The 279,956-nt window shown below is 41.4% G+C and overlaps 6 protein-coding genes, 1 long non-coding RNA gene and 2 other non-coding genes across 31 annotated transcripts in view; 3 read left to right on the top strand and 6 right to left on the bottom strand.

Annotated features, from left to right (window-relative positions):
• Window positions 1-881, bottom strand: part of Zfp609 (zinc finger protein 609) — a 133,591-nt gene extending 132,710 nt beyond the window's left edge. For both annotated transcript variants that reach the window (XR_015626839.1, XM_087563028.1), the window contains exon 1: window positions 659-881. The gene's annotated coding sequence lies outside the window, so the exon portion shown is untranslated. The remainder of the gene's footprint in view (window positions 1-658) is intronic.
• Window positions 882-2,256: 1,375 nt separating this feature from the next.
• Trip4 (thyroid hormone receptor interactor 4) lies at window positions 2,257-92,446 on the bottom strand. 9 transcript variants are annotated; one of them, NM_001433741.1, is given in 16 exon segments: window positions 2,257-6,406; window positions 12,433-12,535; window positions 33,677-33,768; window positions 36,690-36,814; window positions 48,192-48,379; window positions 48,880-49,006; window positions 51,209-51,424; window positions 54,737-54,866; window positions 56,839-56,917; window positions 58,472-58,684; window positions 62,698-62,831; window positions 64,578-64,747; window positions 68,719-69,027; window positions 75,392-75,499; window positions 77,625-77,726; window positions 92,394-92,446. In NM_001433741.1, coding segments are annotated over 13 exon segments (1,746 nt in total). In that variant the 5' UTR covers window positions 68,820-69,027; window positions 75,392-75,499; window positions 77,625-77,726; window positions 92,394-92,446; the 3' UTR covers window positions 2,257-6,338.
• LOC120094556 (U6 spliceosomal RNA) lies at window positions 73,044-73,150 on the bottom strand. The gene has a single exon (XR_015628293.1). It is a non-coding gene; the product is annotated as a U6 spliceosomal RNA (small nuclear RNA).
• Window positions 73,454-85,802, top strand: Pclaf (PCNA clamp associated factor). Of its 2 annotated transcripts, none has more exons than NM_201418.2 (4): window positions 73,454-73,566; window positions 73,830-73,907; window positions 78,085-78,247; window positions 85,331-85,802. In NM_201418.2, the coding sequence occupies exons 1-4, from the start codon at window positions 73,521-73,523 to the stop codon at window positions 85,374-85,376; spliced, it is 333 nt and encodes a 110-aa protein (NP_958821.1). In that variant the 5' UTR covers window positions 73,454-73,520; the 3' UTR covers window positions 85,377-85,802. The 2 variants fall into 2 exon arrangements, with proteins under 2 accessions (NP_958821.1, XP_087417263.1); XM_087561137.1 differs by having other exon boundaries at window positions 85,314-85,488.
• Window positions 92,447-92,595: 149 nt separating the features above from the next.
• Csnk1g1 (casein kinase 1, gamma 1) lies at window positions 92,596-229,773 on the top strand. 12 transcript variants are annotated; one of them, NM_001431619.1, is given in 15 exon segments: window positions 92,596-92,779; window positions 103,505-103,580; window positions 128,343-128,391; window positions 138,459-138,851; window positions 157,332-157,372; window positions 164,540-164,609; window positions 185,767-185,918; window positions 188,353-188,587; window positions 194,521-194,606; window positions 196,688-196,772; window positions 197,034-197,182; window positions 199,927-200,034; window positions 207,011-207,121; window positions 216,534-216,640; window positions 224,025-229,773. In NM_001431619.1, coding segments are annotated over 12 exon segments (1,380 nt in total). In that variant the 5' UTR covers window positions 92,596-92,779; window positions 103,505-103,580; window positions 128,343-128,391; window positions 138,459-138,670; the 3' UTR covers window positions 224,080-229,773.
• On the bottom strand, window positions 130,691-130,820 carry LOC120094491 (small nucleolar RNA SNORA17). Its single transcript, XR_015628332.1, has one exon. It is a non-coding gene; the product is annotated as a small nucleolar RNA SNORA17 (small nucleolar RNA).
• LOC148004211 (uncharacterized) lies at window positions 177,293-215,000 on the bottom strand. Its single transcript, XR_015627788.1, has 4 exons — window positions 214,883-215,000; window positions 182,433-182,528; window positions 181,246-181,397; window positions 177,293-178,147 (listed from the first exon to the last, which is right to left on the bottom strand). It is a non-coding gene; the product is annotated as an uncharacterized LOC148004211 (long non-coding RNA).
• A 26,135-nt stretch (window positions 229,774-255,908) lies between the features above and the next one.
• On the top strand, window positions 255,909-261,780 carry Ppib (peptidylprolyl isomerase B). Its single transcript, NM_022536.2, has 5 exons — window positions 255,909-256,041; window positions 257,250-257,363; window positions 258,585-258,678; window positions 260,618-260,802; window positions 261,469-261,780. Exons 1-5 carry the CDS (start codon window positions 255,931-255,933, stop codon window positions 261,589-261,591), a joined length of 627 nt encoding a protein of 208 aa, NP_071981.1. The 5' UTR covers window positions 255,909-255,930; the 3' UTR covers window positions 261,592-261,780.
• On the bottom strand, window positions 260,255-264,963 carry Snx22 (sorting nexin 22). 2 transcript variants are annotated; one of them, NM_001106832.2, is given in 7 exon segments: window positions 262,016-262,333; window positions 262,615-262,682; window positions 262,841-262,873; window positions 263,185-263,279; window positions 263,861-263,965; window positions 264,340-264,423; window positions 264,771-264,903. In NM_001106832.2, coding segments are annotated over 7 exon segments (585 nt in total). In that variant the 5' UTR covers window positions 264,846-264,903; the 3' UTR covers window positions 262,016-262,208.
• Window positions 264,964-279,956: the final 14,993 nt, after the last annotated feature.

Below are 279,956 nucleotides of genomic sequence, written 5' to 3' on the forward strand. Positions count from 1 at the left end.
GAAGGAGAATGTGAGCAAAGCACAGAGATGATCCAACCGTAATTACACATAAAGGGAAAAGAGGGCAGCATGGGTTTTCCAAACAGGACAGGGTCTCAAACCCTCCCGGGGATACAGGGACAGCAGTTTAAAGTCCAGGCCTAGGGATCCCTCCATCTTGAAGAAAAGGACAAGAGTAAATGTGACCTAAGACTGGGAAGGCGCACACACCCACAACCTACTGACTGCACGCTCCCAGCCACCTTGCTCCCCTTCCCGGGCCGCGCACACGTCCTGCTTTCAACCCGACGCTCCCGACGCTCCCCCGAGTCCCTAACGAGCCCCAGTCGCCCCGGGGCCCCCTCAGCGGAGCCTCAGAAAACTCTCTGGCCTGCCCCTACCACCTGGCCAGACCAGAGACTATCCTGGGTACCGCCGCCCTCAGCCCGAACCGCCCGGGCCACGCTTTGAACTTCACCTCAGGCCCCCTCCCCCACCCACGCAACGACCCCGCTTTCCCCGCACACACCTTCCCCTCGCTCCGCCCCGGCCCCCCCAACCCCCACTTCCTCCGCCCGGCGCCGCTGCCCCGGCGCCCTCCGCGCCCCTCGGCGCCGGGCCTCCCTCGGCGTCGCCTCCCCCCCTCCCAGCCCCGGCTCCACACAAAGCTTAGACTCACCGCGCGGCCGGTCCCGGGAGCCGCCACCTCCGCCCGCCCGGGGCCCCGGGCCGCAGAGCCACCACTGCTACGCGCCCCGGGCCGCCATCTGGGCCGCGGCCCCTCCCCCTCCCCGCCCCGGCTCTCCGCCCCTCCCCGCGCCGCTCCGCCCCGCCTGGCCGGGGCCGCTGTGTCCGGGGCTGCGGGTCTCTCAGCCGCCGCTGCCGCCACCGCCGCCGCCGCCGCCGCCGCCGCGATCCCGGACAACCAGGGCAGCCTGGAAGACCCGGACACTGGATTCTCGTGCTCTCGGATCCGGATTCCGTGCGCTGTGGAGTCTGGAGCGGGCGAGTGCGCGAGGAAACCCGGAACCTGGATGTAGGAGCTAAGTCCTGGGTCTCTAAATGCGCTGTTGCTGCGAGCCCTGAGAAAAGAATGCTGGAAAACCTGGCGGGCGGGTTGAAACTAAGATAAGCTCAGAAGCCAGGGCTGGACAGTTTGAACCCAGTGCTCTCTCCTCGAGCAAAGATTTCTGGCTGGATAAGACTTCTCACCGAAAAGTCTCTGGAGAAGCGTTAGATCTTAAATGCAGATGTTTTTTCACCGTGGAAAGAGGAAAGACCATGGGATCTGAACATGAACAGATCTACAAAGAACAGAAGACAAGTGCACAGCTCTTGATGGTCTCATCCATTTTGCCGTTTAGTTCGGCAAACTATTTTAAGAAAAGAATTTAGGGTGGGGGTTGGGGGACGGGACACGTGTCGTGGCGCACGTATGCAGGTCAGGCGACAATTTTCGAGAGTCGCTTCTTTCCCCCTACCATTTGGTTTTAGGGATCAAACTTAGGTCCTTTGACTTGGCAGCGCGCAACTTTACCTACTGAGTCATCTCACTGGCCCGCAAACTCCTTTTTTATTTGTCTTAAGTTTTTTGATTACCGTTTGTTTTCCTCTAGAGTACCGGTTTATAGAGCCTTCTGTGTCCCTTTTCACCTCACCATCCAGTATCACTAAATCCTACTGCTTTTTATCTTGAGCCCTTTTCTGCACTCCATCCCACCATCCTATCACTATAGATTGTGGCTTTTAAACCTGTTATCCATCTTCAGATTGCTCAGCACACCATCTCCTACACAGTAGACATTCTGTTCATGTGTAATTGAGCCCTCCCACCAGTTGCTTATGAAACAGCTTCATGACCTAAGATTTCCACCTCCTACCACAGCAAACCAGTGTTTATCTTAATTCTCTAGAACCCCCATCATGCTCTTCCTGTGTCCTTAACATTTTATTGGGCTATGCAGTTACCTTTATTTTCTTATTCTAAGGGCATTCTTTACTGGTGCCATTCTAAATAGCATGTGACTTATGTGAATCATAAGGTCCCTTCACTCTCCCTTGCTATCTCCACAAAAAGAAAAGGAGGGTGGGAGGGCTGACAGCTTAAAGATGAACACTAACCGTCTAGTCTAGGAAAAAGTAATAATACCCTTTTAGTCAATAGTCACACTGTTCTTGGATAGTAAAGGGACAGAACTGACTCGGGGACAGCCAACTTTCCAATCTATATGCTATATTACAAAATGAGGGTTTACTTAACAGAGAGGAAAAACAGGGTTTAGTGTTCTATATTTCTGTGATTTAATTAAGTGTTTAACATTGTAGAAATAGACTAAAACAATTGGGGGACAAGTAAACAGTTCTACTTAGCTTTTAATCAGTTAGCTGACTCTGACTAAAGACAAGGATCTAATGCATAAGACAGTAAGAGAATCTCAGGTTTTGACTTCTTATATCTCTAGAGCAAGTATTGGCAAAATAATAGCTCAAAGAACAAATCAGATTCACCACATGTTTTGGCAAATCCTATGAGTTAAAAACTAGTTTTTACATTTTAACAATAATTAAATAGAAGAATATATTTTACAACACAAAAATTATATGAATCTGGTGTGGTGGTACAGACTCCAGCACTTGGGAGCTTGCTAAATTCAAGGTTAGGCCTGGGCTTGAACTGGGCTTACACAGAGAGACTGTCTCAAAAGAGAGTCTCCAAAAACAAACAAACAAACAGTTTTACTAGATGGAGCCAAGCTTACTTACTCACATTCTCCACGGATGTATTTGCAGTTCAACAGCAAACTGAATGGTTTATAAAACCAAAGCCATTTGCTACCTGCTCTTAATGGAATGACTGCTAAGCCCTGCCCCCTGCTGTTCAGTTCAGAAGTCACCAGCTACATATGAGCTATTAGGGCACTGAAGATACAGTGACTGAACAAATGAGGCTTTACTTAAAATTGAATTCAAATTTAAACAGAGTGTGGCCAGTGGCTACCATATTAGACAGCACAACTCTAGGGAACCACCTGCTTCTGCATCCCAAATGCTGGGACTAAAGGCGTGCAACCACCATGTCCAACTAGACTCTTCTTAAGTCTAATGTGTGCTTTTCTACTCATGCCCAGAACTTCTTTCCTGACACATCTCTCTGTGGATTTGGGTACCCCCTTCTCCCCCCTTTTCCCTGACTCTAATCTCAGGTACTTTTTACTGGGATTTGTTTCTGGGCTATCCCATCTTCACAACTGAAATTCAACATCCTGTCAGTTTACATTTCCTCTCTTGTGTTCACACACGTAAATGGACATTTATTCAAGTTCATTGTGACGAGGATGGCACTGTGGCTGTGTTCTTTTTTCTCTGCAGGAGAGAAGTAGAAAAGCTCTCTGCAGGCTGCATCCCTTGCTGCCTTGGAGCTGTTGGTGTGGATCGCCTCCTCCCAAACGCATTCACAGAAGCTGAGAATAGCAGATGTATGCTTGCTATTTGAATCTCAAGGAAGAAAATATCCTTTATCACTGGACTGACTTCCGTCCTCCCGGCCTGACAGACCCAAGTTAGCTGATTTCTCCAGATTAGTGGCTGAGCTGGTCAAGTGAACAGCCCCATGCCATCTAATCGTGGCTAGGCCCCACATGGCATTAAACAAATCCTCTAAATTAAATGGCCACCACATGAATGGGCTACAAGAGAGACAGTAATTAAAATGGAAAAGATTAAGTGTCATAAATCATAGAAGCCCGTAACTATACTTATTTGTAAATGTAATCTTTGAAGTGTCTCACATTTACATGCTAGGGGGAAAATGGGTTTACAATAAAATTCCAGTTTAAAAAGAAAAGACAGGACACTTAGTTCTCTGTATTAGCTAAAGAAGAAGAAAAAAAAATCCAAATTCTTTTTCTTTTTTCCTGTGTGACAGGGCTTACTATATAGCCTTTACTGGCCTGGAACTCAGAGACCACTTGCCTCAGCCTCCTGAGTGCTGGGATTAAAGATGTATACTCCCATATCTGGCCAAATTCTTAACTATTCTAAGTACTTCTCTAAGGATAAGATCTCATCAACTCTAATAATTTCTGATATGCACTATTATGAGCTCAAATAAAGGAAACTGAATCTTGTCTGGAAAAAAAACAAAAAAAGCCATTTCCTTTACTGTATAAATTAATGGCATCTTAATTCAGTCATTCAAAAGGGAACACAGAAGCAGCAACAGAAAAGCAACTCAGAAACTCAGAACTTCCTTAGGCAAAACTACCCCAGTGTAACAGGGCCAGAGAGAAGTGTCATAATACACCACAGGCTATTCTTGGACAAGTTTGGACTCAGGCTACTAAGAGTTTCCATCCGACTTTAAATTATACTATTCATCAGTGAGCAACTGAGGGCCATCTACCCGCAAGCTTCTCCCACACTTCCTCCCTTGGGTCTCAGCAAACAGAAGAGAGACCTTATACTACCACTACCATGTGAACCAAAGACAGACTTTCTCAGCCTAACCATGAAAAGGAGAAGTTTCCAAGTAGTCCTGCCATTTATTTATGTGGTTCTGGCTGTGTATTTGAGAAGCTGAGGTGGGTTCTCACAAACTTGCAAAGCTTGGGCTGAGGAGGTAAGCTGTTGACATTCCTGACTTTTTTCTTTTAAGGTGTGCACACAAATTATCCACATAGACAAAGTAATCTATACTCTTCTGTACAAAGGCTGTCTTCAAATAAAAGAGCAGAGAACCCCCCTTCCTTGTCTTTTCTCATTCTATCTTTCAACTTTATTTTGATATTAAGAGAGCCAGACAATTTCAGCATAGAATTTGAGGTGCTACTGCTTGGTAAACTATTAACTACAAAATAAACACAGTTTTGCCTTCAACAATGGTAGGGTTTCCAAGAGGCCAAAAAGACATCTCTGAGGTTAGTACATGCCATTAACTGTCTTCTTCCACTTTCCACACAGAGGTCCAGCAGAACAAGCGAGGGTACTGCCTGTGTGCACCACTAGGACTGGGATCTGATAGGGCTTCCCTGGGAATCCAGAGGGGTCAGTCCCCATAGGACCAATGCTATGCAACAAGCAGTTCACAGCTGAGTGAGCATTGATGTGGACCGAGTGGAGGCATTTCAATGCAAATAAATGCTGAATATGTAGGATTAAAGAAAGGGAAATCAATCTTTTTCATAATACAAGGTACTGTTTTTTTCTTTCTCACTTGCTCTTTCTTTTTTAAGTCAAGCACACAAACTGTTGGAGAGAGTCCAACATCCCCAGTGTGGTCGTAGTGTTTTAAAGAGCAGAACATTTAAAATCATGAACTTCCTAGGACCCAGCAACTGAGATCCCAGGAGCACTTTAGAAGAGCCTCAGAAACAAGTGATTCCTGAGAAGGGTTAAAGGGACCAGTGAAAAATCTCACTTCAAACCAATCCTTATTTTTCCAGGCATGGCTTTCAGGATATTTATAGTTTTAAAAAGGCTTGCTTTCCACATTAGAGGGCTTTTTGATGTATTTACCAAAGGATTGTATTTCTAGTTTTTCTCTAATTGTCCCATCTACATGATACTTTTGCAAACAACACTAACAAAATAAACAGGGCAGCTTCAGGCTGCATTAGCAGGTGGCTTCCTCACTTCCCAGTCTAAGCCATATTTTCAAACTAAAGCACAAAGAAATATGTCTTCATGTTATCTTTTCCAGAAAGAAAGAAAACCTGCTAAGGATGGGAACTCTAGCTTCCACTCTGAGAGACTTGGTTAGAAGCTGAGCATGCCACTATTGATCTACACATTGGCACTTGAGAGGCTTTGGCAGGAGGACTTTGTAAGTTCCAGGCAAGCCTGGGTCACAGAATGAGACCCAGTCTCAAGATGTCAAAAGCAGAACATTTGGTAAGAACATTCTCACTTCATCACAGGCTTATATTAAACAAAGACTCCTCCATCATCCTAATATTCTCCATTCTATTATTTTGAGAAAAAAAATTAAATTCAAAGAGTCTCTTGTAAAAATGTTAATATATGTTAAGATTTTCCTAATTACAAATACAAATCTCACAGAGGAAAATAATTTCCAATTTGTTCCTTCCTGTTTTGAATTTAGTTCTGAGGAAAATGTCAAAGACCTAGAATTTTTAAAATGAGTTTTTATAAATAACATATTTAAAGATTTTTGACCCACTACATAAAGAATCCCATCCTTTAAGAAAAAAATATACAGATTTGGTAAGAGTTTAAATTCTCAGAGACCGAAGCCTGGTGCCAAGCCTTTTAGCTTTCTACTGCTTCCATCCCAAAGGACCAGCGGATAGCAATTTAGTACACAAGACTCCACTATGTTGTATAGTTCCTTTTTTCCTGGGTCAGACAGCTTTATTCTGCTTCATTAACCCCTTCTTTGCTCCTTGATGGATCTTGGAATCCAGTTTCCCTGTAAGAGAAAAAAGAAGTCTCACTCATTATTTATTTTTATATTTGCATTGCAAATCTTTCCTGGCCTCCTAGGTCTTCTGGTTACTGTGTTCCTGTCACATTCAATTATCTTGCTTCAGGACGCTGGACATTTCCAAACTTCAGGGTTTTATTTTCTAAGAAGAAAGCAGTGGGAATACTGTAGACATAGACAGACAAACATACACAGACACACAGACACACACATACACACACACACACATTTATCTAAAGAATTTAAGTAGCTAATATTTCTAACTTTGTAGGTTATGATGTGTGATACTAACATAAATTTTCTAAAGATCACAGACCTGTAGATAAACAGAAAAGAAGAAAGGACAGGGGCATGCTATACAGAAATGCACTTCACACAGTAGGAGACCCATTCCTCTGACCTGTTAACTAGCTGAGTACAAAGCATGAACCTCCCTCACAGTGGGAAAAGCGGTTCAACTCATCCTTTTGCTGTCTCATACTTAATAGGGGGAGTGACCTGAGGCAGTGGAGTAGAATCCACATAAATGCTTTCCTGACAGAGGGTCCCTATCACCAGCTAAGGGGGTAAAGGTCATAGATTATATGGCTCTTCTAAGTGTTACACCGAGAAGACAAGCAACCTCAGCGGCTGTCAGGTTTATGCAGAGAGCTGCACTCTGGAAGCAAAGGATCCCATCTATTCGAGAACAGGTTGGTCTACGTAGCAAGTTCTTGGCCAGTAAAAACTATACATAGCATGCCTCTGCTTCAAACAAAATAAATCAAGAAAAAGAAAACAAAAACAAACAAAAAACCAAAATAAAGCCTGCTTGTGTCTCTTTTTTCTTTTTGGTTCTTTTTTTTTTTTCGGAGCTGGGGACTGAACCCAGGGTCTTGCGCTTCCTAGGCAAGCGCTCTACCACTGAGCTAAATCCCCAACCCCTGCTTGTGTCTCAAGTGATCCAAATGAGAAATCCTCCAATGATGTGATCTTGAAACTGACGCCTTGATCTACCAGGATGTAGCTTATTAGTGAAGTGTGAGCTGTCTTTGAAAGCATCTATTTCATGAGGAAAAATTTTCAAGTTCCTATTTAGTCTGAGAAAAAAAAGCTTAAAAATTTATTTTTTTCCCTCAAAAAGCCTCATTTAGGTCAACAGTGATGACGATGCTATGCTACTAATATAGAAAAGCTTCATGCAGAGTCCTGGTACAGGGCAGCCTGGCACGCTGTGAGCACATACCCAGCAGCACTGCTACTCAGAGGTTGCTTCTTTTCACTTGTTGAGCAATCGGATGTGACAGAATGAACTCTCACTAGAAGCTGGTTAATACCTGTATGAACCAGACAAGTCATTCAGCCTCTCTGGATTTCAATGGCCTCATTTGTCCAATTACGATAAGAATGCGTGTTCTAACTGCTGCACAAGGAGCCTGGGAGAAAACCAGCCTCAGCCCTGCACGTTCCTTTAGGTCTCTTTCCCTAGTTTTTCAGGGCTGCACCTGCTTCTAGAACAGCAGTACACCTTTTTCTGTGCTACCCAAATGCTATCCATAATGTCACAACACCGTTGATTGTAATTTGGGCTTTAGAATGTGGGCATTCCCAGTGACTTAGTTCTTTCATCCCATAGGCCGCCTCACTGGGCATGTGAATGTGACAGCAAGCTGGCAAAGAGCCCTATCTCAAGACAGATTTTCTTTTGTCTCCCTCACAACACTGAAGGGACTGTCAACTGGTAGGTGGTCAATAAACACTTTCATCAAATAAATTCAACAGAGGTGGGAACAGAAGGGCCAGTTCAAGGCTAGACTTAGCTCCGTAGTGAATTAAAGACCAACGGGGATCATATGAGACCTCGTCTCAAAGACAAAACAAACAACCACAAAAAACAAACGGAAAAAGGCAACTAACACAGATTTTAAATCCTCACTAAAACTGAGTCCACTAAGTAACACAAAGCAGCAGATAAAAGGTGGTGGTACAGAGTGAGATTCGAGTAAGTATCAAGTCTTCTTCCGGCTTTTACGACACACTAATGTGAGAATCTGGGATCTACTGAAGTCTCCAGATATCCAGTTCTCAGTATTGCCTTGGGTTTTTTTTTTTATTTTAGGCTTGTTCCTCAGATTTCCTCTAGCTGTGTAAGGATATCACCTCGTCATTTCCATTCTTCAATTTATTTTCAACTAACAGGAGAAAACAGACTACACCCTACTTAACGACCCTTTTTAGTGCCATGATATTGTGTCCTAAAAATGAAATATAAATTGGAAATTTGTTCCTGAGGCAATTGGATAAAGTAAAAGGAACAGAAAAACAGCCAGAAAGATGAGAAAAAAAGCAATTTCTGAGTTGGTGTGGTGTCTCACACCTGCAATTGTAATTCTCTAGGGAGTGAGGCAGGAGGGTCTTGAGTTCAAGGTCAGTCTAGGTTTTACAATGCAGCTGAAGTCAGCTTAGACCACACACTAAGACCCTAGAGATTCTATCTCAAAAAATGCAAGCACAGGGGCTGGAGAGATGGCTCAGTGGGTAGGAGCACTGGCTGTTCTTCCAGAGGACCCAGGTTCAATTCCTAGCACCCACATGGCAGCTCACAACTGTCTGTAACTCTAGTTCCAGGGGATCTGATACCCTCACACAGACATACATGTAGTCAAAACACCAGTGCACATAAAATAAAAATAAATAAATCTTAAAAAAACAAAACAAAACAAACAACAACAACAAAAACCCCACAAACTAAACTTGCCTAGTTTGATCTTGGAAGCTAAGCAGGGTCAAGCCTGGTTATTACTTGGCTGGGAATAACTGAGAATATCTGGTTCTATAGGCTTTAATTAATTAATTAGATTAATTAATTACTTGAATCTAAACCCTCAAAACTTTCCTAAACCTGATTACTTAGCACAAAATCAAAAGGAGTGGGTAAAACCTAATTCATAGAATTGTTGAGATTATGGTTAACATGTGCTTTCTATAGACCAAGCACACTAAGACATTTAATTAACTAATTAAAATAATAATTGTCTCTGTATTTGTGGCGCTTTGGCTCTAGAATCCTCACAAATATAAAACTCCATAGGTATTTTATGAGTCCCTTACATGAAATGGTATGAGGCTTACATGCATTCTATATCTTCTTGTATAATTTAAATTCTCATTATAGATTGTCATACTTAATACAATACAATGTAAATGCTTTGTGAATAACATTTATTATTTTTAAAAGATCTTTTATTTTATGTGAGTGTTTTTGCCTGTGCGTATGTATATGTACCACATGTGGGTTTGGTGCCCACAGAGTCCAGAAGAAAGTGTGAGATCCCCAGATCCCCTGGAATTGGAGTTCCAGCTTTGAGCTGTCATGTGTGCTGGGAATGGAACTTCTATCCTCTGCAAAATCTCTTAACTTGGGCTGGAGAGATGGCTCAGCGGTTAAGAGCACCCGACTGCTCTTCCAGAGGTCCTGAGTTCAATTCCCAGCAACCACATGGTGGCTCACAACCATCTGTAAAGAGATCCGATGCCCTCTGTATCTGAAGACAGCTACAGTGTACTTATATATATAATAAATAAAATAAATCTTAAAAAAAAAAAATCTCCTAACTTAGCCAGGTGTTTTGTCACATTATCCCAGTACTCGGGAAGCATTAAAGAAAGCCAGACTAGTGTCAGCAATCTGTGAACTCTTAACAACCTTTCATATCTGTAACATCTAACCACATGACGATTAAAAGAATCAACTCTTAAGCCAACTGGGTTAAAGCAAGGAACTCAGGCTTCTTACAGAGGAGGCAGCCTTACCTTTTATTTTTCATTGTTTGTATGTATGCACGTATGTATGTTCTATGTATGTATATATGTATGTGTACACTGTATGTGTATGTATGATCATGCATGCCATTGTAACACTGTGTACATGTAATCAGGACTCAATCCTTTCCTTCCACCAAATAGAGATTGAACTTGAGTTTTCAGGCTTGTCAGTAGCACCCTTACCAGCGGAGTGACCACTATATCCTAGAGCCTAGTTCTTCTAAGATGTGGATTCTAACCTTAGCATTATAGTATACATCTATAATCTTGGCATTCTGAAGGTAGAAACAGGAGTTCAAGATCATCCTCAGCTATCCAGAGAGTTTAAGGTCAGCCTGGGCTACCTAAGACTGTCATAAAGACTTGGGTTAATATAGTGAACATATATCACATTCTCTTCAGAGTAGTAATAATGTTTAGTTTTTTGTGTTTTTTCAATATTTTTACATTTAATACATAAAGCATTTCAGTACTCAACATATCTATAATCTCAACACTTAAAGAGAGTGAGGCAGGAGAATTGCTTTGAGTTCTATGCTAGTTTGGACTACATATAGTGAGACTGTCTCAAAACAAAACATACCAAATCATATGAAACAGATGAGCAAGAAGTTACAAGGGGGAAAAGTGTTAGTCATGATTCCTATAACTCTCATAGAGATTTTCATGTGTTTTGTAAGATATAATGCAGTATTTTAAATTTGGGGCTGGAGAGATGGCTCAGTGATTAAGAGCACTGGCTGTTCTTCCAGAGGATGGGGTTCAATTCTCAGCACCCACATGGCAACTCACAACCACCTATAACTCAGGCTCCAGGGGATCTGATACCCTCGCATAGACACACATTCAGGCAAACACCAATGCACATTAAACAGTCTCAGGCTGGCCAGCAGACCAGGTTCAAGACTTTTGTCACTATTGGGGACTACAATGGTCACAATGGAGTTGGTGTTAAGTGCTCCAAGGAGATAGCCGCTGCCACCCGAGGGTCCAGCATCTTGGCCAAGTTCTCCACTGTCCCTGTGCTACTGGGGGAACAAGATTGGCAAGCCCCATAAGTCTGTGCAAGGTGACAGGCTGCTGTGGCTCTATGCTGGTACGTCTCATCCCTCCCCACAGAAGAACTGGCATTGTCTCTGCTCCTGTGCCCAAGAAGCTACTGAGGACGTCCAGTATAAATGACTGCTACACATCAGTGGCTGCACTGCTACCCTGAGCAACTGTGCCAAGGCCACCTTTGATGCCATCTCTAAGACTTACAGCTGCCTGACCTCTGACTTCTGGAAAGAGACTGTTCTCCTTATCAGGAATTCACTGATCATCTTGTGAAAACCAACACCACAGTCTCTCTGTTCAAGGATTCAAGCTCCAGCTGTGCCTACCTACCACATAAGGGTTTTTATACAAGAAAAATAAAGTGAATTAAATCTGTTTAAAAATAATAATAAAATGGGGCTGGAGAGATGGCTCAGCGGTTAAGAGCACTGACTGCTATTCCAGAGGTCCTGAGTTCAATTCCCACCAACCACATGGTGGCTCACAACCATCTGTAATGGAATCTGATGCCCTCTTCTGGTATGTCTGAAGACAGTGACAGTGTACTCATACATAAAATAAATAAATCTTAAAAAGGAAAAGAGATTTCTTAAGTCTTAAATAAAATAAAAATATTGAGACAGAAGCTCATGAACTTCAGACTGGCCTACCAGGTTTCTTTTCTTTTTTTGTTTTTGTTTTTTGTTTTAGAAACAAGGTGTAATTGTAGCAGCACAGGAGACTGCTCTGGAAATCCCTAAGTAGTGTGATAACCACGAACTTCTGATCCTCAAACCTCTACTCTCCTTAGTGTTGGGTTTACTGACACCCAATTAGCCATTTTCTGTAGTGTTTTGTTTTGAGTCCCACTTATACAGTACCAGCTATCTTCACACTTACAGTCCTACCTCCTCCTCCCAAATGCTGAGATTACAGACTGCAGTAGCAAGTCTAGCTCACTGATAAGTAACATGTAATGTGTTGGGGTCCTGCACAAAAAGTTTAGAGCAGTTTGCTATCGTGCCAATAATTATACACCAAGGTATACTTTGAAAAGCCATAGTATAATAAATATATCATTAATGCTATTGATAAACATAATTTTCCCAACACCAAGTAGAACACTAAATACAAAAGAATGGTATTTGAGATCATCAAAGATGATGACTTACAGATTTTAGGATTTCCTTTAATAGGGAACTTCACAACCATTTCCTGGGGATTTTTGCAGATGAAGACAAATGGAGAGTCAGACTCTTGACTGATGTCCGGGAACTGGAAAGAAAAACATTCAGGCTGGTTGAGACAAATGTGCTCTCCAGTTCACAGACCAGGAGGACTGTGCTCAACAAACAAGAACAGACCTCTACCTTTCTGCAACTCTTAACATGGTAGTACACAGGCTGTTGCCCGCCATCTCTGGCTTCCAAGAGTAGAATCGGCTTCACAAACAAAGGATGATTGAAATTTCTCAAAGAGATTGAGAACTGACTGTTCTTTTAACACAACCAGTCATGAGAGTCAGGGATGTTGGGCAGCACCCTAGGTTCAACCCAATGGAAGCTCTGGAAGACTTGAGGAAATTAAAGCATTTATGGAAATTCTGTCAGAAACAGTATACACAACCCTATTCTTACTAAGGGGAAGGAAGATGATTTATTCTGAAAGGTTTGAGCATGTAAAGGCTGTTCAGCTGGGTATATTCCAGACCTGCTTAGGGAGAAAGGTAAGCAATAGGACTTTCTGAAAAAAGTCATGCCACAAAACTAATTTTCTTGTATAGTTAAAAGAGTGGTAATTTTTTAAAATTTTTGTATGCAAAAGCAGACATAACCTAAAGTAAGACTCTGCCAGCTACATAATGACAGATTAGGGAACTATTATGGGTTGGCAGAAATATTCTCTAGCAATGCCCAGATGATCTGATTTTCATTATTTCTTATCTTAGGATGTCTATCGTGCAGCATGTGTGATAAGTGACTGATAGGCATCTCGGTCACACTTAGTTACCACACAAGCTCTTTTCCCAGTAACTACTATGAAAAACAGAACTTTATTTCTTATTTTCTTAGTCACCTTTTAAGATCTACCCTCTCTGGTTGGAGAGATGGCTCAGTGGTTAAGAGCACTGACTGCTCTTCCAGAGGTCCTGAGTTCAATTCCCAGCAAGCACATGGTGGCTCTCAACCATCTGTAATGAGATCCGATGCCCTCTTCTGGTGCGTCTTAGGACAGCTACAGTGTACTCATACATAAAATATAAACTTAGTATCAAGTATCAGTCACAAACAACATACTTATAAACAAAATGGAAATATTTGCAGTAAAGGAGCTGGGAGGATAGATTAGTAGGCACACTGAGTGGAGTGGGACAGAGACTCACTCATGCAGCTCACTGTGAGCTTACGTCTGTGAGCTCCAGGTTCTCAGAGGATTAACTCTCAAAAAGCTGAAGAGGAACTGAAGAAGACTACCAATGTGTGTAGGCCAAGGGACAAGTTTTGTGAGCTGGTTCTTGCCTTCTACCTTGTTTCAGGGCAGGGTCTTTCTTGTTACTTCTGTTGCTGAACAGCATTCTCTCTTCTCACCTTAGGAATGCTGGCACTGTGACTGTGGATGTGAGCTACCACATCGAGCTTTATGTGGTGATGGAACTCAGGTGATTGTGATTGTGTTACAAGCCTCTACCTACTGAACTACCTCCCTGGCCTGCATTTATTTACATATTTTCAAATCTTATTTATTTATGTTTGTTTGTTTGTGAGACAGGGTCTCTTTACATATCCCTGGCTATTCTGGGCTCACTTGTAGACCAGGTTGGCCTCCAACTCACAAAGGTCCATCTGCTTTTGGAGTGCAGGGGTTAAAGGTGTGCACTTCCGCACCCAGCTGTTTTTAACCTGCTATAGAACTACTCCTGTAACGGTCACTGCTAACCTCCATGTTGCTAAATTAAATGATCAGCTCTCAGTTTTATCTTAATTATGCTATCCTGGAAAATCTGACAGGCTGTCTCTGCCTCTCCAGTAAATGCTGGAATTAAATTAGGGATGTGCTATCACACCTGGCTAGCCCATTTATTTAGCATATATATTTTTATGGTGTTAGGGATCAAATCCAAAGCCTCGCATATGGTAAGCAAATGCTCTAGCATTGAGCTACATTCCTAGCCTGACAAATTTCTATTCCTCTGTCTTAAACATGATCCCCACTTAACTTCCAAAGTATCATTTTCTTCCTAGTTTTCCTATTTTTTGGCTGTTTTTCATCTTCCAGCCTTAGCTGCATTTACAATCGTGTTGCTCTCCTTCAGTGTAACAGCAATCTTTCCAAGGTCCTGCAAATGCAAATCAAAACACAAGGAGGATGGTTCAGCGGGGCAAGATACTTGCTGCACTGCTAAACCTAACGCCCCGAGTTTCAGCACACACAGTGGAAGAGGACAACTCCAGGTAAAGTTGTTCTCTGACTTCCAAGCATGCCCTGTGACATATGCTTCCCACATTCCCACATACAAGGAGTGTGTGTGTGTGTGTACCCATGCACACACAAATCACCACAATGAGATACCATTTCATACTAAGATGGCCTACATGTGACAAAAGCAAGAACCAAAAGGTGGCACAGGTATGAGGAGGCAGATCCCTGCTGCATTGCTGATGTAAATGTAAAGTGCCACAGCCACAGAGGAAAACAGTTCGAAAGCTCCTCAAAAGGTTCAGCAGAGATTTATCATTATCCCCAGCAACAGAAAAGAAACTGAAAGCATCTCAGATGGCTACTTGCACACTAATGTTCTAAGCAACACCAACAGCGCTATAACAGCTGAATAAAAAAATATTAAGACTCTACCTCCATCAGAGTATTTTCCAGTTTCCAATCTGAGAAAGACAGGAAATGCTGAGACATTCTACAACATGAGAAAACTATGGAAGCATGGTAAATGAAATAAGACATAAAAAGACAGATTCTGCATGATAAAAAGGTAATTAGAACAGGCAAAGTCACATGGATAGGAAGTAAAATAGGAGCAGTTAGCTGGATAAGAGGGTAAAAAGCAAGCATCGCACACAAAGGTAGAGGATGGGTGTGATGGCGCACACCTTTGATCCCAGCACTTAAGAAGCAGAGGCAGATGGATCTTTATGAGTTTTAGGCCTACCTAATTCATATACAGAATTCCAGGATACAGACTGTCCATAAATGAATGAATGAATGTATGTATGTATGTATGTATGTATGTATGTATGTATGTATGTATCAAATAAATAAGTAAATGTAGCAAAGATACTAGGTGCCCTCTTATTTTGTATAAAGTTGCCTTATAACCTCCACACAAACACCATGATTTATATGCTTGTGCATATGCAAGCACATATGGTGGAAGGAAGGAAGGAAGGAGAGAGAAAGGGCTGGAGAGATAGGACCTAAGTTTGGCTCCCAGCACCAAGGTAGCACACATCTGCCTGTGACTCCAGTTCCAGGTTATCCAACATTGTCTTTTGACTTTCATGGCTCCTGTACATAGGTGGTGTACATACATACACTCAAATTTTAAAAAAGAAATGAAACATTTTTTTTAAAAATGAAAATAAGTGGCTGGGCATAGTTTAACTCCAGTACTAGGAAGGCAGGTGGATCTCTGTGAGTTCGAGGCCAGCCTAGTCTACTAAGTGAGTTCTAGGACAGTCAGAACTACTTAAGTGAGACCCTGTCTCGTAAACCAACTCTCTCCCCGAAACAAAAAAGTGAGCTAGCGGTTATATCAGGGAGTGAGAGGGGAGAGGGGGGCGACTATGATTTAGTAGGTGTGGGTTGGTGGTTAGGATATCAGGCAGTGACAGTAACTATACTCCATTATGAACATATTTAATGTCATTGAACCGTAACACATAAATATGCTTAAAATGGAAAAGATTTTCTTCTATAAAGTTTATCACAATAAAAGTAAAAGGTTAAGAGCTCAGGTTAGGTGCTGCAGAACTTGGTTAGGGGTTAAGGGTACCTCCTGCTCTTTCAGAGGACCAGAATCTGCTTCTAGCACCAACATCAGGCAGGTCCAGGGGCTCTAACACTCACTTCTGGCCTCTACAGGCACCTGCACACATGACATACATATACATTTAAAAACCACTTCTCTAATGTTCTGTGAAACAACTCAAAGAAGCAATAGGATGAATATTTAAACATAATCCAAAGATATACTAATTTGATATTTATGTGCTGAGAAATGATGGTAGAAAAACAAATTTTTATTTTCCATAATTAAAGTGTTTCTAAAACAGAAAAAAAAAAAAACACTTCCTATGGATAGTAAGAACACTGTAATTCAGAAGAGAGCAGTCTGGTGTCTGAGTAAAGAAGATCCAGGCAGCACTGGTAAACCTTGTATAGTGTGTCAAGCACAACACAAACTGTGTACCAAGGCTATGGTGAACTTATTTGATACAGCAATGGATGAGGTCTGCCAGAAACAGCTATATTCATGTGAATTTTAATTAATTTCTGGCATTTTCAATTCAGAAACCTTTTATATTGTTAAATTTCTCTCAGCTCCACATTCACTTTCATATCCCCAAAAGGAGGGGCTGTGACCCAAATCATCAGAAGTCGAGTTTGCCTCTGTACCTGGCTTCCTAGAATGTTTTAAAGCCTTACTACAGGGCTTCATCATGTTCTTCCTTTAGGACTTTGTCCAAATGTCAATTCTGACATAAATCTCTCCCGTCCCCACAATTTTAAAAATCAGCAGTAGAGTGCTTGCCAAGTACACACAAGGCTCTGGTTCAATAACCAGCACCAACAAAAATAAGTAATTAAAACAAAATGAAATCACAGCACCAATTGCCCTATAAATTTAGCACTTTGAACCTCTTTCCTACCTATCTTTTCCCATAGTACTTACCATGATGTGATAACATAAATTATTTATATTTTTTGTTTCCCTTTACCAAGATGAAAGCTTCAAAAGGGCAGACATTTCCACACCCCACCCCTGGAGGGGTAGGGATGGCTCAGTGCCTAAGAGCATTTGCTGTGAAGGAAACGGGGCTAGGAAAGCTTCAAGTTTAGTGGGAGACTGTCTCAGAAGATAAGACTGATAGAGGAAGACACCAGATGTCCTCTGCTCTCCCTCTGCTAGGACCAGACACAGCATATATTAGGCAATCAGTGAATAACTGTTGAATACTGTTGGCATCGAGGGGCAGCTGGGATCATGGGCCCTTTACCACAACTTCCACTGAACTTGAGAGTGTTCACAAGAAATAGAAATGAGGAACAAAGCAGTCCACAGACGGAGGCCTATCTATTATGGGAGAGATTACTATGCCTTGTCACATTCACTAAAGAGAAGCCCATTTGGATAAGCCTTGTATCTCCCAAGAACATAACCCTTGTCCTTGAGGTCTGGACACTAAGGACCACACTACAGACACATTAAGGGATACTTAGTTGGCCCTGGTAATGTGGGCCTCTAATCCCAACTACTGGGAAGGTTGAGGAAGGCAAGTACAAGTTCAAGGTCTGCCTGGGCTGTAGAGAGAGTTCAAAGAGAGCTTGGGCAACTCAGTGATACTGTATCAAAATGAAAAAGTATAAGCGAGGTTGGGGATATAGCTCAAAGGTGATCTACCAGCATGCAAAATGCCCTTGGTTCAATGCCCAACACTGTGGAGGGGAAAAAAAAGGGCTTTGTATCTCTGGTCGAGATTTACAAAGAAGCAAAAGCAGCAGGCTCAGCGAGAATCAATCATCAGGGGTAACAAAGAGCACAAATACGCTCTAATGCCACATGCAGCTCAGATGCTACGTTTAAGGGTCACTGACAGAGCATAATAAACAGGTCAGGAAGTAGGAGCTGTATAATGAAGGAACAACCCAACGTTGGCCAAAGACTCTGGTCTAGAGAGACTTCTCTCTGGAGTTCCAGCCAGAGGAGGGCTACCTCTCTTTCATGCCTCATAACTTTCATAGCTGTCTAACACAACAGGTAATTAACTGCCAAACAGCTATTTCTTCTCCTCTCTGGGGAAACTGTTCACTGGTCATTTAGAAAACATTTCTTTAGTCATTTTCATAGCAGAGAGGAAAAAGGTTAGTACTATCTTTGGCAACTACTACTGATTTAGAGCCAAATAAAAATTTCTGCCAAACTCATGAAGCCCCCATTTTGTCCTTGTGTTAAAATGATCAGTAACTCGTTAATTATGTCTCTCTTCCCAACAGATCCCCAGGTGAATTTTATATACACATTGCAGAGTGAGTGAGTGAGTGTGTGTGCGTGCGTGCGTGCGTGCGTGTGTGCGAGTGTGTGTGTGTGTGTGTGTGTGTGTGTGTGTGTGTGTGTGTGTGTGTGTGTGTGGTGGTGGTGGTGACTTGAGCATGATGGCCAAGCACTATCACTGAACTATAGCTCTAGCCCATGACTTATAGAATCTTTTTCCTGTCTCCTGATGACAAACAGCAAAAGCAAACACTTAAGAAACAGTTCACATACACCACCACCCCACCCCACACATGTGTAGCAGATGCACAGTTTGGTCTTCATGCAGGTCCCCAACAACTGGAGTAAGAGCTGTCCCTGAATCTGTTGTCTGTCTGTGGATTCCATTCCCCTACCTGGACTGCCAAGTCTTGTCTCAGGGGGAGAGGGTGTGCCTTGTCCTGCAATGACTTGGTAAGCCAGTGTGAGGTGACACTCAGGACTTTCCCTCTTCTCAAAGGAGAAGGGGAGGGGAATGGAGGAAGAGCTGTGTATGGGGCGGGGACTGGGAGGAGAAGGGGGCTGATACTGGGATGTAAAATAAATTATTGGTGAAAAAAAGAAGCAATTTATTGACAAGAACATGTATTTGCTGGGAGGAAGGGGCACAACTAGATAATATATGAACCAGGCTCTGAAATCCAGTTAGCTGAAAACTGACTCCAAGATTGAGGTAAGGATGCACAGAAAGGCAGTGTCTGATAAAGATGGCAGCCACAAGCACTGCAGGTCTAAAGAAAGAGAGCATCCTGACAGTAACTGCACCTTTGATAAACATGGCAGGTGTTAGGAATGGCTACAAGCAAGATGTTTTGTTTGTTCGTTTTGTTTTGTTTTTCCCTCTGGGTAGCCCTGGCTGTCCTGGAATTCTCTCTGTTGACTAGGTTGGCCTCAAACTCCTAGTGCTGTGATGAAAGGCATACAACCCAGAAGGATGTATTTTATATGTGTATGAAACTATTAATAAAAAAATAATAATAGTTTTAACAGTAGTTCTCATTTACATTCCCTTCAAAGTGGCTGGTAATCCTAAAACTCTAGAGGTTAACACATCAAAGCCAGGCATGGAAACAAATGCCTGCAATCCCAACATTAGAAAGTAGAAAAAAGGGGCTGGAGAGATGGCTCAGTGGTTAAGAGCTTTGACTGCTCTTCCAGAGGTCCTGAGTTCAATTCCCAGCAACCCCATGGTGGCTCACAACCATCTGTAATGAGATCTGATGCCCTCTTCTGGTATACATGAAGACAGCGACAGTGTACTCACATTCATTAAATAAATAAATAAAAAATAATTAAAAAAAAAAAAAAAGAAAGTGGAAGCAAGAGGATAAGAAATCCATGGGCAGCACTGGCTAAAGAACAAGTGTGGAGAACACCAGACCTACAGGAGAACATGGCAGTCCAACCAAGCAACTAGCCTGACATCCTGAGGGATGGAACATTACCTTAAAGTTCTGCTCCTTAATCTTCATCCCAGTGCTTGTTATAAGTGACAATATATACTTAATTCTTTTCTTTTTGCTTCATTAGTATTTATTCAATATATGGTTATATAACAAAATATGAGAATAAATTTGCTATGTAACACAGAAGACTAGATGATAAACCAAGATGTCTTCAATAGAATGCCAGAAAGTGAGGCCACAAGTCCTTCTAGGTCAAGCAGCTCACCTCTCCAAAGCCTTGGTTTGTTTGGGGTAAAATTAACCTGTCTCATCAAACACTTGATTCTACCAACACCAGGCCCGTTGTGCTTGTCCCTCTGTTGTCCAACTCTCCTATCATTATCATGAACTAGATCTCTACATGTCCTTACACTGGACTACAGCAGTCTTTCCACCTTCAGAATCTTTCTGTCCGTCTTTCACATTTTGACCAATGAGTTTTCCTTCGGCAGGGTTCTTATCACCTTACTGCTTCATAAAAACTTTCAAAACACTCCTCCACACTTCCCAGCTCACTAGAGAAACAGACCCTCCCTCAGTGCTCCATCATCCTGGACAGTCTACCATCTGACCATAACGACTCCTGTCTGCTGGTGCTTCCTCTTTACTCACATGCTTTGTGAGCCCAACAGATGGGCTTGCCACACTAGCCACGCAGACCCTGACTTCCCGCCCATGCCTTTGCTTCCATTATCTCCTCACCACTTTGGAATGTGCTTTTCTACCAACTACAGAGGACAATTTCAACACCAAATCTCAACTCTATCATCTTTTGCCATTTAGGTTACTCTAAGTTTTTTTTTTTTTTCTTTTCTTTTTTTCAGAGCTGCGGACCGAACCCAGAGCCTTGCACTTGCTAGGCAAGCGCTCTACCACTGAGCTAAATCCCCAACCCCAGGTTACTCTAAGTTTTATGTAGGGTAATGATACTTAGTTTAGAAAGTTTTGGTGTTGTTTATTTTGTTTTACTTTATGTATATGGTTGGTTTGTCTGCAAGTATGTCAGTGTACCACTGAGGCCAAATGTTAGAACCCCTGCAACAAGAGCTACAGACATTGTGTACTAACATGTGGGTGCTGGGTACTAAACCCAAGTGTTCTGGAAAAGCAGTCAGTGCTCTTAACCACAGAGCAAATCTCCAATATCTTATTGGGAGGCACAGAACTTGCTTTATGGACCAGTATGGCCTTGAATTTACTTGAGATCCACCTATTTCTAATTCTCAACTGCTGGGATTAAAAAGTGTGTGCTACTGAGCTGGGTAGTGGTGACACATGCCTTTAATCCTAGCACTCAAGAGGCAGAGGCAGGCAGAACTCTGTTAGTTTGAGGTCAGCTTGGTCTATAAAGTGAGTTCTAGGACAGCAAGGGCTACACAGAGAAACCCTGTCTCACAAAAGTGTGCTTCCATGCCTGTCCCAAATTGTCAAGAGGTTTAGGAAATAACATACATGCGCAGGAGTGTAGCACATAGTGATGAGTATGATATTGTTTGTTATTATTATCCAAAGTGAATACAAAGATATGGAATTTCTTCTGACTAGAAATTATATTTTCCCTCCTTCAAGTCCTGAAAAGGTAGTCTCTCCCTCCCTCAGGCCTTGCAGACTCTTAGGTCTCACAATGCTACCAGGCTGGAACTTTGGAATCCTGCAGTCTTCTTGCCTCAGCCTGAAGAATGCTGGCATTATAGGGTTGTACCCCCATGCCCAACAACTTTTGGGCAGAGGCTACGCTAAGTGCTGCAGTACCCGTACAGCATGCTTACTGTGTTTACTCCAGCAACCACAGCAAACACAAAACATCTTCACTTCCGATCTTAACACACCTATCTAGTAGACTTGCAAACATTCAAGGGCAGAACCTACGGCTGATTTTTATCACTTCCTTTAGTATCTACAATGCTGTTGAACTTATACTGGAAACACAAATATTTATTGATGGGTGGATAATTACATAAGTAAATATTTTTCCTTCCTTCCTCCCTCCCTCCCTTCCTTCCTTCCTTCCTTCCTTCCTTCCTTCCTTCCTTCCTTCCTTCCTTCCTATGCAGGATCTCACTATGTAGCCGTGGCTGGCCTGGAATAATACAGATCTACCTGCCACTGCCTCCTCACGGCTGGGATTAAAGGCCTGCATTACCACTGCTGCTATGTAAGAAAGTCTTAAGAAATTTATGTTCATTGTCAAGTAATGAGCTATTGGACGGGCAAGATGGCTCAGTGTTGATAAAGGAGTTTGCTACTACGCCTGATGACTCTAGGTTTAATTCTAAGGGCCCAAACAGTGAAGAGAACTGACTCCTGCACAATGTCCTCTAATCTACACACATGTGATTAATGTGCCTCTCCCCAAATACATTATTTACTATATATGTGTGTATGTATGTGTGTCTGCGTATGCATATGTGCTCCTATGAGCACAGGTTCTCACAGAGGCCAGAAGTAGGTGTTATATCCCCTGAAGCTGGGGTTACAGGCAGTTGTAAACAATCTGATGTGGGTGCTGGGAACCAAATTTGGGTCTCCTGGAAAAGCAGCAAGTGTTCTTAACTGCCAAGTCATCAAACATCCCAGAAAGAAAGAGAGAGAGGGAGAGAGGGAGAGAGGGAGGGAGGGAGGGAGGGAGGAAGGAAGGAAGGAAGAACGGACGGACGGACGGAAGGAAGGAGATCAATCGATCAACCTGGGCAAATGCCTCAACACTTCAGAGTACTTATTGCTCTTGCAGGTTTGGTTCTTAGCCGTCCATTTCCAGAGGATATAACACCCTTTCCTGGTCTTAACCAGCACCAGGAATGTATGTGCTATACATACATACAGAATACATACATACACACATACATACATACATACATACATACAATACAAACAAAAAAAGCTTGTAACCATGAAGTAAAATTAGTAAATATGAAAAAGACAAGCAAATATAAAAAACCTTGTAAAAAAAGGTTACTACTAAGAATTTATTACAGGAAAATGGGCATGGTGGTGCACACTTTTAATCCCAGCATGCAGGAGACTGAGGCAGGCAAACCTGGCCTCCACAGGAAGTTCCAGGAGAGCCAGGGCTACACAAAGAAACCCCATATCAAAATAGAAAAGGGGAAAAAAAAAAAAAGCTGGGCTGCGGTGGCACAAGCCATTAATTCCATTGCTTGAGAAGCAGAGGTAAGTGAATCTCTGTGAGTTCAAGGTCAACCTGGTCCTCACAGCTAGTTCCAGGGCAGACAAGGCTATACAAAAAAAAACCATGTCTTGAGGAAAACAAACAAACAAACAAGCAAACAATTACTACTGGGGCTGGAGATGAAACCAGGCTCCATTCCCAGCGCCCACATGGTGTCTCACAACCGTCTCTATAACTCCAGTTCCAGGGAGACTGATGGCCTCTTCAGGATTCCACGGGCACCAAGCAGTGCATATATACACACAGAATTTATCACATAGAGCATTAGAAAAAGTAGCATTGGGGTACAGAAATGGCTCAGGAGTTCAGAGCACTGCTGTTCTTCCAAAGGAAGAACTCACTTTAAAGCATAAGCATGCACACGCAGAGTTATTACTTAGACCATTTTCAAGTGGATGCTTGGACTCAAACAGCAAGCAACAATAACCACAGTATGTTCTGACTACTATAACTCTAGTGAATGTTCTGGTCTTCCTAAACATCCTATTATAAATTCTCTCTCTTATTCAAGTGACCTGTGCTTGGAGGCTGTTAATGACATTTTCCCCCTTTGTTGGGTCTTAGATAACAGCTCTCAAGGTCTCTTAAAAATATTCTGGGTCGACACCTCTGTCTCCTGCACAGGATACTTGTCGACCCGGAGATCCCCTCTCTGTAATAAACCTCGCCTTTGCTTATTAAAAAAAAAATATTCTGAAGTACATGTACAGGTAAATTCTGCATTAGACCTATCAGACTAATATGAGAGTTTGGTTTTTCAAGGCTAGAAGTCAAATCATATATACTAAATGTGCTCTGCCTCTGAGTCATACCCCTATTCCCTCACAGACTTTAATTCATATATATTGATTCATAGATTATACATGAATTATATACATTATACACTATATATATATATATATATATATATATATATATATATATATATATATATATATAAAGACTATGTAGCCCATTGTCAACCTGAACTCATTCCTGAGTACTAGAATGAACCACCACTCCTTGCCTCCCTCACAAATTTAAAAACAGAATGTAGAAACTTGGTATTTTCATGGCTAAGGAGTTCATGTTCTAATTCTCGGGTTCAGAAGACCCATCAGTGACAGAAGAAGCTCACAGTTTCCACACAAAGTGGCTTCTGCAGTCTTCCTGACATCTGTGCTGCTTAAATGGTTGTAGGGTTGTTTTGTTTTGTTGATTTTTGTCTTGTTTTATTTGTTTGTTTGGTTTGGTTTTTCAGAACAAGGTTTCTCTGTATAGCTCTGGCTGCCCTAAAAAGAACTAACTCTGTGCACCAGGCTGTCTGCAATTCACAAGAGCCACTTGCTTCTGCCTCCCTTGCTGAGTGCTGGGATTAAAAGCATGCCAGCCTGGTGCTTCGATGCTATTAAATAAGGTGGAAGAAGTCATATTCTTCTCTCCAAGAGACTGCAGTTCTACTCTCAGTGTCAATTACTAGAGAGGGGCACCCAGCAGAATCTTTCTCAGCATAATTCCTTGAAGATAGGATCTGGTCTGTTACAAAAGCCTTAACATCAAATAGACTAATGGTCTGAAAGCTGGCGCGAGAGAAATGGATTCTGTTGGGAAGAAATAGAATAATCAATGACCTTGGAGATTTCAGACAAATCTGAATTTCTTTTAAAGGCAGGGATATAAATAGCACAAAAAACACAGACCTGTAAAAACAAAGGCCACCAACTCAACTCCAGGGCTGAAAACTTGTTAGGTCTGGAGAACTACTCACAACCACAGCTGCTAATGGTTATGGATTTGGCAATCAAAACGCCTTTGTTAAAAAAGTTTTAACTGCCTCTCTATTGAGGTTACAGACCACAGCCTTGATGCATTGTTGCAGTCAACATCCTCCCTGCTGTTCTTGAGAGCTTACATCTGCTGCTGGCAGATAAAGTGCTGGCAGACAGCAGGGGCTCCTTCCAGGGGAATACAGGAGCAGCTCTGAAAAGATGGCTCTCATCTACCTATCTCTCTGTCAGCATGCAGCCCTTTCTCTACATCTCTTCCTGTCTGGGTTCGTCCCCTGACATTAGTCAGAGGAGGGTTGAGGGTCTAGTGGGAATCTTTTTTTTTCCTGGTACAAACTAGACATGCGGGCTAAACTGGCTTTAAAAGATAAAAGGAGTGGGATATCATTTGAGATGTAAACGAATGGAATGACTAATTAAAAAAAAAAAGATAAAAGGAAGACAAGTTCTTAAGCCTGTTCAGCGCATACTTTTTAAAGGACACTTACAATGTAATGCACTTGATTTTACTTTTTTTTGGGGAGGGGGGATTACAAGAAGGGTGTATCCCTAGCTGTCCTGGAACTCGATCTACAGAACAGGCTGTCCTCAAACTCAGAGATCCACCTGCCTCTGCTTCCCAAGTGCTGGAATTAAAAGTGTGTACCACTATTGCATGGTGATTATGACATGGAATGAGTCTTTCTGTTGTTCTTTACTACTTATGTAGGTATTTATGTGCTGTGAGTGCCTGCATGCCAGTGCTCCTAACTGCTGAGCCACCTCTCCAGTCCTCAGTTCTTATTCTTTTAAGAGAACTAAATAGTCAATCTAACATATTTTAATTTATTAAAGACAGGACAAGGGCTGGAGAGATGGTTTGAAGGTTAAGCGCACTGTCTGCTTTTCCAGAGGTCCTGAGATCAATTCCCAGCAACCTCGTGGTGGCTCACAACCATCTGTAATGAGGTCTGATGCCCTCTTCTGGCATGCAGGCATACATGCAGGCAGAATGCTGTGTACATAATAAATAAATAAATCTTAAAAAAAAAAAAGAGGGCAAAAATGTGAGGTCAGCAATAAATTACCCAGTTTGTTTGGGCAAGGAAAACATTAGCAGCAGAATGTTGAAGAAGACTGTGGTACAAGTCACATAGGAAGTTAGTATCAGCTAGCCGGAAAAAAGTTGGTAGCACCAGTTTTTCAAGGAAAATGGACTTCAGCTGGTTGATAAGAATAGATGTTGAAATGCTGAAGACACAGGGCAGAAACTGTTTTCTGGATGGTTCTTTCTCAATAAACTGAGCTTACAGAGGATAAAGGAAAGCCTGGCATGTGCATCCTAAATTGTGCATGCCAGGACTATGGCTCTGTAGTGTGTAAACAAAGGGGAGCGGAGAGGAACTCAGTGGTAGAGCATTTGCCTAGTATGCACTAGGTCCTGGGTTTGACTGCTAATGCGGTTTCAGGGAGAAAAGTTTTAGGAACACTGTACCCTATTATCTACCACTCAGAGAGCCTTAATTGATACTTGTATATTAAAGACTCTGAGAAACTCTACGGTAAACAAATCTGTTTAATCCAAAGATGTTTCCTAATTTTAATGTGCACTAATTTTAGGGAACACCTACATAAAGTATTTTGTGAAATCCTAGGATAGAAAGATTTCCCCAAAATACCAAAAATTAGTCTAAGAGTGGTAGAGCACTTGCCCAGAATGAGAAAGACCCTGGGTTTAATCCAGTGTACTATATAATGAGAACTTTGATTTCTTTAAAAAAAAAAAAAAAAGTATGTCTTCATTTTAATCCCAGGTGAAGGATATGGAGCGGCTTCAGTCTGTCCACACTTGCTGACTATGTTTTGCTTCATGTTCTAGCAGAGGTGCGATTTCCCCAGCCACAGATATGTCTGGAATTATGTGACAATTCTGGGGACTTTTCAGAGGGTATATAACTGCTAGGGCCCCAAGACTCATGGTGGGTTATTGTTGGTTGTCATTTGGTAAATACTCATATGTAAAGATGAAACAAGAAATTAGATATGCTGACATCGAAGATCAAACTTACCCCAAGGAACTAAATGTCTCTAATTAGCAGGAAGTAATCTAAGGATCTTGTCAACCCCTGAATTTATTCAAGGGTCTCTTTCATTCCCTCTCTATTCTTTTTTCTCTCTTATCTAGTGTTAGGGGTTGAAGGATAGAAGAAAAGGTGTGGAGAAGGAGAGAAAAAAGAAGAACCCACAAAGTAGCAAAAGACTGGTTATAGTACCATAAATCAAACACTGAGACGTCTCAATGATAAAGTGATTGCTGCTGAAAGATGAGGACCTGAGTCTGAAGCCCTAAGATTCACACCAAACACAGAAGCACCTGTAATCCCAGATCTTCTACTGAGGGTTGCAGTGGGCGGAACAAAAGACAGGTACCATTTTTTTTAAAGTGACAGGATCTGAGTTGGAAAGATGGCTCAGTGGTTAAGAGCACTGACTGCTGTTCCAGAGGTCCTGAGTTCAATTCCCAGCAACCACATGGTGGCTCACAACCATCTATACTGAGAACTGGTGCCCTCTTCTGGCCTGCATACATATATGCAGGCAGAACACTGTGTCCATACTAAAAAAAATAAATCTTAAAAAAAAAAAAGTAACTTGAGCCATTGGAATGGAGCAATGGCTCAGTGGTTAAAAGAGCTTCCTGCTTGTCCACAGGATCTAAGTTGTCTCCTACTACCCAAGTTAGGTGGCTCACAACTGCCTATAACTTCAACTCCTGAGGACCCTGACACTTGTGGCTTCGTAACTCATGGGTACATACACATCTAAAACAAGTCAATTCTTTGTGGCACTCAGGTATATCATCGCCTACCTGCCAGCTGGTGAGAAGTTTGCACGTTGGTGCTCCTTTCCCTGAACTCAAGAGTAATCCAGGGAAATGAGCCCCTGCCAATCCCAGTTGGCAAGGAGGACCCCAATTTCCCATGTAGGGCCTGGCCAGCATTTATGGGATAAAGGGTCCTCCTAGCTTACAAAGTAAAACTTTGACCCTTGGGCAAGCACTCCCTTGAAAGCGACTCTCGATCCCCTCCCCTTCCAGGCTTTTGCAGCTGTTTAAAGAAACTCTCAGGCCTGGGTAGAGACGCTTTCTGATGAGTCCAGGACTCACTATACACGGCCTCTAGAGAGTCTGAGTGATGACTTGGGCATCTAGCCTGGCAGAAATTTTACGTGTTGAGATTATTCTCAGGATGCCAGTATGAATAATTCAATACCTCCCCTCATGGGTAACTTTGTTTTCGAACTCAACTTCTCTTAGCTATGAGGCACACACCAGATGACAGTACAGCCCTCGATCCAGTTAATGAACTTTCTTAGATAGAAATACTGAGATAGACTGGGTTGCTATTCCTCTAACTCCTCCACCTTTATTAGAGAGTTTCAGGACATTACTCAGTCTCATAGCTTGACTTTCCATGCTGTGCAGATGATGTGCTCTATTTAGATGTAACCAATCAATATAGCCCTCAATCTTGTCAGAAGTCTGGTAATTATTAATATACTTAAGTTTATGACAGACAGAATCTCCCGAAGCCTTTAACAGTTTGCCCCACAAGGTCTCAGAAGATAAGAACACCTTCTTTAAGAGTGTTTAAGAGTTCACCTGGGGGGCTGGAGAGATGGCTCAGCAGTTAAGAGCACCGTCTGCTCTGTCAGAGGTGGTTAAGAGTACCGTCTGCTCTGTCAGAGGTCCTGAGTTCAATTCCCAGCAACCACATGGTGGCTCGCAACCATCTGTAAAGAGATCCGATGCCGCCTTCTGGTGTGTCTGAAGACAGCTACAGAGTACTTATATATAATAAATGAATAAATCTTAAAAAAAAAAAAAGAGTTCACCTGGATTGTGTTATAATAAACCACTGAGAAACACAGTGGACAAAACTGGAGACCCTCACAGTCAAGTGATTTATCTAAATCAAGGTGAGTCATTTCTCATGGCACATGTGTCCATTCCACAGAGGAAAAGCTCTGCATCTTCTGGGCTTGAAAGCCAGACTGACTCCGCCCAAGTTGCCATGAAGACCACAGAGACCACAGGGAACTGTTAGCTAAGAGCTCTGTCATTTTTAAATATATATGATTGCTAGACTATAGTTTATTCTTCTCCAGTTTCTGACTACATCAACAGCTAAGGTAACTGTAGCTTAACTAAGAAACAGACTTCTAGACTCAGTTTCTAGCAACTAGTTCAGATGTAAGCACACAGGTGTAATCGGTTACTTTCTCACCTAAACTCGGCTTCCATTGGTTAAATGCTTCCTATTTCTTCCACTTGCTAAACTCCACTATACGACCAACTGTAATCACAAATTCTTGTTCCTTCTGCACCACAAAAAGCTCATCTTAAAGAATGTTCATGCTGTTAAGTCATGTTGTTATCTCTTTTGTAAACTTATCAGCTACAGGAAACCCACTCAGACCCACCTCTAATGGACCAAATAGACTCCACCCAGATAAGTACATCTGCCTAAAGTTCCCACTTATTCCCTATTCCAGAGGGTGGGATTGCTCTGGGTTTCATCTAAGAAAAAGATCTTTCTCCCAAATGCACTTAATCTTATTCTCTACCTGTAACAAATATATATGTGTGTTTCAGCATCTTGTCAAGTCCAGGTGCTTACTACACCTGGGACAGCTGCAGAGAAGCAACCTCCAGATACTCAATCTCCTCTCACTGATGCTTCTATTGGACCTGTTCCTTCACCCCTATCCTCAGTTGGTTCCACAGACCCTAGACAACAAGGAAACAGCCAACTCTAAGGCTGGACAAACATCCCATACCCACTTTTCTAAGTTCCTTAGAGTCTGTCACCCCCAAACAAGCAGGAAGTAGTCAGAGATCACAACGACCCTATTCCTGCTCTGCCATCACCTCTAATTTTTCTTTTTTAATTAAACCAAAACAGGGGAATGTTAGCATTCTCCCTAAACTCCACCCCCACAGTTACCTGGCAACAGCTAGGTATGCCTGACTCTATAAAAGGGGCTGCTTGCTCCCTCCTCTCTCTCTTGTCCTCTTTTGCTCTTACCTTCTTCCCTGTTTGTCCCCTGTCTCCCATTCCCTTTCCCTTCTTTCCATGTGCTCATGGCTGGCTTCTGCCTCTCTCTCTCTCTCTCTCTCTCTCTCTCTCTCTCTCTCTCTCTCTCTCTCTTTCTCTCTCTGCCCTACCACCCTTTCAACTCCCCTCCCCATGCCCTGAATAAACTCTATTCTATACTATATCATCATGTGTCTGGTCCTTGAGGGGAGGGGGGGAAGGCACAGGCTCGCTGAGGCACTCCCTTCCCCCAGACTTCCATAGAACACATACCCCTCTCTCTTTATCCTTTTATTAACACAACAGTTGTATAACACACATAATTAACAAAAAATTAAGCCAGGGATTAGTGGTGCATGCTTTTAATCCAAGCCCTGGGGAGCAGGCAAAGAGAGACAGGTAGAGATACCTGTCAGTTCAAAGCTATAAAGAGTTCCAGACCATATAGTGTAGCCCGGTCTCAAATAAAAACAAGTAAGATTAGTCTAATATCTACTCTGAACATACAAAAAATAATGAAGTTACAGAAAAACGGATGAGATTCCAGTGTTCCATGAAACCTACTAACTCCTAGCATTGGTCTAAGTTCATTGCACACTTAAGAGCAATCCATAAGGAGAGCTGCCAGACCTTCACAATGAAGCATGTGGGAGGATTCTGTTTCTACATACTGTCATCAGCAACCTCACTACAGTAAATCCAAGCCTAGGGAAATGCATCATGCTGACCTGAAGGAAGAGTGTCCTTGAGAAAACAAGAGTTGTTAGTTAGAGTTCTAATCACAGCAACTCTCCCCATACACCTTAATACTCTATTAGGAATATAGTTTTCAATGTTATGGTTTGAATTTTAAAAATGTGCCTTATAGGCTCATGTACTTAGTCATGTGGTCCCCAACTACTGCTGGGAGGTTGTGGGGGGATGGATGGTGAATAAGGAGCACTGAAGGTTGGCCTCCGAAGGTCATGGCCCTAACTGTGGTTCTTCTTTCTCTGCCTCACGATCTGCTGTCAGACATAGCAGGACATAACTGGACATTACCTGCCATGTCTTTCCCACAGTGTCCTCTGAAACCATGATCTCAAATTAATCTTCTATCCCTTAAGCTAGCTTCTGTCAGGTATTGTAGCATAGCAAAGAGAAAGGGGACAGATGTATTTATTTTCATGTCAGAAAGGAGGAGCATGACAGTTAAACAAACTGAAGGTAGAAAGGAAGCAGAAGAATAGGACCAGAGCACTGAGATGAAAGCCTCCACGTTTCCAGGGCTTTGTCTAGGAGTAGCTTATATAGTAAGCACAGAACAAAAGACTAGGCGTCAACTATCCCACTTGAATGCATGCACCAGACAGATAAGGACCCAGAAGAGGCTGAGGAGGCAACACTGAGAAAATCACCGACTGTGCTGGGTGTGGGTGGCTGTAACAGCTGCACCTAGGAGGCTGAAGCAGTAAGATCTGATCATCTTCAGCTAGGGATGGAGTTTGAGGCCAGCCTATACTATGAGAGACCCAGTTTAAAAAAAACAGAAAACGGGGGCTGGAGAGATGGCTCAGCGGTTAAGAACACTGACTGCTCTTCCAGAGGTCCTGAGTTCAATTCCCAGCAGCCACATGGTGGCTCACAACCAACTGTAATGGGATCTGATGCCCTCTTCTGGTGTGTCTGAAGACAGTGACAGTGTACTTATATGTAATAAATAAATCTTAAAAAAACAGAAAACAAATAACATAATAGCATTTGGTGGCACATACTTGGAAATCCAGCGTATGCGACCCTATCTTGAGAAGAGGAAGAAAAGAAGAAAACAAAAGGCCAGGTATGGTGGTGACCATTTATAATCCCAGTACTTGGATTTTGGATTCCTGGATCTAATGTCCTCTTCTGCCTTCTGTGTGTGGTTGCTGTATGTGGTACACAGGCATACAGGCAGGGGAAACTCATACATATAAAATAAAAATAAAATACCCACCTCTACAAAAATAAACCTGGCTCTTATCCCCTCTTACCCCCTCCTGTTCTTTCTTCTTTGCTGCTCTGGCCCCTTTGCCCATCCCCCCCACCCCCACGTGCCCATGGCCAGCCACCGTTCCTCTCTTCTTCTACTCTTCTCTCATTAAAACCCCTCCACATGGAAAAAAAACCAAAAACCAAAAACCAAAACAAAACAAAACAACAACAACAACAAACCTAGACTTGTAATGTTGATGCAGGAAGACCACAAGTTCAAGACTACCCTGGGCTATACAGGGACACCTGTCTCAAAGATGAAACTCAAAGGCAAAAACAAACCAAAACAAAAACAAACTGATAAAAATATAAAGAAATCTAGGAAGATAAGAACTTCTGGCTAAAATCTCTAAGGGAAGAATTGAGGGGGTCGGGTAGCTAAAAACAGTAAATTAAATCAAAACAAAACCCATTCAGGATCTGGGCATAATGGCACATGACTTTAACCTCAGCTGTAGGGAGGCAGAACCAGGTAGAGCTCTATGAGTTCAAGACTAGCTGTATCTACATGGTGAGTAGAGCTACATGGGAGCTACTATATGAGCCAGAGCTACATAGGAAGATCTTGTCTTGAAAAAAAGAAAAAAAGAAAACACAAACTATTTGGGAGGCTGGGATATAGTCAGTGTTGGAGTATCTGACTAGAATGTAAGAAAAAAAATATCTGGAAAAATGAATTTACTGAGGAAAATTTAATTGAAGTACATTTTCATGCACAGTAGTAGAAGCCCTATTGTTTAAATTAACTGCTCAAAGAAAAGGAAAACAATACCGTCCGTAAGACAGTTTCTGCTCCAAGGATGGATTTGGCTGCTTCGAAGTCCTCCCAGTCTGAGCCCAACATACTCTGCATTTGAAGCATTTGCTAATGAAATTAAAGTGTTTTGGTGCCCTCTACTGTTCAAAAGTATGTTTTGAGTCTTGCCAATTTAATGTTTAGAGATTTAAAAAACTTATATATAAAACAGACTTCTCTATTGAGTTCAATGGTCTGGAAGAAATGCTTCAGAATAAGCCAAAACAGAGTATCCATGCCCATATCCAATCAAAATAGTATTTTAGGGTCTCTTCATTTAAAAAAAAAAGCAAACATATTTGTTTGCTTTGTTTTATTTTTTGAGAAACAGCCTCACTACGTAGACCAGGCTGGCCTCCAACTGACAGAGATCTGCCTGCCTCTGCCTCCAGGTATGTAACATCAGAAAAGCAAAGTTGATGAACCTTACACTTCCTTTCCTGGACTTCAATAGCAGCTTTTTTCCTCAGAAATGACTGTGTGTTGCTTCTCTATACACTGGAAGCCAAGTAATCTCTAAGTACTTCTGTTTTTTACCTACTCCTCCACTGTACATTTGTTAAAATATTCCCCTGGAGTGAGCGAGGGTGGACCCATGCCTGAAATCTCAGTGCTCAGAGGCAGAGACAAGAGGGTAATCAAGACTGCAAGGGCCACACACAAGTTCCTGCTTAGCCTGGGACACTGCAGGGTTCAACACAACACTCTCCCCTGGAAGGCAGAGAAGGTAGGACTGTGAATTTGAAGCCAGCCTGAGCTATGGCAGGACAGGGAGTGTCAGGCCTTTCTTCTCTGGTTTAAATTACTAGCACCTTACTGTCTTCAGTCTGTTATGAGAATCCAGAGCCAAGAGAAGAACTCAGCACTCACCTGCTCCTGGAATTGTTTCTGGGATAAGCAATCAATAAGGTCCACACAGCCCAGAAGACAACCTGATGGATAGTCATTTGGAAATTCTACATCTGAATAAGAAAAGAACAAAAGGACTGGATAAATTTCTTCTTTGTGATCCTGAAACTCAGGAATCTGCTTTCAATTCTGAACACATAACATTTTCCATCATCTATTTGTAGAAGCGAAGGAAAACAGGGAAGTTTTTATATGGTACAACTGCTTGTATTTTAATGAGAACCTAACAAGTGACGACCTTAGTTTATTATCCACATGCTAAACTTGGTAGCTTTTACTATAGAAAAACCCTCTGTTTACCATCAGGGTTCAAGGAATCTACAAGTTAATTCTGAACAAATTAATTTTAATATATTCACAGCTGGGACAGATAAGAGTTTGGTGGTGTGATGATTAGCTTTAACTCTAACTCAAAACAACCTACAATCATGGAGGAAGAGTCTCAGAGAGATCATCAACATCGAGTTTGCCTATGGGAATGTGCGTGGCAGAAGTGAGGTGGGGTGGGTGTGGGGTGGGGTGGGGGTGGGTGGGGTGGTTCATAAATTAATTGATGTAGGAAGCCCAAGCCCACTGCAAGCAGCTCTATTCTATAAGGAGTCCTGAGGTGTGTGAGAGAGAAATGAACTGAGGGACAGGCAGCAGAGCACTTGGTCATGTGCTCCTGACTGGATGTGACTGACAGGAGCACTTGCTTTTCAAGCTCCTGCTGCTGTGACTTCCCTGAAACGATGGACTGAAGTCTGGAATTGTGAGCTAAAGCAAACCTTCTCTCCTCTACGCTAAGTTAGGGATTTTATCACAGCCAATGAAATAAAACTGGAACAAGAGATACAGTGTTTTAGGGAAGGAAAGACAGACAGACAGACAGACAGAAAGAAAGAAAGAAAGAAAGAAAGAGAGAGGGGAAGGGGGAAGGGAGGGAGGAAGGAAGGAAAAAGAAGGAAGGAAAGAAAAAAGGAGGAAAGGAAGGAAGTTAGGAAGACAAAGGCAAAAAGACAGGCAGCTATAGATGTTGAGAAAAAACAACCATAAAAGTGTGACGAAACAAATAGAAGAATAAATGTTAGAACACAACTTTAAATGAAGCCAGTCATATCAATCAAAACAGAAACATGAGGTTTTGTTGTTGTTTTATTGAGACAGGGTTTCCCTTTAGAACTCCAAGATTTGCCTGACTCTGCCTACTGAGCCCTGGGATTAAAGGTGTTTGCTGGGCTGGAGAGGTGGCTCAGTGGTTAAGAGCACTGACTCTGACTGCTCTTCCAGAGTTCCTGAGTTCACTTCCCAGCAAACACATGGTGGCTCACAACCATCTGTAATAGGGATTAGATGCCTCTTCTGGTGTGTCTGAAGACAGCTACAGTGGACTCATATAAATAAAAGAAATCTTTAAAAAAAAAAAAAAGGTGTTTACCACCAATGCCAGCTCAGGAATGTGTTTTTAAGGAACTATGCATTTTGACTCCTAGGGATTGCATCAGCTTGATTTCCTAGAAACTTTCTAAGGTGGTTTTATAATTATCTTTTCCTTTTGACTTCACAACTTGTATGGGCCAGAGTAAGAGGAAACACAACAGTTAAAAGGTTTTTTGTAATAATAATGTATGTGTATGTACAACAGTTAAAAGGTTTTTTGTAATAATAATGTATGTGTATGTACATGTGTACATGAATGCAGGTGTCCATCTTGGCCAGAGGTGTCAGATTCACTGGAGCTGGAGTTACAGGCACTCGTGAGCTGCCCAACATGGGAACTGAAGCGGGATCCTCAACAAGAACAAGTATTCTCTCTCCAGTCCTCCAAAAATTCTTACTTGTGGGTTCCCCAGAATTTAGAGAAGCCACTTATCTCCACAAAAATTAGATAAAAAATTCCTCAAGCCACACAATAAAGATTGGTTGGTTAGCTGGGTGTGGTGGAGCACGCTTTCACTCCCAGTGCTAAGGGGCAGAAGCAAGACATCTATGCATAGTTGAGGCCTGCCTAGACTACACATAAGACCTTTTCTCAAAAAAAAAAAAAAAAAAAATTCCTCATTAAGGACAGAAGAGATGGTGCAGCAATTAAGAACACTGTCTGCTTATAACCCCGTCTGTAAAATCTTTGGTCGAAGGGTTGGGGATTTAGCTCAGTGGTAGAGCGCTTGTCTAGCAAGCGCAAGGCCCTGGGTTTGGTACCCAGCTCCAAAAAGAAGAAAAAAAAAAAGAACACTGTCTGCTTTCCCTGAGGACCTGGGTTCAGTTCCTAGCACCCATATGGTAGCTCACAACCATCTATTTGTAACTCTAGCTCTAGCAGATCCAATCCCGTCTTCTGGCTTATGGGCACTGCACATATATAGTATACATATAACAAGTAGATAAAACTTATAAATTAATGAAAACTTATAAAATTCAAAGATTAATTGGTTGATTTTTGGTTTGAGCAATACTTCTTTTTTTTCATTTCCTAATTACTAACTGAATTATTTTTTGACACAGGGTCTCACTAAATAGTAAAAGTTAGCCTGGAACTCATGAGGATCAGGTGGGCCTCAAACTCAGGGAAATCTACTGTTTTAATCTCCCAAGTGCTGGGATTAAAGGTCTATCCTACCACACTCAGCATTACATTTTTAGTGAAATTAATGCTTTTGAACAGCTGTCTGTGATTTGTTACTAAGCAGACTAAGAGGCTGAGTGTGGAGGCTCATACCTTTTACCCTATCACTGGGGAGAATGGTGTGGGGGGGTGGGAGGGACCTGCCTTGAGTTTGAGATTAGCCTCAACTATATAGTGAGTTCCAGGGCAGCTGGGCTATACGGAAAAACCCTGTCTCAATCTCAAACTAATAAACAAATGTGAGGTTTAAAAGTCTATGTAACACAAGAAAAAAAAATAAAAACAAAGGAAGAAAGAAATAGAAGATTAGCATTAAGGACTTCTGTCCACAAATCAAAACTGAAAGTCAAGTCTGTACATGGCTGTCACCTTTCCCGCGAAGAAGACGGTAGGTAGCCTGGAGTTCTGAGACTTCTTGAGTCGAAGGTCTTTTGCCTGTGGCTGCTATCCAAAGTCTTCCTCTGTGAGGAGTATACCAGGATCTGCCCTCCACCCTTAAACAAACAGAAATTCAATGGGAAAGATCTAAATTCTAGTTTCCTTGAAGATATTGTAACATACAACAAATCCTACAGCAAACATTCCAACTGGATCGAGAGACTTACTAAAGAAGAACCTCTGCGACACCCTTCCCTTAGCTGACCTGTACCCTGTCAGCCACCTTTCCTGTCATCACCATCATCAGTCATTTCTCTCTACTCCTACTGGCCACCTGATCTCTGTAACTCAGACGGGGAACTGTCATTTGTCTTGGGACTTCTATAATTTACGTTTGTAATTAAGTTGTTACATTTATTTGTAGGGAGGGCACATATGAGACATAGCATTTCTATGGAGACTAGAAGATAACTGGCAGGAGGTGGTTATGTTATCTGGGGCCAGGTGTGGTGCACACGCCATTAACCCCAGCACTTGACAGAAGCAGGTGATTATCTGTGAGTTTGAGGCCAGTCTAGGCTACATAAGTGAGTTTCAACACAGGCAGGGATATCTAATGAAACCCTAGGTCCTATATGTATGTCTGTACGTATACTCATGTATATGCTACCTATGTTCTCAGAGCCCAAAAGAAGGTGTCAGAGTCAGCAGAGGGTTCTGAGTCATATGTCATTTGTTCTGAGATCCTATCTTGGGTCATCTGGAAGTACAGAAAGGATGTTAGCCACTGATCTATCTCTATAGCCCCTCTCTTTCTGTGCATATGTTTATTATTTATTTACTGAAGTGCATATGTGTATGCACATGTGTGGAGGTCAGAGGACAGTTCTGGGGAGTTGGTGCTCTTCTACCATGTGGGCTCTGGGGATCAAACTCAGTTTGTTGGTCTTGGTAACAAGTTCCTTTATCTCCATCGCATTTTTATAGTAGGAACTAGGGCTGTGAATTTTTCAAATTCTTAGTTTTTCAATATAGGTGAATTAAAAGAGTGTCAGATACATTCTGAGTAATCAGTATGGGAATGAACAAATGTATGGTTCCCTCTAGCCAAATGCCTTGAAGACTTGCTGAAAACATGGTCTCACAGGTGTAAAAGCACTACCCATTGATTCCTAAGGGAATCATGTGATAGATGCTTCTTATCCTGTTCTTTTCAGTGAGAAAAGATGAGTAACACAGAACACAGAGGAGGAGAGAAACAAGAGCATTCTGAGGAGAGCATCCTGAGGAGAGCATCCTGAGGAGAGCATCCTGAGGAGAGCATCCTGAGGAGAGCATCCTGAGGAGAGCATCCTGAGGAGAGCATCCTGAGGAGAGCATCCTGAGGAGAGCGTGCTGTTTCATCTCCTACTTTGGAAAAAGAAGAAAGCAAATGAGAAGGGAATGAGAGGAGACACTGAGGGCTCAGCTGTCCTGGAAGAGAAGCAGGGTCATGGTCCTCAGGACATAGCACTGCACACATGGGCTGGGAAGCAACAGAGCCAAAGCACGAAAGCATGCCCTTCAGTGGGGGGAAATGGCTGATGCCCTAGGTAAATGAAGGAAGGAAATGACAGATAACAGCAAAACCTGTGTGGAGCAAACGGCTGTTTCTAAATGTTGATACATTTTCTTTCCACCAAGTAGAAATGGGGCTGAAGCCTAAGCAGTCCAGTGCATGTGCACTTTGAAAACCTGAAGTCTAGCTTTGTAATTCAGAGCAGTCTAGCTTACCCCAGTGTCTGCACTTGTCAACTGTAAAGTGCTAGCCTGGGCTACACAGCTGCTCCTTTAGAAACTAAAATCCTATTTTATATATGTGTGTGTGTATATATATATGTATATATATATATATATAGCCAGGCATATAAAATTCTAGAAGATTAAGAGGAAGAGAAAAATGAATGATAATAAGTGAAATGAAAAACCCAAACAAAAATATATAACATGACCTCATTGTGTAATCATTCACACAAGAGAACCAACAAAAACATTCCAGGCCAAGCATGGTGGCACATGCCCTTAATCCTAACACTCAGGAGGCAGAGGCAGACAGATCTCTGTGAATTCAAGTTTAAACCCAGCCTGGTCTACATAGTAGTGAGTTCCAGACAAACTGTGTGTCAAAGAAGGAGGAAAAGGAGGAGGGGAAAGATAAGGAGGAGGAGGAAAAAGAGGAGGAGGGGGAACAAACAAGCAAACAAACATTCCAAAGTACTAACAGAAACTTACAGCTAATAACTGTTTCTAGAGAGTGAGAGTATATATGATCTTTTTCTAGCTATTGTTTTACATTTTACAATCTTTTATTTCCATGTATACAAGTGAAAAAAAGGAGAATTTAAACTAGGAATTAAGGGGCTGGAGAGATGACTCAGTGGTATAGAGCACTGACTGCTCTTCCAGAGGTCCTGAGTTCCATTCCCAGCAACCACATGGTGGCTCACAGTCATCTCTAATGGGATCCAATGTCCTCTTCCGGTGTGTCTCAAGATGTGTAGGCACTTAAATAAAATAAATAAATAAACCTTTAAAAGTAAGAACAAAACAAGAATTAAGAAACACAATCAACTCTGGACTGGAATGCCATGGTACATGCCCATAATGCTGGCTCAAGAAGCCGAAGGAGGATGCTGGAAGTCTGAGGTTAGTCTGAGCTACCTCCTCAAAGACTGGCTGGGCTAGGAGTGTACTCAGTGGTACAGTGCTTATCTAGCACAGACAAGCTCTTAAATTGATACCTTGCACCGGAAAACAACAACAATAACAACAGCAACAACTAAAAACCAACATCAACAGATGATCCTGGGATGTGGGACGATAGTAGACGACTTCCAGTGGAAGTAAACCTCTGCGTTACCAAACAAAACTTCACATTATAAAACAGATCAAAGCATGAAGATTGCTGAACAATATATTAAAAATAAACAAACATATAAAAATATATAAAAATAAACAATATATAAAAAATAAAGTTTTTCCAAAAGACTTTCTTCCAAATTGAAAAACACTGGTATTCTAGCTTTACAAGGTCTTTTCCCTCTTTCTCTTCTGCAGTACTAAGGGTCATTCCAGGGCCTTCTGGACATTGGGCAAGCATCCTACCACTGAGCTATACCCCAACCCTTGATTTTAGTATTCATTCTGAGGTGGAATCTCTCTTAGTTTCCCTCCTCAAATTCATCATTCCTTGTCAGATTCCTAAGCAGTGGAGATTAGACGTATGAGTCACCATACTTTCATTTGGTGTTTTCTTTTTAAGCTATTCAGCCAAAAAAATTTAGGATTTTGTTGGTTGACCTTTTAAAAAACAATGAAAGGTAGATAGGGGCACTGGAGCTGCAGGTCCCCTGCGCCCCAGACACCGCCAGAACCTGAAGGGACAGGATCAACAGTTCTCTGCACCCAAATCCCATGGGAGGGAGAGCTAAACCTTCAGAGAGGCAGACACGCCTGGGAAGCCAGAAGAGACTACACTCTGCCCACATTTCTGACTTCAGAGGAAAACACCAAATGCCATCTGGGACCCTGGTGCATGGATTGCTCCCGGAAAGGGCGGCGCAGGTCCTCCTGATTGCTGCCCTCTCGGAGAGCTCATAAGCAACACCCCACGAGCAAACCTGAGCCTCAGGACCACAGGTAAGACCAACTTTTCTGCTCCAAGTGACCTGCCTGGTGAACTCAGGACACAGGCCCATAGGAACAGCTGAAGACCCGTAGATAGGAAAAACTACACGCCCGAAAGCAGAACACTCTGTTCCCATAACTGGCTGAAAGAAAACAGGAAAACAGGTCTACAGCACACCTGACACACAGGCCTATAGGACAGTCTAGCCACTGTCAGAAATAGCAGAACAAAGAAACACCAGAGATAATCTGATGGCAAGAGGCAAGCTCAGGAACCCAAGCAACAGAAACCAAGACTACATGGCATCATCGGAGCCCAATTCTCCCACCAAAGCACACACTGATTATCCAAACACACCAGAAAAGCAAAACCTAGATTTAAAATCATATTTGATCATGATGCTGGAGGACTTCAAGAAAGACATGAAGAACTCCCTTAGAGAAATGCAGGAAAACATAAATAAACAAGTAGAAGACTATAGAGAGGAATCACAAAAATCCCTGAAAGAATTCCAGGAAAACACAACCAAACAGTTGAAGGAAATAAAAATGGAAATAGAAGCAATGAAGAAAGAACATAGGGAAACAACCCTGGATATAGAAAACCAAAGGAAGAGACAAGGAGCCATAGATACAAGCATCACCAACAGAATACAAGAGATAGAAGAGAGAATCTCAGGAGCAGAAGATTCCATAGAAATCATCGACACAACTGTCAAAGAAAATGTAAAACAGAAAAAGCTACTGGTCCAAAACATACAGGAAATCCAGGACTCAATGAGAAAATCAAACCTAAGGATAATAGGTATAGAAGAGAGCGAAGACTCCCAGCTCAAAGGACCAGTAAATATCTTCAACAAAATCATAGAAGAAAACTTCCCTAACCTAAAGAAAGAGATGCCCATAAGCATACAAGAAGCCTACAGAACTCCAAGTAGATTGGACTAGAAAAGAAACTCCTCCCGTCACATAATAGTCAAAACACCAAATGCACAAAATAAAGAAAGAATATTAAAAGCAGTAAGGGAAAAAGGTCAAGTAACATATAAAGGCAGACCTATCAGAATCACACCAGACTTCTCGCCAGATACTATGAAAGCCAGAAGATCCTGGACAGATGTCATACAGACCCTAAGAGAACACAAATGCCAGCCCAGGTTACTGTATCCTGCAAAACTCTCAATTAACATAGATGGAGAAACCAAGATATTCCATGACAAAACCAAATTTACACAATATCTTTCTACAAATCCAGCGCTACAAAGGATAATAAATGGTAAAGCCCAACATAAGGAGGCAAGCTACAACCTAGAAAAAGCAAGAAACTAATTGTCTTGGCAACAAAACAAAGAGAAGAAAAGCACACAAACATAACCTCACATCCAAATATGAATATAACAGGAAGCAATAATCACTATTCCTTAATATCTCTCAACATCAATGGTCTCAACTCCCCAATAAAAAGACATAGATTAACAAACTGGATATGCAATGAGGACCCTGCATTCTGCTGCCTACAGAAAACACACCTCAGAGACAAAGACAGACACTACCTCAGAGTGAAAGGCTGGAAAACAACTTTCCAAGCAAATGGTCGGAAAAAGCAAGCTGGAGTAGCCATTCTAATATCGAATAAAATCGATTTTCAACTAAAAGTCATCAAAAAAGATAAGGAAGGACACTTCATATTCATCAAAGGAAAAATCCACCAAGATGAACTCTCAATCCTAAATATCTATGCTCCAAATACAAGGGCACCTACATACATAAAAGAAACTTTACTAAAACTCAAAATACACATTGCACCTCACACAATAATAGTATGAGGTTTCAACACCCCACTCTCATCAATGGACAGGTCATGGAAACAGAAATTAAACAAAGACCTAGACAGACTAACAGAAGTCATGAACCAAATGGACTTAACAGATATTTATAGAACATTCTATCCTAAAGCAAAAGGATATACATTCTTCTCAGCACCTCATGGTACTTTCTCCAAAATTGACCATATAATTGGTCAAAAAACAGGCCTCAACAGATACAGAAAAATAGAAATAATCCCATGCGTCCTATCAGACCACCACGGGCTAAAGCTGGTCTTCAATAACAATAAGGGAAGAACGCCCACATATACATGGAAGTTTAACAATGTTCTACTCAACGATAACCTGGTCAAGGAACAAATAAAGAAAGAAATTAAAGACTTCTTAGAATTTAATGAAAATGAAGGTACAACATACCCAAACTTATGGGACACAATGAAAGCTGTGCTAAGAGGAAAACTCATAGCTCTGAGTGCCTGCAGAAAGAAACAGGAGAGCATATGTCACCAGTTTGACAACACACCTAAAAGCTCTAGAACAAAAAGAAATACACCCAGGAGGAGTAGAAGGCATGAAATAATCAAACTCAGAGCTGAAATCAACCAAGTAGAAACAAAAAGGACCATAGAAAGAATCAACAGAACCAAGAATTGACTCTTTGAGAAAATCAACAAGATAGAGATAAACCCTTAGCCAGACTAACGAGAGGACACAGAGAGTGTGTCCAAATTAATAAAATCAGAAATGAAAAGGGAGACATAACTACAGAATCAGAGGAAATTCAAAAAATCATCAGATCCTACTACAAAAGCCTATATTCAACGAAACTTGAAAATCTGCAGGAAATGGACAATATCCTAGACAGATACCAGGTACCGAAGTTAAATCAGGAACAGATAAACCAGTTAAACAACCCCATAACTCCTAACGAAATAGAAGCAGTCATTAAAGGTCTCCCAACAAAAAGAAACCAGGTCCAGACGGGTTTAGTGCAGAATTCTATCAGACCTTCATAGAAGACCTCATACCAATATTATCCAAACTATTCCACAAAATTGAAACAGATGGATCACTACCGAATTCCTTCTATGAAGCCACAATTACTCTTATACCTAAACCACACAAAGACCCAACAAAGAAAGAGAACTTCAGACCAATTTCCCTTACGAATATCGACGCAAAAATACTCAATAAAATTCTGACAAACCGAATCCAAGAGCACATCAAAACAGTCATCCACCATGATCAAGTAGGCTTCATTCCAGGCATGCAGGGATGGTTTAATATACGGAAAACCACCAATGTGATCCATTATATAAACAAACTGAAAGAACAAAACCACATGATCATTTCATTAGATGCTGAGAAAGCATATGACAAAATTCAATACTCCTTTATGATAAAAGTCCTGGAAAGATTAGGAATTCAAGGCCAATACCTAAACATAGTAAAAGCCATATACAGCAAACCAGTCGCTAACATTAAACTAAATGGAGAGAAACTTGAAGCAATCCCACTAAAATCAGGGACTAGACAAGGCTGCCCACTCTCTCCCTACTTATTCAATATAGTTCTTGAAGTTCTAGCCAGAGCAATCAGACAACAAAAGGAGATCAAGGGGATACAGATTGGAAAAGAAGAAGTCAAAATATTACTATTTGCAGATTCCAAAAGTTCCACCAGAGAACTACTAAACCTGATAAACAACTTCAGCAAAGTGGCTGGGTATAAAATTAACTCAAATAAATAAGTAGCCTTCCTCTACACAAAAGAGAAACAAGCCGAAAAAGAAATTAGGGAAACGACACCCTTCATAATAGTCCCAAATAATATAAAGTACCTTGGTGTGACTTTAACCAAGCAAGTAAAAGATCTGTACAATAAGAACTTCAAGACTCTGAAGAAAGAAATTGAAGAAGATCTCAGAAGATGGAAAGATCTCCCATGCTCATGGATTGGCAGGATTAATATAGTCAAAATGGCCATTTTACCAAAAGCGATCTACAGATTCAATGCAATCCCCATCAAAATACCAATCCACTTCTTCAAAGAGTTAGACAGAACAATTTGCAAATTCATCTGGAATAACAAAAAACCCAGGATAGCTAAAACTATCCTCAACAATAAAAGGACTTCAGGGGGAATCACTATCCCTGAACTCAAGCAGTATTACAGAGCAGTAGTGATAAAAACTGCATGGTTTTGGTACAGAGACAGACAGATAGACCAATGGAACAGAATTGAAGACCCAGAAATGAACCCACACACCTATGGGCATTTGATTTTTGACAAAGGAGCCAAAACCATCCAATGGAAAAAAGATAGCATTTTCAACAAATGGTGCTGGTTCAACTGGAGGTCAACATGTAGAAGAATGCAGATCGATCCATGCTTATCACCCTGTACAAAGCTTAAGTCCAAGTGGATCAAGGACCTCCAATGAAACCAGATACACTCAAACTAATAGAAGAAAAAGTGGGGAAGCATCTCGAACACATGGGCACTGGAGAAAATTTCCTGAACAAAACACCAATGGCTTATGCTCTAAGATCAAGAATCAACAAATGGGATCTCATAAAACTACAAAGCTTCTGTAAGGCAAAGGATACTGTGGTTAGGACAAAACTGCAACCAACAGATTGGGAAAAGATCTTTACCAATCCTACAACAGACAGAGAGGCCTTATATCCAAAATATACAAAGAACTCAAGAAGTTAGACAGCAGGGAGACAAATAACCCTATTAAAAAACGGGGTTCAGAGCTAAACAAAGAATTCACAGCTGAGGAATGCCGAATGGCTGACAAACACCTGAAGAAATGTTCAACATCTTTAGTCATAAGGGAAATGCAAATCAAAACACCCTGAGATTTCACCTCACACCAGTGAGAATGGCTAAGATCAAAAACTCAGGTGACAGCAAATGCTGGAGAGGATGTGGAGAAAGAGGAACACTCCTCCATTGTTGGTGGGACTGCAGACTGGTACAACCATTCTGGAAATCAGTCTGGAGGTTCCTCAGAAAATTGGACATTGAACTACCTGAGGACCCAGCTATACCTACCTCTCTTGGGCATATACCCAAAAGATGCCCCAACATATAAAAAAGACACATGCTCCACTATGTTCATAGCAGCCTTATTTATAATAGCCAGAAGCTGGAAAGAACCCAGATGCCCTTCAACAGAGGAATGGATACAGAAAATGTGGTACATCTACACAATGGAATATTACTCAGCTATCAAAAACAATAACTTTATGAAATTCATAGGCAAATGGAGGGAACTGGAAAATATCATCCTGAGTGAGGTGACCCAATCACAGAAAAACACACATGGTATGTACTCATTGATAAGTGGATATTAGCCCAAGTGCTTGAATTATCCTAGATGCACAGAACACATGAAACTCAAGACAGATGATCAAAATGTAAATGTTTCACTCCTTCTTTAAAAGGGGAACAAGAATACCCTTGGCAGGGAATAGGGAGGCAAAGATTAAAACAGAGGCAGAAGGAACACCCATTCAGAGCCTGCCCCCACATGTGGCCCATACATATACAGCCACCCAATTAGACAAGATGGATGAAGCAAAGAAGTGTAGGCCAACAGGAACTGGATGTAGATCTCTCCTGACACAGCCAGAATACAGCAAATACAGAGGCGAATGCCAGCAGCAAACCACTGAACTGAGAACGGGACCCCCGTTGAAGGAATCAGAGAAAGGACTGGAAGAGCTTGAAGAGGCTTGAGACCCCATATGAACAACAATGCCAAGCAACCAGAGCTTCCAGGGACTAAGCCACTACCTAAAGACTATACATGGACTGACCCTGGACTCTGACCTCATAGGTAGCAATGAATATCCTAGTAAGAGCACCAGTGGAAGGGGAAGCCCTGGGTCCTGCTAAGACTGAACCCCCCAGTGAACTAGATTGTTGGGGGGAACGCGGTAATGGGGGGAGGATGGGGAGGGGAACACCCATATGGAAGGGGAGGGGAAGGGTCTAGGGGGATGTTGGCCCGGAAACCGGGTAAGGGAATAACACTCGAAATGTAAATAAGAAATACTCAAGTTGATAAAGAAAAAAAGGGGGAAAAAAAGCTGTGTTCCAGAGATAAGCAAAGCTGCACCTTATGTCCCAGCTGAACTTGGAAATGTGTAAGAGTCAGTCAGATGGTACTGGTTTTGAAGGCATGAAGGGATCATGAGGAGCAGACAAGGCGAAGCACTGTGAGAGGCCATGGAAGGCCACTGGTAAAGGTGCAGCCTTAGTTCCAGTTGACAGTCCAGGATTAAAGGGTCCATGCAAAGGAGCTGAGGTTTGGCACCATGAAGAGAGCCTATGAGAGACTGTTGGTGAAGCATAGTTGCAGCAGAAGACCCCAGTGTTTAGTTGGTGCGAGTGCTATGGGATGACCACCAAGAACAGCAGCAGCCTAGACTTCTACAGAGGGAAGAACTGGAGAATTGATGCAAGTAAGCCCTTGGGAGGATCCCAGAAGATCATGTGTGGATCCCAGACATTGGAACAAGGAACTGTGAAGTGGAAGTTGAGTTGGAGACCCCAAGATGTTAAAGATGCCAGAGCTGTAGAATATCTTCTGAGGAAAGCTGCTAACAGGGAGTAGAGACAGCTCAGAAGAAAAAAGTTTGTTGCAGTTCACAAAAATGAAAAAGGAGTTGAAGATCTGAAGACTGCTTTAGCACCAGACATGGAGAGACAGAGTTTGGAGTTTCCCCAGCTGGTTTGTCTTGCTTTGGGGATTACAGTTAAGTAATTTGATGAATCTCAGCTGAGACTTTGGATTTGTACTTTTAACTTTGTTGAGACTGCTATAGACCCTGGGGACTTTGAGAGTTAGATTAAATGTATTTTGCATTATGCTATGTTTAGGTATGGCTCCCACCCATGTGTTTGAACAAGCCTGTAGCAGCCAGGGAGTGGAATATGATGATTTATATAAGCTTGGTCCAAAGAATAGCACTATTAGGAAGTATGACCTTGTTGAAGTAGGTGTGGTCTTGTTGGAGAAAGTGTGTCACTCAGAGGGTGGGCTTTGAGACCCTTCTCCTAGCTACTTGGGAGTCAATATGCTCCTGGCTTCCTTTGGATGAAGATGTTTTGCTTGTCTGGAAGCTGCATATTTCTGGCTTTGATTATAATGGCTTGAACCTGTAACATCGCAATTAAATGTTGTCCTTTATAAGAAAAAAAATGAAAAAAACAGCAAAACAAGTCTTAAAAACAAAAACTGAATAAAAAAACTAAAACAAACAAAACCAACCAACCAAAAAAGAACCCATCACCAACTTTAAAAAAAGGGATTTACTTTACTGTACGTGCATGGGTGTTATATCTGTATTATACATGTGCACTAATGTGCCTAGCATCTGCAGAAGCCAGAAGGCAGGGGATCCCCTAATAACTGGAATTATGCATAGTTGTAAGCCATCATGTGAGTGCTGGGAACCTAGGTGCTCTACAAGGGTAAGAAGTGTTCTTAACTGCTGATCCATCTCTCTAGCCCCAGGTAAGTTTCTATATACACGTATGTGCTTTAATTGTATTTTCTTACTGTGTTGGTATGTGTGTGTGATGAGTGTAGTGTGTGCGGCGTGTGTGGTGTAGGCGTGTAAGCAAGCACAGCATGGTGTGGCATGGAGGTTCGAGGGTAACTTTCAGGAGCTGGCTCCTCCTTGCTGAGCCCAGGCCAGCAATGCTTGTACAGCGAGTGCTGTGCCAGCCGAGCCATCTTCACAGCACTCTTCTTTGTGGAGATAAATTTGGCTAATGTACATAGGCTGGACTACAACTCACAACCTCCTGCCTCTGCCTGCCAAGAGCTCTCATATGGGTTTGTACCACCACACCAAGCCCTGTCTAAAGTTAAATGCAGTGAACGACATCCTAAGTTACCAGCAGACTGGTACGATGAGCACCAATCCACAGTTCTAAATCAAATGTACGTCACTCTGAAACTCTGACGTTCAGTTCTTACCTTTTAATCCCCTTGACAAGCAGAGAAGCCCAGGGCTGATGCACAGACAGGCACCAGCCACCATCAAAGCCTTCCTGGAATTCCTGGTCCTGGATTCGAAGCTGGTGAGGATGTAAACTGAGCTCTAGTCTTGGTCCTACTGAGAGTGAAGTTTTCTTTGGTGGTGCTGACCCAGTGTTGTCCACCCACTGCATAGGAAAGAACACAACACAACAGAAACAGACTTTTGTGAACCTAGGGAATGTAAACCAAAGCTATTAATGCCAGTAAAAAGAAGTCACTTTTAATTTTTTTTTGAAAAAAGGTTTTGTGTAATACAGGCTTGCCTTGAACTTGGTATGTGGCAGAGAATGGCCCTGAATTCCTGATTCTCTTGCTGCTACCTCCCAAGTGATGGGATTACAGGTTTGTGCCAAGGCTCCGGGAGCTTTGCCTGGTTTTTTGTCTATTTGTTTTTTTGTTTTTTTTGTTTTTTTTTTTTTCAAGACAATTCCTCTGTGTAGCCCTGATGGTCCTGGAACTCTCCCTGTAGACCACCATAGCCTCAAACTCAAGAGATCCTCCTCTGCCTCACAAATGCTTGACTGCCATGTAGAGAGGAAGTTGATATCTAAGGCCTATCCATCAAACACACTTGTAAGGAGAACTATTTGGGGCTCTCATCAGTTAAAAGAAAACATTCACTAACCTGAGGAGGGGCCTGGTACATGTTAGGGTTTACCAGAACTCCCAAAGGCTCTTCAGAAGATCTATCAGACGTGACCAGTGACTGGTTCAAAGTTCCATTGGCAATGGCTTGTATTGTCTCATCTAGTCTGTGGAAACAAACCAAAAGGAGGCAATAATTGGTAATCTATGCTCCAAGTGTCCAAACTTAGCACACGAAACCTTTTAGTAGTAATGAAAATTGAAATTGAAAGTTTTATCTGTAGATATGGACAACCTTTTCTGCTCCCAAATCCATCTTGTCTTTGAACCAAGAACACTGAGGAAAACAGGTAGGACATATTACCCACTCATCGTTTTAACAAGATTGATTACAGGCCAAGGTTAGAAAAGATGACTAGCAAGACTGACCCAGAGAAGAAGACTCACAGCAACTCATCTACCAAAGCAATCACAGTTACTCTACCTAGTGAAGAGTACCCTCTCCACTCATCCATGCTAATGTGAACTCTATCCTTGCTTCAAGATGCAAAGGGCTCTGTTTGTGTTTTGGTTTTGTTTTGATTTATGTATAGCCAGGTGTGGTGGTTCATGCGTTTATTCCCAGAACTTAGTCAGAGGCAGACGGATTGGTTAGTTTGAGACCAGCCTGGTCTATACGCTGAGTTCCAGGATAGCCAGGTCTGTCAGAGAGACAAAAATACAAACAAATAAGTAACGAATCTCCAAAATGATGTATGAGTTTGTATGCCTGTGTGTGGATTTGTGCACGTGAATGCCACAGGAAACCAAAGACATTGGATTCTTGGTGTTACGAATGGTTGAGAACCTCCCAAAGAGAATGCTGAGAGCTGAACTTGGGTCTTCTTCAACAACTAGGCTCTGACCCACTGAGATTTTTCTCTAGTTCCAACATTCAGAAGTTTTAAAGAGGTCCCTTTCTTGTTCAACACAAAAGTGCTTATTTCTTTTCTCAAGTCTTATAGTATCTATTGTATGAATAATCACTACACACACACACACACACACAAACACACACACACACACACACCAGTTTTTATGTGGATATGTAAATTTTCCTTTTTTGTTTTAATATTTATTTTTGTGTACATGGATGTTTTGCCTGCCTATATGATTGTATACCATGTATTTGCAGTGCCCAAAAAGGAGGGTGTAGAATCCTCTTGGACTGGAGTTACATATGCTTCTGAGCCACCATGTGGGTGCTGGAAAACTCACGACCTTTGGAAGAGCACCCAGTGCTCTTAACCACTAAGCCATCTCTCCAGCCCTGTTTGGTTGTTTTGATTTGGTTTTTCAAGATAGAGTTTCTCTGTGTAGCTTGGCTGTCCTGGAACTTGCTCAGGAGACCAGGCTGGCCTGAAACTCACAAGGATGAGGATCTGCAGGCTGGGATTAAAGGCGTGTGCCATCACCACCTGGCCCTTATTTCTTTGCATCAAGGCTTGGCTATGTAGCCGAAGTTCTCCTGGAGAGATCCTCCTACTAGGCCTATCGAGTGCTGAGATTACAGACAGTACTACCATGACCAAATCCACTGGATTAGTGTAGCTTACTATTGCAGTGGAGTGTGGGAGAGGTCTAACCTACAGTTTTTTTAAAGTGGTGTTAATCATCTCAACATCATATAATAAATCCTTCCCTTACAGCTTTAAAATGTTAGCTTCACTTTTGATTTGTTATTATTATTTCTGTGTGTGTGTGCAGCTAAGAACTGAATGATGGTCCACAAGTATTAGCTAAGTGACCACCACTGAGATGCACTCTCATTTCCAGACAATGGTTAACTTTAGTCACTATCAATTTCACACACATATCTGCATATACTCAAGCACAACTACAAAAGGAAATAGATTAGTTTCTTTCTGGATCATACATTTCACTTCCTTCCTTTCCTTTCTTCCTATCTCTATATGTATGAAGTGTTCATATGAGATGAATACATGTATGTGTGAATGTGAAAGTGAGGACAGATATGTGTCTGAAGTCAGGGTACAGCCTCAGGCATTGATCCTCACCTTCTGCCCTGGTTGAAACATGTTTTCTTTGCTGTTTGCCTTTGCACACATCAGGCTAAGTGGCCTGAGAGTTTGGGAATCCTATCAGTCTCCTGTGTTGCCATAGGAGCAATGGGATGACAGACATGTGAGACTGCACAATGGCTTCACACAGCTGGTGAGGATAAGCAACCCCAGTCCGAAGGTTTGTGCAAGAGCTTTACACATGGGACCATTGCTGTCTTTTAAGTAAACAAAACAGCTGATCCTTAGAGGAAAATCCTTCCAGTCAGACTGCTCCTGTTGTCGGAGCCCAGCAGAGCCCCTGCTTACCTGCTGTGATACTCTGCCAGTGGGTTTTCATCTTCTAGGATCTTCCGCCCCGCAAAGTCAATGGTGACTTTCTTAGAAAGTCGAGAGGCATGTCGGAGTTCTCTCAGCTCTTCCTCTCGTTTCTGTAGCATGTCTCGCTCAACTTTGGACAGCCACTGATTAGAATCACTGGCAAAGTAATCTGATTCATCATCAATGACTTGGGTCCTTCGGATACTGAGCAGAAAAAAATGGAAAGAAAACAGAGCAACTAGGTCACATGCTGACAAATTTGTACTAATTACCACTTAACTTTTGTTGTTATAGAGGTTCCCATCAAACTACAAAAGGCTGAAATGGTCTAAAATCAGGCTAAACTCTTCCTTACTTGAAAGTGTGTGTCTTTTATCTACTGCAAGGTTCAGTTGTGCCCCTAGAACTAATCTCAGCCTCAGGCAGCAGAAGACACACTACCACACTCCTCTCTCCTCCCTTTCTGGCAAGTCCAACCTTCCACAAATCCACCAGCCCCTCGGTGTGAATCACAGCTTGCACGTCATAACTGGGATGTCCCTTGGTTTTGCCACAGCCCAGGTGTTACTCCCTCTACAATTCACTGGCATCTGGTTTATTGCTGACAGGCAAGTCTGTCTGCTGGTGTTTGCTTTCTAGTCACTGTCTTATGGCTTAATTTTTAGCACTTAGGATTTTTTTGTTTTTGTGTTTTGTTTTTCAAGACAGGTTTTCTCTGTGTAACAGCCTTGGCTGTCATGAAACTCACTTTGCAGACCACACTATCCTTGAACTCAAGAGATTTGCCTGCCTCTGCCTCATGAGTTCTGTGATTAAAGGAGCAAACCACCATCGCCCAGCTGAAGTGGCATTTTTAAAAACATTTTATTGATTGTGAATTTCACATCCTGCACCCCAATCCTACTCATCTCCCAGTCCCTCCCTCCATATTTGCCCTCTGCCCTTGCAACTTCTCCCTGAAATAAAACAAAACAAAAAACAGAATAAAAAAAACCCCCCAAAACATTTCACTATGGAAGCTGTGGTGTATCACGGTGTATCACATAGTATAGCCTTTTGCTCAGCTTTACCTGCAAATGTTCACTGCAATGAGTCACCGGTCTGATTAAAGACCTCTGGCTTCTGCTACACTATTAATGCTGAATCCTTACCTGGGCTCCTTTTGGATACCCTGTTGTTGCTCTGTGTCATGAAGAGCCTACAGTTTTGGTCCTACAGTTTTGGCAGGACCATCCGCTTCACATGCTCCAGGAATTCTTATGGGATAGATGTTGGGGTGGGCCAATCAAAGCTCTTGATCTGGGCCTGGGTGGCAGCCGAGTTGTTCAGCCTGTCAGCTCTCTTGTGCCTGAGCCACCAGGGCCAGTCTTTCTGCTTTCATGCCCTACTATGAAGTCCAAGCAAGGTGCAGGGCGAGCTCTCTGGAGTACTGCAGCCAGTGAGGGGCAGGGGCAGGGGCAGGGGCAAGGGCAGGGGCAGATGTTTTATTCATCTACTACTGTAACTGCTTATGTATACCTCCTCCTCACTCTCCAGTTTAGTAACACATCAGGCCAAGTTCTAAGATCATAATGAGAAGAAAATTGAAGACTGGAAAGAATTCTGACAATTTAACCCCATCATTCATTAGAAAATAAGCCTGGGGGCTGGAGAGATGGCTCAGTGGTTAAGAGCACCGTCTGCTCTTCCAGAGGTCCTGAGTTCAATTCCCAGCAACCACATGGTGGCTCACAACCATCTGTAAAGAGATCTGATGCCCTCGTCTGTACCTCGTGTGTATCTGAAGACAGTTACAGTGGACTTATATATAATAAATGAATAAATCTTAAAAAAAAAAGATGTAGAAAATAAGCCTGGGGCTCACAGAAATTCTTTACATCAAAGCCATAAACCTAGAGAAGACTGTCTCTCTATAATTACAAACTATTGACACGCAGAAGACATTTAAATTACATTCATATTCAAGGTACAAAAACATTTTGTATTAAAAGATTTGGTAGGGCCTTGCTGAATAGCTGGTTTGAAGTGTCCCCACCTCCATTCCACCCCCAGTAATAAAGTTTAAAAGCTTCTATTTGCCCTCTCAGAGGAAATCACTGTCTCAGCACCTCTTGCAGGTTGAATGAAAGGCTGACGGTGACTGCATGAGAGCTGGGTAGCTCTGCTCAGAGTGAGCTCTTAGAGGCTAGGGTTGTCTGCCAGGCTCTTCCTAAGCTGGAAATACAAGTTTTAATATTTTCTGAATTTGTGAATAAGTCTTCAGGGCCAGTTTTCACCTTGAGTGTTTCAGAACTTTCCCTATTACAGGGTCAGAATTCACTGGGGTTTGAGAGAGTGTGTAACAGTTGGAACCTGGAGGGTGTCATTAGTAGCTTAGGAAATTGTCATTCTTCACAGATGTCCTTATTGGACTCTAGGACTCTGAATCAAGGAGAAAGTATGCAGTACATGTCTGCCAGGATTTTATTTTTATAAAGTCTCATGCATGGAGAAGGATCTTATAAAAAAAATGATAAGCCTCTATTAACCAGAAAATTTAAAATTTAAAAACACTTATTGCCTAGTTTTTGATAACTTTTTCCTTGAGACAGGATCTCAGTATGTAGTCCTGGCTGTCCTGAAATTCACTCTGTAGACCAGACTGGCTGTGAACTCACAGAGATCCTCCTGCCTCTGTCTCCCAAGTATTGTGATTAGAGGTGTGTACCACTATGCCTGGCTTGGGGTTCACCTAAATGTTCTTCCATTCTGTCTTTAGCCCAAATATCTGTGTGCTGTCTGTATGGTATTTATACTGTTTTGCAGTATAAAGTACTTTACTTAACACAAGTCTTCTTTGATTTGAAAATACAGTTTTCAAAATATTTACCCAACACCTAGATGTTACTAAGTAGATTTGATCTGTAAGCTCTTAATGCAGAATGTTAAAAAAAAAATTAGAAGAGCCAGACGTGGTAGTCCATGCTTTTAATCCTAGCACTTGGGAGGCAGAAGCAGGCGGATCTCTGCAAATCTGATGCCAGGTTGATCTACAGATCAAGTTCCAGCTCAGTCAAGGCCATAGAGTGAAATCTTGTCAAATGAAAACAAAAACAAAAGTTAAGATACAACAAAAAAAACCCAATACAGAGATTCTTTGTTATAAACCCTTTCATACTCCTCCTTAAGAAGGCAGAAAGTGTCGAAATAATGTTATTAATTTTGTGGGAGTGTTTTGCCTACATGCACATCTGTGTGCTCATGTGAGTGAGTGCCTCATGCCTGTAGAGGTAAGAGGGCATTCCTCTGGAAATGTAGCTACTGATGGCTGTGAACTGATACTGGTGCTAGGAATCAAACCTGGGTCTCTGAAAGAGCAATACATGCTCTTAATAACTGAACCAACTCTCTAGCACCCCAAATTAAAAACCTTGGGGTGCTAGAGAGCTGGTTCAGTTCTAGCTCTTCAAGAGCCATGGTTGTTCTAGCTCTACGGATAAGGTTTTGTCCAGGCACATTAGTCTAACCCTGCCATACCTAGTCCTATCGAACTCTAACAGTTTTTCCTTGTGCTTGACAGCCTTCTCCAAACCAGACTTCATTCGAGATTCCTGATGAGGAGGATGGTCCTTGGTAGAGATATCCACCTTTCCAGAATTCTCTGCCCCTGAAATTCAACAAGGAAAGCAAATGGTATCAGCCCATAGAACAGATCTGTTGTATTGTTGTGAGGTCTGATCCTAGCCTGAAGATCTGAAGCATTTATTTAAATGAAAACACTTAAGGTCAGGCTCAACCAACATCAAGTGGTGTTTGACAACCGACAGTTCCAAGAAGAAGAAGAGGAGGAGGAGGAGGAGGAAGTGGAGGAGGAGGAGGAGGAGGAGGGGTTTTTTTTTTATTTAAAGAAATCTACCAGTGGCGCTCTGAAGGCAGAGGCAAGTGGTTAGAGGCCAGTCTGGTCTACAGAGGGAGTCCCAGAACAGCCAGGGCTATACAGAGAAACCCTGTCTCAAGAAACAAACAAAAAAATTGTTTAAAAAAAAAGTAGCTTGGGCTATATGAGACCTTATTCTAAAAAAGGAAAAGGAGGGAAGTCTCAAAAAGGCAGAGAAATATGTCATTTAAAAATGGTCTTAATTTTTCCTAAGTTTTAAAAGAATGCAGTGTGTCTGAGGGTGTGTCCATGGACACAAAACACAGCAGGTATGTGAAAGTCGAAAGACAACCTGCAGGTCCCAGGAACTGAACTCAGGTCATCACTTCCTTAGCAGGAAGCACCTTTACCTTTTGAACCAACTTGCCAACCTTAAACTTTTATGTTAAGATGTAGTCTCACTACGCAGCTCAAGATGGCGTGGTTTAGTTCACTATGTACTGCAGGTTGGTTTCAAACACGCCATGCTCCTTCCATAGACTCTAGAGTGCTGTTTTTATATGCTTAACAGCACACCACTATGCCTGGCTTAACTCTCTTTTTCTTTTTACACTGTATTTGCTTAGTGTGACATGGGTGTGTGTGTGTGTGTGTGTGTGTGTGTGTGTGTGTGTGTGTGTGTGTAATGAAGCCCACGTGATGGCAGAGGACAACTATGGGAGTTAGCTTTCTCAGCACAGGGTGCCATCTCACCAGCCCAAGTTTATTTTTATTTTTTAGTAGATAAGAGACTTGCTGTGTTATCCAGAATAGCTCCAAACTCCCAGACTAAAACAATTCTCCTGCCTCAAACTCTCAAATAAAGTATTTCAGGTATATTCCACCCTAACAAAAAGGTCCTTAGCTATTTTTGTGAGATGCTTTCAGATATAAAAGACAACATTTTTACAGTTAAAAAAAGAGCATGCACACTTCCTACATCTGTGCACCTGGCTTTCCTTAATGTCAGCATTATCTTTATAAGGATTAAAACTAAGAAATCAGAGTTGCAAGCATGCATACTTTTAGTCCCAGCACTTGGGAGGCAAAGGCAGGTGGATCTTTGTGAATTCAAGACCAGCCAGGCCTAATGTGTGAGCCAGGGCTACATAGAGAAACCCTCAAAAAAGCCAAAAAGAAAAAATATATAGTTTCATCATTTTGGGAGACTGAAAAGATGGCTCAGCAGTTAAGAGCACTGACTGCTCTTCCAGAGATCCTGAGTTCAAATCCCAGCAACCACATGGTGGCTCACAACCATCTGTAATGGGATCTGGTGCTCTCTTCTGGGCTGCATGCATATAAACAAGCAGAAAGCTGTATACATAATAAATAAATAAATATTTAAAAAAAAGAGTTGGACTCTGTTAGTTTGTTCCATTTGTTACAGAATGAATACATGTATTAATTTTTCTGTTATAACCTATCACTGGCTGTTTTGTCTCTCAAGAGTTATGTAGTTTTTAAAATGCTTGCTGAGGGGGCCCAGCAGTCACCAGGGCTCAGGTTCCACTGCCAGCACCAAAAGACAAAAACAATTATCAACAAAAAACCCTGGCATTTTAGCCAGATAACGGTGCACACCTTTAATCCTGGTACCTAGAAGGCAGAGGTAGGTTCAAAACCAGCCTGGTCTGGTGAGTTTCACGCTAGCCAGAGGTACATAAGGAGGCCTGGACTCAAAGAATGAAAAAAGAAAGCAAGAAAGAAACCTAGAGTTTACCTGACATGAGCTTCTTCAGCAGTTTCTGGCTTTTGTTTGAGTCACGTTGTAAAATGTCCTGTTCTTCATTGGTACACACCTATAATGTAAAAGAGAGATTTGTCATACAGAGGTGGAATGACACTTTATAGCTCGCTTGATGTGCTATAAAATGTAGCCTCAACACAAAGATCTGAGTTCAAGGCCAGCCTGGTCTACAGGAGTCCAGGACTGTTACAAGGAGAAGCCTTGTCTTGAAAAACTTAAAAAAAAAAAAAAAAAACAACTCAGAAGGCAAATAAATATGATAGTACACATCTGTAATCTCAGTACTTAGGAATTTGAGGCAGGGGGACTGCCACAAACTTGAGGCTAGTTTGGTTTATACAGAAAGTACAAAGGCAGTTATTAATGTGCCTGGGCTACACAGGGAACTTGAAACTAGGCTAGCTACATAGTGAGAGTGTGCTTTAAAAGCTCATTTTTCTGCCTCAGTCTCCAGAGTACTAGGATTTTAAACAACACAGGGAAGCAATCTCCTAAGAGAAATTGCAGAGTATTCGAATGGCTGTGGTTATTAACTCAAAGCCAGTGTCTTAGGTAGGGCTTCTACTGAAGTGTTGACTGAAACAATTTGATAGGAGGAAAGGGCTTTTTAAAAAAAGAATATCCAGGCTGGAGAGATGGCTCAGTGGTTAAGAGCACTGACTGCTCTTCCAGAGGTCCTGAGTTCAATTCCTAGCAACCACATGGTGGCTCACAACCATCTATAATGAAATCTGATGCCCTCTTCTGGTGTGTCTGAGACAGCAACACAGTACTCATACATAAAATAAAATAAATCTTAAAAAAAAAAAATCCTCATTTATTTCACTGTCTGAATGTTTAAATGTTTTGCCTACATATAAGTCTGTTCATCATGTGTATACCTGGTCTTGTTGAGGTCCAGAAAGCATCAGATCTGCTGGAGCTGGAGCTATAGGCAGCTATGAGCCACTATGTGGCTGACGAAAACCAAACCCAGGTCCTCTGCAAAAGCAGCCAGCACTCAGAACCACTGAGCTATCTCTTTAGCCCCGAAAGGGATTTATCTCATCTTGTTTTTCCAGGTAGTTCATCACTGAGGGAAGTTACGGCAGGAACCTGAGGCAGGAACTGATAAGTGATGTAAGGAATGCTGCTTCCTAACTGCTCCTTCTACCTTTTTATGTTTTGGTTTTTGTTTTAAAGACAAAGTCTCATTCTGTGGCTCTGGCTGACCTAGAACTCACCATTATAAACCAAGATGGCCTCAAACTCTCAGATTCTCTTTCCTCTGCCTCCCAAGTGCTGGAATTATAGGTATGCATTATCATACCTAGGTCTTGGCCTGCTTCCTTATATATTCCAGGACTACCTTCCATAGGTGGGACTGCACACAATTGCAGGGCCTTTCCATATTAATCACTAGTTAAGAAATGTTTCACAGGATTACCTAGAGGCCAATCTTAGGGAAGGATTTTCTCAATTGGGGTTCCCTCTTCTCAGATAACTCAAGTTGACAAACACCAATAACAACAACAACAACAAAAACGAAACCAAAAACAAAACAAAAAACCAAAAGCAACCCAACCAGGACACACAGTGAAAACAAAACATGAAAGAATGACTTTACCAAAGAGCCACAGAACAAGCAGGGGCCTGAACCCTCCTGTTCACAGACAATCCGCCCACAGACCAGACAGTTATTGATGAGTTTGTGCTTCTGGCCCAAGCAATCACACGGGTGACGACCAGGAAGGAGGACTGCAAGTTTGTCCTGCCCCTCTCGTGTATATAAGCTGACAAATCTCGTCTTCTTCTTTACGGAGCTGTTGCCTTCTTGTGCCTAATAGAACAAAGACAGCAGGATACTGACCAACGACAAAGAATCAAGGAGGAAACCTTCGTTTCTGCTGAGTAACTATTTACACCTTATTCAAGAATTACGAGGGAAGGAGAAAAAATATAGTTTTCTTATAATCAGGGGCCCTGATAAAAAAAGCAAGGTAATGAAACGTAGCAATTGCTTTATGCGTTGGTAGCTCTCAATCACGTGATATGTCTAGAGCAAGGTAAACGTAACAATCAGCTTGGCATGTTTTAAAAGGAATTTTTACACATATAAAAACATGCATAGTGTGCACACCATGGTGTGCTTATAGAGGCCGAGGACAACTTGCAGGTATTAGTTCTCCCTTTCCACCATGTGGATTCAGGGGACAGAGCTCAGGCTTGGTGACAAGCACTTTTATCTAGAGCCATATGCTGTCCTGAAATATTTAATACTGCACATGCAGATGTTTTATCATTCAAATATGCTGAGTTGGTGTAGGCATAATGTTTTTGTAGACTGTGTAAAGTTTACCCTTGTGTTAGTCAAGTGCTGATTTATCTGCCCTCATTTCTTCTTTCAGTACAGACACAACATTGCAACGCATATACCAAGAATCTCTTGTTTAAACAGTTCTTACCATTTAATCTTTGCCTTGTCTATAAATGCCGATCACCCAATGGCTGGGTAGAACAGAGACTAGGGCAAGACTCCTGCTAGCCAGAGGAGGGAGAGAGGGAGAGAGGGGGTGAGAGGGAGAGAGGAATACTCCCAGATGAGCAAGGATGGAGGAATTGGAGCCAGGAGGAAGGGGTCTGGAGAGAGATCATGGAAACACACCTGAAGCCCAAAAGAGCCAGATCAATAATAATATGCAAGTGTCATGGGATGGGGATGGGGATGGAAGTAGCCGGATTAGCATAGAATGTAAAGGTAGATCATTTAACTGCTCAGCTATTGAGGTAGTTTTAAATAATTCTTGGTTTTTCTGTGTGATTTTTGGGAAATAGTATAAGGTAAAGAAATACAGCTGCCAGATTAATTCAGTGTTACATTTATATTAAAAATAATTCATTTACAATTTGGGTAGCCTTTTGCTTTCATTTTCTAGTACATCTGGCCTAACACTATTAAGTTCAAAGTAGATGATATTGATCTTCCTGCCTATACGTCCTGAGTGTTGGGATGACAGGCATATATCACTTAATAAGTAGTGGAGGATGGCCCACGAGGGTTCATGCATGCCAGGTAAGCACCCTGCCCACCGAGTGACCTACACCCCAACCCTATTTTTCCTTTTTTTTTGTGTGTGGTGCTAGCTATTATTGAACCATGCATGATGAACACTAGGCATATGCTCTGCTGCTGAGCTGTACTCTCAACCCTTGATGTCTTGAACCACAGCTAAAGAATGCCTTCTTTAGGGGCTAGTTAGATGATTCATTAGATAAAGATGCTTGCCAAGCCTAAATGATCTGAGCTTAATACACAGGACCACATCATCAAAGAAGAGAACCAACTCCCACCTACTGTATACATGTGCACACATGCGCACACAGAATAAATAAAACAAAGAATTAAATACCTCTAAAAGTAGATAACATTCACAGACCTCAAATCAAAGGCAAGCAATAATATAAAAAAAATCATTAAGAAATTTATTCATGGGCTGGAGAGATGGCTCAGGGGTTAAGAGCACTGACTGCTCTTCCAGAGGTCCTGAGTTCAAATCCCAGCAACCACATGGTGGCTCACAACCATCTGTAATGGGATCTGGTGTATCTGAAAACAGCTATAGTGTACTCATACACATTAAATAAATAAATCTTAAAAAAAAAAAAAGAAATTTATTCATTCAGAATGAATGAGAAAGGAGCCAGAATGTAGCTGGTGGGACAGCGTGGTTAGCATACATTCAGTACCTATTATTGGAGGGAGGGGGGGTGTAAGAAAATAGATAACATTATAAAAAATGATCATAAAATTAAATAGGAATTTCATAGCAACAAATCTGCAAATGAAAAAAGCACCTTTAGCCATTAAAACAATACAGCGTGCACTAGAGAGATGGCTCAGTGATTAAGAGCACTGACTGCTCTTCCAGAGGTCCTGAGTTCAAATCCCAGCAACCACATGGTGGCTCAAAACCATCTGTAATAAGATCTGATGCTCTCTTCTGGCGTGTCTGAAGACAGCTACAGTGTTCTTATATATAATAAATAAATCTTTTTAAAAAAATAAAAGAACAATATAACAACATGAGTGTCATTCAGGGGTGAAGTACTTCTCTAGCACAGACAAGGCTATGAATATGGGTATGAAAATAACGAATACACAAACTTCTACAGTTCTTGATGCATGCTGCCAATATTATCTATTGACAGCTGACAGGACATTGACAATCTGATAGGAAATATTTCTGTGATTTAATGTGTATTTATCTGATTAGTATAGTTATCTTGGTTTGTTCATGCCTTGGGGCAGGGGCATAATGTGAGACTTTCAGTGTTAAAATTGGAGGAGTTGGGGTTGGGGATTTAGCTCAGTGGTAGAGCGCTTGCCTAGGAAGCACAAGGCCCTGGGTTCAGTCCCCAGCTCCGAAAAAAAAGAACGAAAAAAAAAAAAATTGGAGGAGTTGCAAGCAAACCAGGAGGAGCGTAAGAACTAGCCATCCTCGTTCTGACTGAGCACACACTTACAGGTCAGATGTTCTCCGTCGCCTTGTGAAGTTTGCTCTCCTTGTTTTTGCTTCAATTTTTACTTTTCACTTTCTAAGACAAAGTCTCATGCTGTAGCTCTAGCTGGCCTGGAATTCATCACAAAGAACAGGCTGGCCTTGAATTTAAGGCATTCCTTCTGCTTCAGACCCCTGAGTGCTGGGATGATAGGCCTGAGGCCACCATGTCTACCTCCGCCATGGTTTTCATGCTATCCTGCTCAGAACTGTCTTAACCCATATTAGATTAACTAATTTTCTTCTTTAGAGAAGTTTATCTTCTCAAGTTTGCTAACTATATATGTTTCAGTTATCCAGCTTGCAGTGACTATGGTCTGAGCTCTTGGAAGGCTGAGACAGTAAGATTTTGAGTTCCAACAGCTTGGGCTGCTAGGCCTGCCTGGCTAACAGTAAGTTTTGAAGACTGAATATGGATAATAATGGTAGAAGGGAAAACTTTCAAAACAAGAATACTCTTCACCTATCTTTTTATTGATTTTTCAGATAGAGACTCACTATGCATTCCAGAGTGGCCTAGAATTCACTAAGTAGCCCAGGTTGGTCTGGAATTCCCATTCTTCCTGCCTAGGTCTCTCAATGCCTGGCAGTTTTGATTTTTGTTTGTTTCAGTGTTTGTTTTGATGTAGGGCACGTTATAAACAACCCCCCTCCACACGCACAAATTACACAGTCAAGTTTCACACACACAAATTACACAGTCAAGTTTCCCCCATTTGCAGAAATCACAGGAGTCACCACATCCAGAGTGCTATGAATAAGCCTCGTCTGGGGAAAACTCCCTTCAATATCATGGCATCTCTCCTGCCAGGTAGTATATAAGTATATAATCATTTAGTTTTTAACTGCCCTCTCAAATGCTGAAGTTTAAAGCAGACGCTTCATTAACTGTTATCCATCCAGGGCTAGGAGTATAGCTCAGGGGCAGAGTGCTTGTCTCATACACATGCACAAGGTCCTAAGTCTGATCCTCAGTATGAAATGAGTCTTGTAGAGAGTAGTGGCACACGCCTGAAATCTCAGACTTTGGAAGATGCAAGCAGAAAGACCAGGGGTTCAAGCTAACAGCAAGTTAGATGTCCGTCGGGGAGCATGGAGCCTTATCTCAAAAGGACAAAGGCCTACCACAACACACAGAGAGTAATATGTCAGCATTGTCAGCTTCTGTACCTAAAAGTTATCAGTCTGTTAAATTTGACATTGTAGACCAATTTCTGCACTTTGTCTCTAAGACATATTAGTCATTTCCTCTTGTCCACACAGCCAGGAAAAGCTTAATTTTCTAAGCACTTACCTTGGCCAAATCTAAAGGTGTTTTGACCTCCACAGTCACGTCAGGTTCAGGAAATGCAGGAACTTCCTGTTTGTTTCTTCCTTTCCTCCTACTCCGCTTTAGCTGGTCCACTGATCTCTGTCCATCTAAACTTTCTTTAAAGAATAGAATAAAATAACACACAGCCACAGAAAGAGACTAACAAAATTTATTAGTTTCTGTAGCTAAAACATGAAGGTAATTTTTTTTTAATGATGATGAATGCTCTATTTGCATGTACACCTCCATGCCAAAAGAGGGCATCATAGTTCATTAACATGGTTGTTAGCCACTATGTGGTTGCTGGGAATTGAATTTAGGACCTCTGGATGAGCAGTGGGAGCTCTTAACTGATGGAATGCTGAGCCATCTTTCCAGAAGGTAGTTCTTAATATTTACAGTCAAGACAAGAAGTCAGGCAGAACTACTCTCAATTAAAAATTAAGACACCATTTTCCTGACTGTGGGCAATGATGGAATTTCAGACAGGGCTGGTGATAGAAAGTGCTTACCTACCATGCAAGCAGCCCTGGCCTGAACCCCAGTACTGCAGGAAAAACTCAAAATATGACTGAGTGGGGGTTAATAATGTAATTTAAAAAGTCTGATATTGGGGTTGGGGATTTAGCTCAGTGGTAGAGCGTTTGCCTAGCAAGCGCAAGGCCCTGGGTTCGGTCCCCAGCTCCGAAAAAAAAAAAAAGTCTGATATTTTACACTGTATACTAAAAGCATATTGTTTGGTTTGGTCTTCCTCTCTTATACTATATAAATAGATACCTCTAAATATCATCAACTACAATCAGTCACTACTTTCAGATATACATATCTTTTAAGGCATTTATAAAAAATAGGGCTGGAGCCACGCCTGGTCGCACTTAACTTTAATTAATTAGCACTTAGAGGAAGAGGCAGACAGATCTCTGAGTTCAAAGCCAACTCAAAGTGAGCTCCAGAATAGCCAGGGCTACATAGAGAAACCCTGCCTTTGAAAAAGAAAAACACAAACAAAACGAGACACAAGAGATGGCTCAGCACTGCGAGGCACGGTGCAATTCCCAGTACATACACATGGCAGCTCACATCCTCTGAAACTCCAGTTCTAGGGAACCCAATTCCCTCCTCTGGTCTACAAGGGCACCAATCAGATATGCACATGGCAGAGACAAACATGCAGGCACAATTCCCATACACATTAAATCCTTAAAGTTATATTTATAAAATGCTTTTTTTGGTAGTGTGGGAGATAGAACACAGGCTCTCACACTTGCTAAGCAAGTGTCTTACCACTGAGTTAGGATTGAGCCCTTGAAAGATATTTCTTTAATCCATTTGTAACTTTTTGAAATTATTCTCAAGCCACAATTGTGCCTGAAAAATGATTCTTTTGTGAGTTTTCTGTAAATTTAAAAAAAGTGTCTGGTACTCAGTGTGGTAGAACATACTTTTAATCCTAGTACTTGAGAGACGGGGCACACAGAAAAGCTTGATAGGGACGTACGGTTCTCAACTTGTGGGTTGTGAACCCTTTGTGTGTGGGGGATCGAATAGCAGATATCCTGCATATCCAATATTTACATTACAATTCATTACAGTAGCAAACTTACAGTTATGAAATAGCAACAAAACAATTTTATGGCTGGGGGGTCACCTTATCATGAGCAACTATATTAAAGGTTGAGAATCCCCTGGTTAGAGCAATATTTATTACAAACTGAATAGACCCAAGCAAAAAATATGCACATATAAGATTCTGTTTACATTAACTATGAACAAGTAATACTCAGTGGCAGAAAACACTGAGGCTTTTAAAGCCAAGCATTTCTCAGTGATATTTCAATTACTATGTAACCACATTAACTTACCATCTTTTTTCCAGCACTGTTGAAAAGAATCAGAAATGCACTCCTGATCCTTCTTTTGCCATTTGGTTATAAGATCTTCTATGAATTGACCCTTTTTACCCTCATTTCCCTGGAGAAGATCTGTCACATAGTCTCGTATTTCTTCGGCACTCTCAATTGACAAAACATATCTAAAAAGGTAAAGATATACATTGCTGAAACAAAAATACTGTATGACTTTCAGAAATCATAACTGGGATGAAGATACTAAACATTATTCATCAGGGCTGATGGGAGCTTAGTCAAACAAAACTTGCCTAGCATACATGAGATTCTGGGTACAATGACAGCACTACTTCACAAACACAAACAAAAAGTACTCATTAATTTATTAAGAGTGTTTACTTTGGGGCTGGAGAGATGGTTCAGCAGTTAAGAGCACTGACTACTCTTCTAGAGATCCTGAGATCAATTCCTAGTAACACATGGTTGGTGACTCACAACCATCTGCAGTGGGATCTGATGCCCTCTTCTGGTGTGTCTGAAGACAGCAATGGTGTACTCATATAAATAAAATAAATCTTAAAAAAAAAAAATAGAGTGTTTACTTTGAGCCATGCACTCTGTTACGAGCTAAGAATATAAATCTGATGAGGATAAAGACCCTGATTGCAAGTAGGCTGTAATCTAACTTACATATGCTATTTAGGCATTTACTGTTTCTCCGTACTTTAAGAAATGGTGGGGCTAGCAAATCAGCTCAGCAGTTAAGAGTACCTGAGGCTCCTGCAAAAGACATGAGTTCAATTCCCAGCACCCACATGGCAATTCACAACCACTCCTAATTCCAGTTCCAGGGATCGAATGTTTTCTTTTAACCTCTGCAGGCATCAGGCACAAACACAGGACACATACTTTCAATAAGGCAAAGCATTCACAGACAAAGAATAAATCTATCTTTAAAAAAGGAAGAAATCAGGCTGGAGGGATGCTTCAGAGGTTAAGAGCACTGACTGCTCTTCCAGAGGTCCTGAGTTCAATTCCCAGCAACCACATGGTGGCTCACAACCATCTGTAATGGGATCTGATGCCTAATTCTGAAATGCAGGTCTACATGCCAATAGAGCACTCATATGCATAAGACAAATACTTAAAAAAAGTGAAAACAAAAAGGAATTGTTGCACCACTGGTGGCACATATACTAGAAACAGGCTGACACCGTAGCCTGTGGATGGGCTCCATGTACTCCATGACTGTTATGAATGTAGCTCAATATAAAACTTTTAAATTACATAAAACATTAGCACTGTTTTGGCCTTTTTTTTTTTTTTTTTTTTGGTAAGTCTGTCACGATTCTAGAGTGTGAACTTTGTAGATGGTAAAACACGAGATGATGAGACACTTCAGCAAGTAGAACTAGGTGTTTTCACCACGTGTAATAACCTGAGTTTGGTGTGGAGAAAGAGATCCAACTCCCACAAGTTGTTCTCTGACCGCACATGTATACATGGATGTGTGTACACACTCATAAATAAATATTGTAATTAAAACTTTTTTAACATTGAATATACTTGTTATATTTTCTAGCATGATAATGGAATTTCAGTTATAATCTATAAATAAACAAACCTGTACATTTACACTTCATTAAGAACATCTTGGGCTGGAGAGATGGCTCAGTGGTTAAGAGCACTGACTGCTCTTCCAGAGGTCCTGAGTTCAATTCCCAGCAACCACATGGTGGCTCACAACCATCTGTAATGGGATCTGATGCCCTCTTCTGGTGTGTGTGAAGACAGTGTACTGTACATACATAAAATAAATAAATCTTGAAAAGAACATTTTATCTCCAGATTTAATTGATTAAATTTGTTTGGCTGGTTTTGTTTTTATTGCTGTTCTAAGGATGGAACCTGAGCCTTGCATATATATCTACCACTGAGCTACACTGTGGTCAGACTTAACTAAAAATAAAATAAAATAAAATGCACTAGAGAGCTGGCTCAGCAGTAAAGAGCACTCAGAGCTCTTCCAAGGGACTTAGGTTCAATTCCCAGCTGCAGCTCGCATATGTAACTCAAGTCCCAGATGATCTGATGCCCTTTAATCGTCTATGAGAGCACTACCCACACACAGTACACAGACATGTATCCAGACTAAAAACCATACATGTAAAAAAATTAAAATTTTAAAAATTAAAATAAAAAATGTAAAGGCATAATGCCTAATCTGGTGCTACATCTCTTTAATCCCAGAACACAGGGGTCAGCAGCAGGTATATTTCTGGGAGTTTAAGGTCATCCTGGTCTACATAGTGAGTTTGAGGTCAGCCCAAATTCCATGGCTCAGAGACCTTATCTTACTTAAAAAGGGGGTGAGGGGCTGGATATAAGGTTCAGCAATTAATAGCACTGGCTGCCCCTCCTGATTTCAATTCCTAGCACTCACATGGTGGGGCTCAGAACCATCTCTAATGGGATCTGATACTCTCTCTGTCATGCAGGCACACATACAGCACAACCCTGATTCACATAAATATTGTTTAAAAAAATGACACAATGACTTTTCAGAACTTACACATTTTCACCACCTTGTTCTCCAAGCTTACTAGTTATACCAATAGATCAGTTATTATCAAAGACCTAGAGAATCTCTAGGGTTGTTTAACCCTGGAGTTTTCAAACTCTGAAAGAACTAAGGAGTTCCAGGTGCATAGTAGTAAATGTCATTTCAACAATTTAACCACTTAAAAGACAGGCATCCAAATGTTACATAGCAAGTCTCATCCATGAAAATCAAATCATGAATACACGCAGATGTGGAATAAAGTGTATTTTTCTGACTCTGTGTACTGATTTTCATGTCTTATAATATGACACTGACTAGGAGGCCAATTCTGTGTTAATAATTCTTTTAGTATTTGGGACACATATAAACTTAGTCACATTCTTACAATATTACATCTGTGTTACTCAAATTAAATGTCAAACAAAGCACAGCAGCTGCTTTCATCCTCACATAAATACCCCGATGCACACTTGTGAACGCTTAATAAGTACTTCAAATAATATTATAGCATGCTTGAGTCCTTATGATCTGCACACTTCTTATCCAACTTGTTTTAAAAATGTAAGCAGGTGTTAGGCCATACTTACAGGTTCAACTTTAAAACAGCCAGGCTGTCCTAACTCTTCCTTTAAAAAAATATTTTCTCCAAAACTCTGAAAACTAACCTTATTTCTTATAATTCTAGAATAGCAATTTTGTTTACAGCAACACAGAATCAAGTTAAGGGAAAGTCTTAGATTTGTTTTCTTTTTAGCCAAGTCTCTTTTTGTAATCTTCCCCTCCACCTGAATACTGTGAGCCTGAGCCTAGCCTTTGGCTCTCAGGTGAAAGCATCTTTTCCAGTACATTTTAAGAGTTTCAAATCATAAAGCATTTCCTTTATTGAATGAATAGTTTATTGGATATTGAAAAATGTATTATGGTCTCCCAAAAGACCTTCAGCTTCCTCCAATCACAGAACTCGTCAACACTAGGTCATCTTGACTGTCCAGAGACTGGCATACAGTAATAGTGCAACAAATTGTTAATCATTTAAAGAACATTAAGGAATCGCCATCTGTTTTGTATGACTTTTAAAACACTGAAAGCAAGCTCTAGCAATTATTAATATTCTAAATAAAGGGGACGGTACAAAGTGGAGGATTATTTGCCAAAGGTTCCAAACTGGCTAATGGCAACAGAAAACTGAAGCTGTGACTCGAATCAGGAAATATTTGTACTGGATCATGTCGCCCCTCGTGTAAATTCTGGGTCCTTCTTGATACAAACTACAACGTTCAGAGTAAGGAATTTCTAGGAAGCCAATCTGACTTGTTCATTGTCTTCACAATCTCTAAGCAAACCGATTCCCAGTCTAGGTTCTTACAAGTCTAAATACTACTTTGCCACTTTCCTAGGAAAGTGGGTGGAGTCTGGCATACTTAATCTAGAGGCTAAACTGAACTGGAAGCCAAAAAAACCAAACTCTAAAGACCGCAGTCCCTTTAATCATACTTCTTTTCTTCTCAACTTTTTAGTCCTCCCGGCTTTCCGGTTCGCTCTACCAGGCATATCACAGGGCTGCTCCCGCCTCAGTCCCGGAACCCATCTTACTGTATGATCTCCTCGCTGACATCCAAGGCGAAAGTTTTTCGCAATTGCTGTGTGCACCAGTGTACTAGTGGCTCTCCGGATGCCGCCCCAGCTACCGCCATCTTCCCCGACCGGAACCAGCTGGGCTGCAAAAGCTTCTCGTCCTGCGCTGGACTAGTTCCCTTTGCAACGCCGACCTCGTTGACTAGGGTTCCGTAAGTTCGCACCGCCCTGCTCCGTTGCGCGGCTTCTCCCAGCTTCCGGGTCTGTTTTACACGTATGGGGAAGAAAAGTGCTTGACTGTTCTTTGGTACTGAGGGGCAACTCCAGCTGTAATAGGACCACAAAAGATGGGCACAGCCTTCAAATCTAGTCTGATTCTGATTGTAGAACATTTAAAACAGCCATTGTCAGGAAGATAACAAATCCAAAGCCTGCTTGTGGTACTAAGTGCACTCAAAGCCAGTCTGTAATTTTGTCTCAAAACAGAAAGGAGGTGAGTTCAGTGATACCCTGCCTCCTGAATATGCAAGAATCTCGGTTCAGTCTCCGGTTGGACTATCAAAGGAAAACAAAAACTCCAACCCTTGGCAAGCTATTTGTAAGCACGGTACTAGTTTTTGATCTGAAGTTAGTGGTTCTTATTTTTAGTGCTGTTTGTAATTGAGACTAGAATCTCACTGCTATACCACATGAAGGCTTACAACCATCTGGAGCTCCAGTTCCAGGGTCTCCGACCTCTTCCAGCCTCCACAGGCACCAAGCACACATGTGACACACATACATACATGCAGGCACTTACACATACACAATTTTTAAAATTAAAAATCTTGGAAAAATAAATTACTTTAGCTGAGTGTGCTAGCACATGCTTTTTTTTTTTTTTCAGAGCTGGGGACCGAACCCAGGGTGCTCTACCACTGAGCTAAATCCCCAACACCGCTAGCACATGCTTTTAACCCTAGCACTCTAGGAGGCAAAGGTGGGTGGATCTTTGTTCAAGGCCAGCCTGGTCTTTGTAGTAAGTTCCAGGCCAGCTAAGGTGAGACCGTCTTTAAAATATTATTATTTTATCTGTGTATTTGTCCATGTGTATGTCTGTGGCCTACCAAAAATAAAAGTACACATGTGGCAGTCAGAGGACTTGTTGGGAGACTACTTGCCTTCTACCATATGGGTCCTGGGACTCAAACACAGGTGGTCAGGCTTGGCAGCGAGACCTTTTACCTTCCAAACCATTTCACTGACCTAACAACTTTTTTAAAAAAGCAAAATACAGCAATGTTAATTAATGGTGAGAATAATTTTTATCTTTTCATAATAATCTAACCTGATTATTAATTCTAGTGATTCAGATAATGCAACCTTTATTATATTTATTCATTTCAATAGTTTTTAGTAGCTCAGTGGTAGAGACTATACTTGATATACAAGACCTTGAGGCACATCCCCAGTAGCAAGATATAAATTTAATAAGAAATTTCATTAATACATGCAACACTTCAACTTTTCTGTTCTTTTTTTCTTTAAAGTGTTTACATTTTTTCTTTAAGATGTTTGTTTTGTATTGGGTGGGTGTGATCAGTGCTATGGTGCTCATGTAGAGATGGGGAAGGAAACCTTATAGGAGACAGTTCTGCCCTTCTAGTCTGTGGGTCCTGGGAATGGAACTCAAGTCATCAGATTTGGTGGCAAGTGTGCTTACCTGCTGAGCCATTTGCTGTCCCCACTACAACTTTTCTTAAGTCTCAACTCATCAAGATTTCCATGTCTAAATTGCATAAACCTCTGTGTTTTATTTAACTGGAGAGAAGGACTTCTCTAAAGCAATCTTTTTTTTTGTTTTGTTTTGTTTCAGTCTTTTGAGACAGTGTCTTTTTTGTAGTCCTGGCTATTCTGGAACTCCAGGCTGGCCTCACTTCTGAGAGACCCTCCTGCCGATGCCTGGAGTCCAATCACCATCTTCCTTCTCTCCTCTTTCTTCTCCTCCCTTCCTTCTAGACAGGGTTCACATGTCCCAGGCTGGTCTTGAGCTCACCAGTAGCTGAGGATAGCACTGATCGTCCTGCCTCTACTTCCCGAGTGCTGGGGCTGCACTCATATGCCATCTTGCCTAGCTTTATGTGGTGCTGGGAAGCAAACTAAGAGTTTATTCCTATTTGGCAAGTACTATACCAACTGCGTCACACACCCAGCTCTCAAAGTAGCCATTTTAATAAAAAAAATAGATAAAAAACCTTTTGCTCAGTACCATGCTTTTTTTGTGTTCTTTCTTTAACTTGCATTCCTCATAGACATCATTGGTATTGAAAGACAAAAAAAGCAGGACAGTGATGGTCATGCCTTTAACCCCCGGACTCAGGAAGCAGAGGCAGGCAAATCTCTTTTCTTTTTGGGCCCAACCTGGTCTACAGAGTAAGTTCTAAGATGGCCAGGACTACACAAAGAAACTCTGTTTCAAAATAAAAAAGACAAAACAAATAAACACAGTACAATAATATGTAGATTGTCCTGTGTGAAAAGGCATATTTGAAATTCTCTCTCTAGCCATTTGCTTGAAGTGTAAGAGAAAAAGCATTCTCAGGGTCCTTTCTTTGCAGGACTCTAGAATGTTGAGCTCAACTAGGCAACTCAGTCCGGAGTAGAGGGCCTTTGAGTGAAACAAACCAATACCATTTAAGAGCCAATGTGCAGTCTGACAGGGGGAGCACCAATGTGCAGTCTGACAGTGGGGGCACACCTTTGGTCCCAGCGCTTGTGTGGCAGAGGCAGGTGTATCTCTAAACTGGATGCCAGCCTAATCTACAGAGTGAGTTCCAAGATGGCAGAACTACACAGAGAAACCCTGTCCAGAAAAATGAAACAAAAAAAATGAACCAGTATGCATTTTCATGAGATGAATGACAATGACAGAATGCTTGTTGATTGTCTTGTTGATTTTATGTGGGAATTTGGCAGTAATCTAACACTCCCGGATAAGATAAACTACAGGCAATTGCTAACATTATCATGTTAATTAATGACTGCCTAAATCCTTTCATTATTTTCACTTGGATTGTTTGGTTGGTTGGTTGGTTTTCTTTTCTCTGTGTAACCCCTGTCTTCCAGGACCTGACTCTGTAGAGTTCCAGGATGGCCTTGCTTCACCTGTTTCTGCCTCCTGAGTGCTGGAATAGAAGGCCTGCACCACAGCTAGCTCTTTTTTCGTAATGATTTATGTGCATCGATTCACATTTTGCCCGAGTGTGTCTGTGTCAATGTGTCAGAGCCCCTGGAGCTGGAGTTACAAACAGTTGTGAGCTGTCCTGTAGGTGCTAGGAATTGAACCTGTGTACTCCAGGTTTCCTGGAAGAGTAGCCAGTTCTCTTAACTGCTGAGTTATCTCTCCACTCCTGGGGATTTTGTTTGTTTTGTTTTCAGTCTAGCTTTCCTTTTCTTTTTTTTAAATACATGATTTATTTTTTATTTAATGTACATTATCGTTTTGCCTGCCTACATGTCTGTGTGTCAGATCACTTGGCGCTTAATTACAGATAGGTGTGAGCTGCCCTGTGAGTGCTAGGAATTGAACTCGGTCCTCTGAAGAGCAGCCCCTACTCTTAACCACTGAGCCATCTCTCGGACCCCTTCTTTTCTTCCTTTCTTTTTTAATATTGTGTTCTAGCCCAGACTGGAAAAGAACTCACAATTTACCAGTCTCTACCTCCTCAGGATTGAGATTACAGGTGCTTTAAAATCTTTAAATTGAATATACTATGAATTGTTGATTTGGTTAAAGCCCTGAGTAGATTTTGTTGCTGTCCAAGTATAATTCACTGTAGAGAGGCAGTTCTATAACACCTTGAAGGGTTGCCTTTCAGATAAGCATTAACAGAAAGCATCCTATAGCAAACATGTATGGTTTTGTTTCATGCATGGCACTCAGAAGAAACATAAATTCTTAGGAATATTGTAATTTGAAATATGGGTCAAAAATATTTATGACCTCTTTTTTGCAGGGTTATCCTCATGTGGGCTGGTGCTGTGACCTTTTTACATTTGGTAGATTTTTTAGTTCTTTGGGCATGTTTGTTTATTTTATTTTTATATATGTATGGACAATTTGTCCAAACTTTTTAGTCTCATGCGATCTGTAAACGGTGTTTAAAACACTGCCAACTAAACTGAATTTTCCTTTCTCCTGCCTCAGAAAGTTGTTTTAGAAAACAGTAGAGTTCACACTTAGATACTAAACTTTAGTTTTGATTTACATTGAAAAGTCCACTTAATTTTCATTTTCAGTGTTTAATCATCTTGGATTTAACTCTGATAGCTTTTGAAGACATATTATACTTCCTTTTTTTTTTTTTAATATGGAACGCTTCACGAATTTGCGTGTCATCCTTGCGCAGGGGCCACGCTAATCTTCTCTGTATTGTTCCAATTTTAGTATATGTGCTGCCGAAGCGAGCACATAATTCCTATCTTTAATTGGTTTTATTTTACCACTGGCTAGTTCACTGCCTACCTACCCTCAGCTCCCACGCTTGGCGCACTCCTGGAAAGTCCTGGCACCGCCCACCGGGAGAAGGTACGAATCGCGACCACTGGGGCTGATGGACTGGCCAGCAAAGCCTGAAGTCTCGAGGCTGTCACCGCTGGACGTTGCCAATTGGTTCAGTGTGAAGGCGCGGAACCAATAAGAACCGTGGTTCTCTAGAGCTTGGAGCGCGCGGGAAAGAGACCCATTTAAACTGTGGCGGGAACATCATTTTTCGGGTTCTCGTCCAGTTAAGACATCTGTAGCTGGGGAGTCAGTTAAAGTGGTCTCTTCCTGCGCGAACATGGTTCGGACCAAAGCAAACTACGTCCCAGGAGCCTACAGAAAAGGTAAAGGGATACAGCTTGATAGCAGGGGGTTCCCTAGGCAGCCTGTCCCTGAGGTGGAGACTGCCTCATTACATTACCTATGGCTGCCTCCCATTGAGCAGCTAGGCCCTCACCTCTAAGAAACCTGGCAAGGTCGTTTGCTGCTGTGCATCTCCCTATTCCCGGCTAGCCTGGGACTGTGGTACAACAAAGCTCGAGGAGGGTGAGGGGTACTCCGAACTTTCCTGCCTCTTCTGAACGCCCCTCTTCACCTTTCTTTGCAGTGGTGGCTTCTCAAGCCCCTAGGAAGGTGCTTGGCTCCTCCACCTTTGTCACCAATTCTTCCGGTTCGTCGAGAAAAGGTAGGAAGAGGCCTGGAAGCTTCTGAAGTAACACTAACACCCCTGAAAGCATCAGGCCTGGCACAGCAGAACTAACATGTGTGGCCCGTGGTCGATTTATTTTTACTTCATCTCCTTCCTCTGGAATTTGTTTCCCTTGACATTCTCACCCCTAAATTTCTTCCTTGCCTTCTAAAGGGCCCTTAGTCTTTCAGGAGGCTTGGATAGGGATGTGAGGGTCCAATGGAAAACTCATTTCTTGGTGGTGAGGGACAGTTTCTTTTTAAACCTATTTTTCTTTGCTGAATGGTGTTATTTAAATTTTTATTAACAACTACTATTTTCTTGGAGGCTACTCAAGTGCCTCCTCATTAGATTCAGGGTGAGGGGTGACAGTGCTACCACGTTTTCTGTAGGGTGTGTGTGTGTATCTGACCATGCAGGCAATCTTTGGTAACTGAACCCTGGGCCTTTCTTGCTCATGTTGAACACAAGTACTCCACCTCTGAGCTAGATCTCAAGCACACTACCCTAGTATGTTTTGCTTTTGTTTCTGCTTCTCCCTCCTCCTCTACTCCACCTTTCCTTCCTGACCTGACCTTCCTTTTTTCCTCCCTCCTCTCTTTTGTTCTCTCTCCTTCCCTCCATTTTCCCTCTTCCAGGGTCTCATGTAACCCGGCTGCCCTCAAAATTTCTATGTACAAAGAATAACTTTGAACTCCAGATCCTTCTGCCGTCCACCTCCCCACTGCTGGAATTCCACATATAGGCCATGGATGCCAGGTTTAGTCTGTGTTGGGGATCTAACCTAGGGCTTTGTATGCTAGACAACTGAGTCACATCTATAACCCGCCCCTGCCCCCACCACCCACCGATTGCTGATTGCCAGGATTACAAGTATTCACTACCACACCCAAATTTACTTTTTTGAGATGAGATCCTTGCTATCTTCTGACTTTTCGAGGGTTTTTATGACAACACAGCCCACCGCCACCATTATTTATTTGTGATAGGATCTCTTGAGTGCATTTAGCTGTGTTGGCTTTGATTCTCTCCTGCCCCAGTCCCTGGAGTGCTAGGATTACAGGCATGTACTACACCATACTCGGCCATAATTTTCACCAAATCTAAAATGTTCAACAGAATATATTTACTATTTCCACCTCTTCGGATAAGATAGTAGACAAAATTTTTGAAAGATAAATTTATTTAGAATGTCAGCTTATATTTTGAACAACTAAAATAAATTCCATTTATTGCCATTGTCTGGCCTGCCACTGAATCACTAGAGCTAATTGAATACGTCCTTAATATGTGATAAACTGCCTGGCAAAGAGATGCATGGCTGTCATCCTACTTGCTGTGGAGGCTGAAGCAGGATGACTACTGTAGGTTCAAAGCCAGTCTGGGATATCAAGTGAGTACCAGGTCTGCTGAGGGTCCTAGCAATATGCTGTCTCACAAAACCAATAAAACAAGCAGCAGCTTGGTGTAGTGGCACATACTTGTAATCCCAGCACTTGAGTAGTACAGGCGGGATGCTCAGGAAGTCAAGGCTACATAGTGGATGAGATGGCAGCCTGGGCTCTAAGAAGTACTGACTCACCTTCTCTCTGCCAATAAAAGAAAAATATTCATAGGTTTGTATTTTTTTTTTTTTTTTTGGTTCTTTTTTTTTTCGGAGCTGGGGACTGAACCCAGGGCCTTGCGCTTCCTAGGCAAGCGCTCTACCACTGAGCTAAATCCCCAACCCCTAGGTTTGTATTTTTAATGCCAAACAACTATATCAGATTGTAGTACTCATTCTAAATTATTTTAATACATGATATTAATGCCTGTGTGTGTTAGTGTGTGTGTTCATGTATGCATGGATTTGTACACTATAACATATGTGGAAGTCAGAGAACAAAAACAATTTTGTGGAAATCAGGTCCTTTTAACTTGGGGTTGATACTCAGGTGTCCAGGTGTGTTAGCATTTACCCCTGAGCCATCTCACTGGTCCAATAGCCTCATTTAAAAATTATGTAATTTGTTAAGGCCACACAACTAAATCAGCATAACTGAGTTGAAATCATGCAGCTAAGCTGGGCATGGTGGAAAGCCTTGCAATCCCAGCTACAATCAGAGGCATGAGGATGCCTGAACCCTGATGTCCCAGACCAGTCTGGGTAATAGATGGAGACCCTGTCTTAATCAATCAATGGCTAGGAATGTAGCTCAGAGGTAGCCGGTGTATCTAGCATTCACAAGATCCTAGTTTTAATCCCTAATACTACCAAAAACCAAGTTTGCAAGTACTGCTGCATATTTCTAGTACTGAGAACGTCTCTATTAACATAAGGCTAGGAGTATGTATGGGTCAGCATTAGAGCACTTGCCTAGCAAGTTTTCTTTGATGAAATTATAAAGAACGTTTGTTTTCCTTTGATTTTAGGTTCATTTATTTAATATGTCTGAGTGTATTGTTTGGACAAATGTATGTGTACCAATGCTTACACACATGGCTGTGAGCCATCATGTAGGTACTAGGAACTGAACCAGAGCCACGTGTGCTCCTAGCAATGGAGCTGTCTCTCCATCCCCACTTTTGAGAAAAGTTCTCATGTAATCCAGGCTCGTCTCAAACTTGTTAGGTAGCTAAAGCTGGCCCTCAACTTCTGATCTCCCTGTTTCTTAGGGGAGAGGGTCTAGAGGGTGAAGCTCAGGTTTCCAGGATTGTAGGAGAGAGTCACCATTCTCCTGTAACTATTTTTAAAGAGACAACTTTCCCTGAATTTTTATTTTACATTACTATTAAAATATAACCAGGAAGAGGATTTTCCTTATGGAAAAGAGTCAGTTGCTTTGAAAAGTAGGAGTCAGTTGCTTTGAAAAGTAGGATTTACTCTTACAGAAAATTTCACATTGCTCCATTCCCCAGGTATTGGGGATTGGACCTATGGCCTTGGGCACTTCAGGTAAAGAGTCTCTTGCTGAGCTGTGTTCTTAGCTCTATTTGTAGCGGGAGGGGGCTTGGGATTCAGTAATTTACCTGGGTCGACTTTGTGCTCACTTGGTAATACATGCAAGTTTTGAACTTTGGATCCTTCTGCTTTGTCCTCCCAAGTAGCTGTGATTACAGGCCTCTGCCATTAGTCTGGCTCACATTGTATATGTTCTTTAACTAAATAACTTAACTGTTCCAAGAAATATACCTGAGTAGTAGAGCACTTGCCTAGCACATGTGAGGTCTTGGGTTCAATCTTTGACCCATATCTACACTCACAAACCCCCATAAATAGACAGACAAATAAATAAATAACTCTACTAAATAAAGCTTGGACAGTTTATACTACATGGCACAAACTTATATTAAGGTAAATACATTTTATAAAATGTATTACTTGTTGCTATGGGGGTAGATGTGTTGTGTGTTGCAGCACAAATAAGGCCAGAAGACAACTTCTGGGAGTTGGTTCTCTACTTCCACCTCTATGTGGTACCTTGAGATTGAATTCAGGGCATCAGGTTTCTTCATCAAGTGATTTATATATGAGTGTGTGTGTGTGTGTGTGTGTGTGTGTGTGTGTGTGTGTGTGTGTGTGAGAGAGAGAGAGAGAGAGAGAGAGAGAGAGAGAGAGAGAGACCTGTGTCCTGTGTATGGATACGGAACCATCTGATATGGGTATTAAGAATCAAGCTATATTCTTTGCTATTTTTTTAAGACTTATTTTATGTATATGAGTATTTTGCTCACTGTATGTGTGTGCCCATATATAGGCCAGAAGAAGGCATCAGATTTTCAGGATTGGAGTTATGAACGTTTCAAGACACTATGTGGGAATGGAGCCTGGGTAACCTGTAAGAGAAACAAGTATGTTTAGCTGCAGAGCCCCTTCTGCAGCCCAGCCCTAGTATTCTGAAAAGCAACAGGTGTTCTTTACCACTGAGTACCTTTCCAGCCTTCATCTTCTAATTTAAGGTAGAACACTTAATACTTAGAGTATGGTGCTACAGAATGGCAATACCAGGTGGTGGTACACGCCTGTACTCCCAGCACTCGGGAGGCAGAGGCAGGTGGGTCTCTGAGTTTGAGGTCAGCCTGGTCTACAAGCAAGTTTCAGGACAGCCAGGGCTGCACAGAGAAACCCTGTCTGGGGTTGGGTGGAGAATGGTGACTACATTTGTTTTTATTTAGTTCTGTTTCTATTTTACAGCTGAAAATAAGTATGCTGGAGGGAACCCAGTCTGTGTGCGCCCAACTCCCAAGTGGCAAAAAGGCATCGGGGAATTCTTCAGGTTGTCCCCTAAAGATTCTAAAAAAGAAAACCAGATTCCTGAAGAAGCAGGAAGCAGTGGCTTAGGAAAAGCAAAGAGAAAGTAAGTGTTTATGTTCTGGAAAACAAGAAAATATCCTCTTAAAGATAAAAGACAAATGGGATACAAATTTTAAGGTTTCTCTCTGAACCAGTAAGAAAATGAAATCTATGCTTTACTTTCTAACATTTATGTCACTTTAAAATTTGAAAAAATTTAAAAAATATTTACTTTTACTTACTCCAAAGAGACTTGATTCCTCTTCATTTATTATTCCTCTAATTTTCATAGCTTTTTGTCTTGTTTTGTTTTTTGAGACAGTCTCTGTATGTAACCCAGGATTAACGTGAACTTCTTGTAATCCTTCTGCCTCAGCTTGCTAAAGTGCTATGCAGAGAGGCATGAGCTCTCACACTTTACAGTACGCATGCCTTCCTCCTTCCCTCCTTTTCTTTTTTCTGTCTTTTTTGTATTTTCAAAAAGAAATTTCTGTCAGTTCATCTGATTTGAATTCCACTAAACGCGCCCGTTATACCCCACAAAATTACTAGTTAGGGACTGAGTGTAGCTCAGTGTGAGTACTCAGTATGCATGCAGTGCTAGGTGTAGTTTCCAGTTCCAAAGTCAGTAATAATACTATATGCTGAACTTTCATAAGAAATATACAAATAAAATAAATTAAACAGAAATTACTCTATAGAAACTATCCATAGTAATTCCATATATTTTTTTCAATCTTCTGCAAATTCTTAAGAATTCTTCAAAATCTGGGGCTGGAGGTTTTTGGTTTATTTCCTTGAGACAGGGTTTCTCAGTGTAACTCTGGCTATGCTGGAACTCAGTCCATTCTGTAAACCAGGTTGGCCTCAAACTCAGAGATCTGTCTACCTCTGCCTCTCAAATGTTGGGATTAAAGGCATGCGCCACCACTGCCTGGAGGTTGGGAATTTTAAAATGATTTTTGTTTTTGTGAGACAGGGCCTCTATTATGTAGCTCTGGCCACTGTGAAATTCACTATGTAAACTCAGCTAGCCTCACACTCACAGAGATGTATGTGCTTTTCCAGTAATGGGATTAAAGGTGCTATAATGCAAACTTGTTTTTAAGTTTTTAATGAAATGAGATGAAATGAGGGCGCTAGTGATAAACATTGAGCTAAAATTCTAAGTACAAAAGCATGATATTTGGGGCTGGAGAGATGGCTCGGTGGTTAAGAGCACTGACTGCTCTCCCAGAGGTCCTGAGTTCAAATCCTAGCAACCACATGGTGGTTCACAACCATCTGTAATGGGATCTGATGCCCTCTTCTGGTGTATCTGAAGACAGCTACAGTGTACTCACATATATAAGATAAATAAATAAATCTTTTTTTAAAAAAGTATGCTATTTGGGGCTGGAGGAATGGCTGCTCTTGCAGAGCTTTGAGGTTTGGTTCCCAGCACCCACAAGGCAGCTCACAACTGTCTGTAACTCCAATTCCAGGGGATCTGATGCCTCTTCTGACCCCTTGAGTTCCTGTAGTTATGATGTACATGTTGGACACAAATACACATGTACCCATAAAAATAAACATACATAAAATGAAAATCATTTTTAAAAAGGAAAAAGTATACTGCTTTGTACAACATACACACAGTATATGAGAATATAACAAGTATCAATAATTATTTGGGTAAAAACTTTGTTTCATGCTACATACTATCAACTTCTAACAATCAAGGTCTATCTTGAAGTTGGAGTCTATTCAACTTCATTAAGAATCACAAAAAAAAAAAGTTAGGTATGGTGTTACATTCCTTCCTTTAATCTCACCACAAGGGAAACAGAGGCAGGTGGATCTCTCTGAGTCTGTGAGTCCAGCCTGGTCTATAGAGTGAGTTCCAAGACAGCCAGGGCTACACAGAAAAACCCTGTCTTAACATCCCTGCCCCAAGGGGGGGACTAGAGAGATGGCTCAGTGGTTAAGAGCACTGACTGCTCTACCGGAGGTTATAAGTTCAATTCCCTGCAACCACATGGTGGCTCACAACCATCTGTAATGGGATCCAGTCTCCTTTTCTGCTGTGTGTGGAGAGTGACAGTGTACTCACATACATTAAATAAATCTTAAAGGGGGTGGGGCTGGGGTATTGGCATGTCTGAGGCCTTAGCTTCATTACTCTGCACCTAGAAGAAAAAATTAAGAAAGAATATTTGAATTCTTTCTTTTAGATTTCTATGTATCAAAACCAAGCTACATGTTATAGAGGGTGTGTAGCTCAGAGGACAACTTTCAGAAGTCAGTTCTCTTTCTACCTCTACATGGGTTTCAGGGACTGAAGTCTAGGTGTTCAGAGTCAAACGACACACAAGCACGCTTACCATAGAAGCCATTTTACTGCTCTCAGACTTTAATCTCTCTCTCTCTCTCTCTCTCTCTCTCTCTCTCTCTCTCTCTCATTTTTTTTAAAGACAAAAACTCACTATGTAGTCTTGGCTGGCCTGGAACTCACTGTGTGCACCAGGCTGGCTTGAAACTCATAGAGATCCACCTGCCTCAGCCTTCTGAATGCTGGAATTAAAAATTGCATACCACCACTGCTTGCCTTTCTTTAAAAAAATGTCTTAATTCTAAAAGAAAGTATTTGTGAGATTGAGGCCAGCCTGAATTACCTGAGATCCTGCTTCAAACATCAAAGCAAAAAGAGTACTTGGGTGTAGAAAGAGAGGGTGTGGTACCATGACACTGTCATTGTGATGTCTTCATGAAAGTAAGACCTGGTTTGTAATCTCCATACCAGCCAGAAACTTAGGGAATTTCCAGCCCAACAAGCAGCAAGCTGGATACTTGGAACCCCAACCAGCAGGAGTAAGAGGATGGCGGTCAGACTTTGTTTGGGACTGTTGCTGCTCCTTGTTCTGGTCCTCCCCATGCAGGTCGAGTCATTTGTCCCTTTAACCAGCACATCGGGCCCTACCTACTATGAAACAGACACCCCTTCATGTTCCAGCAATTCCCTAAGAGCTATAGCCAAGCTCCTTGGGTTCTCACTTACCTTTCTGTGCCTTATCCATTAAGAGACTCAGGCCAGACCACATTTTGAAATTGGACTAAATGGCATCTGGCCATCCAGCGTTGCAAGGAAAACAAAACCAGATCTTCGCATCTACTCAGCCCACTGGTTATAACTCAGGAAATCTTGAGAAGCTTAAACTGGACTGCCTTGAAGATCATCTCAAGGGTTAATTAGATGGAGAATACTAATCTTAAGCCTCCTGGAGTTTCACTTACAACAACAAAAGGACAACACTGAACTGAACATTGGTTAATGATTTCATTAAATGTGGCTTATAAAATATGGATTATAAAAAGTCCACCTTGAAAATAATTTCACTTTGATCTAGAGAAAACGTGTACAGTGTGGAATGGACTTGGTGTTCTTTATGGCTCATTAAACCAAAAGGCCTGTAAAGTAATTAGGAATTATGAAGATTTCAGGTTTTACATGTACTTTGGAGGAAGTACGAGGTACTACTGTAAACCCCTTATCTCTCTGCAATTCTCTTTCTGCTAGGGATTGAACTCTGGAACTTGTAAGCATCAGGCAGTTTCTACCAGTGTGCTATAATCATCTAACTTTTTTCCTTTCTCTGTTTCTTTTCTCTTTTTTCTGTCTTTTGTTTGTTTGTGAGATAGGGTTTCTCTGTGTATGCTTGGCTGTCCATCCTGGAACTTGCTTTACAGACCAGGCTGAACGAGAACTCATGCTCTCCTGCCTCTGCCTACTGAGTCCTGGGATTAAAGGTTGGCATCACCACTACCCAGCTGTTTTTCCTCTGGTCTCACTCTGCAGCCCATGTTGGCCCTGAACAAGTAATAGCTGCCTTAACCTCTGCCTCTCAGGTTTTGAGATTAGGACTATGAGCCACCATGATTGGCTACATTTAGCTTTCTGTATGGTAACTCACACTGGGGCAAGGATGGATTAGAGTCATGAGTAATCCCCCTCCACCTGGTAACCCAGATTAGCTTCAAACTCACTGTGTAGCTAGGAGTCTAGTATCCTCAGAAGTCTTGTGTCCTCCTGTCTTCCTCCTTCATAATGAGCACATAGTTATTTCTGGAGATGTATCTCGGTGACAGGGGCTTGTCAGGAAAAGGTCCTGGGATCAACCTCTTTATTTTTATTTTGGTTTTTTTGAGACAGGGTTTCTCTGTATAGTCTTGGCTGTCCTGGAACTTGCTTTGTATAGCCAGGCTGGCCTAGAACTCATATCCACCTGCTTCTGCCTCCCGGATGCTAGGATTAAAGGCATGAGCCACCACTACCTGGTCTGAGTTCGACTGATTAACCCTGCAAAAAGATCATGGATTTGATAGGCATTTTACATCATGCTCAACTGGTAATTTTTTTTTTAAGATTTATTTTTATGGACTGGAGAGATGGCTCAGCGGTTAAGAGCACTGACTGCTTGCTCTTCCAGAGGTCCTGAGTTCAATTCCCAGCAACCACATGGTGGCTCACAACCATCTGTAATGAGATCTGATGCCCTCTTTGTGTGTGTGTCTGAAGACAGCTACAGTGTACTTATGTATAATAAATAAATCTTTAAAAAGATTTATTTTTATTTATGCATATATATGTACTACATATGTGTAGGTACTTACAGAGACAAGGACACAGGTGTCCTAAAACTAGAATTTCAGGTGGTTGTGAGGCACCTGGAGTAGGAGCTAAGAACTGATCTGTGTCTTGGCCACAAAAAAAAAAAAAAAAAAAAAAAAAGATAAAATAGAAAAAAACAAAAAACAAAAAAGGACTTTCTATCAAATGGAGATAAATTATATAGTTTTATAAACAAGTTTAACCCATAGTATAATAATTCAGTAATAGCTAGACATGACGTTACATGCCTTTAATTACAAGGATTGAGACAGATCCAGGAGTTGAAGCCAGCCTGGAATGCATGGTGAGACAGTCTCAAAAAGCCACAACTAGAGATATGTTTGTAGCTCTGTAGTGGAGTGCCTATCTAGCGTATGTCCCTGGGTTCAGTTTCCTAGGAAGAAAATAAAACAAAACAAAAAATTCAAAGCAACCAAACAAGAAAACTCAACACAACAAAAACTAGATTCTGGAGGTTTTTTACTATTTTTTTTGGCCACTTCTTTGATTTGCCATTGTCTATGAAAATTATAATTATCCTTTATTGAAATAGTAAGTGAATATATGAGAATATGAACTCCTCAATTCATATTCTGCTATGGTTACTCCTTATAGTCTTGTTTTGGCCCCAAGTAGGGCAAGCTATTTTTGCATGTAGAACTGTTTAGATAAATGTTTTCCCCTTTTTAGTCAAATTTCTAAAAGTTACATTGTGTGTGTGTGTGTGCATGCCTGTGTGTTTGTGCCACAGAGGTCTGTGGAGGAAAGGGAACAATTTCCCGGAGGAAGTTCTTCCACCACTGGATCCAGAATTCAAACTTGGGTTGTCAGGTGCCAGGTGCCCTCACCCAGCAAGCCCTCCCAGAGCCCTTCCTTTCATCTGCACACTTCATTCTTACTTGTCTCCATGCTCTGACTGCCCCTTCTTGCACACCCTTCCTCTTCTTACTTCTGAAGCTCATCACATAGACCTATGACCTTCTCACTCCTTCCTCCACTCTTACACCTTGCCTTCATCTCTCACAGGCCCTTTACTATTTTGATGTTATTACTATACATCTGCATGGACAAGTATATATAAAGTCTAAATTCTGTGTGTGAAAGAAAGCATTCAACATTTGTCTTTCAGAGTCTTGGTTACTGCACTTAACATGATGGTCTCACCCATTTTCTTGAAAATGTCAATCTCTTTTTTAAAAGATTTTCCTAAAAGTATAATTTTAAATATTAAAAATTTAAATTTTCATTTACGAGTGTATGTCCATGTGCGCATGGAGACCAGAAAAGGGCATCAGGGATACTCTGGAGCTCGTTACAGGTGGTTGAACTGTTGATTGTGAGTGCTGGGATATGAACTCCTGTCCTGCAAGTGTAGTAAGCTCTCTTAACCACAGAGCCATCTCTATGGCTCCAAATGTCATTTCACTATTGCTAAATAAATTCCTTTGTGGATATGTGTCATATATCCTTTATTCATTCATCTACTGGTGCAGCTGTAAGCTAGTTCATATCTTAGCTGTTGTGATCAGTACAGCATCGGCTTACATTTGTGTTTGTGTGTGTGTGTCTACACAGATGTGCATATATGTTTGTACATGTGTAGGCCAGAGGGATACCAAGTATCTTCATTTTCTTTTCTTTCTTTTTCTTTTTTCTTTTGTTTTTCTTTTTTAAATTTATGATTCAGGGTTGCTCGATATTCCTGGCTGTCCTGGAACTCACTCTGTAGATCAAGCTAGTCTCAAACTCAGAGATCTGCCTGCCTCTGCCTCTTTAATCACACACACTGGGATTAAAGGCATGTTCTACCAGGCCTCAAATGTCTTTCTCAATCACTCTATGCCCTGTTTTTCTGACTGTACCTGGAGCAGGTTGATTTGACCAGACTGGCTGGCCGGTGAGCCTCAAATCCCCATCTCAGCCTCCCAAGCCCAAGCTGTGTGTGTGTGTGTGTGTGTGTGTGTGTGTGAGAGAGAGAGAGAGAGAGAGAGAGAGAGAGGAGAGAATATGCAATTGTGTGCGTGGGTATAGTGAGTATATGTTGAGGCCCAAAGAAGGTATTGAATGCCCTGGAGCTGGAGTTACAGGAAGTTGTGAGCTGCCTTACGTGTGTGCTGAGAACTAAACTGTTGTCCTCTTCAGTGGATGAGCCATCTCCCAGTTTGTTTCTTGTTTTGGTGAGGGAGGGTCTTACTGCATAGTCTTGGCTGGCCTGCTACTTGGTAGCTCAAACTCCATTTTTTTGTAATCTTACTGCCTCAGCTTCCCTAGGTACTAGGTCCTTTTAAATAAAACTCACAACTGAGAAATGATTCCGTGAAACAGGGAATAGTGTTAAAAAGTTTTGTTAGTAGTTCTTGGAATTTGTTTACACTTGCTAATTAATGAAGTGTAATTTTTCTCTCATTTCTAGTTATTTGAGCAGATCTATTACATTTTTAATGTTCTGACTTTATACAGTTGATATTTAAGTGATTAAAAGTTCTCTTCTTTTCACAGAGCATGTCCTTTGCAACCTGATCACAGAGATGATGAAAATGAATAGAACTTATTCATCTGAATAATGTCTTCAGTTTACTTACATATTCTAGGATGTAAATTTGGGTAAATGAGTTTGTCCAATTGGTTTGTTAACAGGCATTTAATTGAAAAAAAAATGAGGCTAAAATTTAGCCATTCAAAAGAAACCAGCTATAAAAGCGGTGAATTTTTATAATTTGTAAATTTGAATTGCATGTTTGAGTTTATGTCATATGCTCCTTCTTTTACCTGTGACGCTTCTTCCTAAAACCAACGCTACATGATGCTCTAATTACTAATCTACTGTCTCTGCTTAGATTTTTTGTACTGATGCCATTTTATGGGCATTGATTATGGAAATAGTGCCATATTTTTATGTGTGCGTGCTTCTGTGTTTGTGCCACAGTGCATTTTGACTTAGTCTTTTTTACATTAAAAAATTCAATATTAATTATAATCTCTTGTCGTTTATCAGAATGGGTGGGGGAGGCAAAGAAAAAATATTGAAAAGCTAGTTGTATGTCTTTTTAAGAAAATGTTAGCTGGGTGTGATGTTTCACACTTTGGTCTCAGCACTCAGGAGGGAACGCCAGATGAACTTCTGGGTCCCAGGCTATAGAGGGAGTTCCAGGCCAGCCAGGGCTACACAGAGAAGCTCTGTCTTAAAAAAGAAAGAAAGAAAGAAAGAAAGAAAGAAAGAAAGAAAGAAAAAGAAAGAAAGAAAGAAAGAAAGAAAGAAAGAAAGAAAGAAAGAAAAAAAGAAAAAAAGAAAGAAAGAAAGGAAGGAAGGAAGAAAAGAAGGAAGGAAGGAAAAGTTAAAGACCATTTTGTCTTGAGGACTTAACTAGTTAATAATCAAAGAGATAAAATACAGAATCAGGGACAAAGATTCCCTACATACGTTAAAAGAGGAAATTTTTTGGACATACATTCAGTTTAGTATTATAAAATAGTACTTTTCTGTGTATCTATTTTCCCTTTTCTGTCCACCCCTGACAGTTTCTATGTGTACTCTGGAACTCACTTAATAGACCAAGCTGAGTGCTGGGATTAAAGGTGTGCCCATTTTTTGCCTATATTTTTAAAGTTGGAAATGAAAAAAAAAAAAGACAAATCATGCTGTAAATCAAGTTTTATACCTCAGCTCCTTAGCATTCCCCTTCATTTCTCAAGATGACTTGAGATCATTGACTTTATGGTATAGTAGCAATTGTTTTGAGATAGGATCTCATCATGCAGCCTCTTAGGTGGCCTTAATTCAAGTATGTAGAACAAGTTAGCCTTGAACTCACTGAGAACTGCCTATCTGCCTCCCAACTGTTGGAATTATAGGCTGAGACATGCATTTTTTACTTTTTATTTTGTAATATTTAACTCATTTCGTGTGTGTGTGTGTGTGTGTGTGTGTGTGTGTGTGTGTGTGTGTATGCAATTGTGTGTATGGGTCGTATGCAGTTTTGTGTATGGGTATGTGTGGAGGCACAAAGAAGGTATTGAATCCCTTCAGGATTCACAACACAAGGAAGTTTTGAGCTGCCTTATGTGTGCCTTTAAGAATGGATGAGCCATGTCCCAGCTCATGGCTGTGACAGGGTCTTACCACATAGTCCTGGCTGACTAGCTACTTGGTATGTCAACCAGGGCAGCCTCAAACTCCTCCCCCCTTTTTTTATAATCCTGCCGCCTCAGTTTCCCTGGATTAAATATGTGTTACCCCCATGATAACTGATATACTTGACTTTCTCATCCATGTTTTGTTTACTGACAGGCTATCACTTTTTTAAAATTGACCATGTTTTTAAGCAGCCTATTTTCATAAAACTCGCTTAGTTTCAATAACATAGTATCTATTTGTATTTCCTACCATCCATACTATTTTATTTCCAAATACGAGTAAGTGTATTGGTGTGATTTTTTTTTAACTATATATTGTTTGAAGCTGCTTACGTATAGATTTTTTTTTTTGTCTTTGTATTTTTTTAATGTCTGTTTAGAGATTAAGCAGAACCTCTTTTAGTCCAAACTACTTTGAAAACAATGTTTCTTGTTTCTTCGGTTTTTGTTTGTGTTTTTTTTTTCTTTTGCCTTTTTTTTTTAAAGATTTATTAATTTATTATATATAAGTACGCTGTAGCTGTCTTCAGATACACCAGAAGAGGGCATCGGATCCCATTACAGATGGTTGTGAGCCACCATGTGGTTGCTGGGAATTGAACTCAGGACCTCTAGGAAGAGTAGTGGGGTGCTCTTAACCGCTGAGCCATCTTTCCAGCCCTTCTTTTGCCTTTTTAAATAAACATTTATTTTTATTTTGTGTGTATGAGTGTTTGGCCTGCACGTATATATCTAGAATGTATATGTTTATGTAGGGGGGGGGCTGTACCTGTAGAGGCCAGAAGAGGGCCTCAGAACTCCTGGACCTGGAGTTAGAGGCAGTTGCAAGTTGTCCTGTGGGTGCTAGGAACTGAACCTGGGATTTCTACAAGAGCAGAAAGTGCACTGATCCATTCCTCCACAGTCTCACCAAAGCTAAGATGAACTAAAGCTCTCCGTATAGCCCAAGCTGGCTTGGCAATCATACTTCAAGTGCTCAGGTTACGAGTACTTGCTAATAAAAGGGGTGGGTTTGTTTTTAACAAATATGGTTTTTTTTGTCCCTTCCCTCTTTTCAAAGAATTGTAAAGGTTACAGGACAACTTGTGAGAATCAGTGCCCTCCACCATGATAAAAAATTCAGGTCCTCAGGCTTGGCAGGAAATACCTTGACTTACTGAGCCATCTTTCTAGCCCCTTTCTGCCCCCCCCACTCCCACCCCTTTGAGATAGGGTCTCCCTAAATTCTATTATAATTAGAACCTTCCAGATTAACTCTTTTTTTCTCTTGGTTTTCAAGATAGGGTTTCAGTGTAGCCTTAACTATTCTGGAACTTATCTATAGACCAGAGGATGGCCATAAACTCAGAGATCTGCCTGCCTCAGCCTCCTGAGTGCTGGGGTTAAAGGGATGTGTCACCACTGCCTGGCTGAGATTAATTCTTTTTCAGAAAAACTGAAAGTTTAAGCAACATTGTTATAATTGGTCCTTTTTTCTTTCTTTTTTTAAAAATTATTTATTTACTATATACACTGTAGCTGTCTTCAGACACACACCAGAAGAGGACATCAGATCTCATTACAGATGGTTGTGAACCACCATGTGGTTGCTGGGATTTGAACTCAGAACCTCTGGAAGAGCAGTCAGTGCTCTTAACCACTGCCATCTCTCCAGCCTGGTCTTTTTTTTTTTTTTCCTTAATCTTTGGGAATAGCACACAGAAATCAAAGAGACTGTCATCAAATCAAATTTGTAGGATTGTTAGAAGCCATCTTGTTCAACCCAAGCCAGCCAGTAAGTTTTCAAAAAATGGACTGTCCTATTACTCAACAATTGTGAAAATGTTGAGTGTGAGTTGCTTTAACTACTGTCTATTTTTGGTTTCGTTCTTGAAAGAATGAGCTATTGCACATGTCAACCCTCAGTTATTTAAAGATCAGTTATATCTTTAGCCTTCTCTTCTTCAGGCTTAACATTGTATTCTTTGTCACATACCCTGAATTTGTCTGAATCATTTATAGAAAGGGGCTATATCTTTTCACTTATTCATTTCTTAGTCACAATAATGGTTAACTAGGCTAAGTTTCTTCTTACAGACCAGATTATTCATCAATGACTAAGTATTCATTTTTTTAAAAGATTTATTTATTGTATATAAGTGCACTGTAGCTATCTTCAGACACACCAGAAGAGGGCATCAGATCTCATTACAGATGGTTGTGAGCCACCATGTGGTTGCTGGGATTTGAACTCAGGACCTCTGGAAGAGCAGTCAGCGCTCTTAACCGCTGAGCCATCTCTCCAGCCCTCATTTCTAATTCTGATATATTTTATGCTTAGTTCGTCTGAAACCAGATGAACTCTAGCAGTATGTATTTTTTTTTTAAAGATTTATTTATTTAATGTATGTGAGTACACTCTAGCTGTCTTCAGACACACCAGAAGAGGGCATCAGATCCCATTACAGATGGTAATGAGCCACCATGTGGTTGCTGGGAATTGAACTCAGGACCTCTGGAAGAGCAGTCAGTGCTCTTAACCACTGAGCCATCTCTCCAGCCCCAGCAGTATGTATTTTTATTTTATCATTTATAACTCACATTGGCCTTGAATGTGATCTTATCTGTCTTCTGAGTTCTGCTGAGACCACAAGTGTGTGCTACCATATCCCGTCCTCAAACAAGGTTTTAGCACTAATTACTCTAAGGATTGAGTTTTCAAAAACACATCTAACGTGTTCTCTTTGTTGTTTAGTCCAGGCTGCATTAGAATTCTTACCAATCCTCCTAACTCAGTTTCTGAAGTGATGAACACAGGCACCGTGCAGTTTAGTTTTTTTAGTGATTTCAAAGAAAATAAAATTTAAAAGTGAGGGGTTGGGGATTTAGCTCAGTGGTAGAGCGCTTGCGTAGGAAGCACAAGGCCCTGGGTTCAGTCCCCAGCTCCAAAAAAAAAAAAAAAAAAAAGTGAATTTAAAAAGCTACTGTTAGGAGGCTGGAAGTCCACTATCAATCATAATGATGAAGGTACTACATTGGCCTGTGAAGGCTATTTGGGATCATATATATATATATGTGTGTGTGTGTGTGTGTGTGTGTGTGTGTATACATATGTATATATATGTATAATCTAGTAATCTATATGTTACTGTTTTATGGTTCATATGAAAAGTACAGATTCCTGGGTAGCAAAATGACTCAAAGGGAAGAGCAACTGCTGCCAACACCAAGCCTGGAGACTTGATCTCAGTCTCTAGACCAGCGATGTGGCTGAAAAGGAGAAGTGACTCCTTCAACACATCCTCTGACCTCCATGTTCACCATGGTATGCCAGCACCAACATACTTGCACACAAATGCATATAATAACGAAGAGAATAAGAGTTTTGCAGTATTACTTACAAATTCTAGAAGCGTCGTTAACCCACACCTGCAGTTTAGAGCAGGGCTTTGCAACTCATCTTTCCCGGCCTCCAAGCTCCAAGGAAAGAGTTATAAAAGCTCATGGGGTCATTTAGGACTCAATCCAGATTTTCTTATATTACTAGAACAGCAAATTAAACAAACAAACAAACCTCAAAGGCTATAGGAAAGGAGTTAAGTGCTGCTTATAAGCCACTGCCAGCAGTGGATAAGGAGTTATGCAGGCGAACGTGCATTTCCATATTAGCTTAAACTCACGGTTGGTTATAACTGAATTTTTTTAAATGAGGCACTAGCTTCTATAGGCCACATGTTTTTTAAACCATAAGTACGTTCTGGTTCTTTAGATACATCACTAGCTGTTGCTCATTGGACTTATATTTATTTCAGAATTTAAAGGTTGGAATTTAAACCTGTTGGCAGGTGAAATACTAAACTACTGCAACCTATTTATCACTCATCACTGACCCAGATTGTGTGTATTTGTGTGTGTGTGTGTGCAAGCGCGCTCGTGCGCGTTTGTGTGTGTGTGTTTGCGTGTGTGTGCGCACACGTGCACATGCATTTCCAAGTGTATACTCGATGATGGCAGGGGGAAATGGAACTATTTTAGACTTATTAGACAACCAGCTACTGGTACATTTGAGCCTCAAGTGTTTTCTTAAGAGCTTTGCTGAACTGACTACCTAGGACGAATCAATTTAATGCCGTCCTACGGCTCTCAGAAACCAGCATTCCTTTTAAATCACCAAAATTAGTTTTCTGTCTTCACTGAGGTAAACAACAGTCTACCAAGAATTTTGTGACCAATAAAAATTGGGGCTTGTTAGTTGCAAATGTCTTCACGGGTACAGAGGAGAAAAATTCAAAAGTTAAAAGTTAAGCTAGGAGAGCCGTCCATCCGGGTTGTGAAAGCTTAAAATCCCAGTACTTAGGAGGCAGTGAAGCTCTGAATTCAAGGCCAGCCTTGTCTACAAAGTCATTTCCTGATCAGCCAAGGGTTTCGAAGTGAGATTCTGACTCAAAAATATTACAGTCAACTGATGGTTTTACCCTACCCCCAGGTTTCTCTAAAAATGTAATTACTGTAATTATAGAGGTCATTACAGAGAGGGTTATTTTGTTGGCTTTGGTACCGACCGTAGTTTTCCAGTATTTTCAAAGGTAAGATTGAACCTATGCTTGGGGCATTTTAGGTAAAATGTTTTAAAACTGGGACTGGCCATGTAGTCTAGGCCTTGGACTTCCTATCCTCTTTTCCTCTGGAGTCTAAGCATCAAAGGCTTGCTTATCATGTCCAGTAAATGAGTCTCCTCGCCTTCCTTTCTTTCTTCGATGCCTGGGAACCGAACTAAAAACCTTGTGCATACCAGGCAAGTGTATCACAGACTCAAATCACCAGCCTAAATGGTTTTTATGGACACCTTCCTTACTCATAGTATAGGTATGGTGGATTTTTCTGAATGAAGGATTAGTTGTCTTCCTACTCAAGCTTGATTACCGGCATTCTTTGGTCTTTATTTTTTTTTCCCCCCGCTGTTTTAAGGAATAATACTAAAGAAATTACTCTGGTCAATTTTCATGGACCTCCTCCCACCTCGAATATAGCTAGGTTATTTCCAGGTCACACATAAAAACGCTAAATCCTTTAAAGACAAGGTAAGACCTGAAAACTTTCTTTACCCACTTCACTATTCGACTTCTGGAGCCGGTTCAGAACGAACTGCATGCAAAAGCCTGGTTGAAACGACAGGAAATCCACCAGAGGGAGATGCTAGCTAGACAGTGAGAAAGAAACTGCCGCAAGAGGCCGGAGAGAGGAGCTTTGGGAGGAGCCGCCGAGCTGGCCTAGGATCCCAGAAGGGGCGAGGTGTGTGTAATTTGGAGCTGGTGTCGGAGATTAGCTGAAAGAAGCAGCTACATTGAGCCTACTACCTGAGGCAGCGAAGCGTTTACTTGGCCAAACACTGTAAACTAAAGGCCTAAGAATATTTAAAGTGAGAAAACGAAGCCCCCAACCTACTTACCAATAGTCCACGAATAGTGGTTGGGGTGGGGGTGGGTATTTAAAGGCACTTCCGCTTAGCAACCCCACGCTGTTGCTAAGGAGGGGCCGCAGCATGGACGACCCGGAAGTGGTGGTCTGAATTTCACAGAGATGGCTGGGGTTTGTCCTATCAGGAGAGCGAGGATGCTCTGCGGCTCCGGGAGGTGGGTGGAACCAGCATTAGCACTTCCGGCTTGGCTCCGGCCGCCCCTCAACTGGTCTTCCCCCTCCCCTCCGCCTCCTCGTCTCCCTCCCGCTCCTGGGAAAGCAAAGCTGCGGCTTAAGGGGTGGTTGAGAGAAGCAGTCGTTGCCTCAGGGAGGGGACCGCGTCCGCCCCCTTGGAACAGTGGAACACGGCTGATACAGGTAGGTGCTCTGGATTCGACTAGATTTAGGAGACTGAGGAGATGTGTGTGTGTGTGTGTGTGTGTGTGTGTGTGTGTGTGTGTGTGCGCGCTCGTGTGAGAAAGAGAGAGAAGGGTTTTGGGGGCCCTTCGCTGGGGCGGGGCAGTGGACGCCGGGATCCCGGGTGGGGCGCGGGCCCGTCCGTGGAGGATTGCGGGGGCGGGACAGAAGGACCAGGGTCCCTGCATGCGAAGAGTTGCGGGTTAGACCCCGTCGTAGGAGGCGCCCTTTCTGAAGCCAATGCAGACCGGGAGTTTCCCACCTGGAGTGCCCGCTCTGAAAAGAAGGGGGAGCATCCTCCAGGACCGAAATCAGGGTATGGACTTGGCGAGGGGGCTGTGGTCATCCTATGCTTCACATTGTCCGCGTCCCATGCTCTCTCTGTTGGGACAGAGCCGGGCTTCGAGGGCTTGTTAGGTTTCGTGTCTGCTGGGCACTGTGGAGCCGCCCTTGGCAGAGGTAGGGCAGAAGAGTGGGTAATGAGACCTCCCTCCACCCAACTTCCGTGCGCTTCCCCCGCTTCTTCCTTTATTGCTCCCTCCGCAGGGCGCCCTATAGGAGCGGTGTCCCCCTGGAGGGTACGCACAACGTCGTAAAGCAAGAGTGTAGAACTGGGTTTGTTGCCCCCAATGGTATTTCGGATATTTGCAAAGTGTCAGAATGGCATATTCTAGCAGTCTCCCAGCCCGATATGTATCTGGTATAAATTTTCTTAGAAAATGCAATACTGGAAGGCATCTGACTGTATTCAAACGTAGCCTTGTAAATAAACATGCTTAAAGAAAAAAAATCACCAGGAAATCCATATTTAGTGGTCTCGACGAGACATGTTTAGGCAAGCCTTTTCCAACCTTTGTCACCTGCCAGTAAACCTGCTGTGTTTTAAGTGAATTAGAAATATTATCTTCATTTTGTTTAAGTAACCGAATTGTAGGAAGTATAGTATATGTCTTAGAATAAAGAGTGAACATTTGGAGAGACAAGAGTCCCTTTCCTATGATTGAGCTGTCTCTTAATCTTTAAAGGAGATAATATATTCAAGTGGAAGTATTGGCTTTTCGAAAGATAATTCTGGGAATGAACTCACCCTGCGCCTCTTACTAGGTGTTGACCTTGGTCAAGTCATAGACTATAGCAGAGTTTCAGCCTCTTCACAAGTAGGAATTAAATTCTAATCAGTGTCAAAAGAAAGGTGATTACTTATATAACTTCATTTAAAACAAGCACCTTTGAATTTCAAGATTGTCAACAGTCAACATAGTTAACGGAGCCCAACTTAGTGGAAGGGGGTTTTTGAAAAAGAAGCTGGATGGTAATATTCAAAGAATATACGACAGGAATTAGGGTTTTTTTTATACTATATATGTTTTTTTTTTTTTTTCTTTTCGTTTTCTTTGAGACAGGATCTCACTATGTAGCTCTGGCTCGCCTGGAAGTTACTAGGTAGACCATGCTGGCTTGAACTCATAGAGATCTACCTGCTTCTGCTTCTCCAGTGCTGGGATTACAGGCATGTTCCACCACGCCCAGCTTTATTATTATTTCTTTTGTAGTTCTGGGCCTTCAATCCGGAAGAGTCTCACACATACTATGGTTTTCACTATTGAGATATACTTTAGCCCCTAGAAATTGATCATAAGTAGCATTAAATACAACATTAAATCAATGGTTTCCTAAAGCATGTATCAAGCACAGTATGTTTATTTCTTGAAAGGACCAAAGTACATTTTATAGGCTTTTCTCAGATAATCTCTACATTGTTGTTTTGTTTTGATTTGGTTTTTTTTGAGACTGTCTTGCCATGTAAACTCATACTGGCCTTGATCGTGAGATACTTTTTCCCCTTGAGTGTTGGGATTACAGCTGTATGCTAATTCACCTGACTTCTAGAAAATTTTATATAAACTATAAAATAAATGAAAATACAACAATTTTTTCCCTTTAAGTCATTAGTCATCAGAATGTAGAAATGATCTTAGAAAATGAAATATTGATAAATGCTCATTTGCTTTGTGGATTTAAAATTATAGGTCTTTGTAGCCTGTTTGATTTTGTTTGAGACAGGGTTTCTCTGCATAGCCCTAGCTGTCCTGGACTCCCTTGGCAGATCAGGATGGCCTTGAACTCACTGAGATCCACCTGTTTTTGCCTCCCAAGTACTGGGATTAAAGGCATGCGCTTTCAAGTCCCATGGATGGATGGATGGATGGATGGATGGATGGATGGATGGATGGATGGATGGACTGGTTTTCCCTATGTACCCTATTATGTTGGGCTTTTCTTTTCTTTTTGACAAAGGGTTTCACTGTGTAGCTTTGGCTGGTTTAAAACTTGTTTTGTATACCAGATTTACTTGCAACTCACAAAAATCCATTTATCTCTGCACCCTGAATGCTGGGACTAAAAGCAGGCACCACCACAGTTTATATTGGATTTTCAACTAACAGGTTTTCTTTGTGATTAGTAATTTTTATATATACTTTATTTAATTACCTTTATTTTATGTGCATTGGTGTTTTGCCTGCCTGTATGTTTGTGTAAGAATGTCAGATCTTAAGAGTTACAGACAGTTATGAGCTGCCATTTGGGTGTTAGGATTTGAACCTTTGTCCTCTGGAAGAGCAGTCAATGCCTTTAATAGCTTAGCCATCTCTTTAGTCTCTGCAGTTAGTAATTTAAAACATTTCAAATGTACTTTATATTCAAAGGGGCTGAGTACATATAATTTTTTGCATGAAAAGTAGGTACAAACTTTGCATTTCAGTTTGACCTTTTAGAGAGCGTTATATATTTTTTATACAATTTGAGAGAAAATTTCAATTACTTTGTTTTAAGCAGAGTTGAATTTTTGTTTTGCTGTAGTTGAGGATTTTTGGTGTGGTGATTCAGATTTCAAATGGCTTTTAAAAGGGAAGTCTTAAATTCGTATCTAGGTTTTTGGCTGTTTTTTGAATTGTTTTTTTTTCACTACTTTTTTAATCTTAAAGTTGAGGTCATGCTGTCTTTGCTAGCTCTCAGCACTGCCTATCTTTTATCTGTCTTTTTATAAAATGTTAATCTGTTTATTTTCATATAAGGAATAGGATAATACTATTGGTGTGAAAAATTCTGCCTAAATTATATGTAACAAATACAAAACCATTGGATTCTTATCCTGGCGATCTCTTCTATAAGAAGTATATGACTGGGCTGGAGAGATGGCTCAGTGGTTAAGAGCACTGGCTGCTCTTCCAGAGGTCCTGACTTCAAATCCCAGCAACCACATGGTGGCTCACATCCATCTGTAATGAGATCTAATGCCGTCTTCTGATGTGTCTGAAGACAGTGACAGTGTACTCATATACCTTAAATAAAATCTTAAAAAAAAAAAAAAAAGAAGTAGTAGTATGTGACCAATCCAAAGATCTTTGCAGTTGGCAGTTGTGGAATTTGCTGGTAAGCGAATCTGAGAACTACTGACCCTTTCTTGAACAGCTCTTTGATGATGTTAAAAGTTAAGGCGTGATAGAGGAGGTATATGTAAGGAAACAGACACACATACTTTTGTACATATGCACAATATAGGAGAATTATAAAGTGAGCACAATAGTTAATTATGTTGTGGTGCTGTTAAATCAGGAATAAAAGAGTTACTGTGGAAATGTTAAAAATAAAAACAGTCCAGAAACTACTTTGTTTTACTAACCAAGTGACTTTGCTCTCCTGAGCTTGTTTCTATCTTACAGTATATTTTATGGAGATGATTATTTAGCTTCTAATTAAGTTAAATAATCCCTATATTAAGGTTATTACTTTCAAATATTTATATTAATATATAAAAATAATCTTTGTGTTAAGGTACATAATAGAATGTAGTTAGATTTTGCTATAACCCGGTTTGATAGTGACTGCTTCAGTGACTTTACATACATAGTACACTTTCCTGGAAGAACTTTGAATTTGTAGAATGATAATTTTTTTCTTAACAGCAATTCTATGCATTGGTGTCTAATATAGAATCTCTGAGAAGCTGGGAGGAGAAAAAGAGTGAATTTACTTGGGAATTACCATTTTAAGTGTTATAGATTTCTTATTTAGAAAGCTAAATTGGATTTTGACATTATTGGGATTGTGTTCAAGATGGACTCAGGGAAAAAAATCAGATGCCATCTGTTTCACATTCCTTCTTTCCTCCCCCTCCCATGTTTTGTGGCTTTGAGTTCATCAGATTGTTTTTCAAAAATACAAACCCTCAGTAGATTTAGATTATATAATATCAACTATCAGTGAGTGTGTAACTAAATTACATGGATTGTTATGTTGAGTTACATAGTATGATAATAGGCAATGGTTAAAGGTGACTGTTGAATTATTTAATATTCTCTGGGTATGAGCTAGCTTCTGTATTTGTTACTATTTTTTTGATAAACATTTTATTTTATTTTTGGCTTTTGTGTTTTGAGACAGGGTCTCTTGCAGCCCAAGCTGGCTTCAAACTTTTAATATAGTCAAGGCTAGCCTTAAACTTTTGATCTAACTGTGTTGTCTCACAGGTGCTAAGATTACAGGCCTGTGCCCTCGGGTCTGGTATTGATAAGCCATTTTTGTCATTTCCACTTACTATAGTTTAATTACTGGTGAAAGCTATTTTTTAAAAGAAAAAATTATAATAAATAGTGATATTAGAATAAATCTTTATTGATTCCATAAATCACAACCAGAAAAAAAAGTCTGCTCAGAATTTTTATTTAGTGACAAACACTCCATTTTTTTCCTTGGAGCAATAGTTTTTCCTTACCTATATACTTATGACTTAGTTTTCATCTAAAATGTATACCCAATTCAATTTGGATTATTTTGGCAGGCAGGTGCTGGGTACATTTGAATCGAAATAAATCCCAAACAGGAGCAGTCGGATTCCAGAACTGAGAAAAACCATACCTTGCTGAGTCTATAGCAGTTGGTACTTAGCCTGACCCGAGAGACGCAGGCATCTTTGATAGGCTGTAAAGGAGAACTAATGTGTGTCCTAGAAATGGCCTGAAGAGAGAGCCATCTGCACAGAAGAGACTCATGCTTTGTCTCCAGCAGGAATGTTCTGGTGAGATAGGAAGACAGATGGACTGTCCCTACACCACTGTAGTCGGTCCCTCGCTTAGAAGCTTCAAGTGGGCAGCGTAGTTATGTGGGGCTGGGATGCTAGGGATAGTAATGTTTTTTCCTGTCACAATGGAGGTGTGGACATTCTGGGGAAGGATTTTCTCTTGGCTTTTGCAGCATGGCCAGAGAAGGAGGGAGAACAAAATAGCTGTTGCCCTTTTCACCAAAGAGGATTTGGTACAGTTTCTCTCTTAGTGCTTGGGCATGCTTAGTGTTTACCACAGTTTGATGTCTCCATCAAAATGGGGCATAATTCTTCTAGGAAACATACTATTAGATCTGTGTTCATTTCTGCCCCCCCCCCCATGACTCCTTATTCTAGTTAAAGGACTTCTGGGCCTCTCAATGAAAGTATCATAGATGACGTACATCCCTCTGAATAAATTTTGAAATACTTCTGATCGCCAATGAGGAAGGGTATGTGTGTGTATGTACACAATGCACACTTGAATGTCTATAATAATCAGATTTCATCTCAGATTCCTAAATCACTAACAACTACAGTTTCTTTCAGCTTTCCAGTTGAGTTTTTTTGTGTATTTCCTAGGGGTCGTTCTAATGTAAGATGCCAGTGAACAGAAGACTGATGAGTGGCGGGGAAATGGAGGGGGTATTTTTGTTTTTAGTTTTCTAGAACTTCTCTAGTCTAAAGTGGTACCGTATACTTTGTGTGGCATGTATGCCTTGCTGTGTTTTTCTCGTGTGTGTGCCCAGTTCCTTTTTTACTGCTAATTTTTAAATTTAGACTTACAAAATTATCGAACAGATAATGTAGAGAATTCTATGGATGTCTCTTTTCTTTAATAGTTTCACCTCATATTTTATGTTAGTGCTCTGCATTTCTTAAAATTAATGAATCAGCATGAGGGTGTATGGTTAACTACAGTTCATAATTATCTTTAAGATAGTTTTTGCCTTGCTTGATTTTGAAGGCTTTTAGAAATACCTACCATTTTAGTTTGTTTCCTCCACCCCTTTTGTGAGACAAGGTCTAACTTTGTATCCCTGGCTGGGTTGGAACTCATGATATAGACCAGGTTGGCCTTGAACTCACAAATTTGCCTTCCTCTGCCTCTTGAGTACTAGGACTCATGGGCAACACCATACAATTTGGGGTCTTTTTTTCTTCCTTTTTTTTTTTCTTTCTTTCTTTTTTTTCTTTTTGGAGACAGACTTTCATGTAGTATAGGCTGGCCTTGAACAACTGATCTTCCTGCCTCCATTTCTCAAGTGCTGGGGTATAGATGTGTGCTCACTTATGGAAGCCAGAGCTCAATGTTGTCTGTCATCAATTATTCTCCATTTATTTTAATTAATTAGTTTTATGTGCATGGGTATTTTGCCTTCATGTGTATCTGCAAACATGTGTATGCTTGGTGTCCTCGGAGTCCAGAAGAGGCTGTCACACTCCCTGGAATTTTAGCTGGTTGTGAACTGCCATGTGGGTGCTAGGAGTCAAACCAGATCATCTGGAAGGTCAACCAGGGCTTTTAACTACTAAGCCATCTCTCCCACCTTTCCACTTAATTTTTGAGACAGGATCTCTCACTGTACGGAGGACTTACCTGGCTGTCAGGTACTTAGCAGCCCAGAGAGCTTCAGAATCTTGTTTTTCCTTCACTGTGTTGGGATTATACATGTGAACTTCCATACCTGGGCTGTTCTGTTTTGTTTGAGACAGGTTCTTATTTTGTAGCTCCAGATGCCTGGAACTCAGAGGTCTGCCTGCCTTTGTTGCCCTAGTGTTGGAATTAAAGGCACACACCACCAAACTGGCTTTTCTCCAGCTCGGGGGCTGGAGAAATGTCTCAGTGGTTAGGAGCACTTACTTGACTATTCCAGAGGTCCTGAGTTCAAATCCCAGCAACCACGTGGTGCCTCACAATCATCTGTAGTGAGATCTAATACCCTCTTCTGGTCTGTTTGAAGACAGATACAGTGTACTTATATACATAACATAAATAAATCTTTAAAAAAAAAGTCAAATCTTCATGCACTTTACCAATAAGCCATCTCCCCAGTTCCTGTTCTTTTGTTTTATTTTATAATATGTATTTTGATACAAGTCCTTTATCATACTTTTTCAACTTTTTTTGTCTTGCTTATCTCTGAGTTTGAAGCCAGACTGGTTTACATAGCAAGTTCCAGGCCAGCCAGGGCTAAATAGAGACTGTCTGAAAACACAACAGCAATGAAAATGTTAGAGTGTATGCTTGGGAGCCCATGCTACAGTGCTTATGTGGAGGTCAGAGGACATCTTGTGGGAGTCAATTCTTCCCTTCCACTGTGTTCAATCTGAGGGTGAAATTTAGATCATTAAACTTGACAGCAAGTGTCCTCACCTACTGAGCCATCTTCCTGGCCTGTTTTTAAATTGTATATTCTAATTTATTTTATTTTATTTTGCTTGGGGCTGAAGAGATGACTTATAAGTTAAGAGCTTTTGCTGTTTTTAACAGGTGACCTGACTTTGGTATTCCACACCCACATGGCAGCTCACAACTGGCCATAATTCCAGTTCCAGGGTGTATCTATGCTCTCCTCTGCCCTCTGGAGACACTGCATACACATGGTGCCCTCTCACACATGTACACACACACACACATATGAAAAAGAAAACTGTGTGTGTGTGTGTGTGTGTGTACATGTGTGAGAGGACACCTGTGTATAGTTGGTTCTCTTATCCCACCTCTGCTTGTGTGCTTGTGTGACCAAAATAGAGCTCATGTTATCTAGCTTGTATGGTAAGTAAGGCTCTTACCCACAGGTAAGCCATTTTGCTAGCCTATTTTTAATTTTAAAAGAAATTATTTTTTCTGTGTAAGTGTTTTGTCTGAATGTATTTTTTGTGGATCATGTTCCTGCAGTACCTGTGAGTCTCAGTAAGGCATCTCCTTGGTCTGGGGTTTTAGATGCCTGTGAGCTGCTATGCGGTGCTGGGAACTGAGCCCAGGTGTTTTGGAAGGGCAGCAAGTGCTCATAACCAGTGGCCTTTTCTCCACCCTTCTCCCCAATTTTAATGTCCAATTATAAAGTCTAATTAGTCATTTTCCCTCCATGGATAATACTGTGGGTATTAAATCTTTGAAGTTATTACTGAGCCCAAGATTTTCTCTTGTACTAATTTTGACATATCATTTTGCTGTTTATTGTTAGGTCTCTGATCATTTTCGAGCTAACCTTTGTGAAAGGTATAAGAACTATGTGTTATTCTTATTTTGACCTGTGGATACTCTTTTCTTTGGGTCTTTATTTGTTGTTAGTGTTGGGCGTTGTAGTCTGGGCCTTGGGTTTGATAGATTACACATCTTGCCTGAGTCAAATAGCTAGATTCTAAAAGCAGTAGAATGATGTCCTAAGACAGTTCTCTCATAGCCTAAATGTTAATTGCTAAGCAGATATTCTTGTAGTTGGATTTATAACTGTTCTGCCCTCCTATACAACACTTTGTTTTCCAAAACATCAGAATCTTAGTTGGTTTCACAATATCTAAATATTTTTTTTCTTTTTTCCTTTTTTTCGGAGCTGGGGACCGAACCCAGGGCTTTGCACTTGCTAGGCAAGCGCTCTACCACTGAGCTAAATCCCCAACCCCTGAATATTTTGCTTATTTATGATACAAACACAAAAATACTATTCTAGCTTCATATTTAGTGGGGTCTTTTGTCCTCAATCCCTTCTCTCTCGCTTTTTTTATTTTTATTGTTAAAGATAGGGTTTCTCTATGTGGCCCTGGCCTTCCTGGAACTTGTTCCGTAAAAGGCTGGTCTTCAGCTCAGAGACCCACCTGCCTCAGTCTCCTGAGTTCTGGGGTTAAAGGTGTGTGCCACCACTGCCAGGCATCTCACCCTACCTTCCTTTTTGAGAAATAGTTTCATGCTGGAACTATCTGTATGAAAGCCCCTAGGTTCTCCAGAGATGGATGCTGTCTAAATCAGTCACTATGTAAGCTCACACTATGAAATCCATCTGATTAATGTTTCTGTTTCATAAGTTTCAAACATTATGAAATTGAGCCATGAAATGTTGCTGCACAGGCCTAAAGACTTGAACTTAGTGATCTCAGTAAAGGTAGAAGGAGAAAACTCGATGAGTTGTCCTCTGACTTCTATTCACATGCCAGGAACCATGCCCAATTCCATACTCATTATACACATGTGTAATAAATAAAATTTAAAAACAGAAAAGATTTTGAAATTAGAAGGCTAAAAGAAAGCATGGAGGAAGTCAAGTAAGACACATTCATTTCCCAGATGTGACACTTAAGTGCAGGAAAGCTAAATCATTTGCTTAGGTTGTACAGCTAGTTAATGAATAGGACAGAATTTCAGGCCTCCTGAATTTCAGTGTAGTCCTATTGTTGTTATAACTAAATTTTGAAAAAAATTAGGGAAGCTATAAAAGACATATTTTCCAGGAAATATAAGTAGGCCATTTTACTATTGTAGGGCAAGAGAGATAACTCATTAGTTAAGACCACTCCAAAATCTTGTTGAGAACCCAGGTTTTTAGTTCCACTATCCACACAGTTTATATCGTTCTGTAACTGTAATCATAAGGGATTTGACACCCTCTTCTGACCTTTGAAGGCACAAGGTTCACAAACTCACACACACTTTTTTAAAAAACATCTTAAACTATTGTAGCATTTTTCTTTCTCTTCCTCTCTTCTTTTTGTTTTTGTTTCGTTTTTTGTTTTCTTTTTCTTCTTCTTCTTCTTCTTTTTTTTTTTTTGGATATAGGGTCTCACTCTGTACACCAGACTGGCCTTGAACTCACTAAGATCTGCCTGCCTCTGCCTCCCCAGTGTTGGAATTATAAGCCTGTAACATTAGCTTTAGTTTCTATTAAATTCATTATGTTTGATATTCAGGTAGAAATCAGCAAGTGCAAAAATAATAGTGAGGTTATCATATCCTGTACTTAGTGAACAGGCATTTCAGTGTATTAAAATGAACCTTAATTTTCTTTTTGCACAATGGGGATAATCTGTTAATAATTTAATGGTATAAAGCAGCAGCTGAATTTTGTTTTCATGTGGTAGTGTGTTTATAAAACTAGAGTGGAGTGTTATGTAAAAATTTAAAGTACAGAGTAATATGCATCTGGTGAATTCAGGGCTTAAGAGATGCACATCTGTTGAGAAAACAAATCATACAACTGTTCAGAGCTCTAGCATCTTTAAATGTGTGTGCTTTCATTCTTTAATCGTTTCTGAAACAGTCTTTAATGGATTTAGAAAAGCTGTTTGCTCTAAGGAAGCAACTTGTGAAGTCATTTGGAAGCCTTTTAATTATTTTATTATTCATATCATTGTGGTATATTAATATTTTTTCTCCTGCTTGTCTATTGGGGAAGGAAGGAGCTAACTGACTCAAAGAAAATGAGTTTGTTGCATAATTATATTTTAAAAGGTGAGAATGTAGTTTCCTGAATTAAATATACTAGAAATATTTTAAAACTCTGAATTCCAAATTGAATCAATACTCAATGGAGAACTAATGTCAGAGTTGCTACCACATATCCATCACTATCCTTGTATTATAGGGATACAAAAATGAAGATATGGTGTGTACTTTTATTAATCAAGTTGAAGAAACAAGACTTCAAAGGTAGAGTAACAGTTAAGTGCAAACTTGATTTAATCTCTGAATACTGCAGGAATATAAAGGAAAGAAAATTCCAGTAGTCATAATTCGTTCATTAATTTACCTGGGGAAGCTTATTCATCTGGGGGAAAAATATGTTCATTCACTCATTGGAGACAGAATCTTTGTATTCATGTTTTCTCTGTGGCTTATGTTGATCTCAAACTCAAACATTTTCTGCTTTAGTCTCCCTAATGTGGGAACTACAGATGTGCATCAAAGGATATAGATGTTAAAAACCTATTCAGGGTCTGGTGAGCTAGCTTTGAGGGTTAAAGTCCTTGCTGTATAGGACTCAGAACCTGTATAAGATGGAGGGAGAAACCCAACTTCACAAAGCTGTTCTCTGTCTTCCGGGGGGGGGGGGGGGGGACCGCTTGCGTCAATAACCAGATATTTTAAAAAACAAGCCTTTTCAGGTGTTTGCACTGGGTAAGCAGTATTGAAAACCATATGCTTACATGATGACTATTTTTAATTAATTAATTGTATTTAATTCATTAACTAATTAATTAGTTTTTCCAAGACAAGGTTTTTCTGTGTAGCTTTGGCTGTCCTGAAACTTGCTCTGTAGACCAGACTGGCCTTGAACTCAGAGTGCTGAGATTAAAGCTATGTGCCAACTACCATCTGGCTAGATGGTTATGATTTGATTTGGTAAGAAAACAGGCTAGAAGAGGGTTAATAGGGCACATTCCAAGACTTATTTGGTGAAAACCATAACAGCAACAACAAAATAAAACTGTAATATAAGGAGAAGTAAATATAAAGTGACAGACTAGAATCTGCGTTGGGCGTGTATGTGTAGTTCAAGACAGTTTCTGTGTGTGTAACCCTGGCCATCTTAGAACTCTCTCTGTAGATAGTTGCCCACAAACTCACAGAGATTCATCTGCCTCTCTCTCCCAAATGCTGGGATTAAGGTTGTATATCACCTCAGCTCATCTAGGGTCTTGTTTTTTGTTTTTGTTTTTTTTTTTAAGATTTTATTTTATTTATATGAGTACACTGTAGCTGTCTTCAGTCAGACACACCAGAAGAGGGCATCAGATCCCATTACAGATGGTTGTGAACCACCATGTGGTTGCTGGGAATTGAACTCAAGCTGGCTTCAAACTCACAAGAGACCACTGACACTGGTGGGATTAAAGGTGTGCACCACTATCCTCTGTCCTTTCTTGATTAGCAGCATCAGCATCAGCTGGAAATTTCTTATAAATATAAATTCTTTTGGGGAGCAAATACGTTAAAAATTTTATCACATTTATGTTGTGTGCGTGCGTGTGTGTGTGTGTGTGTGTGTGTGTGCGCGCACATGTACAGGCGCACTTTTGCATGTGCATATCTCACAATGTGTATGAGGTCAGAGTACAGCTTGGGGGAGTTATTTCTTTCCTAAGCCATTCTTCTGCCCAAGGCAGAAGTAGATAATGAGCACTAGGTTCCAAACCAGTTGTTTTGCATGAATGTATTTGCAAAAGCCAAGTGGTCCTGGTCCTTTTCTTTTTTCTTGTTTTTGAGACACAGTCTACGGTATCCCCAGGTTATATAGTTGGGGGGTTTGGGATGATTTTTGAACTCATGATCATCTGGTTTTTTTTTTTTCCCCTCAAAGATAGTAGGCAGACCCTGGTAACCTTGAACTTTTCTTCTACCTTAGGCTATTGAGTGGTAATTGTCTCATTTCCTTCTTGATTTCTTCTTGGAATTGTTAGTCATGAATGTGAACTCATGTGCACACATACAAATCAGTACAGTTTATAAAATTTAAAAAGATTAAAGTATTTTGTAAGAGAGGACTTCTATTTAGCTTTCATTTTTTCCTATCTTTTTATAATTTTTGGTTTCTGTCTCTTTTTGCAATTTTTTTTCTACAGTTCTATTTCCTACTCATTTTGCTTCTGTATAGTCCCTCTTCTTCCTAATAGTTATTAAATAATATATATACATATATTATATATACATTACTTCTAAGGTATATTTTAAAGTTATTTATTGTATCTGATTATTGAAGCCTATCTTGAAAATTTTTTCTTAGATACAGAAAAGAAAAAAATGGAAAAGTCACAGGGCGGGGAGTAGGGTTGTTAGGGGTGGGTTGGAGTGGGAGAGACAGAGAAAGACACATACATACATACATACATACATACATACATACATACATACATGTGGGGGGTGGACAGGCAGACAGACAGACAGACAGACAGACAGACAGACAGACACCGCTAGGTTTGGATGTTTTGTTTTGGGTTATTCCCATAGTGCTTATCCATTAACAGCTCTGCCTAGCTTTCCTGGCTAAAGTAGGAGCTGAGTGTCTACTCTAGACATGTGAGATTCATTAAATGAAACAAGCATTTAATAAAGAATACCCACTTTTTACTGCATTTTATAGAGTTAACAGTTTCCCTTGGTCCTGAAGTTTTAGCCTTCTCACAGGCAAGGCTGTGCTGTGCCTTGAAATTTAGCTTTTTGTTAGGACAGTACTGACAGCATAAATGTCTTTATGTACTCAGCTGTGATTAACCTAAGCTCAGTCCTTGAAACACTGCTTTGCAGTTACCAAGCGTACTTTCAATCCAAGTTGCCACACTTACCAGTACTGATTTCAAGGCCATTGGGATTTGTGTGGAGCAGGTTAGGACAATGAGTTTTTTCTCTTTAGTTTAAAAAAAATCTTTTTAAGGTTTTTCAAGCATTTTGTAACTTATATTTGAATATTCCTACTAATTTGTGATTGAGAAATGTTGACTTGGGTCAGGAGCTTACCTGTGTTTAGAATTCAGAATCTTTAGTCCTTATTCTTTAACATTCTGTTTCTCTTCATGAGACATTCTTTTCTATTCAACTCTAGATTTCTTGCATTGATTTTCTTTTCATACTGAATTATATAAGGGTATACTAGATTATTCATATTCATCAAATACATTTTTATTTGGAGAGATCCAAATTAGTTTTAATACTCAAAATGTATTCCTTATATTATTAGAAGATCCGACTTCTGGATTATCATTCATAAAAATGTGCAGATTTTGTTGTACTTTAACTAGAATGACCAGAAGGGAGTTTATGCCTCTACGTGAGGTTATTCTCTGGTGTGCTTTATAAAAAGGGACATAACACGTTGATACTGTAGTCATGGAATAGTGAAGTTCCAGTCCTAGAAACAGGGCATCATAGAATTTAATTTTTCACTAACTGTAGCATATACATATATATATATATATATATATATATATTGTTTTTTTTTATAACATTCTGAATTTAGTGTAACTTAGTTGTAATGTCATGTAATGTCCTGGAACTAGTTCTGTAGATACAGTAGTATTACTTTTGGTATAATGTGTATTTTTCTTATTTTACGTGTGTGTAAAAGCAGTACCTACATGTGTATGCATGTGTGTATGGGTGCCTCTTTATAAATGGGTTGGGGGGTGCCCCTATGCATGTGGAGGCCACAAGAAGACATCAAGTATCTTCCTCTGTCCCTCTCTACCTTACCACCTTCAGAGACAAGCTCTCACTAAACTGGAAGCTTGGTCTTTTGGCAAGGCTGTCTGACCATTGAGTTGTGAGGGTCCACCTCTCTCTGCTGTTCAGTGCTGGGCTGCAGGCAAGCACAGTTCATGCCTGGCTCCTTTTAGGAAGGTGTGTAGGATTGGAACTCACATCCTCGTGTTTTCTCAGTTACACATTCTGTGTTAACTGATCGCCCTAGCCTCACTACTTTTTCCCCATCAAACTCTTGGGTTATTTATTTGAAAATAGCATTTTAATTTAGATAGTAACATTTAACTGTTATAAACAGTAATATTCAACTCATCAAGACTTTTAAGTATTGTAAGGTGCTACAAAACTAAGACATAGTCCCTACCAAATGAGCCAGTGTTTTAAAACTTTAAAACAAAGTATAAATACTTGCATTTGCATAGAGAAATTTTAACAGTTTGGTATTTGTGAGTTTTTTATTTGTGGGGTTTTGTTATTGTTCTGTTACTGATTTCAGTGCTTTAGGTAGCCTGGTGTTGAACTCTCCATGTGCTGATTCTCCTGCCTCCATCTAGAGATGCAGGTGAAAGCAGAGGCGAGCCTCAGGTGTCTTTCTCAGCAGTCTTCCACCTGTGGTGTTTGTTTTGTTTTAATTATGTTTGTTGGTGTGAGTGTGTGCATGTGACAGCCAGGTGTTGGGTCTCTCTGGAGTTAGAGTTACAGACATTTATGAGCTAACTGATGTGAATGCTGGGAACTGAACTCAAGTCCTCTGCAAGAGTAATGTATTCTTAATCAATGAGCTATCTCTCTAGCCCCAGTTTATTTCTTATGTGTATTTATATGTGTATTTGTGTGTGTGCACATATGCTTTCAGAGGCCAGAAGAGGATGTTGGATCCCCTGCAGGAGGTGGTACAGGCAGTTGTAAGATGCTCAGTGTAGGTGCTGGGAACTGAACTGGGCTCATATACAAAATGAGTGTGAATGCTTTTCTTTTCTTTTTTTTTTTCTTTTTTCTTTTTTCTTTTTTTCGGAGCTGGGGGTGAATGCTTTTCTTAATTTACCTGAGTTAATTAAACAGAATCTCAATGTGTTTAGTCTTGGCTGGCCTGGTACTCAGAGATCTATCTGCCTCCCCTTCCTAAATGCTGGGATTAAAGGTGTGCACCACCAAGGCTGGCATTCCTTAATTTTTTTAGACTTACTTGATTTTATATGTATGAATGTTTTATCTGCATGTATGTATGTGTATCGTATGTGTACTTGGTGCCCAGGAAGGTTAGAAGAGGTAGTCAGAACCCCTAGAAATAAAAGTCATGAGCCACCAAGTGAGTGCTGGAAATTGAAGCTGGGTCCTCTGGAAGAGCAGGTATTGCTTTTAATGCCCCAGTGATCTCTTTAGCCTCAAAGGTTTGTTTCTTCATTTGAGACAGGGTCTTACTATACAGCCCTGTTGTTCTAGGACTCACTTTGTACAGCAAGTTGGCATTGAACTCAAATAGACCCACCTGCCTCTGCCTCCATATGCTGGGCTTAAAAGTGTGAGCTACCACATCCAGATTGTTTTAATTTCTTGTCTGTTTGTGGTATTGTATACATGAATGCAGATGTCCTTGTAGCCCAGAGATGTCACATTCCTTACAGATGGAATCACAGGCATCTGTCAGCTGTGCGATGTGGGTATTGATAACTGAACTCGGGTTCTCTGTTTTTAACTGATGAGCCATCATTCCCCTCTCTCACCTTTGTTTTTAGAGTCTCAGTCTGTCTGTCTGTCTGTCTGTCTGTCTCTCTCTCTCTCTCTCTCTCTCTCTCTCTCTCTCTCTCTCAACTTATCACTTCAGTAAGCTAGGTTTACTATCCAGCCAGCCCTAATAATTTATCTGCCTCTGCTTCCCCAGCACTTGATTTATAGTTGTGTGCCATCATGCCTGGCTTTTTACTTGAGTGCCTGAGATTAACTCAGGTCCTTGTGCTTCTTTACTTAGACTTTTTACACTAAACCATGTCCATAGCCTCCATCGTACTGTAATTCGTTGATCCAGGAATTTGGCTGAGGGTCATGGGACTCTCCTGGGTATATTGGATGCTTCTGCTGAGTAGCTAAATTGAGAGCAAACTTACGAGAGTGGGATTGGTTTTAAATAATGTTTCCCAAAGCAATGCTAAAATATAAATAAAACTTTGGGTTTTATTTGCTCTGTTTGTTTGTGGTGGTCCAGTCTTTCTCTTTCTCTCTCTCTCTCTCTCTCTCTCTCTCTCTCTCTCTCTCTCTCTCTGTGTGTGTGTGTGTGTGTGTAGGTAGACACATGTATATTACAGTATTCATATGTAGGTTAGAAGACAACTTTTTTTATATTATTTATTTAATGTATAATGTGAGTGCACTGTAGCTGTCTTCAGACACCAGAAGAGGGCATCAGATCCCATTACCGATGATTGTGAACCATCATGTGGTTGCTGGGAATTGAACTCAGGACCTCTGGAAGAGCAGTCGGTGTTCTTAACCGCTGAGCCATCTCTCCAGCCCCAGAAGACAACTTCTGAAAGTTACTTCTTTCCTTCCATCTTTTTGTGGGTTCTAGTGGTTGAACTCTGATAGTCAGGTTTGTGTGGCAAGCACCTTTATCTAGTAAGTGGTCTTGCTAGCTTCTACTTAGGCATTTTGTTTATTTACTCAGTGCTTTTAAGATTTTGAAATATAACTGGTACTCTGCTGTTGTTCTTATCATACTGCTGTTTTAATTTTTGCAGATTTACATAGCCCTGACTGGTCTAGAGCTCACTGTGTTGCTGTACTGGGGATGAACCCAGTGCTTCATGCATACTACAGAAGCACTCTACCAATAGAGCTAAGGTCCTAACCCCCTATTACTATCATTAGTATTGCATGTAGACTCAAAAGTCATGTTGAGGCTTTGGCAAATTCAGTATGGAGTCATACAGGATAGTTGTATTCACTGTTGAAAATTGAAGCTGTCTTCAAGGTTGTCATTTAATGTGAATACACAAGTAGCAGCTCCTTCAGCTCTCTGTGTGGATCCAAAGAGAGGTCTCTTACTAGTATAGATATTTTGTATCTAACTGATTTAATAATCTCTGCCTTTTTTAAAAAGATTTATTATATATGAGTACACTGTAGTTCTTCAGACATACCAAAAGAAGGCATCAGATCCTATTACAGATGGTTGTGAGCCACTATGTGGTTGCGGGAATTTGAACTCAGGACCCTGGAAGAACAGTCGGTACTCTTAACCACTAAGCCATCTCTCCAGCCCACTCTGCCTTTTCACATGCTGCCTTAAAGCTGTTTTACAGAAAGAACAAGGATAAGGGTAAATAACTCTTAGGTGGATAGGCCCACATCTCTGATTAGATTTGTTCTTGTTCTGTGGTCATTCTTATTTTACCAATAAAGAAATTGAGGCATATATGTTCTGATGTTCCTTTTTCTCTGGATTTGCTTCCTGTTGCTTTACTATTTAACCACGTTGTGAATCAGCATTTTCCCCCTACCTTGATCTTGTGAAACCATTATTATTTCTCTCTAAGATATGTTGAAATAATAGTCATTTACTTGTTAATGATTTCAGCCCACTTCCTTTTATTAGCACATTATAATATTGGGATTGAATTGATTTAGGTCATAAAAATATATTTGAGTAATTTTTGATAGGCCATGAAGAGTGAGATGTATGTAGCTTTAAAATAAAAACTGTTGGGCTGGAGAGATGGCTCAGTGGTTAAGAACACTTATCTGCTCTTGCAGAGGACTCAGACTCAGTTCCTAGTACCACATGTTGATGCACAATCATCTGTAACTCCAGTTCCAGGCGGTTTTATACCCTCTTTCTGACCTCTATAGGCACCAGACATACTCATAGCTTACATCCATACAGGTAGATTGTCTTAGTTAGGGTTTCCATTGCTGTAAAGAGACACCATGAACAAGGCAACTCTTATAAGGGACATTTAATTGGCGCTGGCTTACAGGTTCTGAGGTTCAGTTCATTTTCATGGCAAGAAGCATGGCAGGGCCCAGGCAGACATGGTGCTGGAGGAGTTTGGAGTTCAACCTTTTTAACCAAAGAGACAGGAGACTAGCTTGCATGCAGCTAGGAGGAGGGTCTCAAAGCCTACCCCCACAATGACACACTTCCTCCAACAAGGCCACACTTCCCAATAGTTTTAGTCCCTATGGACCAAGAATATTTAAACCACCTCATAGACATAACACGAGTACACATTTTTTAAAATCCATTTTTAAAAGGGCAAAAGAGTACTCAAATAACTGGTCAGGCACCAAGCACCTACTGCCTTAGGGCATCTTCTGGTTCCAAATGAGTCTTATTTTTTAAGAGATGTAAGTGGGGGACAAGTGTGGAGGTGAATGCCTAGAAGTAGGGAGGCTGAACTAGGAGGATTAGGAGATCAGAGACAGTCTGGGTTACTAAATGAGTTTGAAGTAACCTGACTAGCAAGACTATTGTATGCAGAGAGATATGCGTAGAACTCACAAGTCAACAAAAAGGAGCCGTAATAATAGATTGAGAAACACCAGAGGTTGACCTGCCTAAAATTAAAACCACTCCCAAAGTGTCTACGCTTGCTGCAAAAAACACAAGAGAAGAAAATTAGCCTAGCCATGAAAAGTGTTCAAAGGACTTTTGCCTTTCAACCTCAACTTTGATTAGAGGAAGAAAGAAGTTTGCCCTGAGCATTTGTAATTGGAAATGCTCTGCTCAAGATTTAGGACACTATTTGGTGCTGAAAAAAATCCTAGACTGATTTGTTTCAAGTGAATAAATCTTGGTATTGTTTCTAGGAAAAGAGAGAAGTAAATCCCAGTTCTTGATGTAATAGGTCTATAGAGTTCCTGGACAATCAGGGCTGCAAAGAAAAACCCTGTCTTGAAACAAAACAAAACAACAAAACAAAACAAAGAATGTAGTTAGCATGTGCAAGGCCCTGGCTTTTGTACTCATCACCAAAAAAAAAAAAAAAAAAAAAAAAAGGAGCAAGCAAATCAAAATACTGTAATACAGGTCGGTGGTTCTTGGGCATGCACACGGTCATGTTTTGTCATGTTTCTTTGGAGAGCTTAAAAGAATATATTTTTCAGTTCCTGAGAGCAGTGATAATTAAGAGGAACAGGGCCATAGAAGCAGAGGACTTTCTCTGTTTTTCTCCTAATTTAATGTTAGCATACAAAGCCCTATGCACTTGAAATGAAAGCACATGCTACCGCTTCCTTTAATTAGATGTAATTCTAGTTCTCTGATCAGACTTGCCTAGTTGACTCTTAAGTATGTAGTGTGCATCAGAATCCCTTAGAGAGTTTATCATAGTTGTACTTTTAAGATTTTCCAATTGAACTCTTCTTGCATGGGATCCCAAAATGTTCATTTTAAACAAATTAACCAGAAGATGCTCGTGCTCTTGGCCACTAGACCATGGTTTGAGAGTCTGTGTATTAGAGACTACACTCTCTTGACCACATCTCTTTGTAATTGCTAATTCTTTTTTCTGCAGTCTTCCCCTATCCTTTTTTGAGACATTGCCATGTAGATCAAACAGAACTCAAACTTACAGATATCTGCCTGTATCTGCCTCTTGAGTGCTGGGATTAAAAGTGTACACCACCACACCTTTAAATTTTGATATTTATTCTGCTGTGTAGCACTGGAAGAATTGGCACTCGCTATGTAGCTCAAATTGTCCTGAAATTTGTGGGCAAGTCTCCTGCCTCTGGGATTACATGCTGCTGCTGCTGCTGCTGCTGCTGCTTCTTCTTCTCCTTCTCCTTCTCCTTCTTCTCCTTCTCCTTCTCCTTCTCCTCCTTCTCCTTCTCTTTCTCCTCCTTCTCCTCCTCCTCCTTCTCCTCTCTCTCTCTCTCTCTCTCTCTCTCTCTCTCTCTCTCTCTCTCTCTCTCTCTCTCTCTCTCTCTCTGTGTGTGTGTGTGTGTGTGTGACAGACAGACAGACACATGCAGAGAGTCAAGAGTTTTGTAGCTCTGGCTGTCCTGGAACTCACTGTGTATACAGACCAGGCTAGCTTTGAACTCCCAAAGATTCACATGGTTCTGCCTCTAGAGGGCTGGGATTAAAGGTGTATACCTGTATACTACCACACCCAACATTTTCCTTTCCTTTTCTTTTGTTTAACTTCATGTAGTTTTTGATACAAAATCTCACTTTGTAGTCTAGGCTGACCTGGAAATCCAAGATCAACCTGTCTCTGTCTCTTAAATGCTGTGGTTAAAGCCGTCCTTCCTTAACTTTTCCCTTCCTCTTCTTGGCTTTGGTCTTACCATGGTATTAAAAATCTCTTATCTGTAGTTATTTATTATGTCCCTTCTTAGTTAGGGTTTTACTTCTGTGAAAAGATACTATGACCAAAGCAGCTCTTAAAAGGACAACATTTAATTGGGGCTGGTTTACAGGTTCAGAGGTTCAGTCCACTATCACCAAGGCGGGAGCATAGCAGAGTGCAGGCAAGCATGGTGCAGGAGGAGCTGAGAGTTCTATGTCTTCATCTGAAGGCCAATAGGAGAAGACTGCCTTCCAGGCAGCTAGGAGGAGTGTCTTAAAGCACACACCCACAGTGACATACTTCCTCCAACGAGGTCACAGCTAATAGTGCCACTCTCTGGGCCAAGCAAATACAATCCACCACACTCCCCAAATAACCGTGTCCTAATTATGCTAGGCATCATCATCATCTGTTTTATTCTCCAACTGCCCTCCCCTTTCTTTCCCCTTTTCCTCTACTGCCAGCCCCCATAGCTCTCCTCTTTTCTTTTATTGAATATATTGCATTAACCTCTTGATCTCCTCCTCCCACCTGCCTGTAGATTTTTTTCTTTCATAGTCCCTTCTACTTTCATGTCCTACATATACAGAATTTAAATCTAGATCCCACATGTAGGAAGAAAACCACACCATCTATATCCTTTTGATTCTGGTTTATTTCGCTTACTATAAAAATCTCCAGTTCTGGGCTGGAGAGATGGCTCAGCAGTTAAGAGCACTGACTGCTCTTGCAGAGGTCCTGAGTTCAATTCCCAGCAACCACATGGTGGCTCACAACCATCTGTAATGGGGTCTGATGCCCTCCTTCTGGTGTGTCTGAAAACAACTACAATGTACTCATATAAATAAAATAAATAATTCTTTTTTTTTTTTTTGGTTCTTTTTTTCGGAGCTGGGGACCGAACCCAGGGCCTTGCGCTTCCTAGGCAAGCACTCTACCACTGAGCTAAATCCCCAACCCAAATAAATAATCCTTAAAAAAAAAAAATCTCCAGTTCTATCCATTTTCTTTTAAATGTCGTAATTTCGACTTCTCTTTACTGCCGAATAAAATCTGTTGCATGTATACACCAAATTTTCTTTATCCATTTGTATGTTGATAGACATCTAATCTGGTTCTGTATCTCAATTTACTGTGACTAGTACAGCAGTGAGCACAAATGTTCAAGTATCTCTGGAATATGCTCACGTAGAGCTTTGGATATTTACCCAGGATGTGTGTAGCTGGATCATACAGTACTATATATATGGTGGGGTGTTTCTTGTTGTGTTTGGTTTTTTTCCTGGTGATGGTGGATGTTTTTGAGACAAGCTTTTCATAGCTTAAGTTAGTCTCAAAACTTACTGTGTAACTGAAGTTGACCTTGAACTCTTGAACTTCCTGCTTCTACTTCTAGGTGCTGAGATCACAGGTATGCATCACCACACATGGTATTTGTAGTTCTAGGGATCCAGTCAGAGCCTTGTTTATCCAGGCAAGCACTCAGTCAACTAGCTCCATCCCTAGTGGTTATGGATGTTTTCCAGTTTGTTCTATTCATACTCATCTCTTTTATTGTTTGTATTTTTATTATTAATTATGATATGTAGCCCAGACTAATCTCCTTGGTCCTCCAAATGCTGAGCAAACACTGTTCCTGGACATGCAAAAAATTTTTTTCTAATTAATTTTTTACAGTTAAATGCAGGGTGTGTGTGTGTGTGTGTGTGTGTGTGTGTGTGTGTGTGTGTGTGTATTCCCTCACATGCCACATGCATAGGAGAGAGAGAGAGAGAGAGAGAGAGAGAGAGAGAGAGAGAGAGAGCGCACTTGCATGCCAGAGAGTACTCAGAGTACCGACAGCAATCAGACAGGGCATCAGGTCCCTTAGTGCTGGAGTTTCAGGTGGTTTTGAGCTAACGCAGGTACATAGAGCCAAATTTGGGTCCTTCTTTTTTAAGAATAGTGTGTGCTCTTAACTGCTAAGCCATCTCTCCAGCTCCTGTATACATTAAGTTGCTCTTTGGGGGGTGGGGGGGCGGCGGCGCTGTGTTTGTTTGTTTGAAGTCATAGTTTCTCTGTGTAGCCCTAGTTGTCTTGGAACTCTGCTCTGTAGACCAGAATCTTTGTTAATTCTTCCATATGTATCATTAAAGAATTAAAAATAGAAACACTGTTGTGGTGGAGGAACTGAGGGAGTGATGAGAACATGGCTTTGGTGAAGTTTAAGTATCACTTATTGGATATAAGATACCAATACTTCAAATTGACAAGCCTCATAACTTAGGTCCTAAACTGAAAACACTTCTTTGGGGGCTGAAGAAAGAGAAAAGAATGTTTACTGCTCTTGCAGAGGACCCTGGTTTGATTCCTAGCACCCACATGGTGGCTCACAATTGCCTGTAACTCACAATTCCAGGGACTGCAATGTTCTTTTCAGGACATAAAGGGCATTAACTCAGACAGGTAAAGACATGCACGTTCATATAACTAACACAACACAACACACACACACACACACACACACACACACACACACACACACCCTCTTTCAAGTTCACTGAGTATGATGCTCCTAGAAAATAGCATTTTTTTTTTGAATGACTACACTTGGCTTCCCTTTATTTTTTTATTTTAAAAAAGTGGAATTCCACTAAGAATTTCTATACAGTGATACAGTGTTCGAACAGCTCGCTTCTCTGACTCCAGTTAAAGCTTTATATTTTAAAATGTCTACAAGACATGTGCTTACATGAGTATTAAGTGTCACACTAACCCACATGTGCGGCAACTTTAGCAGCATTATTGCACAATGACCCCAGGTAACACTGCACATTCTCTCTGTTTCCTATGTCATAAAGTGCTAGATATAAATGGGAGAGGAAGGGCAATCACTAACACAAATTCTCCAGATCTTTCTACACAAGCGTAGGGATGTGTGCCAGTCAGTGCTGGGTCAGATGCAGTGTGATTAGCCCAACAGGCTTCCATTAAAAAGAATCAAATCAAATAAACAGCTTTGGTTATTCTACCAAAATGTTACCGTTCCATGCATGATCAGTGCTGAACACATGTAAGTCTTAGTGTCTGGACATTTTAACTTTTAAAAGGCAATTAAAATAATTGGAAAGTAACCTTGCAGAAATTAATATCCAGTGTAGAAAAGGTGTAAAAACTGACTAGACACATCCTTGTGATTTTTAGCTAAGAAAGTAGCATTCTTGTCTGGCCTGATCTTATCTGTAATCCCACTTGAGAAGTGGAAGGAAGAGAATCAGGAGTTCAAGGTCATCCCTAGGTAGAGGCCAGCATGTACTATATGAGATCCAGCTTTAAAGGAACAAAAACAAAAAGAAAAAAAAATAGTATCCTTTTGTTGTACCTTAAGCTCATGGTTTTGTTTTTATGCTCCTTTTTCTTAAAGATTTATTTATGTGCTCTTTTTGCTTATATACCTTTCTGTAAATACCTACAAGCAAGAGGGCATCAGATCCCATTATAGATGATTGTGAGCCACCATGTGGTTGCTGGGAATTTAACTCAGAATTGAGCCATCTCTCTGGCCCTTGTTTTTTGCTATTTGTTTTGTTTTGTGTTTTGTTTTGTTTTTGTTTTGTTTTGTTTTGTTTTGTTTTGTTTTGTTTTGTTTTGTTTTGTTTTTGAGGCAGGTTTCTCTAGGAGCCTTGGCTGTCCAGGAACTCACTCTGTAGATCAAGCTCGCCTCAAACTCACAGAGATCTGCCTGCCTGAGTGGTGGGATCAGAGGTTCGCCACCATCCTCTTAATCTCATGTTTAAGCAGTGTATATAATCTAAAAATAAACATAAATTTCCTGGTTTTCTGTTATTATACTAAAATTTTGAATGTTTGTAGGTCAGTATAAAATGTGTTTTATCAGAAACTTTTACTTATTTACTTTTTTTAGACAGGATCTCAATGTATAGTCCTGGATATCTTGAAACTCATTATGTAAACCAGGCTAACCTAGAATTCATAGAGATCTGTGTCTGCCTCTGGAGTGCTGGGATTAAAGACAGTGGATGGCACACCCAGCTAGAAATTATTTTTTTTTTAAAGATTTATTCATTTATTATATATAAGTACACTGTAGCTGTCTTCAGATACACCAGAAGAGGGCATCGGATCTCTTTACAGATGGTTGTGAGCCACCATGTGGTTGCTGGGAATTGAACTCATGACCTCTGGAAGAGCAGTCGGGTGCTCTTAACCGCTGAGCCATCTCTCCAGCCCGAAATTATTTTTATTATATGTCAATTAATAAAGGTATAAGTTGATTAAACAACTTTAAAAAAATTAAATATAGAGCACATACTTGTAATCTGAGGCACTTTGAAATCTGAAGCAGGTGGATTATGAGTTTAAGGCTACTTAATGAGACCCTGTCTCATAAGAAGAAAGAAGGAAATTAACCAGAAGGTTGGGAATGTGACTCAGTGAGTGATACACAACTGCATAACATATCAGAAACCCTGAATTTGATCCTCAGTGCTAAACATAAACAACAAAGCATTAAAATAAGCCTTAGAAAGTTTTTTGTTGCTTATAAGCAATGTGAAAGTATTTATTGGAAAATAATAAGGATTAAACAGATGATAACCACATTCTCCTATGCAAAGATTATAATTAAAATATCAGCATATTGGCTATAATGCCATAAACAAAATCAATACACTCAAGCATTTCATTCATATTTTTACTTTATGTCTATGATACTGTCCCCATCTCTTTCTTTCTCTTTTCTTTTTTTTTTTTTTTTGGGTTCTTTTTTTTTTTCTTTCTCTTTTCTACTCAGTCTTTTATCCTTCTTTCTTTCTCTTTCCCATCTCTTTCCTACTCAGTCTTTTTATCCTTCTTTCTTTCTCTTTGCTGGCTCCTTCTCTTACCCTTTCTCTGTGGTAAACTTTAAGGAACCAGATAGCTTCCCCTAGACTGTCATGAATGGACTAAAGCTAACCATTCTTTGCAGCATTATCTTTGAGAAATGAGATCATTTTAATGACTATGTCAAAGATATTTCTTAAACTGAGCATGGTAGTGACATTGTAATTCTAGTTTCTTGGGAGATTGAAGCAGGAGCCCTTGAAAGCAGGAGCTCAGAACCAGCCTAAGCAACATAGTGAGACTCCAGCTCCTTAAAAAAAAGTTTGCATTTGTTTTGCATGTATGTATGCATGAGTGTTCATCATAGCCCACATGTGGACATTGAAGGATAACTTGACAATGTCTGGGAGTTCCATCTCTCCTTCTGTCTTGTGGGTTCTGGGGATTGAGCTCAGATCATGTACTAATCAAGGCAAAGAACAGCTAAGCATCTTGTTCTAGTAGCTCTGATCTGATAGAGAGGAGAAAGTCTCTAATGTTTCCAACTTTGAAACAACCTTCCATATTAGCTGCTTTTTCCTTTCAAAATAATTTTTAAAACTTAAGTTTCTTTATGTATGTGTGCATGTATAGGCTTGCAAATCTGGAGGTCAGGGGGCAGTTTGTGGGAGTCATTTCTTTCCTTCCACCATGTGGGTTCCATGGTTTAAATTCTCATTGTCAGAGTTAGATGAACACCTTCTACCTGCTAATGCTTCTTGCCAGCCACAGTGGTAAAGAGTTCTGTTCAGGATGAGCAAGGCCATGGATTCCATCGTCAGCATTGAAAAGAAAACAAATTTTAGGTACATATGCACACCTTTCCTTTTGCTGCCCTTACCTTAACCACAGTAAAACTGCCAGATGTGATGGGCATGCTCTTAATCCCAACACTGAGGTGGTAGAGGTAGGCAGATCTCTGTGAGTTGGAGGCCATACTGTTCTATATAGCAAGTTCTATTGCAGCCAAGAGTAAAACTAAACATAATTAAATCACAGGAAAACTAGCAAAATTGAGACACAGAGGTTCTCATTCGTAAGGAAAGGATTGAAACTGTGATACACATAGTGTGACACACATGCTGTAAGCAGAATCCTTAGGATCCACCATATTTGAGTTTTAGGGGGTTTTATTTTCCAGCCATTTCTTAACCATATTCTGTCAGACAACTACATCTCTAAACTTAGGATATAGATTAAATCCTAAGGTTTATAGTAAGTAATTCAAGGTAGTTATAATTATGGAGCTTTCAAACCTGTTATTTAGAGTAGCCATGGGTTTGGGTTGGAGGGGATCTTAATGGAGTGTGCTTGCTCAGCATGTTTGAGGCCTTCTGTGGGTTCCATCTCAAGAACTACCCAGAAGCAAAATCAACAATAACAAAACAACTATATAACACTAAAGTAGTTACAAATCCAATTCTCTACAATTTTAATTTGTTATAAAATTAAATTTACTTCTTATAATGCTAGGGCTTGCATAAGTCACTAAGTACAAGAATTGTGAGGCGTTAACTTCCTGAAAGAATTTTTATGGAATAATCTGGGTATTGTTGCATAGTCAGCAATAAATCCTAAGGATCAGTTGAAGAAATTGGGTGAGGTTCATTTATAATTTTAGACCAGAAGATTACGTGGTCTTAAGGCATCCATACACTTCTCTTCTTGCAAGTTTTGATGATGAATAGTATTGTATAGTGAGGCTGTTGGGCATGCTGTCAGATGCCCCCTTTCCCACTGCTATCCAGCTTTCTGATCTTAAGCATCTTGGCTTTCTTATCTGTGACAAGAGGATGACAGTGGCTTGTACAAGGATTTGATAAGTATCATATAAACATTTAAGTATAATGACAGATAAGGATCAATGTGTATGTGTGTTTATATAAAAATACATATTTTACTGATTTTTTTTTGAGATACGGTCTTACATAACCCAGGTTGGCCTCAAAACTCAATAATGTATCTAAATATAATTGACTTTTAACTATTTCTTTTGCCTCCACTTCCAAGTGCTAGGATTATAGGATTGTACCTCTTCTAGCTTTGGTTTTGAGTTTTTGAGATAAGATATTACTATGTAGCCCACAGACTCACTATCCTCCTCCTTCCTACAGAGATTATAGTCATGTACCACCAAGCCTAAGATATTTTAGATGTTGGCATGCCAAAATGTAATAGATATCTTTATAAAAATTAATTTTTTAATTATATCCTATGATGTGAATACAGAGAATAAAATCTGGGAAAAGGTAGGCTTTGTTGGGGTTTTTGCTTATTTGTTTTTGGTTTTAAACAGGGTATCACTGTGTAGCCCTGGCAGATCTGGAACTCACTGTGTAGACCAAGCTGGCCTCAAATTCACAGAGATCCACCTGCCTCAGCCTCCCAAGTGCTGGGATCAAAGGCATGTGCCACTATGCCTAGGTGTGCAGGCTTCGCTTTAAGTAATCTAAACAAAATTTATATACCTTTATCACTTTCATATAAGCTATAAAGTTTAAAAGAGCAAATCATGGCAGTTTATAGGAAAAAATAAACCAAATATAACTTCATTCAAAGCAGGCAGGTAAAATTACATATGTTTAATAGAGTCAGTGATCAATAAATAATTATTTGAGACGATCAGATATTAAATAAAAAGTAGTAGTGCTATTAAAATTAGTTGTAGCTCTTGAAGAGTTGTGCTTCAGGTGACTGACAGGCACCACGAGCTAAACAGTGAGGATGTGTGTACTCAAGACGAAAGCTAGAGCAGGGTCAAAGCAGATGCGACAGAAAGTAAAAGAACTGACTTTAACAACTTTCTTTGAATGTATTAAGTAAGAATTTTTTTATACCTGGAAACCTTAAAAGGGCATGGCTGCTAATGCATCTAATTCCCCACAAATAGGATGTGGAGGCATGACAACCAAAAATGATGGCTGTACTTGGATCCATAGTTTTAGGCCAGCCAGCCAGCCTGGGCTATAAATATCTTTATAGTGGGGTCAGAGAGAGGAATAAACAAACAAACAGCTTATCTTGGACCTTTGGGAGGAAAACAAAAAAAACAAAAGGACTTCCTGACTAGTTTATGCATAGGAAGGAAAAAAGCATATAACAGTATTCATGTTAAATTAAGCTTCTATACTGCATGAAAGATTTTAAAAACGTAGATAGGAATTTCAGAAGACAATATATTTACTCAGGTTTTAGGTCTAGAAAGTATGATAAAGTGGCACAGAAGGTCAAATTAGAGTGTAGTCTGCATTCCTGGGAGACTTGTTTCTCTCTTGGATTGTCACAATTTTGTGGGAAACTCAGAAAAAGACTTCAGGCCTTGTATTCAAGGTCATTATAACAACTTTTCTCCTTGATTCCAGCAGCTGCAGCTTAATGATGCAGCTAATGATGTGGTTGTTTTATGATTTTAAGACTTTTCTATTACTACCTTAGTTTTGAAATATCTCACAGTGTAGCCCAGGCTAGTCTTGAACTTTGTCTTGTTTCCCCAGCAGAGTTTATAGTTGCGTGCTACCATGTCCAGCTAGAGTGTTAGATCCAAGAGCTTTTAACTGGAAATTGCAGTGTTAGTGTCCTTAACATACCTAGGGCAGTATCAGAAGCCAGTGTATTCACACCTAACGGATGTGATACAGCCTTTCCCCTTTGGTACAAAACCATGTGTTGGTCATACAAATGTTTCCACTATCTCAATGTGAAATAAATTTATTTCTGCTTGTTTCCTTGGTATAATACATTAAATTATTCTTGGTTTGGTTTTAAAATTTGAGAAGTAGAAATTTTTCTTTGCAGCCCGCCTGTCCTGGAACTCCTTCTATAGACCAGGCTAGCCTTAAACTCATAGAGCTCCACCTGCCTCTGCCTCCTGAGTGCAGGGATTAAAGTCATGTCCCACCACTGCCTGGGTAATAAATTCGTTAAAAAGAAAAATGTTGCTCTTAAAGTCAAAACTAGCCTGGTGGTGTTGGTGCATGCCTTTAATAATAATAGCACTTAGGAGACTGAGGAAGGAACTTGAAACCTTGGGCCAGCCTAGGAACACAGTGAGATCTAGTATCAAAAGAAGAAAATCACCAAAAATGAGACTCACAAAACTTATCTTCTTTAAAATAAAAAGTGTCTTGTTGCCCTTATTTGATTTAAAAAACAAACAAACAAACAAACAAACAAACAACAAACAGGATCCCATATAGTCCAGACTGATCTGGAACTTGTTATGTAGCCAAAGATGACCGAGAGCTCCTGATCCATCCAAAGGCTAGATTACAGTCCATGCTACCACTCCCTGCTCAGAAGTACCTTGTTCACCTAAATTATAATATTTTTGACAGAGAAATTCAGAAAAGTATGATTAGTACTGTTAACCATTTAAATTTAATATTAATTTTTTTCTTTTTTTCCGGAGCTGAGGACCAAACCTAAGGCCTTGCACTTGCTAGGCAAGTGCTCTACCACTGGGCTAAATCCCCTGAGCCACAGAGTGATTTCCAAGACAACCTGGGCTGCAGAGAAATCCTGTCCCAAAAACAAACAAGCAAACAAAACAAAAAGAAAAGAAAAGAAAAGAAAAGAAAAGAAAACTTCTATAAGTTACTTTTTGTGTATATTTACATGTGAATGCACCCATGCTTGTATGGGTGTCTTTGCCTACATATGTAGGGGGCCAGGAAAGGCAGGCTTCAGTTTATTGTCTTGCTGCCTTTTGACAGCTGTTATAACCTTTTTACAGCTGTTTATAACCACACAGCAAAAGCCTCTAATTTCAAAAGCTGCTCAACTAGTTTTGCAAAGAAAAGAAATATGCCATATTTATTTCTAATGGTCTTAAGACTTTATTAGTTCAAAGATATCTATAATTTTACATAATCAAATATGACAGAATTTTACAGTTTTGCAGAACAATTGAACCTGAATGCACCTGTATCTATGCAAAGTAAATAGTTCTCCAGGAACGGTGATTTTAAAGATACGGGTTATGCCCATTGGCCCTCTAGCCTTTCTTTTCCTTTCCCTCTTTCTCCCTTTCTCTCTCTCTCTCTCTCTCTCTCTCTCTCTCTCTCTCTCTCCCTCCCTCCCTCCCTCCCTCCCTCCCTCCCTCCCTCTCTCTCTCTCTCTCTCTCTCTCTCTCTCTCTCTTTCTTTCTTTCTTTCTTTCTTTCTTTCTTTGAGACAGGGTCTGGCTGTCCTAGAACTACTTCAGTACACCAGGCTGGCATTGACCTTACCTGATTCATAACTTTTTTTTAAAAAGATTTATTTATTTATTCCATATAAGTGTACTGTCACTGTCTTCAGACACACCAGAAGAGGGCATCAGATGGTTGTGAGCCACTATGTGGTTGCTGGGAATTGCTGATTCATAACTCTTAAAATAATAGATTAACTAATAATAGCTCTAAAGTAAAACTAGCAAAGAAAATCTCATTGGAGCATGAAAATCAGATTACAGCTCCAACTTTATGCCACAAGTTTCAAGATATCTTTATGCTGCAGTAGAATTTAGGAAAAAATTATTTGCAATTATTCTTTCCAGGGGTTCCATACACTGCTGTCAGGATCTTACACAATTTGACAAGCCTTACAAATGTATCACAGGAAGAATATTTTGTACTTGATATATCCGTTATATTGCAGCCACAACCACAGAGTCATTAAGGAAACTAATTATTTATTAATATTAACTTACAATTTTTGTTTTTGCCACAGCATCTCACTATGTAGCTGGCTGACCTGGAGCTTGCTATGTAGACCCGGTGGGCCTCAGACTCACAGATGTGTAAGCACTGGGGTCAAGAGTATATGCTACTATGTCCAGCTGCAAATTTGCTTATATAAGTACATATTTTTCCTCCTCTTTGTTAAAAATCTCCCAGTATGTAATGTGGATAAGATTTAAAGGAGAGGAGGTACTATTGGTTTTACAAACAAAATCTAAAACTTTCTATTTATCAAAGACAACTCAGGAGCCAGATGCTGATGTGAAAGCCTGCTAGCTCAGGGGGGTGGAGAAAGCACTCAGCTGACCGACCTTCCAGCTCCACCAGCATCCCAGAGTGAAAAAGCCTCTTCCCATTCTCCACTGTCTTAATTCCCTTCACCTCAGTGCCCCTCCCTTCTACTTCTTTATGTTTACTCCCTTTCAATTGGTTGCCTGCTCATCTCTTGACCTATCATTGACTTTATTGTCCTTTCATTGACTTTATTTAGCTCTTGTTTACAGAAAGCTCTTGGGTTAAAGGTATATGTTAAGGTGGAGCCACAGCACAACTACTCTTTACAGCAAACAGAAAACTCTTGGATAAAAGGTGTATGCTAGGGCTGGTTTTTCCAGCTCACAATTTGGGGTTCACAGTGTGATGAGATATCTTGCAACAAGGTCCAAAGGTGTTAAGTGCTTAAGAGTACTTGTTGCCCTTCTAAAGGAGACCTGAGTTTGTTTTTCAGCACTCACAAGGTGGTTCACTACTGTCTCTAACTTTAGTTCTAGGAGATCCAACACCCTCTTCTGGCCTCTGCAAGTACCAGGCACACACATGGCACATAACCACACACATAGCTGCAACATTCATTCAAATAAAATAGAAATAAATACTTTTTAAAGTCAAGAGAAAGGAAGAGCACTGACATCAAATCTTTCCCAGCATAAGCTCAAGATGAATAAAACAAGTAGAAAGGCTGATGAGACTATTTATTTAACCAGTCAAATAAACTCAAGAGCTGGCTATGGTAGTACACACCTATATTCTCAGTACTTTGGAGGCTCAGGCAGGAGGATTGCTGTGTGTTTGAGGCCAGCCTGCATGACATAGTAAGTCTTTGTCTCCAAAAGGGTAAAGCAGCAATGCGTGGTAACCCACGTCTTTTTTTTATTATTATTATTATTAACTTGAGTATTTCTTATTTACATTTCGAGTGTTATTCCCTTTCCCGGTTTCCGGGCCAACATCCCCCATCCCTTCCCCCTCCCCTTCTTTATGGGTGTTCCCCTCTCCATCCTCCCCCTATTGCCGCCCTCCACCCAACAATCACGTTCACTGGGGGTTCAGTCTTAGCAGGACCCAGGGCTTCCCCTTACACTGGTGATCTTACTAGGATATTCATTGCTACCTATGAGGTCAGAGTCCAGGGTCAGTCCATGTATAGTCTTTAGGTAGTGGCTTAGTCCCTAGAAGCTCTGGTTGCTTGGCATTGTTGTTCATATGGGGTCTCGAGCCCCTTCAAGCTCTTCCAGTTCTTTCTCTAATTCCTTCAACGGGTGTCCTGTTCTCAGTTCAGTGGTTTGCTGCTGGCATTCGCCCCTGTATTTGCTGTATTCTGGCTGTGTCTCTCAGGAGAGATCTACATCCAGTTCCTGTCAGCCTGCACTTCTTTGCTTCATCCATCTTGTCTAATTGGGTGGCTGTATATGTATGGGCCACATGTGGGGCAGGCTCTGAATGGGTGTTCCTTCTGTGTGTGTTTTAATCTTTGCCTCTCTATTCCCTGCCAAGGGTATTCTTGTTCCCCTTTTAAAGAAGGAGTGAAGCATTCACATTTTGATCATCTGTCTTGAGTTTCATGTGTTCTAGGCATCTAGGGTAATTCAAGCACTTGGGCTAATATCCACTTATCAATGAGTGCATACCATGTGTGTTTTTCTGTGATTGGGTTACCTCACTCAGGATGATATTTTCCAGTTCCAACCATTTGCCTATGAATTTCATAAAGTCATTGTTTTTGATAGCTGAGTAATAATCCATTGTGTAGATGTACCACATTTTCTGTATCCATTCCTCTGTTGAAAGGCATCTGGGTTCTTTCCAGCTTCTGGCTATTCTAAATAAGGCTGCTATGAACATAGTGGAGCACGTGTCTTTTTTATATGTTGGGGCATCTTTTGGGTATATGCCCAAGAGAGGTATAGCTGGATCCTCAGGCAGTTCAATGTCCAATTTTCTGAGGAACCTCCAGACTGATTTCCAGAATGGTTGTACCAGTCTGCAGTCCCACCAACAATGGAGGAGTGTTCCTCTTTCTCCACATCCTCGCCAGCATTTGTTGTCACTTGAGTTTTTGATCTTAGCCATTCTCACTGGTGTGAGGTGAAATCTCAGGGTTGTTTTGATTTGCATTTCCCTTATGACTAAAGATGTTGAACATTTCTTTAGGTGTTTGTCAGCCATTCGGCATTCCTCAGCTGTGAATTCTTTGTTTAGCTCTGAGCCCCATTTTTTAATAGGGTTATTTGTCTCCCTGCGGTCTAACTTCTTGAGTTCTTTGTATATTTTGGATATAAGGCCTCTATCTGTTGTAAGATTGGTAAAGATCTTTTCCCAATCTGTTGGTTGCCGTTTTGTCCTAACCACAGTGTCCTTTGCAGTTTTATGAGATCCCATTTGTCGATTCTTGATCTTAGAGCATAAGCCATTGGTGTTTTGTTCAGGAAATTTTCTCCAGTGCCCATGTGTTTGAGATGCTGCCCTAGTTTTTCTTCTATTAGTTTGAGTGTATCTGGTTTGATGTGGAGGTCCTTGATCCACTTGGACTTAAGCTTTGTACAGGGTGATAAGCATGGATCGATCTGCATTCTTCTACATGTTGACCTCCAGTTGAACCAGCACCATTTGTTGAAAATGCTATCTTTTTTCCATTGGATGGTTTTGGCTCCTTTGTCAAAAATCAAGTGCCCATAGGTGTGTGGGTTCATTTCTGGGTCTTCAATTCTGTTCCATTGGTCTATCTGTCTGTCTCTATACCAATACCATGCAGTTTTTATCACTATTGCTCTGTAATACTGCTTGAGTTCAGGGATAGTGATTCCCCCAGAAGTCCTTTTATTGTTGAGGATAGTTTTAGCTATCCTGGTAACCCACATCTTTAATCCTAGCACTTGGGAGTCTACAGAGGCCAGCCTGGTCTACAAATAGAGTTCTAAGATAGCCAAGGATATAGAGAATATTCTGGATACCCTCATCCCCAACCTCTAAAAAAAGAAGAAGAAAAAAGAAAAGCCTCAAGTGTGGGGGATGTAGCTTAGTGGTATAGTGCCAGATTAGCATGCATAAAAGTTGTTGTTCAGTATTCTCTTCAGGGTCTTTAGAAAAAAAAAATTGTAGGGCTGATAAAATGGCTCAGCAGGTAAAAGCACCCAATCCTGGTAACCTCAGTTTAATACTCCAAGCAATATAAAGTAAATGGAGAGAACCAACTTCATGAAGTTGTTCTGTGACCCCTCCACACATACATACCATGGGATGATGTCCCACATACATCATGTATACATATGTAAAGATAATACATTTCAAATTATTTATTTATTTTGTATATGAGTACACTGTAGCTGTCTTCAGACACACCAGAAGAGGGCATCGGATCCCATTACAGATGGCTATCAGCCACCATGTGGTTGCTGGGATTTGAACTCAGGACCTCTGGAAGAGCAGTCGGTGCTCTTAACCACTGAGCCATTTCTCCAGCCCCCGATAATACATTTCAAAGGCTTCAATAAAAGCCATGTGTACTAATTGTGAACTAAGGAATAGTATACTTGAAATCTACTCTTGAATGTTCTCCATAATAGGGTACCATTATTATTTGTTGCTTTGAGGGGAAGGAGCATTTTGGGGACTCATGAAACCTAGATTGGACTCCCAGCTCACTGTCTCACGAGGATAACTGAACTTCTGGTCTTCCTACCATCATGTACCAAGTGCTGGTATTATAGATGTATTCCACCACACCCACTTTTTATTCAGTTTGTGGAGCTGAACCCAGGGTCTCAAGTATGCTGGAAAAACACTCTACCTATTCAGCTACTACACCCTCTACTTTTGTGTTTATATAGATGGATCATATAGTATGTGAAATGTTCTTCAACAAATCAATTTTTTAAGCTAGAAATATGATCTCATAGAAATTTTGCCATAAAGGAGTCTATTTTAAGTATACTACTCAAAATAATGGGGCATGTTGAATGTGGGATACAGAGGCAACTAAGTTGCCCAAGGGGTGGGGGGAGGATTAGATTGTCCAGCAAAACCTTTGTGAATGTGCTTTAAAGTCACTCTGTATGTATTTGTTTTTGTTGTTTCAGGAGGACAGGTGTGAGGCCAGTACACCTTTGACTCAATGGGGCTTAATTGGTAAGTGAGTGGGAAGAGTCCTTTGTTAGTGTAGCAGAAGGAAGAGAAAGCTCAAGTTTGGAATCATCTGGCTAGATTGAACTGTCTAATGCAGTAATAACCATATGTTCTTTGTTCCCGGTGTCCTCTATAGAAAGCAATAATTACTCTTTTGGAGAGCAGGCGTATTAAGGTTGAACCTACTCAAGGGGTGGTACAGTGCCTAGAGCCAATCATTTTTAAAAAATCTAAGTGCTTCTTACAAGTTAATATCCCTTTAAGTATAAATGTCATTCCCCTGCTTAAATGACCTCTTATTGCTGTCAGTGACCTTTAAAAAATATTGAATAATGGACTCCTGCTAACTTCATGGTGATTATGATGCCTTATCTTGCTGGTCTCGGTTTACCAAAAGCCTTTGATCTGTAGACTGATGTTGCCTGTATCTGGATACTCTGTCTCTAGCTCTTGATGAGGTTCCTGTCCTTCATGATGCTATTAAAAATGGTGATTTAGTCCGGCTGAACAGAAGCCTTAGCATCCTCTTTCTGACGGGATCAGACCCAGGACTTTATGCATGCTAGGCAGGCCCTCTGTCACTGAGCTGGAGTAGTTATAGCATCTGTCTGAAATTCATCCTTCAGTCTTAAATTCATTATTTCAGCAACACTTGTTTAATTTACACAAGAATCCCAATGTTTGTTGTTCTTTTATTTTCGTGATCATTTGTGGTGTTCTTTCTATAGTTTTTTTCTTTTTAGCCTTTTATTAGTTGCTTGTGAATTTCACATCATGTACCCCAATCCCACTCATCTACCCCTCCTCTTGTCCCCACCCTCCACCTGTGCAACCTCTCCCCAGCAGAGAAAAAAATCCCACTGTGGAAACTAGTGTGTCACAGTATGTCCCACAGAATATCCTTTTGTCCACTCTTCTTTGCTAGTAAATCTTTGGCAATGACTCATTGGTCTGATATGAGGTCTCTGACTTATGCTACAATACTGGAACCTCACTGGATCTCCTGTTGAATAAATTGTTGTTGCCCTGTGTCATGGAGTTTCTAGTTTTGGATCTGTAGAACTAGACCTTTCAAGTGTACTTCAGCAGTTCATCGATAGGATAGGATTGATAGGATAGATGTTGGGGTTAGCCTATTAAAAGCCCTAGATCTGGGCCTGAGAGGTATCAGCCTGCTAGCTCTTCCGCTGTCTCTCATGCCCTCTGGCCCAGCTCACCAGCAACCCTTTGTTGTTTGTTTGTTTTTTTTGTTTGTTTTTTTCCCCCGGAGCTGGGGACCGAACGCAGGGCCTTGCGCTTCCTAGGCAAGCACTCTACCACTGAGCTAAATCCCCAGCCCCACCAGCAACCCTTTCAACACAAGCTAGCTGTACCAGTGTTGTCCAGGTGAGGTGCAAGGCCTTCTGTCCAGAGTGCTGGAGCAGGGCCAGCTCTCCTGCTCCTGTGACTTCAGGGCCAGGTCTCCTACCTGTCAGCTATGGTGAAGGCAAAGCAGAGAGGAAGGGATATCTCTCTCACCCATGTCATCCCATGGCAGACAAGTGGTGGGGCCAGCTCACAAACAACCTGTCACCAGAGTCAGCTCTACTGTACTGCCTAGGCAGGTTGCAGGGCACACTCTGGTAAGTGCTGGAGCAGATGAGGAATGAGGCCATTTCATGTTCTCATGATCCCAGGGCCAGGTCTCCCACCTGCTGCAGGTGGTGAGGGCTGAGGAGGATGGTATCTGTCCCTCGGCCACACCACTGCACAGGAAACAGGTAGTAAGTAGGACTGGCTTGCCAGCAACTCTTGCAATATGTGGGGCCTACCTTCCTGAGTACTGCAGCTACAGCTGCCCAGGGGTGGGGTCAGCTTCCTGCTCGATGCCCTTAAGGCCAGCTCTCCCACTATGCCCAAGTGAGGGGTGGGACCAGTTCTACACAAGTTTTAGACATCAGCATGTCTCAGGATGACAACCCAGACCAGGGATGTCTGCCTGGCCTTTGGTGGTAACATGACCCCTACTTGTGCAGGGTCACAGATGCAGACATGGCCCATGGTGGCAGCACTGATTATGCACAGCCCTTGATCACTATGCTCAAGTCTCCAGGTCTGCCTCTCTTTATTCTCACATTCTTTCTATGTGTCTCTCTCTCATTTCTCCACCACTTACTTACTTGTTTCTCTTAGTTGGGCCCCGGGTCTCTGAGTGGCTGGGATCATAATGGCCTGTTCATCCATTATGTCAACAGGCAGGGTCTGCCTACCAGGCCTGTATGACAACAAACTGGTGGTTATCTCAGGTCACTTTTTTTCAGAGAGTGTTAGGCTACTACTAATTCAGATGTTCGCAGGTCAGAACAGAGTGTAGACATAGCCTCTCTCCTCTCTGCCACCTGCTGATGCACATGTGACACAGCAGCCACCCCTGCACCACCTCTAAGGGCTTCTTCTATATTCTAAGCTCTAGAACCAGAACAACATAAATGTTGAGTTCACTGTTACACTAACATTGATGATCCCAGTTTTAGGTACAGAGAAGGTACTTTGTAAATATTCGTTAGTTTAATTAATTTAATTGACTAGGACTGAAGAGATGACTCAGCATTAAAGAGCACAAACTGCTTCTTCAGAGGACTTGAGTTCAGTTCCCAGCACCCATATAAGTAAGGCACGTACCTGTAACTTCTCCTTCAGGGAACCTGACACCCTTTTTGGCCTCCAAGACAACTGAATGTGTGCGCATGGGCAACCTCCCACACAGAGTCCCTTCCCCTTCCCTTTCTCCTTCCCCTTCCGCGTCCCCTTCCCTCCCTTCCTTCCTTCCTTCCTTTCTTTCCTTTTTTGTTTTTCAGAACAGGATTTCTCCTTGTAACCCTGGCTGCCCTAGAACTCGTTCTATAGACCAGGCTGGCCTCAAATCTCACAAAGATCCACCTGCTCTGCCTCCTGTGTGACGGGAATAGAGGTGTGACATACATTCTTACCCACAATTTAAAAAATGTTTTTAAACAAAAAGTATGTTTTGTCATTTTCTTTTTGGTGTTTAGAAATATCACAGTCCTTGAGTAAATGCTGCTCATCTGTAGAAGTCACATGAGAAAATGGAATGCATGTGTGTGCAGTGGTTTTTTTCTAAAAACAGTTCTTTAACTCCTGTAATGCCAGCCTGGGTTATATAGTTCTAGGTCAGCTTGAGTTAGACTAAGAGATTGTCACAAAAATCAGAACAAAACAAACAAACAAGGAGAGCTTGCTCAGTGGTTTTAAATGGTAAGATCTATATTCTGAAGAAATGAGACATCTCTAAGACAGGGTAAAGCATGGCAGATAATGATGAATGCCTGTAGCTCAGAACTCTGGAAGCTGAGACAGGAAGATTACAAGTGTGAGGGCAACATGGGCTACTGTAAGATTCCTGTCTCAAAATAACCCTCCCCACCCATAATAATCAAGGAGTTTCCAAAGGAGAATAATGAGGAACAAGCATTAGGAAGAAAATCAGGAGGAAGTGACAGCAGGGGTTAAAGGAAAAGATGAAAGCCATTGTGCCTAGAGAGGAGGAGGAGACAGATTTCCTAGCATGTGAGGCCTAGGACTTACATTCTAGCATAAAATCTCCAAAAAGATAAGGGTTAAAAAGTGTAATTGGTTTAGCTTCAAATACATGTGACTTACTATGACAAAAGAAAGATTTAATTGGTTTGAGGAGGTGAAATTTAAAATACATTTATTTATTGTTGAAGACTGTGAAAATAAAAGCAGAACACTTAATGTGTTTGTGTAAGGCTTGTGGGAGAGAAGAGGGTAGGCAGGAAATGATGACCAGGAGATGGCTATTATAGCATGTCATTGTAATGGAGAGGAGGATGGTAGTTACAGTGTGAGGGTGTTCAGTGAAGCTTATTAAGTAATTTGCCTCAGGCTCTTCGTTGAGATGAGAAGGTAAAAATAGTTTTATAGACCTCTTCTGCTAGTTCAATAGTAAATAATTGGGGAAATCTCATCTTACAATTTTTGAGTTGTCTATATCTCTGTGTGTGAGGTACATCTGTGTGGGACACATGTGAATGTATGTTTGTATGTATTTCTCTATGTTAGGAGGCCTGAGTCTGGCATCACAAGTCTCCCTTGATTGCTGTCCTCTATATCCATACTCACACAAACACAGTATGCCTTTTTAAAATTGCTTTTGTTAAAAACAAAAAACAAACAAACAGAAAACTCATCTTAGGTAGGCCTGTGAACGCAGCTCAGTGGTAGAATGCTTGACTAACATGCACAACACCCTGGATTCAAACAAAGTTGGAGATTTCATGAGTTATTTTGAATTTCTATTAAGTAGAGTATTGGTGAGATAAACCAAACAAATCAAAAAAATGGAATAGATGCCCATAAATACATTGATATAAATATAGACACATTGGTTTTTCACAAAAGAGCATAGGTAATTCTAGGAAAACCACATATATTCATGAGTCTCATATGTGTGTAGGCACATACGTATAAACACACGCACTTTCTAGATGTAGGTGTATACTTTTCTCACAGTTTAACTCAAGCAGGGGTAGTGTTTCATGCCTTTAATCGCAGCACTTGGGAGGCAGAGATAGGCAGAGATCTCTGTAAGTTCGAGGCCAGCCCTGTTTACAGAGTGAGTTCCAGGACAGCCAGTGCTACACTGAGAGCAGTTTAAGAGCATGGTGAATTTCTTTTCTGAGGACGTGTGGTTCCCAGCAACATGACAGTTGGCTCACCACTGAAACTCTAGCTCCAGGGCATCCCAATACCCTCTCCTGGCTTCCACAGATATCTTCCTTGAATGTACACACATACACAGTTATGCACATACACATAATGTCCATTTTTGGCCTTTGTGGGAGCCTACACACATTCACATAAATAATAAAGTGAAAAACAAAGAAACATTTGGGTGGTACTGTTTCTTTTTTGCACAAATTCCTGTTGATGTCATCGTTTTCATTGTCCTCGCTCCTTACTACTCATCAGCCTATTTACATTTGTCCACATTTCTCCCTTTGAAAGAAGATATAGCTCAAAGATAAAGAGGGCTTGCTGTGTAATCCTAACTAGAATTCAGTTCCCAGAGATGGTTTAATGGTTAAGAGCACTGACTGCCCTTCCAGAGGTCCTGAGTTCAATTCCCAGCAACCACATGGTGGCTCACAACCATCTGTAATGGGATCTGATGCCCTCTTCTGGTGTGTCTGAAGACAGCTACAGTGTACTTACATATAATAAATAAATAAATCTTTATTTTAAAAAAAAGTCAGTATTTCTGCAAATGTCTGCAACTTGCTTCTGAATTATCTGACTCCCTCTTCTGGCTTTAGCCTTGCACAGACATGTGCAAGAACATACTACTTTAGCAATGAAAACTTGTATATTGGGCTGGAGAGATACAGCTCAGGGTCTAGAGCTCTTGTTGCTGTTCCAGTGTGTGTTCCCAGATTGTGTGCTATAGATTCATCTGAAGCCCCAGTTCATGTTCATATTCATTCATTCATTCATTCATTCATTCATTCATTCTCTCTTTCTCTCTCTGTCTCTCTCTCTCTCTCTCTCTGTGTGTGTGTGTGTGTGTGTGTGTGTGTGTGTGTGTGTGTGTGTGTGTGTGTGTGTAGAGGACAGAGATCAATGATCAATGTTGAGTGATTTTTTTTTTCTATTGGCCTTCACCAAATTTGGGGGATGGGTCCTGCACTGAACTTGGAGCTCACCAACTCAACTAGACTATGGGCCTCATCATTTAATTAATAACCACCTCTAACTCCAGTTCTAGAGAATCAACATTCTCTTCTGGCTTCATCTGTGCATGCACACACACATATACAGTAAACAGAAAGTAAATTCTAAGATGAGGAGACCATTGTGCTAGGTGGTGGTGGTGGTGTATGCCTCTAATCCAAGTACTCGGGAGGCAGAGACAGGCAGATGTCTGTGAGTTAAAGACCAGCCAGGTCTGCAAAGTGAATTTCAGGACAAGCAGAGCTATACAAAGAAACCCTGTCTCAAACAAAACAAGCAAAAAATATATAGGCCAAAATTAAGCTTGATAAGTTCTTAGGTTTATTATAGTTCTTAATATATGATTTTTGTTTTTAGCTGAACTGAGTTATAGTAGTTCTGTTTGTAGTTTAATTGCTCTGTATAGTTTTTGTGTTTAGTTTTTGAGACAGCATCTTTTGTCACCCACACTGGCTTTAAACTTTTGGTGTATCAAGACTGGCCTTGTTCTACTGATACTTCTATCTCCACCCCCAAGTACTGGGATTGCATGTGTGCACTACCTTGCCTGGCTTAGAATTGGGGTTTCTTAACTAACTTTTGATGCAAGTATAAAGGTTCAAATAAATGTGTTCACTATAATGTGTGGCATTCATTAAATAATAAGTGAGAGATGATTTATTCAGTAGGAAAATAGACACCTATTAACGGCATTATGTAAATCCTCTCCTCTCCTTTTCTGATAAGAATAAAAGAATGCACACAATACGATAATAGAAGTGTATGGTTTGTCCTTTTCTGTTTTCCTTGGAAGCCCTAAAAAAAAAGAGCCAGGCTATGATGGCACACTGTTCTAGCACTTGGGAGGCAAAGGCAAGCGACTCTCCAAGTTGAGGCTAGCATGGTCTACAGAGTAAATTTCTGAACAGCCCTGGCTACACAGAAACCCTGTCTTGAAAGCCAAAATATAATATAAAGTAAAATAAAACAAAACAAAACAAAACAAAATGTTTAAATTGAGCATGGGCCCTAGCCTATGCTAGGCAAGCATCCTTCTATCAATCCATATCCTCAGCCCAGTAGTCCTCCTCCCCCTTCTTAAAGGTTAAAATAAAACTTAATACTCACTTTGTATGTTCTATTCAATCTGGTTGTTTTTACGTTATCTACTAGTAACTGTTAAAATAAGCCATTCAAAATAAGCGATAATAATCTGAAGGTCTAGGCATTAGTTGAATGTAAGTATGGGCTGTACATTCTGTTTGTGTCCTGAAACAATGTGTACTATAGAGAAAGAAAACGGAAAGAAAATGCCTCTGCCAGTTTCTGACATACACATGCCTTCAACAATTAAAATAGATCTATATAAATAAAACATTTTCAGTTTTACTTTGCTTTTTTTTTTTCTCCATTTCTATTTGTTTTGGATAAAAGACAACTGGAGAATATTGGGTACATTTGGAAATGAACAGAAATAAGAATTTGTTCTATTGTTCATGTAGGCAATTGATTTTATTAATGATTAATATTGTGGAAGATCTAATGTCATTTTATAATTTTAACACAAAAACAAACAGCAAATGTAATACTGTAAAGATTGCTTTGGCTAATGTTGTACTAGAAGCATATATCCTTGGATTGGGTTAGGTCTTGTGTGTCCATTGGCATCTTGCAGCTTTGTACCTGTGATTGTATGGCTAGGGAATTAGAAGTGGAAGCCTTTGTAGGAAGGTTATGTAGTCTAGAAACCTTTGCTGTTAATTAACAGTGATAACTGTTGTAGCCTGGTAGTTGTCTGGGCATCACACCTTTAGTTCCAGCACTGGGAGGCAGAGGCAGGTGGATCTCGCCTGCCTGAAAATGGAGTGAGAATACTTTCTTTTTTAAAGAGTACTAACAGTTGTTACACTAATGGTCCAAGCAGAAGATTCCTATCACCTGAGACTCTCCTACCAACAAGTGAGAGATTAATTCTGCAGAGGTAGCTTTGGTGTCCTAACTCCAGCCTGACACTGTCAACCTTGAAGCTGAGTCAAATCCTTAAAACTGTCTTTTCCCACAGTTGAGGTTCTCCTTCTAAGCCTCTGGCTGTTTTGCTTTTGGGTTTGACCAAGTGGTCCTAAGTAGCTCTCTTGTGCCTCACTTCTGGGTTTTATTGTTTTGCATAACTCACAGAACTCATGGAAACACAATTTATGATTTGCTAGTTTTCAAGGATGTTACAAAAGTCACAGATGAAGAGGTGCATAGGCATCGGGTACAGGGTTTCCACCTCAGTGTCTAGAGGACCTGTCGTTTTGGGTTGTTATGGAGACTGTATTGCATAGTCATGATTAAAGCATGTAGAAACATGACTGGATAAAAAGGAGTATGATCGGGGTTGGGGATTTAGCTCAGTGGTAGAGCGCTTGCCTAGGAAGCGCAAGGCCCTGGGTTCGGTCCCCAGCTCCGAAAAAAAGAACCAAAAAAAAAAAAAAAAGGAGTATGATCTAATGCCAATAGTGGGAAAACCCAGTGAAGCTTCTTGTTCATAGTCCCTCGGACCTCTCCATGGCTTTTATTCTTTCTGGGTAGAAGACTGTTGTCTTGAAATGTGGTGTGAGGGATGGTGGTCTTATGATCTATTGTCAGACAAATTAGAGCTGAGCATTTCTTTACTGTCATTTTCAAAGCTGGGGAGATAAAAGTATATTTTGCTTGATGCGACTTACCTTGTGGGGGGAAAGAAATTGTAGTTTCTATGATCTGCCTTGAGGAGAAAAGGAGATGAAAGAGAATAAAGGCGAGATAGAGGTCCTGTTCTCTGAGGCTTAGTCTGGTCACTTAGGAAGAAACCATGGCTGTGTGTGTAAAGAGCCAGGACCATGGGCAAAATCCAAAATGTATCATAATATCACAAGTACATGCATTATCAAATAGAGCAATAATGTGATCCTTGTCAACGTTTGTGTGAGACTGAAGAATTCTAATGGGGATAAAGGTTAAGATTTTAGTTTTATGGCTTTATTTTCAATGGGAGTTCTACTCAGAATAAAAATAATTCTTTTTGGGGCTGGGGATTTAGCTCAGTGGTAGAGCGCTTACCTAGGAAGCGCAAGGCCCTGGGTTCGGTCCCCAGCTCCGAAAAAAAGAACCAAAAAAAAAAAATAATTCTTTTTTAAAATTCAGCACATAAGTCTTTGCTTCTCCTCCCCTCCATTTCCTCTCCCTTCCCCTCTTTTTCCTGTCCCCTCCTCTCACCTTCCCTTGCCCTCTTCCCTCCCCTTGCCCTTACCTTCTTCTTCCCCCCACTTTCCTTCCCCTTCCCTTTTGTTTCTTTCCCTTCCCCTCCTCCTCCTCTCCCCTCTTCTCCTCTCATCTCCTCTCCCTCTCCTCTCATCTCCTCTCCCTCTCCTCTCATCTCCTCTCCCTCTCCTCTCCCCACCCCGTCTCCTCTCCTCTCCTCTCCTCTCTTTCCCCCTCTCCTCTCCTCTCCTCTCCTCTCTTCTCCTCTCCTCTCTTCTCTTCTTTTTTTCTTTCAACAGGGTATCTGTCGTAGGAATCACTCTGTAGAATCGCCTGCCTTTGCCTCCCAAGTGCTAAGATTCAAGGCATGTACCACCACTCTTCCTGTGTCTCTTTCAAAGCAGAGTTGGACTTTTATGAAATATAATAACTGCTTAAGCATAAGGGTTAAGAGAGGCACTTAGAATCAACACCAGAAGGCACTAGGTGTGGGCTTCTGAGAGACTGCTGCAGTTTGTGCGTTCAGATTGCATGATTGCTGCCACTGCTTGGTTAATAGTGAGTAGAAGGAGGAGAAACATTGAGTAGCCTCATTTCCAATAAGTTCTGGACAAATTGTACAAGGACAGCTTTGAATTAAATTTTCTACAGTTTATTTAACTTAGCATTAGCACTTTCTGCTGAATACCCTGATACACAATCAATTAAGAAAACAACTCAGCGAATATTTTTCTTTTTGGCTAAATGACATCACTAAAAGAAATGTTTCGGGGTTGGGGATTTAGCTCAGCGGTAGAGCGCTTGCATAGCGAGCACAAGGCCCTGGGTTCGGTCCCCAGCTCCGAAAAAAAAGAAAAAAAAAAAAGAAATGTTTCATATTAAATACTTAAGTGTGTTCTCTTAGCGTCCTGATTTGCAGTTTACTTAGATTGTGTTAACTTGTAAGTAATTAATCCAGATGGCTAACATTTTGAAAGCTATAAAACCAAAGCCTATTTCAGGGAGTTCTGAAGATCACTGTACTTACCATTGGATAAGATCCATTCTAATTAGTGACTTTCTCAGTTTGTTTTAAAAATTATGTTTTAACTGTAATTTTCTTGATTTTTATCCAGGTTACAAAATGTCCTCCTATGCATGAGATCTACAGACTATATGTTCTTCAAGAACTGATCAGTGGTTTTCACCTTCTGGAAGAACATTAGAAGCATAAATATGGTGCCAAAACTCCTCATTCTCTGACTGTGGTGATCTGGACCTACTTTTGTGTTGAAGAGAAGTATACACGCTGAGGTCACTCATTGTTCAGAGACTGTCGTGTAGGAACATGGACCATTCTAATAGAGAAAAGGATGATAGACAACGGACAACTAAAACCATGGCACAAAGGAATACACACTGTTCCCGACCATCTGGCACTTCAACATCCTCTGGGGTTCTCATGGTGGGACCCAACTTCAGGGTTGGCAAGAAGATAGGGTGTGGGAACTTCGGAGAGCTCAGATTAGGTAAGAGCTTGCTTATGTCTGTGACTTTTACTAACAACAGTAATGTTCTTTGGTGTGTTTCGAAATAAGCAGGTGATTGGGAACTCTTTCTTAAGTAGGTCTTACTGGCATAAGAAATAGGATTTTGCAAAGGAATCTATAGTTATTATCAGTCACTATGCTATTTTTCAAGGCTTCCCTTTATATGTGATAGGATTTTTAATTGTCTACCAATTTAGTTTGTATTTATTAATATTTAAATTATTATTATTATTATTATTATTATTATTGGTTTTTCAAGAGAGGGTTTCCTTGTGTAGCTCTAGCTGTTTTAGATCTTGCTTTGTAGACTAAGCTGGTCTTGAACTTAGAAATCTGCCTGCTTCTGCCTCTTGAAGATTTATTTATTTTATTTATATATTAGTACACTGTAGTTCTCTTCAGACACTTCAGAAGAGAGCATCCTATTACAGATGGTTGTGAGCCACCATGTGGTTGCTGGGAATTGAACTCGGGACCTCTGGAAGAGCAGTCAGTGTTCTTAACCGCTGAGCCATCTCTCCAGCCCCGCTTCTGCCTCTTGAAATTAAAGGATTTCTTCACCTTGTCCCATTATATTTAATTTTGAGAAACATTTTGTTCTGTAGTCCAGACTGACTTTGAACTCATTATATAGCCACACAGGCCTCAAACTTGTAACTCTTTTTGCCCCAGTCTCCTATGTGCTAGGGTTATAAGTGAGCATCATGTCCAGCTCAAATCTGAATTTGTGAATAAGTGATAAATAATGGCAATTAACGAGCTGGAAGATGTGAGGTTGGGAAGGCAAATTTATATGCTCTTTAATAAGTTATACTATATTAATGAAGAAATGAAATCTGTTTGTTAATTGGTTTTTGAGACAGGGTCTCACCTCTCAGCCCTGGTTGGCCTAGAACTCACTATGTAGACCAGGTTAACCTCAGCCTTCTAGATATCCTCTGCCTCTGCACCCTTCCCTCCTTCCCTAACCTCTCATCAATGCTGGGGATACAGGCATATAACCACCACCCGAAACAGAAAATAGACCTTATAAAATGGAGAAAGACCTTATAAGTGGAGAATGTGAAAAGCTGAATTTTTTTTTTTTAAATCTATGTGCATTTGTCTGTGTGGGTATATTCTGTGTATATGCAGGAGGTCAAAGAGAGGGCATTAGATCCAATGGAGCTAGAGTTACAGGTAGTTGTGAGCCACCTTATATGTGGGTGCTAGCAACTAAACTAGGGTCCTCTGGAAGAGCAGCAGGCACTCCTACTAACTATTGAGCCTTTTCTCCAGCCTCTAAATAATTGTTAAAGCTATGGATTATTATGAAAATTATAATTTAGATCTTGTGAGGGTAGAAGCATAAGATGATTGGGGTGTTTTTGTTTAGTTTTGTTTTTGCTTTTCGACCTCTGATTTTGATGATTATGCAAAGGAAAATGGGAAAAAATATATACCTATGATTACCCTTTTCAATCCTTAGTGAAACATCACTACACTAGCTACATATCTTCAGGTACAGAATCGAATTGGAAGATGTTAAGAATGAATTCATTTTTAATTGTAGAACACTAGCAACCTGGATTGAACCTAAGATAATAAAAAGGCCTTCATATTTAGAGATGTGTTCATGTTCCAATTAGCTAAGCTAGATGCTACTGAGAATAGGTGTGTAATTTCATACTGCATGCTTTCCTAGCAACTACTCAGTTGCTTCAGCATTATTTTTGCAAACATTCATTCATTTAATGGGTTGACTTTGTTTTTCCACCACCATACTGCTTGCATTAGACATGTTATGGAATAAACATCCACAAAATTACCAGTAAGAGGCAGTTTCTAATGCATAAACTTGAGCATTCTCAGAGCCAAAAATGGCTTTATTTCTACAAAGACCAAGAAAACCCTCAACTACTGGAACTAGAAATTTGTTTTCTTGAAGATTTCTATTATAAATTTACATGAAAATGGGAAAATCCATCCAGTCAAAAAGATAAATAGCCAGACTCTTCTTTCAGAGTGCTAGATTTCTGGTGAATCTAGGATAATTTTGGTATTTCTTTTATATTTTATTTTAAAGACTGTCTCCCTGAGCCTGGTGTAGAAGTGCACATCTTTAATCCCAGCACTTGAGAGACAGAGACAGGTGGATCTATGAGTTCAAGTCTAGCCTGGTCTACAGATCAAGTTCCAGGACAGCAGAGCTACACAGAGAAACCTTCTAGAAAAACTGAGGGGCAATGGAGAAACCACTTTCTCTCTAAAGCACAGTCTTTTCTAGACTAAATCCTCTTGCTTCAGCTTCCAGCCTCCTGGGGTCATAGGCTGACACATCTTTTTACTTCCTTTGTAGTTAGAAGAAGGAACCTCCCTTTCTCTCAGCTCTTTTATCTTTCTATTAGCCACACAGTAGGTCGTCTATCTCATGCTTCACTCTGGCTGTAGTATAAGAAGACTGTGTAGAAAACAGAAAGTATAAAGTAAGAAAGGTTACAAATAGTAGGTACGTTTCTGCTTTAGCTCTGCACCTACAGAATTCCTCTATGTGGGCTGTGTGGGTATGTGCACGTTCATGCACACGCAATTCATTCTCTCTCTCTCTCTCCCTCTCTCTCTCTCTCCCTCTCTCTCTCTCTCTCTCTCTCTCTGTTCTTGTTTTTTCCTTCACTGTTTTTGAAACACTGTTTCACTATGTAATCCCTTGTCTCCTTCTTCCAAATGCTAGAATTTTATGTGTGTGCTGCTACTCCTTGCCTTATCAGTACATTTTGATTCTCAACTGTTTCTCAACTGTCAAGTTTAGGGAAGATTACATGACATAGAATCTGGTTTCTGTTTCTAAAGATACTATTGTCTCTTTAAATTATAATACAAAACCAAATTATAATGCAAAACAATAAATATGATAAGTTGTATAGAAACTACATCAGCAAATATAAATGAAGGTTTCAGAAAGGGATTATTTAGTTTTTTTTTATTTATTTATTTACTTTTTATTGGGTATTTTCTTTATTTACATTTCAAATGTTATCCCGTTTCCTGGTTTCTCCTCCGGAAACCCCCATCCCATCACCCCACCACTGCCTACATGAGGGTGTTCCCCAACCCACCCACTCACTCCCTCCCACCTCCACGCTCTGGCACTCCCCTACACTGGGGCATCAAGTTTCACAGGAACAAGGGCTTCTCCTCCCATTGATGCCCGACAAGGCCCATCCTCTGCTACATATGCAGCTGGAACCATGGTTCACTCCATGTGTACTCTTTGGTTGGTGGTTTGGTCCCTGGGAGCTCTGGGGTGTCTGACTGGGTGATATTGTTGTTCTTCCTATGGGATTGCAAACCCCCTCAGCTACCTCAGTCCAACTCCTCTATTGGGTACCCTGTTCTCAGTCCAGTAGTTAGCTGTGAGCATCCGCCTTTGTATTTGTCATGTTCTGGCAGAGCCTCTCAGGAGACAGCTATATCAGGCTCCTGTCAGCATGCACTTCTTGGTATCCCCAATAGTTACTGGTTTGGTGACTGCATGTTGGGTGGATCCCCATGTGTGGCAGTCTCTGGATGGCCTTTTCTTCAATCTCTGCTCCACACTTTGTCTCCATATTTCCTCCTGTGAGTATTTTGTTCCCCCTTCTAAGAAGTACTGATGTATCCACACGTTTGTCTTTCTTCTTTTTGAGCTTCATTTGGTCTGTAAATTGTATTTTGGGTATTCTGAGCTTTTGGGCTAATACCCACTTATCAGTGAGTGCATATCATGTGTGTTCTTTTCTAATTGGGTTACCTCACTCAGGATGATGTTTTCTAGTTCCATTTGCCTAAGAATTTCATGAAGTTTTTGATAGCTGAGTAGTACTCCGTTGTGTAGATTATATATCACATTTTCTCTGTTGAAGGACATCTGGGTTGTTTCCAGCTTCTGGCTATTATAAATAAGACTGCTGTGAACATAGTGGAACATGTATCTTTGTTCTATGTTGGAGCATCTTTTGGGTATATGCCCAGGGTTGGTATAGCTGGGTCCTCAGATAGTACTATGTCCAGTTTTCTGAGGAATCACCAGACTGATTCCAGAGTGGTTGTACCAGTTTGCAGTCCTACCAGCAATGGAGGAGTGTTCCTCCTTCTCCACATCCTCACCAGCATCTGCTGTCACCTGAATTTTTGATCTTAGCCATTCTGATTGGTGTGAGATAAAATCTCAGGGTTGTTTTGATTTGCATTTCCCTTATGACTAAGGATGTTGAACATTTCTTTAGGTACTTCTCAGCCTTTCAATAATCCTCAGCCGTGAATTCTTTGTTTAGCTCTGAACCCCATTTTAATGGGGTTATTTGATTCTCTAGAGTCTAACTTCTTGAGTTCTTTGAATATTTTGGATATTAGCCCTCTATCAGATGTAGGATTTTACCAATCCTACATCTCAATCTGTTGGTTGCCATTTTGTCCTATTCAGTGTTCTTTGCCTTACAGAAGCTTTGCAATTTTATGAGGTCCCATTGGTCGATTCTTGACCTTAGAGCATAAGCCATTGGTGTTCTGTCCAGGAAATTTTTCCCTGTGCCCATGTATTCAAGGCACTTCCCCACTTTCTGTTCTATTAGTTTGAGTGTATCTGGTTTGATGTGGAGGTCCTTGATCCACTTGGACATGAGCTTTGCACAAGGCGATAAGAATGGATCAATTTGTGTTCTTCTACATGCTGACCTCCAGTTGAATCAGCACCTTTTGTTGAAAATACTATCTTTTTTCCATTGGATGGTTTTAGCTCCTTTGTCAAAGATCAAATAACTATAGGTGTGTGGGTTCATTTCTGGGTCTTCAATTCTATTCCACTGATTTACCTGCCTTCTTTGTACAAATACCATACAGTTTTTATCATGATTGCTCTGTAATACAGCTTGAGGTCAGAGATGGTGATTCCCCCAGAAGTTATTTTATTGTTGAGTATAGTTTTTGCTATTCTGGGTTTTTTGTTATTCCAAATGAATTTGCAAATTGCTCTTTCTAAGTCTTTGAAGAATTGAATTGGAATTTTGATGGGGGTTGCATTAAATCTGTAACTCTTTTCATTGTGTATGATATATAATGTATACTAAAAAAACATGGTTGGCTAGGGGCCAGGAGAGATGGCTTAGAACAGCTTTCAAGAGGTACCAGGTTTGATTTCATTCAAATGGCAGTTTGCAAGTATCTGTAACTCCAGTTCCAAGAAGATCTAACCTTCTTCTGCTCTCTGCAAACACTAAACATGTGGTACATGGCCATACATGCAGGCAAAACGCCCATAAACATTGGATGGATGGATGGATGGATGGATGGATGGATGGATGGATGGATGGATAGATAGATAGATAGGCAGGCCTAAGCCCCCTCTCCAGGCCCTCCACCAACAGTTTTTTTTTTTTTTTAACAAAAAGATTAAATGAATCAGCCAAGTTATCATTTGACTTTTGGCAGTAACAAAAGAGGTTAATTCAAACTTCAGGACTGGCAGGAATTGGTCACTTGTTCTTGGAGAGGAAAGAGTCAATATTTACTGGCTTAAGGAGACCTGGTGAATGAAGAAGGCTTTAATGAGGTTAGTAATGAAGGACTAGGTGAGTGATAGGATAAATGTGTAAGACAGTTCGTGACTATATTAACTTTGACAAGTGTGTACCACAAACATAGTCCCTTAATTTCTATGTACATGTGTTTCAATTATTCAAAACATATACAGGAATTAAGAAATCCCCATGGCCCTAGCAAGTGCAAGGGCCTGGGTTCGGTCCCCAGCTCCCAAAAAAAGAAAAAAAGAAAAAAAAAAAAAGAAATCCCCATGGCTTCTCTGGCAGTGGTGGGGTACACATTTTATCCCAGCTCCCAGGAGGCAGAGGCAGGCAGTTCTCTGTTCGTTCTAGGCAAGCCTAGTCTACAGAACTGGTTCCAAGACAGCCAGAGCTACATAAAGAAACTCTGGCTCAAAAAACAAACAAACAAACAAACAAAAAACCCAACAACAACAAAAAGGAAGGAAGGAAGGAAGGAAGGAAGGAAGGAAGGAAGGAAGGAAGGAAGGAGTGAGTCACCATGGTGGTTGGTGTGATAGCTAAGGTTAGGAGTATCTACTGCTCTTGCAAAGGATCCAGGTTTGGTTCCCAGGACCAACACTGGTGGTTCCTAACTTCCTGTAACTCTAGTTCCAGGGAAGTCAATTCCCTTTGGCTTCCTTAGGCATATGCACACCTGTGGTAAAGTCACACATGTGCACACACATATACTTACACACAATCTAGACTAATATGTGGAAATGGCTCAGCTATAATAGCAGTTCCTCAGTTTCTCCCCTCTATGCTGGTATTTTGTTTGGGCCGATCTTGTACATCCAGTCATAGTTGCTGGAATTTTTTTTCTTTTTTTTTTTGGAGCTGGGGACTGAACCCAGGGCCTTGCGCTTGCTAGGCAAGCGCTCTACCACTGAGCTAAATCTCCAACCCCTGTTGGTGGAATTTTATATTTACAATTTGTATTTAGAGCTACCTTGTCATATTGGGCAAGTATTGCAGACATTTACCTTTGGCTCCTAGGATTTTTCTGTCCCCTTTTCTGTGATGATCTCTTAACCTTGAGAGGAGGTATAGTATGAATGTTTGATTTAGGTTTGAATGCTCCACTGTGTATTCTGCAGTCTGACCAGTTGTGGTGTCTATATTCATTGCATCTATTAAAAACAGAAACTTCACTGATGATGTTTGAGAAATGCACAAATTTGTAGATAAGAACTTAGGAAGCAGTCCATTTAGAATAGTATTAGGTTCTCTCTTACAGCGTGTGACCTAGTCAGCCCTCAGTTTTAGCCCTAGTTAACAGTACCAGGCAGGCATGAGTCCTATCTTGTGAGCAGGTTTTAAATCCATCAGGGAGGTGGTGGTTCCTCCCATAATGTCTGAGCCACTGTTACACTGGTGAATACATCTTTCCAGGACAGTCATGACTGTAGCTCATAGGCTTCACAGCTGGATAAGCTGCTTATTACTTTTCCTCCCTAGTAGTGTGCATAGATGGGAGGGTAAGACCAAGGAGGTAGGAAACAGATAGATAGCTAATACTAAACACAATTGATAAAGCTATATGGAAACTTTCTACTGTACAAGCTTTTACACATACAGACAACACACACATATACACACATACACGGGCATACTTGTATGGTATTTAATGGTATTACCCTGTAGACAATGTCTGTCTCTCCTGGACACCATAGATTATCACATTTTTTTTAAAGTTGCTTTTTTTTTTTTTTAAACTATGTATACAGTGTTCTGCCTGCATGGGTGCCTGCAAGCCAGAAGAGGGCACAAGATCTCATATAGATGGTAAACCACCTTTTGGTTGCTGGGAATTGAACTCAGGACCTCTGGAAGAGCAGCCCATGCTCTTCTGAGCCGTCTCTCCAGTCCATAGACTATCAATTTTTAAAATACCCCATGCCAGGTATGCGTTACCTCTTTTTGAGTCAGTGGGACTCCATTTTTGGGTCAGTGAGACTCCATTTACCAGCTCCCCTCACTCCAGTTACCAGGTATTGCCATTGTTCTTGGTTACACTTTAGCATGTGATAATTAGACCACATTGTTGAGGACTGGAGAAATGGTTCAGCAGTTAAAAACACATACTGTTATTGCAGAGAACCTGGGTTTGATTCCTAGCACCCATATAATGGCTTACAACCATCCATAACTCCAGTTTCAGCGGATCTGATACCCTCTTCAGCCCTTCAAGAGTATCAGACATGCATGTGGTACATAAACATGAGGAAAATACTCATCTATGTATGTTTAAAAAGATAGACCCTGAGACCCTATTGCTTTAAGACAGGATTTCTCTTTGTGAAGACCTAGCTGTCCTAGAAATCTCTCTGTAGATCAAGCCAGTGTCCTATTTACAGAGATTTGCCTGCCTCTGCTTCTAGAGTGCTGTGATTAAAGGTGGGAGCCACTCCTGCCACCTCCACCACTACCACAACCATGTTATCAAAGATTATTTCTATAGGCTTTTATTTGTATATTAATTAATTTGTAATTAAGTAATTAATATTGTTTCATTAGATAGGGTAGATTTGAAGGTTTAGGAAAGAGAGTATCAATTGTGATGGTTGGTATTAAATTGTCAGTTTGACAGAAGTTAGAATCACTTAAGATATGAGCTTCTGGTAGTGTCTGTAGGGGACTCTCTCGATAATATTAGTTGAGGTAAGAAGATTTCCTATTGGTGAATGTCTTCATCCTCTAAGCAAGGGATCCTGGATTGTTTTAAGAGTGGAGAAAGTGAGCTAGAAACTAGTATACGTGCACTTCTTTTATTTCTTTCTGTTTGTTTGTTTGTTTGTTTGTTTGTTTTTTCCTCTCCTGTGTGTCTTCATTGGTCAGAGTAGTTTCTCTTTCCATCATGTAGGATCCAGGGATTAACTCAGATTGCATTGGCAAGTGCCTTACTCTCCACACAGTCTTGAAGACTTGTTTTTTCTTGACTGCAGATGCAAGTAACTAGCTTCTTGCTGCTGTCATTTCCCTCTGTGATGGATTGTAACCTGGAACTGTGAGGTAAATAAACAATTCTCCCTTAAATTACTTTTGTCAAGAGATTTTATCATAACAACAGGAAAAGAAACTAAGATTAATATATCCATATCCCTTGATAGTCATTGGGAGTGTTTTGAAGACATATTATTTAATGAAATATTTTTCGACAAGTAGTAGGGAAAAAATGAAATAGCCATATTCAAAGCCTAAACATGAATTCTTATATAGAAAAATTAACACAGTTGATTAAAGGACTAAATGCAAAGCCAGAATTTAAACTCTTAGACTACCTAAAGATAAAGCTAGGCATAAAACGGTGTACACTTTTAATTCCATCACTCAGTAGGCAGAAGCAGGTAGCTCTCTGAGTTCCAAGTGTTGCCATGCCTCGCAACAAATAAAAACTTTTTGTGTTACTTAAAAGAATCATCAAGAAAGCAAAGAGCATTATGGCTTGGTTGGTAAAAAGTATTGTTGCTTGAGAGCCATGGTGGAAGAAGAGAACCAATTCCTGAAAGGTATTTTCTGACCTCCACACAACACCATGATATACGTCATCATCGTCATCGTCATCATCATCACCACCACCACTACCACGATTATTAATTATTATTATTAATACCATTATATGTATCATCATCATCACTAGAGGAAGAGGGAGAAGAAGGAGAAGGAGGAGAATGGAATGAAATACTGGCAAATGGAATATCCATTTAAGGGATTTTTAAAAAACATATAAAGAACTCTTTTTAGGTTTTTTTTTTTTTTTCTCGGAGCTAGGGCCCGAACCCAGGGCCTTGCGCTTCCTAGGCAAGCACTCTACCACTGAGCTAAATCCCCAACCCAAGAACTCTTTTTAAACTCAACAATAAATTAGAAGACAACCCAGGGGACTGGAGAGATGGCTCAGTGGTTAAGAGCACTGGCTGCTCTTCCAGAGGTCCTGAGTTCAATTCCAAGCAACTACATGGTGGCTCCCAACCATCTGTAATGGGATCTGATGCTCTCTTCTAGCAAGCAGGTGTACATGCAGATACAGCACTCACACATTAAATAAACAAATAAACAAATCTTCAAAAAAAAAAAAAGGGAGAAGAAGACAAACCAGATTAAAAATTAGCAAAGCTAAGTGTGGCTGGAGAGACTGTGCAGCACTTAAGAACACATACTTCTCTGCGGACCTAGGTTTAGTTTACTGTATTCATTTTAGGTTGCTCACAGCCTCCTGTAACTCCAGATCCAAAGGCTTCAGTGCCTCTAGTGCAAGCATGTCTGTGTGCACACATACATACACATAATTAAAAGTAAATTTCTTACTTTTGATTGAACAGGGGATTTGAATATACTTTAATTCAGAGGTAAAGGAAGATAAGCACATGAAAAGTGTTCAACTTCTTTAGTCATTGAGGAAATACAGATGAAAACTACTTCTTCAAATCTACCAACTCTGGAAAGAATTAGTGTTTGCTGGAAAGACTAGATAGAGATTATATTGGGAAAGTAAAATGGCACAGCCACTTTTGAAGATAAGTCTGGTAGTTCCTTAAGATATGACAAAATACCTGACATAAGGTATTTATGGAGGGAAAGGGGAAGGGAAAAGCAAAAAAGAAAGACTTTCTTTTAGCTCACAGTTTCAGGGGCCAAAGAGCATTAGTATAGGCTTGATGCCTCAACCCCTGGCTGCCCTGCATATGGCATTTGCTAGAGTTGAAGGAGGTAGGAATTATATGTAACCATCCTTGTATGAGAACTTCAGGTGCTCATGTACACTACTTTCCAAGAATATGCCCTCAATAATCTAGTATCGCAAGCCCCACTTCAAAGCTCCTTTGATCTCCACAAATAACCAAACTTCCAGTACATAGACTTTGCAGGGACAGAGTTAATTATATCATAGCATAGACCAGTGGATCTCAACCTGTGCGTCACAACCCCTTTGGCAAGTCTCTGTCTCCAAAATATATTTACATTATGATTCATAACTAACAAATTTATAGTTATAAAGTAGCAACAAAAAATAATTTTATGATCGAATATCACCACAACATGAGAACTGTATTAAAGAGCTGCAGCATTAAAGAAGTTGAGAATCACTGGCATGGATAAACACATTTTTGTATTATTTATCTGGTTAAATGAACGAGCAGGAGCTGGGGTTGTAACTTAATTTGTAGAGTGCTTGCCTTGCATACTCAGGGCCCAAGTTTTGAGGCCCCAACATGGGCATGATTGCACACACCTGTAATCCCAGCACCCCTGAGCTTTTTATTCATATTTGTTTGGTGGTGGTTGTTGTTGTTGTTGTTTTTGTTGTTATTGTTGTTGCTGTTGTTGTTGTTGTTGTTTAGCAAGTTTTCTTTGTGTAGCCCTAGCTGTCCTTGAACTTGCTATGTAGACCAGGCCGATCTCCAACTGAGATCCACCTGCCCCTGTTGCCAGCCTTTTTTTTTTTTTTTTTTTTTTTTTTGAGTGTTTCATTCTTTAGGAAAGTCTTACAAACTAGACTAATCCCTATTCTAAACTTTTTAATCTCAAAATGAAGTAATTGAAACTGATTTTCAATCAGTTTTTTTTTCTTTTTCTTTTTTTTTCGGAGCTGGGGACCGAACCCAGGGCCTTGCGTTTGCTAGGCAAGCGCTCTACCACTGAGCTAAATCCCCAACCCCTTTCAATCAGTTTTTTATAGATAACTTTCTGACCATTAGTTACATGAAAAATATTATAACCACATACATATAAAAAATATATGTCTGAAATAAAAATTTCTCAAAATAATGTCTATTCTTACTAAGTGTTATAAACTATCTTTCTTAAAAATTGTTTTTCTTTAAAGAATGCGTTGGGGCTTAGATATGTTGCTGGGTTATAGAATGATTGATTGCCTATCATGTGTGAGCCCCTGGGTTCATCCCCCAGTGCATCAATCACAGTAAAATGAATGTGCTAAGATGTTTAAAAATAAATCTGTGAAAACCGAGTATACTGGCATATACCTGTCATCATGCCACTTGGGAAGCTGATCCATTAGGATGCACAGTTCCATTCCAATCTGGGATACATAGCAAGTCTTAGAGGACCCTTAGCTACTAAATGAGAGCATGTTTCTAAACAAGTAAAATATTGACAAATATTTTAATGGATTCACTTTATGCCCTACTAATGAAACAAAAGTGTGGGGGAAATAGCATTTTCTGTTGTATTAATAATAAACATGATACATAACACCACCTAAGGTGGGTAATGCTGAAGCTACAATATAGGTTTTATGATATAATTTAAAGTGAAGATTTATCTCAGTTGGCAGAGTGTACATATAAGCTAGATTTTGTAGGCACAGCCTGTAATCTCAGCACTTGGGAGGTAGAGACAGAAGACCAGCCCATCCATCTTTGACAGCATAATGAATTCAGAGCCAGTTTGGGGTCTATGAGACACTATCTCAGAACCTAAGACAAAGACTAGCTGTAGGTCAGCATCAGTGAGGCTCTGGGTTCAATCCCCAGTATTTCCAAAAACAAACATGTAATACTTGGTTTTTTGTTTTTTGGTTTTTTTTGTTAGTGTTTTGGTTTGGTTTTATATGTATGAGTGTTTGGCCTGAATGAGTGTGCCTAGTGCCTGCAAAAGAAGGCATTGAATTTCCCTGGAACCAGCATTATGGATGGCTGTAAGCCATCCTGTTGGTGTTACTGCCAAACCATCTTTCCAGCCCAGTGCTATTATTGATAAGCAAAAATTTTAGATTTATTTTATGAGCGCTCTATCTGCTTATATACCTTTGTGCCAGAAGAGGGCATCAGATCAAATTATAGATGGTTGTGGTTGCTGGGGATTGAACTCAGGACCTCTGGAAGAGCAGTGCTCTTAACTGCTGAGCCATCTCCAGCCCTGAAAAGCAAGTTTTTGAAAATTTGAAATTTGAAAAATTGAAAAATTGGCATATAAATTATCCTTACCATCAACTAATCATTATTTGAGAAATGTTTAACATTGTAATACCAATCTTTCCCTTAATCATCCTGAACAAATAAAGAGACACTCGCTGGCTGGGGCTGGAGGGAGCAGTGGACCAACTGCCCTCTTCATTAAGAAGAATGGTAACTATTCATAAGTATGTAGAAGTATTTACTTATTTCTCCTGCTAATTGCCTTCCTGACTGACTGCCCAGCCGCCCTCCTTTCTCCTCCTTCCCTCCCTCCCTCCTTCCTTTCCATGTCCTTAAAGATTTTAATGTGTGTGTGTGTGTGTGTGTGTGTGTGTGCGTGCGTGTGTGCGTGCATACGCATGGACACATGCCCCCCCCCCCCCCCCCCCCCCGGTAAAGACTAGAAAAGATCCTAAACCGGAGTTAGAGGTAGTTGCAAGCCACTCAACATGGATGCTAAGAACTGAACTTTGGTCCTTGCTGTTCTGCTCTTATTTAATGAGCTATCCAGCTTCTGCATCAATCTCTTCTTACTAGATTTTAAGAAATAAAGTTTAGGTAGCAATTTATACATGCACTGCTTTCACTTTAGGGCAGCTAGAAGGATGATTAAACCCTTTATGTTTCCTTAATTGTGACTCTTAACTAAGAGCTACTGGTTCTTTGAAAATTGCTGTGTCTGATTGAAGCTTTCAGTAAATGTAGCTGGTAGGTAGCTTACTGAAACAGGAAGTCTTCCTTCAGATGTTTTGATGTCAGTGTCATATCCAGGCTGCTTCATTGAAAAACTGAGCTTAGATAAAAGTGCTCCAAAACGTGTAAATACTGCAGTTTTTCTGCCATTACAAAAAGTTGAGCCTGTGGATTTTATGCAATGAATACTAAAGCTTTGAGTATCATGCCAGCTCATGGATAGATTTTCAGTTCATTAAACTGCTTTCCTTTTCTCACAGTTATTGAAACATTTGATACATATTTTTAGTTGAAGTAGTTATTAATTTTAAATAGATAGAATTTTGACCCACAATCTTTGTCATTAAATTCTTCCAGTGCAAAATTTCTGAGTACAGTATATTCACTGAGCATATTGACTGAATGATTGGATTTCTAAATGTCTGAATTTCCTATTGACTTATACAATTTTTTAATTATAAACTTTATTTTGCCTGTTGAGTGTAATATGTACCATTGTGTACATGTGGAGATCAAAGGTTTTCATTGTCTCCTTCCAATAAGTGGACTCTAGGAATCTAACTCAAATCATCAGGCTTGGTGTCAATACCTTTACTGAATGAGATGTCTCACCAGCCCCTGCTCAAGTTCATGATGCCTTTGCCCCCTGGCAAAGGAATTGATTTGAACAGCGCTTGGCCCAGGACAATTATCTATCACCTCCAGTGTTCTATAGCTATTAGATAAGAGAATGACATTTATTCAGTTTTGGTATTCTTAGAAAAAGTAAGCATGCACAAACCAGTTAGCATTTTGCAGTATATCAGCCACCATACCTAATTTTAAGTTTATTATGTTCTCTCAGAAGACATAAGGAACCATCTTTTCTCCCAAATAGGACACCAAGAGGCTCAAGAAACCTCTTTTAAAGGTGGCCAATGATTTTGCTGGGACTATTTACAACAGCATGGATAAATAGAAATTAGCCACATCGCCTGAAGGTCCCAGTTCTGGAGAGCTGCATCACTGTAGTCTTAACTCCTAGTCAGCCTTCTGTCTTTAATGTACTCTCCCACTCTGTTCCCTCAGAGCTGAGGGGAGTGAGGAGAGGGGTCGTGACTGGAATCTCGAGAATATTCACTCTACCTTTCTTCCACCAGAGAATGTTAGCAGCCCTCTTACTATTGCCATGTGTGTAGCTGTCACTGTATTGCTTACTTTTCCTGTTGAGATGACTGGAGACAAGGTATTCTGTAGGTCATAAGAGTCATTCTTCATGATGGCAGATGGTCTTGTCATGTCTGCAGAAAAGAGCTTTACTTCAACACTTAGAAGCTAAGAAGCAATTCATAATCTATCACTTTCTAGTTTAGAGAGAACTGAAGGAACACACACTGATTCCTCTCCTCTCTCTCTCCCACCTCTCCCTCTCCCTCTCTCCCTTTCTCCCTACCCCCCTCCTCCCCCCTTCCCCTACCCCCACTCCTTCCTCACTCTTTGTCCTTCAATATAGGATCTCAAGTAGCCCTTAAACTCAAGAACCTGTTGTCTTTACTCTTTGTGTGCTAGATTAAAGGGGTGGGCTACCACACTTGGCATAAGGACATAACTTTGGCCCTTATTTTCTTATCTCCTATTAAATGTAAACTCTTCAAAATATCTGAGATATAAATTTTATTTGTTTTACTCTTTTTAGAGGGGCTATTACCTCATACTTAAAATAATAATGAAAATTAGATTTATTTAGTACTTTTTAGTTTCCAAAGGACTTTCACATGCTCTATCTCATAATCCTTATAACTCTTCTATGCTAGAAATGTGGTTCTTTAAATAAATGTTCTTCTATGAAAATGTCTTTTTTTCCCCCCTAGTTATAATATAGGGCCAAAATAATACTTTTAAAATATCACTTGATTTTCTCTTAGCATAAGATTATTGGTGATTCTCAGCAAGCAGAAGAATGAAATAAAAACTTATCCATATATTAGTTTCTCATAAAGAGCATACAAGACTGGAGGTTTATCTAGTTGATGGTTCCAAATGCTTTAGACCATAATTTCCTGTGTTTGTTGCTATTGGTTGATATAAGGCAGAACATATGACTAAATTTTATAGTGCAGCAGAGCTGTACACCTCATTGGGTCTGGAAGAAAAAAAAAGCCAAGAGGAGGGGAGGAGGGCAAAGGGGGAAGGGAGGGAAGGAGGGAGGAAGAGGAGGGAAGGAGGGAGGGAGAGGAGGGAAGGGAAGGGAGAAGAGAAGAGAATCCAGGAGCTAGATAGACCGTTGAAAACTATGTCCTGGTGACCAACTTTCTTTCTTTAGGCCCCATTTGCTAGTTTTATCACCTATCAATAGTGCCATCAAATTATGAATCCCCCACTGAGTTAACCCATTGATAAGTCAGCCTCTTCTGATCCAATCACCTTCTAGTACTTGGACCCACCAGCTAGGACTAAGCCAGTTTGGTTCATCTTAGCAAACATCTGTTAATATATATCAGGTACTATATTTGTTATTGATGGAGGCACGCGCGCGCGCGCGTGTGTGCACACACACACACACACACTTTTGTCCTCAGGAAACACTGCTTCCCTAAGGTAAAAAGAAATATATGTAACATACCTGACATATACCTGTCATCCAGGTCTTAAGAGGCTGAGGCAGGAAGATTGTTATGAGTGCAAGTCTATCCTGGGCTACATTTTGAGACCCTGTCTTCCAGGTAGGTAGGTAGGTAGGTAGATGGACGGACGGATAGATGGACGGATGGCTGGATGGATGGTAGGTAGGTAGGTAGATAGATAGATAGATAGATAGATTGATTGATTGATTGATTGATTGATTGATTGACCTGCGTTCAATCCCAGCACTAAGGAGGCTAAGGCATGTGGATCTCTGAGTTCAAAGCTACCCTGGTTTACATAGCTTGGCCAAACTGTAAAGGGATCCCATCTTTAAAAAAAAAAAAAAAATGACTGTACAATTTTCTAGAAACTAGGTTTTTATTTGTGTTTTTAAGTTTCTTGAATCTTGTATAAAGCCAATTCCATACCATCCAGGTGAAACCCTATACCCCTTTAAAATTTTGTAAGGAAAAAAATTTTTTCAGGCTGGGGATGGGGATGTAGTTCAGTAGTAGCACAGGTCATGCCTACATGTAGAAGACCCTGAATTCTATCCTCCATACTTGAATACACACACACACACACACACACACACACACACACACACCAGGAAATAGCCGTAAACAATCTGATCATGTGACATGCTAGTAGATGTAGAATTTGATATTCTGTGACTGGACTCAGACAATTGGAGAATATGGTCCATAAGAAGTGATAAGAAACCAGAAAGGATCAATGGAGGCAGCCTGTGGATGGCCTTGGATGGCCTTACTCTGCAGTATGTACACATCAGAGAGCATTGTGATAGATCAGGGCCTCTGTGTACTAAATTGCACAACAAATAAGACATGTTATTCTAGGAACCTTGTTTTTTTAACTTGTAGTTTTAAGGGAAAATAATTATATTAAAATGAGCCCAGAGTATTGTAAAAATTAGGTGTCTTTTAATTTTTTTTAAATGCAAGTGTTCAAAGAATTCAAAGGTATCTTTCTTTGGAGATAGGGGAAGGCCTTACTATATAGCTCTGCTTGGTCTGGAACTGCTGATGTATATCAAACTAGCCTTGAACTCACAGAGACCCCCTGCCCTCTGACTTCCCACTCCTAGAGGTTAAAGGTGTGTGTCACCATGCCCTACCTGGATTTTTTTTTTTTTTAAAGCCAGGCATGGCAGCGTGCTCTTTTTTTTTTTTAATATTTATTCATTTTATTATATATAAGTACACTGTTGCTGTCTTCAGACACACCAGAAGAGGGCATCGGATCTCCTTACAGATGGTTGTGAGCAACCATGTGGTTGCTGGGAATTGAACTCAGGACCTCTGGAAGAGCAGTCGGTGCTCTTAACTGCTGAGCCATCTCTCCAGCCCGGATTTTTTTTTTTTAATATAAGAAGTAACCTTTATTCTTCAGTTACTTGACTTTCTGACTTGAAATTTTTGTACCCAAACATACTTTCCTCTGTTTCCCAGAGTCTTCTATGTACTTGTTCATATTTTTGTCTTAGCATCATCACATTATATAATTTATTGGCTGGGTTTTTAGTCACATACACTGGGCTGCATGAGGAGCTAGGGCTCCTCTACATTGGAGAACTGTGTGTGGCTCGTCTTGGATGGATGGAGCTTATCCATGCTGGGTAGTAAGACATTCAGATGCATTCCTTACTTCTGCTTTCCTACTTTTCTAGTTAATTCTTACGCTGCCTCATACATAATGGTTCTGATTATGTGATCTGGTTATAGATCTGATTATGTGATCACTCTACCTCCAAATCTTCTGTTTTCAACTTTGAGTGGTATAAGGTTTCCCTAGTACAGCTCTAACCTTCTCCAGTTCTTGCTTTACCTACTCCATGGCAGTCTTCATCCTTCCCTGATGTGCACTAAACTTTATGACTGGACCACTTTGACGTCTTCTGCTTTATGCTCGTTTGCTTTTGCAGTTTCCTCTTCCTGAAATGATCTTACCCAGTCTTCAGCTCTTAAAATACTGCTTGCTCTTTGAGAATTTTGTGGAGGAGGGAGGTCAAAGGGAGAAAACTGAATTCCTGAGACTTCCACCCTGACTCTTCTGTCACCTACAGTAATTATTTTCCCTTTTTGTTCACAGTGGTATCCAGGTTTATTCCTTTGCTGAACATGCCTACCACCTTCACTTTAGTCATCTCTTGTTTCCTTCTCTACATCCCTGATCTGTGTTTAATTTTTTTCTAGAGATAGAAGGAGGTTTGAGACAAAAGCTCATGTAGTCCAGGTTGACCTTAAACTCAACATGTATGGAACATGTAGCGAAGGATGACCTTGGATCCCTGGTTTTCCTTCCTCCAACCTTCAAGTTTAAATTTCTATCTTTAAAATTGTAGCATTTCTTCTCAGTTGACTTAATGCCATAATAACTGAGAAATAATAAGGTTCCAGTATGTGGAGGGCATAAAGGAGAGAGGAGGGGGTAGATTTGGTTGGTTTTCTCCTTTTTTAAAACAAAGCAAAACAGTCTCTTATGTAGCTTGCATTTTTAGATTCTCCAGCTGTTTTCTGTCCTAGCCCTGCTGCTCCTCATTACCTCTGTTTAGACTTTCACTTAGCTCTGACTTCCTGTGCTGAGCCCACTTAGAAAATCCACCTTTCCCATGACCTTCTACTCTAACATCACTGAATATATACATTCTCTTTTTCCCTTAGGTAAAAATCTCTACACCAATGAATATGTAGCCATTAAACTGGTGAGTAGAATGTGTGTGTCATGGTCTATGTGTTTGGTGTTTTCATTGCTAATGTCTCCTTACAGGAAGTTATTGTAGGCGTTCACAATAGTGCTGCTATTTTTACTGTACATATGATGTCAGATAGCCATTTTCTCTCTATTAGGATGTTATGATGATAAATCAGTATATACTATGTAATGTCGTATAAATAGTATACTAAATGAAGTACTAGCCAAGATGTGTCAAAAGTTAATTGATTAAAAAATAGCTGAAAGAGCAAGTAATTCTCTGGACTCTCTCATGGTTCCATGGTTCCAACTTGATACCTAATATTGTCACTGTTTTTAGATTTATTTGATGAGGGTGGATGTTTTGACTGTGTGTGTGTATGTGCGCGCACACATGCATGTGTGCATGTCTGGTCTCTATAGAGGCTGGAAGAGGGTGTTCCTGTCCCCTGAAACTGAAGGTAATGGGTGGTTGTGAATTCTGCTGTTGATGCTGAGAATTGAACCTGTGTTATCTGCAAGAGTAACAAGTACTCTCTAAAGCGCTGAGCATTTCTCTGGAGCCTCTTGACACCTATTTTTTTTAAATGTAAGTTATTAATATATTTAATAAGAAAAAGAAATCTGACCATTGATGCTTTAAAGAAGTGCTTCTCAACCTTCCTAATATGTGAGCCTTTAATACAATTCCTCATTTTGTGGTGACCCCGACAATAAAATTATTTTTATTGCTACTTCCTAATTATAATTTTGCTTTCATTATAAATCATAATGTAAATAATTTGGGAATTAGAGGATTGCCAAAGGGGTTGAGACACCCAAGTTTAGAACCACCACTTTAAAAAACTGTCTAGACAGATATAGCTGGCACATGTTTTTCAGCACATGGTTTTTTGTTTGTTTGGTTTTTGGTTGGTTGGTTGGTTTTTGTTTTTCTAGAAAAGATTTCCTTGTATAACAGCCCTGGAACTTGCATTGTAGATCAGGCTACCGTTGAGCTCACAGAGTGCTAGGAATAAAGGCTTGAGCCACCACACCTGGTTTCTGCACATACTTTTAATTTCAGCATTTGAAAGAATGAGGAGTTCAGTGTCATCCTCAGGTACATATTAAGTTTGGGTTTAAGGCAGAAAGTAGATCGCTGTGTGTTAGAGGCCTCCCTAGTCTTCATAGTTGCAGTACAGCCAGGGCTACAAAGTGAGAGCCTTTCTCAAAAACAAAACAAAACAAAAACTGTTAAACTGGTTAAAGTGGTACATTTCTTTATCTTCAAGGATTGGAGGGCAAAGGCAAAAGATCAGGAACTTACTATCTTTGTAAGATGTATAACTAGTTAAAGGGTAGCCTGTGCATTGAGACTCACAAGAAACAAACAAAATTCCCACAAAACATCCTCTCCTGTTCTGATTGATTAGGCAGTCTTCTTATTGTCTTCAGCTTGGCAGTTTATGGGGTTGTTAGGATTCTTTTTTGGAAGAGTTGGTGTTGCCAGGTTCGTTTCTCTACTAAGGAGAGAACAGGTACTGGCATTTAAAACAAGAGGCTTCTCTGAAACTCTTCTGACTCTGTTCCTTTTTTGAGCTGTTTCATGTAACTCTACCTGAGGAGCACAGTGAAATCCTGACCCTCCCCCTCCCTTTTTTTTATTCTTGCTGAGACAGGATCTCACTTTGTAGCCCTGGCTGGCCCAGTTCTCAGTGGGTAGCCTGGTGGCCATAAATGTGTAACAACTCTTGTGCAGAAGCACCTTTAGGACTGGGATTCAGGCAACTCCACTTGCGTTGCTTGTCTTCAACCTACAGTTCTTGGTGGAGAAACTAGAACAGGACTTGCCTTCTAAGGTGGGCGAGTGAGGGGTCAACTGCCGGTTCTTCTGTAGGGGAAGAGTTCTGGACTGTGTTCTCTAATGCGTTTGCCTTTTGACTTTCTGTTTCACACAGACTGCTCTTTAGTTATCTGAGGCCGCTTAACAGGAAAAAAAGAGTCAATATAACACTCAAAGCCAAGAGTGTCCGCGCTTACTCACCCGTAACCCAGCACTAAAGCAGTGCTGTTGTAAGTTTGAGGCCAACCTGGGCTATGTAGTAAGTATAGTGAGACCCAGTTTCAATACACACACACACACACCACCACCACCACCACCACAACAACAAAGAAAATGAAAACAATATAAAAACTTGTCCTTTTAAAACTCTGTGTTCCTACTGTACACTTGACATTGTCCCTATATTTTTCTCAAGGCTTCTTTTGAGACATTCTGTCTTGAGTTTTTCTGTCAAGTTCATACCACTTTGACCTATATAGAGATGTCTCTATAACATTTTATTAATGTCATTGGCAGACATTTCACTGTCCCTTCATTTCCTTTTATGAAGCTTTATTCTTCTTTGTATTACCAAAAAGAAAGTAGAATTAGGGACTAGGGTTATAGCTCAGAGATAGAGTGCATACTTAACATGAGCGGGGTCCTAGATTCAAAGGAAGATTGAAGAAGGTAGGAGAGTATGAAGTGAGAAATCATGTAGAGTATAACAGTTCCATCTGTACATCTCATCCCTTTCTGTAACAATAGTAATTGGTCTCCTTTCATTGTAAACAATGTTTTTGTAAAGTAGCAAGATCCTATAAGACAGCCCCATCTGTCATTGGTCTAGGATTTCAGGCAGGCCATGATTCTGCAGATGGCCAGCTCTCTGTTCACAGGCAGTCACATCTGCCACAGAATTGCAAGAAATGTTGTACTACTACTGTTGTTGTTGTTGTTGTTGTTGTTGTTGTTGTTGTTGTTGTTGTTGTTTTTAAAAAACATGTTTCTCTGTGGAATCCTGGCTGTCCTGGAGCTCAGTCTATAGGTTAGGTTGACCTTGAACTAAGAGATCTGCCTGCCTCTGCCTCCAGAATATGTGCTACCACCACAAGTCTGATACTGCCGATGAAATTCTACTTTGTTTAGATTTTCATTGTGGCTCTTGCCCTTTAAGTTTTTAAGAACTTTTAAGGGTTCACAAAATAGGGCCAGTGGGACAGCTCAGAAAGTAAATGTTCTTGCCGTGCAGTCTAGACAACCTGAGTTCAATACCCTGAACCTGTATAATTGTGCAAGGATGTCGTCCAACAGTAACTCCCCAAAGTTGTCTTCCCTCCCTGACTCCCTCCCCACCCCCCCTCATTCACCTCCCACCCCCCTACCCCCCACACACTATGGCTCTTGGACCCCTCCCTTATACACACATAATAATGAAGGAGAAGGAAAGAAGAGATAATTGAAGACTGTTTAAAAATATGCAATGTAGGAGCTAGAGAAGTATCTGAACAGTATAAAAAGCACTTGCTGTTCCGAGCACCCACATCAGGTTGTTCACAGCTTCCTTGACCTTCAGTTGTGTGGGATCCAGCTTCTTCTTCTGCCCTTCATGGGCAACACAGACATGCAAACACATGAGTCAAAAGGAGGTAGATCTTAAAGCATATACAAAATAACCAGGCACGGTGACTCCCATCTGTGATTTCACTTGGGAGGTGAAGCAGAAGTATCATAAAAAAGTTCTAGGTCAGCCTGGGTTATAGAATGAGATATTATCAAAAAACAAAACAAGAGGCTAGAGAGATGACTCAGCGGTTAAGAGCACTAGCTGATCTTCTAGAAGTCCTGAGTTCAAATCCCAGCAACCACATGGTGGCTCACAACCATCTTTAATGGGATCTGATGCCCTCTTCTGGTGTGTCTGAAGACAGCTATGATGTACTCACATACATAAAATAAGTAAATAATTCTTTAAAACAAACAAAAATGGGTGTCTGTCTCATGGCTGCAGTCCCAGTACTCAAGATGAAAATCTGGAAATGAAGGTCATCCTCAGCTGCTTACCAAGTTCAAGGCTAGCCTAAGCTACACAAGATCCTGTCTCAAAAAAAGGTATATGAGTGCATACATATACATACATTCAGTAGGCTGAGTTTTTCCTTTTATTCATTAGACCTAGAAAGGGTTAGAAGTAAGATAAAAGCTCATCTGTTGCTCATCTTGCTACTTTTCTTTAAGGCTGTTTGTATGTTTGGAGGGCTTTATATTCTTTCTTTCCTTCCTTCTTTCTTTCTTTCTTTCTTTCTTTCTTTCTTTCTTTCTTTCTTTCTTTCTTTCTTTCTTTCTTTTCTTCTTTTCGGAGCTGGGGACCAAACCCAGGGCCTTGCGCTTGCTAGGCAAGCGCTCTACCACTGAGCTAAATCCCCAACCCCAGGGCTTTATATTCTTAATGCTTCCAGATTAGGTCCTGAAGCCATATTTGCTTGAGTAGGCTTCAGCCGTGCACGTCCTGTGATTAACAAAACAAAACAAAACAAAACAAAATATATACCTTGTGTAAATACGTGTGAGGTAGAAGCATGCTCTCAACACTGGGATTCTGTGAAGATTAGTTGTCATTTATTTTCTTTATTAACCAAGTTATCAAAGATTATGTTGAGTATTTTCTGTTAAGGTTTCTAGCTTGACATTCAAGTAAAGATCCTCCGGTGTGAAGCCGCCCCTTGTGTTTTTCTTTTCTCTCAAGCTCAGCTCTGGAGGCAGGCAGTGCTCTTCCGCTCTGCACTCGTCTCTTGCTCTCTGTTTTTCATGAAATTATTGCTGGTGATTTTGCTATTAGACACATTCTGTAACTAGTTACTTTATTGGTGATAAAGTAGATGACCTGCCACCAAATGAAGAATGGTCCTTCTGTCTGAAGCATGCAGGAAAGCAACTATCATGTTATCAGTATTATGTGCTTTTCTCTTAGCTTTGATGACCTCAGGAAGCACAAAGGTCAAAGCCAGTTACTGTTGAGTGCTGTGAGTTCTTGAGTGGAATTCCTTGAGAGTATAAAATACTCAATATCCAAACTTAGCTTAAACTTTTCTTAAAAGAAAAGATGAATGAATTAGGTAATTTGGAAGAAACTTCAGAGTTCTGTGATTTATAGATTCTATGTCCTAAGAAAATATAGATTTTTTTGTTAGATAACAATTTTTTGTATATTTTGAAATAGAAGATAGGTTTTTAGATGTTGATACTACTTTTGCAGTTTTAGCACTTTGCAAAAGTATGATAAATGTTTGAGGATCTGGGATGTAGCTCAGTTGGTAGAATGCTTATCTAACATGCATGAAGTCCTGATTCCCCTGTACCACAGAAAACCAATTGTGGTGGCACAAGCTTATAATCTATACCAAAAAGTAGAAATGATTGACTATAACATTTTCCATTGCACCATTCTGTTTGTTTGTTTGTTTGTTTGTTTGTTTTTTGAGATGATCTCTGAAGTAGTTTAAGCTTGTTTCAAACTTAGTATGTAGCCAGGGATAACCTTGAACTCCTGATCTTCCTGATTCCAATTCCCAAGAGCTGTGAAAGTGGAAGTGCTAGCAGCTGCAGCATTTTAAATAAAGGCTAGTTTTCCCATAGTAATGATTCATCAGCCCTGTCTTTCAGCTTTGATAGTAGGCATCCTAGTTGAGTTCAAGAAGTTTTGGTTGTGGAGCTGGAAAGATGGCTTAGTGGTTAAGAACACTGGCTGCTCTTCCAGAGGTCCTGGGTTCAATTCCCAGCAACCACATGGTGGCTCACAGCCATCTTTAATGGGATCTGATGCCCTCTTCTGGTGTGTCTACAGACAGCTACAGTGTACTTACAAATAAATAAATCTTAAAAAAAAAAAAGAAGAAGAAGATTGGGTTGTGGTGGTTGTTTTAGTTTTGTTTTTTAGTAAGGCTCTTGTTCTGTAGCCTAGGCTGCCCTTTATGTAGTCAACCATTTCCTCAAACCAAGACCCTCCTTCCTCATCATCTTAAATACTAACATTATAAAGATTATAAACATGCTTGGCTTGATGACTAGTTTTGGTTGGTTAACAGTTAGTTTGTGTGTGTGTGTGTGTGTGTGTGTGTGTGTGAGAGAGAGAGAGAGAGAGAGAGAGAGAGAGAGAGAGAGAGGTTCCATATGTATATATGAATATGGCATAATCTATTATTTTATCCAATTAATACATATTAATAAAACCTTAAAAACCTCCTTCCTAAATAAGAAAGGTAATTACAGTTACTGAAAATTAAACACATAAAAGCAGGTATGGTGGTGTATGTCATAATCTCATCACTAAGGCAGAGGCAGGTGGATCTCTGTGAGTTCAAGGACAGCCAGGACTGCATAGAAAGACCTTGACTTAAACAAATAAAAAAGTGAACACTATATTAATCAAAGTTACTCATTTATGTTGCATTTACAGTCTTTAATTCTTGCAAGATTAAGCAAAAATACACATATGAATGTTTGTAACATTGTTCATAATGTTGAAAGCTCAGAACAATAAATATGTCCATACTCAAGAGTGTATTCCAACCAGTAGAACTGTCAATACTTCACACACATAGTAAACAGCAAATATAATCAGATCTCCTTCTTATAAAATGATCTGTATAATAGATACAGATAAGTGCTTGGAGCCAGGCATTGTGGTACACACCTCTGATCCTAGCACCTGAGACACTTAGACAGATTTGCAAGTTTGATGAGGCCAGCCTGGACTCCATAGAGAATTCAAAGTACATAGACTCAAAAAAAATTACATTCCCCCCCCCCAAATTTACCAAAGCTTTAATAATGGCTATCTGAGATAATAGATCCTCAGATTACTTTTTCTTTCTTCTTAATTTTTGTGTAATTGAACATGTGTTTAAGCATGTGCTAATTTTTCAAACTGCTTACCACCCAGAGTTCATAATAGCACAAGCAAGAAATATCCACTGTGTTTTGATGTCTAAACCAGGCACAATAGTGCACAACTGTAATCCTAGCTGGAGGATTGAGATTTTGAAGTTATCCTGCCTAAATACACATTGATTTATTGGCACAGAGGAAAAGAAGGTAGACTGAGAGAGCACCTTTTATTTATGAGTCTTTCATGCCAAGTGATGGCTCATGGAGAGTTTGCCTGCATGACTGAGAGAGGTGTTGCATATAATCTAGTTCATCTTCTTTAGCTGCATTTCCACAAACAACTGTGGTAAGAACAGACTGTCATGTGGAGATTCTCTGAGAAACATTAAAGGATCTTTGCTCTCTTCATGGTGAAAATCTAAGGCTGGGAAAAAAGCTTGTTTATTGAAATCTGATCACAGTTTTTTTTTCCCCCTTGGATTTCAGGAACCAATAAAATCACGTGCTCCACAACTTCATTTAGAGTACAGGTTTTATAAACAGCTCGGCAGTGCAGGTAAGTCCCTTTATTTTTCTCCCTTTATTTAATATAGAACTTAGTTGGATACCCTAAAGTCACTTTGTCTGGTTTGCCTCCTTTACTAGACCATTTATCTTCCCTGTTTATTGGATAGGTTGTAAACATGGCCAACCAAAGGCTGTTTGCTCACTGGTTCCTGGAGCTTTAATTGAGGGGACTGTTAGCGTGTGACCCTGCCACAGGTCAACCCTTAAATGCTATGGGTTGAAACCTGCTTAAAACACCACATGCTATGGGGATTTGGGATTTGTCTCTTTCCTGACTTTATATATGTGGTGGGGGTCGGGGGAAGGATGGGTCACTTGTATGCTATGCTTTAGTGCTTTGATTGAGATAAATTCTAAAATATAGCACTTTGGTTTTATTAATTGTTTTCTTCATTTACAAGAGCCATTCATGGGCTGGAGAGATAGCTCAGCAGTTAAGAGCCCCAGCTGCTTTTCCAGAGGCCCTCCCCAGTTTTGATTTCCCATACCCACTTGGTGGCTCACAACCATCTGTAACTCCAGTTCTAGGGGATCCCTCATCCTCTTCTGCTTTCTCAGGCACCAGGCACACACATAGTGCACAGACATATGTGCAGGCAAAATATCCATACATATAAAAATAAAGTTAATTTTTTAAAGATTGCACCTGAAAACTAAATTCTCAGGGTATGTGAATAACTTGAGATTGGTTTTTCTAGCCTGAGAATAGAATTGATGGAATCTTGTTGGTTTGTTTGTTTATTTGTTTATAAATAAGTAGCTATACATATTTATTTCTATATATAGGTAGACCATATATATTGAAAAAAGAAGTGAGTTTACAAAAGTACTTTAATTATCATTGGGGGCTTCTGGATCTTTCTAATTACTCTGTTGGTTTTGTCCATATGAGAAAATTAGATCTCTACATGCCAAACATGATTATTATTAGCCCTTCTCCCTGACTTAGCACTCTTTCTTCCTGTCCTTGCTTCTTTTCTGACATTTTTATATTATTTTCTAATAACATTACAACATGTAACCATCATAATTATGATTTAAAAATTATTAAATTTGATATCATTTTTTAAAATCGACTATCTTTTGAACCTCTTACACAGTCTCAAAGGACACTGAGGCCATGTTTGTTGTTTATAGCCCAAGCTAGCCAAGATTCCTGATGCTCCTAAGTGCTGGGATTCTAGGTGTGCACCCCCTGATCATCAGTTCCTGCATTGGATGTTCTCCCTAGTTTGCTAATATTGGTTTGGTCTAATTTGATTTGCCTTGGTTGAGGTAGGATTTTACATTGTCACCACAACTGGCTTTGAACTTTACTGTGTAGAGTTCTGGACTGGAACTCACAGTGGTTCTTCTGCCTTAGCCTCCCAAGTACTAGGAATACAGGTGGGAACTGTAACAGCTGGCTCACGGTGTTGTGAGTTTCAAATTTTTCAGAGTGATAACTGTCTTAGCCTAGTTATGAAAAACACATTTATACACATCAAATAATTCTATCACATAGGTTAAAATATGCCTGATCCAAACGAGCAGATGTTTGAGCAGCCTGGGCAAGTGACCAGGCCAATTTCCAATATTTCTTCTGTAAGTCCTTCCAGATAAAGCCACCATAGCAGGCCATTCTTATCTTTTTAATATAAAGCCACACACAGTGGTGCATATCTTTCAGCCTAGCAATATGGGAGTCTAAGATAGAAGGATCACTTGAACCCAACAGTTTTAAGGCCACAGCACCTGAAAACACTAAACAAAGCTAACATACAGGTCGGTGGTAGAGCAAATACCTGATATGTGCAAGGCCCTGAGTTCATCTCTGGGGAAAATTCTTTATATGAGAATAAAATCTGTGCCGTTGGATTTATGCTCTTCATAAACACTGCAGTCTAGAGGTTTGGATATTCTCTGTAAAGAAATGTTACACAGAAAGCAGAAGAGGAAGTGGGGGTTTCAAGAATTGCATATTGCTTAAGGCAGCCCTGAGGTGTGTGTGGGTCATTGCTACCAGTGAGAATAGGAGGGATGTTGTTCCTTCACTCCTTCCTGCTCTGCCACTTCCACCCCTTTCTACATCAGTCGTTGCATTGGATGTTCACATATAGTGGGTCTTCCAGATATCATTCTTACCCTCGGAAACAGTGCCTTAGTCTCCAAAACTAAATTGAATGCTACTTTTCCATGTCCAACTCACTGTCTGAAGACTGTTAGTGCTTTTTATCCCAGCGTCATCTGAAAGTTACATCTACATGCCGTGTGTGTGGGTGTGTGTGTGTGTGAGAGAGAGAGAGACAGAGACAGAGACAGAGAGACTTGATGGTGTTTTATGTCTTCCTTTATTGCTCTTCACCTTATCTTTTTTTTTTATACTATCTCAGTAAACCTCACCATTTTTGTCAGGCTAACTAGCCAGTGAGTTCCCTATTGCTAGAGTTACAGACAAGTACTTTTTTCCACTGAGCCATCTTTGCAGGGTTATCTTCATTTTCTGTGAAATCCAGTGGTAGTTTCTCTCTCTCTCTCTCTCTCTCTCTCTCTCTCTCTCTCTCTCTCTCTTAGCTTGCATATTGTCTTTTTTCTTTTCCAGGATTAATTTTATGTGTATGGTTGTTTTACCTGCATGTATATGTATATACCTTGTACATGCCTGGTGCCAGAAAAAGGTGTCAAGTTTCTGGGAAGTGGAGTTACTGACAGTTTGTAGGCTGCTATGTAAGTGTTGGGAATCTAGCGTGGGTCTTCTGAAAGAGCAGACAGTACTCTAAACTGCTGGACCATCTCTCCATCCTCGTTCTCTTGTCCTCTCCCCTTCCCTCTTTTTCTCTTCCCTCCCTCCCTTCCTCCTTCCTTCTTTCTTTCTTTCTTTCTTTCTTTCTTTCTTTTCCCCTTTCTTTCTTTCTTTCTTTCTTTCTTTCTTTCTTTCTTTCTTTCTTTCTTTCTTTGGTTATGGTAGATTGGTTTTGACAGTGTCTTACTGTGTATCCCAGGCTAGCCTTGAACTTTTCTCTGTATCTCAGGCTGTTCTTGAACTGGAAATCTTTCTGTCAACCTCCTATGTATTGGGGTGGCAAGTGAACAGCTCTGCCTAGCTTTATCCACCATTCTTCACTGGAGTTCATGTTGTCTTAATATTCTTGTCTTAACTAAGTAGCAGACATTTCCAAGATGAGGAGAACTTTGGTGATATTTGAATTTACTCTAGAGCAGAGCAGTGCTTCTCAACCTTCCTAATGCAACAACCCTTTAATACAGTTCTTCATGTTGTGGTGATCCAACCGTAGAATTATTTCATTGCTATTTCATAACTGTAATTTTGTACGGTTATGCATTGTAATGTAAATATCTTATGTGTGGGGTTGTGGATGAGACAGGGTTTCTCCGCGCAGCCCTGGCTATCCTGGAACTCACTAGGCTAGCCTCAGACTCAGAGATCTGTCTACCATAAATGTGTTAAGCATAAGCAGTTGTGATTCTTTAGTAGCTAGGTGTGAGAAGCCAAAGCACATATGCTACTGTGTTCAGAATAAAGGTGTTGTGCAGCCTTATAGACAAACCCTTTCTTATCAGAGGCATGGAAGGAGCAACCACGTGGTCAGCATTGTGCTCACCAGTGCTTTGCTATTACTCATCACAGGCCTGTGACTGTGAAATATTAGGGCTTCTCTGTGTAGCCCTGGCTGTCCTGGGAGCTTGCTGTATAGACCAGGCTGGTTTTGAAGTCACAGAGTTCCTGCCTTTGCCTCCTGAGTACTGGAAATTAAAGGCATGTTCTACCACCACTCACTTGGGTATCTTAAGAAGGAAGACTTTAAATTTTCTCTGGTTCTTTTATTTTATTTTTAAAGTGTACATGTCCCTCCTAAGGGCTGGGATTGAACACAGATACCATACCCACCTAGTATTTATGTGGATGCTAGAGATCCAAATTCAGATTCTTATCCTTTAATAGTAACCACTTTACCCACAGAGTTACTTCTCTAGCCCCTTATATTTATTTATGTATATAATTATTATTTTGAAATAGGGTTTCAGATAGTCCAGGCTAACTTTGAATTCCTTATTATCTTGGCCCCATGTTCCAAGTACTGGAGTCTCAGGTGTGAATCACGAGCCCAGAAATAAGGAAAACTAAAATTAAAATCAAGCCAGAGCAGTCATGGTGCATGCTTTTAATCCCAGCACTCTGGCAGCAGAGGCAGGAGGATCTCAGAGTTCAAGGCCAGTCTGGTCTACAGAGTGAGTTCAAGACAGCTAGGACTGCACAGAGAAATCCTGTCTTGAAAAACAAACAACGGGGTTGGGGATTTAGCTCAGCGGTAGAGCGCTTGCCTAGCGAGTGCAAGGCCCTGGGTTCAGTCCCCAGCTCCGGAAAAAAAAAAAAAAAGAAAAAGAAAAACAAACAACAGCAACAACAATAATAATAAATATTTAAATCAGCCCATAGGGTTATTTTATTTACTAAGCTTAAAAAGTTATAAATCGGGCTGGGGATTTAGCTCAGTGGTAGAGCGCTTACCTAGGAAGCGCAAGGCCCTGGGTTCGGTCCCCAGCTCCGAAAAAAAGAACCAAAAAAAAAAAAAAAAAAAAAAAAGAAAAAAAAAAGTTATAAATCATTTATTTGGTACTAATATTTGTTTTCTATTTTTAAAATACTTATTTTCATTTGTGTGCCTCTGAGCATATGTATATGCACTGCATACCTACAGGAATGCTTTCCAGTCAGGTGAATTATCAGATCTTTTAGAATTGGAATCATTGAAAGCTTAATTGAGGTTGTTTCTGAGTTAAATCCCAGAATTTTTACAAGTTGTTTTGTTGAGTTAAAATAGTCTAAAATGGGGCTGGAGATATGGCTTAGCAGAGTACAGTCTACTCTTCCAGATCACCCAAATCCAGTTTTCAAGACCCATGCCAGGTGGCCCCCAACCTATAACTCCAATCCAGGTGATCCAGTGCCCTCTTCCTGCCTCCAAGGGCATTACATGTACATGATGTATAGGTATACATGCTAGCAAAACAGTTATATGTAAAATAAAATGAAATTAAAGATAAATTAATTTGGCTAGGTATGATTGCACACGACTTAACTGTGGGGAAGCAGAGGCTGACAGATCTCTGAGTTCAAGGATACATAGTAAATTTAAGACAAACTACAGTTATGTAGTTGAGATGCTGTATCAAAACAAACAAAATTAATAAAATGGTCTAATGCAAAGTCTAGATTTTTTAAAATAGTAGTACTCTGAATTCCCACCTGCTGTCTCAGGAATGAAACAACGTAACAATAGCCTCTGTTAGTCGGCCAAAGAAAATCACTGGTATCTGGGACCCAACCCTGGAATTAGGATGAATTCTGTGACTGTATAGGGATGTGGCTTGTCAATCTGGAGGTTCAGGACAGCTGTGAGTGTGCCCAGTATACAAATTATAAACTTAAAACATTATGAGAGTGTCGGGGTATGCAATTGCACTAGCAGCTATCAGGTGTGAGCCGTGTAGATAACTGTAGGAAAGTAAATCATCCACAACATTACAACTGTGACAGACTCCTTTATACTGGGGTCTCCTCATTAACTCTACTGTGTGGTAGAGTAGGAGCAAAACAAGTTATGTATAGTGCTGTAAGAGACGTGCTCCTCTTTCTACGGATAGTGCTGTAAGAGACATGCTCCTCTTCCTATGTATAGTGCTGTAAGAGACGTGCTCCTCTTCCTATGTATAGTGCTGTAAGAGACGTGCTCCTCTTCCGGACTCAACCACAGCTGGCCCTGCCCTTCACCTCAGTACTCAAGAGTCTGACGTGGTGGCACATACCTACAATACCATGACTCAGGTGGTGTACCTTCAAATACTGTCTTAAGGGGGATTAAAAAAGAGAAAGATGAGCAGCAGAGAAGGCTCAGCAGGTAAACATGCTTCCTGTGCAAGCTTGCCTTCTGAGTTCAGTCCCAAAGCCCTTAGTGAAAGGATAGAACTCTAAAATTGTCCTCTGTCCTTCACATAAGGGTCATGGCACGCATATGCAAATAAATAATTTTTAAACTTTTAAGTTTAATTATGTTTTGTAAAAGAGGAAGGTATAAAAAGCCACTCTGGGTTTTGTAATTTCCTTTACTTGTAAAATTACAAAGTAAAAAGAGATTTGTAAGATCTTTCTTACAAGAAAAGAAAACCACTTTTTACACATTTTGGATAGTTAGTTTTTCAGTTGCAGTAGAGTGTTATGAAAGTGTTGAACTGTGTATAACTCACAGAGACACAGGGTACTAACACCCTTGCAGTGTGTTAATTTTTGCAAAGAGCAGACCAGCTGAAGGTGTTTGCTTAGTGTGAAGACAGTTTTTGTTACTTGAAATTCGTCTTTTACATTCCAAAGAGAAAGTCTAGTTCTGGAAATCAGCCCACCTTTTTTTAAAAATATTTTCTTTTTCTTTTTTTTAAAGATTTATTTATTTATTTATTTATTTATTCAGACACACCAGAAGAGGGCATCAGATCCCATTACAGATGCTTGTGAGACACCATATGTTTGCTGGGATTTGAACTCAGGACCTCTGGAAGAGCAATCAGTGCTCTTAACTACTGAGCCACCTCTCCAGTCCAAGCCCAACTAACTTATGTATAAGGTGACTGTACTGGAGGGTTGTGGTTAGTTTCAGAAAATTGTTACTATGTTTACATAGGCAAAGATTTAGAAGAGAGAGATGGCCACCATAACCTGCTATGGGGACCTCATTTTTTCAGATACACACAGTGGTTAAGGTTCTAGTGCAACTTTTTGCCCTGTAACACTAAGTTGTGTGTGTTGATATTGTTTTGTCTTAACATCATCTTTCTTACTGCTTGCCTATGAGTTTTTTTCCTTGGTCTCAAAGCCATCCTTTGGGCCTTGACTAGGACATAGTGACTACTCTTGGACCAATGGTTCTCAACCTTCCTAATTTTGAGACCCTTTAATACATTCCTTATATTGTGGTGACCCCCCAGCCAATTTTTATTGCTACTTTATAACTTTAATTTTGCTATTGTTATAAATTATAATGTAAATATCTGTGTTTTCATGTGGTCTTCAGTGACCCCTCTGAGAGTATCATTCAGCCTCCAATGAGTTCATGACCCATGGGTTGAGAGCCACTGCTATGGACAGAGGATACTTGTTTGACATTTAGACTAGGGCAAGTTTTATTCCAAACTAAAGGCTAGAGTAAGTTCAGTGATTGTCAGGCACTCCACATCTTTATCATAATACATCAAGGTTAATCATTTAGAGGGGAGCTAATATTTAATATCCTAAAAGCTATCAAGTACTGTGGAACAAAAAATCTGTATTTTTGGTTTCTTAGTTAGGGTTTAACTGCTGTGAACAGACACCATGACCAAGGCAAGGCAAGTCCTATAAAGGACAACATTTAATTGGGTCTGGCTTACAGGTTCAGAAGTTCAGTCCAGTATCATCAAGGCAGGAACATGGCAGGCAAGGTACAGGAGGAGCTAAGATTGCTACATCTTCACCTGAGAATATTAACTTCCAGGCAGTTACTCCAATGACACACCTAATACAACAGGGCCATACCCCAGGCTGAGCATATACAAACCATCACAATTGGTAAGAGAATATTTTCTTTCTGTTCCAGTAACGGATTGTATAAAGTCAAGTAGTGCACACCTGTACAATGCTCAGAAGGCAAAAGCAGGCAGATCTCTGAGTTCAAAGCCAGCTTGGTCTACTCAGAGAATTCTAGGACAGCCAAAGGGAAAGTAAGAATCTGTTTGTTTGTTTGTTCGTTTGTTTGTTTGTTTTAAAAGATTGCATAAGATCAATATCCCTTCCACCCACTATCAAAATTGCAGTTTACTAATAGTTTTAGAATACAAATTTATAAGAATGCTTTAGAAGAAACAACAGAAGTTGCATTTTTAACATTGGTCATCATACATTGTCATTTTCTTTGGTTTGGTTGGTTGGGGTTTTTGTTGTTGTTGTTATTTTTATTTTGTTTACAGTCTAGTTGTTGCCCCTTCCTGGTCCTCCCTCCCACAGTTCTTCATCCCATTCTGTACATCCTAACTCCAAGAGGATGCTGTTCCACCCCCCCACCCCCCCTCAACGCTACCCTACTCCTTGCCAGGCCTCCCCACTCTCTGGGGCCTCAAGTTTCTCAAGGGTTAGGTGCATCTTCTCTCACTGAGACCATACCAAGCATCCTCTTCTGAATATGTGTTGGGGGCCTTGGACCAGCTGGTGTATGCTGCCTGGTTGGTGGCTCAGTGTCTGAGAGACCTCAGGGGTCCGGGATAGTTGGGACTGCTGGTCTTCCTATGGGGTTGCCCTCCTTTTCAGCTCCTTCCAGCCTTTCCCTAATTCAACCACAAGGGTTCCCAGATTCTGTTCAATGGTTGGGCATAAGTGTCTGTGTCTGTCTCAGTCAGCTGCTTGTTGGGCCTCTCAGAGGACAGTCATGCTAGACTCCTGTTTTTCTTTTTGTAATTCTTAATTACTTATACTCCATCCACTAAGAAAGTTTGTCAGCTCTTCCCCTCTACATTTTTGAACTTTGAACAGCCTAACAAGTGTTTTAACTGTTACTTTTTAGTTCTTATCACTTTAACTCATCCTCCCTGATTGGCCTAAAGGATATCTTGTTCTGCTAACTAATAATAATCTAAGGAATGATCTTTTCTTTGTTGGTTTGTTTTGTTTTTTGTTTTTGCTTTTGTTTTTCCAAGTCAGGTATTTTCTGTATATCCCTGGCTGTCCTGGAACTCACTCTGTGGACCAGGCTGCCTTGAACTCAAAGAGATCTGCTTGCCTCTTCCGCAACCTCCAGTGCTGGAATTAAAGACATGCACTACCACCAACCAGCTTGGAAATGGTGTTTTCACTAACAAAAATCTACTGTTTTAACAAGTATGTTAAAATAGAAGTGTAAGAAAAGGGTTCTAAATACAAGATAAGCCAAAGTCCCAAGGCAAGTATTTGTCTATATAGTTTTACTTGCTTTTGGTGTGCTTAAGACTTGGTGTCAAAACCCAGGCTGACCTAAAACTGAATCTTCCTGCCTTTACCTCCCACATACTGTGTGCTAAGACTACACACCTGTATTACTGTAACCAGCATGTGTCCACATTCACTGAAGTGGTTTTTATTGGGCATCCTACTTAGATTATGTAGGTTATAAGTTCTGGGCATACCGTATATATGCAAGGTGGGCATAGCACCAAGCTTGTAAAAAGAAAACAACTTGTGACTAGCTCCAGAGGAGCAGACTTAGGTTTAGTTGGGAGGAAGGAGAAAGTTATGTGTGCTTGGGTCATGCCAAATACTAAGAATAGAACTTCTTGCCTAGCAAGCGCAAGGCCCTGGGTTCGGTCCCCAGCTCCGAAAAAAAAGAAAAGAAAAAACAAAAACAAAAAACATCCCTGAGGGGTTGGGGATTTAGCTCAGTGGTAGAGCGCTTGCCTAGCAAGCACAAGGCCCTGGGTTCGGTCCCCAGCTCTGAAAAAAAGGAAAAAAAAAAAAAAAAAAAAAAAAAAAAAAAAAAAAGAATAGAACTTCCTTCCTACTCTTTCTCCAGCCTCACTTCTGTCTGTCATAACTACATTAAGAACTGAAGCCCTTTAACTTAAGTGTAAATGTAAACTACATATTTAATTTCAAACATTTTGCTCTACCCCTAAAAAAAGTTTAAAATGTAATTTAAAATTTGATTCTATGGGTGGGAGAGATGGCTCAGTGGTTAAAAGCATTGACTGCTCTTCCAGAGGTCCTGAGTTCAATTCCCAGCAACCACATGGTGGCTCACAACCATCTATAATGAGATCCGATGCCCTCTTCTGTTGTGTGTCTGAAGATAGCTACAGTGTACTCATATAAATAAAATAAATAAATCTTTTTTTTTAAAAAAATGATTCTATAAGATTAGACAACTAGCTCAGCAGTTAAGAACACTGTTTGGGGGGCTGGGGATTTAGCTCAGTGGTAGAGCGCTTACCTAGGAAGCGCAAGGCCCTGGGTTCGGTCCCCAGCTCCGAAAAAAAGAACCAAAAAAAAAAAAAAAAAAGAACACTGTTTGGTCTTCTAAAAGAGCTATACATGCAGGCAAAACACTCATACAAAGAGAATTTAAATGACAATTTAGATATTAGATAAGTATAATATATTGTTACATTTAATTTCACACATTTATTTTTAAAATGTGGCTCCTAAGAAATTCTAAAGCAAAATTCGTGGCTCCATTGTCATGTGGTAGTTCACAACTATAATCACAGCACTTAGAAGGTAGAGGTTGGAGGAACAGAAGTTCATGGTTGTTGTCCTCAGCTACATGATGAGTTTAAGACCAGTCTGAGCTACACGAAACTGTCTCAAAAAATGTATTTTAAACTATGACTTTGAATAAATAAGCATTTTATCACCCAGGTCCCCACCCACCCCCACTCCCACCACCCTTAAAAATATTTTTAATGGAGAAGAACTATTTCCTGTGAAAATAGTATTGAAGTTACACTGAGACATGGGTATGGTTACTTACTTTCTATTTGCTTAGCTGCTGCTTTACCAATGACCTCTACCATCGTTTTTTCCTTCTTTCTCTTTCTGGTTTTTATGTATTTGCTTGTTTGTTTTGAGACGTGTTCTCACTATGTAGTCTTTGCTGGCCCAGGAATCTTTTTGATGGCCAGCCTGGCCTCTAACTCATAGATGCCCTACTTGCCTCTGCCTCCTCACTGCTGAAATTAAAGACACATGCCATTATGCCCAGCTTAAATTGTCTCTTTTCACTTTGTGTATATGGGTCCTTTGCCTGCATATGTGTGTTCTAGGCACCACATGAGTGTCTAGGAAGCATGAAGCCAGTCTCACATCTTAACCTCCATGTGGATGCTGGGAATCAAACCTCAGTCCTTTGGAAGAGCAACAAGTACTCTTAACTACTGAGCCATCTCTCTATCCCCAGTCTACCATTACTTTTAAAGAAATTGTTTAGTAGGTACTCCAGGATTCAAGAAAACTCTGAGAAGAGCTGGAGACATGGCTTGGCAGTTAATAGAACTTGCTGCTCTCGTGGAGGACCTGGGTTTGATTCCCAACACAAAATTGTGATTCACAGCCATTTGTTACTCCAGTTTGTAGTAATCCAGCTCTCTGTTCTGACCTCTAAAAGCACCAGGCACATACATGGTGCACATACATACATGAAGGTGAAATACCCATACACACAAAATAATGTTTAAAAAAGAAAGAAAACTCTAAAAGCAAAAGGTTGGGAAGCTTCCTAGCTTCCAAAGAGCTGTCTGCTTATTGCCTCGCTTCTGCCACTGTACTTTCTCAGGCTCCCTACATGCTTTCCTAGCCTGTCCAGCCTAGTCAGCGTGCTCATCCTCCACGACTCCAACCGCCCTTACCTGTACTGTGCTCCCAACCCTTCTGTTATGGCAACTGTCCTTTACTGTTTACTTTTTTCTCTCTGGTGATGTTCGATGAAGGAATAAAGTAGTTATCAGACATGGATTTGGAGATTAGAAGCAGCACGTTCTCGTGCAACTGTGCCAAGTTGTCTTTTAAATTCCTATACGCATTTAACAGGCTGATTTGAAGATACTGAAAATGGCTCCTCAGGGAACTGTATTCCATTCCTTATGCATTCTTATGCAAAAACCATCAGTTTCTCCTAAAAGCCCAACTTCTAATACTGCTGCAGCTGACACCCAGATTTTACTGTGAGTTTTTATGACACCCAAATTTTGCCGTGAGTTTTGGTGACTGCAGCCGCATCTACATTATATGGGCTTGTTAGGATACTTCTTGGAACATTTTGTAATATGGGCCCACAGGGAATAAAAACATTCTTAATCTGCCTTTTATATTTTCTATATTATTCTAAATATATGCCAAGTTGTTTTCTTAAGTTCTACATGATATATTTAATTTTTAGGCTTAATCTGAAAATTGATTCCTTATTAGGATTTGTGTATTTGGTTGGTTTTGTTGAAACAGAGTGTTACTGTGTGCTCCTGGCTGACCTGTACTTACCATGTAGACCAGGGTGGCCTAGGATATACAAAAAGTCTGCTTGCTGAGATTAGAGGCATGCACCACCATATCCAACCAAAAAGTTCTGTTTTTAAAGCAACGTTTAGAGCTTTTCCAAATCTTAGCTGTGTATCCGTTACACAAATATTTTTCTTAATCATTCACATTAATAATCTATCAACCAAATCTGTCAACCTAATCATCAGATTTTTTTTAACTGTCATTTGGGCTCTTATACTTATATATTTGTATGGTAGTGAAAAAATAGGTTTGGATCCTGTCAAGGTATATGACCCAGAGTTCATGCCATTAAGTCTATGAATTTAGATCACAGGTAAGTAAATATGATGTAGCAGAAGCCTAAGACCAAAATGTAGAGGCAGAAGTCTGGATTTAGGACTTGCTCAGCTTGAGCAAGTTACTTCAGATCAGTTATCTATTAAAGATAAATAAAAATACTCTTACATAGCCGATAGGATTAATTGAAAGTCTATATAAATTCTATAGCATTGTTTATAGTAGTCTTACACAATACCATGAAGGAAATTTCCTGTGTGATATTAAACAACTAGTGCAAGAAGGAGTCTCCTGGTTTTGAATTATCAGTGATACATTAAATAAAAAGACAAACTACTATTTTTTAAAAAATTATCTTTAATTTTATTTTTATAGTCCAGTCATTATTCCACTCCCAGTCTACCCTCTGACAGTTTCTCATCCCATTCCCTTCTCCCCAAACCCCAACTCCAAGAGGATCTCCTTACTCCCTGGGGCCTCAAGTCTATCAAGGGTTAGGTGCATCTCCCCTCACTAAGGCCAGACCAGGCATCCTCTTCTGTATATGTGTTGGGGGCCTGTATGCTGCCTAGTTGGTGGCTCAATATCAGAGAGATTTCAGGGGTCCCAAGTTAGTTGAGGCTGCTGGTCTTTCTGAGAGGTCGCTCTCCTCGTCAGCTTCTTCCAGCCTTTCCCTAGTTCAACCTCAGGGATTCCTGGCTTGTTCAGTGGCTGGGTGTAAGTATCTGTGTCTGGCTCAGTCAGTTGCTGGTTAGACCTCTCAGAGGTAAGCACACCATGGAATAAGTAATAGTGTCAGGACTTGGAGCTCCCCCTTGAGATGGATCCCAAGTTGGGCTGGTCCCTGGACCTCCTTTCCCTCAGTCTCTTCTCCATTTTTGTCCCTGCAGTTCCTTCAGACAGGAATAATTAATTCTTTATGGTCGTGGACAAAATACTCTTTCACACACTTATGACTGAGTATAAAAGGTAGTATTACAAGCATGTGGACAGTAGGTACCCCTCAAGCTTAGATCCCCTAGTAATGGGACCATGGCAGTAACTGTTGAATGTAGGCCCAGGACAAGAACAGAACGAAGAGGACTTAGTACTCCAGCAGCATTGTTTGCAGACTGTTAACATTCACATCTGAAGTATCCCACCAAGCTTGTGTTTTAGTGGCTTCGACACCAGCTTATGGTGCTGTTGGAAGGTGGCAGAACCTTGTGAGAAAGCACATGTGAAAGGTGTTATTGGGACACTTAATGTTGCCCTGTCATCACTTCCTGGCTGTAGTAATGTGAGCAGCATGCTTCTGCAGCGATGCTTTGCCAAGCTTCAGACACACTGGGCCTAGTGACTGTGGGATGGAACCTCTAAAACAAAGTAAACATTTTCCCTTTTTAAGTTGTTTTTCTCAGACTTTTTTTTAACAATGACTTGAAGCTGACACATGTGCAAAATGTTAAAGTATGTGTACTCTTTGACTCGTTATTTCATCTTCAAAGAATTTACATTCAAGACTTGTTTATATAAATGCCCAAAAATGAATGCTGGATCTTACCTCAGTAAGGGAAAATACTAGCCTAGCATAGATTCTCCAGTACAGAGAGAGGGGGTGGGGGTGAGGGTGGGGTTTTCAGAAGTGAGATCTTCTACAGTTTTAAATTACACATTACATTATACACTATTTTTAATGATGTGATGAAATCATAGGCTATCTTGGAAATTAACTATCCCCTTGCCCAGCTTATGTATGAATGCTGTATGTATATTCTACCCGTACCTTTGTCCTTTAGTAACATCTCCATGAGCACCACTGTTAAGGTATCATCACATGGTCACATTATTTCATAGAGTTGCTCAGGGATGAGTGAGATGCCAGTGGGGTAAGAAACTAAGCATGGCCAAAGTATTGTGTTTATCTGTAAATGGATAGAAGCAAGGTGGTGGTGGTGGGGATCAAATTTCCTTTGCATTTAAACAGCTCAGATAGTCTGTGCCAACGGTATGGCTGTTATGTTTTGTTGTTGTTATTGTTCAATTGGTTGTTGATTTTTTTCAGAGCCTTAATTGTGTTTAAAATGACTTTGAACCTATGATCCTTGTTCTTCAGTCTCCCTAATTGCTGAGGTTGGAGGTCATCGGTACTGCACTGTGCAGGTATAAGAGAGTAAACATTGTTGAGTGTAGCCTTTAGTGCTCTTAGCTAAAGCGAAGAGAGTCGCACAGAGTAAGCTGTGAACAGCCTTCATGGAAGGAGAAAGCCAATGTGAAAGATTGCAACCTTGAGTCACTTTCAGAAAACTCCCATTTTATTTCAAGGAGATTTAAATAATCTTGGGGGTTCATTTAGTTTTCACTCCATATATATTTAAAATCTGCCAAGTTTGCTTTGCTTTTTGTGTGTATGTGCATTTTAGCATCTTGGGTAAGCATGCATTCCATGTAGAAATTCCTGATATTTTTCATCACATGGCATTTGTTAATTAGTCCTCTTTCTTCAAATCAGCTAAATGTCTGGACCAGTGCTAGATACTAACACAAAAATACTATTAACATTCAGTAGTTACTGCCTGCAGTTAATCTTCTGTTTACAGAGAAGACATACATAAACAGAGACAATCTAATAGGAATTTGGCGTGTTTTGTCAGGACGATAAATTGACATGTTGCTGGTATTTGGGTAGCCTCATCTTTCCCTCTTTTATTTCTTCCAAGTGTTCCCTAGAATTGTCATGAATTTAGTTGTTATTGTTCACATGTGTGTTAAGAATCAGCATCCCTTAGCTTTCAGAACACTCTTGGAAATTCAATAGCTATTCTGTCTTTATAATTCCATCACAGGACTGGAGAGCTGGCTCAGTAGTTTAGCACATATACAGCTCTTTCAGTGTTTCTGAGTTTAGTTCTCATCAAAATGCTCATAACTCCAACTCCAAAGGATGATACCCTCACCCACACACAGAATTAAAAGAATGTAAGTCTTTATTTAAAATAAAAAACAAAGCCTTAGTCTGGGTATAATGATGCATGCCTTTAATCCCAACACTAGGGAGGCAGAGTCTGGTGGATCTCTGTGAGTTCAAGGCTAGCTTGGTCTCTATAGCAAGTTCAAGGATGTCCAGAGCTACATTAGAGACTATCTCAACAAAAACAAAAACAAAAGAAAAAAAAAAAACCTAACAACAATCAAAACCCCAAGGCGGTCTTTTTATCCCTTAAGGAGGGCATTTTTACTGAACCTTGAACTAATGGCAGCCCCAGCAATCCTATCTTTATCCTTGATGAAGCTGTGGTTACTGTAAGTTTGAGGCCAGCCTGGGCTACTAAGTGGATTTCCCATTAGTCTAGACTACAATGAAACTACCAACATCTACCCCGCCACCCAATATATATAAATAAAACTACATTGTTCCCTACGTCCCAGAAACTATGCTGGGCATATGAACTCATTCTCACGCTTCCACAGGTACTCCCACCTGTTTGTTTTTTAAACAAAACTGTAGCCTGTAGTGACCAAACTCAGAGCAGTCCTCTCATCTCCAGCTTTGAATAGGTGGAACTATAGATATGAGCCACCATACCTAGGTTAAAGTTTTAATGTAAGTACTAGTTATATATCCATATTTTATTGTAGATAGAGTTTACCTCACAGTTAGACAACTTTAAATAACAATTATTAGGTAATAGTAGAAACAAACTACCAAAGCTTTCTGGTTGTTTTATTTCAGTTCTCAGCCTGATATACATTTAAACTCTCTGTTTAGTTACTGTTTATAGTCCATTGTGGAATCTTTTTACGTAGCAGCAGCTTGAATGCTAAATAAGCAATTAATGTTGGTATGGCTGTTTTAACCCAAATTAAATTCATGATAATTAGTTGTGGTGTTGTAACCTTACTTCCTGTGGTATACAACTTGATATATGTGTGAGACATATGGCTTACAAGATTTACAAGAAAATGCCATTGCTAAATGGAAAGGCTATTTCTGGAAAAATAGTCAGGATGATGTGCTATAATCTTGCACTTTAGGTTTGAGGAGGGTTTAACCTGTGATTAAACTGTTCCTTTTCCTTTGGCTGATTTAATGGGAGGCCTCACTTATGAATGCATTATTTCCAGAGCAGATAAAAGATTATAAAGCTAGCTCAATATGGTGGTTTTTAAGCCTGACATCCTAGTACTAGAGAGACAGAAATAGGATTATTTCAAGTTCAAGGTCAGCCCAGGCTAGAGTGAATTTGTTAACCTAGGTTACAGTGAAACCTGCACCCCTCAGAAAGAGAGAGAGAGAAGTAGTGAGTGTTTATAAAACTACCTTAGTTTCTGATATGGCGTAATCACAGAATCTGGTGCATATTTCCTTTGCTCAGCTTTGCCATCCATGCTCTCATAATTCTTCACAAGAAGAGCCTTCTTTGTCATATATATAGCTTGTATTGCATTTACTCCCAATTTTATTAGAGAATTCTACAACATAATGTTAATTTAAATTATATTAAGCAGTAAATTGGAGATTGCTCTACAAAAGAATGAAAGATTCAGAATTTTCACTTGTATTCATCCCAGAGGTGGGTAAAACATTATTGTATGGTAATCTCTATACAAAGAGTTGTGGAGGTCTGCTGCTACTATATGGGTAGCCATGCAAAATACACAGGCATGGAATAGCATTTAAACAGGCAACTCTCTGTACAGACAGTTCTATTTAATTACAACTACATCTCCTGAAGACACTTTCCTACTTGGTAGTCTTTTTCTTATAATAACCTAAAAAAAAAAAAACTTGGGATAGAAGGCTGTTCTCATCACTAGGAAATCTGTTAAATGACCTTTAAATTATTTCCTTTAAAAGGTATTGTGTCCAAGCTGGATTTGGTGACATACCTGCAATGCCAACAGTCTGGATGTTAAGGCAGGAAGATAGCAAGTTTGAGGCCAGTCTGAACTGTTTATAATGAGGACATGGTCTCAGATGAATAGACAAATAATGTTCTCTGAGTCCTGGTAATATACTAGTCATAAAACAAAGCAATGCCTCATATTTCTCCTGCCCAGCGGCACTTTCCAGTTGGGACTGCATAACACCTACAGAGCGCTGTTTGCTTCTGCTCTGCTCCTAGAAATTTTAATTCTGCAGCTGTGAAGTAAAGCCACGTCATCTGCTTCTGTCTTAAGTTTTAGACATGTTTCAGGTAAACATTGTTCTAGTTGCATGACACTGGTAGCTTACATTTTAATTGTTACTCCATGTGGAACTTAAGTTTAATTCACACTGATCTTGTGGCTTTACAAAGATGAGCCTAGAAGGTAACTAAAGGAAATTATAGTCATAATTAATATTTAAAGAGAAACTAGTTTAAATTCTTCAGTGTTGGGAAAGATTAAAAAAAAAAAACCCATCTGATGAACAGCAAAGGGATTTGCTATAAGTAGGAGAAGCAAATACTAGATTCAAGACTATTGACTTGAAGTCTTTCTACACTAGTATTTTGGAACCCATACCTCTGTAGAAATGCCGTATAGCTCAGCCTGCAAACACCCCCAACGCACACTGAGGCCTTCCGAAGTTTCACATGCAGCAAACAGGAGCTCCTCGCGCTATGAAATTTGTAGACAGAATTTATTACTGACATTATTGCTACAAATTATAAACATTATCCAAAAATGCTTTTGTAAGTTTTTAGTAAATATGGAAATTTATGGCAAGGATCCCCTAGGTTTGATATTGAAAGTTGTTGAAGACAAGCAACTAATCACTCTGACCTGACTTGGAGTATTTAAGTATTTAAAAAGAGGATAATGTGCCTAGACTTGGGAATTCAACCAAGTAAAGGAAGAATGATTTTATTAAATAGGGTTAGCTTTGGTTTTTCTTTTTTTAAATAAAGCATATACCTGTAGTTCAGTTAGATTAAGAAAACCCTGGAAACAGCTCTAGAGTCGTAGGTTAGTGGTACACCATTCACCTAAGGTTTAGTCCCAACATCTCAACAAAAGGGTTTGTAGAGGGGGCATGTAAAAGGATGGAGAGTCCACAGACATCAAATACCAAACTCTTTTGTTTTTTTAAAGATTTATTTATTTATTATAAGTACACTGTAGCTGTCTTCAGACACACCAGAAGAGGGCATCGGATCCCATTACAGCTGGTTGTGAGCCACCATGTGGTTGCTGGGATTTGAACTCAGGACCTCTGGAAGAGCAGTTGGGGCTCTTAACCGCTGAGCCATCTCTCCAGCCCCCAAACTCTTTTGTGTACTACATTTATTCCTGTTGCTGTGTTATATCCTAAAGGTACTTGGTGTTTCTCGTTGGAGTTCTGTAAGATTTCCCTTCCATTTAAATGAGCTTTTCTTCATAGAACCACCACACCCAAAAATTTCTGCTTCCATCTCATTTGGAATCATACATTGATTCCTGTAATCATTGTAACTATGCAGGTTGCTTTTTGCAATGATCAGAAGTTCTGGGGACTGGAGAGATAGCTCAGTTGGTAAATTTAAGACCAAAAGTTCAACACCCCACCCTATAACCATGTAAAAAGCCAGGCACAGTGGTGCACCCTTGTAACCTCAGGAACAACACCGAAGGTTGACTCTGGCCTACACACAAATGTACACATACATCTGCACTGCACAGCACAAATACACACACACACACACACACACACACACACACCAAAAAACAGCCAACAGATCCTGATAAAACCAACTTTGAAAAAAATAATAGTAATGTTAGGAAAATAAAATTTAAAGTATATCCCCAAATTCCATCTATCATTGTATTTGAAAGATAAAAGGAATTAATCTCTTCAGTAGAATATTCTACATTGAATTTCTCAGCAAGGTTCCTTGGAAACAACTGTTACAATTAAATGTTTAAAATTAACTGAAAAATGACTTCAGAACAACAGGAGGAGGGGGGAAAGACAATTCAATTTCAACCCTGTTTCTGTTTAAAGACAGAATAAAAATAGCTCCAGAAGTAGGAGGAGCCAGGAGTACCTTACTAGAAATTACTGGAATGCTCCAGTGGTTTGGGGTCTAAGAGGCACAAGATAGATTGATGAAGTACATGAAAAAGCTAAGCATGTACACTTTGTGGCAGTGAGTCACAGTATCTCAAGATATATATATAAGACCTTCCTGCAGCTGGAGAGATGGCTCAATGGTTAAGAGCACTGACTGTTCTTCCAGAGGTCCTGAGTTCAAATCCCAGCAACCACATGGTGGCTCACAACCAGCTGTAATGGGATCTGATGCTCTCGTTTGGTGTGTCTGAAGACAACTACAATGTACTTATGTATAATAAATAAATACATCTTTTCAAAAAAAAAAAAGGCCTCCCTTGGGGAAAAGGATAATTATGTTGTAGGTATAGGATAGGTATGTGCTGCTTCTGCCTGTATTTCATCCATATAAATTAGAAACAATGGTGGCTAGAGAGACAAGACAGTTCAACCGTAAAGAGTTCTTCCTTCTCTTGTGGAGGACTGCAGTTCAGATCCCAGCATCTTCATCTCATAATTACCTGTTACTGAAGCTCCAGAGGATCTGATGCCCTCTTCTAGCCTCCATGGGCACCAGTACACACATGGCATACATACATGTACACATACATACAAAATTTTTTTTTGGGTTGTGAGTCTAGCCCCTTAACAGCTAAGCCATCAACCCAGTCCCAAAAATAACTCTTTAAAAAAATAAAAAGATGGATGCCAGGCATGGTGGTACACTCTGGAGCCAGAGGCAGGTAGATTTCTGAGTTCAAGGCCAGCCTTGTCTACAGATCAAGTTCCAAAACAGCCAAGGCTAAACAGGGAAACCTTGTCTCAAAAAAACAAAACAAAACAAAACAAAAAAAAAACCCTAAAATAAGTAAATAGATAGATAAAATTATATTCTGTTAAACTTTGAAGGAGGGGTTGTAGTAATGGACAACATACATAATTCTAGACTTCTGTACCTGTGTACCTGTGGGATGGGAATGTTGGTGCTAAATAAGATGAGGTCTGTAGCTTTCTAAGTATCCACTGTTCTCATGGCGTCATTTTATAAGCACTTATCGAATACCTTGTTTTTATGATTCACCATAAAGAGGAATTAATTCACAAGTTGCTGTTTAGGTGAGAAAACCTGGATTTTTAGCTTTACATATCTATGAATTTCAAATTTGGGAAAACTGCAGCATTTGAGATTTTAGTTTCTCCCTTTCCTTTCATAATTACTTAACAGCAACAAATGCTAAGTGTCTGTTGACTTCTAGCTGAGAGAAACAAATCCCTACAGAGATTCTGTGTGAGAGGAAAGCCAGTTGTGCTGGCCTAGGGCCAGGCTGCACCTCTTTGGCCTACCCTCTTCAATCTGAATTCTCCATGGGGCAGCAACTCTTTTTTTTTTTTTTTTTTTGGCTTTAGCAGTGAGCCCTGGGAGTGCTAATGAAGCCAGCTAATGTAACAAGGTTTGTTAGCTTAGATTTGAGCTCTTGAGGCTTCCTTTGAACCTTTTATGACCGTGCACTTTCAGGCATCCTTTGGGAAGAATAGTTTACACCCTGAAGCAATAATGGATTAGGACCATTTTCTTTTATACAGCAGTGGAAAGGCCTTTGGCACTCTGGTATTAAATAACTACCTATTCGGACATGTTGTGCAATGACTGCCTTTTCCACCCAGTAAGAGTTCCCACTGAAGCCATTACACTCAGTCTAATTTTTTCCAAGAGGGACTGTAAAAGGAAATTGAAATCTTATAGATTACACTTTATATTCCATTCATTGCATTCGTCTTATGCTTTGTGTCTCTCACTCTGTACCTCATTCACCCTTCTGCTTTCAGGTGAAGGTCTCCCACAGGTTTATTACTTTGGACCATGTGGGAAGTACAATGCCATGGTGCTGGAACTCCTCGGCCCTAGCTTGGAAGACTTGTTTGACCTCTGTGACCGAACGTTTACTTTGAAGACGGTGTTAATGATAGCCATCCAGTTGGTAAGTTGGTGTGCAGTTCCAGAGGATAAATAGACCCCTTACCCACCTCCATGAGGGCCCTTAGTGATGTATTAGCTGCAGTGACATCTGGTGACTTAGTTTTTTCAGGCTTAATGGCATTCTAGAAGGATTTAGTCTGAAAGGAGTTGTTGTAGCTGCTGCTTTAGCCAGTTCCTGTGTATAATTTGGCCACAAAGCCTCTTGACCAGTATGTAAGACACCAGACAACAACTAAGGTAGGTTCTTAGTCACACAACTTAAAGGGCTATAAAAGGGTTAACTGAGAGAAGTCAGTGCATCTGCACTTTGCTTTATTTTTAGAATTTGCACCTTGAAGCAGAACCATTCCTGTAACTGAAGTGGAGAAATAGAATTTACATTAGGGAGAAAGAGGACGAATAGGTGGAGCTGTGCAAATGCAAGTACTTGAATCAGCATCTTATTTATAGGTCGTAGGCACACAGCCATGAGCTCTTACCATGCCTTCTTTATTTCACTGTGGAGACTAGAAAAGATTTAAGGTACTAGCCATGCCTTTATTCAAAGCCATGTGACAGATTTTATAGATAATATACCATATGACGTGTGGCATATTATATACTTGTGAGCTGGCCAAGAGGCTTGCAGCCAAATTAAACACTAGTTCCACCTTAAGCAGAAGTTGGTTTTTGTTTTCTTTTCTTTTCTTTTCTTTTTGACCTTCATGGGAAGAATTTGAATATTGCATTGTTTTATTTTGTTCTGTGGTATTATCTCACCAATTTAGTTAGACTGGCTTTGAACTTTAGATATTCTTGCTTCAGCCTCCTGAGTGCTAGGGTGGTTGTGGACCACCCCCCTTCCACAGCCTTGAGGTACCTCTTAATTCATGTGAAGTAGTGATGATCTTACCATCATCCTATACCAATTTGGAAATACTTGAAAATTGACCAGACTCCAGAATTTAAGCCTTCCTTTTTATGCTAAGTAGAAATGCTTTATAGATAGAATTGTTTAATTAAATTTGAAACAATGTTACAATTACTTTCTTTGAGCTGTGGTCACTATACTGAGCATCCTCCTCCTGTTGCCAGCCAGATGTCTAATGTCAGGCTAGCATCAATTTTACTGGTCCCCTAGTTTTTTATTTCTGTAATAACAAGATTGTTAAAGAGTCCTGAGCAGCTAACAATAGAAAGTGTGGGTAGGAGGTGAAGTAGCAGTGACACCTGTCTCAGAGGGCACATTTGCAAGTTATAATATGTAAAGTAAAAATATTACGATCTTAGCCAAATTGAACCATCTCATTTTTTTCTCTTAATCTTAATAGTTGTTATATATTTGTAACAAAAAGTATTTGGATGTGGGGGCATGTTGGAAATAGACTCAGCAGTTAAAAGCAGTTACTGCTCATGCAGAAAATCTGAATTTGGTTCCCAGTACCTACATCAGACAGCCAACACTGCCTGTAACTCCATTTCCAGAGAATCTGATAGTCTCTGGCCTTGTGGAACATGCACACAATTGGTGTATATAAACTCAGAAGGCTCACACACATATGTATAAGTAAAATCACAAAACAAACCTTAAAATATAGTCTTAGTTTATGAGGGTAAAGTGGAAGATAAATAAGAGTGGACTTTGTTGTTGTTGTTGTTGTTGTTGTTTTTTGAGACAAGGTCTTACTCTGTATCTCTGTCTGGCCTGGAACTTTTTTATGTAGATCAGGTTGGCATTGAACTTATAGATATCCATCCATCTTGGATTAAAAGCATGTACTACCACACCCAGCCAAGAGATGTTTTAATTTTAATTTCAGAAGCCTTATGCTGAGCCAGAGACAGTGGCATATCTATAGTGGCAGCTACTTAGAAGACCCGAATAAGAACATTGCTTAAGTCCAAGAGCTCAAGACCTAGCCTAGGCTGCAGAGTGACACAGAACAATGGGAAGGAAAGAATAAAACTGGGGTGGGTGGAATGGGGAGTGAATGTGAGGGAGAGCCCAGTGAAATGGCTCAACAGGACTTGCCACCAAGTCTGACAAGTTAAGGTTAGCTCTCGGGTCCACACGGTAGAAAGACCTGACTCCTACAACTTATCTTCTGACCATGATATATGTGGTCATGAATGTACACATGCACATACATACATGCATGCACACAGAAAGACCTGACTCCTACAAGTTATCTTCTGACTGCCACACACACACCTATGACTGCACTTGTACACACACAGTAAGTAAGTAAGTAAGTAAATAAACAAAAAAAAAAAATTAGAAGAAATATTTTGGGCCAGGACAGCACTTGGGAGGCAGAGGTAAGCAGATCTCTATGAGTTCCAGGACAGTCAAGCTATATAGTGAAATCACATCCCCAAAAAAAGTATTTTGGATTCTCCCTCCCCTGGCATGCTTATTTCAAGGTATTTCCATTATTATTTTTTCTTTCTTTTAGCTTTCTCGAATGGAGTATGTACACTCAAAGAATCTCATTTACCGAGATGTCAAACCAGAGAACTTCTTGATTGGCCGACAAGGCAATAAGAAAGAGCATGTAATACACATTATAGATTTTGGACTGGCCAAGGAATACATTGATCCTGAAACCAAAAAACACATACCTTACAGAGAGCACAAAAGCTTAACTGGAACTGCGCGATACATGTCTATCAACACACATCTAGGCAAAGGTGTGTTGAAAGGGGCAGGTTACTTGAGCAACTTTTTTTCCCCAATAGCACTTTATTGTACATTACATTGTGCATTACAACTTGTACCATTTGTTGCATCATAAGGTAAGTGACATTTTTATATTTGAGATGTTGAAATGGTAAGTTGGTGATGTCCCCATATACCTTAATACTGTGTTTTCTGATGCTTCATTTTTCAGCAGTTTAAGGGTTATTGCAAGATGAAAGTAGTATTTGGGTTAAGTAATGAGATATATTTACATATGTATGACTCTATATACACATAAAAGGAGGACATCAGGCTATCCCTATGTTAATGAAGAGGTATCACTAAACCTGAGGCTGGAGAGATGGCTCACCAGTTAAGAGCACAGGCTGTTCTTCCAGAAGACCAGGTTTGGTTCTCAGCACTCACATGTCAACTGTCTGTACCTTTAGTTCCAAGGAGTGTGATCTGTTCTGAACTCCTTGGGACCAGGAACACATGTGGTACACAGATATACATGCAGGCAAAACATGATGTGGATCCCACATGGTAGTTATGTTTATTATTCTATGAAGTGTGCTTTGAGCACCCACCCAGTGTGGTAGCAGAGCACTCCAACATCCTGGTGCTGCCGCTGCCGCTGGCCATCTCCAGAGTGAGGTTTCCTGAGGTGGAAGTGTTCTTCAGGTCAGAGCTAACATATCCTAACATTATGTCTGTTCTCTACTTCTCTACATTTTGTAAAGAATTCTCTCTCTCCTTCTCTCTTTCTCTCTTGTGTATGGGGTGTGTGTGTGTGTGTGTGTGTGTGTGTGTTTCTAGACAGGGTTTCACTACGTAGCCATGGCCAGACTTGACTTGAATTTAGAGATCTGCATACCTCTAACTCCGAAATTCTGAGATTCTTTAATCTCACGTGCCCCTGAGCCTGGCAAAAATTCTTGTAGTTGGGTATAGTGGTACGATCTTTAATTTCAGCACTCTAGAGCATAGGCAGATGGATCCCTGAGTTTGAGACCAACCTCATCTCCATAGCAAGTTCCAGGTCAACTGAACTGAACCATGTCTCAAACAAAGCATGACTTCTAAGCCCTATCTCAGGTATCACACTAGAGAAGTCTCCACGGGAGCTCTGACGCTGTTGGCTTTAAATGTGTTCTGTTTTTTAAGTTGTAATAAGGGAGGGAGACCCTGGGAAATACGTAGTCAAATAACTCAGAGAAGTACTTTTCATTTTGCAATGAAAATGAGCAAAGGGAAAGTATTCTACCTGGCATTACGTCTGATGAGCTACCTCCTATTGATTAAGACGGCCCAACTTGTGTTAGTTAATGGTTAAAATTAGAGAACATTCCTTTTCTTTGAACAAAATATATTTAGCCTAAAATTGGGTGCTGAGCCTGTTAAAGCAAGCACATTTTTCTTATAAGCTGAAAGTGAGCTTTCACCATGTTGAAGATATTTGTGTCTTGTTCATTTCCTAGTAGTGACATTCTTCTTTGAAAACAAAAATACCCATTTGAAAAAGTGAGGAGGACCTATTGGATTAATGAATGAAACAAGTGCAGAGTATCCAAACGAGTATGGAGAAAACACATGTTGGTTCTCTCATTAACAGTTTAAGACCTAACTGCACAGTGGTGACACACACCTTTAATCCTAGCACTTGGGAGGCAGAGGCAGTGAGTTAGAGGCCAATATGGTCTACAGAGCAAGTTTCCAGAACAGCCTGGGCTACACCGAGAAACCCTGTCTAAACTTAAGAAGAAAAGAAACAAACAAACAAACAAACAAACAAAAAAAAACAGAAGATTTAAGACCTAATGGTTTGGTATTATTTTAAATTTTAGAGCTCAAAAATGATTTTTCAAATTATCTAAAATGACCACTTTATTTTCATATATGAAACTGAGGCCCAAAGTAGGTGGCTTGGCAGTGTTTTCATTTTACTGAGCGGAGTTAACGAGTTCATAAAAACGGTAAGCACAGACCTAGGTCTCACACCTTCTTTAGGTATCGTAGTTTCTCCATTCTGTATCCCAGAGCTATGTTTTGATCCTTCTCAGGACTTAAAGAGCTACATCATATTTTTTGTCTTTGAAAATTGTAAATCTGTGGAGAGCTTGCCCTCTAGTGCTCATTTAGCTACAATTCAAGCATTTGCCTAGGGCATTTTTTATTATCAAGAGGCTTCCTTGTTATACACAGGAAACAGATGTAAAAGTGGAGAGGTGTGATACTGTTTGAGAAATTTTCCTGCTGTGTTTCCCCTTTCTGCTCTGCTCACCTCACATACTCTGTTCCTCTCCTTATTTCTTATGCTCTGTTAACAAACATTTTGTCTGACTACGTGTTTTCAACCCTGTATTTTATTGCAAATTTTAGATGACCCATGTAGGCAAACTGTCTGGAGATCTGGCTGTTTTATTATATCCTTAATCCAGGACTCACTCATTCAAGGAAGACCCTTCACAAAATTATGCCCTTTTTCTATTGGAAACTGCCTTTTCAGAACCCTTCTTGCCAGGCACAGTGGCCCATTTCTGTAATCCCATTACTGTATAAGCAGAAGGCAGGAGGATCACCAAAAGTTCTGAGCTTCATAGTGAATTCCAGGCTAGCCTGGGCTACCAAATGAAACATCGTCCTCAAAAACAAAACAAAAAAATCAAGGAAAATTGCCCTTCTGTCACAGTACTATTTACAAAGTTGCCTTTTCAGAAGGGGGTACCCTGAAATAAAGAAGATGCCCTGGAGGTATATGAGTGTAGGAAGTGTTTTGAAGGCAAATATGAAGTAGTAGCAAGGTACAATAGTATGTGCAGGTGAGAGTAACAATAAAAGCTTTCTTTTTTTTTAGATTTATTTATTTTATTTACATGAGTATACTATAGCTGTCTTCAGCATACCAGAAAAGGGCATCAGATCTCATTACAGAGGGTTGTGACTCACCATGTGGTTGTTGGGAATTGAACTCAGGACCTCTGGAAGAGCAGTCAGTGCTCTCAACCGCTGAGCCATCTCTCCAGCGCCAATAAAAGCTTTTTAAGTTGAAATATTTTAACAACATAAAAATGAACAGTACTTTACAGGGTAGATAAAGTGTTAAAATATTTCTTGTTTACTGTACGAGGAGTAAGGGGTGTGTGAGTGTGTGTGTGTGCGTGTGTGTGTGTGTGTGTGTGTGTGTGTGTAAATCTATCTTTATATTATTAACCCTCTAACTCCTCCTGGACCTCCTCCTCCAATGCTTCTCACACCTTCATCTTTTCCTTTCTTCTTACTTCTCCTCTTCTAAATAACCCACTGAGTCCAGTTAGAGTTAACTTCAAGATTATAAGCCACACTCCAGAAATGACTTCCCTCTTCCTCCAGCAACCATTAGTTGCCAGTCACTCCTCGGCTGAGGGTGGGGCCTCATGAGCATCTCCCCCACCCATGTTGGAGTTACTGACTGGCTTGCTCCTCTGCAGGTAACTAACTGCTGTAAGTTCGTGAGTGCAGTGGCCGTGTCCTATCTAGGAGACATCGTCTTATAGCACTCCTCTCCATCCTCCAACCTTTACATTCTTTTTTTATTCTTTTTTGTTTGTTTTTTGTTTTGTTTTTTTCTTTTTATTGGATATTTTCTTTACTTACATTTCAAATGTTACCCCTTTCCCGATTTCCCTTCTGGTGTCCCCCTATCCCTTCCCTCCTCCCCCTGCCTCCATGAGAGTGTTCACCTACCTACCCACCCACCCCCTCCCATCTCCCTGCCCTGGCTTTCCCCTACATGAGGGCATTGAGCCTTTACAGGGCCAAGGGCCTCTTCTCTCATTGATGCCCAATAAGGCCATCCTCTGCTACATGTGTGGCTGGAGCCATGGATCCCTCCCTCATTGGTTGGTGGTTTAGTCTCTGGGAGCTCTAAGTGGGTCTGGTTGGTTGATATTGTTCTTCCTCTGGGGTTGAAAACCACTTCAGCTCCTTCAGTCCTCTCCCTAACTTCAACCTTCACATTCTTCACATTCTTCATGATGGTCCTTTAGTCTTCCTGGAGGGTAGAGATGTCTCATTGTGGGGGAGCACTCAGCAGTCACTTATTCTCAGGACATTGAAAGTGAGGAGTCTCTCAAAAACTTTTCTGGCAAAAGTTGAGAGCAGCACTGATACATGGGTAGTTTGATGTCTCTTTAAGCAAAAACAATAGTAGGCTCCCCACTTAGGGCCCATTTTCTCACCAGCATGACACTTTGACCAGGTTTACAGTATTACTACTCATTCCATTTTGTGCACATTTCCCATAATTTGAGGCAGCAGTTACATATGTTGTGCTGTACTTTTAGGCTATGGCTTTCCCCACCTAGATAACAATCTTGGATTTTACTTTACACTCAGAAGATCAGAATCAAGTTGAAGGCAGTAACTTAGCAAAGCGGTGTGATGCAGTCCTGTAATCCCAACACTTGGGAAGCTAAGGTATAAGGGTCATGAGTTTTAGGCCAGCTTGTCTTAAGAAATAAAACACATTCAAGGTAGTCTCTTAGTTCTCCTTATTTACACACACACACACACACACACACACACACACACACACATACACACACACACACCATTCCTACCCCCACCCCTGATTTTCAGCCAGGGTATCAAGTAGTTCAAGCTGGCCTTGAACTCACCAAAATCATCTGCGTCTGCCTCTTTAGTACTAGGGTTAAAAATGTACACTACTAAACCCAGCTGTAATCTCTTTTGGGGAAGCTCTAAATTTGGCTGAAATAAAAAGTAAACACAAATCATGCCTGTAATTTTAACAGTTGAGAAGTAGAGACAGGAGGATCATCCTGAGGCAGAAAGCAGATTTGAGGCTGTCTTGTGCTACATTAAAGCCTAGCTCTGGGGTTGGGGATTTAGCTCAGTGGTAGAGTGCTTGCCTAGCAAGCACAAGGCCCTGGGTTCGGTGCCCAGCTCTGAAAAAAAGGGAAAAAAAAAAAGCCTAGCTCTGTAAAACAAGAACAATAAATAATAAACATCTTTACAAGCCATAGCTGGTAAGCTCAAAGTAGATGCATATACTAGTTAGTGTTCAGTTGACATCCAAAGACTGCTTCTTAGGTAAAGTCACACGTTTTTGTGAACTATTCCGCAGTTACTTACTAATTTATCTTCCTATTTCAAAAGATAGAAAAGCTAGCAAGTTATTTTAGTCAAGTTCCAAAGATAGCAACTTGTTTTGTGTATCAATAGAGGATACCTTTAGTGTTAAACCTTTAGTTTTAATGTAATTATGGGATACTTGGTACAAGTAGGTTAACAAAATAGTAATATATTGTTCTCTGCTGACTTGAAACTACAGTGTTAGTTTTTGTGATGAGTTAAAATTGCTAAACATGTCGGGGGAGGGGTGATGGTGCTTGCCTTTAATCCCAGGGCAGGCAGATCTCTGTGAGTTCCAGGCCAGCCTGGTGTACACAACAACAGACAGCCAGAGCTACACAGAAAAACCCTGTCTTGGGGAAAAACTTGCTAACATGTATTCTAGGTATTCTGCATCTTGCGTCTTTGCAGGCCTAGTTCAAGTGGACTATTTTAAAGTAGCTTCACCTGCTCAGACTGCTGCTTAGTTTCTCCTGTGGTAGCCAAACTAAACAAGTCCTGTTATTCATGTATTATCTCATGCTCAGGCAGGTGAGTGTTGAATATGCTTCATCCACCAACTAGCATTGAGCTAGTTTTAATTTAGAATTTACTCTTCACTTGCTCTTTACTTGTTAACAACAAAGGACAGCCACTTATTTTTTTTTTCAGTTTTAATATAAAATTTTATTCCTGGTTCAAGTGTACAAAGATTAGTAAGCAGAACCTTTCTAGAGCAGAAGGGCTTTGGGAGGGATTGTTTGGTTCTAAAGCTCTTTCTGCTTTAATAACTGCAAACATAATGTGTGTGATCTATCTTCCCTCTTAGAGCAAAGCCGGCGGGATGATTTGGAAGCCCTGGGCCATATGTTCATGTACTTCCTTCGAGGCAGCCTACCCTGGCAAGGACTCAAGGTATCCTGAAAGTGCTTTGTCTCTGCTCAGTTGATAATGAAAGGACTGCCTAGCATGATGTCTCTAAAAAGCACAAAGGGGAAGGCAGGCTTCAGAGATGAGAAGCAGGGATTAGTGACATTAGCTCACATTGTAAATGGTCACCTGGGCTTTGGGAGCTCGGTTTGTTCACATTTGGCTTCTGTGCCTTCTTATCTTAACCCCTGCCTCTTCGTGTTTAGTTTTCCATACTCCCTTCCGCTCTCCCTCCTCTTTCTCCCAGCCTTGGCAGTGCTGCTTTTCTCTGTGTGTTGGTAGCACTAGCATTATAGAGCAGGAGGAGTGTTCCCCAGCAATAGGGAAAATTTTACAACAAATTGATGACAGCAGCTGCTACACGTTTACCAGAAATGCCAACAGGGTTCCCCAGACTCCTAAGGAGAACTGGGAAGTAATTTATTACTCCTACATAGGCAAAGAACTCACCTTAACAAAAACAGCAGAAAAAGATTCAGGCTTAACATTGCTGTTTAAATACATTATTGAGTAAATAACTTTCAGATAGTAGCCACTTCTTGCCAACAATGTTTTAGTCACTTTTTTTAGGTAGATGTTTCTTTAAGTAGATGTGAGTAAACTCTTTATGAAGTAATAAGCATTATCATTACTCTGTGACTATTATTAGGAAGTTTAAACTCCTAACCCTTCCCATAGTCAGATATAAAGTAATTTTTTAGTTGTAACTTGGAAAGAATCTTAATCTTTTATTTGAGGTATTCATATATTTCCTTCCTCCAGGTGGGCCGAATAATCCATTTTTTCCATGTTTTCTAGGACATAGCTTCTACACCCATTCATTCTCACTGATTAAACACAGGGCCTTGTACATTCTAGGCAAATGTTCTTTCTCTGAGCTACAGCCAGACCCTCCTATTCTCTAAATAAAATTTTTCTTAAATTTCTGTCCTGACAATCATCATCTAGTCATGTATATCTTTCATTAATAGTGACATGTTACATATAGCTACATATCCTGCTCACTGGTAGTGTATAACTTAGTTATTTGCTTGAAATTCTCATGGACTCTGAGACCCCATTTTAGTGGTAGTCGTGGATTTAGAATCTCTCCAACTTACTTTTCCTCGCTGTTATTTTATTCTGGGTGAGGCAGACCAGTTAAAGCCTCAGGAAGAGTCCGAGGTCCAGAAGCTTCCTATGTTTGTTCCTGTGTGCTGTATTTGCACTGCTCTGACCCACTGGCACATGTTTACTTGTAAGCAAGCCCTATTCTGCAGGTAGCTTTCATTTGTCTGGAGAGGTTTTGTTTGTTGCTTTGTTTCCCTTGTTGGTAAAGCTACATCCTCAACCCTGGAAACATTAAAGGATGAGTCTCCAGTCTTTTGAACTCGATGCTAGTTTTTCTCACCTTTGAAATATAAGAAGATAAATTATTAGCTACAGAAAAGTTATGACTTCACCTGAGAAAACATATTCTTTGGATGTCAAATAATGCTAATAATACATGCATCTCCACTGAGTGTACCAGAAACTGGACCTGGCCTTGGAGGGAGAAGGGCTGATCACTGTTGGACTCTTCACTAGCCATGGGGGTTCTCTAAGCTGCTGCAGGTTTTAAAACACTGCTGCATAATGTTTCTGCCTTCTTATCCAGTCTGTCCATCTCATCTGAGACTGCTACACATATTTGCAAGTGAAACTTTCCAAAGCTCAGCAGAGGTTTGTAGGTATCTAAACACAGCCTGGCTAAAAAAAGTGAGATCCACTCATAAATCCCACAAGTTTGAATGAAAATAACTATTGTGGCTGCTAGAGAGAAGACTCAGTGGTTTTAGAGCGTGTAAACTCTTGTAGAGCACCCACGTTCATTCCCCCAGCCCCTACCAGTTAACTCACAGCCACCCATAACTCCAGCCTCAGGAAACTGGCCTCCTCTTCTGGGTTCATATGCCACATACAGATGCACACATATGCACATAATTGAAAGTAAAATCTTAAAAAAGACTATAACTGCTGTGTCTAAAAACATCCTTAAACCTACTTAGTATTTTGTCCTGATGATTTTATTTCTTTACTTTCTACAGGCTGATACATTAAAAGAGAGATATCAGAAAATTGGTGATACCAAAAGGAGTACTCCCATCGAAGCTCTCTGTGAGAACTTTCCAGGTAAGATAAAATTCAGCAAGTGTGACTGATGCTTCGAAGTAGATAATGTCACTGTATCTATAAATACTAGTAGGTATTGACCAGATCATTTAAATTTTTTTATTACTATTCAGCCTAAAGAAGGTATCACTTTTATTTGGTCCATAAAGAAAACATTAGTGTCAGGTAATCTGTGTTGATATCTCTCGTGTGGCTGAGAGCTTACTTAACCTGGGGAGGCATTCAGTTAACAGGAATGGCTTTTTACCTCTTTCTTAACAGAGGAGATGATGACCTACCTTCGATATGTCAGGAGATTAGACTTCTTTGAAAAACCTGATTATGAGTATTTACGGAACCTCTTCACAGATCTGTTTGAACGGAAAGGCTATACTTTTGACTATGCCTATGATTGGGTTGGAAGGCCTATTGTAAGTATCCTTTAAAAAAATAAACCTCAGATCAGTGCCACCCCATCTTTTTACTTGCCAGTCCTTCTGCTTGAATCTTTTGGGGGAAATTGCTTGCATTTAGCAATCATTTCCAAGTACTACTCTAGGTTGCTGTTCTCTGAGACCAATGAGTTACGTGTTTTTTGGATTATGACTTGTGGGGGCTAGAGGGATGGCTCAGCAGGTAAGAGCACTTGCTGTTTTTACAGAGGACCCAGGTTCAGTTCCCTGCATCCACATGGCACCTAACAACCATCTGTAACTCCAGCTCAAGGGGATCCAGTGCCCTCTTTTGCTCTGTGTGCACAAGGCATACATATAGTGTTCATATACATATTTATGAAGCATCTATACACATAAAATGGAAATGAATCTTCAAAGAGTATAATATGTATCCTAGGATACTAGAACTTAAACCTGTCTTTTATACATTTTTTTTTTAATGATTTACAACTTAGCACTAAGTGCTATAGAAGAACTTGACTTCTGAAGGAATAGAATCTTCTGGCACCGTAGAAAACTTTGATTTACTGTTCTGGCCAGGAGTCCACAGCATCAGTGCCTGTGCTAACAGATAATGCTATAGAACTGGGTTGTTTTTTGCAGGGAGGGGGTGGTTTTTTTCTTCCTAAGGTAGCCTATTCTCAATGGATTATTGAGGCCCAGACTACCTTCTCTTCTGCAGATAACCAAACATGGGAAAACAAGATGACATGAAAGGAAAACAGTGCAGGCTGGAAAGATGGCTTAGCACTTAAGAGCACTGATTGCTCTTTCAGATGACCTAGGTTCAGTTCACAGCAGCCACCTTGCAGCTCACTGTAAACTCCAGTTCTAAAGAATCCAACACTCTCTTCTGACCTCCTCAGGCATTGCAAGCATGTAGTGTACAGACATATATGCAAGTCAGACACCCATACACATAAAAATAAATTTTAAAAAAATTTGGGGTATGGGGACCTGGAGAAATGGTACAGTGATTTAAGAGCACTAACTGTTCTTCCAGCGGTCCTGAGTTCAATTCCCAGCAACTACATGATAGCTCACAGCCATCTGTAATGAGATCTGATGCCCTCTTCTGGTGTGTCTGAGGACCGTCACAGTATACTCTTATACATAAAATAAATAATTCTTTTTAAAAATTGGGGGTATCTCTTTTATTATTATTATTATTATTATTATTATTATTATTATTATTATTAATCTTTAAGTCTTTTTTTTTTTACAATCTAGTCGTTATCTCCCTTCCAGTCCAAACTCTGACGGTTCCTCATCCCATTCCTCCTCCCCCTTGACTCCAAGAGGATGTCCCCACTTCACACGACCCAACCCACCCTGCCAGGACTCCCCACTCCCTGGGGTCCCAATTCTCTCGAGGGTTAGGTACATTTTCTCTCTGAGGCCAGACCAAGCAGTCTCTGCTGCATATGTATGTGTCAGAAGCCTTGGACCAGCTGGTGTTGCTGCCTGATTAGTAGCTCAGTGTCTGAGAGACCTCAGGATCTGGGTGTGCTGAGACTGCTGGTCTTCCTGTGGGGTCACCTCCTCCTCAGCTTCCTCCATCCTTCCCCTAATTCAACCACGGGGTCCCCGACTTCAATCTGTTGATTGGGTGTAAGTATCTGCATCCGTCTCAGTCAGCTGCTTGTTGGACTGTCTGTAAGCACACCATAACATCAGTAATAGTGACAAGCCTTGGAGCCTCACCTTGAGATGGATTCCAACTTGGGCCTGTCACTGGATCGCCTTTCCTTCAGTTTCTTTTCCATTTTTGTCCCTACAGGGTTGTTTTGTTTTTTTTTTTTTTTAAGTTTTATTCATATGAGAACACTGTCACTGTCTTCAGACACACCAGAAGAGGGCATTGGATCCCATTACAGATGGTTGTGAGCCACCATGTGGTTGCTGGGAATTGAACTCAGGACCTCAGGAAGAGCAATCAGTGCTCTTAACCTCTGAGCCATCTCTTCAGCCTGTCCCTGCAGATCTTTAGACAGGAACAATTCTGAGTCAGAGCTTTGGACTGGAATAGCAACCCCATCCCTCACTTGATGCCCTATCTTTCTGCTGAAGGTGGACTCTACAAGTTCCCTCTCCCTGCTGTTGGACATTTCATCTAAGGTCCCTCCCTTTGAGTTCTGAGAGTCTCTCTCCTCCCAGGTCTTTGGTACATTCTAGGGGGTACCCCCATCTCCCAAGGGTTCATAATTCCATTTATTCTGATGACCCTCAGGGCTTCACTCCTGTCCCCCATCTCCAGTACCTAATCTTGCCCCCCTTCCCCCTCCCCCACCCTCTCCCCCTCTCCCACTCTCTCTCCCTCTCCCACCCACATCCTTCCCTCTATACCCCTCAACCCCCCACTGATTACTAGTCTATAAGAATTGTTACGCGGGGTTGGGGATTTAGCTCAGTCCTAGCAAGCACAAGGCCCTGGGTTCGGTCCCCAGCTCCGAAAAAAAGAAAAGGAAAAAAAAAAAGAATTGTTACGCTGCTGCCCTTTGCAGAGCTGTTTCATTAAACTTACTTCCCCCATTTATTGTCTTTGGGAACATTTTTTAAGATAGGGTCTTAATCTGTAGTTTTGGGTGTCCTAGAACTCACTCTGTAGATCAGGCTGACCTCAAACTCACAGGCCATCCTCTGCCTCCAAGTGCCAGGTTTAATGGTATATGCCACACCACACCACTCTACCCGTTTGACCTGTACTTTCATTTTTCTAGCCTACTCCAGTAGGATCAGTTCATGTAGATTCTGGTGCATCTGCAATAACTCGAGAAAGCCACACACACAGGGATCGACCATCACAACAACAGCCTCTTAGAAATCAGGTATGTGTTAGTTTTAGTTGTTTTAATCATTCCCCTTCTTTATAGCTACTGCTAAAACCCAGATATGGAGTTCAGAAAAAATAGCTGGTTTAGTATGGCATTGGAACGACTGTCAGAGCAGGAGTAATGCACTGAGATGAGGCACATAAGCTAAGAGTCTGGGCCTGAGCTGGATGGTGCTGCAGGCCTTTGGTCCCAGCACTCAGGAGGCAGAGGCAGGCAGATCTCTGTGAGTTCAAGATCAGTCTGGTCTACAGAATGAGTTCTAGGACAGCTAGGGCTACACAGAGAAACCCTGTCCTCTGTCCTGAAAAAGGAAAAAATAAAAAATAAAAAAATAAGTATACCTGACCCTGCAGGAATGAGTCATTGGCTTTTAATCTCAGCATTAGGTAGAAGCAGACCGATCTCCTACCTACCCCCAAAAGAAGAAACAAAGACAAGAACAGACTCCAAGCCTCTGGGAGTACTCTGGTTTTCAGGAGACCTGATCACTAACTGTGCATTAGGATCTAAGGTCTGAAGGACCGCTGGGCATGCAGATAGACCTGCAGATGAATCTGGGGCTTGTGCTAGCTTACTCTTAGTTTACTGATAATAAGGATGGGCTTGTCTTTTCAGCTGGTATAAAAATGCAGGCTGTGCACAAATACTCAGGTTGATTTGGAAATTGTATAAGATGCCTTAAAGATGTAGTTCAGGGGCAGAGTGTTTTCTGGGCATGTACAAGGCCATGAATTCAGGATCTGGAACAGCCACCAAAAGAGAAAGAAAGAGGGCTGAAGAGACGCTCAGCGGTTAAGAGCACTGACTGCTCTTCCAGAGGTCCTGAGTTCAATTCCCAGCAACCACATGGTGGCTCACAACCATCTGTAATGAGATCTGATGCCTTCTGGTGTGTCTGAAGAGAGCAACAATGTACTAATAAATTTAAAAAAAAAAAAAGAAGAAAGAAGAGTCATCTATGCTTAGAGCCCAATATAATGGGGCATGTTTTTAATTAGAGTTCTTTTAAATTGGAAACAGTAAGATTGCTACAAGTAGAGGCCAGTGTAGACTACATAGCAATAGTCTTGTCTCAGAAAGCCAAAATAAGTAAGTAAATAAGTCTTCACAATTTTCTATCAGGGGAAGGGAAAGTGAACAAAACCAATGAGAAGTTGTACTAAAAAATAGTAACAGAAGTAATGCTGGGAATAGAATTCTGAGTGACATTTTTATAAAACATTATAAAGAAGTTTCAGTTTATAATAAATAGAATGTGTAGGGATAGGGGGTAGTGGCTGCATGAGTTCAGTTGTAGTGCTTTGGAGGCAGAGAAAGACAGACCTCAGCATCCAAGGCCAGCCTGGTCTACAGAATAAGTTCCATGACAGCCAGGGCTACACAGAGAAACCATGTCTTGAAAAGCCAATCGGTCCCCAGCTCCGAAAAAAAGAACCAAAAAAAAAGAAAAGCCAAGGGAGAAAAAATAAGAACATATAGGAAGAGAAAAGAGGTGAAAGTACAACTATAGTTACTATGCCTTGCCCATGTTTTAGTAATGGTTTTAATCAGTCTATGACATAAGTTTCATCAAGACAATTTTGTACATGTGTTTTGTTGTACTTTGTTCAGCTACCCCCATCATCCTCTCATCCTCTCTCACAGATCCTCTTCTCTTCCAGTAGTCCACTTTCTGTTTTCACACAGATACATACATTTTAAACCTAGATTGTCCTTGTGAGAGAAAATAGAACAATTTTGTCTCCTGCTACCATTGCCCTATCTTGTTCTCTGTTCAGTAGACTTATTACTCGTCCCCACTTTCATGTTATATAAGGGACCACCCTGTGGCTGGTCAGAGATAGCCATTGACCAGCAAACCTAATAGCCTCAGAGATAAGTAGAGAGCTTTTATTTCCAAAGATCTGACAAATAGGTAAGCCATGTAACTGGGTAACTGTAATACAGGCCAGAATAGAGAAGCATTAAAAAGTATTACCTCGGGGTTGGGGATTTAGCTCAGTGGTAGAGCGCTTGCCTAGGAAGCACAAGGCCCTGGGTTCGGTCCCCAGCTCCGAAAAAAAAAAAAAAAGAACAACAACAAAAAGTATTACCTCTTGAAATTGGCTTGTTTGTTTGTTTGTTTGTTTGTGAATGACAAGGTCTTTGTAGACAAGACTGGACTTAAACACAGAGATCAGTAAGAGTGCTGGGATTAGAGAATGACATTATTTCACAGGGAGAGGGGGGAAACTGCATTTGAAGTGTTATGGAAACAGAGGTGAATAGGACAGTCTAAGCAGAGAGAACATGACCAGTACTAATAACCATGTATCTAATAAAGGAGCCCTAGGGATTGAGGCTAGAAAAATGGAAGTTCCCAAAATGCTGGAATTAACTTCAGTAGGCATGTGGGCTAGAAAGCAGAAGACTGATAAAGAGGAAACTCACTTTAAACCTTTTTTTAACTTGGCAGCTAATACTGAGATCAATGAGAAAGCAGTAGATTCTAGCTGGAGAGATAGCTCAAACAATAAAGTATTTGCTGCACAAATATGAGGACATGTTTTTTGATACTGAGCTATAGTAGCACACATTCATAATCTCAGGCAGGACAGGTAGAGACAGGAGGATCCCTAGTCCTAACTGATCAGTCAGCTGGTGGAAGTCATCAAGCTTCAGGTCCCAGTGAGAGGCCATGTCTCAAAAAGCAAGACAGCTGGCTCCTGAGGACATGACCTCAAAGGTTGTCTTACTCATCTATACATCTGGATCAGATGTAAAGCACTTGTTCAGCCTGTGCACAATCTTGTTCAATCATCGAATACATATGAGTGTAAATAAATGTCCATTTCTGCCCTTTATTTTCTCTTCTGTTTTTTTTTTAAAGATTTATTTATTTATTATAAGTACACTGTAGCTGTCTTCAGACACACCAGAAGAGGGCATCTGATCTCATTACAGATGGTTGTGAGCCACCATGTGGTTGCTGGGATTTGAACTCAGGACCTCTGGAAGAGCAGTCGGTGCTCTTACTCTCTGAGCCATCTCTCCAGCCCTTCTCTTCTGTTTTAATTTTTTTTTTATTTACTTTTTGTTCTGGAGATAAAACTGAGGACCTTAGACAAGTATGAACTGTGAACTACATTCTTAGTGCAAGCCCCCCCCCCTTTTTTTTCCTTTTCATTTTTATGTGACTTAAAACAAATGCAAAAACAACTTTCTGGAGTGGAGTGATAGCTCAGTTGCTGAAGTGTTTGCCCTGCAGTGAAAACATAAAGTACCTATGTGAAGAAAAGGAGAAGACTAGCAATGAGGAGAGGGGACTCAGCAGTTAGGAGCACTTGCTGTTCCTCCAGGGGACCCAAGTCAGGTTCCTTAAAAACAAAACAGAAAGCTGGGCATGGTGGCAGGCACAGAGCTGTAATCCCAACACCAAGGTTGACCTCTGGCCACACATGCATGTATACATAAATGCTTACACATAAATGCACACACCAAAACAAGTAGAACAAAATCAGTGTTTATAGAAGAAGTAATTGTTTTGTGTATATATCATAAACCCTAAAGAATGCTAACTGTCCAGTAAACAGAATTTTTAAATGTTTTTTTTGGCATATATTAGCTATACATGATGATTGGTTTCCTTGTGACATTTTCACATGTTAATGTGTTTTGTTCATATTTATCATTCATCACTCTCTCCCTCCCCCTCTCCCTTTCCTCTTCTCAACTAGTTCCTCTTCTACTTTCATACTGCTTCTTCAAAGATTTATTTTATGTGTATGTATGTGCATGTGTGCTTGACAAAATATGTAATAATATATGCGCACACATATACATGATACACACACACACACACACACACACACACACCATGTATGTGCAGATGCAGAAGAGGGCATTAATTCTCCTTGAACTGGAGTTACAGGCAATTGTGAGCTCTCCAATATGAGCGCTATAGGGACTGAACCCTTGGGACCTCTGGAGGAGCAGCAAGTGCTCTCTACTGCTGAGCCTTTTCTCCACCTGCCGTATCTTCTTTTGTCTTTGGTGACCCTTGAGTTTAATTGGGGTTGCTTACTGAGGAATGGACAATTTACCAATGACTACAGGGCTGAAAAAAAGTGTTCCACTCCCAGCAACTAGTAATTGCCTAAAGATCCTCAAATACAGTGGGTCTTTGTGGGTTCCTCTTCTTGCTTTTTCCTCCCAGCATGTTTGTCTTTGTGCTTTGTATGTGCCTAGTGCTGACAGAAGTCAAAGAGGGCATTCGATTCCCTGGAACTGGAGTTACAGACAAGTGTAAGCTACCATTTGGGTATTAGGAACTGATCTCAGGTCCTCTGCAAGCACTCTTAACTGCTGAGCCATCTCTCCAATCCCCTTCAGATTTTTAAGTATTTAAATCTTGGGAAGCTGGGCACACACCTGAAGCAGGGGCATCATGAGCTTGATGCCAATCTGGAGTTATATAAGGAAACCTAATTCTACATAATAGTGTAAAAACTTGAATACTCTATTTAAACTTTACTAAATTAGTTGTATATTTTCTAATGTTATAAAAACATGTATTTAGTTATCTAGGTATCAGATAATGTCACTGGGTTTTATAACATGGTATAATTTTGCTATATACTACAGTCTTATTTTGGAAAACTTAACACCAAATATCTATCACTAGAAATAATTGGAAGGGAACCATCAAAGTGGAGTATACTCTAATCCCTCCTCACAGGTCACTAGTGGGATGATGGTATGCCAGTTCAAGATCAACTTAAGCAACGTAACATAACCCCACAGGGAAGGAATATTTATATCCCAAACCCCACTTGTAGAAATTACACAGTAAGCAAGTTAATACAGCTACCTCCTGATTAAATATCCTTATTCCCAACGGAAATGACAGCAAATCTGACCAGAATCTTTCACAGTACTGTTATTATCCAGGTGGTCTCATAATCTGTTAATAATGAGGAGTAAAGTGTAGCTTTATAGGAAATGTCTGTTCAGTCACTTACTAGTGACCTTGAAGCAGTTCTTATCAATGAAATCCTTAGAGGAAAATAGTCAATATGGAGCCTTAAGCTATGAAATACACATTTATAGTTACCAGTACTTCTGAGATTTATAAATTCCTTACCTAGTGTTCGTATACAGAAGCAATATTCTATTCTAACACCTGCTGTTACTGATATTAGCAGCAATTAAAATGTGAATTACTAATCCCTCATCACTTCTCAAATTCCTCATTTCTCATTTGTTTAAACTTTAGGGCTGTTCCACGGCTATGGGGCATGATGGCAGAACTTCCTTGGTCATGTGGCACAGGGCATACAGTCTCCACAGAACAAAAGTCACACATAAGTAATATTAGTATGAGATCTTTTTTAAAAAGAATTATTTATTCATTTTATATATGTATGAGTACACTGTAGCTGCTTTCAGCCACACCAGAAGAGGGCATCAGATTCCACTACAAATGGTTGTGAGCCACCATGTGGTTGCTGGGATTTGAACTCAAGACCTGTGGTTGCTGGGATTTGAACTCAAGACCTGTGGAAGAGCAGTCAGTGCCCTTAACCACTGAGCCATCCCTCCAGCCCTAGTGTGAGACATTAAACAACAAACAGGTAAAGAAGACATGAGGACAGCCTGAATGGCAGCAGAAATAGAAACAGTCTGAAGAGTTTTAATTTTTGAGAGATCCTATTTTTGCTAATAAATATCTACCTTTTTCTTTCTAAAAGAAATTCACGGGGCTGGAGAGATGGCTCAGTGGTTGAGAGCACTGACTGCTCTTCCAGAGGTCCTGAGTTCAAATCCCAGCAACCATCTATAATGAGATCCAATGCCCTCTTCTGGTGTGTGTCTGAAGACAGCTACAGTGTACTCATATATAATAAATCTTAAAAAAAAAAAAAAGATTCACATTAGTCATGTCAATTAGTAAACTGTTTCTAATTCCAAATTAGATCCTATTGGCACAAAAAATCAGAAACTTTATTTTTGTCTTTCTGTGCTTGTTCTTAGCATGTAAGTCTCATTTAAAAAGATATTAGGGGGCTGGAGAGATGGCTCAGTGGTGAACATCACTGGCTGCTCTTCCAGAAGACCTAGATTCGGTTTTCGGGACCCACATAGTGACTCACAACCATTTGTAACTCCAGTTCCAGCATGTCTGATCTTCATAGACACATGGTATACATACATACATACATACATACATACATACATACATACATACATGTAGGCAAAACACTCATACATATAAAACAAATCTACAAATATTTTAATAAGTAAAATATTTTTTAAAAACTAAAGAAAACTACTTTGCTCATTCATTTAGATATGAAAGCACATTCCAACCACTCTTCATCTTGTTGGTCAGATATGGTGTTTTATGCCTATACTCAGCATTTGGTATGCCTGAAGTACAAGAATTGCTATGAATTTCATGCCAATCAGGGTTACCAGAGTAAGACCCTGGTCTCAAAAATGGAGGAGGAGAAGGAACAGCAAAAGAAGAAAAAATAAGTCTTGTGATCATTAATTCTTGAGAGTAGTAAGCTGCCTGCCTATTTAAGGAAATGACATTGTCTTGGTTCCTCATGGGAAGACGTTTATCTGCTCAGTTATTTAATCAATGAAATTATAAATATGACTGTTTGCTCAATATCTTTTAACTTTCTGAACTTGATCTGCTTAGTGGCTGCTGAAACCCCACTCTGTGGAAGCTGAAGGTGGTTCCCAGCCTTTGGTTGGCTCCCTCTACTCTTGGTCAGTACAGGTTTTCTTCCTGTTGACGGGTTGCTTCGTTAGTGGAAAGGAATGCCGTCGTAGCACTGTGTCTCGGTGTTTTGCAGCAGTTGTTAGTGTCGAGTTTCAAACAAACCCTGCAGGAACACTAACATACTGGATTTTGTTGTTGCTTTCTGTTGCTTTACCTTCCTTCCATACCCTGCTGTCATGCTCCCTAATGCCTAAGCAGACCACATCTTCAGAGCGCCGAGGAGAGTGGGAAATCCAGCCCAGCCGGCAGACCAATACCTCATACCTGACGTCTCACTTGGCCGCAGACCGCCATGGGGGTTCAGTACAGGTACCTACCCTTCCCTGGCCTTAGCCTGCTAGTAGAATGCTGGCTTGCTCTTGCATTTTGGGTTCCTCTCAGATGGACGCTTACAGCAGGGGTGAGTTGGTTCCTTTTAACTGAGTTTCTCTCTATGTAGACTTTGGTAAAAGTAATTTTTTTAGATAATTGCTGCTTTTTTGTCATTGGCTTAAAAGTATCTATGTGATATCTGTATTGAGTTAACCTGCCCTACAATCTTGATCTACTCATGACCTGTAAAATACCATCAAGGTAAAAGTGTGTTAGTATATGAATTGAAAATTCCTGAAACTTAAAATTGGAGCCTTCTAGATACTAGAAGTATATGTGTGTAGCTCATCTGATGATGATAAATTATTTAGCACCTAATAGCCTGGGAGTGTTGATTACAGGGATTTCCTGAATGAATATCTAAGAAGTTGAACTGTTTCTTCTTTTTCCTCTCTGGAATAAATTTGGTCTTGGAAATTATTTCTGTTTTTATTTGAGCTAGCCTGAGTTTTTCTTCTCTGTATAGTATCAGGAACATCTTCTGTCTCTTCAGTTTTCTTGTGTATAACTTTTAAAGTCATAACCAGAAAAAATAAATCAACTGAATATTTTTCTCATACTGATGACCAGTGGGTTGAAGCATAGAAATGAACTTCCTGCGTGTAAATAAATATAGGCCTGATCTTCTAGAATATGCTTTTATAAGAAATGATTCGCTGAAAGTCTTTTTATTCATAAGAAATTAAAACACATTTAGCCCTATAAAGTACTTGATAGAAACATGAAGATAAAAGGCTGAATTGACAGATTTGCTCTTATCTCAGAGCATGACAGCATAGGCAGGCTTGAGGCTGGCCTGCTCTGAGCACTGTGTGCCAAGCCAGACAGGTATAAATCCATAGAAAGGTGAGAAAACAGTAAGAGCAACAAAATAGTGGAAATTGAAAGGCAGATTAAATAGCAGGAGTCCCAAAAATTGAATGTTGGTCTATTCACCAAGCTTTTAAGTTGAGTCAGAAAAGCTAAAAAAGATTGGTTGAGGGGTTGGAGAGATGGCTCAGCAGTTAAGAGTGCTGGCTGGGTCCAAAGGACGCAGGTTCAGTTCCCAGCACTTACATGGTAAGCAGGTCACAACTGTCGGGAACTGCAGTTCCAGAGGATCTGATGCCCTCATGCAGACATACGTGTGGGTAAACACCAGTGTACATAAAATAAAAATAAATAATTCAAGCAAACAACAACAAAAAAGATTGGTTGAAAGTCTAAGAAGGCAGAGATCCTACATGTTTCTTCACCAGAGACCACGCCTTTATTTGGAGAGGAGAAGTGGGGTCAGTCCATCCCATCTGATTCTGTATTTGCCTCACACCTACCTCCTACCCTCCCCAACAAGCCTCACCATGTTTCAGGGGCAGCACCAGCCAGGACCTGAGAGAATCTTGGATAAATGAAAGCATGACATTCTGTGACAAACATGTGGTTGATATATCGTTCAGCTGTGATGCTTCACAGAAGTGCTGAGTAGATAATACTGAAGGAAAACTCAGTGACAGAGCTGGAGAGAGGACTCCGCAGTTAGGAGCACTCGTTGCTTTTGCAAAGGTCCCAAGTTTGTTTCCCTGCACCCACATGGCACCTCACAACCATCTGTAACTCTAATTTTAGGATCTAACACCCTCTTCTGCTTCTACAGGCACTAGGTACACATGTGGTGCACAGAACAGACAAACGTGCAAGCAAAATTCTGATACATATAAAACTTGAAAAAAAATTGATAGTTTTGTTTAAGAACAAAGTGTAATTTTGCTAATAGAAAAGCATGACAAAATAACATCAAATCAAAGAGAAAGCAGTGAAACAGTAACAGAACATAAAATGAATTATCTAAAAGTGCAAAGCTCTCTCGTTGTAGAAAAGTAGACTCCCTCGTCAGAACTACAGCTCCCTCTTCTGTGAATATTGTGTTAACAGGTTATGTATCAGTCAGTGCCATGGAGAAATTCCTTCGGGAGTCACATGATTTCATTCCCAAAAGTTCAGGATATTTTACATATTATATTCAAAATGAAATGCATTTCTGCTATAAAAATAAATTAAGGACAAAAATGTTTATTATTTTTGTTTTAAAGTGGGTCTCTAGACTAATGGATATGAAGTGCCCTTGGAGGCAAGGAAGAGTGGGTGAATGGTATCCTGACTGACTGACTTATTTTTCCATGTATTGCTTAGAAAGCAAATAGCTAGGTCTGAACATTCCAGGCAAGAAGTAAATTTTGTTGTATGTATGTATGTATGTATGTATGTATGTATGTATGTATGTATGTGTATATATTTGTTCATTCTCTCTCTCTTTCTCTTTCTCTCTCTCTGGAAAATATAACCATCCAAAAATAAAGGGTACTAACACCATTATTCTCCCCAATGCAGTAGCAGCCAAGTCATCCTGAAGTATAACCCCAGATTGTCAAGACCTGTCAATTGATATGCACCCTCTTATTTTCACGTTGTTATTAGGGCCTTGGAGAGATGGATCAGCAGTTAAAGCATATAGTGCTCTTGCTGAGGACCTAAATTCATTCAGTTTCCTGCTTAGTTCATCAGGCAGCTAACTCAAACTGCAGGGGATTTTACACCTTCTGGTCTCCCTAGGTACCCTGCACTCATATACACATACCCATTGACCTAGTGTGCTTTCTTTTTTGATAAACACCATGACCTGGAACTTGAAGGGGAGAAAAGGGTTTATTTCGCTTTCATCTTACTCTCTAAGGGATGCAGAACTAAAGCAGAAACCCTAAAGAAACATTGTGTACTGTCTGACTTGTTCAGTCTGCTTATTTATGCACCCAGGATGACCTGCCCACCACGACCTAATTTTGGGTTCAATCACTAGTACTGCAACAAATAATGAATGAATGAATGAATGAATGAGCAAATAAATAAATAAGAATTAATAATCTGCCACTGATGGGTTCGGTCCCCAGCTCCGAAAAAAAGAACCCAAAAAAAAAAAAAATCTGCCACTGATATATAAAAATTAAGTTAATATATAAAATTATTTTGTTTTTACTTGTTTAAAATTGTGTTTTAGAAATTATGTGTCTGTATGTATACATACCACATATTAAGGTGCCCAAAGAGGACAAAAAAGAGCACGTGATCCCCTGGACCTAGAGTCAAATGAAGCTGTGAGATAGATGATGTGTGGGTGGGTCAGAGGGACTGAAAGCAGATGCTTAAGAGGAGCAGGCGCTCTGAGCTGCTGCGCTCTCTGGCCAGACAAACTTTTGGATTTTTGAGACAGAAATGTATCTAGTCCTGACTGGCCTTGAACTTTTTATGTAGCCAAGACTGCCTTTGACCTCCTAATCTTCCTGCCTTCACATCTTGAACAATGCAATTACATATGCTACCACACATGGCCAAGACTATGCTTTCTAGAACAACAGATGTCTGTGTGTTTTGTTTCTTTGTTGGTTAGTTTTTGTTTTTGTTTTGTTTTGGAGGGGGAGGTTGGGTTTTATTTGTTTGGTTTGGTTTTGGTTTTGCAGACAGGATCTCACTATGTAGCTCTGGTTGTCCTGGAACTCATAGACACCTGACTCCCCACTATGTCTGCCTCCCGAATGCTAGGATTAAAGACATTCATCACTATGCCTGCCTTGATTTTCCTCCCCCACGACCCCCAAGCAGGATCTCTCTGTGTCTCCCACACTAGCCTTCAGGTTGTAGCCATCTGACCTCAGCCTTGAGCACTGGGATTGCCGAGGTGCACTACTGATGTCTGGATATACGTCTGCATGATTGCACTCTGCAGAGGTGCTTGGTGAAGTCATGTTATATTTAACCTGTATACTCTGCAACATCATCTCTCTTTGATTAAAGGCAAATTGCCAGGAAGAAGAACATTGGTTTGTTTAAGTTTGGACACACCAACTTAATGAGAACACCCTGGTTCCTGTCTTTCTAATATTTGCACAGATCTTCTGCCTGTACAACCTTAAGTTCCAGAAGACAAAACACTTTTCTTCTTCCAAAAGATTACTCTGAAGTTATTCAAATTAAATTATATTGTGAATTTTTAGAAATCTCTACAACCAAGTAAGGGCAGTGTGACTTAAGAATTAACAACTGAGGGTGCTGGAGAGTTGGCTCAGTGGTTAAGAGCACTGGCTCAAAGGACATAGGTTCAATTATCAGCACCCACGAGGCAACTCAAAACTGTCTGTATCTCTAGTTCCAGGGCACTAAAAAAAATCACACATACATACAGGCAGGCCGAACACCAATATACATAAAATAAAAATAAATAAATCATTTAAAAAAGAGTTAGCAGCTGAAGCATTAATCATTTTGGTACGTGATATCTTCTCTCAGTGACTTTTTTTTTTAGATTTATTTATTTATTTTAATGTATGTGAGTACACTGTAGCTGTCTTCAGACACACCAGAAGAGGGCATCAGATCCCATTACAGATGGTTGTGAGCCACCATGTGGTTGCTGGGAATTGAACTCAGGACCTCTGGAAGGGCAGTCAGTGCTCTTAACTGCTGAGCCATCTCTCCAGCCCCACTTAGTGACATCTTGAAAAATAGGAATTATTATTTAAATTTGTCAGATTTCTACAAAGGATATTACCATTAATATATAATGTGTGAATATATGTGTATATATATTGAATATGTCTCTATATATTCAGATAGATAGATAGATAGATAGATAGATAGATAGATAGATAGATAGATAGATAGGAAGGGACAGACATTTTCTTGGTCTTCCTCATATATAATCTTACATGATTTTGTATAGCCAGACGAATTATGTGACTAAAGCTAATATGGTTACAGCAAAATAAATGTGGATATACCTAATATGGAAGTCTTATTTTTCAGTAAAGAGTATACTAAAATTTCAGCAGAAAATTATAACATTGATATTGTTTAAAGTATAAATAAATTGAGGTCAGGCATAGTGGCACTCACCTTTAATCCCAGCACTCAGGAGGCAGAGGCACATGGGTCTGTATGTATGTGCCTGATTTATTTGCGATCTTATGCTTTCTGGTATAGATTAAAATGTTGACTATAAAGTGAGATAACCTTAGATTGCCCAAGGACATTGCTTATAGGAACAGAAGCAGTCCCTAGGGAGGAGACATTATAAAGGACAGGACATGAAGTGCTGTTAGCAAGTGCCATAACCCAGGCACAGGTAATTCTCAGGAGTGACTCTCACTAGTAGTTCTCTCATGTTGAAAAGATAAGATATGCTAGGATAACTTTGAATTTCTCTTCAGCTCATGCTGGCTACACACTTCAAATCCTCCTGCCTCAGATACCTGAATGCTGGCATTATAGGTTTGCACCACTACACCTGGCTTTTAGCCAAAACATCTTACATAACATTTGATCTGGTTCATTAAGAATCAGTGATTCAGGGCTGAGGATATGATTCCATTATAGTGCTTCCTAGAACACACACAAACTTTGGTTTACTTCTCAGTGCTACAGAAATAAATTAAATAAACAAAGGAACATTTTTAAAGATGTATTTAATTTATATGAGTACACTGTCACTGCCTTCAGACAGACCCATCTCTCCAGTCCCTACAAACAAATATTTTAAAATGGCTGCTTTCATAGGATGAGCCAGTTCCCAGTGTGAACAGTAATGTATGCTAGAAAATATGTCCATAGGACTCACAGCAGAACTAGGGCAGTCAGCAGGATGTGGTTCTCAATCAAGTTAACCTTCTCTGCCTTTCTTATTTGCTGGGCTTCCTCCAACTTCTACTTTGAAAATTCCAAGTCTACAGAAAAGTTTGGAAGATCTTTAACCTAGATTAACAATTTATTAAGGTTCTGCCACATTTACTTTAATTTTGTGTGCTTGCATGTGTATGTGTATATATTCGCTTTCCAGACCTTTTTGAAAGTTAAGACAGTATATTTTAGCTCCGTGCACTTCGACCTAGATCTCAGAACGAAGATATTCTTTCATATAAACAATGACACCCTTGTCTTCTCCAAGAAAATAAACTTATATCTAGCAACCCAAATCCCAGTTCTTTAAAGTTTTACAGTACTCAGCATCTAACCAAGATTCCTGCACTCCATTGGTTGTTTTGCCTCTCCCTTCTCTTTCAGTCTTTCAGTTTCTCTCTGTTTTGTTTGTTTATTTTGGTGGTTTTGTCACTCTTGCTCTGTAGCCTATGCTAATGCACATCTCACTGTATAACCCAGGTTAGCCTCCAACTCATGGTGATCCTCCTGTTTTAGCCTCCTGAATCCTAGTAATATTAGGTATTCACCACCATGCCTGATTCCTTAGTTTCTTTTTCCCCCTGCATGAATGTAAGATCACCACATGTGTACTGGTGCTCCCAGAGGTTAGAAGAAGGCATCAGATGCCCTGGAACTAGAGCTGTGGATAACTGTGAGCTCACTGTAGGCACTAGGAACTGAACTTAGATCCTCTGCAAATGCTCTTAACTACTGACTCACCTCTCCATCCCTGTAAGTCCTTTAATCAGTATCAGTCCACAGGGACTTTTTTTTAAAGGTCTTTTTAATATGGTTCTTTTTAAAGAATCCAAGTCTTCAAAAGTCTTATACAATTCTGAATTTGTCTAATTTTTTAAATTATGATTAGATTCAGAAAAATCTGTTTCAGAGGAAGGAAAATATTGTGTTGTATACTATCCATAATGTTAGACTGTCTACTAATCAGAGATACTAAATTTGAGTCTTCCTCAGTCAGGTAAGTCCAATTTTAATGTAGGCTTCTTTTTTTCTCAATAATTATCGTTGTTGTAATTTTCTCAATCATGAAAAAAGTCGGGATGGAGAGATGGCAGTTAAGGGCACTGACTGATCTTCCAAAGGTCCTGAGTTCAATTCCCAGCAACCACATGGTGGCTTACAACCATCTGTAATGGGATCTAATGCCCTCTTCTGGTGTGTCTGAAGACAGGAACAGTATACTCACATACATAAAATAAATAAATCTTTAAAAAAAGAAAGAAAGAAAGAAATCAGGCATGATGTCTTATACCTGTCATAACCTACCTCTATGGAGATTAAGTCAGGAGCAGTGTGAGAAATTTATATAGTACTGTAAGTTTATATAGCTTGGGTTATATAATAGGGGCACCAGGCCAGGTCTACAGCATAAAATCCTTGTCTCAAGGAAGGAAGAAAGCAAGCAAGCAAGGAAGGGAAAGAAAAGAGAAAAGAAAAGAAAAGAAGGAGAAAGGGCCCAGTAGATATTCTTGTGCAGAAGTAACAGTGGTAGGCAGTATTCATTCAGTCTGCCCCCAAAGGAGTGGACATTCCCTTCCACTTTGCTTTTTAGGATAAATTAGGAAATCTTAGACAATCCACTGTTAGTAAAACTCCCTGGCTTGAGGCAAATAAGAGTATCACTAAGGTGAACATTTTTGAACCATTAGTATGTCTCATGGCTCTGGGCTGAACATTTACTGTGGCTTATCTTGCATGATGACCTCATAGGATAAGCATTACTATTGCCCCATTTTACAAATTAGAAAGCTGAGATACAGAAAGATCAAAGATCCATAGCCAGTAGAGCTAGAGTTCAAACCCATGGCTGCCTGATTTTAGAACATTGTTCTTCCTTCCTATTTTTCACTTCCTCCAGTAATGTATAAAGTATCATACCCAGTTCTGTCCCATTCCTTACTTTATAAGCCTCACATCAGTCTGTAAGAACAGTCTCAAATAGATGAAGTTACTTACCAATAGCATAAGTTGTCTGAACCATTTATTCTATTTTGTGGTTCTCTCCCATGTTTCAGCCAAGATCTTTAACAGCAGAGTGGTTTGTGCTGGCTCCCCTTTCCCACCCTCCAGCACCCACATAAGCAGGAGTCATGTGCTGGCAGTGAAAGCAGGTGGCAGGAGCGGCTGCACAACAAGACAAGCCTGATCGGGTCCACACTAACCAGATGACAGGAGTGGGAGACAGAGCCTTCATTGACAGTTCGGGGACCATCAGTGAGCAGTGGGATGACAGTGAACCTGAAATAAAGGCCATTGAAATAAGACTTGTTTTCCAAGGGAAGTTTGTCCTTACCGTCTTCCCTCTCACCAGAGGGGCTGTAGCAGTGTTGTTTGAGTAATTTCAAACCAGTACTGAAAGCCTTGAAGAAATTTCTGAAAGAAAGTGTGATTATTTATGGTTTCTGGCACCCACTCTTGGTCCTTTAAAGGCATTATTACCTAAACTATATAATTATATAGTATAACAAACTGAGAGTAGTATTTTCCTACCATGAGCAAGGGGGCAAAATGAGTTAATCTTTAGAAGTCAGCTGTACAGTTAATTTTTAATACAGAACTATACATACTTTTGAAAAATGAATAAATCTGTGGACAAACAGATGGAAGCCATACATGCACACTGACCCTAACTTAACACTTGGTTAAGTCATTTTGTAGAGTTTCATCCATTACAAAAGAATAGCTGGTGCTTGCTGGGGGACAGCAAGGGCATGGTAGGTAAATGCACTGGCCACCAAGCCTGGTGTCCTGAGTTCAACTGCCCAGAAAACACACTGTGGCGCTTGAGACTGCCCCTGTACACTTACTTACACATCAGTATGACTTGATTGTTGTAAGTAATTGAGCCAGGGAGATAGGTCAGTTGGTAAAGTTCTTGCTGGCAACATGGTGACCTCAGTTGGAGCCCTAGAGCCCATGGTTTGTTTGGTTTTTGTTTTGCTGTTATTGTTTGTTTTATTGTTTTAGTTTGGTTTTGGTTTTTGATTTTGTTTTGGTTTGGTTTGGTTTTGGTTGTTTTATTATCCCCAACACTACTAATGGTAGCTTCCCTTGTAATCCCAATACTGGAGAAGTGGAGTCTTGGGAATCTCTGGGTTTCACAGGCCAGCCTAGCCTAATCAGCAACCTGCATGTCCCAGTGAAAGACCCTGACCCAAAATAAGGTGGAAAGTTCCTGAGGAGTGATACCAATATTCACCTTTGGCCTGCATGGGCACACGCACGCACACGCACACACGCACACACACACACACACACACACACGCACACACGCACACACACACACGCACGCACACAAATAATGGTGACATATTAAATATGGGTTTTGTAAGGATTGAATTTATACATAGAGTGTAACAAAGTGCTAGCCACAAGTAGGTACTCAATATGAAAGTAATTGTCAATGATTATATCATCAAGTTAAGCATTTTGACATAATATAGGTCTGGGAACCCTCTCTAAATCGGGACAGTGTTCCCTTAACCCAAGTAAACACACATTCTACACCCTGCCTGGCTAGTACTTTGCCTAATCTTTCTTAATCTACTCTGGTGGTAGCAGGTGCTTCATATAACCATGATGTTTATTGAAGTCTGTCTTGTTTCAGGTGGTTAGCTCAACCAATGGAGAGCTGAATGTTGATGACCCCACTGGAGCTCACTCCAGTGCACCGATCACAGCTCATGCCGAAGTGGAGGTAGTGGAGGAAGCTAAGTACGTTCGTCTTTTAAAGGGGTTGTCTTGTCGTTAAAAGGGTTGTCTCCTCATGGGCTGGAAACGTCTGTCTCCTCTGTGTGCTGCTCGTCATAGCCTGGATTCTTCATGCTATGTCCACGGTTTTCTTCTGACCTTTTTATTTTTTGCATGGTGCATTAAGGTTGCTGCCACCCTTTTTAGCTCCTATTTCTGGGATAGTTACATTTTTCCTATCTGCTGAAGGCAGACATAGAGCGATGCAGTAAAAGCCACAGTAGGTCGTAGCCAAGAGCTTCTTAGAGGCCGTGGAGCTTCTTGCTCCCTGTGGATTACAGAGAAAAAAAAATGTTAAATCATGGGCCATGGTGTATAGTATCACATTTCTAGTTGCCTAACCATTCCAGAGGGATGGTCCTGATTAAAAGGGTTTGGCAGACATTTTGCTGTCTTTTAGGCAGTCTGGGCTCAGCAAAACTAAGTACATCAGGCAAAACAGTTATTTTTGTAAGTACAAGAATCTTGGGACGGCAAAGAAGTAACCCTAATTCCAAGAAGCAAGGCAATTCCTCCCTTCCTTCTCTGCTTCTCTTGCATGCATATGTCTTGCTGTGCTCTCCCACTAGCCCCTTGGTGCTTTCTGCATGGTCTGTGTTTAAACTCTAGAGATTCGGGGCTGGAAGGTAGTGCTGCTGACTGCTGCACAAACAGCATTTCTACCACTTTTCCTTTTTTCTTGTCCCAAACTCAAATCCAGGTTTAAACTCCAAGAAGATATCAGGTAGGGAAGCTAGAGAAACATGAGTCAGAACTCCTGCCAATCAATCCTGACCTTTCTTTGAAGTTCTTTGAGAATATTCAGTGTCCAAATGTTTTCTCTGGGGCAAGCAACATATTTTTAGTACAAATGAGAACATGCTTACACCTCTGGGCATCAGTCAGGGTCACCACACATTGTGGATTTTCTTTGAGATGTACTTTGCATGGTTGTATTCGTGGCCATCTCTTTGGTGAGCTCACTTGGCCTTTAAAAGGTCTTTTTCTGCTTAGCAGATCAAAAAATTGAATAAGTGTGACTTCAGTTCTATCTTGTTGATACCTGTAGACAAGGGATTGGCTGGAAGGTAATGCCAGCAGGAGACTATTTTAGTAATTAAACACTCTCCTTACTTCTCAGGGCTTGGGAGATTTTAATGGTGCTTATAAGCGTTTCTGTCATTCTCAGTAAATTGTATGATATTCCCACTTTCTGAACTCTCACCCTTGGCTGCACTTTGGAATCACCTAGAATATGTTAGAAAATACAGATACTTCTGCATGGCCACAGATATTTGAAGCTAATTTATTAATATCTGGCCTAATAATGAATATATTTAAAAGGCCAGGGAATTCTAATGTGCAGCCAGGATTGGAAACTACCACACTCTGCACTCTCTGATCTTGAAAGAGAGCCACATCTTTTCCCACCCTACCCCATCTTCTCCCCATTTCACATTTGTACCTGTTCAGAAGTTAAGGTCTGACTCTAACCCAAATGAACTTTAGTGTTAGACCCTAAATAGATTTTATTTTGGACCTTTTCATTTCATTTTGGGTAAATGTGTACACTCTGTGTGTGAGTGTGGTGTTTGTGTCCAGTGTGAAAAAAGGAGGTCATCTATACAGAAAGAGCTCAGCCTGTTCTGTTCTGTTCTGTTCTGTTCTGTTCTGTTCTGTTCTGTTCTGTTCTGTTCTGTTCTGTTCTGTTCTGTCATATTCTAAACACTAGAGTTCGAGAGGTTAACATCTTCCCATTTAACAGACAGGACCACTATACTTCTTGCCTCAGCTCCAGACCTTCTGAAAAGTATAGAAACTAAAAGAGTAGTTATCTTTGACCAAATGTCACTCAAACCCTGTGTTTGGGGCATTTTGTATACTGGTTCTGATAGCAATTTCATTAGCTACCAATCCACCTTGCCTAGGGAATTGTCAGGGCTCAGCCATGTGTCTGTGGTATATGTATGTTGCTATATACTGAGTAGGGACATAGTAGCCATATATTCACTAGCTGATTTTAATGGAAAAGTCGAAGTTAGAGAAACCTAAGGTGTCCCAAACAACCCCTCACTGCACACGGGATGGTGCCATTTGTTCATTAAGCCTGTCGATAGGATAAGGGCTGTTGCCTATTTTGGAGTTAAACTCAAGTACAAGGAAAGTATGAAATGTTTACCTCCGAGTTTATGGTTTTAGGTTCTTTTTCCCAGCTTATTTTGTGTAAAGGCAAAACAAAACCACAGGATGATGGGTTTTGATTTGTGTAATACAAATAGTCATTTGATTTCCCCTTTCTTCTAGCTACAGGGCACTTTTGAAGGAATGATGAGGGCAGATGATTTTTAGGTTGATTTTTTTTTTTTAATCAATACTTTTGCTATATCTTGACAATTGTGGACCTGATTTCTCCTGAGATTTAGTGTAATTAGAATTTAGGTCATTCTTTGGTGGTTATAACCAAGCAGTGTATTCCCTCATCTAATAAGATAAAGTATCTCTTAAACTTTTCCTCCCTCCAAGAAGACCTAAGTACTAGTTGCCGCTTCTCTAATTGCAGTGTGGAAGTTAGCTGAACGTTGTGGAAGACCTGGTATGGGAATCATATGGTTCACAGCCAGACACATTTCCTCTTTCCCCTGCTGCCTTCCTGGAAGTTGCCCTGGAAAGCCCACCCTGAGGCTTCCACCAGCTCTTTTTGTTTTGCATTCCCCAGAGAACCAGCTCCCACACTGGTGTTTCTGTCAGACTTCTGCCCCCTCTCTTAAATGTGAAGACCAAGTGGCTTGCTCCCTCGGCTGGGGGAAATTAAACACAGACACATACTGCATGTTTGCATGGCTCACAGGGAGTCACTTCCATCTCACCTGTGGACTAATACCTCTCTCTCTCTCTCTCCCTCTCCCTCCCCCCCCCCTCTCTCTCTATCTCCCTTTTCTATGTTTTTCTCTTTATATACTCTGTAGCTGCCTGAAAATGCTCAACCTGTGGTGAGTCCCTCTCCCCAGTCCACATGTAAGGGGAGTGGACCAGACTAGACTGGGATTGGCAAAGCCTTAGGGATACTGAATGGATTCACATCCTTTCTTATGCCTTAGTCACCCAGACTAAGGAAGTTAGGTCCACGACGTGGGATGGGGCAGACCTTGAACCCAGACATCAATCTTTTCTTTCTTTTCTTTCAAATCCACCTCATTTATCACTGCACTCTTACCAAAAACAATATCTCACAATTTTTTTTAAGTTGAATGAACTTCTTTCCAATTTTCCCCCCAAGTGTAGAAAGATAAGATGTTAGATGTTTTAATAACCATAAAACAATGTTATCATCAGGTAATTATTTTCACCTTTGGCAACATGTTTTGTAACATGGAAATAGACTGGAGGAATTCATAAGTTCCTTAGTGAGTTTCTTGTTGATTTTGGTTAGTTTTTCATCTATAGTAAGAGTCTTTAAAAAAGGAGAACTCCTCAAGGGAAAGATCCACATTTTGTCGTTGATTGGACATTGCTGGGTTTTTTTGTTTGTTTGTTCGTTTTGTTTTGTTGCCTTTATACCTTTATTCTTTTGTGAGAGAATAGTAGGTCAGGGGCTGACAGAAATAGGGAAGCCTGTCTTTTCTTCCAGAAAAGGCTTCTTTAATACAAATGTAGAGAATGTGGGATGTGAAGGAAATTGCTGAAGGATTCATATTGGTGACTTTTTGTAACCCTTCCACACACTCTGCACACCTAAGGTCATATTCTCTTCTGTGATAATAGCCTGCTAGATCCTGACTACTTTATTTTAAAAAGTTATTTTCAGTAACTGGATTGGGCCCTGGTTTTTAAACCCCAACTATCTAAGCCAAATTGTCCACAGGGGTTTATCTAGGAACAGATATGTATTGAAGATGAGAGCTGGGTTTTATGGCAATAGTATTGATAGTGTTAGAGTTTCAAATAGGACATTGGGCCTCTTCATGTGTCTGTGTAATCTAATGTTGTCCTGGTCTATTTTTTCCTGTGAGGTGTCAGTTACATGATCCCAAGTGCAAATACCTTAAGTTCTACTATGTTCATCCAATCTTATGCATAGAGTTCAGAGACTGGGGATGGCAGGGAAGGACAGGGCAAGTAAAGTGGAGGCCCTGTCCAAAGAGCTTAGGTGTCACCCAGCTGTAAAGTGAGTCATACACATGGGAAAAGATAGACTTCTACAGAAGACTGAGAGAGTGAGGAGTCACTGTGAATTCTCAAGGAAGACTTCTAGACACAGTAGGACTTGAACCAATTTTAGAGCAGAGGAAGAGAAAAAAGATGTAATAAAGAAGAGAAACAGCGGGGCTGGGGATTTAGCTCAGTGGTAGAGCGCTTACCTAGGAAGCGCAAGGCCCTGGGTTCAGTCCCCAGCTCCGGAAAAAAAAAAAAGAAGAGAAACAGCAAGGGGGCAGCTTAAAGGAGAGTGCTGAGGTGACCCAGTAGCAAGCAGAGGCCTGTGGGAAGAGTGTTTGATGGCTTGTGAATAAAGACCTAAATCAGTTTTAACTATAACTTGTTAAGAATTTCCGGCCATTCAAAGGAACAACTAGAAGGAGACCTAGGACATAAAGGGAATTGATCACTTACCCTTATTTTGTTCTGAGAGGAACATACCCATGTAGAGTTACTCAGTATAGACTTGGCCTCCAGTCTAGATCCTTTTGCTAGTGGTCACCACAGATACCAAAGCCTTTAAGAATAGATTGTGGGGTTCCTTTTCTCATTGTGGAAGTAAAAGCTTCTACTGCTGCTGAAGCTATATAGGGCTCTAAATACAAAATATGGCTGACTCTGAATGATACCTTCAGCTCATGCATACTCTGGTGATTCAGCAGAAGCACATGGTAATTCCCTGAATTCTTCAAACCTTTTTTTGTCTGTTTGTTTTTGTTTTTAGTGTTTATATTTGAAAACACAAAAAATCATTTTAGGATCCTCCACACACAAAAAAATACAATTTAGAAATTAAGTTTAGAGTTAGTAAACCCACAAAAAACATAGTTTTTTGCTGCTGAAATACTGGTTCTTCATGAAATTTGACTTGTTTACTTAAATACTAAGTTCTATACATTCAAGTTGGCAGATTCAAGTCCCAGTTTCTGGGATGGCCTGATGGTTAAGATCACTTCCAGAGCAAGCAGTTTCATTTCTAAATACCCACATGGTACTCATAACCATCTATAACTCCAGTCCCAAGGGTTGAATGCATTATTCTGACCAGACACACATGGTGCATAGACATACATGCAAACAAAAATACTGTACACATAAAACGAATAAAACTTTTTAAAAACACATGTCACTTTCTAATGCATGTGTATAAATAAGTGCTTTTCTCTAATTCTTCCTCAGTGTTTCCATTAAGGATTATTTTAAGCAATCAAAAGTGTTCATCATTTTTACTTAAAATAATTTATTCAGTTTCCAGATATATATGACACTTTTGTTCACACCAATTAATGGTACTTACAAATGTCATTGAGACAGGTCTTGTTGGGACAGACACACATGTATATACATAATCTATTTGTCTATCTATTGAGGCAAGGTCTCCTATAGCCCAAGTTGGCTTCAAACTTGTTATGTAGCCAAGAATAACTCTCAGAAGAAAATATCACTGTGACCAAATTTTGAAGAAAATATTTTAAAACTCTCTTAAGAACCTCCTGTCTCAAATTGAATGAAATTGCAGTTAAAGGTCACATTGCTATCTATTTAAATGTTTATTTCTGTATTCTGAAAAACTTTCTCCCTCTAGGTATGGTAATACACACCTTTAAATCCTAGCCCTCTGGGAAGCTGAGGCCAGAGGATTGCACATTTGAAGCCAGCCTTGGCTACATAATAATGAGTCCTTGACTCAAAAGAGAATTTCAGGAAAGAAACGTTATCCAAATTTCTAGTGATGAAAATATTAGAAACACCATAAGAAAATACAGTAACACAGGTCTAAAGGGAGGTTGACCAGCTGCAGGGGACGTAGGGGTATTGGCAGGTAGCAGTGGTTCTGTTTCTATACTAACATCCCTTTCACTGAAAACCCCAGGTTTGTTTTCAGCAATTAAGCTCACTAGCTGCTCTTCCAGAGCATGTGGTTTCATTTCCCAGCAGCTCATGACTGTCTCTAAGTCCAGTCCTAGGAGCCTGATGTTTTCTTCATGATTCCATGGCACCAGGCACTCACGTGACACACAGACATCCACATAAAACACATTCATTCACATAACATTATACAAGAAATTTTAAACAACTCTGGAAGAATTAGGTAAGAGACTTAAAAGAGTTTTCTCGGAAGAAGATTTCTTTCAAGGATCAAGCATCTGAGCTTTACTTACAACTTTATTCACTCCCATTCTTTGGCATCGTTGACTCATCCACTGCCTTGTACCACCCTTCTCATTTCTCATCTGTCATTTCTGGGCAGAACATACCTTCTGTATCAATCTTGCCATGGTCCTCAGTGCCCCTTCTCCAGGGCCTGTATGACAGCTACACTTCCTAGTGCAAAGACTGGAATGAGAGCATCCTCAGAGTTGGGGTACACCAGCACTGCCACTCCTCTACAGGCTGTTCCCCCATGAAATGGCACTTGCAGGGCCTCAGCCTTTCCTTTAAGTAAACCAGTTGGGAACCCTGTCTGGAACAGTGGCAGTCTAATTGGGGAATTCCCTGTGACTAGAGTTTCTAGAAGATTAGCTCCTGGGCTTCAGGTCTTGGTTTCCTTGGGATGATTGGCACATGTGCTGGTGTCAGGAGATAAAAGTTCACCTCCCTATGAGCTAGTGCTTCTGCTTACTCCAGGCATCATGTTGGGGACAAGAACAAGGTAGAAAGGATCTTAGTCTTTTATTAGAATCATTTGATTGCCAGGATTCTAGATTTCATAATTGGCGTGAGATATATTTGTCTCAGTTTAGACTCCTTGCCTACTGGCCAGAGAGCTACATTGAACTGCACCGGTATCAAGAGGCATCCAGTGGAGGCTTTTATATGTGCCCCTAGCACCCTCCATCTTGGTTCTAGACAAAGATGGAGTATCTAGGTTAGATGTTAGTCTAGGCAAAGCCTTCTTTATCCTTCCTTCTTCCAGAAATGCCTGTGGCAGCCATGCCGATGGACAGCATTTTGATAATCGGGTAGAGTGGCTGCAACTCAAATCAGCCTTTGCCTTTAGCTTTCTTGACAGATGCCCGCTATTTCCAGTATATGTGTACTGTAGATGGTGGGTGGCCATGTGGGTGGGCACCAGGAGAGAAGAAATCCTACCCCCTGCAGTAAGCAGAAGCAGGCAGAGATCTGCTGAGAGCTGGAGGCTTCTAGGCTGACTTAAAATGTTCTTGTGCCCCAGGTGCTGCTGTTTCTTTAAGAGGAAAAGGAAGAAGACTGCTCAGCGACACAAGTGACCAGTGCCTCCCAGGAGTCCTCAAGTCCTGGGGACTCTGGCTCCAATTGCACCTGCAGCTCCTGCCATTTCTCATTGGAAGGGACTCCTCTGTGGGGGAGGGTAGAGATCCAAACCAAAAAGAAGAAAACAGATGCCCCCAGAAGGAGCCAGTGCAGGCAGCCAGGGCCAAGTGGGCCAGTGGCAATCCCCTCTGTCTGAGCTCTGAGCGGGTCCAGAGCTGCTGCTTCTCCACTGCTTGCCCTTGGGCTATCTGGTTGACTCTCTTCCCATTGTTTACAGTGAAGGTGTCATTCACAAAAACTCAAGGACTACTGTTCTCTTCCCTTCTCTTCCTTTACTCCTGGCTCTTGCACCATCCTCAACCCTCTCCAGCATAGAAACTACTAAGCTAAAGGCTCTGTCAAGAAGCTGGTGGTGTGGCCAAGAAGATAGGGGAAGACGACAGCCCTGGGCTGGAGAACGTCTCCACGTCCCAGATGTGTCTGGTAGTATGGTTTCCTCCTTCTGTGCCTGGGTAACCCCTCAGCCCAGCTGGCCACAGGGTTCTGGTCCCTTTCTTGGTCCCTCCCTCCCTCCCTCCCTCCCTCCTGTGAAGTTACACTCTGGGACACAAGCTGTGAGCAATCTGCAGTCTACTGTCCCTGTGTATTGGCATTCTTAGCTTTTTTGACAAGCAGATCCTTTGCTCCAGGCTGTAGCAAAACAAGCCTGTGGTTCTGAGCAAAGGAGAAGAAACTGACTTTATTGCACTTTTAGTTTGGGGGTTTGTTTTTTTTATTTTGTAAACAACATGGCAGATGCATATTGTGTCTGGTTATATTGGGGGGTTACTTTTTTCTTTTTTCAAGGGGGATGGGCCAGCCAAGCCATTCAGAGAAAATGTGGGTCCAGAGGACATTCTTGATGGAAAGAGTCTGATTTGCAGCACTTGGAAGAGAAGAAGCCAAACTCTGCGTCATCCTGAGTAAATACTCAGGTTGGCAAGGAAACATACTTGAATTTTCATTCATCTTCTCTGCTGCAGAAAAAAGTCCCCACCAGAGCCCCTTGACCTAATCAGCCCAGAGCTGGAAAGCCCAGCTCCTGAGCACTTGGGATGAGCACCGAGCCAGACTGTGACGACCAGAAGGCACCTCACCTCAGAGAGGAGATACTTAACAACAACAACAAAACAAAATTTCTGTTTCCTCCACTGCCAGGGACTTCCTACTAGATAGCCATGTGACTTTCTGTTGACTCGGGGAACAAAATTAGTGACTAAACAGCCACCACCATATTGCCAGTAGTGGACAAAAGAAGGCACCAAATTTGCCTTCCAACTGCCAGAGGAAGCTCAGGATGCAGCATCCTAGGGCCATGAAAAGAAAAATATTTTCTGTCTGCCTGAAGTGAGCTAGAACATTTGGGTCAGTCTGCCTTAGAACCCAGGCCTGTGGAATCTTGGAGCATATCCATGGCAGCAGGCTTAGAACTCGGTACGTGGGCTGCAGTACGCAGGGAAGGTAAGACTGGTTGGTGCTAGGAAATTCCAGGGAAAAGGAAACTGTAATGAAAGGTCTACAATTTATCTTACAATTGAACAGACTCTGTCCAGATAATATGACCACATATCTTAGCATGTTTTCCCCATACACTCCACCTGTCACCATTTTCTTCCCTGGACATACCACCATGAAGCATCACTGGCTGCAGAGTTAACTGCGTGGGGTTACTCTTCCCATGTTCTATTTCATTTGAGATTAGTAGCATTTCCAGATGGTGACTTCTTATACTAGTTGTGGCAAGAAGAATTTTTCATGTGGGAAAAGAGGTCTGTGTCTGGGTATAAAGAGCTAAGCACATAGGACAGTGGCTAGTGACTTAGTGCAGCACAGAACCCTTTGCTTGTTTATGTAGAGGACTGGAAGATGTCAGGACACTTGGTGGTCATGGGTCAAATTTAGTATCGGATGAAGCAGAGAGTTCGTGCGCCTTACCTGTTCTGTGGACCTTGGCTAGGGAATCTCTCCTCCCACTGCCTTCAGACCTGCTCAGCATTTGTGAAGATGGCCACCTGGCTGTTTCTATACATGAAATGTTCTTGTCTGTGAAACAGAGTGGCAGGGAGAAGTCAGGTCAAATCCCTTTCCCATAAGGAATTTGAGTGTTAGGATTTGCTTCCTTTTTACTCTATAGTAGTTAAAGCTCATTACTAAATTTTATATAGTCCCTCGTTTGGCATGTGGGCAACTCTGACTACCCCTACAGAAACTTAAAAATCCTCATCCCAGGAAATGGTGGCAAGGCCTAGAGCATCCTGGCACTCTCTGCCCCACTAAGTGCCTCCCCCACCCTGCTTCCAAGACAAAGCAAAGGCAGTGGCCTGCTTGGCTGCAGGGTGGGGTGCCCTGCAGCTGGGCTTAAGACTTCTTTTTTGTCTTAAAATATTTTTATAGGCTAGCTCTTGAGTGGTTGAACCTGAGTGGTTTGTGGGTGTGGGGGAGGGTCCTTCCTACTACACTGTTGGCACCCTCCAACCCCCACAAATCCCTTAATAAATATTTGGGTTTTGTAGCAAAGGTCCCTTTAAAATGCAGGATGGGTGGTGATCCTTTCAAAGCTATTGACACCCTAAGGTGATCCCAACCCTGAGTAATTCTCTTATCTTCTTTAAAATTAAAATATAACTGAATTCCCCAGGGACAATCTGTTCATCAGTTCAGCCCCCACCCCACCCCACCCCACCCCAGCACGTCAAGCTGCATGCACATCCCTGTTTCTTTTACCTGCCTGACTGCAAACTCAGCCAGATCCACGGGCACAGGCACTCCCTCCATCTTCCTGCATCTAAGTCCACTTACTCCACCTCAGGTATGACACCTGAGGACAGTTTTCTTTAATATTGATGCATTTACTTCCCCTTAAACTAACTCACCTGTTCCCTGAGATGGGGCATTTCATACTGTGCTATTTGGAGTTTTCCTCAAGCTTTGCTGACCTTGAGACATTGCAGTCTGAGCATACTAAGTAAGGTCCAACCGGACCAGGGCTACACCACGGTGTAAAGTGTCCAGGCATACAAGTGGGCTTTCAGAGTACTTACTCAGACTGCCCACAAGGCTGCACTGAATGTGCCAGCAGCTAGTGAGCACTCCTGACTGCCTTAATTAACATTCTTCTATTCTGGGTCTGTCCAGGAGCAAACAGGGTCTGTGAAGGTATGTGTAAGTCAGGTGACTAGCTAAGTCTCCAGTTCAAATTCCCATTTCAGGGGTTGGGGATTTAGCTCAGTGGTAGAGCGCTTGCCTAACAAGCACAAGGCCCTGGGTTTGGTCCTCAGCTCCGGAAAAAAGAAAAGAAAGGAAAAAAAAAAAAAAATCCCATTCCAATTGGAACAAACTGCAGGAAACAGCAAGGATTCCAAGATTTCTGAAAGTGTTAAATTTCCTTTTCATTTTTAGTGAATGACAAGAACTCAGAAAACAGCCGATGTCCACTAGCCAGCTGGTGTCCATTTCTGTAAAATACCTTCCAGTTTAGTTCAGAAGAAAAGTGTGCTGTAGCGCTTATTGAGTGTTGATGTTCAATGTTAGCAACCACGTGAGATGCCACAAGTGTGCTGTTAAAGTGGTTGGTAAGGATCATAGCCTTATTTTAAAAAATAATGTAAAAGATAATTCATTCCCCTCCATGAGCAAGTATGGCTGCATTTCTCAAGAATAACGCCACAGAAGCCTAGAAAGCGTTTCCTCACAAGAACTTGGTCTTAGTTTCTTTTGATCAATCCCTCCCAAGCCCATAGAACTCCTGAATCCCAGCCACCTCTCCCATGTTCATAAGTGAAACCAGTTTTTCACTTTTGTTTAGTTGCTCTGATGATACTTTATCTAGTGTCGGTCATGCCATGGCCTGAGTTTTTAAGACCAGGAGTTGTATGGTCATATAACCAACATTGCCTTTGCTAGGCCACTGCCACCATCCCCTCCATTGCCCCAAGTGGGCAGGTTGATTCCAGAGTCCCTCAGGGAGCCAGAATAACTAGGTACCCATCTGGATTGGCCATTTGGGTAATGAGCACTTACCTCTGGGTTTCTTGATTTTGCAGATTGATGGCCAAGACTCCAGCCTTCCCCATGATGGGTTGGTAGGAATCAAATTAAATCCCTTTGTTTATTGGGCAACTTTGTGTTAAGGGCGTTAGGTTTTTTGTTTTTTGTTTTTTTTGGTTTTTGGTTTGTTTTTTTTTTTGTTGTTGTTGTTGTTTTTTTTTTTTTTTTTGATTATGAAAAAGAAGAGGTCACCATATGGGGCCCTTCTGTGAGTTTGTAAAGTTTTGAGCAGTGTTTTCTTCACCAGTCTTGGGAGTCTCTGATCCAATAACCAGTCTTAACATTTTTTTTTTTTTTTTTTACTTTTGAAAGTAACTAAGTACAGAGATTAGAGTTCTTATTGTATTCAAAATAGTAGACCCCTGAGTGTAGGCAATAGTAGTTGAAATATTTTCTCAAAAAAAACAAAACAAAACAACCAGGAAACCCACTCCAGTATTTATAGATCAGCTTATCAAGAAAAAAAGTGAATATGCACTCAATGTGTCTCTAGTTCAGTTACCAAACTTGATATTATAAAGAAACCTCAGTTGTGTGGACAGGATCCCCCCCCCCCCAAAAAAAAAAAAAAAAAAAAAACTCTTTTCTGGTGCCATCACCACCTTTAGGGTCTAAAAGCAGAGGATCATCTGTGATGATAAGCCAGAAAGGAATGCACAGGCAATTCCCATCCTGATTGCCCCCAAACGTACCTTTCAGGGTTGGTGAAACTTTTTGCTGCCCCTCTTTGGGCACTCCAGACCAAATCCCAGGCCATTCCATGCACCGAAAGCCTTTCAGAAGGCTTACCAATCTGTTAGGAATGTCTCAGGAAACATGAGCCATTTCTTGGGGAATACATGTATTTACAAATGGATGTATGCAGTCTGCTGTATGTGTTTTATTCTCAGAGACAGCACAAGCTCCTGGGAACTGTGTTCCTTAGTGTTCTCAGTGAGCTGCTCAGACCAGTGAGTAAGCTGGCTCTGGGAAAGAGCTATGTTTGTCAAGCAGAGAATGGCAGAAAAAATGAAACCAAAAATGCTATCACTCTCCAATGGAAAGTCGCGTTGATGCAGCAATTCCCATTGGATGTATTACACTCTGATTCATCGTTTGTCTCAAGTGTTACCCATTGTACTCTTTAGAAGGTGTTAGGATGTTGGTCTCAATTTTTTTAAGTAGATGATGTATAATCAGCTATGGAAATCAGTTTTAATTCATGTGTGGATGTGTCTAGTTATTGTTAAATGTTCTTTTTTTTTCCTACTTTTTTAAAGATACGTAATGTTTCATAATCCCTGGCACTGGTCAAAAAAAAAACAGCTGTGAAAAATGAAATTGTATTTTTTAAATGAATGTCAATTTCAAGTGTATTTGAAATGTTTCCTCCAGTTGACAGATTTGAACACCATTAGAGAAGACTTCTTTGCAGAGGAAGTAGCCTTTGGAGAAAGTGGAATGTGGGTCTGGATATGTTATCTCAGAGTAGCCCATTTCATAGGGCACCATGACAACACAAATGTGATCTTTAAGTATACCTCTTCCCCTTGGGGAAGGAAGGACTCAGTTTGCACCCTTTTTGTATGTAAAATAAAATGTCCTACCTTTCTTGGCTACTTTTACTTCCTTGGTTCATTACTTGGTTTTTAGTCTCCTGGTTCATTTCTAAGACTCTGGCTGGGACTGACTGATGGGAATCGATACCTCTTTAAACAAAAATAATGTCTGGAACGTTGGCATTCTACCTTCATTCCTTGGGCTGAATATTGCCCTCTCATCTCCTCTGAGTCTCTTTAAAAGTATTCCAGGGACAACAGAATGGTCTGAAGAGTAAAGGTGCTTGCTGCACAGGTCTGGTGACCTAAATTTAACCCCCAGAGTGTATGTAAAAAAGGTAAGAGAACACTGAACTGTCCTCTGACATCCATGTATATATCGACATGCACCACCACGTACACAATTTTTTTTTAATATCTCAGGTCTGGGAAGACAGCTTGGTAAAGTGCATGCCACACAACTATGAGAACCTAAATTTAGTCCCCAGCACCCATGTGAAAAGTCGGGTATGGTGACACACTTGTAATCTCAGTGCTGGAAAGGAAGAGACCAGCAGTCTCTGGGGCTAGCTTACCAGTCAGTTCAGCCATAAGGCAAACCCCAGCCCCATCGACAGACCTTGTCTCAAAAAATAAAAGGAAAGGGACTGAAAAGATAACTCACAGTTAAGAACTGCATACTGTTCTTGCAGAGGGCACAAGTTCAGGTTCCAGGACCCAGGTCGTACAGGTCACAGTTGCCTGTAAGTCTAGCTCCAAGATAGCCAAAGTTATCTTCTGGCCTCTGTGAGCACCTACATACACTCACACAGGCAAAATACACAAACAGCAAAGAGAAAAAAAAAACTGGCACTTGAAAAACACCAGAAGTTATCCCCTGTCCTCAGCACGTGTCCCTGTTGTGGATTGCCCTGGAGCTGTTTGTATTGTGATGTTAATTCCACTTCCGAAAGAAGGGCTTCGGAGTCGCATTCTTGGTACTCACGTGACTTCATCAGAACCTCCCCATTTTAAATTGTAAAATAAAGGTGAGAGCCAGTGATTGGGCAGGGGAAGGGAAGGTGGAGTTCAAGAGTTGGGGAGAGAGGGGAGAAGGGGCTCAACGGAAGAGAAGGAGGTGGAAGAAAGCTGGATCTCCAGACTGCTTGCTTTTGCTTCAGGTTGCCTAAGATCAGCAAACTAGCAAGCTCTGCCAGCTGCAACCCAAAGAGGCCCCTCCCTGGGAATAAATGAATCAATGAATCACAGAGGACTGCAGTGTTCTGAATCAAACAGCAGAGGGAGACAAAGGTACAAAGGGCTCCGGTCCAGGTAATACATTGATATAAAGTGAGATATATAACCTTTTGATACTTAAAGCTGAAAAATAATATCTTTTGGGCCTTATAGGATGATATTTTGAATGGTTTGACGGGGATGGATTTAAAGGAAACAGGCACCTTATCATTTACCGGTATTGCAATATTTATTCTCTTGATTTACTATGTCTTCTCAAAATACAGGGCCCTAGATAAAAAATTCCTTGCCTTAGAAAAGAGATTACAAGTAACACTAGAACTGAAGGCTCAGGATTTTATAGCTCAAAATAAGCAACAGAAAGAGGAGAATGATGGCTGGAGACAAGAGATGCTAGAACAGAATTTGCTGAAGTTCATAGAGGAGTCTGAGCAACAGGGAGAAAAGCTTAAGATTTGGCAAGGTGGCCTGGAGGAAACACTAGAACTAATGGTTCAGGATTTCATAAGTCAAAATAAGCAACAGAAAGAAGAGAATGAAGGTTGGAGACAGGAGCTGGAAGAGACGCTAGAAAAAAGAATTCAACAGTTCACAGATCAGGCTGAACAGCAAGGAGATGGAGATAAAATCTGGAAGCAAAGCCTAGAGGATAATTTACTAAAGCTAGCAAATCAAAATAAGGCAGATGCTGCAATATCAGAATTGCAATGTAGAGAGCCGCTAAGACTATGGAAGTGAGGCCTAGAACAGAAGACACAAGACATTATAGAGCAGCATGGACAACAGAAAGAGAGATCTAAGACTTGGCAACGTGGCCTAGAGGAAAAACTAGAACTGAAGACACAGGAAATTATAGATCAGAAAGATGGAAATGAAGGTGGGAGACGGAGCTGGAAAACACGTTAGAACAAAAGCTGCAGCAGCTCACAGATCAGACTGAGCAGCAAAGAGAAAAGAATGAGGACTGGAAGCAAGACTTGGAGAAGAGCCTTTTAAAATTAATCAATCAAAATAAAATGGACAGCCTATTATCAGAACTGCGATATAAAGAAAAAATGAAAATGTGGAGGCAGAACCTTGAACAGAGAATACAGGAACTCAAAGAACAGGAAGAGCGACAAAAGGAGAGATATGAAGTGTGGGCTCAGACCTTAAGGGAGGAATTTAAATTTTCAATTAAGGAAAATATTCAGGTAGAGACGCGAGATAAAATTAGAGAAATCCAACCTAAGGTTATTAGAAAACAAACCTTAGCCTATCCGGTTAATACACAACAAAGACCTCCAGACGATGATCATCCACAGGGTTATGAAGAATTTGAATGGCACCTCAGGGATGTGTTAGAACTGAAGAAATTTAAACAAAGTGTCACTATTTTGGGAATGCATTCGCCATTTGTAAAACAAATCCTAATTTCTTGGGCTATTAAAAATAGAATAGGGGCTGGGGATTTAGCTCAGTGGTAGAGTGCTTACCTAGGAAGCACAATGCCCTGGTTCGGTCCCCAGCTCAAAAAAACAAACAAACAAACAAAAAAATAGAATAATCCCCCAAGACTGGAAGGATATGGCAAGAGCAATAGTAGAGCCTGCTGAAAACTTACAGTGGATCTCATGGTGGAGGGAAGAGGCAAGAGAGCTAGCACGACGAAACAGAGCTAGGGGTAGAGAGATTTCCACAGATCAACTACTTGGTGAGGGTCTCTTTGCTGAGGTGGAGGTGCAGGCTGTATATGATGAAGAAACTCTGGCATTGTGTCGATTGTCAGCCTTAAAAACCTGGGACATAGTTGCAGAATCAGGGAAAAGACTTGAACCATTCACTCAGGTCATACAAGGTCCTAAAGAAACCTTCCCTGACTTTTTACAAAGTCTAACCTCAGCTGTGGAAAGGAGTGTATCAGACTCAGCATCAAGAAAGGCAATAATTAAATCCTTAGCCTTTAAAAATGTGAATACTGAATGCAGGGAAGGAATCAGACCACTGAAGGCAGGGTCAGCACCAGTAGATGAGTGGATCTTGCTTACCTGATATGACTGTGATAGGAGAAGCTGCCACTAGACAACTAGAGATGACCCAAGATTTAAAATGTTTTAATTGTGGTGAGCAGGATCATCTCAGACATAACTGCAGGAAAAATCAAAGTAATACCAAAAGGTGGCCTATACCTCCTGGAATATGTCAAAGAAGTGGCAGAGGCGGACATTTGACTAGGGAATGTAAAGCAATAACAGACAAATGGGGCAACACCCTGCCAAAAAAACTCCCAGGGGGACCTCTCGCAGGCCCCAATGCCAGACAGGCAGAGTTCTCTTCCTCAGAACAATTAAGCATCACTGCTTCAAAAACAGAAGCTCTGAGACTAGACGAGGCTGAGGCAAGTTCTGTAGATAATCCCAAAAACCTCAAAGGGAGCCAAAAACGAATATTTCAGCAAACTTCTCTAGAGAATCAAAGACCAAAACTCAGAATACTAGTAAACAATATTGAAATTGAAGGAATAGTTGACACTAGCAGATGTCACCATCATCTCTCCAAAATCTTGGCCTGCTAGTTGGCCACTTCAAGAAGTGGATATCCGGGGCTGGGGATTTAGCTCAGTGGTAGAGCGCTTACCTAGGAAGCGCAAGGCCCTGGGTTCGGTCCCCAGCTCTGAAAAAAAGAACCAAAAAATAAATAAATAAATAAATAAATAATCTTAAAAAAAAAAAAAAAAAGAAGTGGATATCCAATTTCAAGGAGTTGAGACCTTATCCCAAACAAAGCAAAGCACCAGGTGGCTTAACTGTATAGGACCAGAAGGCCAGGTAGGAAAGTTGAGGCCATACGTGGCTGATATAGCCATTAACTTATGGGGAAGAGATCTATTACTGGAAATCCCAAATTGATATACCCTCAGTTTCAGTGTCTGGCCATGAAACCCATCAAGCTCCTAATAAGAACTGTAAATTAGTCAGGGAATGTTTTCAAAGGCAGTTACAGACTGTCCAAGCTGTCCATAAACAAGATACAGCAGAGGCTAACAATTTAGCTGTACCCCAAAGAGCCATTGCTGCTAAGACACTAACAGCCTTGCCACTAAGGTGGCTGACTGACCAACCCGTCTGGATTGATCAGTGGTCTATGACAAAAGAAAAACTACAGGCATTAGAACAGCTAGTCCAGGAGCAGCTGGAGGCTCAGCATATAGAGGAGTCCACCAGCCCTTGGAATTCTCCAGTATTTGTCATTAAAAAAAAAATCTGGCAAATGGAGGATGTTGACAGATCTCAGAGCGATTAATAAGGTTATTCAGCCAATGGGTTCCCTGCAGCCTGGGATCCCACTGCCTTCCATGTTGCCTAAAGAATGGCCTATAATAGTGATGAATCTAAAAGATTGTTTTTTCACAATTTCTCTACACGAATGCATAAGGAAAGGTTTGCCTTTTCAGTGCCTGCCTTCAATAGAGGTCGCCCAATAAAAAGATATCAATGGAAAGTCCTGCCTCAAGGAATGTTAAACAGCCCCACCTTGTGTCAATATTTTGTACAACAGCCATTGGAGATGATTCGCAAACAATTTCCCCAATCCATTATTTATCATGAGATGGATGACATCCTATTGGCTGACCCAGATATAAATATCCTGGAAAGAATGTTTGATGAAGTAAAAAAAAACCTTACCTCTCTGGGGATTGCAAATTGCCCCTGAAAAAATACAAAGAGGGAATTCTATTAATTATCTGGGGTATAAAATAAGTCTGCAGTGGGTTAGACCACAAAAGGTGCAAATCAGAAGAAACCAATTAAGAACCCTAAATGACTTTCAGAAGCTACTGGGAGATATTAACTGCCTGCGTCCTGCCATTGGCTTGGCCACTCAAGAGTTAAGCAATTTATTTCAAACATTACAAGGTGATAAAGATTTAAATAGCCCCAGGAAACTGTCAGCTGAGGCTGAGAAGGAGTTAGCTTTGGTAGAAAGGAAATTGCAGGATGCACATCTAGATCGTATTGATCCAAAGATGGCCTGCATCTTAGTCATCTTACCCTCTACTCATTCCCCTACAGGAATTCTCATGCAGAGGGAAGATTATATCTTAGAATGGATATTTTTAGCACATAGACAGAGCAAGAAGCCAAACACCTACATTGAGAAGGTCTCTGAATTGATACTAAAAGGAAAAATGAGACTTCGACAATTAGTTGGAATGGATCCAGCTGAAATTGTGGTACCTTTTACTAATGCAGATATCGCCTCATTATGGGCACAAGATGAACATTGGCAAAGAGCATGCAATAATTTCTTGGGAGAGATTAACAACAGATACCCTAAAAGCAAGCGGCTTCAGGTCATAAAAAGAACTAATTGGATTCTCCCTCGGATAATAAAGGGAACTCCAATATCTGGAGCCCCTACATTTTACACTGATGCCAGTAAGTCAGGAAAAGCAGGATATAAATCAGAAGATGTAAGTAAGGTGGTTGAGAGTCCCTATAAGTCAGTTCAAAAATCTGAATTATATGCAATACTCATGGTGTTGTCAGATTTTCAAGAGCCTCTTAATATAGTAACTTATTCTCAATATGCAAAAAGGGTCGTTTTACACATAGAGACTACTGAACTTATTCAGGATGATTCTGAATTGACTTCACTATTTACTCAGTTGCAACAAATGATCAGAAATAGGAGTTATCCAATATGTATAACACACATAAGATCCCTTACAGGTCTGTGAGATCCTCTGGAGCAAGGTAATAATGAAATTGACCAGCTATTAATAGGAAGTGTACTAGAGGCTTCAGAATTCCATAAAAAACACCATGTTCACAGTAAAGGTTTAAAGAAAGAATTCTCTATCACATGGCAACAAGCCAAAGAAATTGTGAGGCAATGTCCTACTTGCTCATTATACAACCAAACTCCATTGCCTACAGGAACTAACCCTAAGAGTACCTAAAGAAATGTTATTTTGGGGGCTGGAGAGATGGCTCAGTGGTTAAGAGCTCCGACTGCTCTTCCAGAGGTCCTGAGTTCAATTCCCAGCAACCTCAAGGTGGCTCACAGTCATCTGTAATGGTATATGAAACCTTCTTCTGGTGTGTCTGTAGACAGCTACAGTGTACTCACTCTACAGTGTACTCACATACGTAAAATAAATAAAAATCTTTAAAAAAAAAAAAGAAATGTTATTTGGCAGATGGAAGTCTTCCATTTTACAGAGTTTGGTAAACTGAAATATGTGCATCATACTGTGGACACATATTCAGGATTTCAATGGGCAGCTGCCTTACCATCGGGAAAGGCTGACTCTGTAATTACACATTTGTTAGAATTTATAACCATTATGCTAATACCCATACAAAATAAAGTGGACAATGGTCCAGGGTATATCTCTAATAAGATGAAGCAGTTCTTTGAATATTATAATATAAAACATGTTACAGACATACCACACAGTCCTACAGGACAAGCAATTATGGAGACATCTAATTGAACGCTAAAGGAGATGCTAAACAGGCAAAAGGGGGCAACAAAACCCTCAAAGATAGGTTTCACAGTGCTTTACTAACCTAAAATTTTTAAATGCTAATGAACAAAATAACACAGCTGCTGAAAGGAATCTTTTGTGGAAAAGATTACTGAACTAAACCAGCCTGTTTATATTAAGGACATTCTGACATCACAATAGAAAAGGAAAAATGTGTTACGCTGGGGGGGGGGGGGTTATGCCTATGTTTCCACAGGAAAAGAAAAGCTATGGGTTCCTTCCAAGTTGATAAAGATCAGACATGACACAGGGAGACCTCCTGAAGACCTTGGCGACAAGAAAAAGGAGACTAGCACAATCAACAAAAATAGGTGAAGTATATATGTGGATGTTTATGTCTCTATATATGGAGACAGCTCTGGAACTGGTTGAGACTAAAATGTCTATACACAGCCAGTAACATTTACTGGGTACAAATTTCTCATAACTTGTTATTACATGCATCCTTTAAGATGGCCGTGTATTTGATTATGTGAGCAAACTAACCTGAAGAAAGGCAGTCGTTTTAATTGATCCTCATTAACCAATCTGTGCACCCTGCACAGTCCATGTGAAGGCCTTTACAGAACTACATGATGCCTATAAGTTTTGTGTGCTGCAGGATGAAAGAAGAGAAAAACAGCCCCGAAAAGATTACACTCTGGGATGCTGAGATTCTGGGACCTTCCATTCCAGCTCCACACTTGATTCTACCTCAACTACATTGAAGCTGCTTCTTCTAAAGACTTGCCTCCAGAGCCTTTCCTGAACAGCTAGCTCGCCTGTCCAGCCTTTCACACTGTCATAGTCAAGATGTCAGCTAAGCAATGAACTTTCTCAGCACAGAGTGACTGGAAGGCAAATGATGCCAGCCAGCTCTCCTTTGACAAAGCCAATTTTCCTAATTCCCTTGGGCCCCCAGCAGGAATGCTTCGCCCCAATTCAGCTGGAAGCAGAAAAGAAGATCATCGTCCCAGTTCCTTATGTTTGGGTGGATGGTTCTGGTTATTTTAGGAATTATAGATATGTTGTCATTTAAGGGATACTTTACAAATGTAGCTTTGGACAGGGAAGGAACTAGAGTTTAAACTCAGGGATTTCTACCTTTCCTTTCCTCCTCTCTATCCTTCCTTCTTAGGTAAAAGGGAACGGGGTGGAAAAGAAAGTATCATAGAATTAGAGAAATAGACAAATAGGGATAGGTTAGCAAATTTACTCTTAAACAAAATATTACATAGCTATATCTTACATTGGTAGAAATCTTTGTAATTGATACAAAGTTGAAGTTATAATCTTTACATTGGTATAGAATTTATTTGATACAAATTTAAGGTTTTCATTGGTATTTCTTATTGATTTAAAATTGTGGTTAATATTGTTACTTTCACATAGACATTGTGCCTATACAATACATTTAAGAATACAATGCTTAGACCCAGTCCTATAACTGCTATTAGACACTGTTTTTAGTTGATTAAACCGTACAAGTTAAGGGTCAGATAGCAACCTCATGGCTCTGAGTCAATTAAAAGGTGTTTTTGAGATACTTCAATTAAAAATGGTCAAGAGTAGTCAAGGCTTAACAGTTCAGAAATGCTTTGTGTAGATAGATAATCTTCAAAGGCGTCAGAAGTCCACAGAATATGACATTTATTGGCATTTCTTTATTAAAGATCATTTAACTAGAGACCTGTCTGCTTCTGACAGTACCCCTTCTTAGATTATAAGAAGAAATTGAGCATCAATGGAGTTGCTCCAATTGTGGCGAGGCAGCCACTAGGCAAGAATTGCCTCAGTTCATCTACAGACAAAATACTGTCCAGAAAAAGGACAAATTATGCAGAATAGTCGACTAATAATCTCTGCCAAGACAGGGTAATCAGCCCTTCAAAATCTGCATTACAAAGGTCTGTCTGATGATCCTGGCCCAGAAGGCTGAAGACTGATGCCCTGACATTTTGAGGAATGAGGGACTGTCCAGGAGATCAGCGGTCTCTATAGATTTGGCTAAGTTTTGGAAGCTTCTCATATTTTCAGGTAATATTAGTCGTTCTTGGATTTCTGATGTGGTTGAAGACTGGTAGGCTCATAGCTAACCCGAGCTGTTAAACATTGAGAAAGATAGTATAGATTTGAAAGGGTGGTCTTCAGATGACATACAATCTAGAACCAAGATATAAGTCAGGTGTAGAATTATAATCTTTTAGGATTGATGGCAGAGTGCTAATAAATTTAATGAACAAAGTTGATAAAGTGTATCTTATACTTCAAAAATTGTAGAATGGTAATAGTTATATTCAATTTATATTTGAGGGAAAAGAGCCATTTAACTGGACAAAGGGGGAAATGTGGGTTGCCCTGGAGCTGTTTGTATTTTGATGCTAGTTCCACTTCTCCAAGAAGAACTGCCTAGTCACGTACTCACTACTCAGGTGACTTCTCCCATTTTAACTTGTAAAATAAAGGCAAGAGCCTGTGATTGGGCAGGGGAAGGGAAGGTGGAGCTGAAGAGTTAAGGGGTTTGGGGGTGGGGAAGTCAATGGAAGAGGAGGTGGAAGAAATATGGAGCAGAAGCACATGACCTGGAGAAACTACAAGTTCTAAGGGATCTCATAGCTGGGGAATAGAGTAATGTAGTGGTAGATCTGCCCAATCTAGGCGTGCATCTTGTATTCATAGTAATTGAGCTGTGTTTTCTTTGTGTGGACTTATTTGGGTTGGAGAGGTTACTGCAACATACACACACACACACACACACACACACACACACACACACACACACACACACATGCAAACACGCTAATATTCTATTCCAAGCTAGGAATGGTGGTACACACCTGTAATCCCAGCACTTGGGGAGTAGAGACAGGAGGGCTAGTATAAGGCCATCACTTAACATGCTCTAGTCTGTGAGTGCTCCAAAAATGAGGTTATGCTAGCTAAGGCATACTTTTACTCTCATTTAGGGGAATGTGAAAAGATCTCTGGGAAATACTTTTGGCATCAGGTGATGGAGGAAAACAAGCAGTAATAAAGAACCACCACTTTACATCATAGGGAGAGTCCGAGAGGACTCCTGCAAGTTTTAACTGGTACCTACCATGAAAGGAAAAAGAATGGGGAATGCTTCATCTCAGGATGTTGCCTGTAATAAAGGAGACAGTTTGAAGGAAATGCTGAGGAAAAAGTTCACTGAGAGAGCACAGCATAGGCACATGGAAGCAGGGGCACTGTCATAGCAAGGGTTTATGTCTGAGTCAGACACTAGACAATACACACCATTAATCCCAGCACACAGAAGGCAGAGGTAGTCATATCTGAGTTCAAGGCCAGCCAGGGCCCTGTAGTGGGATCCTCTTACAGGTAGTTGTGTTGTGGGGGCAAAAGAAGGCAGTATTAGTTGAATATTAAAGTCAGGAGGGGAAAAAAAGGTAGTGTTATAGGTTTAGTTTTTTGTTGTTTTTTGTTTTTAAGATTTTTATTTTCATATCTGTACATGGGTGCCACAGAAGCCAAGAAATGTCATTCCCTCTGGAACTAGAGTTAGAGACAGCTGTGAGTTGCCCAGTGCGGAGAACCAAACTTTAGGCGTACAGTGTGTACCACTCCAGCCCAGGGCAGACAAGTACAGCCTGGACAGGATCCATTGAGAAGCCTTTTGTACAGACATGTGGTCTCTAAGATCATAGAACAAGAGAACCATCCTCTGGGCAGGCTAGTACTGTGTTGAGCACACAAATTGGATGTGTAATAGTATTAGAGATTTTTCTGTGTGAGAGAAAACTAACACTTTGCATCCAAAAAATGATGTTGATAGAATTTTATAAAAATTCACCAATGAGCATTTAAGACTTTTGACCTATATAATGTCCAGGTTTTTGTTTTGTTTTTGCAGGAGTGTGGGAGAGGTGTTGGTTTAAGACAGGATCTTCTCACTATGTAGCCTTGGCTGGCCTAAAACTTAGGTCTTCCTGCCTCAGTCTCCTGAACGTTGAGATTAAAAGCATGTGCCACCATGCCCAGCTTAACTTAGAGTTTTTAGAGACATTTGCTGGGCTACGGGAATAGCACATCAGATAAGAACACTGCACAAACCTAAGGACTGAGTTCAGATCCTCAGAACCCACATAAAAGTCTGGTGAGCTGCATATAATTCCAGCACTCAGAAGGCACAGATAGAAACCCAAGTCAAGCTTACTAGCCAGACTGAAGCATTGCTAACTAAGCTCTGGGTTCGATTAAGAGATCCATCCTCAGAGAATAAGTGGACATTGATAGTCAAAGGCCCAGTGTCAGCTGAAGGCCTCTACATGCATGTAGACACACATGTACGTTGTGTTGGCTGGTTTTGTGTTAACCTGACACAAGCTAGAGTAATCTGAAAGATCCTCAGTTGAGAAAATGCCTCCATAGAATTGGGCCGTAGACAAGTATGTAAGGCAATGTCTTCATTAGTGTTTGAGGGGGAACAATTGAGCTGGGAATCTGATCCTCTGGAAGAGCAGCCAGTGATCCTATACTGAGTCTCCAGCCCAAAGAAACAGACCTTTGTAGCTGTAATTCTTTGAGGAACATGTTTACAGAGAGGAAATATGACGTACCTATATAGTGCACTGTAAAATCACCTGTGCACATATGGCCACCAAAACAGCTCCGTATCTGGGCATAGCTGACTCGGTTTGGAGGCTGAGAGGTATTGCAAGTTCAAGAATTAGGCTACAGAGAAAGACCCTATCTAAAAAGATGATGATAAAAGTTTTTATATGAGAGGCTGGAGAGATGGTTGAGTGGTTAAGAATGCAGACTGTTCTTCCAGAGGTCTGAGTTCAGTTCTCAGCAACCACATGGTGGCTCACAACCATCTGTAATGGGATCCAATGCCGCCTTCTGGTGTGTCTGAAACACAGCTACAATGTACTCATATAAATAAATAGATCTTTTTTAAAAAAGTTTAATGTGGGGGTGGCCACTGGTGGCATACACCTTTAATCCTAGCACTTGGGAGGCAGAGACAGGCGGGTCTCTGAGTTTGAGGCCAGCCTACAGAGCAAGTTCCAGGACAACCAAGGCTACACAGAGAGCCTTTCTGGGGGAGGGCAGGTAACTTTATATGAAAGGTGCTCTACCTGCCAGGCAGTGGCGGTGCTTGCCCTTAATCCCAGCATGAGAGGTGGACAGATCTCTTGAGTTTGAGGCCAGCCTGGTTTAGAGTTCCAGGACAGCCAGTTCCTCTACACAGAGGAACTCTACCTCAACAAAACAAAAACAATGACAAGAAGCAATGAGGGGAACAGGAAATTAGGGTGTAAGACTGCAGAGATGGCTCAGTAGTCAAGGGCACTTGCTGCTCATTGCAGAGCAAGTGAGTTCATTTCCCAGCATCCACATCGGGCAGCTCTCACTACCTGCAACCCAGCTCCACATGATCCAATGCCCCTACTTTGGTTCCCATGGATACCGAAACTCATGCTGACACGCACATACATATGCATAATTAAAAATATTTTTTAAGGACATTCGAGTGGTGGCACACCCCTTTGATCCCAGACCAGCCTGGTAATGAGTTCCAGGGCAGCCAGAGCTACACAGAAAAAAAACTGTCTCAAGAAAACAACAACAAAAAAAGAAAAGAAAAGGAGGGTAAGGCTGCTGTGAACTTACTAAGGTAATTTCTGACTTTGTGTTCATTTTTGTTTCCTGTTTACCCTCCCCATGCCCCTTTCCTCAATGGTCCTATCTGCCTTGGAGATTTTATGGCCTTGACCATGGTCCAGATGTACCAATGTGAATAATTGCTAAGTTATTTCTAAAATAGCTGCTATGCTCTGCCAGGAGTGAATGTTTCAAGGTTACTCTGCCCCTCGATCTACCATGATGCTCACCCAACTCTGACATGTCTTCGTGGGTTTCGCCTTTAAAAACCGTATGCCTGCCTGAACTTGGGCACCAAGAGACTTTTCAGATGCATAAGCCTGCTCTTGTATTAAAACCTATAATTGGCTTAATCAGCATGTTTGTCAATCAGGTTCACTCATGGGACTCTGCCTCATTCCTGGCCTTCCTAGCCAGGGGGTAGGGGTTGGGGCCAGCAGTACAGGAGAGAAGCCCCCTAACAAAAGTTCCAGAGCTCCGTTCCTCTCACTTGAGTCTGGAGAGGTCAGTAATAACTGCCATGTTGGGTTTTTTTGTTTGTTTATTTTTTTAAGATTTATGTATTCATTATATATAAGTACACTGTTGCTGTTTTCAGACAACAGAAGAGGGCATCAGATCCCATTACAGATGGTTGTGAACCATCATGTGGTTGCTGGGATTTGAACTTAGGACCCTGATCACTCCAGCCCTTTTTTTTTTTTTTTTTTTCCGGAGCTGGGGACCGAACCCAGGGCCTTGCGCTTCCTAGGTAAGCGCTCTACCACTGAGCTAAATCCCCAACCCCTACCAGCCCCTTTAAAAAAAAAAAAAAAAAAAAAAAAGCCTCCAACACTTAATGTGCCTCCCCCCTTTTTAAAGATTATTTTATGAAAGTGAATACACTGTAGCTGTCTTCAGACACACCAGAAGAGGGTATCAGATCCCACTACAGATGGGTGTGAGCCACCATGTGGTTGTTGGGAATTGAACTCAGGACCTCTGGAAGAGCTGTCCTTAACCACTGAGCCATCTCTCCAGCCTGGCTTCTTAATGTTTACTGCTGCTGTTTCTGTTTTGTCCCATCCAGGTGCTGGGGTCGGGGGAGGGGTTCCAGATTTTACCACTAGTAGCAATCTCTGCGGGCCATTGTTCTTTTTGTGTCCACTGTTTTTTTTTTCTTTCAAATTCTGCCATTGAGTTTTTGTCTGAAAAACAAAACCAAAAACAGTTTTCTCCTAACATGGGACCACCAAGTCTAAACTCTCTTTCCATGAATGCTAAAACTTTCCCCTCCAAGGGTTTGAGTTTAGGGGTACAGGGTTTCACTATCAACAACAACAACAAAAAGGCTATGCACCACTTACTGTGCTATTGAGTGGCCCCCTAATAAACGAGGTGCCATCTTCCAGTTCCCTGAAGCCGGATGTGAAGACAGTTTGACTTCAAGTCACAGGAACCCCTGGGCATCCTGATCAGCCCCCTTTCACTGATTAGTGGTTCGCTCTTGTTTAAAACTCCCCTGCTTGTCTTAAGGGTTTGCCTCTGGGGATGATTTTTTTTTTTTTTTTTTTTTGGGTTCTTTTTTTTGGAGCTGGGGACCAAACCCAGGGCCTTGCGCTTCCTAGGTAAGCGCTCTACCACTGAGCTAAATCCCCAGCCCCGGGATTATTCTTTAAAACAAAACAAAATCCTTCCATGGTACAGTGAAGTTTTCAGTGTAAAAAGAACCATTTCCTCTTACCACAGGAAGCTGCTGAATCTGGCTTACTTTTCTCTAGAAGATTCTCTGAATTCATCCTAGTACCATCAGTAAACTACTTTTTTTTTTTTTTTTTTGGTTCTTTTTTTGGAGCTGGGGACCGAACCCTTGGCCTTGCACTTCCTAGGTAAGCGCTCTACCACTGAGCTAAATCCCCAGCCCCAGTAAACTACTTTTACATTACTTGGTAACATTGTATCATAACTATCAAGTGTCTTCATTCTGTCCAATCAGGTAAAGACTGAATTTCCTCCATCTTTCATGCTTTTGTGAAATCATTCAGAAAAATCCTGGTTTGATTTAAATGTCTCTCCACTATTCTGTATCCCAAATTAGACATTTATCCAAGATTTTACAGTACTGTTTAATTTCACATGTGATATGATCTTTACGGATTTTACAGTGGATAAAATCTGTTGTATAGAGTATTATTTCTGCATTAATTAAATGTAATCAGTTGTTTAAATATCGGCCCGTGCCTGGACAGAATTTACCAAGACAAATGGTTCCACGTGGAGAGGTTTAATGAGAGAAGAAGAGAGAAAAGGAGGCCGGTGGGTCTCACGTGGAGGGAAAGGGGAAGGGGGCAACTACAGAGAAAAACAAAGAGTAAGAGAGAAGAGGGAGAGGAGGAGGCAAACCGGCCCCCTTTATAGTCAGGCACAGCTGACTGTTGCTAGGCAACTGTGGGGCGGAGCATACCTGACTGCTGCCAGATAGCTGTGGGGGTGGAGCTTAGACAAAATACCAACAACAGTGACATTTTTAATTGATCAATGGTATCTTGTTATTGGATATTTTACTTGTACAATGAAATATTCTCAATATATCATATACAACAAGGCTCATTTTCATTAAAAACAAAATGAAAAACCTCTGTCACCCGCCTCCTGCCAACTGGCCTGCTACCTCTAGGCTCCCTTCCCCCTGGTCTACAACACCTAACCCCTCTCTCCCACCTCTTCCAGATTCAGCCTCCTCCTTCCCAACCTCAGGCCACACCATCCTGTCCCACCCCACTCTATCCACCCCCACACCTGTCTCCCATTTCTACTTCACCCATTTCCCCTTCTGGGTCTGTACCACTTTGTTTCTTCCCCTCTGTGGTTATTCCTCTGCCTCCTGATGGAGATACCCAGTTTCTCCAAACCTCCTGCACTTCCCTCACCACCTTTGGCTACCCATTTAAAAGCTTGCCACCCCCTAACCAAATCAGGTCCCAGCCTCTGTTTTTCCATTGTGGGAGGCTCCCCCAACACTGGAGCAGAGGCAATGACTTAGAGAAAGATGTTGCCCTCTCCTGATCTACATTCCTTTCTCTACTTCAGATGTGTATAACTGGAAGATGCAGGCCCCTTTCCCCTTTTTCTGATAAGCCCTAACTGCCCTCCTGCAGTCTGTCTTCCACACCTACCACCTCACCTGGCATGATGGCTCTGTTTACTTTAGAGGAAAGGGAATATATTGGGGTAGAAGTGAGAGGGCTTTTTGGTCTCAGCCATGGACACAGATGCTACAAAGCTACTGTCGCTTCTCACCACCCCTACCCCGAAACAGGGTTCTTCTGTGTAGCCCTGGCTGTCCCCTCTGTAGATCAGGCTGGCCTCAAACTCAGAGATCCCCCTGCCTCTGCCTCAGATTGAAGGTGTACACCACCACAGCCCAGCCTAAAGCTATTGTCATTTAAGGCAGCTTTTCTATCCAAACGCCCTGATGGGATCCAGTACACATGCAGGCTCCCAGATCCTGAATGCTCTCCACTGACTCCTTGTGACTGAACTTCGCGGTCCTGCTCAAAAACCCACTAATTTGTCTAAGACCACTGAGGTTCTTCAGGGCTCAAAGAGTATCTTGGGGAATTTCCTGAGTGATAACAAAAAGCTTTCAAATTTTATACCCCTTTTGACCCACTGTCTCAAAAAACAAAACAAACAAACAAACAAAAAAACCCTCTCGGGCATTAAATTTTGTTTTTGTCAATCAGCTCCAAACATGCGCAAAAAAACTCTGAAGGATGGAGGGCATTACAGGGATAAAAACATCACAGTTCATCAGAGTGGCCCAAAAAGTTTACAATAGCTAAGGTACAAAAGGCAGAGGTAAACTGCCTTGGCTGCTGGCCTGGAGACACACACACACACACACACACACACACACACACACACACACACACACACACAGTTGATATTCTGTCAAAGCTCCACCCCCACAGTTACCTGGCAACAGCCAGATATGCCTGATGCTATATAAGGGGCTGCTTGCCCCCTCCTCACTCTCTTCTCTGCTCTGCTCTCTTGCCCTCTTTCCTTTTTCCCTTCTCTCCCCATCCCCTCCCACTTCCCTCCACCTGCTCATGGTCGGTCTCTGTTCCTCTCCTCTTCTACTCTTCTCTCATAAAACCTTTCCAAGTGGAACCATGTTGGTTTGGTGTCGTCTGTCTGGATGAGAGCCAAGATTTAAACCCCAACACCCACCACACACACACATGCACGCAGGCACAGACTCTGCTGGCTGCTTTCCAGTCAGCTGACTCTTACCTCCTATTGCTCATACTGTTGGTATATATGGGAGAGAGTCTCAAAAACAAAAAATGGAACACAGGCCCCCAAAAGCAGATCAATGTACACATATTTAAAAAAAAGAAAAAGAAGAAAGAAAAAGAAACAGCTGGACAGTGGTGGCACCTGCCTTTATTTCAGCACTAGGAAGGCAGGGCATGCAGATCTCTGTGAGTTCAAGGCCACTAGTCAGGGTTACACAGAGAAACCCTGTCTCCAAAATAAATATATAAATACATGAATAAACAAATTTATCCTGTCACCTAAATAAATAAATAATTTTAAAAAGAAAAAAGAAATCCCATCCCAAGTCCAGAAAGAGAGTAATCAGGGTTACACAGAGAAACCTTGTCTCATGAATGAATGAATAAATAAATAAATAAATAAATAAATAAATAAATAAATAATTTTTTTTAAAAAAAAGAAACTTAGAAAAGAAATCCTATACCAAACCTATAACCCTCCTGACTACAGATAGATAGGTAATAAATCAGAATAAAGGGGCTAGGGTTACACACGCATAGACTTCCAAGAGCCCTGGATCACTGTGTCAGTAAAAGGCTACCCAATTAGGCTTTTGGTAGACACTAAGGCAGATGTTTCTGTTTTTTTAAAAAGTGTATTAGGATAGAGGTTTCTCTTTTTAAAGCTATATTACCAATAAAAAGGTAACAGGACCAGGACCCACAGACACAAGGACAATCTCTTTACCCTTAAAAACCAGTGTGGGCAAGAAACAGGTGACTTTCTCCTTCGTGGCCCCTTCCCAGGGGCCCTTGCGCTCTTCTGGGCAGAGATCTTTGAAAACTAGGCACTACCATCACTTCTACTCTCTTTTTTTTTTTGGAGCTGGGGACCGAACCCAGGGCCTTGTGCTTGCTAGGCAAGCGCTCTACCACTGAGCTAAATCCCCAACCCACTTCTACTCTCAAAAACTAAAATCACCTTTACACCGCCTACCAACTTGGCTTAACCACCTCTGTCTAAAAACTGTCTAACTCTCCCAGGCTCCACAACAAAAATAAATTCAGACCCAGTGACCCTGCTTCAGCAAAGTACTAAGCTTTTGCTATAGCCACACCAATAATGATGTGACAATATCTTTTTTAAAAAAGATCTATTTATGGGGTTGGGGATTTAGCTCAATGGTAGAACGCTTGCCTAGCAAGCGCAAGGCCCTGGGTTCGGTCCTCAGTTCCAAAAAAAAAGGTCTATTTATATGAGGACACTGTGGCTGTCTTCAGGCACATCAGAAGAGAGCATCAGATCCTATTACAGATGGTTGCTAGGAATTGAACTCAGGACCTCTGGAAGAACAGTCTGTGTTCCTAACCACTGAACCATCTCTCCAGCTGTTGGTATTCTGTCTAAGCTCCACCCCCACAGCTACCTGGCAGCTGCCAGGTATGCTCCGCCCCACAGTTGCCTGGCAACAGCCAGCTGTGCCTGACTATAAAGGCGGGGGAGGGCTGCTTGCTCCTTCCTCTCTTTCTTACTTGCTCTTTCTCTCTCTTGCTCTTCCTCTTCCTGCCCTCTTCCCTGTTCCTTCTCTCCCATTCCTAACCCCCTCCCTTCCCTCAACGTGCCCATGGCCGGCCTCCTTTCCTCTCTTCCTCTACTCTTCTCTCATTAAACCTCTCCACGTGGAATCATGTTGGTTTGGTGTGTTCTGTCCGAGTGCGAGCTGAGATTTAAACCCCAACCACCAGCCACTTGTGGTTCTCAACCTTCCTAATGCTGCAGCCCTTTAATACAGTTCATGTTGTGGTGACCCCCAACTATAAAATTACTTTTGTTGCTACTTCATAACTAATTTTACTTCTGTTATGAATCATAGAATGGTAGAGGGGACCATGAAGGACTGAATTAGACGCTTTCTATCCAAGGTAAGGGCTTTGTGGGTTGGGGTAGTAGTTAGTGTTAAGAGCTAGGTAACATGTTAAGGGCTAGGTAACTATTATCTATCTAGCCTGCCATTTTGCACTGTTTCTAATATTTTAAAGAAACATGCGTTGTTACTGCTGTTACTAAAAAAACTTTCTCATGCCCAAGCTGGTTGCATAGTTATATTTCCTGTTCTTGGAAACCAATCACAACAGAAGTCAGAACTATGTAGGGATAATGTTTACCCTTGTGTTATTCAAATGCTGGTTTTCCTACCCTCACATGTTGTTTAAGACACAGCATTGTAACACGTATACCAAGAATCACCTGTCTCAAGTTTGTGTAAACAGTTCTTACCATTTATTCTCTGCCTTGTCAATAAATGCTGATCACCCAATGGCTTGGCAGAATAGAGAATAGGGTGAGACATCTGCTAGCCAGAGGAGAGAAAGATTCAGATGAGCCAGGAGGATCGAGGAATTGGAGCCATGAGGAAGGAGAGAAGGAGAGAGAGAGAGATTGATTAAGGAAACACCTGAAGCCAAAGAACCAGATCAATAATAATATGCAAGTATCATGCAAGTGTCATGGGATGGGACTAAGGGGTAACCAGATTAGCATAGAAGGTTAAGGTAGATGATTTAACTGCTTAGTTATTGAGGTATAATTTTAAATAAATCTTGTTTTTTCTGTGTGGTTATTGGGGATTAGCATAAAGTAAACAAATACAGCCACAGGATTAATTCACTGCAAATATTTGTATTAAAGATAATTCACTTACAGAACTGCTTTGTTTAGTTAACCACAATAAGCTTGAACCAGAACCAACCACCCAGCGACACTTCCTGCACTTGTGTATAAGCTTTTGTGGTATTTGCCTTTAGAAGCTGTCGCTGGGATGGACCCCATTATAAGAGAGACAACTGAACCTATTTAGAGGCAAGTTGTAAACTGATCTCTAGCTAGAGTGCCCCTTGGGATATTGTAGTCCCATTAGAGATCCACTGAGGACCACCTGAGGCCCAGCTGAGTGAGCTGCATTAGTTAAAGACGTAAATGTTAGAAGAAGCTAAGGAGAGAGAACAGGGCCAGCGGTATCAGTATTTCCCAGGGTCAGCTTCTAGGTGAAGTCCACGTGCTGAGGTAGAAATGCAAATTGAGTGTGATGGTGCCACCTTAGTGCTGTGTTGTACGGCAGCTTGGGACAAGGTTGAAGAAACAGGAAAAAGATCTAAAATTATGCAAGGTCCAAAGATTGACTTCAGCTGTAAATAGAAGAGTATCAGATTCAGAAGCTAGGCAATGGTTGTCTTTCCAAAATGCTAATTCTGAATGTACAAAGTGATGAGCCCTCTAAAAGCAAGACCAGTATATGAATGGATTAGAAATATGGCTGATACTGAATCTCATACTTGCATGCAACCTGAATAGAAGTCATCTCTCTAGAAAGGTTTTAAGAAAAATAAAAATTTCAGATGTTTTAAGTGTGGTAAGCAAATTGATTTGAAAGGGATTGTAGGCAAGGCTTTCCTAGAAACAATGTTTTTTTCTAGAGACAATCCAAAAAGAAGGCCCAGCTTTCTGGAGTATGCCAAAGAACATTCCTGGATCCCCTCCTTTTCCCTCCTTGCATGCTCCCTATATTAGGACAGCCCTTGGCCCCTCACAGAAAACCCTTCTCATATCCATTACCAAGCCCTTTCAGAAGCTCCTATGGGCCCTCCCTCCTTTAGGCCCTGGCCCTACTCCTTCTAGACCTAACCTGTCCCTTTTCTTTCAATGTAACAGAAAAAGCAGGTTATGCCCCCAGGGCCCTGGGCTACCAACTGGGATCTTCCTTTGCACCTGTGGCACACTTGTCAAAACAATTAGACCATACTACCCAGGGATGGGTACCCTGCAAACAGACTTTAGCAGCTGCTGAGTTCCTTATTCTAGAATTTAAAAAAAAAAAAAAAAAAAAGGGGGGGTTGGGGATTTGGCTCAGTGGTAGAGTCCTGGGTTCGGTCCCTAGATCCGGAAAAAAAAAAAAAAAAAAAAAAAAAAAAAACCTAACTCTTGGTGACCTACCACTATCCTCCCCACAACCTGTCCCACCTCTTGAGGTGTAACACACAGCCAGCAATCCCCAAAGAAGTCAGGCTGGGTGACATTAAGAGCTGGTAAGCTAAGGTTAGAGTCTGAAACAGGAGAGAAAATGACAGGTTTATATTATTTAGGAGAGGGAATGTTAAAGAGTTAAGACCTTGGAGAAATGTGGAATCACTTCCCTTACCTCCCCGAACTCTAGGGGTTAGGCTGTATTTTCTCTGGATTTTACTCATGCTCACTGTTGGGGTAGAAATCTCCGCTCATGTCCGGACAGTGAAGGAAGAGGGGTAGATATAGGGGTGGTGGGAATTTTAAATGTGATGGTTTGGGGCTGGGGATTTAGCTCAGTGGTAGAGCGCTTACCTAGGAAGCGCAAGGCTCTGGGTTCGGTCCCCAGCTCCGAAAAAAAGAACCAAAAAAATAAAAAATAAAAAATAAAATAAATGTGATGGTTTGCATATGCTAGGCTCAGGGAGTGGCTCAACTAGAATGTGTGACCCTGTTGGAGTAGGTGAGTCACTGTGGGTGTGGGCTCTAAGACCCTCATCCTAGCTGCCTGGAAGTCAGTATTCTCCTAGCAGCCTTCAGAGGAGATGCAGACCTCTCAGCTCCTCCTGCCTGGACGCTGCCATGCTGCCACCTTGATGATACTGGACTGAACCTCTGAACCCGTGAGCCAACCCCTATTAAGTGCTGTCCTTTATAAGACTTGCCTTGGTCATGGTGTCTCTTCACAGCTATAAAATCCTAACTAAGACACTGCTATTGAATGATTTCTCAACCCTATTTGGAAGGACTGTTTGTCACAAGTGAGGATTTCTTGACCTTCAAATCCCCATAGGTAAGAGTTGCCCTGGACAGAAGCAGACAGGAGGGAAAGGGCGAAAGTCTATGTACAATCTAAGAGAGTACCACATCCTGGGCAAAGTTAAATTTGACACATTTCCACTGTCTCAACAGGTAGCATATTCTCCCTAGGCTCATGTGCTGTTCTCCTTTGTAAAGTCAGTGGCTTCACAGCCTGCTGTCTCTCTCCTCCATCCTTGCTCAGAGGTAGCCTCTGCATACCACCCTCTTCTGTGATGCTTGTTCCACGGTGACTTTGTGACATTCTTTGGCCCTGATCCACCAATACTCTTCCACTGCTAAACCTGAACAAACAAACTAGTCCTGTCACCCAAGGATTAACAACCCTACGTGAGACAGTGGAATTAATATGGTTTCTTCTCAGTTCTTTGAGACAGAGCATTTTGTATAATTATAGAGCCATTTGTTAAGATCCAGGGGAACAAAATGCTCAGAGCAATAGCGCTACAACTTTACAATCACTGGGATTTTTTTTTTTTAAAGGGAGGAAGAAATGTTTCTGCCAGACACATTGTAGCCAGTCTTGGCCACTCATGCTTGCTAAGCCAGTCCCACTGTGGGATTTAACTTTAAAACTCCTTATCTAGGGGTTGGGGATTTAGCTCAGCGGTAGAGCGCTTGCCTAGAAAGCGCAAGGCCCTGGGTTCGGTCCCCAGCTCCGAAAAAAAACAAAAAACAAAACAAAACAAAACAAAACAAAACAAAAAAAAAACCAAACTCCTTATCTAGGCGGCTCCAGAGATCTCAGTGGTTAAAAGCACTGACTGCTCTTCTAAAGGCCCTGAGTTCAATTCCAGGCACACATATGGCAGCTCACAATTGTCTGATGCTGTCTTCTGATGTGTAGATGTACTGGCAGACAAAGTATCCATATACATAAATGTTTTTATTTTTTAATGAAAAAAAAAAAGCAAAAAGCAAAAACAATTTATCTAGCCAGGTAGGGGTGGTGCATGTCTTTAATCCCAGCACTGAGGAAGCAGAGGCAGACAGATCACTGAGTTCAAGGCCAGCCAGGTCCACAGAGTGAGTTTCTAGGACAGTTAGGGATACACTGGGTCTCAAAACAAAACAAAAACAGACAAGAATAACCATACAACAGAAAAAAACCAAACAAAACTCTGTATTCCTGAATTGGACACCAAGAAACTTTTAAGACACAAGCTCATCCTTGGTCTAGCCATCAGTAAAAAAGGACTTAAAAGTTTTTGTTTTTTTTTTTAAAGATTTATTTATAAGTACACTGTAGCTGTCTTCAGACACACCAGAAGAGGGCATCAGATCTCATTACAGATGGTTATGAGACACCATGTGGTTGCTGGGATTTGAACTCAGGAAGAGCAGTCAGTGCTCCTAACCGCTGAGCCATCTCTCCAGCCCGGACTTAAAAGTTTTAATTGGCTTAATCAGTGTGGTTGTCAATAACTATCTCATGTGGATGATTAACATACCTCTAATCACAACACTCTGGAAGCAGAGTAAGGGAGATCTCTGAACCAACCTGGTTATATAGCAAGTTCCAGGCCAGCCTATAAGTTTGGGCTATATAGCTCAAAATAAAAAATACGGAGCTGGAGAGATGGCCAGTGGTTAGAGAGCACCGACTGCTCTTCCAGAGGAGCTGGGTTCAATTCCCAGCAACCACATGGCAGCTCACAACTGTTTGTTACTCTAGTTCCAGGCAAAAACACTAGTGCACCTAAAATTAAATTACTTTAAAATTTTTTTAAAAATTTAAAAACAAAATAAAGGACTGGAGAAATGGCTCAGAGGTTAAGAGCACTGACTGCTCTTCCAGAGGTTATGAGTTCAATTCTCAGCAACTACATGGTGGCTCACAACTGTCTGTAATGGGATCTGATGCCCTCTCCTGGTGTGTCTGAAGACAGCTACAGTGTATTCATACATAAAATAAATAATAAATCTTTAAAAAAAAACTAAACAGGGGTTGGGGATTTTGCTCAGTGGTAGAGCGCTTGCCTAGTAAGCACAAGGCCCTGGGTTCGGTCCCCAGTTCTGAAAAAAAAAGAAAAAAAGAAAACAAAAAACAAAACAAAACAAAAAAAACTAAACAAAATAAAAATACCATAAAAAGTTTTAAAGGGGGAAAATTAGGGAATGTAGTTGATCATCCATTATTCAAATGCATACCAGACACAGACCAAGTTACATAGTTTCAAACTATAAAAATGTGCAGAAGGCAAGAAGTTCACTTGCTTACAGACAGGACCAGAGAAGCCAGAATTGTTACACATACAGGGCTTTTTTCTTCAATGGAAGAAATAACCTAGTGATCTTTTGCTATCCTGTGAGGCCAGCCCTCACTCAGAATGCCCCAGACTTCTGGGCACTCTTTCTTCCTCAGTATAACCCATTCTTATGAAAGAGTTCCTATGTATTTTGTAAAAGAGTTTGCTATTATGCTTATCACAAACCCTTGCTCCCCGGGCCATTGTTCTGAGCGTTGCTTGTCAGTCAATAGAGCCTATTCTTGTGGAAGAGGTTACTGGTGCTCTGCAAAAACACATGCTTTGCTAGGGAGTTCTGCTGTCGGCACAACTTAAGCTTTGTCATGATAACTGTCACAAGGAAACCCCCCCCCCAAGGTTTTACTCTTTTAGTATGTAAAACATAAACTGGTTAGTGTCCGACCCCATAAGTTTGAATCAGCCATGCTGGACTGAGTTTTATTCTTGCCCTTCTGCATGGCAGCAGAACAGCTGAGAGCTCATACCCAGAACCTGAAACAGGAAGCAGAACACTATCTGAGAATAATGCAGAGCTTTGAAACCTCCAATCATACCTAGTCATGAGCTTCCTCTGACAAGGTCTTACCTCCTAAGCCCTGCCCAAACAGTGACACATCTGGAGACCAAGTATTCAAATGCCCAAGTCTAAAGGGTAAATCTCACAGAGACCAACACAGTGTAAGTAAGGCTCCAAATGCCAAAGTGTGCGCATCGTAGAATAGAGCAACAGCAAGAGTGTGTGACAACTAAAGCAGCCCGTGGAGGCATCTGGTGGCTATGAAAAAAAAACAAAAAGCCACCCCAACCAATACTTGCTGAGTATGGAGCCCTGGAGAAAGGCTAGGGGAGCCACTTAAAGACTGTGCAACAAAGTCTCATCCTCCTAAAACAAAAGAAGTGCAAAGAAAAGACATTAAAAGCCAGGAGCTGGGGGTTGGGGATTTAGCTCAGTGGTAGAGCGCTTGCCTAGGAAGCGCAAGGCCCTGGGTTCGGTCCCCAGCTCCGAAAAAAAGAACCAAAAAAAAAAAGAAGCCAGGAGCTGGTAGGATAGCTCAGGTTCAATAAAGTTGCCTGCCTCCCAGCCTGAGGAAATGAGATCAACCCTAAGAATAAACTCCCTCCTCCACATGCAGACCACCATATGTCTACCCACTCACAATGACACATTGTAAAAAGGAAAAGATCAAAGTATTCAACAAAATACATTGTCTCATAGGCTCACACAGCACATAGGCACGGGACTCCAAGAGAAAGATGAGTAGTAAAATGATATAAACTAAAAATGGAAGTAAGCTCCTGTGCGTACGTGTGTGTGTGTGTGTGTGTGTGTGTGTGTGTGTGTGTGTGTGTGTGTGTGTGTGTGTGGTGTGTTGGGGTGTACATGCACATGTGTACAGAGGCCAGAGGAAGATGTCTGCTGTATGGTTTTTATCATTCTCTACCTTCAATCTAAGAACTAGTCTGGCAGCAAGCAAGTCTACCAGGCTCCCATATCTATGTACAGTACTCCTAAGCACCAGGATTAGAGTCATAAAGTCTATGATCTGCTTTTAGAGTTGGAACCAAATTCAGGTCCTCATGACTGTGGAACAAGAGCATTAACTCACTGAGCCATCTCTTCACCCCTCGACCCCGCCCCTTTTTTGTTCGCAGGCATAGGTGTTACTCTGTAGCTCTTGCTAGCCAGAAACTAACTACAGAGAAGAGGCCTTAAACTCAGAAATATGTCTTTCTCTTCCTCCAAGATGCTAGGATTAAAGAGACGTGGACCATAACCGGTCGTGTTCGTTGTGAGACAAGGTCTCACTCTAGCCCAAGAACTAGGAGTCACTCTGTAACCCAGGCTAGCCTCGAACTCGTTATTCCTCTTACTTCACCCTGCCCAGTGCTGGGATGACAGGTGTGAGCCACTACTCCCGGTCCCCAAGCAAGGTAAATATTATAGAAGATATAGAAGGCTGCCGTGACGCTCAGACGATAAACTCAACCCCCAGCGCTAAGGTTAAGTGTGTCTAGTTTTTTGAAGACCACTCCCAAATCTGGCCTTTCAAGCCCTGACAAAGGTCCGAAAGTTGGGTAGGCAAGTCGGGCCGCACGGCATGCTGGGGTGCGTAGTCTTTCTTTCTAAGACCAATCCCAACGCCGCCTTCCGCGCACCGCCTTGACAAAGGCGGAGAACGAGGTGTCTATCCAATGAGAGGGCTGTAACGTGGCAGCCACCCGCAACCCCGCCCGCGGCGGCGCCTACCACTCCGCATTGCTTCGCAGGGAGAACGTGGCGCGCTCTGGGCACTGCGAGACCGCTCGCGGTCCCGGGCCCACCCCGCGCCTGGTCGGAAACGCGCACGCTGCGCGTCCACACCCTTTTCCGGTCCGGGTTGCCGTGACCGCTCTTGCTGCTGCCGGTGGATGCTGCGCCTCTCGGAGCGCAATATGAAGGTGCTCTTCGCCGCCGCCCTCATCGTGGGCTCCGTTGTCTTCCTTTTGCTGCCTGGACCCTCCGTGGCCAACGATAAGAAGAAGGGACCTAAAGTCACAGTCAAGGTCTGGGCTCCCCTCATCGGCGAGGCCTGCCTTCCGCCGCCTTCGGTCCGGTTCAAGCCGGCGCGGGTCTGGCCCAGTAGTTCCGACCGGAGCGTCCTTGTTCTCGTTCAGTTCTTCCTTGGGTCGGCTGATCTCTTGAGGCCTGGCTCGCCCCACCTACTCTAACTAGAAAATGACCCAGACTCCCCCAGGCCCCCGGGATGTCAGCTGCGGCCAGCACGGACATCCTCAGGACTGTCCCTTTGCACATACCCTGAAGTGCCAGGAAATGGATCAGGATTGCCGAATCTTTTACTAGGGTCACTTCCAGTTTAGTGTGTTTTGTAGCACACACAGTATATATAGTTAAAACTTGCGGGGCTGGGGATTTAGCTCAGAGGTAGAGCGCTTGCCTAACAAGTGCAAGGCCCTGGGTTCGGTCCTCAGCTCCGGAAAAAAAAATCCAGTCTAATGAAGACTGCATGGTAAGATCCAGTGTTTTAAAAAATTTTGCAAGCACAGTGACCTCCTTGTGTATTTCCCCATTTTAATGTCTATTTCTATAATCTGGAGTCATTTAAAGAGCAAAAACTGCTATTCTGTAGCCTGAGAACGAAAACTTTTTTAAAATGTTACATTATTTACTTAGTAGGGAGAGGGACTCAGAGTTACCACAGTGCAGCTGTAGAGGTCAGAGGACAATTTGCAGGAGTCGATTCTCAACTTCATCATGTGGGTCTCCTCAGGCTTGGCGGTAACTGAATTTTCCCTTAAGCTGTAAGGCCAGTCCATAATCATTTCTTGGAGTGGGGGGTAATGCAGCCGTCCAAGTGCTGTGCATATATGTACTCCCAGCTACTCGAGGGAGATTATAATTTAGCAAGATTAATTACTGGGGTTATTAGCTTAGTGGTGGCCTGCCATTTCCTCACTCCCTAGTACTGGGGTTGGAGACATCTAGAGCTTTCATAAGTGTACAGATGGTTGTAGCCACCATCTAGGTGCTGAGAACAGATGCTTGTATGGTCTGGAAAAGCAGCAGATGCTCTTGACAGCTGAGCCGTTTCTCCAGCCTGTTCATTGGAGTTGTACAAGGATCTTTGCCTCCATCAAAACCAGACTCAGCCACAGCATTAGGCTTTGTTCTCTCTCATGGGTTAATTTCATGGGCCCTTCCTTCTACCAAGGCCCCTGTAGGTGGCTAAGCTTGGATTGTCCACTTTCTTTAGGTATACTTTGATTTCCAAATTGGAGACGAACCTGTAGGACGAGTGACCTTTGGACTCTTTGGAAAGACTGTTCCAAAAACAGTGGATAATTTTGTAGCCTTAGCTACAGGAGAGGTAAGTGGATGGTACAGAGGCTGGCAGCTCCACCAGTAGGGATGGAAGCACTGGGACTTCAGAGAGTGGCCCATTTGTAGCGGTAGCCAGACTTCACTTTCCCTGAGGACCACATATTTTTGTATATTAAATAGGAATAACGGGGTCCAGTATTTAATTTTGGAGAAGACCCCGGAGGTACAGTAACTTACTCAGAGCCTCCGTTGCCCACAGTCTGGCACTACCTAGAGACTGGAGCTGGTTCTAACCCCTGCTGCTTCCTACAGCTAGTCCTAATACAATAACAACCCAGAGTGCCCACACTGGAGCTTCACAGTTATCTGTGCCAAGTGACTTGGTGCCTGCCGAGGTGGTTTTATATTGGAGAGAACATAGACAAACATGGTGCTGTTTGGCTGTAATGTTTAAAGAGTAATCTTTACCATCTAATTTTATTTGAGTTCTTATTTGAATGTTCTTAGGCCATGTGATATGACTAGTTTTGGAATAAGTACTTTTTTTTTTTTTTTTTTTTGAGGGGTGCGTTGGTTAACCCTGGTGGTTCTGGAACTCGATCTGTAGACTAGGCTGGCCTTGAACTTGCCTGACTCCCAATTGCTAAGATTAAAGCTTGTGCCACTAAACCTACCTCTTGAGTTATTGTTTTTTTTTTTTTTTTTTTTAAGATAAGAGGGTCCAAAGGACTTAATCCAAGACTATGGCAAGGACTTTTTAAGGAGACATATTTTCTGTTTAATGACATTTGTATTTTAACTTGCCTATTTTATTTTCTTTTTTTCCTGAGACCCTTTTATGTAGCCCCTGGCCAACCTTGAACCTGATTGTAGACAGGGTTGATCTTGAGCTTCTGATTATGCCTGCTTCTGCCTCCTGAGTGCTGGGATCACAGGCACACACCGCCACTCTCAACTAGACAGTGCTAAGGGTAGAACCCAGGACTGTGTCCTGCTAGGGCAAACACTGCCCGCCGAGAAATATCCCCAGGTCTCAAATTTGAGGACAGAGAAGGGGAAAGGCATTTCATGGCCTGGGTTACATCACTCAGGAACTGTAGAAGAGGCTAGAGATCTCCCCCCCTCCCCCAGACCTGCAGTGGCTGGTCCCGCAGTACATTAAGTGCTGCATGTGTACCGGAAAGAGCTGTAGGCAAGGCTCTGCAGGCCTGTTTGACATCTGCTTGTTGCCTGATTTTCCATCCTGTCTTCTCTTCCCTCTCTCCAGAAAGGATTTGGCTATAAGAACAGCAAGTTCCATCGTGTCATCAAGGACTTCATGATCCAGGGTGGAGACTTCACCAGGGGAGATGGCACAGGAGGTAACTTCAGGTCCTCTGAGGAGTTTCGACATTGTAGTGTCCAAGGGGGGGTGGCTAGGCATCTTCTGTCACCTGCTCTAGAGGCTGTCTTCTCTCCTGCATAGAGAGTAGCTGTACCCTTCTTTGAAAGGGGAACCCAGTGCAAAGGAGAGGAAGGTAGAGGTCAGGTAGACCTGTGCTCTCTTCTAAGTATCCACAGTTCTGTTGCTTGTGTTACACACATAAACATAAATTTAAAGGGCCAGAAAGGTGGGTAAAGGTACTTGATGCCGAGGCTGATGCCCCAACTTTGTTTCCTGGGTCTCAATAGAAAAAGAGAACTGATTTCTGCAAAGTGTCCTCTGACTGCTATACAAGATCACAGTGCACCCATATACGTATGCTTGCGTGCTTGCGTGTGTGTGTGTGTGTGTGTACACACTAGAAATAAGTAAAGGTGGAGAACTCAAGGCAAGTGTGTGCCTGTAACCTCTGTGCTCAGGTTAAGTCAGGAGATTCCAGAGTGACTTCAAGGCCAGCCTGGTCAATGTTAGCACACCACGGGCTAGAGAAATGACTCTGGTTGAGAGTACTTGCAGGGGTCAGGAGTCCTGGGCCCCATTCTCACATGTTGACTCACAACTGTAAATCCAGTTCCAGGGAATCTGACACCCTCCCAGGCATATGTGTGGTACAAAAATATATGTATGCAAAACACCCATACACTTAAACTTTAAAAAAATAAAAAGAACCGGTGTAGTGGTGTATAGAGTGGCAGAGACAGATGGATCTCTTGAGTTTGATCCCAGACTGGTCTACAAAGTGAGTTCTAGGACAGCCAGGGCTATACAGAAACTATCTTAGAAAAAAAATTGTTAGGCATGAAGCTTAACCATTTACTGAGAGATTAAGTGTGATTTATGTTACCATCATAAAGATTAAAATACAATTTGTGTGTGAGAGAAACTTGGACCTCCTTGTGTCTTGAGGGTGAGAATGAAACTAGGGATATAGACTGGATTTTTTGGAACAGGGGCAATTGAAGTCCCATGAATGGAAGTCAAATAAGGAAGTTTTAGCAGTCAGTATCCAGCCGGGAGCCATTGCAGGAAACAGACCACGTCACCCCAACTAGTTGCTTCTCTGCCTCCCCAGTGGCTGCACAGTCAACTACATCTTCCTGGTCAGTCTCCGGCCAGGGCAGCCGCTGACTTGAGGCATTCTGAGGAGCTGTGGGGTGAGTACTGGTGAGCTGAGAGCACAGGAAGTTAGTCACTGTGTGTCACTGGCCTAGAACACCTAGAGACCTGCCTCCTGAGTGCTGGGGCTAGCACATAACATTGTGTTCATGTTAAAGTCAGAGAACAAGGTTTTCCTCTTCCACCCTGTGGCTTCCATGCCTGGCAGCAAGTTGCCGTGCATGCCACGCCATCTCACCGGCTTGAGAGGATAGCTGCTTCTGTGCTAGTGGTCTCAGGCCCAGTAGTCTATTGGGGGGTAATGGGGAAACCATCTTTGCAGCCAGGATCTCAGAAAGGGTATATAAGACTCAAAGCGCACTTGTCGCGGTCCGGGACCCTTATCCCACACAATGACAAATGTTCATGAGCATCTTTTATTTCATGTTCCTTGGTAAGAGGCTCTTAATAGGAGTTCTGTTTCCTATTTTCTCCTCCCCCAACCAACCCCGCTGCACTTGTAATCCTTGGAAGGTAATCCTGCACCCCCCCCTGCCCCCCCACACCCACACACATGCACGCACGCCGCCAGCATCCTGTACGCAGCAAGGCATCTCCTTCAACCTGTCCTCGTACCCAGATGGTCTTGGTCCGGAGGGCTTGGGTAGAAGATAGGAAGACTGTTTCTATGTCCTCATTTGCCACTCAGGCCTAGTCTTACAAGAACAGCCTGACCTATATAGATCTTCACCCAAGCATCTGCCTGTTTGGGGTCTTCCCAGGAAAGAGCATCTATGGTGAGCGCTTCCCAGATGAGAACTTCAAGCTGAAGCACTATGGGCCCGGATGGGTGAGCATGGCCAATGCAGGCAAAGACACCAATGGCTCCCAGTTCTTCATAACTACAGTCAAGACCTCCTGGCTAGACGGCAAGCACGTGGTTTTCGGCAAAGTTCTGGAAGGCATGGTAAGTTGAGAAGTGGGGGGTTAAACCTTGGTGGTCCTTACCAAGGATCCAGCTGGAACAGACATGGGCTTCAAGTAGGAAATCTTTACCCCAAAGGCACCTAAGCCACAAATACAGACAGACCAGTACTTGTTCCTAACCCGGCATAGGGGTGGGGAAGTGTTGAGAATAAACGGCCTGACTGAGTGCCATGCACACACCTATGGTCCTAGCTTTCAGGGGGCTGAAGCAAGAGGATCACTTGAACTCCAGAGTCAAGGGCTAGGCTGAACAACCTGAGACCACAGTTTAAGAGTGTCCATGTGGCTGGCTCCAGCAGAGTGCTTAACCTAGAATTCCCAGCACCACAATCAGGAAAACAAAATGCAGAATACCTAGCCCACATCTCCATGCTCCCAAGGTTCTAAGTCCCTCTAGGCCCCAGACAACCCATCCAGAAGACCTTGTTGAGTTTGTCCAGCTGCAGGGTCCTCTGTTGGTCACTCACTGAAATGAGATGTTCAGACTATCCAGCATCATGCTCTGTGTTCACCCTGGCTCAGTTCACCTCAGTTCCTTAGCTTTTGGCTCCTTTGGCTTCTGTGTTCGTCCCACGTGGGTTTCAGCACTCCTGAGTCACTCCCAGTAGTGACCCCCGACACGATCTCTCCTGCTTTTCTTCTCTAGGATGTGGTACGGAAGGTGGAGAACACCAAGACGGACAGCCGGGACAAGCCCCTGAAGGATGTGATCATTGTAGACTGTGGCAAGATCGAAGTGGAGAAACCCTTTGCCATTGCCAAGGAGTAGAGAGAGCCTCGGGGACCTCATCCCTCTAAACAGCTGTCTGTGCGGGTCCTGTCGATTCCCTCACAGGTGAAAGCAGCCAGTCACAAGGCTCTGTGCGGCTCTGGCTCCAGTGCTTCCATCCGACGGGGTGGCCACACCCCTCACATTCCACAGGCCTGATTTTTATATAAAACTCCTACCAATGCTGATCAATAAAGAAGTGGGTTTTTTTATAACTTAGGTGTGGGCTGTGTTTGGGGTGTTATAGCACCTGTCCTGTGTCCCAGTGGGGGACTCTATGCTCCTTCCTTAGGTCCCTGCCTAAGCCTGTACGAATGCTGCCCGCCCACCCACTCATCAGGCAGAGGCTAGCTCGCTCCTGTGCCTCATCCTAAGCTGCTTCCACCTGTCAGGCTGGGCTAGAAAATACACCTGAATCTCCTCAGCCTAAAAGTCTTGAGTTCCACCAGCTACAGCTGTCAGTGCAAACCAAGTTCAGAGCTTTGAGTGGGGATGGGCACGACTGAGCCTCAGCAAGTTACACCTGAATCTAGTCCAAGGGAAGACCCAGTTTCCTATAGGAGTCCTAGGACTGAGGCACATAACTGTCCTGAAAGGTGGCCCAAAGCCTGAGCTTGTCAGGGCATTGGTGATGGAGCAGGATGACAGTTAGCCTCCGGCTGGGCTGGTGCCGGGCTGGTGCTGGTGCCGAAGCCATAGAGACCCTGGAGTACACCATCCACCACCACTTCTGGGAGAGGTGCTGTGGGAGAGAAAGTGAAGAAGGGGCTAGCCTGGCCTTGAGCCTACAGCACTGAGCTGCCCACAGGCCCAGCTGTCTACGAGAAAAGAGGCTTTCCCTCATCCACATCTGTTCATACTAGCTTTTGGAGACTCCCCGGGGGAACAGAGACCTGGTGAAGCAACTGTATTGCACTGGTTTCTATGAAGTTACAAAGCAGGCTGCCACTTACAGGAGCAGCAGGTGGTAACCCTCAGAGGACAGTAGGCACGGGTGCTGACGGGAACTTAGATCAGTCTCACCTGGGGAAGGGGTGTGAATGTAGGGATCCAGGCAGAAGCCAATGACCGGCCGGTGGTGCAGCTGTGAGCTGTGAGAAGATTGGTTAGTGAGAGTAGAGGCACGAAGACCAAAATCAGCAGGGACCCGAAAAGGAAAAGTAAGGGGCTAGAAAACAGGCTGCTGGCCTGCCTCCTAGCACGTAACCACCAGGGGTCAGCAGGCCTTTAAGGTAGGACTTTGCCTTGCCTGGTGTCACTAGGCAGGAATTCCCCCAGGGTGCTGAAAAGAAAAGAAACACTAAGTAGCTGGAGGATACCCAGGGGAGGTGAGGAGCTGGTGGAGACAGCAGCCCAGGGGACTATTCTGTAACAAGCCCAGTTCCGGAGGTGGAGGCAAGGCTGTTGGAACTAACCAAAGCTGTCCACCAAAACCCAGCCTTGCTCCAAGTCTAGAAAGGTGAGGAGGGAGGTGGTGTATCAGAACCAGGCCAGGGCCCAGTACATTTGAAAACCTTCAGGTTCTGTTTACACCTCTTTGTGGCTGAGGGTGGGCTGAGGGCCCTTGCCACCTCTCCACAGAGCTATCCTTACCTCCAGCTGCTGGCCTTGGAGTCTGTAGGGAAATGTCTAAGTCTCAAGAATTCCAGTAACTCCTTGGGCACATCTTGATTCAGGTACAGGACGCCCTAGAGAAGACGAAGTCTTCAGTCAGATCCAGTATTAATTGCACAACCCATTGCAAAAATTTTGAGGACATTGGTTTCAAAATGATTTAAGAATTTCAAGGCAGTAGGAACAAGTATTAGACCGAACTCAGAGCCATTCTAAGGAATGGCCCAGTATGGACTGCAAAGACTGGCCCCACGATGTGGGCAGCAACGGCGGTTGCCACTGTTAGAGGGATGAGTCCATACATACCTCATTAAGAAAACAGGTTCTTGGGGCTGGGGATTTAGCTCAGTGGTAGAGCGCTTACCTAGGAAGCGCGAGGCCCTGGGTTCGGTCCCCAGCTCCGAAAAAAAGAACCAAAAAGAAAAAAAAGAAAAAGAAAAAGAAAACAGGTTCTTAGCCTAGGAGTGAAGAATCTACTTGGATTATTCAAAACTTTGAGTGATCCAGATAGAAAAGTTTGTACTCGTTTGGAAAAACAGAGCCCGAGATACTGAATAACAGCCCAAAGTTGTGGACCTCAACACACTCCCACATCTCTAACTGGGTCACCGATGGTCCCTCAGGCTAGGGGCAACCAAGTGTGCCCAGTGCACACCTGGATGTAGGTCTCCAAGCCCTGCCGGCGCTGTTCCAGTCCTCTGGTCCTCCAGTTGGGCAGGCGTTTTGAGGGAAAGTCAGGCACTTTGTACCGTTTCTTGATCTGTAGTACATCAGTCACTGAGGTGAGATCCCAGCATTCAAGCCCATTGCACCTAGCTGAGGACTTTCTCCCGTCCTCTATGTCTTTAAGCTTCAACTTGGGACAGCTGGCAAGAGGTGGTTGGGACAGAAGTGACAAGCCAGAGTGTGGAAAGGACGCACCCGGACAAGGTCAGTCTGAGCTGGGATCTAGCCATTGCGTCCTCCCCGCGAGGGGCCCTGCAGCCCTGGGTAGTCGCCTGTGATCTGCACCCTCCCGGGGACTTGGACAGTAATGGGGGTGGCCAACCAGAAGCTGGGATCAGAGTTCTGTCGAATGCCACCTAGGGACCTGGCCTGGACCCAGATCGGTGGGTAGTCCGCGCGACATCTCACCCGCTTGTGTAGAGCATGGAACTCGCTGTAGCGCCGCGGCACCGTGTGTCTGCGTCCGCTGTACAGCACCTCTACTTGGAACACCTGGCGGGCGGAGAAGTGCGGGCAGCAGGTCCAAAGGATGCAGTAGGACCCGCGCCGCGAGACGCGCCCAATTTCTGGTGTTTGAAAGGCACAAAGCCGACCTGGCGTGCCACCGCTCAGGGAAACCCCTTCCGAACCCCACTCACACCTGAAAGAAAAGGCTGACGGGCCCTCCCCTCTGCTCCACGGATCCCTCAAGAGCCCAGACCATCGTCCAAGGGACTGGCAAAGCCAAGTAACCCCGAACCTTTGCAACGAATGTCCTAGCCCTGAATTCTGGGTCCCTTTTGCGCTGGTCGCGAGGATATTCGGGAGAGCCCCGCACGTACTCTTCGTCCATTGCTCACCATGTGGCCTTTCTCTGGACTCTGCCTGGGCCCTTCGGCCTCGGGCCCCACCGAGGGGATGTGAACTTCCAGCATCCGCGCCCCAACCCGGCCGCAGCCTCTCCTGGATCGAGCGCTAGGGTACCCGAACTCCCTAGAGCAGCCAGGCAGCCCTATGAGGCCGACCGGCCCTCGGGCTCCAGGCCCTGCCCCCGGGCCGCAGGCCCCGCCCCACTCTGGATATTTCAGCTCTAGGCTCCACCCTCTGATCCGGGACCCCGCCCTCGCCACGCCCAGGGTGTTCCCTGCAGCCCTAAAGTCCTGAAGCGGGAAGATAACACCGCCCGGGTCGCCAGGCAAAGGAAGGAACCCTCAGCAGGGTCATCCATTTGTCAAATATTTCCCTAAAGTCCACTGCCTGCCAAGTAGGCAGCCGAGCTAAGTTTTTAGCTGGTCTTTGTTTGGTGCCCTGCATGCTAAGGTGCTAGATGAATAGGCACAGGTGGGGTCCAGGCCTGGGCTTCCGCTAGGACCACCCTTGTTCTCTTTCATGTCGTCCGTGGTAGCACCACCTGGAGACTCCAACTGAGGCAGTGCCAGGGTGAGGCTGGGATCCGTTTTAGCTTTGCCGAGCACCTACAGACCATTTGTTTATTCCATCCATCTGTCCACCTGTCCACCTTTCCATCCTTCCCACCTTAACATCTGCTCCAAGTTAGTGTGGGGGGAAGAGGCAGTTTAAAAAACCCAGGCTTGAGGGGTTGGGGATTTAGCTCAGTGGTTAGAGTGCTTGCCTAGGAAGCGCAAGGCCCTGGGTTCGGTCCCCAGCTCCGAAAAAAAAAAGAACCAAAAAAAAAAAAAAAAAAAAAAAAACCAGGCTTGGGACTGGAGAGATGGCTCGGTGGTTAAGAGCACTAACTGTTCTTCCAGAGGTCCTGAGTTCAATTCCCAGCAACAGATGGTGGCTCACAACCATCTGTAACAGAATCCATCAATGCCCTCTTCTGGTGTGTCTGAAGAGAGCAACAGTGTACTCACGTAAAATAAATAAATCTTTAAAAACAAAGAAACAAACAAACAAAAAACCCCAGGCTCAGCTTTGAAAGTCACATGGCCTGGATGTGAAGAACAGTGTGGGCTGTGGGCTTTCTGACATCTGTAAAACAGGTAGCAGTTACGTCTAAAAACCGAGTGAAGCTGGACAGCACCGGCCTGTGGTTCCACGTAATTATGAGGCTGAGGCAAGAGAATTGTTTGAAACCAGGAGTTCAAAGTCAACTTGAGCAACTCGGCCTCAGCCTCAGGTAGTGGCTTCCTGATGGGCTTGTTCTGCCGGGATGGATGGGTGGTGACAGACAGATGATAAGAAGTCGGTAAGGAAGAGTTCGGAGAAGAGGAACTTAGGGAGTCATGGCAGTGGCATGCACGGCCGTCCTCACATATCCTGCTGGTCTTTTTAGAGTGTAGTAGGATTTTTGGTTGGGTTATTGTGGGTTTGGTTTTTCTAGATAAGTAGAAAGACTTTCTTTGTGTAGCCCTTGCTGTCCTAAAACTTCATCTCTAAAACCAGGCTGGCCTCTAACTCAGAAATCTGCCTGCCTCTGCCCCCCAAGTAGTGGGATTAAAGGTTTGTGCCTGCCCAGCTGTAATAAGATTTCAATAAAGAACTATCACTTCATGTGTAAAAACAGAAGTGGCTTTCATTTCTACCTCAGCTCCACACTCCTCACTCAGCTTCAGGTGAGCTGTACTATTCAGTAGGTCAAGGGTCAAGTGTTCTGGTCACAAACCAGGTCATGTGTGATGGCTATTCTTAGTTGTCAAGAGAGCCCCAGGTGGAATTAACTAAAAAATAAAATTCCCAAGCAGCTGGGCACACTTGTGAGGGACTTTTAATTAACAGGATCATGTCGGGTAGGAAGACCCTCCCTGAATCTGGGCCTTCTCGAGGCAGCCTATGTAAGGCACTTGGAAGAAAGAAGCGTTTGCTTCTTGCCTGCTTGCCTTCACTCTCTGGTTAGATCCTGCTGTTCTGGCTTCCCTTCACAGGTGTTAGAGCCTACACCTCGTGTGTGCAGGATCCAAACACACACTAGAGAGCAGCTGAAACAGCCACCTTGTGGGCTCTACAACTGCTGGATTCTTGGACTTTCTGTTAGTAGACAGTTATTGGACTAACTGGGCCACAGTCTGTAAGCCACGCTAATAAATCCACACACACAGAGAAAGGCACAGACAACAGACAGACAGACAGACAGACAGACACACACAGACACACACACACACACACACACACAAAGAGAGTTGGGGGAGACCCTAATGGTCCTGGTTCCCTGACTAGTACATTTGTGTAACTGAATGTAGGTGTCTTAAAATTTTGGCAGTAGAAAGTTTCTGAATATGCGACAACTAAAAATTTAAATCCCAGCATGTAATGAATCTAAGGTGTGTCTGGCAGCCCTTGATCATGTGCATTCAGCCCATGCACCCTGAAGTGTCACTTCAGCCTTGGCTCTGAGCACACAGTACGCACACTTTGTACTGCGCACACTGTCACAGCATGCATGGCCAATTAGCATTACCCAAAACGCCTCAGCTGTAGTCTGAGAGTATTGTTTATGAACAAATTGTTTTGGAGGTTTTCTTGGTTGTTTGGTTTGTTGTTGTTTTAGACATGGTTTCTCTCCAAGCTGGTCTCAAACTCAGTGATTCACCTGCCTCTGCCCCCTAGGTTCTGGGGCTAAAAGCCACCATCATCTGGCAACTTGCTGTGTTTTTAATGTACAAAGTTATCTGCTCTTATAAAAACATAGTGGTTTGATTTTAAAAAAAAAACAAAACAAAGACAGTATTTTCTTATGCCATTCGATCCATGTGTGTGGTAGCATGTAGGTTTGTACCCTGTTGTTCTTTGTCATCGTCACACAGCTAGAGTCATATGGGAAGGGGAGGAACCTTAGTTGAAAAAAGCCCTGCAAACAGAGTTCCTGTCCGCATTTTCTTGACTACTGATTGATGTAGGAGGGTCCAGCCCACTCTGGATGGTGCCACCCCTGGACCAGCGGTCATGGGGTGGATGGCATAAAAACAAACAAACAACAATAAAACCAAAAAAGCAGACAGATAGCCAGGCATAGTAGCGCATACCTTTAATCCCAGCATTTGGGAGGCAGAGGCAGGCAGAACTCTATAAGTTGAAGGCCAGCCTGGTCTATATAGTGAATTTCAGGACAGCCAGGGCTATACAGACAGACCCTTTCATAGACAGCAAGCCAGAAAATGGTGTACTCCCATGGCCTCTGCATCAGCTCCTGCTTCCAGAAGTAGATGCAGGTGGATCTCTGCAAGTATGAAGCCAGCCAGGTCTAGATAAAGTTCCAGGCCAGCCAGGACTACATAAAGGGACCTTTTCTCAGAGCTGGGGAGATGGCTCAGCAGTTAAGAGCATGGACTACTCTTGCAGAGGTCCTGAGTTCAATTCTCAGCAACCACATGGTGGCTCACAACCATCTGTAGTACGGTCTGACACCCTCTTCTGGTGTGTCTGAAGAGAGCCACAGTGTATCCACATATATAAAACAAATCTTGAGAGAGAGACAGACAGACAGACAGACTCTTTCTCAAAAAAAAAAATAGATGAAAGTTTGTGTAAAAGTTTTAAAGTTGGGGAAGTTTATTGCCCCCAGCAGATTTAGCTAACTTCAATAGAAGAAATTTTCTCTCACATGGGTCAGTCTGGTGTATATGCCCAGCTAGGGTTATTTAATGAAACTTTGTCTCAAAAAGAAAAACTGAATTAATCCATTTCGGCTTGGGATTAGGAAAGAATTTCCAGCAACTTCTGAAATGGCCCTAAACATACATGTGTACTTTGTACTATGTGTTTATGTGGGGTGATGTTCACATTGTTGACTTTTTAAAAATTTTACTTTGTGTATGTGTGTGGGTGTTTTGCCTGCCTGTATATGTCTCAGATCCCCAGAGGCGGACTTAAGTGACAGCCATTTAAGTGACTGCCATTTGCCATGTGACTGTGAGAATTGAACCTAGATCCTTTGAAAGAGCAGCCAGTGCTCTCAACCACCAAACTTAACTCTCCTACTTTAGTTTTCTTATATTGTTATTTTTGTTTGGTTGGTAGTTTGGTTATTCTTTTTGTTGTTGTTGTTTGGTTTTTTTGAAACAAAGTTTCTCTGAGTAGCCCTGGCTGTTTTGGAACTCCTCCGTAGACCAGGCTGCTCTCAGACTCAGAGGTCTGCCTGCCTCTGCCTCCTGAGTGCTGGAGTTAAAGGTGTGCACCACCCCACCTGGCTCCGTTGACTATTTTTTAAACATCCACCAACTCTGATAATGCTCTCTGTCCTGCAGCATCAAACATCCAACGAGATTTTATGAACTGGCACATTTGTCCCACTGCTGTGCAAACTTGCCTGCACCTTTAGTTACGGTAAAATTATTGCGTATAGCAAGGAATCTCACAGGAACTTAACACAGTGGGCGGCCCTGCGCAGAGAGGTGAGCAGTTTTGCTCTATTAGGCTCATACCTGGAAGGAGGGGTTTGGGGCAGGACCAAAAGCAAAGCAAAGCATCTATGTTAAGGACTGCAGTCAGCGACAAGTCTCTCTTGCTAGTACAGATGCTCAGCAGAGGACATCCTCACCAACACTGGTGCTTGCATTCATTCTCCTTCTCCAAATTCAGTGTGCCAAGGCCAGGAAACCAGGAAGCTGCAACTTCCCAGGTAGAGGTGGAGGTGTGGTCTCTGGAAGGGAAATGACCCACACCAAGGAGAAGTGCTGGGGTTTCATTTCCTCTTTGGGATGCCGGTATCAGAATTGAACAAAGGGGCATTGAGTCTCTTTTACCCACACAGCCACTTCAGTGTTCAGAGCATCATCCTAATGGCCTCTGTCTCTTGGCCTCCGTTTCCTTGTCTCTCTCTGGGTATAAGGCCGGTTCTCTATCTCCCAAAACAAACTGCCACCAGAGCTTACCCAACCCTCCCTCACCTATCCCGTTTTCACTCCCTCCCATCACGTACTTCACTCTGGCCACGGGAATCTGCTAGCTTTCCACATTCATTCCTACCTGGAACTTTCTCTTGACTCCTCCACCAGTGAGCTTACTGTGCCCTCCTTGAAGAGGATTCCTTCCACATCTCGGCGAGCTCCTAGTCCAGTCTGTAATTGCTGTGTGTCTCCAGTATCAGAGAGAGGGGAGGGAAGCACTTTTCCTCCCCCACTGTTTGGACTAGTTTTTCTGACACAAACTTGACTCATAGGAAAAAGTCACCATAAGATCAGGCTATAAGACAGAGGTAGGTGGATCTCTGTGTTCAAAACCAGCCTGGTCTACAAAGCGAGTTTTACAAGACAGCCACGGCTACACAGAGAAACCCTGTCTCGAAAACAAAACATCAGGCTATATTGTCCAGGCAATGGTTGTTGTGAGCCTTTAATCCCAGCACTCAAGAGGAGAGATCTCTGAGTTTGGAGCCAGCCTGGTCTACAGAGTAAGTTCCAGGACAGCCAGGGAGACACAGAAAAACCCTAGCTCAGAAAAAAACAAAACAAAAGAAACAAACAAAGCAGGCTATAGGCAAACCTGTAAGGCATCTTCCTAACTAGTGGTTGATGTGAAAGCTCATTGTGGGTGGGGTCACCCATAGGTTGTTCTGGGTACTATAAGGAAAGCAGGCAGAGCAGGCCATAGGAGCAAGCCCAGAAGCTGCCCTTCTCCACGACCTCTCCACCAGCTTCTGCCCTGACTTCCTTAGATGGTGACAGTGAGGTGGAAGTGTATCATCACAGCAATAGAAACCCTGTAAGAGTCTTGTTGCTATTCCTATAACAAACGACAGCTTAGAGCTGGGAAGATGGCATAGCAATTAATAACACTGGCTGAGCTTTCAGAGGACTCAGGTTCGATTCCAAGCACCCACATGGCAGCTTCCAAGCACCTACAACTCCAGCTCCAGGGTTACAGGACATTTGAACCAGTTTTTAGCCACAGTGTGTCTCAGCCCTTAGCACACATCTTTAATCCCTCTGGCTGGAATACAGACATGTCCTTAGTACTCACCTTTAATCTTAAACAATGAAGGTAAAGTTAGTTTGTAGAAGGAAGCACCCAAGTTTGAAAGTGATGTCTAATTGAGTGTCAGAAAAAGTGATGAATCAGAGAAAGATTTGACCGAATAGGATCTTCCCAACTCTCACAAGAGGAGGTAAGGAAAGCTACTTAAGGGGGAGACAGACAGCACAGGAATACAGTAGACTTCCTGGAGAGCTGTGCAGTGGAGTTGAGAGAGCGAGTAGAGCAGCACAGAGAGGGAGAAGGAGGCAGTTTTACCAGGAGAGTTTTACAGAGAGAGAGAGAGAGAGAGAGAGAGAGAGAGAGAGAGAGATATTGAAGAGAGAACAAGCTAGAAACAGGTAAAGACAGAAGAAGCAAAGAGAATGAGAAGGGGCCAGAAGAGTGATAGTTTGAGGCCAAGCAGAGCAATTCAGTCAGAAGCTGAGAGAAGCCAGTAAGAATCAGTCAGCGTGGAGAGGAATTAGAGCCAGAACAGCTGAGTTGAGTCAGCCAGCCAGAACACAGAAGGAATTAGAAAGGGTGAGAGCTTATTCAGCAGCAAGTCTCTGAGGCTGAAAACATTCTAGGCCTGGATAAGATTGTATGGGGTCTAGAAGCTCCCAGGACTAGGCCTAGGCTAGCAGACAGAGGCACTAAGCCTCCGAGCCAACAATTATGACAGGAGAATAAAGGTTACTTTTACACTCTGGAGGATTGAATGACCTCTTTTTACATGACATGGAATACTGTAGAGGTGAAGGTCCAAAGATCCTGGGCAAACAGTTTGATGGTGGGAATCCCGGGTCTGTAGCTTAGGGGCATAGCATGCATGAGGCCTTGGATTCACTCTCCAGCACAACAAAGCAAAAGAAAACCACTTGTTTTCATGCTTAGGCGCCATAATGAATAGGTGTCTTATGGAGATAGAGTGGACCAAAGGGTGTGTTGTGACTCTAGTAGAGGACGGGAGAACCCAGTGAGGCCTGTCTGCTCAGATTCTTCTGAAGGTACACTCGTCCCTCCTCTCCTGGGTGTGGGCAGGACACTCTGGAATGAGTGTCTTCCAAGGAGTAGGGAGAGAATTGTAATCGAGGGTTCAGTAATGAAACTACCAAAATGGCTGTTCCATGGTTAGGGGGAAAGATTTTTATTGTAGATGTGAGAGAGAGGGCTGGGGGTACAGAGAGACAGAGACAGACAGAGAGAGAACATCCAGAGGCTTCAGAAAGAATTCAGAGCTGGGAGGGAAGGAAGCAGACTGGACGTCGCCGGGTCTGCCTGCAAGAGAGGCAAGGACAGCAGGAGAGAGAGCTGGGGGCAGAGGGAAACCATGCCCTTATGTAGAAAACAAGGGGTGTCTTGGAGGAGGGAAGCCTAGGAGCTGGCATGGACTTTGAAATGCATAACAAGTACCTGTGGACAGGGACTGAGGGGTGGAGAGGCCAGCGTGGGCTTTGATATGTAGCTATAGGCATATGCCAAAGGAATGGGCCATTTCTGGCAGGCAGAAACCAGTTTTCTCGGGTTTGTGAGAAATGCTGACCTAGGCTTTCCTAAACATTCTTTCCATAGTTCCACCTGAGCATAGCTAAGACTCATTTCTGGACACATGCACTGCCTTTGGGGTTCGGAGAACTCGGAGCTTCCTCTGCACCTGAGGAGAATGACCTTTCTAGACTAGATGGCTAGCTGAGGGGTGAGGAGACTGGGCTGGCTTTGATTTCACTGACACTGCAGGTACAGATGTGCACTACCATGCACTGCTTGGGTTGTTCGTGGTGTTTAATTTTCATGTGTGTATACGTGTGTGCGTGTGTGCATCTGTGTGTGCATCCCACCTTCACTTTAGTCTCTCCCTCCTGCCCTCCATCCCCCCACAGACATGTTAATTTTATTCATTACTTATTCAAGTATTCTTTTTCTTTTTAAAAAGCGTTTTATTGGTTTGCTGTGGGGGAAAGGGGCCATCCCATGCTGGTGCTCACAGGTATACAGGGGATATAGGAATATAGGACCCAGGAATTGAACCCAGATCCCCAGGCTTGGCAGCAAGTGCCTTTATTTACCCACTGAACCAATTTACCAGGTATTTTTCCAAACCAGTGTTTTCCTCACTAGTTATAGAATGAGAGTTTGTGCAGCTGAGGTGTTAAAAATGTGGAGTAACCTTTCTGCTCCTAGGTCCCTAGGGCTCCACAGAGCAAGTGTGTAGTCAAACAGCAAGAGGCTTGTGGTGGGTGTGGTGGCACAAATCTGCACTCCACCAGGGGTAGGCTAGAAAGGGCTGCTGTAAGGGCATATCGGGCCTTTTGTCCATCACTATCCAGCGTAGTGTGGAGTGACAGTTGCTTTAAAGTGCTGGGCTACTTCTGGAAGCTTTTGTGACTTTTTTTTTTCATATGCACATGCACTCTCAAGTGTGAAGTCAGTGAGTGCCCTCCTTCCACCAAGGGGGTCCCTGGAAATCAAACTCAGGTCATCAGGCTTAGTGGCACGAGCCTTCACTGCAGAGCCATCTCACCGGCTCTCTTCTTCGTGGTTACATTAGGATCTTATACTCCATTAATAGACTAGAGAGCAAGGACTTCACTTCCAAATTTCTGACTGCTTAGCGCTTGGAAGAAAGAGCCTGGCGCTAGCATTTACAGTAAGCTCCAGATCATGTTCTGATCCTCAAAACTGTTGGTTGGGACCCAAATGGCAGGCTGTTTCTGGATTCTCACACCAGCTTCCTGGGACCACTGGACACTGGTTACTTGATGCAGACATGGAGTCCACGCTCGCCGCTTATAGGTAGGATCGTGGACTAAGCAATGGTCAGGAGAGACTGGGGGTGATGATATCTCCCCGACTTAACGGGGCTCCTGCCGTGGCGCTGGTTGCTTCAGGGAGCGCCCCATGCTGATGCTTGAGCTGGCTCGCTCCTCTCCGGCCTTGGCCGGGAACCTTGCCCTTCACCATCCTCACACAAAGCTCCTTTTCACCGGCAGGGCTTCTGCAGCTGAGAGGCGCTCAGGAGGTTTGGATAACCCCCGTTAAGAAAACAAACAGCTCCTGGTTGCAGCTGGGCACAGAGACCGGATTCTTCTCTGGGGCCGGCAGGCACGCTGGCTTCATGATTACCCGAGCAAGTGTGGGTCTAGCCTGCTACCGCAGATCCCAATTTTGCTTGTCTGTGTAATCTTTGAGAATTACAATCGTTGAGGATCCCCAACCCAAATCCTTATCTGTAGGAGATCTGTACGTGGGTTAAACCACATCATGCTTCTCAAGTGTTTAGCATGGGCCAGGCACACAGTGAATACATAGTAATTTTTTTTATTTATACCAAATTACTATTTTTATACTTCATAAACCAGTGGGAGACTGGCCACTGCATATGGTTCTTCCTAATATATTTTATTTCTTTTAATGCGCTGAGGTACAACTATTTCAAGTGTTAAATGTTATGATAAGGATTTCCACATTTACTCCATAGTGCACAGAAGTGTGGAGACAGAGGTTATCATATCCATCACATAGGCATGGTTCTTACTGATTGACTTTAATATATATCGATATATAGATATAGATCTGTATGGGTATACATTTATAAATATAAATCTTTTTATTTTTGAGACAGTGTCTTTCTGTGTAGCACTGTCTGTCCTGGAACTCACTCTGTAGATCAGGCTAGCTTCCACCTGCTCTGCTTCCCGTGTGCTATGATTAAAGGCGTGTGCCACCATGTCTGGCTAAAAGATACTTTATAATTTTTACTTGAACTACTTAATTTAAAAACAAAAAACCCCAAAACAACAACAACAACAACAACAACAACAACAACAACAACAACAACAACAACAGCAAAAATAAAACAGACTCTCCTGTCTGGTCTCCAACTGGCTGTGTAGCCGACCTTGAACTTTCAATCCTCCTATCTTCACTTCCTAGGAAATGCTGGCATTATGGTTGTACGCCATCTTGTCTGGGTATAGGCAATGCTTGGGATCAAACCTAAGACTTTGTCTATGCTCAGCAAGCACTCTAGCAAATGATCTGTAAAGGGATTTTAATCCAGCAACATGGCTTCTCTGGCTGGAATACAGATGAATCCTTAATAATCCCAAACAATGAAGGTAATGTTATTTTGTAGAAGGAAGCACCCATGTGTGAAAGTGATGTCTAATTGAGAGGCAGACAGAGTGATGAATAAGAGAAAGATCTGACAGAATAGGATATATCCAATTCTCATGAGAACAGAGAGAAAAAAGAGCCACTTAAGAGAAAACAGCAAGGAGAGAGAGAGAGAGAGAGAGAGAGAGAGAGAGAGAGAGAGAGAGAGAGAGAGAGCAGGAGCCAGAAAACAAGAAGGAACAAGATTAGAACAGATTGCCAAAGTTAGTTTTAGTTTGAGGCCAAACAATGCAATTCAGTCAGAAGCTGAAAGAAGCCAGTTTGAATCAGTCAGTGTGGAGAGGAATTTGAGCTAGAACAGCTGAGTTGGCCAGCCAGCCAGAGCTCAGAAAGAGCTTAAAAGGATGAGCTTATTCAGCTCTAAGTCTCAGAGACTGAAAACATTCTAAGCCTAGACTAGACTGTACAGAGCTAGAAACATCCTTAACCAGACTAGGCCTCGGTTGGCAGACGGAGACAGTCAACCTCTGGAGACAACAATTACATCAAGCAAATAAAAGCAACTTTTATATTGAGCTACATACATCCCAAGCTTTTGATTTTTAAAAATTACTTTGCTCTGTGTGTGTGTGTGTGTGTGTGTGTGTATGAGAGAGAGGGAGAGAGAGTGCGCACGCGCACACACACACACACACACACCAGTGTACATACCTTTTTTTTTTTTTTTTGGTTCTTTTTTCAGAGCTGGGGACCGAACCCAGGGCCTTGCGCTTCTTAGGTAAGCGCTCTACCACTGAGCTAAATCCCCAGCCCCAGTGTACATACCTTTAATTGCACTCAGGAGTCAGAGATAGGCAATTTCTGTGAGTTCAAGGCCAGCCTGTTCTCAGAATGAGTTCAGGACAGCCAAGGTTGCACAGAGAAACACTGTCAAAAAATATATAAACAAACAAATAAATAGATAATTTTTATGTGTGAATTTTGGATTTTAGAGTAACCTTTTAAAAAGGTTTTGCTAAGACATTTTAAACTTCAGAGGTAGTCTAAACTCCATTTTTATAAAGTGAGGACAGGCCTTGAGGAAGAAAGAGTGTGGGTTTCAGAGAGGGTAGGGGTGAGAAGGCACTTTCAGTGAGCATGTCCTGTGTGAGCAAAGCCAACAGTGTCACTCCTAAGGGCCACTCACTCCTGCCCAGGTTGTGAGGAGCTTCTCAGGTGCTTGGGATAGGATCAGGGACGCTTGCAGCACTTTTTACCGTATAGACCGTCCAGCCAGCTCTTCCCCTCGGCACTCACCATAGGGGCTACAGAGCAAAGAAATAGCCATGTAATTGGGGTGGTTTATGAAGACAGCTTTAAACAAGAACTGAGTTCAACAGGCAGAATCCAGGAGGGGCTGTGGCTGCTGTAGATCTGCAGGTCTGGAATGGAGGTGATCCTACCTTACACCGTAGCATTCCACAGAGTGTTGTCTGTGGCTTCTCAAACAGTGGAGTTGCTTTGCACTGTATGGGATCAAGCCAAGGACTTTAGGTAGCTGTGACATGTTCTACCCCTAAGCTATAGCCTCGGCCCCACCCATGTCTTAGGATCAAATGATTCTCCTCCCTCAGCCTCCCCTGTGGTTGGGACACAAACAAGATTCAACCAGAGTAGTTTTTAATCCAAATGTGGTGGTGGTGGTACCTTTAATCCCAGCACTTGGGAGGCAGAGGCAGGCAGATCTCTGTGAGTTTGAGGCCAGCCCGGTCTACAGAGCAAGTTCCAGTACAACCAGAACTACAAAGAAAAACCCTGTCTCACAAAACTGAACGAAAAAGTTGTCTAGTGGCTTCTTCTAAAACCAGCTGGACAAGACATCATTGCAAGACTTTTAGGGAGACTGCCTCAGATGCTCAAATATAAGGACAAGTTGGAAACAAAATGAGACTTGTTTATAATTTTCTTGTTAAGTGGACTTAATTCAGGCCTTAAAAAAAATTAGCAAGGCAAAGCGACTTGTGGTACCTGGGAAGCTGAGGCCAGAGGATCAGGAGCTCAAGGCCAGCCTTTGCTATATAGTACATCAGGGGCCAGCCTGAGTTCTATGAAACCACTTCAAAGGCAAGCAGATAAAATAGCTTAATAGTCTAAGCTGGTTTCTCTTGTGTGGAGTCCTCTTGGCAATCTCTGTCTTCCTCGTGTGGTGTAATGGAGCAGACTACTTGATATATATATCTCTTACGGTGGATGATGCCCCCTGGCACAGTGAAGTCCTACAGCTGGAGCTCAGTGCCTGGCATATCAGTGTTCATGACAGCTCTTATTGAGGTTAATTAGACTCCACAGTGGCAGTGGCTGTCGGGGACACTCTGTTCCCTGCCTTGCACATGGTCCTGGCTGCCATGTGCTTCATCGTGTTTTTCTGGTGATGTTCCCCAGTAGAGAGACAGGCTGGCTGGGCCCCTGTGGTCTTGACTGCAGCTACTCATAATGCAAGGGGAAGCTGAGGGCTTTGAAGCTCAGGGGGAAACTCATTTGGAAACAGTTGTCAATTCTCTTTAGGGAAAGGTCCTGTCTCAGACTGAACAGGGTTTTTCTGTGGGTTTTTTTTTTTTTCAGTTGGAAGATAACGCTGCTTGCTGCCTCTGAGCTGCTGTTGAGCTGCCGTAGGTGGGTGGGGCTTTCTGTCCAGCTCTGGTCTTCACAGCAACAGGACAATTTCCGTAGCAAGCCAGGGTTAGAGGGGCAAAGCTTGCAGAAAGATTTGTATCCCAGGGCTGGAGAGACGGCTCAGTGGTTAAGAGCACTGACTGCTCTTCCAGAGGTCCTGAGTTCAAATCCCAGCAACCACATGGTGACTCACAACCATCTGTAATGGGATCTGATGCCCTCTTCTGGTGTGTCTGAAGACAGTGACAGTGGACTCACATACATAACAAGTCTGTTTTTTTTTTTTTTAAAGCAAAAGTAATGGAAATTTCCATATCTAGAGATAACTGCACTTAACAATTCAGTCAGTGCCCCTCCCAGTTAGTTTTACTAAATGTGGATCATGTTGTCCATGGCCTGTTTTTTTCACTCAGGAAATATTTTCCTTGTGGATGAATACTGCTTGCCACCACTGTTAATGTCTCTGTGATCTCTAATTGGGTCACCGTACCATACCTCATCATCCCTTCCCAATGGACAGGTAGGTTGCTTCCGTTTTTTTCAGCTGTCCACAGAGCCATGAGGACATCTTTGAGTACTTGTCTTTAGTACCTGGTTTCCAGGAGTGTTCATAGGGATCTTCGGTGAACAACTTTCCCACACCTGTCCACGCCTGTCCACATCCATCCAGAGTGTTGGGAATAACTGTCTCAGGAAGGTGTGTTACAGACTGAAGACGAAGATGGACAAGGAGGGCTGCAGAGGCCTGAGCAGTTGAAAGCACTGACTGCTTTCAGAGGACCTGGGTCATGGCACCTTACAACCACCTGTAGTTCCATTTCCAGGGGACCCAACTCTGTCTCCTGACCTCCATGGGTCATGGTATGTGTACACTGAGGAATACATACATACATACATACATACATACATACATACATACATACATACTAAAGAAATGGGGGCTGAGATGTTACAGGCATAAAGCCCAAAGCTAACAAAAATGAGGATGGGAAGGGCAGAGTTGGAATTACCTTCCAAGAGGCGTTACTGCCCTTGTGAAGGCCTGGGAGATAAACAGGGCAGGGTGAGCTAGGGTCCTCACAGTCCTAACTGTGACACGGCCTGCAAGTTTGGCACCTGTTTTGAGCCTGAGCTATTGCCAGGGACCTTGGAGTTTATGGTTTCATAGACAGTGCCAACCTAAAGCCACACAACTGACAGGGCAGAGCATTGGCAGGTGACATGTCCCAAGGTTCAGAGGACGGGCTAGCTTGTTCCCATCTAAATCTAACACTCAGCCCTGGCCTGACCTGCCCAAACACCGAGAGGCTCCACCAGTCTCTCCAGAGACCAAGTATGAGGTTCACATGAATGCCAACTGCAGAGAGGGTCTGTCCTCTGCTCTAGGGACTCATTATTGTCCTTCCTCGTCCCTTCCAAATGCTGGTGGGGAAGATCTCAGCATCTTGTACAAACCTCCTGTGGACCCAGAGCTTGCTCTGCCCAGCCAGGTCTCGACTCCACCCTGAGCACCTCTCCAGCAGCACATCCTTCTAAAGGCGTTTATTTATGTATTTATTTAGGCTTCAAGTTGCCAGGCATGGTAGCATACACCTGTAATTTCAGCAACTAGGAGGGAGAGGCAGGAGGATCTCTGTGAGTTTGAGGTCAGCCTGGTCTACAAAGTGAGTTCCAGGACATTAGGGCTACAAAGAGAAACCCTGTCTCAAAAAAACAACCCCCCCAAAAAAAAAAACAAAAAAAAAAAACAAAAAAAAAAAACAAAATAAAAAAAAACAAAACACAAAAACCCCAAAACTCCCCAGAACCCTAAGTTGCTGGGATTTATGTGTGACATAAATGTGACATAAAATGTGAGTCTATCTTAGCTACTGACTTACTTTGTCACTGAACACTTCTACAAAAAACAAGGCTCTAATCTTCAGATGACATCAGGAGATTTAATGTGTGTGTGGGGATGGGAGGGTGGGCAGGGACAGATAACCCAAGGGTCATGCCAGGGTAAATGCAGACTTCTCTCCATAGCTTTTATCTGAATGTCTCAAATGTGCCCAGCTAGTTCATTTGGTAGAGTATTAGACTCCTAAAAGGCTCAAAAGGCCCTCCCTGAGAGCAGCATGGAATAGCCCCCCTTCTCAAAGTGTTCTTAGTGTTTCCACAGTGAACATGTGATGGCCCCACCCCCCCAGCATTTCTGTTGGAGGCTGGGTCTCACTGTGCAGCCCCGGCTGACCTAGACTCCATGCAGTGACCAGGGTAGACTGGAGCCAACGGGATCCTCTGGCTTCTATTACCTGTGTGCTGGGATTAAAGGCTTGTTCTTACCAGGCCTGGCTGCTTCACTTATAAGTTTTTTATTTATT

The sequence above is a fragment of the Rattus norvegicus genome, chromosome 8, assembly GCF_021556685.1.
Source record: "Rattus norvegicus strain SHRSP/BbbUtx chromosome 8, alternate assembly SHRSP_T2T, whole genome shotgun sequence".
In the NCBI taxonomy this organism is placed as follows: Eukaryota; Metazoa; Chordata; class Mammalia; order Rodentia; family Muridae; genus Rattus; species Rattus norvegicus.

Coding starts and splice junctions, on each gene's coding strand:
- Pclaf (XM_087561137.1), top strand. CDS start 73,521: ATGGTTCGGACCAAAGCAAACTACGTCCCAGGAGCCTACAGAAAAG. Junction 73,567..73,829: donor CCCAGGAGCCTACAGAAAAG/GTAAAGGGATAC, acceptor CTTTCTTTGCAG/TGGTGGCTTCTCAAGCCCCT. Junction 78,248..85,313: donor TTAGGAAAAGCAAAGAGAAA/GTAAGTGTTTAT, acceptor AGTGATTAAAAG/TTCTCTTCTTTTCACAGAGC.
- Snx22 (XM_087561139.1), bottom strand. CDS start 264,845: ATGCTGGAAGTTCACATCCCCTCGGTGGGGCCCGAGGCCGAAGGGCCC. Junction 263,280..263,860: donor GCTTGGAGACCTACATCCAG/GTGTGCACTGGG, acceptor CGTCTTCTCTAG/GGCGTCCTGTACCTGAATCA. Junction 262,683..263,184: donor TCCAAGGCCAGCAGCTGGAG/GTAAGGATAGCT, acceptor ATCTTCTCACAG/CTCACAGCTGCACCACCGGC.
- Csnk1g1 (NM_001431623.1), top strand. CDS start 138,671: ATGGACCATTCTAATAGAGAAAAGGATGATAGACAACGGACAACTAAA. Junction 138,852..157,331: donor CTTCGGAGAGCTCAGATTAG/GTAAGAGCTTGC, acceptor TTTTTCCCTTAG/GTAAAAATCTCTACACCAAT. Junction 196,773..197,033: donor TCTCTGTGAGAACTTTCCAG/GTAAGATAAAAT, acceptor CTTTCTTAACAG/AGGAGATGATGACCTACCTT.
- Ppib (NM_022536.2), top strand. CDS start 255,931: ATGAAGGTGCTCTTCGCCGCCGCCCTCATCGTGGGCTCCGTTGTCTTC. Junction 256,042..257,249: donor GACCTAAAGTCACAGTCAAG/GTCTGGGCTCCC, acceptor CACTTTCTTTAG/GTATACTTTGATTTCCAAAT. Junction 260,803..261,468: donor GCAAAGTTCTGGAAGGCATG/GTAAGTTGAGAA, acceptor TTTCTTCTCTAG/GATGTGGTACGGAAGGTGGA.